General features: G+C 44.0%; 4 protein-coding genes and 2 long non-coding RNA genes across 13 annotated transcripts; 3 read left to right on the forward strand and 3 right to left on the reverse strand.

Annotated features, from left to right (window-relative positions):
- Positions 1 to 16,122: 16,122 nt before the first annotated feature.
- tbc1d2b (TBC1 domain family, member 2B) lies at positions 16,123 to 122,568 on the forward strand. Its single transcript, XM_031832867.1, has 16 exons — positions 16,123 to 16,631; positions 30,702 to 30,843; positions 33,563 to 33,743; positions 49,948 to 50,117; positions 64,690 to 64,961; positions 76,738 to 76,980; positions 91,492 to 91,671; positions 94,536 to 94,646; positions 95,610 to 95,800; positions 97,696 to 97,765; positions 99,847 to 100,011; positions 106,418 to 106,677; positions 108,421 to 108,538; positions 117,475 to 117,660; positions 118,178 to 118,299; positions 118,538 to 122,568. Exons 1-16 carry the CDS (start codon positions 16,293 to 16,295, stop codon positions 118,731 to 118,733), a joined length of 2,946 nt encoding a protein of 981 aa, XP_031688727.1. The 5' UTR covers positions 16,123 to 16,292; the 3' UTR covers positions 118,734 to 122,568.
- An 8,838-nt stretch (positions 122,569 to 131,406) lies between these two features.
- dapk2b (death-associated protein kinase 2b) lies at positions 131,407 to 185,311 on the forward strand. Of its 2 annotated transcripts, none has more exons than XM_031832868.1 (12): positions 131,407 to 131,538; positions 133,344 to 133,508; positions 157,952 to 158,173; positions 167,867 to 168,005; positions 172,394 to 172,526; positions 172,953 to 173,001; positions 176,983 to 177,009; positions 177,099 to 177,251; positions 180,886 to 180,931; positions 182,050 to 182,139; positions 182,323 to 182,406; positions 184,866 to 185,311. In XM_031832868.1, the coding sequence occupies exons 2-12, from the start codon at positions 133,432 to 133,434 to the stop codon at positions 184,944 to 184,946; spliced, it is 1,101 nt and encodes a 366-aa protein (XP_031688728.1). In that variant the 5' UTR covers positions 131,407 to 131,538; positions 133,344 to 133,431; the 3' UTR covers positions 184,947 to 185,311. The 2 variants fall into 2 exon arrangements, with proteins under 2 accessions (XP_031688728.1, XP_031688729.1); XM_031832869.1 differs by having other exon boundaries at positions 131,408 to 131,538; positions 133,381 to 133,508.
- A 296-nt stretch (positions 185,312 to 185,607) lies between these two features.
- LOC116375773 (uncharacterized) lies at positions 185,608 to 190,521 on the forward strand. Of its 7 annotated transcripts, none has more exons than XR_004211132.1 (4): positions 185,608 to 185,801; positions 185,989 to 186,074; positions 186,161 to 186,261; positions 186,618 to 190,521. It is a non-coding gene; the product is annotated as an uncharacterized LOC116375773 (long non-coding RNA). The 7 variants fall into 7 exon arrangements; XR_004211131.1 differs by adding an exon at positions 185,882 to 185,901 and having other exon boundaries at positions 185,776 to 185,787; positions 185,989 to 186,261; XR_004211129.1 differs by adding an exon at positions 185,882 to 185,901 and having other exon boundaries at positions 185,792 to 185,807; positions 185,989 to 186,261.
- Positions 190,522 to 194,471: 3,950 nt separating this feature from the next.
- Positions 194,472 to 217,483, reverse strand: fbxl22 (F-box and leucine-rich repeat protein 22). Its single transcript, XM_020492167.2, is given in 3 exon segments — positions 194,472 to 195,599; positions 195,601 to 195,922; positions 216,914 to 217,483. Coding segments are annotated over 3 exon segments (735 nt in total). The 5' UTR covers positions 217,291 to 217,483; the 3' UTR covers positions 194,472 to 195,563.
- Positions 197,158 to 198,682, reverse strand: LOC116375774 (uncharacterized). The gene is made up of 3 exons (XR_004211133.1): positions 198,586 to 198,682; positions 198,361 to 198,393; positions 197,158 to 197,314 (listed from the first exon to the last, which is right to left on the reverse strand). It is a non-coding gene; the product is annotated as an uncharacterized LOC116375774 (long non-coding RNA).
- A 15,866-nt stretch (positions 217,484 to 233,349) lies between the features above and the next one.
- Positions 233,350 to 266,137, reverse strand: usp3 (ubiquitin specific peptidase 3). Its single transcript, XM_020492168.2, has 14 exons — positions 265,759 to 266,137; positions 262,596 to 262,656; positions 262,257 to 262,400; positions 261,721 to 261,804; positions 253,405 to 253,486; positions 250,633 to 250,715; positions 249,795 to 249,908; positions 247,455 to 247,568; positions 245,275 to 245,493; positions 242,433 to 242,539; positions 242,246 to 242,326; positions 238,813 to 239,045; positions 236,420 to 236,487; positions 233,350 to 234,088 (listed from the first exon to the last, which is right to left on the reverse strand). The coding sequence occupies exons 1-14, from the start codon at positions 265,847 to 265,849 to the stop codon at positions 233,914 to 233,916; spliced, it is 1,656 nt and encodes a 551-aa protein (XP_020347757.1). The 5' UTR covers positions 265,850 to 266,137; the 3' UTR covers positions 233,350 to 233,913.
- Positions 266,138 to 275,933: the final 9,796 nt, after the last annotated feature.

Here is a 275,933-nt window from a genome sequence, read left to right on the forward strand (position 1 = left end):
TGGTGACCGTGTTACCTAGCCTCAGTGCAGTGGGCAGCTGGGAGGAGGTGCTCTTGTTCTCCATGTAGTCTGTTATTATCACTGTTATTGACTGCTATAGACACGTATTACATTAGAATTGTTAGTACATTGTTAAGACAACAGACCTACACTGTGAAGGTCTTTAGCTTTCTAAATGAATATTTGTGTGGAAAGTTTCCATCAGTTGGAAAGACAGCACATGTTTCTGTTTAATTATTACCTGAGGTTAGGGAAGAGATAAATAAGGGAAGGATGCCGTCTGTTAACCAGTGATCTACTGTAATAGGGAAGGATGACATCTGTTAACCAGTGATCTACTGTAATGAGGTTAGGGTAGAGATAAATAAGGGAAGGATGCCGTCTGTTAACCAGTGATCTACTGTAATGAGGTTAGGGTAGAGATAAATAAGGGAAGGATGACGTCTGTTAACCAGTGATCTACTGTAATGAGGTTAGGGTAGAGATAAATAAGGGAAGGATGCCGTCTGTTAACCAGTGATCTACTGTAATGAGGTTAGGGAAGAGATAAATAAGGGAAGGATGCCGTCTGTTAACCAGTGATCTACTGTAATGAGGTTATAAATAAGGGAAGGATGCCGTCTGTTAACCAGTGATCTACTGTAATGAGGTTATAAATAAGGGAAGGATGCCGTCTGTTAACCAGTGATCTACTGTAAGGAGGTTAGGGTAGAGATAAATAAGGGAAGGATGACGTCTGTTAACCAGTGATCTACTGTAATGAGGTTATAAATAAGGGAAGGATGACGTCTGTTAACCAGTGATCTACTGTAATGAGGTTAGGGAAGAGATAAATAAGGGAAGGATGCCGTCTGTTAACCAGTGATCTACTGTAATGAGGTTAGGGTAGAGATAAATAAGGGAAGGATGACGTCTGTTAACCAGTGATCTACTGTAATGAGGTTATAAATAAGGGAAGGATGACGTCTGTTAACCAGTGATCTACTGTAATGAGGTTATAAATAAGGGAAGGATACCGTCTGTTAACCAGTGATCTACTGTAATGAGGTTAGGGTAGAGATAAATAAGGGAAGGATGACGTCTGTTAACCAGTGATCTACTGTAATGAGGTTAGGGTAGAGATAAATAAGGGAAGGATGCCGTCTGTTAACCAGTGATCTACTGTAATGAGGTTAGGGAAGAGATAAATAAGGGAAGGATGCCGTCTGTTAACCAGTGATCTACTGTAATGAGGTTAGGGTAGAGATAAATAAGGGAAGGATGACGTCTGTTAACCAGTGATCTACTGTAATGAGGTTATAAATAAGGGAAGGATGACGTCTGTTAACCAGTGATCTACTGTAATGAGGTTATAAATAAGGGAAGGATACCGTCTGTTAACCAGTGATCTACTGTAATGAGGTTAGGGTAGAGATAAATAAGGGAAGGATGACGTCTGTTAACCAGTGATCTACTGTAATGAGGTTAGGGTAGAGATAAATAAGGGAAGGATGACGTCTGTTAACCAGTGATCTACTGTAATGAGGTTATAAAGAAGGGAAGGATGACGTCTGTTAACCAGTGATCTACTGTAATGAGGTTATAAAGAAGGGAAGGATGACGTCTGTTAACCAGTGATCTACTGTAATGAGGTTATAAAGAAGGGAAGGATGACGTCTGTTAACCAGTGATCTCTGTAATGAGGTTATAAAGATGGGAAGGATGACGTCTGTTAACCAGTGATCTACTGTAATGAGGTTATAAAGAAGGGAAGGATGACGTCTGTTAACCAGTGATCTACTGTAATGAGGTTAGGGAAGAGATAAATAAGGGAAGGATGACATCTGTTAACCAGTGATCTACTGTAATAGGGAAGGATGACATCTGTTAACCAGTGATCTACTGTAATGAGGTTAGGGAAGAGATAAATAAGGGAAGGATGACGTCTGTTAACCAGTGATCTACTGTAATGAGGTTAGGGAAGAGATAAATAAGGGAAGGATGACATCTGTTAACCAGTGATCTACTGTAATGATGTTAGGGTAGAGATAAATAAGGGAAGGATGACATCTGTTAACCAGTGATCTACTGTAATGAGGTTAGGGAAGAGATAAATAAGGGAAGGATGACATCTGTTAACCAGTGATCTACTGTAATGAGGTTAGGGAAGAGATAAATAAGGGAAGGATGACGTCTGTTAACCAGTGATCTACTGTAATAGGGAAGGATGACGTCTGTTAACCAGTGATCTACTGTAATAGGGAAGGATGACGTCTGTTAACCAGTGATCTACTGTAATGAGGTTAGGGTAGAGATAAATAAGGGAAGGATGCCGTCTGTTAACCAGTGATCTACTGTAATGAGGTTATAAATAAGGGAAGGATGACGTCTGTTAACCAGTGATCTACTGTAATTTTTTTAAATTTTACCTTTATTTTACTAGGCAAGTCAGTTAAGAACAAATTCTTATTTTCAATGACGGCCTAGGAACAGTGGGTTAACTGCCTGTTCAGGGGTAGAACGACAGATTTGTACCTTGTCAGCTCGGGGGTTTGAACTTGCAACCTTCCGGTTACTAGTCCAACGCTCTAACCACTAGGCTACGCTGCCGCCCCTAATGAGGTTAGGGTAGAGATAAATAAGGGAAGGATGACGTCTGTTAACCAGTGATCTACCGTAATGAGGTTATAAAGAAGGGAAGGATGCCGTCTGTTAACCAGTGATCTACTGTAATGAGGTTAGGGTAGAGATAAATAAGGGAAGGATGACGTCTGTTAACCAGTGATCTACTGTAATAGGGAAGGATGACATCTGTTAACCAGTGATCTACTGTAATACAGGTTATAAATAAGGGAAGGATGACGTCTGTTAACCAGTGATCTACTGTAATGAGGTTAGGGTAGAGATAAATAAGGGAAGGATGACGTCTGTTAAGCAGTGATCTACTGTAATGAGGTTATAAATAAGGGAAGGATACCATCTGTTAACCAGTGATCTACTGTAATGAGGTTAGGGAAGAGATAAATAAGGGAAGGATGACGTCTGTTAACCAGTGATCTACTGTAATGAGGTTATAAATAAGGGAAGGATGCCGTCTGTTAACCAGTGATCTACTGTAATGAGGTTAGGGAAGAGATAAATAAGGGAAGGATGACGTCTGTTAACCAGTGATCTACTGTAATGAGGTTATAAAGAAGGGAAGGATGACTTCTGTTAACCAGTGATCTACTGTAATGAGGTTATAAAGAAGGGAAGGATGACATCTGTTAACCAGTGATCTACTGTAATGAGGTTATAAAGAAGGGAAGGATGACGTCTGTTAACCAGTGATCTACTGTAATGAGGTTAGGGAAGAGATAAATAAGGGAAGGATGACGTCTGTTAACCAGTGATCTACTGTAATAGGGAAGGATGCCGTCTGTTAACCAGTGATCTACTGTAATGAGGTTAGGGAAGAGATAAATAAGGGAAGGATGACGTCTGTTAACCAGTGATCTACTGTAATGAGGTTATAAAGAAGGGAAGGATGACTTCTGTTAACCAGTGATCTACTGTAATGAGGTTATAAAGAAGGGAAGGATGACATCTGTTAACCAGTGATCTACTGTAATGAGGTTATAAAGAAGGGAAGGATGACGTCTGTTAACCAGTGATCTACTGTAATGAGGTTAGGGAAGAGATAAATAAGGGAAGGATGACGTCTGTTAACCAGTGATCTACTGTAATAGGGAAGGATGACATCTGTTAACCAGTGATCTACTGTAATGAGGTTAGGGAAGAGATAAATAAGGGAAGGATGACGTCTGTTAACCAGTGATCTACTGTAATGAGGTTAGGGTAGAGATAAATAAGGGAAGGATGACGTCTGTTAACCAGTGATCTACTGTAATGAGGTTAGGGTAGAGATAAATAAGGGAAGGATGACGTCTGTTAACCAGTGATCTACTGTAATGAGGTTAGGGTAGAGATAAATAAGGGAAGGATGACATCTGTTAACCAGTGATCTACTGTAATGAGGTTAGGGAAGAGATAAATAAGGCAAGGATACCGTCTGTTAACCAGTGATCTACTGTAATGAGGTTAGGGTAGAGATAAATAATGGAAGGATGCCGTCTGTTAACCAGTGATCTACTGTAATGAGGTTAGGGAAGAGATAAATAAGGGAAGGATGACGTCTGTTAACCAGTGATCTACTGTAATAGGGAAGGATGACGTCTGTTAACCAGTGATCTACTGTAATAGGGAAGGATGACGTCTGTTAACCAGTGATCTACTGTAATGAGGTTATAAAGAAGGGAAGGATGACGTCTGTTAACCAGTGATCTACTGTAATGAGGTTAGGGAAGAGATAAATAAGGGAAGGATGACGTCTGTTAACCAGTGATCTACTGTAATGAGGTTATAAATAAGGGAAGGATGCCGTCTGTTAACCAGTGATCTACTGTAATGAGGTTATAAATAAGGGAAGGATGACGTCTGTTAACCAGTGATCTACTGTAATGAGGTTAGGGTAGAGATAAATAAGGGAAGGATGACGTCTGTTAACCAGTGATCTACTGTAATGAGGTTATAAATAAGGGAAGGATACCGTCTGTTAACCAGTGATCTATTGTAATGAGGTTAGGGTAGAGATAAATAAGGGAAGGATGCCGTCTGTTAACCAGTGATCTACTGTAATGAGGTTAGGGTAGAGATAAATAAGGGAAGGATGCCGTCTGTTAACCAGTGATCTACTGTAATGAGGTTAGGGTAGAGATAAATAAGGGAAGGATGACGTCTGTTAACCAGTGATCTACTGTAATGAGGTTAGGGTAGAGATAAATAAGGGAAGGATGACGTCTGTTAACCAGTGATCTACTGTAATGAGGTTAGGGTAGAGATAAATAAGGGAAGGATGACGTCTGTTAACCAGTGATCGATCTACTGTAATAGGGAAGGATGACGTCTGTTAACCAGTGATCTACTGTAATACAGGTTATAAATAAGGGAAGGATGACGTCTCTATTAACCAGTGATCTACTGTAATATCAAATTTATTTTTATATATAGCCCTTCGTACATCAGCTGATATCTCAAAGTGCTGTACAGAAACCCAGCCTAAAACCCCAAACAGCAAGCAATGCAGGTGTAGAAGCACGGTGGCTAGGAAAAAACTCCCTAGAAAGGCCAAAACCTAGGAAGAAACCTAGAGAGGAACCAGGCTATGTGAGGTGGCCAGTCCTCTTCTGGCTGTGCCGGGTGGAGATTATAACAGAACATGGCCAAGATGTTCAAATGTTCATAAATGACCAGCATGGTCGTATAATAATTAGGCAGAACAGTTGAAACTGGAGCAGCAGCACGGTCAGATGGACTGGGGACAGCAAGGAGTCATCATGTCAGGTAGTCCTGGGGCATGGTCCTAGGGCTCAGGTCCTCCGAGAGAGAGAAAGAAAGAGAGAATTAGAGAGAGCATATGTGGGGTGGCCAGTCCTCTTCTGGCTGTGCCGGGTGGAGATTATAACAGAACATGGCCAAGATGTTCAAATGTTCATAAATGACCAGCATGGTTGAATAATAATAAGGCAGAACAGTTGAAACTGGAGCAGCAGCACGGCCAGGTGGACTGGGGACAGCAAGGAGTCATCATGTCAGGTAGTCCTGGGGCATGGTCCTAGGGCTCAGGTCCTCCGAGAGAGAGAAAGAAAGAGAGAAGGAGAGAATTAGAGAACGCACACTTAGATTCACACAGGACACCGAATAGGACAGGAGAAGTACTCTAGATATAACAAACTGACCCTAGCCCCCTGACACAAACTACTAGTGATGGATAGTGAGGTGTTGACTGTGGTCTAGTGATGGATAGTGAGGTGTTGACTCTAGGTCTAGTGATGGATAGTGAGGTGTTGACTGTAGGTCTAGTGATGGATAGTGAGGTGTTGACTGTCGGTCTAGTGGAGGATAGTGAGGTGTTGACTCTGGGTCTAGTGGTGGATAGTGAGGTGTTGACTGAATGTCTAGTGGTGGATAGTGAGGTGTTGACTGAATGTCTAGTGGTGGATAGTGAGGTGTGGACTGTAGGTCTAGTGATGGATAGTGAGGTGTTGACTGTAGGTCTAGTGATGGAGAGTGAGGTGTTGACTGTAGGTCTAGTGGTGGATAGTGAGGTGTTGACTGTAGGTCTAGTGGTATCCACCACTAGACATTCAGTCAACACCTCACTATCCACCACTAGACATTCAGTCAACACCTCACTATCCACCACTAGACCCAGAGTCAACACCTCACTATCCTCCACTAGACCGACAGTCAACACCTCACTATCCATCACTAGACCTACAGTCAACACCTCACTATCCATGATAGTGATGAAAATAATCATGGCCTCTAAACCTTCAAGCTGCATACTGGACCCTATTCCAACTAAACTACTGAAAGAGCTGCGTCCTGTGCTTGGCCCTCCTATGTTGAACATAATAAACGGCTCTCTATCCACTGGATGTGTACCAAACTCACTAAAAGTGGCAGTAATAAAGCCTCTCTTGAAAAAGCCAAACCTTGACCCAGAAAATATAAAAAACTATCGGCCTATATTGAATCTTCCATTCCTCTCAAAAATTTTAGAGAAGGCTGTTGCGCAACAACTCACTGCCTTCCTGAAGACAAACAATGTATACGAAATGCTTCAGTCTGGTTTTAGACCCCATCATAGCACTGAGACGGCACTTGTGAAGGTGGTAAATGACATTTTAATGGCATCGGACCGAGGCTCTGCATCTGTCCTCGTGCTCCTAGACCTTAGTGCTGCTTTTGATACCATCGATCACCACATTCTTTTGGAGAGATTGGAAACCCAAATTGGTCTACACGGACATGTTCTGGCCTGGTTTAGATCTTATCTGTCGGAAAGATATCAGTTTGTCTCTGTGAATGGTTTGTCCTCTTACAAATCAACTGTACATTTCGGTGTTCCTCAAGGTTCCGTTTTAGGACCACTATTGTTTTCACTATATATTTTACCTCTTGGGGATGTTATTCGAAAACATAATGTAAACTTTCACTGCTATGCGGATGACACACAGCTGTACATTTCAATGAAACATGGTGAAGCCCCAAAATTGCCCTCGCTAGAAGCATGTGTTTCAGACATAAGGAAGTGGATGGCTGCAAACTTTCTACTATTAAACTCGGACAAAACAGAGATGCTTGTTCTAGGTCCCAAGAAACAAAGAGATCTTCTGTTGAATCTGACAATTAATCTTAATGGTTGTACAGTCGTCTCAAATAAAACTGTGAAGGACCTCGGCGTTACTCTGGACCCTGATCTCTCTTTTGAAGAACATATCAAGACCATTTCAAGGACAGCTTTTTTCCATCTACGTAACATTGCAAAAATCAGAAACTTTCTGTCCAAAAATGATGCAGAAAAATTTATCCATGCTTTTGTCACTTCTAGGTTAGACTACTGCAATGCTCTATTTTCCGGCTACCCGGATAAAGCACTAAATAAACTTCAGTTAGTGCTAAATACGGCTGCTAGAATCCTGACTAGAACCAAAAAATTTGATCATATTACTCCAGTGCTAGCCTCTCTACACTGGCTTCCTGTCAAAGCAAGGGCTGATTTCAAGGTTTTACTGCTAACCTACAAAGCATTACATGGGCTTGCTCCTACCTATCTCTCTGATTTGGTCCTGCCGTCCATACCTACACGTACGCTACGGTCACAAGACATAGTGAGGTGTTGACTGCCTCCTAATTGTCCCTAGAATTTCTAAGCAAACAGCTGGAGGCAGGGCTTTCTCCTATAGAGCTCCATTTTTATGGAACGGTCTGCCTACCCATGTCAGAGACGCAAACTCGGTCTCAACCTTTAAGTCTTTACTGAAGACTCATCTCTTCAGTGGGTCATATGATTGAGTGTAGTCTGGCCCAGGAGTGGGAAGGTGAACGGAAAGGCTCTGGAGCAACGAACCGCCCTTGCTGTCTCTGCCTGGCCGGTTCCCCTCTTTCCACTGGGATTCTCTGCCTCTAACCCTATTACAGGGGCTGAGTCACTGGCTTGCTGGGGCTCTCTCATGCCGTCCCTGGAGGGGGTGCGTCACCTGAGTGGGTTGATTCACTGTTGTGGTCATCCTGTCTGGGTTGGAGCCCCCCCCCTTGGGTTGTGCCGTGGCGGAGATCTTTGTGGGCTATACTCAGCCTTGTCTCAGGATGGTAAGTTGGTGGTTGAAGATATCCCTCTAGTGGTGTGGGGGCTGTGCTTTGGCAAAGTGGGTGGGGTTATATCCTTCCTGTTTGGCCCTGTCCGGGGGTGTCCTCGGATGGGGCCACAGTGTCTCCTGACCCCTCCTGTCTCAGCCTCCAGTATTTATGCTGCAGTAGTTTATGTGTCGGGGGGCTGGGGTCAGTTTGTTATATCTGGAGTACTTCTCCTGTCCTATTCGGTGTCCTGTGTGAATCTAAGTGTGCGTTCTCTAATTCTCTCCTTCTCTCTTTCTTTCTCTCTCTCGGAGGACCTGAGCCCTAGGACCATGCACCAGGACTACCTGACATGATGACTCCTTGCTGTCCCCAGTCCACCTGGCCATGCTGCTGTTCCAGTTTCAACTGACCTGAGCCCTAGGACCATGCCCCAGGACTACCTGACATGATGACTCCTTGCTGTCCCCAGTCCACCTGGCCATGCTGCTGCTCCAGTTTCAACTTCCACCTGACTGTGCTGCTGCTCCAGTTTCAACTGTTCTGCCTTATTATTATTCGACCATGCTGGTCATTTATGAACATTTGAACATCTTGGCCATGTTCTGTTATAATCTCTACCCGGCACAGCCAGAAGAGGACTGGCCACCCCACATAGCCTGGTTCCTCTCTAGGTTTCTTCCTAGGTATTGGCCTTTCTAGGGAGTTTTTCCTAGCCACCGTGCTTCTACACCTGCATTGCTTGCTGTTTGGGGTTTTAGGCTGGGTTTCTGTACAGCACTTTGAGATATCAGCTGATGTACGAAGGGCTATATAAATAAATTTGATTTGATTTAGTGAGGTGTTGACTGTAGGTCTAGTGGTGGATAGTGAGGTGTTGACTGTAGGTCTAGTGGTGGATAGTGAGGTGTTGACTGTAGGTCTAGTGGTGGATAGTGAGGTGTGGACTGTAGGTCTAGTGGTGGATAGTGAGGTGTTGACTGTAGGTCTAGTGGTGGATAGTGAGGAGTTGACTGTCGGTCTAGTGGAGGATAGTGAGGTGTTGACTGTCGGTCTAGTGGAGGATAGTGAGGTATTGACTCTGGGTCTAGTGGTGGATAGTGAGGTATTGACTGTAGATCTAGTGGTGGATAGTGAGGTGTTGACTGTAGGTCTAGTGATGGATAGTGAGGTGTTGACTCTGGGTCTAGTGGTGGATAGTGAGGTGTTGACTGTCTGTCTAGTGGTGGATAGTGAGGTGTTGACAGTAGGTCTAATGATGGATAGTGAGGTGTTGACTGTAGGTCTAGTGATGGATAGTGAGGTGTTGACTGTAGGTCTAGTGATGGATAGTGAGGTGTTGACTGTAGGTCTAGTGGTGGATAGTAGGGTGTTGACTGTAGGTCTAGTGATGGATAGTGAGGTGTTGACTGTAGGTCTAGTGGTGGTTAGTGAGGTGTTGACTGTAGGTCTAGTGATGGATAGTGAGGTGTTGACTGTAGGTGTAGTGGTGGATAGTAGGGTGTTGACTGTAGGTCTAGTGATGGATAGTGAGGTGTTGACTGTAGGTCTAGTGGTGGATAGTGAGGTGTTGACTGTAGGTCTAGTGGTGGATAGTGAGGTGTTGACTGTATGTCTAGTGGAGGATAGTGAGGTGTTGACTGTAGGTGTAGTGGTGGATAGTGAGGTGTTGACTGTATGTCTAATGATGGATAGTGAGGTGTTGACTGTAGGTCTAGTGGTGGTTAGTGAGGTGTTGACTGTAGGTCTAGTGATGGATAGTGAGGTGTTGACTGTAGGTGTAGTGGTGGATAGTGAGGTGTTGACTGTAGGTCTAGTGATGGATAGTGAGGTGTGGACTGTAGGTCTAGTGGTGGATAGTGAGGTGTTGACTGTAGGTCTAGTGGTGGATAGTGAGGTGTTGACTGTCGGTCTAGTGGAGGATAGTGAGGTGTTGACTGTCGGTCTAGTGGAGGATAGTGAGGTATTGACTCTGGGTCTAGTGATGGATAGTGAGGTGTTGACTGTAGGTCTAGTGATGGATAGTGAGGTGTTGACTCTGGGTCTAGTGGTGGATAGTGAGGTGTTGACTGTCTGTCTAGTGATGGATAGTGAGGTGTTGACTGTAGGTGTAGTGGTGGATAGTGAGGTGTTGACTGTATGTCTAATGATGGATAGTGAGGTGTTGACTGTAGGTCTAGTGGTGGATAGTGAGGTGTTGACTGTAGGTCTAGTGATGGATAGTGAGGTGTGGACTGTAGGTCTAGTGGTGGATAGTGAGGTATTGACTGTAGGTCTAGTGGTGGATAGTGAGGTGTTGACTGTAGGTCTAGTGATGGATAGTGAGGTGTTGACTCTGGGTCTAGTGGTGGATAGTGAGGTGTTGACTGTCTGTTTAGTGGTGGATAGTGAGGTGTTGACTGTAGGTCTAATGATGGATAGTGAGGTGTGGACTGTAGGTCTAGTGATGGATAGTGAGGTGTTGACTGTAGGTCTAGTGATGGATAGTGAGGTGTTGACTGTGGGTCTAGTGATGGATAGTGAGGTGTTGACTCTAGGTCTAGTGATGGATAGTGAGGTGTTGACTGTAGGTCTAGTGGTGGTTAGTGAGGTGTTGACTGTAGGTCTAGTGGTGGATTGTGATATGTTGACTGTAGGTGTAGTGGTGGATAGTGAGGTGTTGACTGTATGTCTAATGATGGATAGTGAGGTGTTGACTGTAGGTCTAGTGGTGGATAGTGAGGTGTTGACTGTAGGTCTAGTGGTGGATAGTGAGGTGTTGACTGTAGGTCTAGTGATGGATAGTGAGGTGTGGACTGTAGGTCTAGTGGTGGATAGTGAGGTGTTGACTGTAGGTCTAGTGGTGGATAGTGAGGTGTTGACTGTCGGTCTAGTGGAGGATAGTGAGGTGTTGACTGTCGGTCTAGTGGAGGATAGTGAGGTATTGACTCTGGGTCTAGTGGTGGATAGTGAGGTGTTGACTCTGGGTCTAGTGGTGGATAGTGAGGTATTGACTGTAGGTCTAGTGGTGGATAGTGAGGTGTTGACTGTAGGTCTAGTGATGGATAGTGAGGTGTTGACTCTGTGTCTAGTGGTGGATAGTGAGGTGTTGACTGTATGTCTAGTGGTGGATAGTGAGGTGTTGACTGTAGGTCTAGTGATGGATAGTGAGGTGTTGACTGTAGGTCTAGTGGTGGATAGTGAGGTGTTGACTGTAGGTCTAGTGATGGATAGTGAGGTGTGGACTGTAGGTCTAGTGGTGGATAGTGAGGTGTTGACTGTAGGTCTAGTGATGGATATTGAGGTGTGGACTGTAGGTCTAGTGGTGGATAGTGAGGTGTTGACTGTAGGTCTAGTGATGGATAGTGAGGTGTTGACTGTAGGTCTAGTGATGGATAGTGAGGTGTTGACTGTAGGTCTAGTGATGGATAGTGAGGTGTGGACTGTAGGTCTAGTGGTGGATAGTGAGGTGTTGACTGTAGGTCTAGTGGTGGATAGTGAGGTGTTGACTGTCGGTCTAGTGGAGGATAGTGAGGTGTTGACTGTAGGTCTAGGGGTGAATAGTGAGTGCAGCAGGTCAGACTGGAGGGCAGAGGAGAAGACAAACCAAAGCATGAGCCTGGTTCAGCAGGTTGTGAGGGTTAGTTTGCCTAGATGTGTTTTTTAAAACAGCATGTATGTTTGTGTTCAGTGAATGTCAGTGAACATAGTGGGTTTGTCATTGCTGTGAATGTGAATGTCAGTGAACATAGTGGGTTTGTCATTGCTGTGAATGTGTTTTTCACCATGGAGACGATGTGCTCCAGCAGTTTGTCACTATGCACATCCCCCCCAACAGTCTGGTAACAGTAGACAGTTGGTTTCCCTCCAAAAATCTATTGAATGATGCACATCTTCATGGTATGAAACCAGATCCTATTAGCAAGGTGTCTGAGGATTCAATATCGCCAACTTTACTGGACACAACTTCTGTAGAATAAACAGTACACAGCAAATAGCTGTAAAAACACTTTGAAAACACTTTGTTGGTAACAGCTTACAGTAGCTTTTTCTCTAAAAAACATTTGAATGGCACAAATACAGAAAGAGACAGCTAGCGAGAAAGAGAGAGAGAGATAGAGAGACAGCGAGCGAGAGAGAGAGAGAGACAGCGAGCGAGAGAGAGAGAGACAGCGAGCGAGAGAGAGAGAGAGACAGCGAGCGAGAGAGAGAGAGACAGCGAGAGAGAGAGAGAGAGAGAGAGAGAGAGAGACAGCGAGAGAGACAGCGAGAGAGATAGAGAGACAGCGAGCGAGAGAGAGAGAGAGAGAGATAGATAGAGACATCGAGCGAGAGAGAGAGAGAGACAGCGAGCGAGAGAGAGAGAGAGAGACAGCGAGCGAGAGAGAGAGAGAGAGAGAGACAGCGAGAGAGAGAGAGAGAGATAGAGAGACAGCGAGCGAGAGAGAGAGAGAGAGAGATAGAGAGACATCGAGAGAGAGAGAGAGAGAGAGAGAGAGAGATAGAGACAGCGAGAGAGAGAGATAGAGAGACAGCGAGTGAGAGAGAGAGAGAGACAGCGAGCGAGAGAGAGAGAGACAGCGAGCGAGAGAGAGACAGCGAGCGAGAGAGAGAGAGAGAGAGACAGCGAGCGAGCGAGAGAGAGACAGCGAGCGAGAGAGAGAGAGAGAGAGACAGCGAGAGAGAGAGAGACAGCGAGCGAGAGAGAGAGAGAGAGAGACAGCGAGCGAGAGAGAGAGAGAGAGACAGCGAGCGAGAGAGAGCGAGAGACACAGCGAGCGATAGAGAGAGCGAGAGAGAGAGATAGCGAGCGAGCAAGTGAGAGACATAGCGAGCGATAGAGAGAGCGAGAGAGATAGTGAGCGAGAGAGACAGATAGCGAGTAAGCGAGAGACATAGCGAGTGATAGAGAGAGCGAGAGAAGGGGTCAACACAGCAGGGCCCGGTGAATCAGGTCAAGGGTCCAACTTTACTGGACACAACTTCTGTAGAATAAACAGTACACAGCAAATAGCTGTAAAGTGCTATAATGAAAACACTTTGTTGGTAACAGCTTACAGTAGCTTTTTCTCTAAAAAACATTTGAATGGCACAAATACAGAAAGAGACAGCTAGCGAGAAAGAGAGAGAGAGATAGAGAGACAGCGAGCGAGAGAGAGAGAGAGAGAGACAGCGAGCGAGAGAGAGAGAGACAGCGAGCGAGAGAGAGAGAGAGAGACAGCGAGCGAGAGAGAGAGAGAGAGACAGCGAGCGAGAGAGAGAGAGAGAGACAGCGAGCGAGAGAGAGCGAGAGACACAGCGAGCGATAGAGAGAGCGAGAGAGAGAGATAGCGAGCGAGCAAGTGAGAGACATAGCGAGCGATAGAGAGAGCGAGAGAGATAGTGAGCGAGAGAGACAGATAGCGAGTAAGCGAGAGACATAGCGAGTGATAGAGAGAGCGAGAGAAGGGGTCAACACAGCAGGCCCGGTGAATCAGGTCATGGGTCCAACTTTACTGGACACAACTTCTGTAGAATAAACAGTACACAGCAAATAGCTGTAAAGTGCTATAATGAAAACACTTTGTTGGTAACAGCTTACAGTAGCTTTTTCTCTAAAAAACATTTGAATGGCACAAATACAGAAAGAGACAGCTAGCGAGAAAGAGAGAGAGATAGAGAGACAGCGAGCGAGAGAGAGAGAGAGACAGCGAGCGAGAGAGAGAGAGAGAGACAGCGAGCGAGAGAGAGAGAGAGAGACAGCGAGAGAGAGAGAGACAGCGAGCGAGAGAGAGAGAGAGAGAGAGACAGCGAGAGAGAGAGAGAGAGAGAGAGAGACAGAGAGAGACAGCGAGCGAGAGAGAGAGAGAGAGACAGCGAGCGAGAGAGAGAGAGAGAGAGACAGCGAGCGAGAGAGAGAGAGAGACAGCGAGAGAGAGAGAGACAGCGAGAGAGAGAGAGACAGCGAGCGAGACAGATAGCGAGCGAGAGACACAGCGAGCGATAGAGAGAGCGAGAGAGAGAGATAGCGAGCGAGAGAGACAGATAGCGAGCGAGCAAGCGAGAGACATAGCGAGCGATAGAGAGAGCGAGAGAGATAGTGAGCGAGAGAGACAGATAGCGAGTAAGCGAGAGACATAGCGAGTGATAGAGAGAGCGAGAGAAGGGGTCAACACAGCAGGCCCGGTGAATCAGGTCAAGGGTCCAACTTTACTGGACACAACTTCTGTAGAATAAACAGTACACAGCAAATAGCTGTAAAGTGCTATAATGAAAACACTTTGTTGGTAACAGCTTACAGTAGCTTTTTCTCTAAAAAACATTTGAATGGCACAAATACAGAAAGAGACAGCTAGCGAGAAAGAGAGAGAGATAGAGAGACAGCGAGCGAGAGAGAGAGAGAGAGAGACAGCGAGCGAGAGAGAGAGAGAGAGACAGCGAGCGAGAGAGAGAGAGAGAGAGAGACAGCGAGCGAGAGAGAGAGAGAGAGACAGCGAGCGAGAGAGAGAGAGAGAGAGAGAGAGAGACAGCGAGCGAGAGAGAGAGAGAGAGACAGCGAGCGAGAGAGAGAGAGAGAGACAGAGACAGCGAGAGAGAGAGAGAGAGAGAGACAGCGAGCGAGAGAGAGAGAGAGAGAGAGATAGCGAGAGAGAGAGAGAGAGACAGAGACAGCGAGAGAGAGAGAGAGAGAGAGACAGCGAGCGAGAGAGAGAGAGAGAGAGAGAGACAGCGAGAGAGAGAGAGAGAGAGAGATAGAGAGACAGCGAGCGAGAGAGAGAGAGAGAGAGAGAGAGAGACAGAGAGAGACAGCGAGCGAGAGAGAGAGATAGAGACAGCGAGCGAGAGAGAGAGATAGAGACAGCGAGCGAGAGAGAGAGATAGAGAGACAGCGAGCGAGAGAGAGAGAGAGAGACAGCGAGCGAGAGAGAGAGAGAGAGACAGCGAGCGAGAGAGAGAGAGACAGCGAGAGAGAGAGAGACAGCGAGAGAGAGAGAGACAGCGAGCGAGAGAGAGAGAGAGAGAGAGAGACAGCGAGCGAGAGAGAGAGAGAGAGAGAGACAGCGAGCGAGAGAGAGAGAGAGAGAGAGAGAGAGAGAGACAGCGAGCGAGACAGATAGCGAGCGAGAGACACAGCGAGCGATAGAGAGAGCGAGAGAGAGAGATAGCGAGCGAGAGAGACAGATAGCGAGCGAGCAAGCGAGAGACATAGCGAGCGATAGAGAGAGCGAGAGAGATAGTGAGCGAGAGAGACAGATAGCGAGTAAGCGAGAGACATAGCGAGTGATAGAGAGAGCGAGAGAAGGGGTCAACACAGCAGGCCCGGTGAATCAGGTCAAGGGTCCACAGCTTCAGGCAGAACAACAGAACTGGACCAGCAGTACAACTGGACTGGGGACAAGGACAGCCAGGACTCGTCAGGCCAGTTAATCCTAAGGCATGGTCCTAGGGCTCAGGTCCTCTGGAAGGTGAGACAGAGAGAGAAAGAAAGAGAGAGAGATAGATAGATAGAGGGGAATTAGAGAGAGGATACCCATATAGGACAGTTACAGACCCTATCCCCCGGCACCTAGGCAATTGCAGCATTTGGGGACAGAAACAAGGGGGGTTCGGGGGACACTGTGGCCCTGTAAACAGTTACACTTGGCTGGGGTCAATGTGAAAATGTTCTCTTCAAAACATGTTTAAATCCTGTTCTGTTAAGAGTCAAGTATTTTAAAACCATCAATACTTCCAGTAACAGCGCTAGCATTGTGTTGTTATTGTTTTAGCACTATAGTATTACAATTAGTAAAAAATACAGTAAATCGATCTTTGTTAATTGATTTCAATAATATTAATATTTTTCTTTAATAAATGTATGTTTAAGTCAATTATCTACAACCTTTGTGATTTCAATTAGAAACACGTCAAGTAAATCGTGAAAAAAAAACATTCAGGTTGACTTTTATTTTGAAATTTAGCCTTATGCTCACTTGACCTTAATGTCGCTAGGTTCACAATGCTGAATGATCCCACCTAATTTTGTCTCCTTCCTGGACTGGACTGCCTTCCATTTTTTAAGACACATATTTTTATTGTTAGAGCGGCCACTTGAGTATCTGGTCAGTATAATGGATCATATGTGACCGTGCGTCCGCTCTGGTGCAAGCCAAGACGAAGAAAGTTGGGGAAAGATGCACGAAGAGGATGGCGGAGAGGAGAACTCTACACGAGACCTACGGGTTCTGGCCTCCAATTCGGTGGACGCAGGCGAACCCGAATCACTGAAGGACCCGGTTGCGAAACTATGCGGTTATTTGACTAAACTCGCTGGAAAAGGGCCGCTGCGGGGGTTTAAACTCCGCTGGTTTGTGTACGACGAGAGGAAATGTTATTTGTATTACTTCAAGACTCCCCAAGACGCCTTGCCGCTGGGACACATAACGATAGGCGAAGCCAGCTTCAGCTATGATGTGGAGGGGGATGAGGGGCAGTTTGAGATTCGCACCGCGGGGAAGGAGTTTGTACTCAAGGTAAATATAATTTACATTGTTTACAATTCTATAGTTACGTGAAGTTTGGTGTTAAATGCATGTCATGGCGAGTGAATATACGTCCACGATTGACAATTATTTTGCATAACAATATATGTCACTAGCACAACAAGTAGTTCTAGACACACCCTTTAATACGGCCTATAGTTTTAGGAAGTATGGTCTGCATGCATTGGTACATGGCAACTAAGTGACAATATGTTGGAAAACTGTCATTAGTCTGTGCTGTTACAATGTATCAACTGCATCTCATGTTACAGAATAGAACGTAGCCTGTTGAATCACGTGGGATGTAACGTAGCCTGTTGAATCACGTGGGATGTAACGTAGTGGGACGTAACAGCCTGTTGAATGACCTTTTTTTATTAGATTTTTTATTGATTCTTTATCTTTATTTAACTAGGCAAGTCAGTTAAGAACAAATTCTTATTTTCAATGACAGCCTAGGAACAGTGGGTTAACTGCCTGTTCAGAATGACAGATTTGTACCTTGTCATCTCGGGGGTTTGAACTTGCAACCTTCCGGTTACTAGTCCAACGCTCTAACCACTAGGCTACCCTGACATGGGACGTAACGTAGCCTGTTGAATGACCTGGGACGTAACGTAGCCTGTTGAATGACGTGGGACGTAACGTAGCCTGTTGAATGACGTGGGACGTATCGTAGCCTGTTGAATGACGTGGGACGTAACGTGGCCTGTTGAATGACGTGGGACGTAACGTGGCCTGTTGAATGACGTGGGACGTAACGTAGCCTGTTGAATGACGTGGGACGTAACGTGGCCTGTTGAATGACGTGGGACGTAACGTAGCCTGTTGAATGACGTGGGACGTAACGTAGCCTGTTGAATGACGTGGGACGTAACGTGGCCTGTTGAATGACGTGTAACGTACGTAGCCTGTTGAATGACGTGTAACGTACGTAGCCTGTTGAATGACGTGGGACGTAACGTAGCCTGTTGAATGACGTGGGACATAACGTGGCCTGTTGAATGACGTGGGACGTAACGTACGTAGCCTGTTGAATGACGTGGGACGTAACGTACGTAGCCTGTTGAATGACGTGGGACGTAACGTACGTAGCCTGTTGAATGACGTGGGACGTAACGTAGCCTGTTGAATGACGTGGGACGTAACGTAGCCTGTTGAATGACGTGGGACGTAACGTAGCCTGTTGAATGACGTGGGACGTAACGTAGCCTGTTGAATGACGTGGGACGTAACGTAGCCTGTTGAATGACGTGGGACGTAACGTAGCCTGTTGAATGACGTGGGACGTAACGTAGCCTGTTGAATGACGTGGGACGTAACGTAGCCTGTTGAATGACGTGGGACGTAACGTAGCCTGTTGAATGACGTGGGACGTAACGTAGCCTGTTGAATGACGTGGGACGTAACGTAGCCTGTTGAATGACGTGGGACGTAACGTAGCCTGTTGAATGACGTGGGACGTAACGTGGCCTGTTGAATGACGTGGGACGTAACGTGGCCTGTTGAATGACGTGGGACGTAACGTGGCCTGTTGAATGACGTGGGACGTAACGTAGCCTGTTGAATGACGTGGGACGTAACGTAGCCTGTTGAATGACGTGGGACGTAACGTAGCCTGTTGAATGACGTGGGACGTAACGTAGCCTGTTGAATGACGTGGGACGTAACGTAGCCTGTTGAATGACGTGGGACGTAACGTAGCCTGTTGAATGACGTGGGACGTAACGTAGCCTGTTGAATGACGTGGGACGTAACGTAGCCTGTTGAATGACGTGGGACGTAACGTAGCCTGTTGAATGACGTGGGACGTAACGTAGCCTGTTGAATGACGTGGGACGTAACGTAGCCTGTTGAATGACGTGGGACGTAACGTAGCCTTTTGAATGACGTGGGACGTAACGTAGCCTGTTGAATGACGTGGGACGTAACATAATGTACATAGCCTGGTGAATGACGTGGGACGTAACATAATGTACGTAGCCTGGTGAATGACGTGGGACGTAACATAATGTAACGTAGCCTGGTGAATGACGTGGGACGTAACGTAGCCTGGTGAATGACGTGGGACGTAACGTAGCCTGGTGAATGACCTGGGACGTAACATAATGTACGTAGCCTGGTGAATGACGTGGGACGTAACGTAACGTACATGGCCTGGTGAATGACCTGGGACGTAACATAATGTACGTAGCCTGTTGAATGACGTGGGACGTAACGTATCGTAACGTAGCCTGTTGAATGACGTGGGACGTAACGTAGCCTGGTGAATGACGTGGGACGTAACATAATGTACGTAGCCTGGTGAATGACCTGGGACGTAACATAATGTAACGTAGCCTGGTGAATGACCTGGGACGTAACATAATGTACGTAGCCTGGTGAATGACGTGGGACGTAACATAATGTATGGGAGGGACAAAAAGCGAGTAAAAAAACACCCTAAATATTATTAGAACTACAAATTAACTTCCTTCTGTCCATTCTTGTTTTTTCAATGTCACAATTCCAACCCTCCTCCTTTTGCTTGGGACCGGCAAAAGTGTCCCAAAAGAGACACATTGGCGGAGTTACTTCGTTTTTTATTTGACTGAAAAAAAACATTTGAAATGTTTTGTTTTTTACATTTACATCCCTCCCTGAATGTAAGCCAGGGCGGGATCAGCCAGCAGCTGCTTCCTGCATGCACTATTCATTTGCAGTCTAGAAGCGGAGGGGTGAACATCTCCTGCTCTGGCTGCAGCTGGGAGGGACTGTTGCGCGAGGACTGGGCCGCCTGTGGGTGCTTTGGGACGGGGATGGGGCCCACGGCAGCACCTGCTGCTCGTTGAGAAGAGTAAGAACGATACGTGAAAACACGTCAGAATCTCCAATAACATCAGGAAAAGTCGCTAGATTTGTCGGTAGTCGCTTTTTGAAAACGTGTCGCTATAGGGGTCTGAATACTCGCTAAATTTAGCAACAAATTCGCTAAGTTGGCTCTCTCACACCTCATTATGGTACATAGTTGGGCATTGTTGTAAGAATAATTTTGCAGTCAATCCTGAATATTCTTTGTTGTGTGTGTACAGTACCAGTCAGGAGTTTGGAGACACCTACTCATTCAAGGGTTTTTCTTTATTTTTTACTAGCGGCCACTTTTGTACTATTACATACGTTGTAAAATAATAGTGAAGACATCAGAACTATAAGAAAACATGGAATCATGTAGTAACCAAAAAAGTGTTAAATAAATCAAAATACACTACCTTTCCTAAGTTTGGGGTCACTTTGAAATAAATGGCCTTGCTTTTGAAAGAAAACCTTTTTTTTGTCCATTAAAATAACATCAAATTGATCAGAAATACAGTGTAGATGGACATTGTTCATGTTGTAAATGATTATTGTAGCTGCAAACAGTAGATGTTTTATGGAATATCTACATAGGCGTACAGAGGCCCATTATCAACAACCATCACTCCTGTGTTCCAATGGCACTTTGTGTTAGCTAATCCAAGTTTATAATTTAAAAGGCTAATTGATCATGAGAAAACCCTTAGACTAGTGGAGTATCTGGAGCATCAGCTTTTGTGGGTTCGATTACAGGCTCAAAATGGCCAGAAACAAAGTATTTTCTTCTGAAACTCGTCAGTCTATTCTTGTTCTGAGAAATGAAGGCTATTCGATGCGTGAACTTGCCAAGTAACTGAAGATCTCGCACTGCTCCCTTCACAGAACTGCGCAAACTGGCTCTAACCAGAATAGAAAAGGAGTGGGAGGCCCCGGTGCACAGCTGAGCAAGAGGACAAGTACATTAGAGTGTCTAGTTTGAGAAACAGATGCCACACAAGTCCTCAACTGGCAGCTTCATTAAATAGTCTGTCCAGTGTCTGTGTTCTTTTGCCCACCTTAATCTTTTCTTTTTATTGGCCAGTCTGAGATATGGCTCTGCCTAGAAGGCCAGCAACCCGGAGTCGTCTCTTCACTGTTGACGTTGAGACTGGTGTTTTGCGGGTACTATTTAATGAAGCTGCCAGTTGAGGCATTTCCAGCTGTGCTAACATAACTGCAAAATAGTTTTCTAATGATCAATTAGCCTTTTTAAAATGATGAACTTGGATTAGCTAACACAACGTGCCATTGGAACACAGGAGTGATGGTTGCTGATAATGGGTCTATGTAGATATATCATAAATCTGCCATTTCCAGCTACAATAGTCATTTACAGCATTAACAATGTCTACACTGTATTTCTGATCACTTTGATGTTATTTTAACGGACAATTTTGGGGGGATTTCTTTTCAAAAACAAGGACATTTCTAAGTGACCAACTTTTGAACGATAGTGTATATTTCATATTTGAGATTCTAGATTTGAGATTCTTCCCCCCTTTGCCTTGAATGACAGCTTTGCACACTCTTGGCATTCTCTCAAACAGCTTCACGAGAAATGCTTTTCCAACAGTCTTGAAGGAGTTCCCTCTTATGCATTCAGAAAGTATTCAGACCCCTTCACATTTTGTTAAGTTACAGCCATTTTCTAAAATGGATTGAATAAAAAATGTCCTCCAATCTACACACAATACCCCTATTTCAAGATGGCGCCGACAGAGATGGTTGGAGTCCTTCGGAAACGATGCTGTATTTTGTTAACCCTGAAAATCTTAAGTGTTATTACATGCAGCCGGGAAGAACTATTGGATATAAGAGCGAAGTCAATTTACCAACATAACGACCAGGAATACGACTCTCCCGAAGCGGATCCTCTGTTTGATCCACCAACCAGGACATTGCATCTAATCCCAGAGACCGACTCAAAACAATGTCGCCGCAGAAGAGATAGACAGAGCGGCCTCCTGGTAAGACTTCGGAGACGTGCACACCACCCGCCGCTTCTGAGTATATTACTCGCCAATGTCCAGTCTCTAGACAACAAGGTGGACGAAATTAGGGCAAGGGTTGTCTTCCAGAGAGACATCAGAGACATTGTAACGTTCTCTGTTACACGGAAACATGGCTCTCTCAGGATATGTTGTCAGTCGGTACAGCCACCGGGTTTCTTCATGTGTCGCGCCGACAGAAATAAACATCTATCTGGGAAGAAGGGCATAATTGTCATGGTGTAATTGTAACAACAGGAACTCAAGTCCTTTTGGTCACCTGACCTAGAATTCCTTACAATCAAATGCTGACTACATTATCTCCCAAGAGAATTCTCTTCGATTATAGCACATTATACCACATTATACAGATACCACGACGGCCCTCAAGTAACTTCATTGGACTCTATGTAAACTGGGAACCACATCTACTGAGGTGGCGTTTATTGTAGCTGGGGATTTTAACAAAGCTAATTTAAGGACCAAGCTACCTAAATTCTATCAGCATATTGACTGTAGGGAGCGTTCTGGCAAAACAATTGATCACAGCTACTCTAACTTCTGCGATTCACACAAGACCCTCCCCCGCCCTCCCTTCGGCAAATCCGACTACGACTCCATTTTGCTCCTACTGTCCTACAGGCAGAAACTCTAACTGAAAGCGTGAACCACCGCATTTAACCATGGAAAGATGACTAGGAATATGTCTGAAATATAAACAGTGTACTTATTCCCTCCGCAAGGCAGCGAAATCGGTACAGGGACAAAGTGGAGTCGCAATTCAACTGCTCAGACACGAGATGTATGTGGCAGGGTCTAGAGGCAATTACGGACTACAAAAAGTAATCCGGCCACCGACGAGGCCCGCTACCAAGGACTGCGAGCCCCCTCTCTCCTTCTCCGTGGCCGACATAAGTAAGACATTAAGCTCTGCTGGCCCAGACGGCATCCCTAGCCTCGTCCTCAGAGCATGCGCAGACCAGCTGGCTGGTGTGTTTACGGACATATTCAATCTCTCCATATCACAGTCTGCTGTCCACAAATGCTTCCAAATGGTCACCATTGTTCCTGTACTCAAGAAGGCAAAGAACTGAACTAAATGACTATTGCCTGTAGCACTCACTTCTGTCATCATGAAGTGCTTTGAGAGACAAGTCAAGGGTCATGTCACCTCCACCTTACCTGCCACCCTAGACCCACTTCAGTTTGCACACCGCCCCAACAGGTCCACATACGATGCAATCACCATCACACTACACACTGCCTTATCCCATCTGGACAAGAGGAATACCTCGGTAAGAATGCTGTTCTTTGACTACAGCTCAGCATTCAACACCGTAGTACCCTCCAAGCTCATCATTAAGCTTGAGGCCCTGGGTCTCAACCCCGTCCGTCCTATGCAATTGGGTCCTGGACTTTCTGACAGACCCTCCCCCGGGTGGTGAAGGTAGGAATCAACATCTCCACTTCTCTAATCCTCAACATCGGGTTCTTGGCCACCTCCCTGACCAAGGCCCTTCTCCCCTGATTGCTCAGTTTGGCCGAGCGGCCAGCTCTAGGAAGGGTCTTGGTGGTTCTAAACTTTTTCCATTTAAGAATGATGGAGGCCACTGTGTTCTTGGTGAACTTCAGTCCTGCAGACATTTTTTGGTACCCTTCCCCAGATCTGTGCCTCGACACAATCCTGTCTCTGAGCTCTACGGACAATTCCTTCAACCTCATTGCATGGTTTTTACTCTGACATGCACTGTCAACTGTGGGGAGTTTATATAGACCGGTGTGTGCCTTTCCAAATCATGTCCAAACAATATAATTTACCACAGGTGGACTCCAATCAAGTTATAGAAACATCTCATAGATGGTCAATGGAACAGATTGCCCCTGAGCTCAATTTCGAGTCTCATAGCAAAGTGTCTGAATACTTATGTAAATAAGGTATTTCAGTTTTTTAATTTTGAATAAATGCTTTGTTTTTATGGGGTATTGTGTGTAGGTTGATAAGGAAAACAATTCATTTAATCAATTTTTGTTAAGGCTGTAACTTAACAAAATGTGTAAAAAGTCAAGGGGTCTGAAGACTGTAAAATAAAACAACTTGGAACCTCTAGAAACTCATCAATGGTGCCCTCTAATAGAACATCCTGGAACCTCTAGAAACGTATCAATGGTGCCCTCTAATAGAACATCCTGGAACCTCTAGAAACGTATCAATGGTGCCCTCTAATAGAACATCCTGGAACCTCTAGAAACTCATCAATGGTGCCCCCTAATAGAACATTTTGGAACCTCTAGAACCTCTAGAAACTCATCAATGGTGCCCTCTAATAAAACATCCTGGAACCTCTAGAAACGTATCAATGGTGCCCTCTAATAGAACATCCTGGAACCTCTAGAAACTCATCAATGGTACCCTCTAATAGAACATCCTGGAACCTCTAGAAACTCATCAATGGTGCCCTCTAATAGAACATCCTGGAACCTCTAGAAACTCATCAATGGGCCCTCTAATAGAACATCCTGGAACCTCTAGAAACTCATCGATGGGCCCTCTAATAGAACATCCTGGAACCTCTAGAAACTCATCGATGGGCCCTCTAATAGAACATCCTGGAACCTCTAGAAACTCATCGATGGGCCCTCTAATAGAACATCCTGGAACCTCTAGAAACTCATCGATGGGCCCTCTAATAGAACATCCTGGAACCTCTAGAAACTCATCGATGGGCCCTCTAATAGAACATCCTGGAACCTCTAGAAACTCATCGATGGGCCCTCTAATAGAACATCCTGGAACCTCTAGAAACTCATCGATGGGCCCTCTAATAGAACATCCTGGAACCTCTAGAAACTCATCGATGGGCCCTCTAATAGAACATCCTGGAACCTCTAGAAACTCATCGATGGGCCCTCTAATAGAACATCCTGGAACCTCTAGAAACTCATCAATGGTGCCCTCTAATAGAACATCCTGGAACCTCTAGAAACTCATCAATGGTGCCCTCTAATAGAACATCCTGGAACCTCTAGAAACTCATCAATGGTGCCCTCTAATAGAACATCCTGGAACCTCTAGAAACGTATCAATGGTGCCCTCTAATAGAACATCCTGGAACCTCTAGAAACTCATCAATGGTGCCCTCTAATAGAACATCCTGGAACCTCTAGAACCTCTAGAAACTCATCAATGGTGCCCTCTAATAGAACATCCTGGAACCTCTAGAACCTCTAGAAACTCATCAATGGTACCCTCTAATAGAACATCCTGGAACCTCTAGAACCTCTAGAAACTCATCAATGGTGCCCTCTAATAGAACATCCTGGAACCTCTAGAACCTCTAGAAACTCATCAATGGTACCCTCTAATAGAACATCCTGGAACCTCTAGAACCTCTAGAAACTCATCGATGGGCCCTCTAATAGAACATCCTGGAACCTCTAGAAACTCATCAATGGTGCCCTCTAATAGAACATCCTGGAACCTCTAGAAACGTATCAATGGTGCCCTCTAATAGAACATCCTGGAACCTCTAGAAACTCATCAATGGGCCCTCTAATAGAACATCCTGGAACCTCTAGAACCTCTAGAACCTCTAGAAACTCATCAATGGTGCCCTCTAATAGAACATCCTGGAACCTCTAGAAACTCATCAATGGTGCCCTCTAATAGAACATCCTGGAACCTCTAGAAACGTATCAATGGTGCCCTCTAATAGAACATCCTGGAACCTCTAGAAACTCATCAATGGTGCCCTCTAATAGAACATCCTGGAACCTCTAGAAACTCATCAATGGGCCCTCTAATAGAACATCCTGGAACCTCTAGAACCTCTAGAACCTCTAGAACCTCTAGAACCTCATCAATGGGCCCTCTAATAGAACATCCTGGAACCTCTAGAACCTCTAGAACCTCTAGAACCTCTAGAAACTCATCAATGGTGCCCTCTAATAGAACATCCTGGAACCTCTAGAAACTCATCAATGGGCCCTCTAATAGAACATCCTGGAACCTCTAGAACCTCTAGAACCTCTAGAAACTCATCAATGGTGCCCTCTAATAGAACATCCTGGAACCTCTAGAAACTCATCAATGGTGCCCTCTAATAGAACATCCTGGAACCTCTAGAACCTCATCAATGGTGCCCTCTAATAGAACATCCTGGAACCTCTAGAAACTCATCAATGGTGCCCTCTAATAGAACATCCTGGAACCTCTAGAAACTCATCAATGGGCCCTCTAATAGAACATCCTGGAACCTCTAGAACCTCTAGAACCTCATCGATGGGCCCTCTAATAGAACATCCTGGAACCTCTAGAACCTCTAGAACCTCATCAATGGGCCCTCTAATAGAACCTCTAGAACCTCTAGAACCTCATCAATGGGCCCTCTAATAGAACCTCTAGAACCTCTAGAAACTCATCAATGGGCCCTCTAATAGAACCTCTAGAACCTCTAGAAACTCATCAATGGGCCCTCTAATAGAACCTCTAGAACCTCTAGAACCTCATCGATGGGCCCTCTAATAGAACCTCTAGAACCTCTAGAACCTCATCGATGGGCCCTCTAATAGAACCTCTAGAACCTCTAGAAACTCATCAATGGGCCCTCTAATAGAACCTCTAGAACCTCTAGAACCTCATCGATGGGCCCTCTAATAGAACCTCTAGAACCTCTAGAACCTCATCGATGGGCCCTCTAATAGAACCTCTAGAACCTCTAGAACCTCATCGATGGGCCCTCTAATAGAACCTCTAGAACCTCTAGAACCTCATCGATGGGCCCTCTAATAGAACCTCTAGAACCTCTAGAACCTCATCGATGGGCCATCTAATAGAACCTCTAGAACCTCTAGAACCTCATCGATGGGCCCTCTAATAGAACCTCTAGAACCTCTAGAACCTCATCGATGGGCCCTCTAATAGAACCTCTAGAACCTCTAGAACCTCTAGAACCTCATCAATGGTGCCCTCTAATAGAACCTCTAGAACCTCATCAATGGACCCTCTAATAGAACATCCTGGAACCTCTAGAACCTCTAGAACCTCATCGATGGGCCCTCTAATAGAACCTCTAGAACCTCTAGAACCTCATCAATGGGCCCTCTAATAGAACCTCTAGAACCTCTAGAACCTCTAGAACCTCATCGATGGGCCCTCTAATAGAACTGTAACATTCTAAGGCTATACATATATATAGCAGCAGTAACATACAAACAATAGAAACATTTCTGATGCACATACGGAGTATGCTAGTTGCACCCAAACATGCTTTCCCCAATGATAATGACTAACACTTTATTAGCATGCACAGGGTGCCTGCACAAACAATGCTAGCATTAGCTGGTGCCAGCATACCGCACTACAACTTCTCTATAAACACCTAGCGCAGGGCAGGTATAAACATTTCTGATGCACATACGGAGTATGCTAGTTGCACCCAAACATGCTTTCCCCAATGATAATGACTAGCACTTTATTAGCATGCACAGGGTGCCTGCACAAACAATGCTAGCATTAGCTGGTGCCAGCATACCGCACTACAACTTCTCTATAAACACCTAGCGCAGGGCAGGTATAAACATTTCTGATGCACATACGGAGTATGCTAGTTGCACCCAAACATGCTTTCCCCAATGATAATGACTAGCACTTTATTAGCATGCACAGGGTGCCTGCACAAACAATGCTAGCATTAGCTGGTGCCAGCATACCGCACTACAACTTCTCTATAAACACCTAGCGCAGGGCAGGTATAAACATTTCTGATGCACATACGGAGTATGCTAGTTGCACCCAAACATGCTTTCCCCAATGATAATGACTAGCACTTTATTAGCATGCACAGGGTGCCTGCACAAACAATGCTAGCATTAGCTGGTGCCAGCATACCGCACTACAACTTCTCTATAAACACCTAGCGCAGGGCAGGTATAAACATTTCTGATGCACATACGGAGTATGCTAGTTGCACCCAAACATGCTTTCCCCAATGATAATGACTAGCACTTTATTAGCATGCACAGGGTGCCTGCACAAACAATGCTAGCATTAGCTGGTGCCAGCATACCGCACTACAACTTCTCTATAAACACCTAGCGCAGGGCAGGTATAAACAACATTCATCTGGAGGCGAAGGTGCTGGCCAGCGGAGTAGAACACCTGTTTAGGAGAGGTGCTGGCCAGCGGAGTAGAACACCTGTTTAGGAGAGGTGCTGGCTAGCAGAGTAGAACACCTGTTTAGGAGAGGTGCTGGCTAGCGGAGTAGAACACCTGTTTAGGAGAGGTGCTGGCTAGCGGAGTAGAACACCTGTTTAGGAGAGGTGCTGGCTAGCGGAGTAGAACACCTGTTTAGGAGAGGTGCTGCCTAGCGGAGTAGAACACCTGTTCAGGAGAGGTGCTGCCTAGCGGAGTAGAACACCTGTTCAGGAGAGGTGCTGCCTAGCGGAGTAGAACACCTGTTTAGGAGAGGTGCTGCCTAGCGGAGTAGAACACCTGTTTAGGAGAGGTGCTGCCTAGCGGAGTAGAACACCTGTTTAGGAGAGGTGCTGCCTAGCGGAGTAGAACACCTGTTTAGGAGAGGTGCTGGCTAGCGGAGTAGAACACCTGTTTAGGAGAGGTGCTGGCTAGCGGAGTAGAACACCTGTTTAGGAGAGGTGCTGGCTAGCGGAGTAGAACACCTGTTTAGGAGAGGTGCTGGCTAGCGGAGTAGAACACCTGTTTAGGAGAGGTGCTGCCTAGCGGAGTAGAACACCTGTTCAGGAGAGGTGCTGGCTAGCGGAGTAGAACACCTGTTTAGGAGAGGTGCTGCCTAGCGGAGTAGAACACCTGTTTAGGAGAGGTGCTGCCTAGCGGAGTAGAACACCTGTTTAGGAGAGGTGCTGCCTAGCGGAGTAGAACACCTGTTTAGGAGAGGTGCTGGCTAGCGGAGTAGAACACCTGTTTAGGAGAGGTGCTGGCTAGCGGAGTAGAACACCTGTTTAGGAGAGGTGCTGGCTAGCGGAGTAGAACACCTGTTTAGGAGAGGTGCTGGCTAGCAGAGTAGAACACCTGTTTAGGAGAGGTGCTGGCTAGCAGAGTAGAACACCTGTTTGGGAGAGGTGTTGCCTAGCAGAGTAGAACACCTGTTTAGGAGAGGTGCTGCCTAGCAGAGTAGAACACCTGTTTAGGAGAGGTGCTGGCCAGCGGAGTAGAACACCTGTTGGGAGAGGTGCTGGCTAGCGGAGTAGAACACCTGTTTAGGAGAGGTGCTGGCTAGCAGAGTAGAACACCTGTTTAGGAGAGGTGCTGGCTAGCAGAGTAGAACACCTGTTTGGGAGAGGTGTTGCCTAGCAGAGTAGAACACCTGTTCAGGAGAGGTGCTGGCTAGCGGAGTAGAACACCTGTTTAGGAGAGGTGCTGCCTAGCGGAGTAGAACACCTGTTCAGGAGAGGTGCTGCCTAGCGGAGTAGAACACCTGTTCAGGAGAGGTGCTGCCTAGCGGAGTAGAACACCTGTTTAGGAGAGGTGCTGCCTAGCGGAGTAGAACACCTGTTTAGGAGAGGTGCTGCCTAGCGGAGTAGAACACCTGTTCAGGAGAGGTGCTGCCTAGCGGAGTAGAACACCTGTTCAGGAGAGGTGCTGCCTAGCGGAGTAGAACACCTGTTCAGGAGAGGTGCTGCCTAGCGGAGTAGAACACCTGTTCAGGAGAGGTGCTGCCTAGCGGAGTAGAACACCTGTTCAGGAGAGGTGCTTCCTAGCGGAGTAGAACACCTGTTCAGGAGAGGTGCTGCCTAGCGGAGTAGAACACCTGTTCAGGAGAGGTGCTGCCTAGCGGAGTAGAACACCTGTTCAGGAGAGGTGCTGCCTAGCGGAGTAGAACACCTGAAATATTAAAGGAGAACCTCACTCTAGGAGCTCAGATGCAATAATTGAGTAACCTGATAACCAACGTTTCAACAGGCCAGCTGTCTTCTTCAGGGTAATGACACACTGCAGGGTGACTAGTTTATAGTGTCAAAGGACACATAAAGGTGTCTAATCATGGCCGGTTGTGGCCCGATATCATTGGTTAATTCTCAGATATAAAAAGGTATATAAACATTCATCACACAAAATGTCCCCCAGAGAATATCCTGACATGCCAATGGATGCACACAACAGTTGGGTTAGGAAACGACATGTGAAAGTCTGTCAGTATCAACAACGTATGTTCTCCATACTGCAAGCACGCTCTAATGTGAGTTGTGCGGGGCGGTGCCCTGGAGTGAGTCCAAGCTCCCTGATTGGTTGGAATGAGTGGAAACTTGAAGGGTGATTGACAGGGCTGCAGACCAATCAGGTTGAAAGGGCCAGCCTCCCCCCCACCTGTACTAGCATGGAGTCTGTCCTCCCCAGACAACTCTCACATCCTGTATAACACTCTATGCAAAGGAAATGTTCGATTTTGTAGTTTTAACATTTTATGGATGATTGTTTTGAGTTGTAAAATGTAAACATGGTTTGCTCCCATCCTCCAGGTGATTCACTGCTGACTCCAGGATATCCTGCCCTAAACCTGAGACAACCCTTAACCCTGTGTTTCTGTCCCCCTCCAACTACAGGCCTGACCCTAACCCTGTGTCTCTGACCCCCTCCAACTACAGGCCTGACCCTAACCTCCAAACCCATAACCCTGTGTCTCTGTGTCAGGCCCCTAACCCTGTGTCTTTGTGTCAGGCCCCTAACCCTGTGTCTCTGTGTCAGGCCCCTAACCCTGTGTCTCTGTGTCAGGCCCCTAACCCTGTGTCTCTGTGTCAGGCCCCTAACCCTGTGTCTCTGTGTCAGGCCCCTAACCCTGTGTCTCTGTGTCAGGCCCCTAACCCCCCTGACTCTGCGTCTCTGTGTTTCAGGCCCCTAACCCCCCTGACTCTGCGTCTCTGTGTTTCAGGCCCCTAACCCTGTGTCTCTGTGTCAGGCCCCTAACCCCCCTGACTCTGTGTCTCTGTGTTTCAGGCCCCTAACCCCCCTGACTCTGCGTCTCTGTGTTTCAGGCCCCTAACCCTGTGTCTCTGTGTCAGGCCCCTAACCCCCCTGACTCTGTGTCAGGCCCCTAACCCTTTGTCTCTGTGTCAGGCCCCTAACCCCCCTGACTCTGTGTCTCTGTGTTTTAGGCCCCTAACCCCCCTGACTCTGCGTCTCTGTGTTTCAGGCCCCTAACCTCCCTGACTCTGCGTCTCTGTGTTTCAGGCCCCTAACCGCCAGGTGATGCATTACTGGCTCCAGCAGCTGCAGCAGAAGCGTTGGGAGTTCAGTAACACCAGAGGGTCTGGACAGAGGGACAGCTGGAGTTCTCCTACCCCTCACACTGGCCTGGTGGCCAAAGATACAGGTACTACCCTGCTACACCCTTACACTGGGGACAAAGCTCCAGGGACTACACCCTTACACTGGGGACAAAGATCCAGGGACTACACCCTTACACTGGGGACAAAGATCCAGGGACTACACCCTTACACTGGGGACAAAGGTACAGGGACTACACCCTTACACTGGGGACAAAGATACAGGGACTACACCCTTAAACTGGGGACAAAGATACAGGGACTACACCTACACTGGGGACAAAGATACAGGGACTACACCCTTACACTGGGGACAAAGAAACAGGGACTACACCCTTACACTAGGGACAAAGAAACAGGGACTACACCCTTACACTGGGGACAAGGATACAAGGACTACACCCTTACACTGGGGACAAAGATACTGGGACTACACCCTTACACTGGGGACAAAGGTACAGGGACTACACCCTTACACTGGGGACAAAGGTACAGGGACTACACCCTTACACTGGGGACAAAGGTACAGGGACTACACCCTTACACTGGGGAGAAAGATACAAGGACTACACCCTTACAAGGACTACACCCTTACACTGGGGACAAAGATACTGGGACTACACCCTTACACTGGGGACAAAGGTACAGGGACTACACCCTTACACTGGGGACAAAGGTACAGGGACTACACCCTTACACTGGGGACAAAGGTACAGGGACTACACCCTTACACTGGGGAGAAAGATACAGGGACTACACCCTTACACTGGGGACGAAGATACAGGGACTACACCCTTACACTGGTGGCCAAAGATACAGGTACTACACCCTTACACTGGGGACAAAGTTACAGGTACTACACCCTTACACTGGGGACAAAGTTACAGGTACTACACCCTTACACTGGGGACAAAGTTACAGGGACTACACCCTTACACTGGGGACAAAGATACAGGGACTACACCATTACACTTGGGACAAAGATACAGGGACTACAATCTTACACTGGGGACAAAGATACAGGGACTACACCCTTACACTGGGGACAAAGATACAGGGACTACACCCTTACACTGGGGACAAAGATACAGGGACTACACCCTTACACTGGGGACAAAGATACAGGGACTACACCCTTACACTGGGGACAAAGATACAGGGACTACACCATTACACTTGGGACAAAGATACAGGGACTACAATCTTACACTGGGGACAAAGATACAGGGACTACACCCTTACACTGGGGACAAAGATACAGGGACTACACCCTTACACTCGGGACAAAGATACAGGGACTACCCTGCTATACCTGTACACTGGGGACAAAGTTACAGGACTACACCCTTACACTGGGGACAAAGATACAGGGACCACACCCTTACACTGGGGACAAAGATACAGGGACCACACCCTTACACTGGGGACAAAGATACAGGGACCACACCCTTACACTGGGGACAAAGATACAGGGACTACACCCTTACACTGGGGACAAAGATACAGGGACTACCCTGCAACACCCGTACGCTATGGACAAAGTTACAGGGACTACACCCTTACACTCGGGACAAAGATACAGGGACTACCCTGCTATACCTGTACACTGGGGACAAAGTTACGGGACTACACCCTTACACTGGGGACAAAGATACAGGGACTACACCCTTACACTGGGGACAAAGATACAGGGACTACACCCTTACACTGGGGACAAAGATACAGGGACTACACCCTTACACTGGGGACAAAGATACAGGGACTACACCCTTACACTGGGGACAAAGATACAGGGACTACCCTGCTATACCTGTACACTGTGGACAAAGTTACGGGACTACACCCTTACACTGGGGACAAAGATACAGGGACTACACCCTTACACTGGGGACAAAGATACAGGGACCACACCCTTACACTGGGGACAAAGATACAGGGACCACACCCTTACACTGGGGACAAAGATACAGGGACTACACCCTTACACTGGGGGACAAAGATACAGGCACTACACCCTTACACTGGGTACAAAGTTACAGGGACTACTCTGCAACACCCGTACGCTATGGACAAAGTTACAGGGACTACCCTGCAACACCCGTACGCTATGGACAAAGTTACAGGGACTACACCCTTACACTCGGGACAAAGATACAGGGACTACCCTGCTACACCTGTACACTGGGTACAAAGTTACGGGACTACACCCTTACACTGGGGACAAAGATACAGGGACTACACCCTTACACTGGGGACAAAAATACAGGGGCCCGCACCCTTACACTGGGGACAAAGTTACAGGGACTGCACCCTTACACTGGGGACAAAGATACAGGGACTACACCCTTACACTGGGGACAAAGTTACGGGACTACACCCTTACACTGGGGACAAAGATACAGGGACTACACCCTTACACTGGGGACAAAGATACAGGGACTACACCCTTACACTGGGGACAAAGGATACAGGTACCACACCCTTACACTCGGGACAAAGATACAGGGACTACACCCTTACACTGGGGACAAAGATACAGGGACTACACCCTTACACTGGGTCCAGACTGTAAATATAGTGTCAGAGCTGAGGCTGTTGTTCACACTACAGACAGTAAATATAGTGTCAGAGCTGTGGCTGTTGTTCACACTACAGACAGTAAATATAGTGTCAGAGCTGTGGCTGTTGTTCACACTGTAGACAGTAAATATAGTGTCAGAGCTGTGGCTGTGGTTAGTAACAGACTGTCTATCTGCTGTGTTTCAGATGTCTTTGTGTTTGAGAAGCCCAGTCACAGTGACAGCATGGAGAGGGTACGCAGCGATTTTGCTATGGAAACAGACACGGACGGACTGGTGGGTGTCCAATCAGTACGAGGCCCCTCCCACCACCCCCCCAATCCCCTCAACTTCTCCAGCAAGCTGGGCCACTGGAGCTCAGAGATCAGGTAAGGTCTGGTGTAAGGGCTGTGAAAAGGACTGAGCCTAGTGTAAGGGCTGTGATAAGGACTGGGCCTGGTGTAAGGGCTGTGATAAGGACTGGGCCTGGTGTAAGGGCTGTGATAAGGACTGGGCCTGGTGTAAGGGCTGTGATAAGGACTGGGCCTGGTGTAAGGGCTGTGATAAGTACTGGGCCTGGTGTAAGGGCTGTGATAAGGACTGGGCCTAGTGTAAGGGCTGTGATAAGGACTGGGCCTGGTGTAAGGGCTGTGATAAGGACTTGTTCTGGTGTAAGGGATGTGGTAAGGACTGGGACTAGTGTAAGGGCTGTGATAAGGACTGTGCCCAGTTTAAGGGCTGTGGTAAGGACTGGGCCTAGTGTAAGGGCTGGGTCTGGTGTAAGGGCTGTGGTAAGGACTGGGTCTAGTGTAAGGGGTGTGGTAAGGGCTGAGTCTGGTGCAAGGGGTGTGGCTGTAGTAAGGACTGGGTCTGGTATAAGGGCTGTGGTAAGTAGAGGTCAACTGATTAATTGGAATGGCCAATTAATTAGGGCCGATTTCAAGTTTTCATAACAATCGGTAATTGGCTTTTTTGGACACCGATCATAGCTTATTATGTTGCACTCCACGAGGAGACTGCGTGGCAGGCTGACTACCTGTTATGTGAGTGCAGCAAGGAGCCACGGTAAAGTGCTAGCTAGCATTAAACTACCTGTTATGTGAGTGCAGCAAGGAGCCACGGTAAAGTGCTAGCTACCATTAAACGTATCTTATAAAAAACAATCTTCACATAATCACTAGTTAACTACACATGGTTGATGATATTACTAGTTTATCTAGCTTGTCCTGCGTTGCATATAATCGATGCGGTGCCTGTTAATTTACCATTGAATCACAGCCTACTTTGCCAAACGGTTATTTAATAAGCGCATTCGCTAAAAAAGCAGTCGTTGCACCAATGTGTACCTAACCATCAACATCAATGCCTTTCTTAAAATCAATACACAAAGTATATTTTTTTTAAACCTGCATATTTAGTTAAAAGAAATCCAGGTTAGCAGGCAATATTAACCAGGTGAAATTGTGTCACTTCTCTTGCGTTCATTGCACGCAGAGTCAGTGTATAAGCAACAGTTTGGGCCGCCTAATTTGCCAGAATTTTATGTAATTATGACATAACATTGAAGGTTGTGCAATGTAACAGGAATATTTGGACATATGGATGCCACCCGTTAGATAAAATATGGACTCTCAGGTTATTAAAGGGACAGTAGCTACTAACCTAGACTCAGGTTATTAAATGGACAGTAGCTACTAACCTAGACTCTCAGGTTATTAAATGGACAGTAGCTACTAACCTAGACTCTCAGGTTATTAAAGGGACAGTAGCTACTAACCTAGACTCTCAGGTTGTTAAAGGGACAGTAGCTACTAACCTAGACTCTCGGGTTATTAAATGGACAATAGCTACTGGCCTAGACTCTCAGGTTATTAAATGGGCAGTAGCTACTAACCTAGACTCTCAGGTTATTAAAGGGACAGTAGCTACTAACCTAGACTCTCAGGTTATTAAATGGACAGTAGCTATTAACCTAGCCTCTCAGGTTATTAAATGGGCAGTAGCTACTGGCCTAGACTCTCGGGTTATTAAATGGACAGTAGCTACTGGCCTAGACTCTCAGGTTATTAAATGGACAGTAGCTACTAACCTAGACTCAGGTTATTAAATGGACAGCAGCTACTGGCCTAGACTCTCAGGTTATTTTTATTTATTTTATTTTTTATTTTACCTTTATTTAACCAGGTAGGCAAGTTGAGAACAAGTTCTCATTTACAATTGCGACCTGGCCAAGATAAAGCAAAGCAGTTCGACAGATAAAACGACACAGAGTTACACATGGAGTAAAAACAAACATACAGTCAATAATGCAGTATAAACAAGTCTATATACAATGTGAGCAAATGAGGTGAGAAGGGAGGTAAAGGCAAAAAGGCCATGATGGCAAAGTAAATACAATATAGCAAGTAAAATACTGGAATGGTAGTTTTGCAATGGAAGAATGTGCAAAGTAGAAATAAAAAAATAATGGGGTGCAAAGGAGCAAAATAAATAAATAAATTAAAATTAAATACAGTTGGGAAAGAGGTAGTTGTTTGGGCTAAATTATAGGTGGGCTATGTACAGGTGCAGTAATCTGTGAGCTGCTCTGACAGTTGGTGCTTAAAGCTAGTGAGGGAGATAAGTGTTTCCAGTTTCAGAGATTTTTGTAGTTCGTTCCAGTCATTGGCAGAAGAGAACTGGAAGGAGAGGCGGCCAAAGAAAGAATTGGTTTTGGGGGTGACTAGAGAGATATACCTGCTGGAGCGTGTGCTACAGGTGGGAGATGCTATGGTGACCAGCGAGCTGAGATAAGGGGGGACTTTACCTAGCAGGGTCTTGTAGATGACATGGAGCCAGTGGGTTTGGCGACGAGTATGAAGCGAGGGCCAGCCAACGAGAGCGTACAGGTCGCAATGGTGGGTAGTATATGGGGCTTTGGTGATAAAACGGATTGCACTGTGATAGACTGCATCCAATTTGTTGAGTAAGGTATTGGAGGCTATTTTGTAAATGACATCGCCAAAGTCGAGGATTGGTAGGATGGTCAGTTTTACAAGGGTATGTTTGGCAGCATGAGTGAAGGATGCTTTGTTGCGAAATAGGAAGCCAATTCTAGATTTAACTTTGGATTGGAGATGTTTGATATGGGTCTGGAAGGAGAGTTTACAGTCTAACCAGACACCTAAGTATTTGTAGTTGTCCACGTATTCTAAGTCAGAGCCGTCCAGAGTAGTGATGTTGGACAGGCGGGTAGGTGCAGGTAGCGATCGGTTGAAGAGCATGCATTTAGTTTTACTTGTATTTAAGAGCAATTGGAGGCCACGGAAGGAGAGTTGTATGGCATTGAAGCTTGCCTGGAGGGTTGTTAACACAGTGTCCAAAGAAGGGCCGGAAGTATACAGAATGGTGTCGTCTGCGTAGAGGTGGATCAGGGACTCACCAGCAGCAAGAGCGACCTCATTGATGTATACAGAGAAGAGAGTCGGTCCAAGAATTGAACCCTGTGGCACCCCCATAGAGACTGCCAGAGGTCCGGACAGCAGACCCTCCGATTTGACACACTGAACTCTATCAGAGAAGTAGTTGGTGAACCAGGCGAGGCAATCATTTGAGAAACCAAGGCTGTCGAGTCTGCCGATGAGGATATGGTGATTGACAGAGTCGAAAGCCTTGGCCAGATCAATGAATACGGCTGCACAGTAATGTTTCTTATCGATGGCGGTTAAGATATCGTTTAGGACCTTGAGCGTGGCTGAGGTGCACCCATGACCAGCTCTGAAACCGGATTGCATAGCAGAGAAGGTATGGTGAGATTCGAAATGGTCGGTAATCTGTTTGTTGACTTGGCTTTCGAAGACCTTAGAAAGGCACGGTAGGATAGATATAGGTCTGTAGCAGTTTGGGTCAAGAGTGTCCCCCCCTTTGAAGAGGGGGATGACCGCAGCTGCTTTCCAATCTTTGGGAATCTCAGACGACACGAAAGAGAGGTTGAACAGGCTAGTAATAGGGGTGGCAACAATTTCGGCAGATAATTTTAGAAAGAAAGGGTCCAGATTGTCCAGCCCGGCTGATTTGTAGGGGTCCAGATTTTGCAGCTCTTTCAGAACATCAGCTGAATGGATTTGGGAGAAGGAGAAATGGGGAAGGCTTGGGCGAGTTGCTGTTGGGGGTGCAGTGCTGTTGTCCGGGGTAGGAGTAGCCAGGTGGAAAGCATGGCCAGCCGTAGAAAAATGCTTATTGAAATTCTCAATTATGGTGGATTTATCAGTGGTGACAGTGTTTCCTATCTTCAGTGCAGTGGGCAGCTGGGAGGAGGTGTTCTTATTCTCCATGGACTTTACAGTGTCCCAGAACTTTTTTGAGTTAGTGTTGCAGGAAGCAAATTTCTGCTTGAAAAAGCTAGCCTTGGCTTTTCTAACTGCCTGTGTATAATGATTTCTAGCTTCCCTGAACAGCTGCATATCACGGGGGCTGTTCGATGCTAATGCAGAACGCCATAGGATGTTTTTGTGTTGGTTAAGGGCAGTCAGGTCTGGGGAGAACCAAGGGCTATATCTGTTCCTGGTTCTAAATTTCTTAAATGGGGCATGTTTATTTAAGATGGTTAGGAAGGCATTTTTAAAAAATATCCAGGCATCCTCTACTGACGGGATGAGATCAATATCCTTCCAGGATACCCCGGCCAGGTCGATTAGAAAGGCCTGCTCGCAGAAGTGTTTCAGGGAGCGTTTTACAGTGATGAGTGGAGGTCGTTTGACCGCTGACCCATTACGGATGCAGGCAATGAGGCAGTGATCGCTGAGATCTTGGTTGAAGACAGCAGAGGTGTATTTAGAGGGGAAGTTGGTTAGGATGATATCTATGAGGGTGCCCGTGTTTAAGGTTTTGGGGAGGTACCTGGTAGGTTCATTGATTATTTGTGTGAGATTGAGGGCATCAAGTTTAGATTGTAGGATGGCTGGGGTGTTAAGCATGTTCCAGTTTAGGTCGCCTAGCAGCACGAACTCTGAAGATAGATGGGGGGCAATCAGTTCACATATGGTGTCCAGAGCACAGCTGGGGGCAGAGGGTGGTCTATAGCAGGCGGCAACGGTGAGAGACTTGTTTTTAGAGAGGTGGATTTTTAAAAGTAGAAGTTCAAATTGTTTGGGTACAGACCTGGATAGTAGGACAGAACTCTGCAGGCTATCTTTGCAGTAGATTGCAACACCGCCCCCTTTGGCAGTTCTATCTTGTCTGAAAATGTTGTAGTTTGGAATTAAAATGTCTGAGTTTTTGGTGGTCTTCCTAAGCCAGGATTCAGACACAGCTAGAACATCCGGGTTGGCAGAGTGTGCTAAAGCAGTGAATAGAACAAACTTAGGGAGGAGGCTTCTAATGTTAACATGCATGAAACCAAGGCTATTACGGTTACAGAAGTCGTCAAAAGAGAGCGCCTGGGGAATAGGAGTGGAGCTAGGCACTGCAGGGCCTGGATTCACCTCTACATCGCCAGAGGAACATAGGAGGAGTAGAATAAGGGTACGGCTAAAAGCTATGAGAATTGGTCGTCTAGAACGTCTGGAACACAGAGTAAAAGGAGGTTTCTGGGGGCGATAAAATAGCATCAAGGTATAATGTACAGACAAATGTATGGTAGGATGTGAATACAGTGGAGGTAAACCTAGGTATTGAGTGATGAAGAGAGAGATATTGTCTCTAGAAACATCGTTGAAACCAGGAGATGTCATTGCATGTGTGGGTGGTGGAACTAATAGGTTGGATAAGGTATAGTGAGCAGGACTAGAGGCTCTACAGTGAAATAAGCCAATAAACACTAACCAGAACAGAAATGGACAAGACATATTGACATTAAGGAGAGGCATGCTTAGTCGAGTGATCAAAAGGGTCCGGTGAGTGGAGAGGTTGGTTGGTGATTTAGACAGCTAGCCAGGGCATCGGTAGCAAGCTAGCATAGGATGGAGGTCTGTTGTTAGCCACCTCCTGCGCTCCGTCAGTAGATTAGTGGGGTTCCGTGTGGTAGAGGGGATCAATCCAAATCACACAACAACAACAAAAATAAAAACAATAGATATAGTTATAGAGGCCCAAGAAGAAAACATCATAATAATAATAAAAAATAATAAAAAAATTGTCCGATTGTCTATTCAGATAGCAGCCGGTAAGACAGCTAACGGTTAGCAGGCCGCAGATGGGCGTTCAGGTAACGTCGCGACGGAGGAGCCAGCCGAATAACTCCTTCGGGTAGATAACGTCGGCAGTCCAGTTGTGAAGGCCCGGTGGGGCTCCGCGAAGGCAGCAAAACGGGTCCGGATAGGCGACTGCAGCCCAGGTGCGATTGATGGAACTCAGGAGTGATTGACGGAGCTTGCTAGCTCCGGAACAATTGATGTTTGCTCCGGAATCGACGAAGGCCGATAGTCACACGGATAGCAGCTAGCTAGCTGTGAGATCCGGGCATGAATGTCCAGAGAGCAGTCGAAATCCAGGGACATGGAGAGAAAAATTGGTCCGGTATGCTCCGCTCCGAGCCGCGCTGCGCCGTACAGAACTGGCGATAGACTTTCGAGCCAAAGGATAGCCGATGACCACAAACCGTGGTTAGCTGAACACCAACGACTTGCCAGTAAAGGAGCCAACTAGCTTCTGGATTAGCTTCTGGCTAGCTTCTGGATTAGCTTCTGGCTAGTTTCAGGCTAGCTTCTTGGAGTTTCTGGCTAGCTTCTTGGAGGATTACAGATCTGAGGTAAATAATACTTTTTTATAAATATACATTGGTGAGGCGGGTTGCAGGAGAGTGTTTTGAAGATGAGTTGATGGAAAATAAAAATAAAATGTATGTGAAAAAGTTGTAAATATATATATATACAGGACACGACAAGACGAGGACAAAAATTATTAAATAAATATTAAATGGACAGTAGCTACTAACCTAGACTCAGGTTATTAAATGGACAGTAGCTACTAACCTAGACTCTCAGGTTATTAAAGGGACAGTAGCTACTAACCTAGACTCTCAGGTTGTTAAAGGGACAGTAGCTACTAACCTAGACTCTCAGGTTATTAAATGGACAGTAGCTACTGGCCTAGACTCTCAGGTTATTAAATGGACAGTAGCTACTAACCTAGACTCAGGTTATTAAATGGACAGTAGCTACTAACCTAGACTCTCTGGTTATTAAAGGGACAATAGCTACTGGCCTAGACTCTCAGGTTATTAAATGGACAGTAGCTACTGGCCTAGACTCTCAGGTTATTAAATGGACAGTAGCTACTGGCCTAGACTCTCAGGTTATTAAATGGACAGTAGCTACTGGCCTAGACTCAGGTTATTAAATGGACAGTAGCTACTAACCTAGACTCAGGTTATTAAATGGACAGTAGCTACTAACCTAGACTCTCAGGTTATTAAAGGGACAGTAGCTACTAACCTAGACTCTCAGGTTGTTAAAGGGACAGTAGCTACTAACCTAGACTCTCAGGTTATTAAATGGGCAGTAGCTACTGGCCTAGACTCTCAGGTTATTAAATGGACAGTAGCTACTAACCTAGACTCAGGTTATTAAATGGACAGTAGCTACTAACCTAGACTCTCTGGTTATTAAAGGGACAATAGCTACTGGCCTAGACTCTCAGGTTATTAAATGGACAGTAGCTACTGGCCTAGACTCTCAGGTTATTAAATGGACAGTAGCTACTGGCCTAGACTCTCAGGTTATTAAAGGGACAGTAGCTACTAACCTAGACACTCAGGTTGTTAAAGGGACAGTAGCTACTAACCTAGACTCTCAGGTTATTAAATGGACAGTATCTACTGGCCTAAACTCTCAGGTTATTAAATGGACAGTAGCTACTAACCTAGACTCAGGTTATTAAATGGACAGTAGCTACTAACCTAGACTCTCAGGTTATTAAATGGACAGTAGCTACTAACCTAGACTCTCAGGTTATTAAATGGACAGTAGCTACTGGCCTATACTCTCAGGTTATTAAATGGACAGTAGCTACTAACCTAGACTCTCAGGTTATTAAATGGACAGTAGCTACTGGCCTAGACTCTCAGGTTATTAAATGGACAGTAGCTACTGGCCTAGACTCTCAGGTTATTAAATGGACAGTAGCTACTGGCCTAGACTCTCAGGTTATTAAAGGGACAGTAGCTACTAACCTAGACACTCAGGTTGTTAAAGGGACAGTAGCTACTAACCTAGACTCTCAGGTTATTAAATGGACAGTATCTACTGGCCTAAACTCTCAGGTTATTAAATGGACAGTAGCTACTAACCTAGACTCAGGTTATTAAATGGACAGTAGCTACTAACCTAGACTCTCAGGTTATTAAATGGACAGTAGCTACTAACCTAGACTCTCAGGTTATTAAATGGACAGTAGCTACTGGCCTATACTCTCAGGTTATTAAATGGACAGTAGCTACTAACCTAGACTCTCAGGTTATTAAATGGACAGTAGCTACTGGCCTAGACTCTCAGGTTATTAAAGGGGAAGTAGCCACTAACTTTCAGCCCATTGTATTCAGTGCCTGTTGAAACTGGTATGACTGGTGTTATATGCCTGTCAAAACTTCCTCTTGGAGAGAGATTGATGAAGCTCCATCTCTTTAAGTGGTGTAAGATGAAGTCTGACAACACAGTGCCGAGGGTAGAAACCAACTAGTTGTGATCCTACAGTTAGTGTGTGTTAATGAACAGTATAGCTGCTCTGCTCTACTTAACAGCCTTACTCTCTCCTTTAGAACACATCTGCTGCTTGGATGATGTCATGTTCTAGAATGCCAGAACTCACGGCTGGGTTGGAGCTGAGTATGGAGAGGTCAAATGGAAATCACAATACTGAGTAACATTCCAAGAGCCATTTAACAAGCAACGGAGGGGAAGTTTCCGACTTACTATGTTGGGAAGTCTGACACACTAACTGGTCTTATAGCACCAGGTTGAGAAAGCAGAAATGCAAGCCTCACCCATCGTAGGTGTGAAAATACAGAGAGGAAATGGTTAGACAGACACCATGTGGGTGAAGATTCACAAAACATTCAGAGCCCAGAAATCATCAATCCCCACCAGTGGAAGACACGTGAACAAGAGTTATCTCAGTAACACGTCATCGTAGTTCTCTGTCTCTAATATCATCAGAATAACATTTGATCATAGTTCTCTATTTTTTTATTTTATTTCACCTTTATTTAACCAGGTAGGCCAGTTGTGAACAAGTTCTCATTTACAACTGTGACCTGGCCAAGATTTAGCAAAGAAGTGCGAGAAAAACAACAACACATAGTTACATCTGGAATAAACAAACGTACAGTCAATAACACAGTAGAAGTCTATACACAATGTGTGCAAATGTAGTAAGATTAGGGAGGTAAGGCAATAAATAGGCCATAGTGGCAAAATAATTACAATTTAGCAATTTAACACTGGAGTGATAGATGTGCAGAAGATGAATGTGTAAGTAGAGATACTGGGGTGCAAAAAAAGAACAATATGGGGATGAGGTAGTTGGCTAATATCATCAGAGGAACACATTATCATAGTTCTGTCCCTAATATCATCAGAAGAACACATTATCATAGTTCTGTCCCGAATATCATCAGAAGAACACATTATCATAGTTCTGTCCCTAATATCATCAGAAGAACACATTATCATAGTTCTGTCCCTAATATCATCAGAAGAACACATTATCATAGTTCTGTCCCTAATATCATCAGAGGAACACATTATCATAGTTCTGTCCCTAATATCATCAGAAGAACACATTATCATAGTTCTGTCCCTAATATCATCAGAAGAACACATTATCATAGTTCTGTCCCTAATATCATCAGAGGAACACATTATCATAGTTCTGTCCCTAATATCATCAGAAGAACACATTATCATAGTTCTGTCCCTAATATCATCAGAAGAACACATTATCATAGTTCTGTCCCTAATATCATCAGAAGAACACATTATCATAGTTCTGTCCCTAATATCATCAGACCCAAGGCCAGAGTCCATAGGCCTCACATACTTTCATTGAAATTCACTGGTTGTTTGTCCTTTTTTTGTCTAAAGAAACATTACAAATCTCCAGAAAAAATGCACATCATACATCAGGAAAGTACAGTAAGGTACAGTTGAAGTCGTAAGTTTTACATACACCTTAGCCAAATACAATTAAACTCATTTTTTTTCACTATTCCTGACATTTAATCCTAGTAAAAAGTCCCTGTCTTAGGTCAGTTAGGATCATCACTTTATTGTAAGAATGTGAAATGTCAGAATAATAGTAGAGTGATTTATTTCAGCTTTTATTTCTTTCATCACATTCCCAGTGGGTCAGAAGTTTACATACACTCAATTAGTATTTGGTAGCATTACCTTTAAATTGTTTAACTTGGGTCAAACATTTCGGGTAGCCTTCCACAAGCATCCCACAATAAGTTGGGGGAATTTTGGCCCCTTCCTCCTGACAGAGCTGTGTAACTGAGTCAGGTTTGTAGGCCTCCTTGCTAGCACACACCTTTTCAGTTCTGCCCACAAATGTTTAATAGGATTGAGGTCAAGGCTTTGTGATGGCCACTCCAATACCTTGACTTTGTTGTCCTTAAGCCATTTTGCCACAACTTTGGAAGTATGCTTGGGGTCATTGTCCATTTGGAAGACCCATCTGCGACCAAGCTTTAACTTCCTGTCTGATGTCTTGAGATGTTGCTTCAATATATCCACATTATTTTCCATACTCATGATGTCATCTATTTTGTGAAGTGCACCAGTCCCTCCTGCAGCAAAGCACCCCCACAACATGATGCTGCCACCTACGTGCTTCACGGTTGGGATGGTGTTCTTCGGCTTGCAAGCCTCCCCTTTTCCCTCCAAACATAACGATGGTCGTTATGGCCAAACAGTTCTATATCTGTTTCATTAGACCAAAGGACATTTCTCCTAAAAGTACGATTGCAGTTGCAAACCGTAGTCTGGATTTTTTATGACGGTTTTGGAGCAGTGGCTTCTTCCTTGCTGAGCGGCCTTTCAGGTTATGTCGATATAGGACTCATTTTACTGTGGATATAGATACTTTTGTACCTGTTTCCTCCAGCATCTTCACAAGATCCTTTGCTGTTGTTCTGGGATTGATTTGCACTTTTTGCACCAAAGTACTTCATCTCTAGGAGACCGAACATGTCTCCTTCCTGAGCGGTATGACAGCTGCTTGGTCCCATGATGTTTATACTTGCGTACTATTGTTTGTGCAGATGAACGTGGTACCTTCAGGCGTTTGGAAATTGCTCCCAAGGATGAACCAGGCTTGTGGAGGTCTACAATCTTTTTACTGAGGTCTTGGCTGATTTTTTAAAATTTCTTTTGAAATACATCCATAGGTACACCTCCAATTGACTCAAATGATGTTATTAGCCTATCAGAAGCTTCTAAAGTCATGACATCATTTTCTGGAATTTTCCAAGCTGTTTAAAGGCACAGTCAACTTAGTGTATGTAAACTTCTGACCCACTGGAATTGTGATGCAGTGATTTACAAGTTAAATATTCTGTCTGTAAAGAATTGTTGGAAAAATTACTTATCATGCACAAAGTATCTGACTTGCCAAAACTATGTTAACAAGAAATTTGTGGAGTGGTTGAAAAACTAGATTTAATGACTCCCTCCAACCTAAGTGTTTGTAAACTTCCGACTTCAACTGTATCTGCATTATACTCCAGGGAGCTACAGTAATATGCATTATGCTACAGTAATATGCATTATACTCCAGGAATATTCATTATACTCCAGGGAGCTACAGTAATATGCATTATACTACAGTAATATGCATTATACTACAGTAATATGCAGTAAGCTACAGTAATATGCATTATGCTACAGTAATATGCATTATGCTACAGTAATATGCATTGTGCTACAGTAATATGCATTGTGCTACAGTAATATGCATTATACTACAGGAATATGCATTATACTACAGGAATATGCATTATACTACAGGGAGCTACAGTAATATGCATTATACTACAGTAATATGCTTTCTACTACAGTAATATGCAGTATGCTACAGTAATATGCATTATGCTACAGTAATATGCATTGTGCTACAGTAATATGCATTGTGCTACAGTAATATGCATTGTGCTACAGTAATATGCATTGTGCTACAGTAATATGCATTGTGCTACAGTAATATGCATTATACTACAGGAATATTCATTATACTCCAGGGAGCTACAGTAATATGCATTATACTACAGTAATATGCATTATACTACAATAATATGCAGTAAGCTACAGTAATATGCATTATGCTACAGTAATATGCATTATGCTACAGTAATATGCATTGTGCTACAGTAATATGCATTATGCTACAGTAATATGCATTATGCTACAGTAATATGCATTATGCTACAATAATTTGCATTATGCTACAGTAATATGCATTGTGCTACAGTAATATGCAGTATACTACAAGGGGCTACAGTAATATGCATTATACTACAGTAATATGCAGTATGCTACAGTAATATGCATTATACTACAGTAATATGCATTATACTACAGTAATATGCATTATACTACAGTAATATGCATTATACTACAGTAATATGCAGTATGCTACAGTAATATGCATTATACTACCGTAATATGCATTATACTACAGTAATATGCATTATACTACAGTAATATGCAGTATGCTACAGTAATATACATTATACTCCAGGGAGCGACAGTAATATGCATTATACTACAGTAATATGCATTATGCTACAGTAATACACATTATACTGCGGGGGGCTACAGTAATATGCATTATACTACAGTAATATGCATTGTGCTACAGTAATATACATTATGCTACAGTAATATGCGTTATACTACAGTAATATGCATTATACTACAGTAATATGCATTATGCTACAGTAATATGCATTATACCACAGTGATATGCATTATACACCAGGGAGCTACAGTAATATGCATTATACTACAGTAATATGAATTATACTACAGTAATATGCATTATACTACAGTAATATGCAATTTTCTCCAGGGAGCTACAGTAATATGAATTATACTACAGTAATATGCATTATACTACAGTAATATGAATTATACTACAGTAATATGCAGTATACTACAGTAATATGCATTATTCTCCAGGGAGCTACAGTAATATGCATTATACTACAGTAATATGCATTATTCTCCAGGGAGCTACAGTAATATGAATTATACTACAGTAATATGCATTATACTACAGTAATATGCATTATTCTCCAGGGAGCTACAGTAATATGCATTGTGCTACAGTAATATGCATTCTGCTACAGAAATACGCATTGTGCTACAGTAATATGCATTGTGCCACAGTAATATGCATTATACTACAGGAATATTCATTATACTCCAGGGAGCTACAGTAATATGAATTTTACTACAGTAATATGCAGTATGCTACAGTAATATGCAGTATGCTACAGTAATATGCATTGTGCTACAGTAATATGCATTGTGCTACAGTAATATGCATTGTGCTACAGTAATATGCATTGTGCTACAGTAATATGCATTATACTACAGGGGGCTACAGTAATATGCATTATACTACAGTAATATGCATTATACTACAGGGGGCTACAGTAATATGCATTATACTACAGTAATATGCATTATACTACAGTAATATGCAGTATACTACAGTAATATACATTATTCTCCAGGGAGCTACAGTGATATGCATTATACTACAGTAATATGCATTATACACCAGGGAGCGACAGTAATATACATTATACTACAGTAATATGCATTATACTACAGTAATATGCAGTATACTACAGTAATATACATTATTCTCCAGGGAGCTACAGTGATATGCATTATACTACAGTAATATGCATTATACACCAGGGAGCGACAGTAATATATATTGGCTGATTTTTTTAAATTTCTTTTGAAATACATCCATAGGTACACCTCCAATTGACTCAAATGATGTTATTAGCCTATCAGAAGCTTCTAAAGTCATGACATCATTTTCTGGAATTTTCCAAGCTGTTTAAAGGCACAGTCAACTTAGTGTATGTAAACTTCTGACCCACTGGAATTGTGATGCAGTGATTTACAAGTTAAATATTCTGTCTGTAAAGAATTGTTGGAAAAATTACTTATCATGCACAAAGTATCTGACTTGCCAAAACTATGTTAACAAGAAATTTGTGGAGTGGTTGAAAAACTAGATTTAATGACTCCCTCCAACCTAAGTGTTTGTAAACTTCCGACTTCAACTGTATCTGCATTATACTCCAGGGAGCTACAGTAATATGCATTATGCTACAGTAATATGCATTATACTCCAGGAATATTCATTATACTCCAGGGAGCTACAGTAATATGCATTATACTACAGTAATATGCATTATACTACAGTAATATGCAGTAAGCTACAGTAATATGCATTATGCTACAGTAATATGCATTATGCTACAGTAATATGCATTGTGCTACAGTAATATGCATTGTGCTACAGTAATATGCATTATACTACAGGAATATGCATTATACTACAGGAATATGCATTATACTACAGGGAGCTACAGTAATATGCATTATACTACAGTAATATGCTTTCTACTACAGTAATATGCAGTATGCTACAGTAATATGCATTATGCTACAGTAATATGCATTATGCTACAGTAATATGCAGTATGCTACAGTAATATGCATTGTGCTACAGTAATATGCATTGTGCTACAGTAATATGCATTGTGCTACAGTAATATGCATTGTGCTACAGTAATATGCATTGTGCTACAGTAATATGCATTATACTACAGGAATATTCATTATACTCCAGGGAGCTACAGTAATATGCATTATACTACAGTAATATGCATTATACTACAATAATATGCAGTAAGCTACAGTAATATGCATTATGCTACAGTAATATGCATTATGCTACAGTAATATGCATTATGCTACAATAATTTGCATTATGCTACAGTAATATGCATTGTGCTACAGTAATATGCATTATGCTACAGTAATATGCATTATGCTACAGTAATATGCATTATGCTACAATAATTTGCATTATGCTACAGTAATATGCATTGTGCTACAGTAATATGCAGTATACTACAAGGGGCTACAGTAATATGCATTATACTACAGTAATATGCAGTATGCTACAGTAATATGCATTATACTACAGTAATATGCATTATACTACAGTAATATGCATTATACTACAGTAATATGCATTATACTACAGTAATATGCAGTATGCTACAGTAATATACATTATACTCCAGGGAGCGACAGTAATATGCATTATACTACAGTAATATGCATTATGCTACAGTAATACACATTATACTGCGGGGGGCTACAGTAATATGCATTATACTACAGTAATATGCATTGTGCTACAGTAATATACATTATGCTACAGTAATATGCGTTATACTACAGTAATATGCATTATACTACAGTAATATGCATTATGCTACAGTAATATGCATTATACCACAGTGATATGCATTATACACCAGGGAGCTACAGTAATATGCATTATACTACAGTAATATGCATTATACTACAGTAATATGAATTATACTACAGTAATATGCATTATACTACAGTAATATGCTATTTTCTCCAGGGAGCTACAGTAATATGAATTATACTACAGTAATATGCATTATACTACATTAATATGCATTATTCTCCAGGGAGCTACAGTAATATGCAGTATACTACAGTAATATACATTATTCTCCAGGGAGCTACAGTAATATGCATTATACTACAGTAATATGCATTATACTACAGTAATATGCAGTATGCTACAGTAATATACATTATACTCCAGGGAGCGACAGTAATATGCATTATACTACAGTAATATGCATTATGCTACAGTAATACACATTATACTGCGGGGGGCTACAGTAATATGCATTATACTACAGTAATATGCATTATGCTACAGTAATATGCAGTATGCTGCAGTATACTACAGTAATATGCATTATACTACAGCAATATGCAGTATACTACAGTAATATGCATTATGCTACAGTAATATACATTATTCTCCAGGGAGCTACAGTAATATGCAGTATACTACAGTAATATGCAGTATACTACAGTAATATGCATTATGCTACAGTAATATGCATTATGCTACAGTAATATGCATTGTGCTACAGCAATATGCATTGTGCTACAGCAATATACATTATACTACAGTAATATGCAGTATACTACAGTAATATGCATTATACTACAGTAATATGCATTATGCTACAGTAATATGCATTATGCTACAGTAATATGCAGTATACTACAGTAATATGCAGTATACTACAGTAATATGCATTATGCTACAGTAATATGCAGTATACTACAGTAATATGCAGTATACTACAGTAATATGCAGTATACTCCAGGGATCCACGACCCAACTCTTTCCTCCTTTTCATCTTTAAATGATCTAGTCACTGGCTTCATATCCTATTCTCTCTGTTTCTAAGGATGTGTTGTGGTTGACCATGTCCCTTACTCTGTCCCCCCTCTTTCTGTCCACCAGGAACTCCATGTCAGGTCTGCGTGTGGGTCGAGGAGGAGGAGAGAACAGACGCTCTGTCTTCTACACTGGGAGCAGTGGTGATGAGTGGGAGATGTTAGACGCTCCCTCAACCAAGGACATCAACCAGGACCACAAACCTCCCACCCAGCCTCAGACTGACTCACACAGACGTAAGAGTCCCCTTCACCCTCTGTCCCCTTCCTGACCCTCACCACCTCCTCCTCACCCTCTGTCCCCTTCCTGACCCTCACCACCTCCACCTCCTCCTCACCCTCTGTCCCCTTCCTGACCCTCACCACCTCCTCCTCACCCTCTGTCCCCTTCCTGACCCTCACCACCTCCTCCTCCTCCTCACCCTCTGTCCCCTTCCTGACCCTCACCACCACCACCTCCTCCTCTGTCCCCTTCCTGACCCTCACCACCTCCTCCTCCTCCTCACCCTCTGTCCCTTTCCTGACCCTCACCACCACCACCTCCTCCTCTGTCCCCTTCCTGACCCTCACCCTCCTCCTCCTCACCCTCTGTCCCCTTCCTGACCCTCACCCTCCTCCTCCTCACCCTCTGTCCCCTTCCTGACCATCACCCTCCTCCTCCTCCTCACCCTCTGTCCCCTTCCTGACCCTCATCTCATCCTCCTCACCCTCTGTCCCCTTCCTGACCCTCACCACCACCTCCTCCTCCTCCTCACCCTCTGTCCCCTTCCTGACCCTCACCACCACCACCTCCTCCTCCTCCTCACCCTCTGTCCCCTTCCTGACCCTCACCACCACCTCCTCCTCCTCCTCCTCCTCACCCTCTGTCCCCTTCCTGACCCTCACCTCCTCCTCATCCTCCTCACCCTCTGTCCCTTTCCTGACCCTCACCACCACCTCCTCACCCTCCGTCCCCTTCCTGACACTCAACACCACCTCCTCACCCTCCACCTCCTCCTCTTCACCCTCTGTCCCCTTCCTGACCCTCACCACCTCCTCCTCACCCTCCTCCTCCTCACCCTCTGTCCCCTTCCTGACCCTCACCACCACCACCTCACCCTCTATCCCCTTCCTGACCCTCACCACCACCTCCTCACCCTCCGTCCCCTTCCTGACACTCACCACCACCTCCTCACCCTCCTCCTCTTCACTCTCTGTCCCCTTCCTGACCCTCACCACCTCCTCCTCACCCTCCTCCTCCTCACCCTCTGTCCCCTTCCTGACCCTCACCACCTCCTCCTCCTCCTCACCCTCTGTCCCCTTCCTGACCCTCACCTCCTCCTTCTCCTCTTCACCCTCTGTCCCCTTCCTGACCCTCACCACCTCCTCCTCACCCTCCTCCTCCTCACCCTCTGTCCCCTTCCTGACCCTCACCACCTCCTCCTCCTCCTCACCCTCTGTCCCCTTCCTGACCCTCACCTCCTCCTTCTCCTCTTCACCCTCTGTCCCCTTCCTGACCCTCACCACCTCCTCCTCACCCTCCTCCTCCTCACCCTCTGTCCCCTTCCTGACCCTCACCACCTCCTCCTCCTCCTCACCCTCTGTCCCCTTCCTGACCCTCACCTCCTCCTTCTCCTCTTCACCCTCTGTCCCCTTCCTGACCCTCACCTCCTCCTTCTCCTCTTCACCCTCTGTCCCCTTCCTGACCCCACCACCACCTCCTCCTTCTCCTCCTCCTCACCCTCTGTCCCCTTCCTGACCCTCACCTCCTTCTTCTCCTCCTCACCCACTGTCCCCACTGTCCCCTTCATCACCCTCACCTCCTCCTCCTAAACCCTCTGCCCCCTGCCTGACCCCCACCACCACCTCCTCCTTCTCCTCCTCCTCACCCTCTGTCCCCTTCCTGACCCTCACCTCCTTCTTCTCCTCCTCACCCACTGTCCCCTTCATCACCCTCACCTCCTCCTCCTAAACCCTCTGTCCCCTGCCTTCCTGCCAAGCAGCAGCGACTCTTCCTGGCGTCCAAACACATTAAGGCACTTACATTACATGTAAAACAAAATATAAAACATTACATCATATTACATTATCGGACCACTACATATCTACAATACAAAATGTAGAATTCCACCATATAACAATATGTGTATTATCTGTAGAGATACACACAACTTCACCTAACATTATTCAGCTGGTCTGTAGAGATATTACACACAACTCTACCTAACATTATTCAGCTGGTCTATATAATAATACACACAACTCTACCTAACATTATTCAGCTGGTCTGTAGAGATAATACACACAACTCTACCTAACATTATTCATCTGGTCTATATAATAATACACACAACTCTACCTAACATTATTCATCTGGTCTATAGAGATAATACACACAACTCTACCTAACATTATTCAGCTGGTCTGTAGAGATAATACACACAACTCTACCTAACATTATTCATCTGGTCTATATAATAATACACACAACTCTACCTAACATTATTCAGCTGGTCTGTAGAGATAATACACACAACTCTACCTAACATTATTCATCTGGTCTATATAATAATACACACAACTCTACCTAACATTATTCAGCTGGTCTGTAGAGATAATACACACAACTCTACCTAACATTATTCATCTGGTCTGTAGAGATAATACACACAACTCTACCTAACATTATTCAGCTGGTCTGTAGAGATAATACACACAACTCTACCTAACATTATTCAGCTGGTCTATATAATAATACACACAACTCTACCTAACATTATTCAGCTGGTCTGTAGAGATAATACACACAACTCTACCTAACATTATTCAGCTGGTCTATATAATAATACACACAACTCTACCTAACATTATTCAGCTGGTCTATATAATAATACACACAACTCTACCTAACATTATTCAGCTGGTCTGTAGAGATACACACAACTCTACCTAACATTATTCAGCTGGTCTGTAGAGATAATACACACAACTCTACCTAACATTATTCAGCTGGTCTGTAGAGATAATACACACAACTCTACCTAACATTATTCAGCTGGTCTGTAGAGATAATACACACAACTCTACCTAACATTATTCATCTGGTCTATATAATAATACACACAACTCTACCTAACATTATTCAGCTGGTCTGTAGAGATAATACACACAACTCTACCTAACATTATTCAGCTGGTCTATAGAGATAATACACACAACTCTACCTAACATTATTCATCTGGTCTGTAGAGATAATACACACAACTCTACCTAACATTATTCAGCTGGTCTGTAGAGATAATACACACAACTCTACCTAACATTATTCATCTGGTCTATATAATAATACACACAACTCTACCTAACATTATTCAGCTGGTCTATAGAGATAATACACACAACTCTACCTAACATTATTCATCTGGTCTGTAGAGATAATACACACAACTCTACCTAACATTATTCAGCTGGTCTATATAATAATACACACATCTCTACCTAACATTATTCAGCTGGTCTGTAGAGATAATACACACAACTCTACCTAACATTATTCATCTGGTCTATATAATAATACACACAACTCTACCTAACATTATTCAGCTGGTCTGTAGAGATAATACACACAACTCTACCTAACATTATTCAGCTGGTCTATATAGTAATACACACAACTCTACCTAACATTATTCAGCTGGTCTATATAATAATACACACAACTCTACCTAACATTATTCAGCTGGTCTATATAATAATACACACAACTCTACCTAACATTATTCATCTGGTCTGTAGAGATAATACACACAACTCTACCTAACATTATTCAGCTGGTCTATATAATAATACACACAACTCTACCTAACATTATTCAGCTGGTCTGTAGAGATAATACACACAACTCTACCTAACATTATTCAGCTGGTCTGTAGAGATAATACACACAACTCCACCTAACATTATTCATCTGGTCTATATAATAATACACACAACTCTACCTAACATTATTCAGCTGGTCTATATAATAATACACACAACTCTACCTAACATTATTCAGCTGGTCTATATAATAATACACACAACTCTACCTAACATTATTCATCTGGTCTGTAGAGATAATACACACAACTCTACCTAACATTATTCAGCTGGTCTATATAATAATACACACAACTCTACCTAACATTATTCAGCTGGTCTATATAATAATACACACAACTCTACCTAACATTATTCAGCTGGTCTATAGAGATAATACACACAACTCTACCTAACATTATTCAGCTGGTCTATATAATAATACACACAACTCTACCTAACATTATTCATCTGGTCTATATAATAATACACACAACTCTACCTAACATTATTCAGCTGGTCTGTAGAGATAATACACACAACTCTACCTAACATTATTCAGCTGGTCTATATAATAATACACACAACTCTACCTAACATTATTCAGCTGGTCTATATAATAATACACACAACTCTACCTAACATTATTCAGCTGGTCTATATAATAATACACACAACTCTACCTAACATTATTCAGCTGGTCTGTAGAGATAATACACACCTCTACCTAACATTATTCAGCTGGTCTATATAATAATACACACAACTCTACCTAACATTATTCAGCTGGTCTGTAGAGATAATACACACAACTCTACCTAACATTATTCAGCTGGTCTATATAATAATACACACAACTCTACCTAACATTATTCAGCTGGTCTGTAGAGATAATACACACAACTCTACCTAACATTATTCATCTGGTCTATATAATAATACACACAACTCTACCTAACATTATTCAGCTGGTCTATATAATAATACACACAACTCTACCTAACATTATTCATCTGGTCTATATAATAATACACACAACTCTACCTAACATTATTCAGCTGGTCTATATAATAATACACACAACTCTACCTAACATTATTCATCTGGTCTATATAATAATACACACAACTCTACCTAACATTATTCAGCTGGTCTATATAATAATACACACAACTCTACCTAACATTATTCAGCTGGTCTGTAGAGATAATACACACAACTCTACCTAACATTATTCAGCTGGTCTATAGAGATAATACACACAACTCTACCTAACATTATTCAGCTGGTCTATATAATAATACACACAACTCTACCTAACATTATTCAGCTGGTCTGTAGAGATAATACACACAACTCTACCTAACATTATTCAGCTGGTCTATATAATAATACACACAACTCTACCTAACATTATTCAGCTGGTCTGTAGAGATAATACACACAACTCTACCTAACATTATTCAGCTGGTCTATATAATAATACACACAACTCTACCTAACATTATTCAGCTGGTCTGTAGAGATAATACACACAACTCTACCTAACATTATTCAGCTGGTCTATATAATAATACACACAACTCTACCTAACATTATTCAGCTGGTCTGTAGAGATAATACACACAACTCTACCTAACATTATTCAGCTGGTCTGTAGAGATAATACACACAACTCTACCTAACATTATTCAGCTGGTCTATATAATAATACACACAACTCTACCTAACATTATTCATCTGGTCTATATAATAATACACACAACTCTACCTAACATTATTCAGCTGGTCTGTAGAGATAATACACACAACTCTACCTAACATTATTCATCTGGTCTATATAATAATACACACAACTCTACCTAACATTATTCATCTGGTCTGTAGAGATAATACACACAACTCTACCTAACATTATTCAGCTGGTCTATATAATAATACACACAACTCTACCTAACATTATTCATCTGGTCTATATAATAATACACACAACTCTACCTAACATTATTCAGCTGGTCTGTAGAGATAATACACACAACTCTACCTAACATTATTCATCTGGTCTGTAGAGATAATACACACAACTCTACCTAACATTATTCAGCTGGTCTATATAATAATACACACAACTCTACCTAACATTATTCATCTGGTCTATATAATAATACACACAACTCTACCTAACATTATTCAGCTGGTCTGTAGAGATAATACACACAACTCTACCTAACATTATTCAGCTGGTCTGTAGAGATAATACACACAACTCTACCTAACATTATTCATCTGGTCTGTAGAGATAATACACACAACTCTACCTAACATTATTCAGCTGGTCTATATAATAATACACACAACTCTACCTAACATTATTCAGCTGGTCTATATAATAATATACACAACTCTACCTAACATTATTCATCTGGTCTATATAATAATACACACAACTCTACCTAACATTATTCATCTGGTCTATGTAATAATACACACAACTCTACCTAACATTATTCAGCTGGTCTGTAGAGATAATACACACAACTCTACCTAACATTATTCAGCTGGTCTATATAATAATACACACAACTCTACCTAACATTATTCAGCTGGTCTATATAATAATACACACAACTCTACCTAACATTATTCATCTGGTCTGTAGAGATAATACACACAACTCTACCTAACATTATTCAGCTGGTCTATAGAATAATACACACAACTCTACCTAACATTATTCATCTGGTCTGTAGAGATAATACACACAACTCTACCTAACATTATTCAGCTGGTCTGTAGAGATAATACACACAACTCTACCTAACATTATTCAGCTGGTCTATATAATAATACACACAACTCTACCTAACATTATTCAGCTGGTCTATATAATAATACACACAACTCTACCTAACATTATTCATCTGGTCTATATAATAATACACACAACTCTACCTAACATTATTCAGCTGGTCTATATAATAATACACACAACTCTACCTAACATTATTCAGCTGGTCTGTAGAGATAATACACACAACTCTACCTAACATTATTCAGCTGGTCTATAGAGATAATACACACAACTCTACCTAACATTATTCAGCTGGTCTATATAATAATACACACAACTCTACCTAACATTATTCAGCTGGTCTGTAGAGATAATACACACAACTCTACCTAACATTATTCAGCTGGTCTATATAATAATACACACAACTCTACCTAACATTATTCAGCTGGTCTGTAGAGATAATACACACAACTCTACCTAACATTATTCAGCTGGTCTATATAATAATACACACAACTCTACCCAACATTATTCAGCTGGTCTGTAGAGATAATACACACAACTCTACCTAACATTATTCAGCTGGTCTGTAGAGATAATACACACAACTCTACCTAACATTATTCAGCTGGTCTATATAATAATACACACAACTCTACCTAACATTATTCATCTGGTCTATATAATAATACACACAACTCTACCTAACATTATTCAGCTGGTCTGTAGAGATAATACACACAACTCTACCTAACATTATTCATCTGGTCTATATAATAATACACACAACTCTACCTAACATTATTCATCTGGTCTGTAGAGATAATACACACAACTCTACCTAACATTATTCAGCTGGTCTATATAATAATACACACAACTCTACCTAACATTATTCATCTGGTCTATATAATAATACACACAACTCTACCTAACATTATTCAGCTGGTCTGTAGAGATAATGCACACAACTCTACCTAACATTATTCATCTGGTCTGTAGAGATAATACACACAACTCTACCTAACATTATTCAGCTGGTCTATATAATAATACACACAACTCTACCTAACATTATTCATCTGGTCTATATAATAATACACACAACTCTACCTAACATTATTCAGCTGGTCTGTAGAGATAATACACACAACTCTACCTAACATTATTCAGCTGGTCTGTAGAGATAATACACACAACTCTACCTAACATTATTCATCTGGTCTGTAGAGATAATACACACAACTCTACCTAACATTATTCAGCTGGTCTATATAATAATACACACAACTCTACCTAACATTATTCAGCTGGTCTATATAATAATATACACAACTCTACCTAACATTATTCATCTGGTCTATATAATAATACACACAACTCTACCTAACATTATTCATCTGGTCTATATAATAATACACACAACTCTACCTAACATTATTCAGCTGGTCTGTAGAGATAATACACACAACTCTACCTAACATTATTCAGCTGGTCTATATAATAATACACACAACTCTACCTAACATTATTCAGCTGGTCTATAGAATAATACACACAACTCTACCTAACATTATTCATCTGGTCTGTAGAGATAATACACACAACTCTACCTAACATTATTCAGCTGGTCTATAGAATAATACACACAACTCTACCTAACATTATTCAGCTGGTCTATATAATAATACACACAACTCTACCTAACATTATTCAGCTGGTCTGTAGAGATAATACACACAACTCTACCTAACATTATTCAGCTGGTCTATATAATAATACACACAACTCTACCTAACATTATTCATCTGGTCTATATAATAATACACACAACTCTACCTAACATTATTCAGCTGGTCTGTAGAGATAATACACACAACTCTACCTAACATTATTCAGCTGGTCTATATAATAATACACACAACTCTACCTAACATTATTCAGCTGGTCTGTAGAGATAATACACACAACTCTACCTAACATTATTCAGCTGGTCTATATAATAATACACACAACTCTACCTAACATTATTCATCTGGTCTATAGAATAATACACACAACTCTACCTAACATTATTCAGCTGGTCTATATAATAATACACACAACTCTACCTAACATTATTCATCTGGTCTATATAATAATACACACAACTCTACCTAACATTATTCAGCTGGTCTATATAATAATACACACAACTCTACCTAACATTATTCAGCTGGTCTGTAGAGATAATACACACAACTCTACCTAACATTATTCAGCTGGTCTATATAATAATACACACAACTCTACCTAACATTATTCAGCTGGTCTGTAGAGATAATACACACAACTCTACCTAACATTATTCAGCTGGTCTGTAGAGATAATACACACAACTCTACCTAACATTATTCAGCTGGTCTATATAATAATACACACAACTCTACCTAACATTATTCATCTGGTCTATATAATAATACACACAACTCTACCTAACATTATTCAGCTGGTCTGTAGAGATAATACACACAACTCTACCTAACATTATTCATCTGGTCTATATAATAATACACACAACTCTACCTAACATTATTCATCTGGTCTGTAGAGATAATACACACAACTCTACCTAACATTATTCAGCTGGTCTATATAATAATACACACAACTCTACCTAACATTATTCATCTGGTCTATATAATAATACACACAACTCTACCTAACATTATTCAGCTGGTCTGTAGAGATAATACACACAACTCTACCTAACATTATTCATCTGGTCTGTAGAGATAATACACACAACTCTACCTAACATTATTCAGCTGGTCTATATAATAATACACACAACTCTACCTAACATTATTCATCTGGTCTATATAATAATACACACAACTCTACCTAACATTATTCAGCTGGTCTGTAGAGATAATACACACAACTTTACCTAACATTATTCAGCTGGTCTGTAGAGATAATACACACAACTCTACCTAACATTATTCATCTGGTCTGTAGAGATAATACACACAACTCTACCTAACATTATTCAGCTGGTCTATATAATAATACACACAACTCTACCTAACATTATTCAGCTGGTCTATATAATAATATACACAACTCTACCTAACATTATTCATCTGGTCTATATAATAATACACACAACTCTACCTAACATTATTCATCTGGTCTATATAATAATACACACAACTCTACCTAACATTATTCAGCTGGTCTGTAGAGATAATACACACAACTCTACCTAACATTATTCAGCTGGTCTATATAATAATACACACAACTCTACCTAACATTATTCAGCTGGTCTGTAGAGATAATACACACAACTCTACCTAACATTATTCAGCTGGTCTATATAATAATACACACAACTCTACCTAACATTATTCAGCTGGTCTGTAGAGATAATACACACAACTCTACCTAACATTATTCAGCTGGTCTATATAATAATACACACAACTCTACCTAACATTATTCAGCTGGTCTGTAGAGATAATACACACAACTCTACCTAACATTATTCAGCTGGTCTGTAGAGATAATACACACAACTCTACCTAACATTATTCAGCTGGTCTATATAATAATACACACAACTCTACCTAACATTATTCATCTGGTCTATATAATAATACACACAACTCTACCTAACATTATTCAGCTGGTCTGTAGAGATAATACACACAACTCTACCTAACATTATTCATCTGGTCTATATAATAATACACACAACTCTACCTAACATTATTCAGCTGGTCTGTAGAGATAATACACACAACTCTACCTAACATTATTCATCTGGTCTGTAGAGATAATACACACAACTCTACCTAACATTATTCAGCTGGTCTATATAATAATACACACAACTCTACCTAACATTATTCATCTGGTCTATATAATAATACACACAACTCTACCTAACATTATTCAGCTGGTCTGTAGAGATAATACACACAACTCTACCTAACATTATTCAGCTGGTCTGTAGAGATAATACACACAACTCTACCTAACATTATTCATCTGGTCTGTAGAGATAATACACACAACTCTACCTAACATTATTCAGCTGGTCTATATAATAATACACACAACTCTACCTAACATTATTCAGCTGGTCTATATAATAATATACACAACTCTACCTAACATTATTCATCTGGTCTATATAATAATACACACAACTCTACCTAACATTATTCATCTGGTCTATATAATAATACACACAACTCTACCTAACATTATTCAGCTGGTCTGTAGAGATAATACACACAACTCTACCTAACATTATTCAGCTGGTCTATATAATAATACACACAACTCTACCTAACATTATTCAGCTGGTCTATATAATAATACACACAACTCTACCTAACATTATTCATCTGGTCTGTAGAGATAATACACACAACTCTACCTAACATTATTCAGCTGGTCTATAGAATAATACACACAACTCTACCTAACATTATTCATCTGGTCTGTAGAGATAATACACACAACTCTACCTAACATTATTCAGCTGGTCTGTAGAGATAATACACACAACTCTACCTAACATTATTCAGCTGGTCTATATAATAATACACACAACTCTACCTAACATTATTCAGCTGGTCTGTAGAGATAATACACACAACTCTACCTAACATTATTCAGCTGGTCTATATAATAATACACACAACTCTACCTAACATTATTCAGCTGGTCTATATAATAATACACACAACTCTACCTAACATTATTCATCTGGTCTATATAATAATACACACAACTCTACCTAACATTATTCAGCTGGTCTATATAATAATACACACAACTCTACCTAACATTATTCAGCTGGTCTGTAGAGATAATACACACAACTCTACCTAACATTATTCATCTGGTCTATATAATAATACACACAACTCTACCTAACATTATTCAGCTGGTCTGTAGAGATAATACACACAACTCTACCTAACATTATTCATCTGGTCTATATAATAATACACACAACTCTACCTAACATTATTCAGCTGGTCTATATAATAATACACACAACTCCACCTAACATTATTCAGCTGGTCTGTAGAGATAATACACACAACTCTACCTAACATTATTCAGCTGGTCTATATAATAATACACACAACTCTACCTAACATTATTCAGCTGGTCTATATAATAATACACACAACTCTACCTAACATTATTCAGCTGGTCTGTAGAGATAATACACACAACTCTACCTAACATTATTCAGCTGGTCTGTAGAGATAATACACACAACTCTACCTAACATTATTCAGCTGGTCTGTAGAGATAATACACACAACTCTACCTAACATTATTCAGCTGGTCTGTAGAGATAATACACACAACTCTACCTAACATTATTCAGCTGGTCTGTAGAGATAATACACACAACTCTACCTAACATTATTCAGCTGGTCTATATAATAATACACACAACTCTACCTAACATTATTCAGCTGGTCTGTAGAGATAATACACACAACTCTACCTAACATTATTCAGCTGGTCTATATAATAATACACACAACTCCACCTAACATTATTCAGCTGGTCTGTAGAGATAATACACACAACTCTACCTAACATTATTCAGCTGGTCTATAGAGATAATACACACAACTCTACCTAACATTATTCAGCTGGTCTATATAATAATACACACAACTCTACCTAACATTATTCAGCTGGTCTGTAGAGATAATACACACAACTCTACCTAACATTATTCAGCTGGTCTGTAGAGATAATACACACAACTCTACCTAACATTATTCAGCTGGTCTGTAGAGATAATACACACAACTCTACCTAACATTATTCAGCTGGTCTGTAGAGATAATACACACAACTCTACCTAACATTATTCAGCTGGTCTGTAGAGATAATACACACAACTCTACCTAACATTATTCAGCTGGTCTATATAATAATACACACAACTCTACCTAACATTATTCAGCTGGTCTGTAGAGATAATACACACAACTCTACCTAACATTATTCAGCTGGTCTATATAATAATACACACAACTCCACCTAACATTATTCAGCTGGTCTGTAGAGATAATACACACAACTCTACCTAACATTATTCAGCTGGTCTATAGAGATAATACACACAACTCTACCTAACATTATTCAGCTGGTCTATAGAGATAATACACACAACTCTACCTAACATTATTCAGCTGGTCTATAGAGATAATACACACAACTCTACCTAACATTATTCAGCTGGTCTGTAGAGATAATACACACAACTCTACCTAACATTATTCAGCTGGTCTATATAATAATACACACAACTCTACCTAACATTATTCAGCTGGTCTATATAATAATACACACAACTCTACCTAACATTATTCATCTGGTCTATATAATAATATACACAACTCTACCTAACATTATTCATCTGGTCTATATAATAATACACACAACTCTACCTAACATTATTCAGCTGGTCTGTAGAGATAATACACACAACTCTACCTAACATTATTCAGCTGGTCTATATAATAATACACACAACTCTACCTAACATTATTCAGCTGGTCTATATAATAATATACACAACTCTACCTAACATTATTCAGCTGGTCTATATAATAATACACACAACTCCACCTAACATTATTCAGCTGGTCTGTAGAGATAATACACACAACTCTACCTAACATTATTCAGCTGGTCTATAGAATAATACACACAACTCCACCTAACATTATTCAGCTGGTCTGTAGAGATAATACACACATCTCTACCTAACATTATTCAGCTGGTCTATATAATAATACACACAACTCTACCTAACATTATTCAGCTGGTCTATATAATAATACACACAACTCTACCTAACATTATTCATCTGGTCTGTAGAGATAATACACACAACTCTACCTAACATTATTCAGCTGGTCTATATAATAATACACACAACTCTACCTAACATTATTCATCTGGTCTATATAATAATACACACAACTCTACCTAACATTATTCATCTGGTCTATATAATAATACACACAACTCTACCCAACATTATTCAGCTGGTCTATATAATAATACACACAACTCTACCTAACATTATTCAGCTGGTCTATATAATAATACACACAACTCTACCTAACATTATTCAGCTGGTCTATAGAATAATACACACAACTCCACCTAACATTATTCAGCTGGTCTGTAGAGATAATACACACATCTCTACCTAACATTATTCAGCTGGTCTATATAATAATACACACAACTCCACCTAACATTATTCAGCTGGTCTGTAAAGATAATGGACAAGTCAATAAAAATAGCACCACAACATTGCTTAAACTCAAGGGCAATGGTGACATCATTATGGACCTTTAAGGTTGCAGTGACACATCCATAACCTGAGTGGAAACCAGATTGCATACCATAGAGAATACTATAGACATCAAGAAAGCCAGTCAGTTGATTATTGACAAGTTTATCCAACACTTTTGATAAACAAGGCAAAATAGAAATAGACCTATAACAGTTAGGATCAGCTTGATCTCCTCTTTAAATAAAGGACGAACCGTGGCTGCCTTCCAAGCAATGGGAACCTCCTCAGAAAGGAGAGCGAGGCTTGGTGATGATAGGGGCAGCAAGGTTCAGGAGCTCCTCTAGCACCTCGGACTCAGTGACTGCCTGCAGGGAGAAACTTTGTAGTGGTGCAGGGGAAAAAGAGGGAGAAGCATCGGGGATAGTTGCATTACAAGGGGTGGGAGATGAGGAAATTTTGGACAGGCAAGGAGGTATGGCTGAGTCAAATAGGAATCCTGACTTAATGAAGTGGTGATTAAAGAGCTCAGCCATGTGCTCCCTGTCAGTAACAACCACATCATCAACTTTAAGGGACATGGGCAGCTGTGAGGAGGAGGGTTTATTCTCCTGGTCTTTAACTGTTTTCCAGAATTTCTTGAGGTTAGACCCACAGAGAGAGAACGGCTCCTTAAAGTAATTACCTTTGACCTTCCGGATAGCCTAAGTTTAACTCTAAATCTATATTTTTGTAAAAACATGCTGAAAAATGCAGGAAGACTACAGTCACTGTATCTGAAGGCACTGTATCTGAAGGCACTGTATCTATAGTAATCCCTCCCTCTGACCTCTCACCCCCAGACTCCATTGGTTCTCCATTCACATTTGACTTCGGGCGGAGCAGCAGTTCCTCGTTGCGGCCCAAGCGGCCCACTCTGCGGGACATAATGGGTTCAGGGAGGTTAGGACGCAGCACAGAGAGCTCTTCCCCCTCTTCTCAGACCACGCCCCCAGTGGAGTGTAACGGCAGCAGGACCAATGAGCTGCAGCTCCGCCTCCAGAGCCAGGAACAGGAACTGACACGCCTCCACGAGGAGAACAACAACCTGACTGAGGAGTTAACCTCCCAGAAGGTAAGGTCATAGAGAAACATGCACACAGACGCGTGCACATTTATTTGTAAAAATCTGATTCTACTGCTTGTGTCAGTTATTTGGTGTGGAATAGAGTTCCATGTAGTCATGGCTCTATGTAGTACCGTGTGCCTCCCATAGTCTCTTCTGGACTTAGGGACTGTGAAGAGACCTCTTGTGGCATGTCAGGTGGGGTATGCATGTCTGAGCTGTGTGCCAGTAGTTTAGACAGCTCAGCTCGGTGCATTCAACATGTCATTACCTTTCATAAATAAAAGAACTGATAAGTCAACCTCTCCTCCACTTTCAGCTAGGAGAGATTGACATGCATATTATTAATGCATATTGCATCTCCTGCACCCCGCCTCACCCAATGTGGTACGGATCTGCTATTTTTATACTCTAGATCCGGAACCCCCATCAGAAGCTAACTAGCTACTAGCTAGAAGTCAGTTAGCCCCTGCTAGCGGTCTTCACCGATAACTCGTACACCAGCCAGCCTCAGCTCGGTCAATACCTGCCAGTCTGCAGAGCACGATATCAACCCAGAGCATTTTGGACTGCTTTTTTCTCTATCACATCTCCGGATTCCTACCGCAAGCTCTGAATCTTTACACCGGATCATCACATCTAGCTAGCTGCAATCCGAGTGGCTACTCCTGGCTAACGTCTCTGTCCCGAAGCAAGCACCAGTTAGCCTTGAGCTAGCCTCGAGCTAGGCCCATCTCCTGGCTAGCCGAAGAGGTCCACCAGCCAATTTTTGGGCAACAATACCTCTTTTGCCAATTGTCCTGGACCCTTTACTGCCAACACGGAGCCCCGCCGATCCGTCACGACTGGTCTGCCGACGTAATCATCCGAGGTGGTTTCAACAGGCTCTTTCGTTGCGACATCGCTGAAGGCCCATCTGCTAGCCCCGGCCCTCTAGCTGTCTGAATCGCCATGTCTCCAGCCGTGCTCTGCCCAATATGCCTTAGCTAGCCCTTTTGTCCCACCCCCCACACATGCGGTGACCTCACCTGGCTTAACTGGTGCCGCTATAGACAAAACCTCTCTCATAGTCACTCAATCCCTAGGTTTACCTCCACTGTATTCACATCCTACCATACCCTTGTCTCTACATTATGCCTTGAATCTATTATCCCGCCGCCAGAAATCTGCTCCTTTCACTCTCTGTTTCGAACGCACTAGACAACCAGTTCCTATAGCCTTTAGCCGTACCCTTATCCTACTTCTCCTCTGTTCCTCTGGTGATGTAGAGGTTAAGCCAGGCCCTGCAGACCCTAGCACCATCCCCAATCCCCAGGCGTTCTCATTTGTTGACTTCTGTAACTGTAAAAGCCTTGGTTTCATGCATGATAATATTATAAGCCTCCTTCCTAAGTTTGTTTTACTCACTGCTTTAGCACACTCCGTCAACCCGGATGTCCTAGCTGTGTCTGAATCCTGGCTTAGGAAAGCCACCCAAAAATCCTGAAATTTCCATCCCCAACTACAACATTTTACGACAAGATAGAACTGCCAAAGGGGGCGGAGTTGCAATCTACTGCAGAGACAGCCTGCAGATTTCTGTCATACTATCCAGGTCTGTGCCCAAACAATTCTAGCTTTCCAGAAACAAGTCTACAATTCGAGCTTCTCACCGTTGCCGCTTGTTATAGACCCCCCTCAGCTCACAGCTGTGCCCTGGACACCATATGTGAATTGATTGCCCCCCATCTATCTTCAGAGTTCGTACTGTTAGGTGACCTAAACTGGGATGTGCTTACAATCAAATCAAATCAAATTTATTTATATAGCCCTTCGTACATCAGCTGATATCTCAAAGTGCTGTACAGAAACCCAGCCTAAAACCCCAAACAGCAAGCAATGCAGGTGGAGAAGCACGGTGGCTAGGAAAAACTCCCTAGAAAGGCCAATACCTAGGAAGAAACCTAGAGAGGAACCAGGCTATGTGGGGTGGCCAGTCCTCTTCTGGCTGTGCCGGGTGGAGATTATAACAGAACATGGTCAAGATGTTCAATGTTCATAAATGACCAGCATGGTCGAATAATAATAAGGCAGAACAGTTGAAACTAGAGCAGCAGCACAGTCAGGTGGAAGTTGAAACTGGAGCAGCAGCATGGCCAGGTAGACTGGGGACAGCAAGGAGTCATCATGTCAGGTAGTCCTGGGGCATGGTCCTAGGGCTCAGGTCAGTTGAAACTGGAACAGCAGCATGGCCAGGTGGACTGGGGACAGCAAGGAGTCATCATGTCAGGTAGTCCTGGGGCATGGTCCTAGGGCTCAGGTCCTCCGAGAGAGAGAAAGAAAGAGAGAAGGAGAGAATTAGAGAACGCACACTTAGATTCACACAGGACACCGAATAGGACAGGAGAAGTACTCCAGATATAACAAACTGACCCCAGCCCCCCGACACATAAACTACTGCAGCATAAATACTGGAGGCTGAGACAATCTAGGCTAGATGCCCTCAATCTCACACAAATTATCAAGGAACCTACCAGGTACAACCCTAAATCAGTAAACATAGGCACCCTCTTAGATATCATCCTGAATCTCAGTTATCATTGCCTCATTGCCTGCATCCGTAATAGGTCCGCGGTGAAACGACCACCCCTCATCACTGTCAAATGCTCCCTAAAACACTTCAGCAAGCAGGCCTTTCTAATCGATCTGGCCCGGGTATCCTAGAAGGATATTGACCTCATTCCGTCAGTAGAGGATGCCTGGTTGCGCTTTAAAAGTGCTTTTCTCACCATCTTAAATACGCATGCTCCATTAAAAAAATGTCGAACTAAGAACAGATATAGCCCTTGGTTCACCTCAGTCCTGACTGCCCTTGACCAGCACAAAAACCTCCTGTTGCGTTCTGCATTAGCATCGAATAGCCCCCGCTTTTCAGGGATGTCAGGAACCAATATACACAGTCAGTTAGGAAAGCAAAGGCTAGCTTTTTCAAACAGAAATTTGCATCCTGTAGCACTAATTACAAACGTTTTGGGACACTGTAAAGTCCATGGAGAATAAGAGAACCTCCTCCCAGCTGCCCACTGCACTGAGGATAGTAAACACTGTCACCACAGATAGATATATCCAATTTTAATTTATATATAATAAATTCAATAAGCGCTTTTCTATGGCTGGCCAAGCTTTCTACCTGGCTACCCCTACCCCGGCCAACAGCTCTGCACACCCTGCAGAAACTTTCCCAAGCCTCCCCCGCTTCCCTTCAGCCAACTCCAGACAGCTGATGTTCTGTAAGAGCTGCAAAATTTGGATCCCTACAAATCAGCTGGGCTAGACAATCTGGACCCTAAAATTATCTGCCGAAATTGTTGCAACGCCTATTACTAGCCTGTTCAACCTCTCTTTCGTATTGTCTGAGACCCTGAAAGATTGGAAAGCTGCCACGGTCATCCCCCTCTTCAAAGGGGGATACGACACCATTCTGTATACATATGGCCCTTCTTTGGACACTGTGTTAACATACCTCCAAACGAGCTTCAATGCCATACAACTCTCCTTCCGTGGCCTCCAACTGCTTTTTAAATGCTAGTAAAACTAAATGCATGCTCTTCAACCGACTGCTGCCCTTATCCAATAGCATCACTACTCTGGACGGTTCTGACTTAGAATATGTGGACGACTACAAATACCTAGGTGTATGGTTAGACTAAACTCTCCTTCCAGACTCACATTAAGCATCTCCAATCCAATATTAATCTAGAATCGGCTTCCTATTTCGCAACAAAGCATCCTTCACTCATGCTGCTGTTGTCTTTACTATCATTAACTGAAGACTGATAGTTTTTCTCAAAGATTCTCTGTAATTAGTTATTACGCGATTAGACTGATTAATCATGTAACCGTAATTACTAGGAAGTCGGGGCACCAAGGAAAAATATTCAGATTACAAAGTTATAATTTCCTAAAATAACTTTTCAGATATTTTATCTGATCAATTAGTCTTCGAATTAATGAATTATTAGTCTCATTCCAAACGTCGTAAATTGTTGGTTATCTGCACGAACCGAGTCTTCACTATAAGTCATCCATACATCAATTGTCTTAAATAATGTATTTATTACTAAGTAATTCACAGAAATGCATAAACAAACAAACAAGGTAAATGTGGTTACATGAAATGATAGGAGAATGTGCCATAGTGGGCTAAACCGGCATGGCGGCTTGTTAGACAAGAGGGGAAGTGGGGGTCGACTAAAGTCACTACAAAGTTAATAATTATAACAATTGAAATGCTAATCCTTTACACATGGACGCTCACTCATTCGGGAACAATTGCAATCAATATATATATTTACGCTCAGTGTGTCGTCTTGATCGCTGTTGAAAAGTTTGTTTCTTTTGTAGAATTGTCCGTCTCTCCCTCTCTCTCTCTCTCTCTCTCTCTCTCTCTCTCTCTCTCTCTCTCTCTCTCGGTTGTGGCTAGAGGGGATTGTTCAGAGTGACATTCGTTATAGAATAGCTGTTTCGGCGGTTGTCGTTCTTCGCATTCAATGATACCGAATTCCTAGCTGCAGACTAGTAATTAATATCAAAGACTTGTTCTTATTCTGTCGGTATCGATAGTCTAAGAGTTTAACCACGTATGGTTAAAAGAGTCAGCAAAGGTCTACAACCTTTGTCCTCCTAATGGAGAAAAACATGTTCTGCAACCTTTAGCCATCTCGTAATAGAGGTAAGCTCGGTCTGCTGATCGAAAACCCGAGTGAGGGTTTTATTCGGGAGGGCTGTCCCAGGAGGCCTGACCCTAACTGGGCTCAGGGGCAGTCCTCTGATTTAGTTCAAATCCAATTCCCTTTTTGAGTTTTCCTTCATTAAACAGTCCAAAATCACATTGTAAAATTGTGTAAACGGTATCATACTCACTTATTCATCTTATACAACAATTAGATGTAAACCTCATATCTGGGGCTATTATATAAACAGCGTTATGGTAATGTGGCCACACCGTCTCCCATGAGCGTCCCCAAGTTGTGACAAACGGACCAGTTCGTAGCTGGATTCTTCACCGATTTTTATACTTTCTCCGGAAAATGAAATTTGTTCGTACCTCAAGTTCTGTGAGGTGGAAGGAATTCCTTTGTTCTCCATGAAAACCTACTCTCTCCATACTGTGTGTCCATGAGGAGATTCTCAGGATTTTACGATGTGTCTCTGACCACAGCAACCTAGTTCAAGGAGGAAAGGGGGGTGCAGGGAGAGGGGGATGGGCTTGCTATACCCAAAGTGGCCAACGTCATGACACTGCCAAACGTACCATCGTAAAACGAACTATCCTACCGATCCTTGACTTTGGCGACGTCATCTACAAAATAGCCTCCAACACTCTTCTCGACAACTGGATATAGTCCATCACAGTGCCATCCGTTTTGTCACCAAAGCCCCAAACACTACCCACCACTGCGACCTGTATGCTGTTGTTGGCTGGCCCTCGCTACATATTTGTCGCCAAACCCACTGGCTCCAGGTCATCTATAAGTCTTTGCTAGGTTAAGCCCACCCTTATCTCAGCTCACTGGTCACCATAGCAACACCCAGTAATAGCACGCGCTCCAGCAGGTATATTTCACTGGTCATCCCCAAACCAACACTTCCTTTTGGCCCCATTTCCTTCCAGTTCTGTGCTGCAAATGACTGGAACGAATTGCAAAAACTATTGAAGTTGGAGACTTATATCTCCCTATCTAACTTTAAGCACCAGCTGTCAGAGCAGTTTACTGATCACTGCACCTGTACACAGCCAATCTGTAAATAGCACACCCAACTACCTCATCCCCATATTGTTATTGATCTTCTTGCTCCTTTGCACCCCAGAATCTCTACTTGCACATCATCATCTGCAGATCTATCACTCCAGTGTTCATACTAAATTGTAATTATTTTGCCTCTATGGCCTATTTATTGCCTTAACTCCCTAATCTTCTACATTTGCACACACTGTACATTGATGTTTCTATTGTGTTATTGACTGTACGTTTGTTTGTTTAACTCTTGTTTGTGTCGCACTGCTATGCTTTATCTTGGCCAGGTCACAGTTGTAAATGAGAACTTGTTCTCAACTGGCCTACCTGGTTAAATAAAGGTGAAATTTAAAATATATATAAAAAAATATATAGATATATTAGCTCTCTCCCAGTAGTAACTAACTCATTAGGGGAGCAGCATGCCCAGTAGTAACTAACTTATTAGTGTAGCAGATCGCTGTATGCCCAGTAATAACTAACTCTTTAGGGTATCAGGTAGCAGCATGCCCAGTAGTAACTAACTCCTTAGGGTAGCAGGTAGCAGCGTGCCCAGTAGTAACTAACTCATTAGGGTAGCAGGTAGCAGCATGCCCAGTAGTAACTAACTCATTAGGGTAGCAGTTTGCCCAGTAGTAACTGACTCATGAGGGTAGCAGCATGCCCAGTAGTAACTAACTCATTAGGGTAGCAGCATGCCCGGTAGTAACTAATTTATTAGGGTTGCAGGTAGCAGCATGCCCAGTAGTAACTGACTGATGAGGGTAGCAGCATGCCCAGTAGTAACTAACTCATTAGGGTAGCAGCATGCCCTGTAGTAACTAATTTATTAGGGTAGCAGGTAGCAGCATGCCCAGTAGTAACTAACTCATTTGGGTAGCAGCATGCCCAGTAGTAACTAACTCATTAGGGTAGCAGCATGCCTGGTAGTTACTAACCTATTAGGGTAGCAGCATGCCTGGTAGTTACTAACCTATTAGGGTAGCAGCATGCCTTGTAGTTACTAACCTATTAAGGTAGCAGCATGCCCAGTAGTAACTAACTCATTAGAGCAGCAGGTAGCAGCATGCCCAGTAGTAACTAACTCATTAGGGTAGCAGCATGCCCAGTAGTAACTAACTCGTTAGAGCAGCAGGTAGCAGCGTGCCCAGTAGTAACTAACTCATTAGGGTAGCAGCATGCCCAGGTATAACTCATTCGGGTAGCAGCATGCCCGGTAGTAACTAACTCATTAGCGTAGCAGGTAGCAGCGTGCCCAGTAGTAACTAACTCATTAGGGTCGCAGCATGCCCACTAGTAAATAACTCATTAGGGTAGCAGCATGCCCGGTAGTAAATAACTCATTAGGGTAGTAGTTTGCCCAGTAGTAACTAACTCATTAGGGTAGCAGCATGCCCACTAGTAAATAACTCATTAGGGTAGCAGCATGCCCTGTAGCAACTAACTCATTCGGGTAGCAGCGTGCCCACTAGTAAATAACTCATTAGGGTAGTGGCATGCCCACTAGTATCTAACTCATTCGGGTAGCAGCATGCCCGGTAGTAAATAACTCATTAGGGTATCGGGTAGCAGCAACTAACTCATTCGGGTAGCAGGTAGCAGCATGCCCGGTAGTAAATAACTCATTAGGGTAGCAGGTAGCAGCATGTCCAGTAGTAACTAACTCATTAGGGTAGCTGCGTGCCCAGTAGTATCTAACTCATTAGAGTAGCAGGTAGCAGCATGCCTAGTAGTAACTAACTCATTAGAGTAGCAGGTAGCAGCATGCCCAGTAGTAACTAACTCATTAGAGTAGCAGGTAGCAGCATGCCCAGTAGTAACTAACTCATTAGGGTAGCAGCATGCCCACTAGTAAATAACTCAGAGTAGCAGGTAGCAGCGTGCCCACTAGTAAATAACTCATTAGAGTAGCAGGTAGCAGCATGCCCAGTAGAAACTAACTCATTAGGGTAGCAGCATGCCCGGTAGTAACTAACTTATTAGGGTAGCAGGTAGCAGCATGTCCAGTAGTAACTAACTCATTAGGGTAGCTGCGTGCCCAGTAGTAACTAACTCATTAGGGTAGCTGCGTGCTCAGTAGTATCTAACGCATTAGGGTAGCAGGTAGCAGCATGCCAAGTAGTAACTAACTCATTAGAGTAGCAGATAGCAGCATGCCCAGTAGTAACTAACTCATCAGGGTAGCAGCATGCCCAGTAGTAACTAACTCATTAGGGTAGCAGCATGCCCAGTAGTAACTAACTCATTAGGGTAGCAGGTAGCAGCATGCTCAGTAGTTACTGACTCATTAGGGTAGCAGCATGCCCAGGTGTAACTCATTAGGGTAGCAGCATGCCTGGTAGTTACTAACCTATTAGGGCAGCAGCATGCCCAGTAGTAACTAACTCATTAGAGCAGCAGGTAGCAGCATGCCCAGTAGTAAATAACTCATTAGGGTAGCAGCATGCCCAGTAGTAACTAACTCATTAGGGTAGCAGCATGCCCAGGTGTAACTAACTCATTAGGGTAGCAGCATGCCTGGTAGTTACTAACCTATTAGGGTAGCAGCATGCCTGGTAGTTACTAACCTATTAGGGTAGCAGCATGCCTGGTAGTTACTAACCTATTAAGGTAGCAGCGTGCCCAGTAGTAACTAACTCATTAGAGCAGCAGGTAGCAGCGTGCCCAGTAGTAACTAACTCATTAGGGTAGCAGCATGCCCAGGTATAACTCATTCGGGTAGCAGCATGCCCGGTAGTAACTAACTCATTAGAGTAGCAGGTAGCAGCGTGCCCAGTAGTAACTAACTCATTAGGGTCGCAGCATGCCCACTAGTAAATAACTCATTAGGGTAGCAGCATGCCCGGTAGTAAATAACTCATTAGGGTAGCAGCATGCCCGGTAGTAACTAACTCATTAGAGTAGTAGTTTGCCCAGTAGTAACTAACTCATTAGGGTAGCAGCATGCCCAGTAGTAACTAACTCATTAGGGTAGCAGCATGCCCAGTAGTAACTAACTCATTAGGGTAGCAGGTAGCAGCGTGCCCAGTAGTAAATAACTCATTAGAGTAGCAGGTAGCAGCATGCCCAGTAGTAACTAACTCATTATGGTAGCAGCATGCCCACTAGTAAATAACTCATTAGAGTAGCAGGTAGCAGCATGCCCGGTAGTAAATAACTCATTAGAGTAGCAGGTAGCAGCATGCCCACTAGTAAATAACTCATTAGGGTAGCAGCATGCCCGGTAGTAACTAACTTATTAGGGTAGCAGGTAGCAGCATGTCCAGTAGAAACTAACTCATTAGGGTAGCTGCGTGCCCAGTAGTAACTAACTCATTAGGGTAGCTGCGTGCTCAGTAGTATCTAACGCATTAGGGTAGCAGGTAGCAGCATGCCAAGTAGTAACTAACTCATTAGAGTAGCAGATAGCAGCATGCCCAGTAGTAACTAACTAATCAGGGTAGCAGCATGCCCAGTAGTAACTAACTCATTAGGGTAGCAGCATGCCCAGTAGTAACTAACTCATTAGGGTAGCAGCATGCCCAGTAGTAACTAACTCATTAGGGTAGCAGCATGCCCAGTAGTAACTAACTCATTAGGGTAGCAGGTAGCAGCATGCTCAGTAGTTACTGACTCATTAGGGTAGCAGCATGCCCAGGTGTAACTCATTAGGGTAGCAGCATGCCTGGTAGTTACTAACCTATTAGGGCAGCAGCATGCCCAGTAGTAACTAACTCATTAGATCAGCAGGTAGCAGCATGCCCAGTAGTAAATAACTCATTAGGGTAGCAGCATGCCCAGTAGTAACTAACTCATTAGGGTAGCAGCATGCCCAGGTGTAACTAACTCATTAGGGTAGCAGCATGCCTGGTAGTTACTAACCTATTAGGGTAGCAGCATGCCTGGTAGTTACTAACCTATTAGGGTAGCAGCATGCCTGGTAGTTACTAACCTATTAAGGTAGCAGCGTGCCCAGTAGTAACTAACTCATTAGAGCAGCAGGTAGCAGCGTGCCCAGTAGTAACTAACTCATTAGGGTAGCAGCATGCCCAGGTATAACTCATTCGGGTAGCAGCATGCCCGGTAGTAACTAACTCATTAGAGTAGCAGGTAGCAGCGTGCCCAGTAGTAACTAACTCATTAGGGTCGCAGCATGCCCACTAGTAAATAACTCATTAGGGTAGCAGCATGCCCGGTAGTAAATAACTCATTAGGGTAGCAGCATGCCCGGTAGTAACTAACTCATTAGAGTAGTAGTTTGCCCAGTAGTAACTAACTCATTAGGGTAGCAGCATGCCCAGTAGTAACTAACTCATTAGGGTAGCAGCATGCCCAGTAGTAACTAACTCATTAGGGTAGCAGGTAGCAGCGTGCCCAGTAGTAAATAACTCATTAGAGTAGCAGGTAGCAGCATGCCCAGTAGTAACTAACTCATTATGGTAGCAGCATGCCCACTAGTAAATAACTCATTAGAGTAGCAGGTAGCAGCATGCCCGGTAGTAAATAACTCATTAGAGTAGCAGGTAGCAGCATGCCCACTAGTAAATAACTCATTAGGGTAGCAGCATGCCCAGTAGTAACTAACTCATTAGGGTAGCAGCATGCCCAGTAGTAACTAACTCATTAGGGTAGCAGGTAGCAGCATGCCCAGTAGTAAATAACTCATTAGGGTAGCAGGTAGCAGCGTGCCCAGTAGTAACTAACTCATTGGGGTAGCAGCATGCCCAGTAGTAACTAACTCATTAGGGTAGAAGCATGCCCAGTAGTAACTAACTCATTAGGGTAGCAGCATGCCCAGGTTTAACTCATTAGGGTAGCAGCATGCCCGGTAGTAAATAACTCATTAGAGTAGCAGGTAGCAGCGTGCCCAGTAGTAACTAACTCATTGGGGTAGCAGCATGCCCTGTAGTAACTAACTCATTTGGGTAGCAGGTAGCAGCATGCCCAGTAGTAACTAACTCATTAGGGTAGAAGCATGCCCAGTAGTAACTAACTCATTAGGGTAGCAGCATGCCCAGGTTTAACTCATTCGGGTAGCAGCATGCCCGGTAGTAACTAACTCATTAGGGTAGCAGCATGCCCGGTAGTATATAACTCATTAGAGTAGCAGGTAGCAGCGTGCCCAGTAGTAACTAACTCATTAGAGTAGCAGGTAGCAGCGTGCCCAGTAGTAACTAACTCATTGGGGTAGCAGCATGCCCGGTAGTAACTAACTCATTAGAGTAGCAGCATGCCCGGTAGGAAATAACTCATTAGGGTAGCAGGTAGCAGCGTGCCCAGTAGTAACTAACTCATTAGAGTAGCAGGAAGCAGCGTGCCCAGTAGTAAATAACTCATTAGGGTAGCAGGTAGCAGCGTGCCCAGTAGTAACTAACTCATTAGAGTAGCAGGTAGCAGCGTGCCCAGTAGTAACTAACTCATTAGGGTAGCAGGTAGCAGCGTGCCCAGTAGTAACTAACTCATTAAGGTAGCAGCATGCCCAGTAGTAACTAACTCATTAGGGTAGCAGCATGCCCGGTAGTAACTAACTCGTTAGGGTAGCAGGTAGCAGCGTGCCCAGTAGTAAATAACTCATTAGGGTAGCAGGTAACAGCGTGCCCAGTAGTAAATAACTCATTAGAGTAGCAGGTAGCAGCGTGCCCAGTAGTAAATAACTCATTGGAGTAGCAGGTAGCAGCATGCCCAGTAGTAACTAACTCATTTGAACAGGTAGCCTTGCTGTTAGAGCGTTGATCCAGTAACCTAAAGGGTACTGGTTCAAATCCCAGAGCCGACTAGATGAGAAATGTAAGGTACTTAAGTAAGGCACTTAACCCTTACTGCTCCTTGATAAGTGTCTGCTCAATGACAAACATCTAAATGTAATCTGTTTTGCAGACGCCTTTTATCCAAAGTGATTTACAGTCATGCCTGCATACATTTTGCATGTGGTTGGCCCTGGGAATTGAACTCACACTGCTGGCATTGCAAGTGCCATGCTCTACCAACTGATCCATACAGGACCACCACTGTCTTCTCTCCTCCACCAGGAGCTGGTCAGACTGCTTCAGCAGACCTTGAGGAGCACCCAGAGGGAGATGCGACCAGCGCCAGTATTAACTCCAGTACCTGCCTCACCTCCAGCCCCAGGGTTCCCACAGTCGAACCTAGCCCAGATGGAAGCCCTCCTCCTGGACAGGGATGGTCAGGTCCAGGCCCTGTGTTGCCAGATGGAGCGTCTAGCCCTGGAGAAGGACAGTCTACAGAGGGAGCTGAAAGGACTGAAGGTCAAGGTTAGAAGAGATACAAGTTTTGTTCTTCTTGTCTTGATCTCCTTCTTGTTCTTGTTGTTTTTCTTATTATTATTCTTGTATGATTTTATATTTTTAAAACAATACTTAATAACATACACACACAACATCACACAAACAACCACGTCTCACCTAACCCTAACCACGTCTCACCTAACCCTAACCACGTCTCACCTAACCCTAACCACGTCTCACCTAACCCTAACCACGTCTCATTGCACCTCCACCTTTATTTAACCAGGTAGGCTAGTTGAGAACAAGTTCTCATTCACAACTGACCAACTGCGACCTGGCCAAGATAAAGCAAAGCAGTGCTACAGAAACAACAACACAGAGCTACACATGGAAATAACAAACATACAGTCAATAATCCAGTAGGGGAAAAGGTATATATGCAGTGTTTGCAAATGAGGTAAGATAAGGCAAGGTATTTATGATTTAGCAATTAAACACTGGAGTGATTGATATGCAGAAGATGAATGTGCAAGTAGAGATACTGGGGTGCAAAGGAGAAAAATAAATAAATACTGTATGGGGATGAGGTAGTTGGACGGGCTATTTACAGATCAGCTATGTACAGGTGCAGTGATCTGTGAGCTGCTCTGACAGCTAGTGCTTAAAGCTAGTGAGGGAGATATGAGTCTCCAGCTTCAGAGATTTTTGTAGTTCGTTCCAGTCATTGGCAGCAGAGAACTGGAAGGAAATGCGGCCAAAGTAGGAATTGGCTTTTAGGATGACCAGTGAGATATACCTGCTGGAGCGCGTGCTACGAGTGGGTGCTGCTATGGTGACCAGTGAACTGAGAAGGCGGGGCTTTACCTAGAAAAGACTTGTAGATGACCTGGAGCCAGTGGGTTTGGCGACGAGTATGAAGCGATGGCCAGCCAACGAGAGCGTACAGGTCACAATGGTGGGTAGGTAGTATATGGGGCTTTGGTGACAAAACGGATGGCACTGTGATAGACTGCATCCAATTTGTTGAGCAGAGTGTTGGAGGCTATTTTATAGATGACATCACCGAAGTCGAGGATCGGTAGGATGGTCAGTTTTACGAGGGTATGTTTGGCAGCATGAGTGAAGGATGCTTTGTTGCGAAATAGGAAGCCGATTCTAGATTTAATTTTGGATTGGAGATGCTTAATGTGAGTCTGGAAGGAGAGTTGACAGTCTAACCAGACACCTAGGTATTTGTAGTTGTCCATATATTCTAAGTCCGAGCCGTCCAGAGTAGTGATCTTGGACAGGTGGGCAGGTGCAGGCAGCGATCGGTTGAAGAGCATGCATTTAGTTTTACTTGCATTTAAGAGCAGTTGGAGGCCACGGAAAGAGTGTTGTATGGCATTGAAGCTCATCAGGAGGTTAGTTAACACAGTGTCCAAAGAAGGGCCAGATGTATACAGAATGGTGTCATCTGCGTAGAGGTGGATCAGAGAATCACCAGCAGCAAGAGCGACATCATTGATGTATACAGAGAAGAGAGTCTTACAAGAGTCTAACACCTAATGCTAACCCTAACCACATCACCCCTAACCACATCACCCCTAACCACATCACATCTAACCACATCACACCTAAACCTAACTACCCAGTCAGTTAGAATACCTCATGATAAGCTCCAGACAACACTATCTACCACTACTACTATTTATCAACCTCTGTCTTTTAATTTGAACTCACATTCTCCGGTATTTGAGAAATATTACGTACTGAATAATTCCATGACACTATTTACCACCACAAGCCGATGCTGACACTAAGGCTGCATTCAACGAGCGATGGCCATAAGAACCAGAAAATGCTCATCCTAGTGGCCGGTGATTTTAATGCAGGGATTAACAGTAAAAAAAATACTAAGTAGAAGTAGAAGTCAAATGACGCAGATGAGTTTCCTGCCATCCAGGACCTCTATACCAGGCATGTCAGAGGAAGGCCCTGTATGCTACAGGACTGTTTTGCACAGACTGGAATATGTTCCGTGATTCTTCTGATGGCATTGAGGGCTAATACGGTATCAGTCACCGGCTTCATTAATAAGTGCATTGATGACGTCGTTCCCACAGTGACCCTTAGGGGTGTGTGCTTAGTCCCCTCCTGTATTCCCTGTTCACCCACGACTGCATGGCCACGCATGGCTCCAACACACATCATTAATTTTTCTGAAGACACGACAGTGGTGCCAGGACGACAACCTCTCACTCAACGTGAGCAAGACAAAGGAGCTTATCGTGGACTACAGGAAAATCAGGACCGAGCACGCCCCCATTCTCATCGATGGGGCTGTAGTGGAGCAGGTTGAGAGCTTCAAGTTCCTTGGTGTCCACATCGCTAAGGATTTATCAAGGTCCAACAACACCAAGACAATCATGAAGAGGTTACGACAACGCCTATTCTCCATCTGGAGGCAAAAAAAGATTTGGGACCACAGATCCTCAAAAGGTTACACAGCTGCACCATTGAGAGCATGGTTGCATCACCACTTGATATGCTGCACGGCATCCAACTGCAAGGCGCTACAGAGGGTAGTGCGTATGGCCCAGTAATCACTTGGTCCGAGTTTCTTGCCATACAGGACCTCTATACCAGGCGTGTCAAAGGAAGGCCCTAAACATTCCAAGCCATACGACTGCTGAACAGCTTCTACCCCCAAGCCATACGACTGCTGAACAGCTTCTACCCCCAAGCCATACGACTGCTGAACAGCTTCTACCCCCAAGCCATTAGACTGCTGAACAGCTTCTACCCCCAAGCCATCAGACTGCTGAACAGCTTCTACCCCCAAGCCATTGGACTGCTGAACAGCTTCTACCCCCAAGCCATTAGACTGCTGAACAGCTTCTACCCCCAAGCCATACGACTGCTGAACAGCTTCTACCCCCAAGCCATTAGACTGCTGAACAGCTTCTACCCCAAGCCATCAGACTGCTGAACAGCTTCTACCCCCAAGCCATCAGACTGCTGAACAGCTTCTACCCCCAAGCCATCAGACTGCTGAACAGCTTCTACCCCCAAGTCATACGGCAGCTGAACAGCTTCTACTCCAAAGCCATACCACTGCTGAACAGCTTCTACCCCCAAGCCATCAGACTGCTGAACAGCTTCTACCCCCAAGCCATACGACTGCTGAACAGCTTCTACCACCAAGCCATCAGACTGCTGAACAGCTTCTACCCCAAGCCATACCACTGCTGAACAGCTTCTACCCCCCAAGCCATACCACTGCTGAACAGCTTCTACCCCCAAGCCATCAGACTGCTGAACAGCTTCTACCCCAAGCCATACGACTGCTGAACAGCTTCTACCACCAAGCCATACGACTGCTGAACAGCTTCTACCACCAAGCCATACGACTGCTGAACAGCTTCTACCCCCAAGGGTTAATATTGTGGTTATCCTCTAGGTGGGGTTAGGGTTAATATTGTGGTTATCCTCTAGGTGGGGTTAGGGTTAATATTGTGGTTATCCTCTAGGTTAGGGTTAATATTGTGGTTATCCTCTAGGTGGGGTTAGGGTTAATATTGTGGTTATCCTCTAGGTGGGGTTAGGGTTAATATTGTGGTTATCCTCTAGGTTAGGGTTAATATTGTTGACATCCTCTAGGTTAGGGTTAATATTGTTGACATCCTCTAGGTTAGGGTTAATATTGTTGACATCCTCTAGGTTAGGGTTAATATTGTTGACATCCTCTAGGTTAGGGTTAATATTGTTGACATCCTCTAGGTTAGGGTTAATATTGTTGACATCCTCTAGGTTAGGGTTAATATTGTGGTTATCCTCTAGGTGGGGTTAGGGTTAATATTGTGGTTATCCTCTAGGTTAGGGTTAATATTGTTGACATCCTCTAGGTTAGGGTTAATATTGTTGACATCCTCTAGGTTAGGGTTAATATTGTGGTTATCCTCTAGGTGGGGCTAGGGTTAATATTGTGGTTATCCTCTAGGTGGGGTTAGGGTTAATATTGTGGTTATCCTCTAGGTGGGGATAGGGTTAATATTGTGGTTATCCTCTAGGCGGGGTTAGGGTTAATATTGTGGTTATCCTCTAGGTGGGGTTAGGGTTAATATTGTGGTTATCCTCTAGGTGGGGATAGGGTTAATATTGTGGTTATCCTCTAGGTGGGGTTAGGGTTAATATTGTGGTTATCCTCTAGGTGGGGTTAGGGTTAATATTGTTGACATCCTCTAGGTTAGGGTTAATATTGTTGACATCCTCTAGGTTAGGGTTAATATTGTGGTTAGCCTCTAGGTGGGGTTAGGGTTAATATTGTGGTTATCCTCTAGGTTAGGGTTAATATTGTGGTTATCCTCTAGGTGGGGTTAGGGTTAATATTGTGGTTATCCTCTAGGTGGGGTTAGGGTTAATATTGTGGTTATCCTCTAGGTGGGGTTAGGGTTAGTATTGTGGTTATCCTCTAGGTTAGGGTTAATATTGTTGACATCCTCTAGGTTAGGGTTAATATTGTTGACATCCTCTAGGTTAGGGTTAATATTGTTGACATCCTCTAGGTTAGGGTTAATATTGTGGTTATCCTCTAGGTGGGGTTAGGGTTAATATTGTGGTTATCCTCTAGGTGGGGTTAGGGTTAATATTGTGGTTAGCCTCTAGGTTAGGGTTAATATTGTGGTTAGCCTCTAGGTTAGGGTTAATATTGTGGTTATCCTCTAGGTTAGGGTTAATATTGTTGACATCCTCTAGGTTAGGGTTAATATTGTTGACATCCTCTAGGTTAGGGTTAATATTGTGGTTATCCTCTAGGTGGGGTTAGGGTTAATATTGTGGTTATCCTTTAGGTGGGGGAGATATGAGATATGAGTCTCCAGCTTCAGAGATTTTTGTAGTTCGTTCCAGTCATTGGCAGCAGAGAACTGGAAGGAAATGCGGCCAAAGTAGGAATTGGCTTTTAGGATGACCAGTGAGATATACCTGCTGGAGCGCGTGCTACGAGTGGGTGCTGCTATGGTGACCAGTGAACTGAGAAGGCGGGGCTTTACCTAGAAAAGACTTGTAGATGACCTGGAGCCAGTGGGTTTGGCGACGAGTATGAAGCGATGGCCAGCCAACGAGAGCGTACAGGTCACAATGGTGGGTAGGTAGTATATGGGGCTTTGGTGACAAAACGGATGGCACTGTGATAGACTGCATCCAATTTGTTGAGCAGAGTGTTGGAGGCTATTTTATAGATGACATCACCGAAGTCGAGGATCGGTAGGATGGTCAGTTTTACGAGGGTATGTTTGGCAGCATGAGTGAAGGATGCTTTGTTGCGAAATAGGAAGCCGATTCTAGATTTAATTTTGGATTGGAGATGCTTAATGTGAGTCTGGAAGGAGAGTTGACAGTCTAACCAGACACCTAGGTATTTGTAGTTGTCCATATATTCTAAGTCCGAGCCGTCCAGAGTAGTGATCTTGGACAGGTGGGCAGGTGCAGGCAGCGATCGGTTGAAGAGCATGCATTTAGTTTTACTTGCATTTAAGAGCAGTTGGAGGCCACGGAAAGAGTGTTGTATGGCATTGAAGCTCATCAGGAGGTTAGTTAACACAGTGTCCAAAGAAGGGCCAGATGTATACAGAATGGTGTCATCTGCGTAGAGGTGGATCAGAGAATCACCAGCAGCAAGAGCGACATCATTGATGTATACAGAGAAGAGAGTCTTACAAGAGTCTAACACCTAATGCTAACCCTAACCACATCACCCCTAACCACATCACCCCTAACCACATCACATCTAACCACATCACACCTAAACCTAACTACCCAGTCAGTTAGAATACCTCATGATAAGCTCCAGACAACACTATCTACCACTACTACTATTTATCAACCTCTGTCTTTTAATTTGAACTCACATTCTCCGGTATTTGAGAAATATTACGTACTGAATAATTCCATGACACTATTTACCACCACAAGCCGATGCTGACACTAAGGCTGCATTCAACGAGCGATGGCCATAAGAACCAGAAAATGCTCATCCTAGTGGCCGGTGATTTTAATGCAGGGATTAACAGTAAAAAAAATACTAAGTAGAAGTAGAAGTCAAATGACGCAGATGAGTTTCCTGCCATCCAGGACCTCTATACCAGGCATGTCAGAGGAAGGCCCTGTATGCTACAGGACTGTTTTGCACAGACTGGAATATGTTCCGTGATTCTTCTGATGGCATTGAGGGCTAATACGGTATCAGTCACCGGCTTCATTAATAAGTGCATTGATGACGTCGTTCCCACAGTGACCCTTAGGGGTGTGTGCTTAGTCCCCTCCTGTATTCCCTGTTCACCCACGACTGCATGGCCACGCATGGCTCCAACACACATCATTAATTTTTCTGAAGACACGACAGTGGTGCCAGGACGACAACCTCTCACTCAACGTGAGCAAGACAAAGGAGCTTATCGTGGACTACAGGAAAATCAGGACCGAGCACGCCCCCATTCTCATCGATGGGGCTGTAGTGGAGCAGGTTGAGAGCTTCAAGTTCCTTGGTGTCCACATCGCTAAGGATTTATCAAGGTCCAACAACACCAAGACAATCATGAAGAGGTTACGACAACGCCTATTCTCCATCTGGAGGCAAAAAAAGATTTGGGACCACAGATCCTCAAAAGGTTACACAGCTGCACCATTGAGAGCATGGTTGCATCACCACTTGATATGCTGCACGGCATCCAACTGCAAGGCGCTACAGAGGGTAGTGCGTATGGCCCAGTAATCACTTGGTCCGAGTTTCTTGCCATACAGGACCTCTATACCAGGCGTGTCAAAGGAAGGCCCTAAACATTCCAAGCCATACGACTGCTGAACAGCTTCTACCCCCAAGCCATACGACTGCTGAACAGCTTCTACCCCCAAGCCATACGACTGCTGAACAGCTTCTACCCCCAAGCCATTAGACTGCTGAACAGCTTCTACCCCCAAGCCATCAGACTGCTGAACAGCTTCTACCCCCAAGCCATTGGACTGCTGAACAGCTTCTACCCCCAAGCCATTAGACTGCTGAACAGCTTCTACCCCCAAGCCATACGACTGCTGAACAGCTTCTACCCCCAAGCCATTAGACTGCTGAACAGCTTCTACCCCAAGCCATCAGACTGCTGAACAGCTTCTACCCCCAAGCCATCAGACTGCTGAACAGCTTCTACCCCCAAGCCATCAGACTGCTGAACAGCTTCTACCCCCAAGTCATACGGCAGCTGAACAGCTTCTACTCCAAAGCCATACCACTGCTGAACAGCTTCTACCCCCAAGCCATCAGACTGCTGAACAGCTTCTACCCCCAAGCCATACGACTGCTGAACAGCTTCTACCACCAAGCCATCAGACTGCTGAACAGCTTCTACCCCAAGCCATACCACTGCTGAACAGCTTCTACCCCCCAAGCCATACCACTGCTGAACAGCTTCTACCCCCAAGCCATCAGACTGCTGAACAGCTTCTACCCCAAGCCATACGACTGCTGAACAGCTTCTACCACCAAGCCATACGACTGCTGAACAGCTTCTACCACCAAGCCATACGACTGCTGAACAGCTTCTACCCCCAAGGGTTAATATTGTGGTTATCCTCTAGGTGGGGTTAGGGTTAATATTGTGGTTATCCTCTAGGTGGGGTTAGGGTTAATATTGTGGTTATCCTCTAGGTTAGGGTTAATATTGTGGTTATCCTCTAGGTGGGGTTAGGGTTAATATTGTGGTTATCCTCTAGGTGGGGTTAGGGTTAATATTGTGGTTATCCTCTAGGTTAGGGTTAATATTGTTGACATCCTCTAGGTTAGGGTTAATATTGTTGACATCCTCTAGGTTAGGGTTAATATTGTTGACATCCTCTAGGTTAGGGTTAATATTGTTGACATCCTCTAGGTTAGGGTTAATATTGTTGACATCCTCTAGGTTAGGGTTAATATTGTTGACATCCTCTAGGTTAGGGTTAATATTGTGGTTATCCTCTAGGTGGGGTTAGGGTTAATATTGTGGTTATCCTCTAGGTTAGGGTTAATATTGTTGACATCCTCTAGGTTAGGGTTAATATTGTTGACATCCTCTAGGTTAGGGTTAATATTGTGGTTATCCTCTAGGTGGGGCTAGGGTTAATATTGTGGTTATCCTCTAGGTGGGGTTAGGGTTAATATTGTGGTTATCCTCTAGGTGGGGATAGGGTTAATATTGTGGTTATCCTCTAGGCGGGGTTAGGGTTAATATTGTGGTTATCCTCTAGGTGGGGTTAGGGTTAATATTGTGGTTATCCTCTAGGTGGGGATAGGGTTAATATTGTGGTTATCCTCTAGGTGGGGTTAGGGTTAATATTGTGGTTATCCTCTAGGTGGGGTTAGGGTTAATATTGTTGACATCCTCTAGGTTAGGGTTAATATTGTTGACATCCTCTAGGTTAGGGTTAATATTGTGGTTAGCCTCTAGGTGGGGTTAGGGTTAATATTGTGGTTATCCTCTAGGTTAGGGTTAATATTGTGGTTATCCTCTAGGTGGGGTTAGGGTTAATATTGTGGTTATCCTCTAGGTGGGGTTAGGGTTAATATTGTGGTTATCCTCTAGGTGGGGTTAGGGTTAATATTGTGGTTATCCTCTAGGTGGGGTTAGGGTTAGTATTGTGGTTATCCTCTAGGTTAGGGTTAATATTGTTGACATCCTCTAGGTTAGGGTTAATATTGTTGACATCCTCTAGGTTAGGGTTAATATTGTTGACATCCTCTAGGTTAGGGTTAATATTGTGGTTATCCTCTAGGTGGGGTTAGGGTTAATATTGTGGTTATCCTCTAGGTGGGGTTAGGGTTAATATTGTGGTTAGCCTCTAGGTTAGGGTTAATATTGTGGTTAGCCTCTAGGTTAGGGTTAATATTGTGGTTATCCTCTAGGTTAGGGTTAATATTGTTGACATCCTCTAGGTTAGGGTTAATATTGTTGACATCCTCTAGGTTAGGGTTAATATTGTGGTTATCCTCTAGGTGGGGTTAGGGTTAATATTGTGGTTATCCTTTAGGTGGGGTTAGGGTTAATATTGTGGTTAGCCTCTAGGTGGGGTTAGGGTTAATATTGTGGTTATCCTCTAGGTGGGGTTAGGGTTAATATTGTGGTTATCCTCTAGGTGGGGTTAGGGTTAATATTGTGGTTATCCTCTAGGTTAGGGTTAATATTGTTGACATCCTCTAGGTTAGGGTTAATATTGTTGACATCCTCTAGGTTAGGGTTAATATTGTTGACATCCTCTAGGTTAGGGTTAATATTGTTGACATCCTCTAGGTTAGGGTTAATATTGTTGACATCCTCTAGGTTAGGGTTAATATTGTGGTTATCCTCTAGGTGGGGTTAGGGTTAATATTGTGGTTATCCTCTAGGTTAGGGTTAATATTGTTGACATCCTCTAGGTTAGGGTTAATATTGTTGACATCCTCTAGGTTAGGGTTAATATTGTGGTTATCCTCTAGGTGGGGCTAGGGTTAATATTGTGGTTATCCTCTAGGTGGGGTTAGGGTTAATATTGTGGTTATCCTCTAGGTGGGGATAGGGTTAATATTGTGGTTATCCTCTAGGCGGGGTTAGGGTTAATATTGTGGTTATCCTCTAGGTGGGGTTAGGGTTAATATTGTTGACATCCTCTAGGTTAGGGTTAATATTGTTGACATCCTCTAGGTTAGGGTTAATATTGTGGTTAGCCTCTAGGTGGGGTTAGGGTTAATATTGTGGTTATCCTCTAGGTGGGGTTAGGGTTAATATTGTGGTTATCCTCTAGGTGGGGTTAGGGTTAATATTGTGGTTATCCTCTAGGTGGGGTTAGGGTTAATATTGTGGTTATCCTCTAGGTGGGGTTAGGGTTAGTATTGTGGTTATCCTCTAGGTTAGGGTTAATATTGTTGACATCCTCTAGGTTAGGGTTAATATTGTTGACATCCTCTAGGTTAGGGTTAATATTGTTGACATCCTCTAGGTTAGGGTTAATATTGTGGTTATCCTCTAGGTGGGGCTAGGGTTAATATTGTGGTTATCCTCTAGGTGGGGTTAGGGTTAATATTGTGGTTATCCTCTAGGTGGGGATAGGGTTAATATTGTGGTTATCCTCTAGGCGGGGTTAGGGTTAATATTGTGGTTATCCTCTAGGTGGGGTTAGGGTTAATATTGTGGTTATCCTCTAGGTGGGGATAGGGTTAATATTGTGGTTATCCTCTAGGTGGGGTTAGGGTTAATATTGTGGTTATCCTCTAGGTGGGGTTAGGGTTAATATTGTGGTTATCCTCTAGGTGGGGTTAGGGTTAATATTGTTGACATCCTCTAGGTTAGGGTTAATATTGTTGACATCCTCTAGGTTAGGGTTAATATTGTGGTTAGCCTCTAGGTGGGGTTAGGGTTAATATTGTGGTTATCCTCTAGGTTAGGGTTAATATTGTGGTTATCCTCTAGGTGGGGTTAGGGTTAATATTGTGGTTATCCTCTAGGTGGGGTTAGGGTTAATATTGTGGTTATCCTCTAGGTGGGGTTAGGGTTAGTATTGTGGTTATCCTCTAGGTTAGGGTTAATATTGTTGACATCCTCTAGGTTAGGGTTAATATTGTTGACATCCTCTAGGTTAGGGTTAATATTGTTGACATCCTCTAGGTTAGGGTTAATATTGTGGTTATCCTCTAGGTGGGGTTAGGGTTAATATTGTGGTTATCCTCTAGGTGGGGTTAGGGTTAATATTGTGGTTATCCTCTAGGTGGGGTTAGGGTTAATATTGTGGTTAGCCTCTAGGTTAGGGTTAATATTGTGGTTAGCCTCTAGGTTAGGGTTAATATTGTGGTTATCCTCTAGGTTAGGGTTAATATTGTTGACATCCTCTAGGTTAGGGTTAATATTGTTGACATCCTCTAGGTTAGGGTTAATATTGTGGTTATCCTCTAGGTGGGGTTAGGGTTAATATTGTGGTTATCCTTTAGGTGGGGTTAGGGTTAATATTGTGGTTAGCCTCTAGGTGGGGTTAGGGTTAATATTGTGGTTATCCTCTAGGTTAGGGTTAATATTGTGGTTATCCTCTAGGTGGGGTTAGGGTTAATATTGTGGTTATCCTCTAGGTGGGGTTAGGGTTAATATTGTGGTTATCCTCTAGGTTAGGGTTAATATTGTGGTTATCCTCTAGGTTAGGGTTAATATTGTGGTTATCCTCTAGGTGGGGTTAGGGTTAATATTGTGGTTATCCTCTAGGTGGGGTTAGGGTTAGTATTGTGGTTATCCTCTAGGTTAAGGTTAATATTGTTGACATCCTCTAGGTTAGGGTTAATATTGTGGTTATCCTCTAGGTTAGGGTTAATATTGTGGTTATCCTCTAGGTGGGGTTAGAGTTAATATTGTGGTTATCCTCTAGGTGGGGTTAGGGTTAATATTGTGGTTATCCTCTAGGTGGGGTTAGGGTTAATATTGAAGTTATCCTCTAGGTGGGGTTAGGGTTAATATTGTGGTTATCCTCTAGGTGGGGATAGGGTTAATATTGTTGACATCCTCTAGGTTAGGGTTAATATTGTGGTTAGCCTCTAGGTGGGGTTAGGGTTAATATTGTGGTTATCTTCTAGGTTAGGGTTAATATTGTGGTTATCCTCTAGGTGGGGTTAGGGTTAATATTGTGGTTATCCTCTAGGTGGGGTTAGGGTTAATATTGTGGTTATCCTCTAGGTGGGGTTAGGGTTAATATTGTGGTTAGCCTCTAGGTTAGGGTTAATATTGTGGTTAGCCTCTAGGTTAGGGTTAATATTGTGGTTATCCTCTAGGTTAGGGTTAATATCGCTCTAGGTTTGGGTTAATATTGTTGACATCCTCTAGGTGGGGTTAATATTGTGGTTAGCCTCTAGGTGGGGTTAGGGTTAATATTGTGGTTATCCTCTAGGTGGGGTTAGGGTTAATATTGTGGTTAGCCTCTAGGTTAGGGTTAATATTGTGGTTAGCCTCTAGGTTAGGGTTAATATTGTGGTTATCCTCTAGGTTAGGGTTAATATTGTTGACATCCTCTAGGTTAGGGTTAATATTGTTGACATCCTCTAGGTTAGGGTTAATATTGTGGTTATCCTCTAGGTGGGGTTAGGGTTAATATTGTGGTTATCCTTTAGGTGGGGTTAGGGTTAATATTGTGGTTAGCCTCTAGGTGGGGTTAGGGTTAATATTGTGGTTATCCTCTAGGTTAGGGTTAATATTGTGGTTATCCTCTAGGTGGGGTTAGGGTTAATATTGTGGTTATCCTCTAGGTGGGGTTAGGGTTAATATTGTGGTTATCCTCTAGGTTAGGGTTAATATTGTGGTTATCCTCTAGGTTAGGGTTAATATTGTGGTTATCCTCTAGGTGGGGTTAGGGTTAATATTGTGGTTATCCTCTAGGTGGGGTTAGGGTTAGTATTGTGGTTATCCTCTAGGTTAAGGTTAATATTGTTGACATCCTCTAGGTTAGGGTTAATATTGTGGTTATCCTCTAGGTTAGGGTTAATATTGTGGTTATCCTCTAGGTGGGGTTAGAGTTAATATTGTGGTTATCCTCTAGGTGGGGTTAGGGTTAATATTGTGGTTATCCTCTAGGTGGGGTTAGGGTTAATATTGAAGTTATCCTCTAGGTGGGGTTAGGGTTAATATTGTGGTTATCCTCTAGGTGGGGATAGGGTTAATATTGTTGACATCCTCTAGGTTAGGGTTAATATTGTGGTTAGCCTCTAGGTGGGGTTAGGGTTAATATTGTGGTTATCTTCTAGGTTAGGGTTAATATTGTGGTTATCCTCTAGGTGGGGTTAGGGTTAATATTGTGGTTATCCTCTAGGTGGGGTTAGGGTTAATATTGTGGTTATCCTCTAGGTGGGGTTAGGGTTAATATTGTGGTTAGCCTCTAGGTTAGGGTTAATATTGTGGTTAGCCTCTAGGTTAGGGTTAATATTGTGGTTAGCCTCTAGGTTAGGGTTAATATTGTGGTTATCCTCTAGGTTAGGGTTAATATCGCTCTAGGTTTGGGTTAATATTGTTGACATCCTCTAGGTGGGGTTAATATTGTGGTTAGCCTCTAGGTGGGGTTAGGGTTAATATTGTGGTTATCCTCTAGGTGGGGTTAGGGTTAATATTGTGGTTATCCTCTAGGTGGGGTTAGAGTTAATATTGTGGTTATCCTCTAGGTGGGGTTAGGGTTAATATTGTGGTTAGCCTCTAGGTGGGGTTAGGGTTAATATTGTGGTTATCCTCTAGGTTAGGGTTAATATTGTGGTTATCCTCTAGGTGGGGTTAGGGTTAATATTGTGGTTATCCTCTAGGTTAGGGTTAATATTGTGGTTATCCTCTAGGTGGGGTTAGGGTTAGTATTGTGGTTATCCTCTATTTTAAGGTTAATATTGTTGACATCCTCTAGGTTAGGGTTAATATTGTGGTTATCCTCTAGGTTAGGGTTAATATTGTGGTTATCCTCTAGGTTAGGGTTAATATTGTGGTTATCCTCTAGGTGGGGTTAGAGTTAATATTGTGGTTATCCTCTAGGTGGGGTTAGGGTTAATATTGTGGTTATCCTCTAGGTGGGGTTAGGGTTAATATTGAAGTTATCCTCTAGGTGGGGTTAGGGTTAATATTGTGGTTATCCTCTAGGTGGGGATAGGGTTAATATTGTTGACATCCTCTAGGTTAGGGTTAATATTGTGGTTAGCCTCTAGGTGGGGTTAGGGTTAATATTGTGGTTATCCTCTAGGTTAGGGTTAATATTGTGGTTATCCTCTAGGTGGGGTTAGGGTTAATATTGTGGTTAGCCTCTAGGTTAGGGTTAATATTGTGGTTAGCCTCTAGGTGGGGTTAGGGTTAATATTGTGGTTATCCTCTAGGTTAGGGTTAGTATTGTGGTTATCCTCTAGGTTAGGGTTAATATTGTTGACATCCTCTAGGTGGGGTTAGGGTTAATATTGTGGTTATCCTCTAGGTTAGGGTTAGTATTGTGGTTATCCTCTAGGTTAGGGTTAATATTGTTGACATCCTCTAGGTTAGGGTTAATATTGTGGTTATCCTCTAGGTTAGGGTTAATATTGTTGACATCCTCTAGGTTAGGGTTAATATTGTTGACATCCTCTAGGTTAGGGTTAATATTGTGGTTAGCCTCTAGGTGGGGTTAGGGTTAATATTGTTGACATCCTCTAGGTTAGGGTTAATATTGTGGTTAGCCTCTAGGTGGGGTTAGGGTTAATTTTGTGGTTATCCTCTAGGTTAGGGTTAATATTGTGGTTATCTTCTAGGTGGGGTTAGGGTTAATATTGTGGTTATCCTCTAGGTGGGGTTAGGGTTAATATTGTGGTTATCCTCTAGGTGGGGTTAGGGTTAATATTGTGGTTATCCTCTAGGTGGGGTTAGGGTTAATATTGTGGTTATCCTCTAGGTGGGGTTAGGGTTAATATTGTGGTTATCCTCTCGGTGGGGTTAGGGTTAATATTGTGGTTATCCTCTAGGTGGGGTTAGGGTTAATATTGTGGTTATCCTCTAGGGTAGGGTTAATATTGTGATTACCTTCTAGGTTGGGGAGATCAATGAGCAGCTGAGCATGCTGATGGAGACCATCCAGGCCAAAGACGAGGTCATCATTAAACTGTCCCAGACACCCCCTCAGGGAGCAGACGGGACCACCCCCCTGCTGCAGGACTGCAGCTCAGCTCCACCCCCCGCCAGCCAGCAGCAGGAGATAAACAATCTGAAGGTACAAACAGGGCTGGGGGGGGGGGGGGGGGTTGGGTCAGAACCACACAGTAATAATTATTGTGGGGGGGTTGGGTCAGAACCATACAGTAATAACTCTGGTGGGGGGGGGGGGGTTGGGTCAGAACCACATAGTAAGAACTCTGGTGGGGGGGGGGGGGTTGGTTCAGAACCACACAGTAATAACTCTGGTGGGGGGGTTGGGTCAGAACCACACAGTAAGAACTCTGGTGGGGTGGGTCAGAACCACACAGTAATAATTATTGTGGGGGGGTTGGGTCAGAACCATACAGTAATAACTCTGGTGGGGGGGCGGGGGGGGGGGGGGGGGGTCAGAACCACACAGTAATAACTCTGGTGGGGGGGTTGGGTCAGAACCACACAGTAATAATTATTGTGGGGGGTCAGAACCACACAGTAATAACTCTGGTGGGAGGTTGGGTCAGAAGCACACAGTAATAACTCTGGTGTGGGGGGGGGGGGTCAGAACCACACAGTAATAATTATTGTGGGGGGGTTGGGTCAGAACCATGCAGTAATAACTCTGGTGGGGGGGGGGTTGGGTCAGAACCACACTATAATAACTCTGGTGGGGGGTCAGAACCATACAGTAATAACTCTGGTGTGGGGGGGGGGGGGGGTCAGAACCACACAGTAATAATTATTGTGGGGGGTCAGAACCACACAGTAATAACTCTGGTGGGAGGTTGGGTCAGAAGCACACAGTAATAACTCTGGTGTGGGGGGGGGGGGTCAGAACCACACAGTAATAATTATTGTGGGGGGGTTGGGTCAGAACCATGCAGTAATAACTCTGGTGGGGGGGGTTGGGTCAGAACCACACTATAATAACTCTGGTGGGGGGTCAGAACCATACAGTAATAACTCTGGTGTGGGGGGGGGGGGGTCAGAACCACACAGTAATAATTATTGTGGGGGGGTTGGGTCAGAACCATGCAGTAATAACTCTGGTGGGGGGGGGGGTTGGGTCAGAACCACACAGTAATAATTATTGTGGGGGGTCAGAACCATACAGTAATAACTCTGGTGGGGGGTTTGGGTCAGAACCACACAGTAATAATTATTGTGGGGGGTCAGAACCACACAGTAATAACTCTGGTGGGAGGTTGGGTCAGAAGCACACAGTAATAACTCTGGTGTGGGGGGGGGGGGGGGTCAGAACCACACAGTAATAATTATTGTGGGGGGGTTGGGTCAGAACCATGCAGTAATAACTCTGGTGGGGGGGGTTGGGTCAGAACCACACTATAATAACTCTGGTGGGGGGTCAGAACCATACAGTAATAACTCTGGTGTGGGGGGGGGGGGGGTCAGAACCACACAGTAATAATTATTGTGGGGGGGTTGGGTCAGAACCATGCAGTAATAACTCTGGTGGGGGGGGGGGTTGGGTCAGAACCACACAGTAATAATTATTGTGGGGGGTCAGAACCATACAGTAATAACTCTGGTGGGGGGTTTGGGTCAGAACCACACAGTAATAATTATTGTGGGGGGTCAGAACCATACAGTAATAACTCTGGTGGGAGGTTGGGTCAGAACCACACAGTAATAACTCTGGGGATGGGGGGTTGGGTCAGAACCACACAATAATAACTCTGGGGGGGGTCAGAACCACACAGTAATAATTATTGTGGTGGGTCAGAACCACATTAATAATTCTAGTGGGGGGGTTGGGTCAGAACCACACAGTAGTAATTCTTGTGGGGGGTCAGAACCACACAGTAATAATTATTGTGGGGGGTCAGAACCACACAGTAATAACTCTGGAGGGGAGGGTTGGGTCAGAACCACACAGTAATAACTCTGGGGAGGGGGGGTTGGGTCAGAACCACACAGTAAGAACTCTGGGGAGGGGGGGGGGGGGGGGGGGTCAGAACCACACATTAATAACTCTGGGTGGTGGAGGTCAGAACCACACAATAATAACTCTGGGGGGGGTTAGAACCACACAATAATAACTCTGGGGGGGGTCAGAACCACACAATAATAACTCTGGGGGGGGGTCAGAACCACACAATAATAACTCTGGGGGGGGGGGGGGGGGGGGGTCAGAACCACACAGTAATAATTATTGTGGGGGGTCAGAACCACACAGTAATAACTCTGGGGGGGAGGGTTGGGTCAGAACCACACAGTAATAACTCTGGTGGGGGGGTTGGGTCAGAACCACACAGTAATAATTATTGTGGGGGATCAGAACCACACAGTAATAACTCTGGAGGGGAGGGTTGGGTCAGAACCACACAGTAGTAATTCTTGTGGGGGGTCAGAACCACACAGTAATAACTCTGGTGGGGGGGGTCAGAACCACACAATAATAACTCTGGGGGGAGGGGGGGGGTCAGAACCACACAATAATAACTCTGGGGGGGGGGGTCAGAACCACACAATAATAACTCTGGGGGGGGGGGTCAGAACCACACAATAATAACTCTGGGGAGGGGGGGGGGTCTTAACCACACAGTAATAATTATTGTGGGGGGTCAGAACCACACAGTAATAACTCTGGGGGGGAGGGTTGGGTCAGAACCACACAGTAATAACTCTGGTGGGGGGGTTGGGTCAGAACCACACAGTAGTAATTCTTGTGGGGGGTCAGAACCACACAGTAATAATTATTGTGGGGGGTCAGAACCACACAGTAATAACTCTGGAGGGGAGGGTTGGGTCAGAACCACACAGTAGTACTTATTGTGGGGGGTCAGAACCACACAGTAATAACTCTGGTGGGGGGGGGGGGTCAGAACCACACAGTAATAACTCAACTGAACACAGCTAATATCCTATTTCTCATGTTATGACAGTTTTTATGATGCTTATAAAATGGTATTTCCATTTCAGGACAGTGTTCAAGGCTATAAATCCCAGAACAAGTTCCTGAATAAGGAGATCCTGGAGCTGACTATTCTACTAAGGAACGCTGAGGCCAGGGAGAGATCTCTGGAGGTTAAGGTACTACTGGGCTGCAGGACTACTGGTTTGGTGCTGTTGGTGTGTACTAAATCAAATCAAATCAAATGTATTTATATAGCCCTTCGTACATCAGCTGATATCTCAAAGTGCTGTACAGAAACCCAGCCTAAAACCCCAAACAGCAAGCAATGCAGGTGTAGAAGCACGTACTGGGGTACAGGACTACTGGTTTGGTGCTGTTGGTGTGTACTACTGGGGTACAGGACTACTGGTTTGGTGCTGTTGGTGTGTACTACTGGTTTGGTGCTGCTGGTGTGTACTACTGGGTTATAGGACTACTGGTTTGGAGCTGTTGCTGTGTACTACTGGGGTTCATGACTACTGGTTTGGTGCTGTTGGTGTGTACTACTGGGGTGCAGGACTGCTGGTTTGGTGCTGTTTGTGTGTACTACTGGGTTACAGGACTACTGGTTTGGTGCTGTTGGTGTGTACTACTGGGTTACAGGACTACTGGTTTGGTGCTGTTGGTGTGTACTACTGGGTTACAGGACTACTGGTTTGGTGCTGTTGGTGTGTACTGCTGGGGTACAGGACTACTGGTTTGGTGCTGTTGGTGTGTACTACTGGGTTACAGGACTACTGGTTTGGTGCTGTTGGTGTGTACTACTGGGTTACAGGACTACTGGTTTGGTGCTGTTGGTGTGTACTACTGGGTTACAGGACTACTGGTTTGGTACTGTTGGTGTGTACTACTGGTTTGGTGCTGTTGGTGTGTACTACTGGGGTACAGGACTACTGGTTTGGTGCTGAGGTTGGTTTTAATTGGTTGGTGTGTGGATGGTTTTAATTGGTTGGTGTGTGGGTGTACAACCAGGAAGAAGTCAGTGCAGCTCTAACCTCAGCTGCTGCCCTCATTGCCCTGTCAACATTGCTCACTATGTTTATCTCTCTCTCTCTTCTCCTATCTCTTCTCCTCTCTGTGTGCGTCTGTCTGGGTTCCAGTATGTGGCGTTGGAGGCTAAAGTGTGTCAGGTTGAGAGTAAGTACCTGGTGCTGCTTCAGGACCTGAAGAACCCAGTGTGTTCCTCTTCAGAACAGAGTCCTGCCAGGGAGGTCATCTCTAGACTGTTGGAGGATGCACTGAACAACACTGACCCTACGGGACACGCCGTCTTTAAGCCACACCCTGTCAGGTAAACGCACACACACACACGCTCTACAGGTGGATAGCACCTGATCTGTACTGTTCCGTAAACAGAACCGAATTTTAAAAGTATGGGAACTGGTTAATAACGTTATTTTATGTTCTGGGCGTTGTTTTTCCAGTCCCACAAAAATGTCAACAAAGTTCCTTTGCAAAGCCCTCTGTCACTCGGGAGATGACTTACTGTAGCCTGCCAACGATGTTACAAGATGACTTACTGTAGCCTGCCAACGATGTTACAAGATGACTTACTGTAGTCTACCAACTATGTTACTAGATGACTTACTGTAGTCTACCAACGATGTTACAAGATAACGTATTGTAGCCTGCCAACGATGTTACAAGATGACTTACTGTAGTCTACCAACTATGTTACTAGATGACTTACTGTAGTCTACCAACAATGTTACAAGATGACTTACTGCAGTCTACCAACAATGTTACTAGATGACTTACTGTAGTCTACCAACGATGTTACAAGATGACTTATTGTAGCCTGCCAACGATGTTACAAGATTACTTACTGTAGCCTACCAACGATGTTACAAGATGACTTACTGTAGCCTACCAACAGTGTTACAAGATGACGTATTGTAGCCTACCAACGATGTTACAAGATGACTTACTGTAGCCTACCAACACTGTTACAAGATGACTTACTGTAGCCTACCAACGATCTTACAAGATGGTAGCCTACCAACAATAGTACAAGGTGACTTACTGTAGCCTACCAATGATGTTACAAGATGACTTACTGTAGCCTACCAACGTTGTTACAAGATGGTAGCCTACCAACGTTGCTACTAGATTACTTACTGTAGCCTACCAATGATGTTACAAGATGACTTACTGTAGTCAACCAACGATGTTACAAGATGACTTACTGTAGCCTACCAACGATGTTACAAGATGTTACAAGATGACTTACTGTAGTCTACCAACGATGTTATAAGATGTTACAAGATGACTTACTGTAGTCTACCAACGATGTTACAAGATGACTTACTGTAGCCTACCAACGATCTTACAAGATGGTAGCCTACCAACAATAGTACAAGGTGACTTACTGTAGCCTACCAATGATGTTACAAGATGACTTACTGTAGCCTACCAACGTTGTTACAAGATGGTAGCCTACCAACGTTGCTACTAGATTACTTACTGTAGCCTACCAATGATGTTACAAGATGACTTACTGTAGTCAACCAACGATGTTACAAGATGACTTACTGTAGCCTACCAACGATGTTACAAGATGTTACAAGATGACTTACTGTAGTCTACCAACGATGTTATAAGATGTTACAAGATGACTTACTGTAGTCTACCAACGATGTTACAAGATGACTTACTGTAGCCTACCAACAGTGTAACAAGATGACTTACTGTAGTCAACCAACTATGTTACAAGATGACTTACTGTAGCCTACCTACTTAGCCATACACTCTGTTTTGTCTAATGCATTTAAATAGCTTGACCAATTCACAGACACACACACTGATTGGTGAACTAATTTAATGTTGAGCTAAATGTAAGTACATTTCAGAGGTTGAAAAAATAACTGAAAGGAATTATATAAACTGGCACTTGTTTGGGTTCAAACCGGCTTAAACCACCCTTTGATAGGGATTGTTCTGCACCTCCATTACTTCAGCATCATATGTTAAAGACTTGTTTAGTAGTATATTGCTCTATTCAATATATGCTATTGTGTTAATGTATAAGGATATTGAAAGTACCTTTCCACTGACCCTCTATTCACTGCTGTTGTGCCCCTGAGCAAGGTACTTAACCTTTTATGATTGTTGTTCGGCTGACCACGCTGTCCTGCTCTCTTGTGTGAGTTTATTTCAATCAATTATTTCCCCTCTCCATCCAACCAGTGAGTACGATGTGTTTGGCTTCAAAACAGTTCCAGAGGAGGATGATGAAGAGGAGAAGCTGGTAGCCAAGGTGAGAGCTCTGGACCTGCACTCCCTTTCCCTGTCTCCCTGCCCTCCCTTTCCCTGTCTCCCTGCCCTCCCTTTCCCTGTCTCCCTGCCCTCCCTTTCCCTGTCTCCCTGCCCTCCCTTTCCCTGTCTCCCTGCCCTCCCTTTCCCTGTCTCCCTGCCTTCCCTTTCCCTGTCTCCCTGCACTCCCTGTCTCCCTGCACTCCCTATCCCTGTTTTCCTGCACTCCCTTTCCCTGTCTCCTTGCCCTCCCTTTCCCTGACTCCATGGACCTGCACTCCCTATCCCGGTCTCCATGGACCTGCACTCCCTATCCGTGACTCCCTGGACCTGCACTCCCTATCCGTGACTCCCTGGACCTGCACTCCCTATCCGTGACTCCCTGGACCTGCACTCCCTATCCGTGACTCCCTGGACCTGCACTCCCTATCCGTGACTCCCTGGACTTGCACTCCCTATCCCTGACTCCCTGGACCTGCACTCCCTATCCCTGACTCCATGGACCTGCACTCCCTATCCCGGTCTCCCTGGACCTGCACTCCCTATCCCTGACTCCCTATCCCTGCACTCCCTATCCCTGACTCCATGGACCTGCACTCCCTATCCGTGACTCCCTGGACTTGCACTCCCTATCCCTGACTCCCTGGACCTGCACTCCCTATCCCTGACTCCATGGACCTGCACTCCCTATCCCGGTCTCCCTGGACCTGCACTCCCTATCCCGGTCTCTCTGGACCTGCACTCCCTATCCCTGACTCCCTGGACCTGCACTCCCTATCCCTGACTCCATGGACCTGCACTCCCTATCCCGGTATACATGGACCTGCACTCCCTATCCCGGTCTCCATGGACCTGCACTCCCTGGACCTGCACTCCCTATCCCTGACTCCCTGGACCTGCACTCCCTTTCCCTGTATCCATGGACCTGCACTCCCTATCCCGGTCTCCCTGGACCTGCACTCCCTATCCCGGTCTCCCTGGACCTGCACTCCCTATCCCGGTCTCCCTGGACCTGCACTCCCTATCCCTGCACTCCCTATCCCCTCATCATCTTCCTCCATCTCTCCCCCCCTCTCCTTTTACTCATTAACATCCTACTCCTCTCCCCAGGTGAGGGCTCTGGACCTGTGCTCCCCCTCCTCTCTCTCCCTCTCCTTTTACTCATCATCTTCCTCCTCTCCCCAGGTGAGGGCTCTAGACCTGTGCTCCCCCTCCTCTCCCTCCCTCTCCTTTTACTCATCATCTTCCTCCTCTCCCCAGGTGAGGGCTCTGGACCTGTGCTCCCCCTCCTCTCCCTCCCTCTCCTTTTACTCATCATCTTCCTCCTCTCCCCAGGTGAGGGTTCTGGACCTGTGCTCCCCCTCCTCTCTCTCCCTCTCCTTTTACTCATCATCTTCCTCCTCTCCCCAGGTGAGGGCTCTAGACCTGTGCTCCCCCTCCTCTCCCTCCCTATCCTTTTACTCATCATCTTCCTCCTCTCCCCAGGTGAGGGCTCTGGACCTGTGCTCCCCCTCCTCTCTCTCCCTCTCCTTTTACTCATCATCTTCCTCCTCTCCCCAGGTGAGGGCTCTGGACCTGTGCTCCCCCTCCTCTCTCTCCCTCTCCTTTTACTCATCATCTTCCTCCTCTCCCCAGGTGAGGGCCCTGGACCTGTGCTCCCCCTCCTCTCTCTCCCTCTCCTTTTACTCATCATCTTCCTCCTCTCCCCAGGTGAGGGCCCTGGACCTGTGCTCCCCCTCCTCTCTCTCCCTCTCCTTTTACTCATCATCTTCCTCCTCTCCCCAGGTGAGGGCCCTGGACCTGTGCTCCCCCTCCTCTCCCTCCCTGTCCTTTTACTCATCATCTTCCTCCTCTCCCCAGGTGAGGGCTCTGGACCTGTGCTCCCCCTCCTCTCTCTCCCTCTCCTTTTACTCATCATCTTCCTCCTCTCCCCAGGTGAGGGCTCTGGACCTGTGCTCCCCCTCCTCTCTCTCCCTCTCCTTTTACTCATCATCTTCCTCCTCTCCCCAGGTGAGGGCTCTGGACCTGTGCTCCCCCTCCTCTCTCTCCCTCTCCTTTTACTCATCATCTTCCTCCTCTCCCCAGGTGAGGGCCCTGGACCTGTGCTCCCTCTCCCTAACAGACCCTGAGGTGTCAGTGGGGGTGAAGTGGGAGAACTATCTCTCCTCTACTATGAACAGAGACATGGTGCACTGCCCCGAACTCAAAGCCCTTATGAGGAGCGGGGTGCCACATGTCCACCGCTCCAAGGTACGATATCATATACCTTATAGCCACATGTCCACCGCTCCAAGGTACGATATCATATACCTTATAGCCACATGTCCACCGCTCCAAGGTACGATATCATATACCTTATAGCCACATGTCCACCGCTCCAAGGTACGATATCATATACCTTATAGCCACATGTCCTCCGCTCCAAGGTACGATACAACAAATCAAATCAAATGTATTTATATAGCCCTTCGTACATCAGCTGATATCTCAAAGTGCTGTACAGAAACCCAGCCTAAAACCCCAAACAGCAATCAATGCAGGTGTAGAAGCACGGTGGCTAGGAAAAACTCCCTAGAAAGGCCAAAATCTAGGAAGAAACCTAGAGAGGAATCAGGCTATGTGGGGTGGCCAGTCCTCTTCTGGCTGTGCCGGGTGGAGATTATAACAGAACATGGCCAAGATGTTCAAATGTTCATAAATGACCAGCATGGTCCAACAATAATAATAACAGGCAGAACAGTTGAAACTGGAGCAGCAGCACGGCCAGGTGGACTGGGGACAGCAAGGAGTCATCATGCCAGGTAGTCCTGAGAGAGAGAAAGAAAGAGAGAATTAGAGAGAGCACACTTAAATTCACACAGGACACCGAATAGGACAGGAGAAGTACTCCAGATATAACAAACTGACCCTAGCCCCCGACACATAAACTACTGCAGCATAAATACTGGAGGCTGAGACAGGAGGGGTCAGGAGACACTGTGGCCCCATCCGAGGACACCCCCATACAGGGCCAAACAGGAAGGATATAACCCCACCCACTTTGCCAAAGCACAGTCCCCACACTAGAGGGATATCTTCAACCACCAACTTACCATCCTGAGACAAGGCCGAGTATAGCCCACAAAGATCTCCGCCACGGCACAACCCAAGGGGGGGGCCAACCCAGACAGGAAGATCTAATCAGTGACTCAACCCACTCAAGTGATGCACTCCTCCTAGGGACGGTATGAAAGAGCCCCAGTAAGCCAGTGACTCAGCCCCTGTAATAGGGTTAGAGGCAGAGAATCCCCGTGGAAAGAGGGGAACCGGCCAGGCAGAGACTACAAGGGCGGTTCGTTGCTCCAGAGCCTTTCCGTTCACCTTCCCACTCCTGGGCCAGACTACACTCAATCATAGGACCTACTGAAGAGATGAGTCTTCAGTAAAGACTTAAAGGTTGAGACCGAGTTTGCGTCTCTTACATGGGTAGGCAGACCATTCCATAAAAATGGAGCTCTATAGGAGAAAGCCCTGCCTCCAGCTGTTTGCTTAGAAATTCTAGGGACAATTAGGAGGCCTGCGTCTTGTGACCGTAGCGTACGTGTAGGTATGTACGGCAGGACCAAATCAGAGAGATAGGTAGGAGCAAGCCCATGTAATGCTTTGTAGGTTAGCAGTAAAACCTTGAAATCAGCCCTTGCCTTGACAGGAAGCCAGTGTAGGGAGGCTAGCACTTGAGTAATATGATAACATTTTTAGGTTCTAGTCAGGATTCTAGCAGCCGTATTTAGCACTAACTGAAGTTTATTTAGTGCTTTATCCGGGTAGCCGGAAAGTAGAGCATTGCAGTAGTCTAACCTAGAAGTGACAACAGCATGGATTAATTTTTCTGCATCATTTTTGGACAGAAAGTTTCAGATTTTTGCAATGTTATGTAGATGGAAAAAAGCTGTCCTTGAAATGGTCTTGATGTGTTCTTCAAAAGAGAGATCAGGGTCCAGAGTAACGCCGAGGTCCTTCACAGTTTTATTTGAGACGACTGTATAACCATTTAGATTAATTGTCAGATTCAACAGAAGATCTCTTTGTTTCTTGGGACCTAGAACAAGCATCTCTGTTTTGTCAGAGTTTAAAAGTAGAAAGTTTGCAGCCATCCACTTGCTTATGTCTGAAACGCATGCTTCTAGCGAGGGCAATTTTGGGGCTTCACCATGTTTCATTGAAATGTACAACTGTGTGTCATCCGCATAGCAGTGAAAGTTAACATTATGTTTTCGAATGACATCCACAAGAGGTAAATTATATAGTGAAAACAATAGTGGTCCTAAAACGGAACCTTGAGGAACACCAACATTTACAGTTGATTTGTCAGAGGACAAACCATTCACAGAGACAAACTGATATCTTTCCGACAGATAAGATCTAAACCAGGCCAGAACTTGTCCGTGTAGATTTGGGTTTTCAATCTCTCCAAAAGAATGTGGTGATCGATGGTATCAAAAGCAGCACTAAGGTCTAGGAGCACGAGGACAGATGCAGAGCCTCGGTCTGATGCCATTAAAAGGTAATTTACCACCTTCACAAGTGCAGTCTCAGTGCTATGATGGGGTCTAAAACCAGACTGAAGCATTTCGTATACATTGTTTGTCTTCAGGAAGGCAGTGAGTTGCTGCGCAACAGCCTTTTCTAAAAAATTTGAGAGGAATGGAAGATTCGATATAGGGCGATAGTTTTTTATATTTTCTGGGTCAAGGTTTGGCTTTTTCAAGAGAGGCTTTATTACTGCCACTTTTAGTGAGTTTGGTACACATCCGGTGGATAGAGAGCCGTTTATTATGTTCAACATAGGAGGGCCAAGCACAGGAAGCAGCTCTTTCAGCAGTTTAGTTGGAATAGTGTCCAGTATGCAGCTTGAAGGTTTAGAGGCCATGATTATTTTCATCATTGTGTCGAGATATAGTACTAAAACACTTGAGTGTCTCTCTTGATCCTAGGTCCTGGCAGAGTTGTGCAGACTCAGGACAACTGAGCTTTGAAGGAATACGCAGATTTAAAGAGTAATTTACTTTCTAAAGTGAAAGCCATCCTCTCTTGGGGAATGCTGCTTTTTAGTTAGCTTCGCGACAGTATCAAAAAGGAATTTCGGATTGTTCTTATTTTCCTCAATTAAGTTAGAAAAATAGGATGATCGAGCAGCAGTAAGGGCTCTTCGGTAATGCACGGTACTGTCTTTCCAAGCTAGTCGGAAGACTTCCAGTTTGGTTTGGCGCCATTTCCGTTCCAATTTTCTGGAAGCTTGCTTCAGAGCTCGGGTATTTTCTGTGTACCAGGGAGCTAGTTTCTTATGAGAAATGTTTTTAGTTTTTAGGAGTGCAACTGCATCTAGGGTATTGCGCAAGGTTAAATTGAATTCCTCAGTTAGGTGGTTAACTGATTTTTGTCCTCTGGCGTCCTTGGGTAGACAGAGGGAATCTGGAAGGACATCAAGGAATCTTTGTGTTGTCTGTGAATTTATAGCACGGCTTTTGATGTTCCTTGGTTGGGGTCTGAGCAGATTATTTGTTGCAATTGCAAGCATAATAAAATGGTGGTCCGATAGTCCAGGATTATGAGGAAAAACATTAAGATCCACAACATTTATTCCATGGGACAAAACTAGGTCCAGAGTATGACTGTGACAGTGAGTGGGTCAGGAGACATGTTGGACAAAACCCACTGAGTCGATGATGGCTCCGAAAGCCTTTTGGAGTGGGTCTGTGGACTTTTCCATATGAATATTAAAGTCACCAAAGATTAGAATATTATCTGCTATGACTACAAGGTCCGATAGGAATTCAGGGAACTCAATGAGGAACGCTGTATATGGCCCAGGAGGCCTGTAAACAGTAGCTATAAAAAGTGATTGAGTAGGCTGCATAGATTTCATGACTAGAAGCTCAAAAGATGAAAATGTCTTCTTTTTTTTTTTGTAAATTGAAATTTGCTATCGTAAATGTTAGCAACACCTCCGCCTTTGCGGGATGCACGGGGGATATTGTCACTAGTGTAGCCAGGAGGTGAGACCTCATTTAACACAGTAAATTCGTCAGGCTTAAGCCATGTTTCAGTCAGGCCAATCACATCAAGATTATGATCAGTGATTAGTTCATTGACTATAATTGCCTTTGAAGTAAGGGATCTAACATTAAGTAGCCCTATTTTGAGATGTGAGGTATCATGATCTCTTTCAATAATGACAGGAATGGAGGAGGTCTTTATCCTAGTGAGATTGCTAAGGCGAACACCACCATGTTTAGTTTTGCCCAACCTAGGTCGAGGCACAGACACAGTCTCAATGGGGTTAGCTGAGCTGACTACACTGACTGTGCTAGTGGCAGACTCCACTAAGCTGGTAGGCTGGCTGCACCCTATTTCATTGTGGAGCTAGAGGAGTTAGAGCCCTGTCTATGTTGGTAGATAAGATGAGAGCACCCCTCCAGCTAGGATGGAGTCTGTCACTCCTCAGCAGGTCAGGCTTGGTCCTGTTTGTGGGTGAGTCCTAGAAAGAGGGCCAATTATCTACAAATTCTATCTTTTGGGAGGGGCAGAAAACAGTTTTCAACCAGAGATTGAGTTGTGAGACTCTGCTGTAGAGCTCATCACTCCCCCTAACTGGGAGGGGGCCAGAGACAATTACTCGATGCCGACACATCTTTCTAGCTGATTTACACGCTGAAGCTACGTTGCGCTTGGTGATCTCTGACTGTACATTATACATTATTGTACACAGTGGGAAAAATGTATTGGACACTTTTTCAGTACTGCTGTATACAAAATAAAACCGTTTTATTTCTCAGATCAAGGTGTGGGTCTGTTTTCCAGAATCGATTCGTTGTTGTTTGCTTGGGCCGATTAATCGTTTAGTTAGGGGTTCAAGCAGCATAGCTGAGTGACAGGGTAGCCTAGTGGTTAGAGCGTTGGACTAGTAACCGGAAGGTCAAACCCCCGAGCTGACAAGGTACAAATCTGTCGTTCTGCCCCTGAACAGGCAGTTAACCCACTGTTCCTAGGCTGTCATTGAAAATAAGAATTTGTTCTTAACTGACTTGCCTGGTTAAATAAAGGTAAAATAAATTTTAAAAAACATATTTTATTTCTTATTGAAACTTGATACATGGCATTTATATGTACCAAGCTCTCACAAATTGTTTTTCTAGGCTAGAATTTCAAACAACATAGGCCTCTACTGACCAATAAACATTTGGCACACATGCTCCAGGATATGAGTTTAGCTGACCTGTAAAGTGTGGTTGAGTTTCACTGCATGGTGGCGGCTGTTGAACAGGAAAAAATATTAATGCAAGCTCATTGGCTCATAGCAGCCACATTTTGCATTTAAAAACATAGATGCTACAGTCCCATATTTGTTGCCGGTCCTGGAGGAGCGGTCCTGGAGGAGGAGACGTATAAAGTCGTCAACATCATTGAATATAATCCAAAATACCTTCAAAGCATCAGTTTGATTTTGTCTTCTGATATTTGGCAAGTGTGGTAAACAGTACAGAAGTAACTGGTCCTAGGGCAATGTGCCCAATTTTTCCTCATGGTGTCACAGTGGACACACAGCTGAACCCTGGCAATGCTGCTTGCAGCTTAAATGCAAAGCTGGTGAGACCCTATTGTATTTGTTGCCCTTGATTATTATTTTCCTTCTTCTGCCAATCGGTGAAAAAATGCTAATTCCCGTGAGATGGTAAGGCCTAGGGGGTTGCAACCCTGTCATGCAACGCCATGGCAATTGGCCATATGGTGGCGCTATAACAAGCTATTCAAAATTAAACTTTGAAAGCTTGATCTCCTTAATATTCCTTTTGAGCTAGAGTCCTAAAATTCGCTATATTCTGTAGGTCACCTTCCTCACAATATAGATTTTTTTTTCTCCAAAAGGACCCATACGTTCTGGTAAATGGCCTTTTTGAAGTTTAAAAATGTTTTCCAAGATAGCATCTCAAACACAGTCAAGTCAATATTAAATGAATCAGTCTTTGTCAGCAAGCTGGAGAGGTCACAGTCAACCTTAGATACATAAAGTCCCGGTCTGACGTGCTCTCTAGGGAGTTCCTTACATAAAGAGGCTTATATACTGCTATCTAAACCTACATAAACATCATTCATTGGTTCCTACACATGTCTCCATCTCCCCATATTAACTTGGAGAACATATTCTGGGCGTTCTGACAGATGGTCCTGAGGAGGTCATGAAGCCTCCCCTCATGTCTGAAACACTCCTTGGTTACTGCCTGTCCTTGGTAATGACACCAAAGACAAGATAATATTCAAGGCTGTCTCTTCAACATTTCCTTCACAGCAGCTACTGACCAATAAACATTCATGTGGGCGAGGTCTGGCACATAAATGCAGTCCAACACGGATATTCATTATATTTCAGCACTGTCGAGACTCAACAAATCGAACACTCAGAGGCGCTATAACGGCCACATGTTTATCTCTCTTGATATGTTCAACTCAGGGAGGAAATGTGGCAAACGTGCTCAGGGATATGAGTCCTGTTTACCTGTTAAATATGGTTTTGGACATTTTTTTTTTTTTACAATAAATCCAGAGTTTTCCCAGCCCAAAATAAATTGAGGTGTGCAAGCATAAATGAATCAATGACTTCCTCCCACCCTCTTCCCAGGTGTGGCGCTGGTGCGTGTCCTACCACACCAGGAAGTTCCGTGACAGCCTGGCTCCAAACTACTACGAGACCTTACTGGGTGTGGCCAGAGACAAGCCTAATCCCGCCTCCAAACAGATAGAGCTTGACCTGCTGAGGACCTTACCCAACAACAAACACTACTCCTCCCCCGGCGCCGACGGAATACAGAAACTACGTAATGTCCTGCTAGCCTTCTCCTGGAGGAACCCTGACATAGGATACTGCCAGGGACTCAACAGGTACATGACTACTGCAGTACGACTACCATTCTATTACTACAGCTATAGGTCTATATGGCATACTACTAGTATATAGGGCTATATGTCATACTACTAGTATAAAGGGCTGTATGTCATACTACTAGTATATAGGGCTGTATGTCATACTACTAGTATATAGGGCTGTATGTCATACTACTAGTATATAGGGCTGTATGTCATACTACTAGTATATAGGGCTATATGTCATACTACTAGTATATAGGACTGTATGTGGACATGCAGCCCAAATGGACATCAGAACAGCGATTACTCACCACGAATTGGCAGAAGCTTTTTTTTCCTTTAATGAGTCCGATGAGCCCGACGTGAAGGACATACTGCTTTCCCGGGAACAGGCCCAAATCCCCGTAATTTGCGTGAAGAGAAGACAGAGAAATAGAGGGTGGAGGTCGGAGTGACTTCTGAGGATTCGTAGGCTATCGAATAAACCCCCACTGCCTTCCGATCTACTAGCTAACATGAAATCATTGGAAAATAAAATCCACGACCTACAAGGAAGATTAAACTACCAACAAGACATTAATAACTGTAAAATCTTGTGCTTCACGGAGTCGTGGCTGAACGATGACATTATCAACATACAGCAGGTTATACGCTGTATAGAGGATAGAACAGCGGCGTCCGGTAAGACAAGGGGTGGTGGACTATGTATGATGGTGCATGATATCTAAGGAAGTCTCAAGGTTTTGTTCGCCTGAGGTAGAGTATCTCATGATAAGCTGTAGACCACATCTGTATTTTTCGTAGCTGTCTACATACCACCACAGACCGATGCTGGCACTAAGACCGCACTCAATAAGCTGTATTCTGCCATAAGGAAACAGGTAAATGCTCATCCAAAGGTGTCGCCCCTAGTGGCCGGGGACTTTAATGCAGGGAAATTTAAATTAGCTTGACAATTTCTATCAGCATGTTAAAAATGCAACCAAAGGAAAAAGAACTCTGGACCACCTTTACTCCACACACAGAGTACAAAGCTCTTCCTCGCCCTCCATGTGGCAAATCTGACCATAATTCTATCATCCTGATTAACGCTTACAAGCTAAAAATTACAGCAGGAAGCACCAGTGATTCGGTCAATAAAAAAGTGGTCAGATGAAGCAGATGCTAAACTACAGGACTGTTTTGCAGCACAGACTGGAACATATTCCGGGATTCTTCCTATGGCATTGAGGAGTACACCATAACAGTCGCTGGCTTTAGCAATAAGTGCATCGATGACGTCGTCCCCACAGTGACCATACGTACATACTCCAACCAGAAGCCATGAATTACAGGCAACATTCGCAATGAGCTAAAGGCTAGAGCTGCCACTATTAAAGAAGTGGTACTCTAACACGGACACTTATAAGAAATCCTGCTCTGCCCTCCGACGAACTATCAAAGCCCCTGTGGCAGGGCTTGCAAACTATTACAGACTACAAAGGGAAGCACAGGAGCGAGCTTCCCAGTGACACGGGCCTACCAGATGAGCTAAATGACTTCTATGCTCGCTTTGAGGCAAGCAACACTGAAGCATGCATGAGAGCATCAGCTGTTCCGGACGACTGTGTGATCACGCTCTCCGTACCACTCCAGATAACTGGAGGTGCTACTATATATGTTGTTTTCAACACCGCAGCTGACCCTGTGCTGTTCCCAACCTGTTGTTTTCCCTAATCTTCTGTCAGTGCTATGATCATCAGTGTTCTCATCTTCCAGGCTGGCAGCCATAGCTCTGCTGTACCTGGACCAGGAGGATGCTTTCTGGTGTCTCATCACTATCGTGGAGGTCTTCATGCCCCAGGACTACTACACCAAGACCCTGCTGGGATCACAGGTACACTACTATACCACTACTACACCACTACTATACCACTACTACACCAATACCCTGCTGGGATCACAGGTACACTACTATACCACTACTATACCACTACTATACCACTACTACACCACTACTATACCACTACTATACCACTACTATACCACTACTATACCACTACTATACCACTACTACACCACTACTATACCACTACTATACCACTACTACACCACTACTACACCACTACTATACCACTACTACACCAAGACCCTGAGTGTGTGTGTGTGTGTGTGTGTATGTGCGTATCCCACAACTGTTGAGAAGGAGTAAAAGATGTTGGTGACAATAGAGGATGATTCACAACAATTGTTTGCTAATATAAGAATTGCTTACAATAATGTAATTTTGGTAATGGCGAGACTGGTGAGAGGTAAAATCCTTTTTGTAAAATACCTACATTACTACAAATATTAATAGCTAATTATGGAAAATAAGAAACAGGATTCTTAAAATATATATATATTCTTTTGATGGCTGTATATAATACAAATGGAGGTGAGGGCGATGGAAATGCATTTGGCGGTTCATCTATTTCTGTTCTGTAAATGGCACTGTGTGCTCTTTTCGAAGGATGGAACCCAGTCTCTTCAGGGCTCTGGTATACGGGGGGGCGGGGGTGGTCTGCCGGGCATTGGGATGACAACCCAACTTGGGATGAGGAGGGCTTTTAGAGGGTGGAATAGTGGGGACCAATTGGAGGTTTACTTAGTAGCAATGCAAATATAATGGTACAGCTATATAGATACTCAGTCATCATGTTGTTTTTTAATGGTACATTTACAAACATATATTTTGATAAATAGAATTGAAAGTTGTCTCATTATGGTAAGTGGTGAAATAAGTATAGCCAGTTAAAATTGAAAAGGTGATCAGTATTTACCTGGCTAAAAGAGAAGATATATAATATCTATTATTTACAGGAAACTCATTCAACAATTTTAAATTAAGTTTTGTGGAAAAAGGACTGGGGGGTGAATATATTTCTCCCATGGGCAGAGACATTCAAAAGGGGTGATGGTTTTAATTAACAGTAATGTTGATCCTAATTGTCCAAACAGATCATCAAGGTAGATGGATTATTTTAAATATGTTATTGGACAATAAACAGATATGGCTCATTAATCTATACGGTCTGAATAATGATGATCCAAGCTTCTTTGAAAATATATATAAGAATTGATCAACTCTACAAGCAACACTAGACTCTATTATTATGGTGGGAGATATTAATACGGTCTTAAATACCTCTATGGACCGGAAAGGAAATCACACTACAAACTATCACCCTCAGGCACTTAAGGAAATCATGAATGTCATGAACATATTGGAATTAGTGGATATATGGAGGCTTACATACCCTGACCTAGTGAGATATACACTACTATAATACTTATTTTTCACCATAATTTTAAAATAAATTCATAAAAAATCCTACAATGTGATTTTCTGGATTTCTTTTTCTCATTTTGTCTGTCATAGTTGAAGTGTACCTATGATGAAAATTACAGGCCTCTCTCATCTTTTTAAGTGGGAGAACTTGCACAATTGGTGGCTGACTAAATACTTTTTTGCCCCACTGTATATATTTATTGGAATGGATGCAGACATTGATGGAAGCAACATTCTTTCTGCAATATTAAACTGATCCTCCCCTTAAATAAAACAATTAATAAATATATATTTTAAAGACCTTAATTGTCTTCGTTATTCATTAGTATTTTTTATTATTATACAAATTATTTCGATACATATTCAGAGGCAAACATCAACCCAACTTACCTTAACTGTTGTCGCATTCAAACTTTAGGAGTTCAACAATGGAGGTTCCTTGATGAACCTTCTGGGGCTGTTTTTTCATTGCCAAGAACCCTAAGGTTCTTCGAGGATCTCAGAAGAACACCGGTTGAACCCCTAATGTTTAGTGTAAGCACAGTTTAACCACTACACTAGAGCATCCAGAGGGTATTTTATTAGCATCCACCTTAGCTGTTCCATAAGCAGCAGCTCTTCCACACAAAACATAATACAGCATGACATAATACAGAATGACATAATACAGAATGACATAATACAGAATGACATAATACAGAATGACATAATACAGAATGACATAATACAGAATGACATAATACAGAATGGCATAATACAGAATGACATAATACAGAATGACATAATACAGAATGACATAATACAGAATGGCATAATACAGCATGACATAATACAGCATGACATAATACAGAATGACATAATACAGCATGACATAATACAGAATGACATAATACAGCATGACATAATACAGAATGACATAATACAGAATGACATAATACAGAATGGCATAATACAGAATGACATAATACAGAATGACATAATACAGAATGGCATAATACAGCATGACATAATACAGCATGACATAATACAGCATGACATAATACAGCATGACATAATACAGAATGACATAATACAGAATGACATAATACAGAATGACATAATACAGAATGACATAATACAGAATGACATAATACAGAATGACATAATACAGAATGACATAATACAACATGACATAATACAGAATGACATAATACAGAATGACATAATACAGCATGACATAATACAGCATGACATAATACAGCATGACATAATACAGAATGACATAATACAGCATGACATAATACAGCATGACATAATACAGCCTGACATAATACAGCCTGACATAATACAGCCTGACATAATACAGAATGACATAATACAGCATGACATAATACAGAATGACATAATACAGCATGACATAATACAGCATGACATAATACAGAATGACATAATACAGAATGACATAATACAGCATGACATAATACAGCATGACATAATACAGAACATCAATAGACAAGACAGCTCAAAGACAGAACTATATAACTTTTTTTTTTAAAGGCACAAGTAGCCTACATATCAATACATACACACAAACTATCTAGGTCCAATAGGGGAGAGGTGTTGTGCTGTGGGTCCAATAGGGGAGAGGCGTTGTGCTGTGGGTCCAATTGGGGAGAGGCGTTGTGCCGTGAGGTGTTGCTTTATCTGTTTTTTAAAACCAGGTTTGCTGTTTATTTGAGCAATATGAGATGGAAGGGAGTTCCATGCAATAATGTCTCTATATAAAACTGTACACTTTCTTGAATTTGTTCTGGATTTGGGGACTGTGAAAAGACGCCTGGTGGCATTTCTGGTGGGATAAGTGTGTGTGTCAGAGCTGTGTGTAAGTTGTCTATGCAAACAATTTGGGATTTTCAAATCAAATCAAATCAAATTTATTTATATAGCCCTTCGTACATCAGCTGATATCTCAAAGTGCTGTACAGAAACCCAGCCTAAAACCCCAAACAGCAAGCAATGCAGGTGGAGAAGCACGGTGGCTAGGAAAAACTCCCTAGAAAGGCCAATACCTAGGAAGAAACCTAGAGAGGAACCAGGCTATGTGGGGTGGCCAGTCCTCTTCTGGCTGTGCCGGGTGGAGATTATAACAGAACATGGTCAAGATGTTCAATGTTCATAAATGACCAGCATGGTCGAATAATAATAAGGCAGAACAGTTGAAACTAGAGCAGCAGCACAGTCAGGTGGAAGTTGAAACTGGAGCAGCAGCATGGCCAGGTAGACTGGGGACAGCAAGGAGTCATCATGTCAGGTAGTCCTGGGGCATGGTCCTAGGGCTCAGGTCAGTTGAAACTGGAACAGCAGCATGGCCAGGTGGACTGGGGACAGCAAGGAGTCATCATGTCAGGTAGTCCTGGGGCATGGTCCTAGGGCTCAGGTCCTCCGAGAGAGAGAAAGAAAGAGAGAAGGAGAGAATTAGAGAACGCACACTTAGATTCACACAGGACACCGAATAGGACAGGAGAAGTACTCCAGATATAACAAACTGACCCCAGCCCCCCGACACATAAACTACTGCAGCATAAATACTGGAGGCTGAGACAGGAGGGGTCAGGAGACACTGTGGCCCCATCCGAGGACACCCCCGGACAGGGCCAAACAGGAAGGATATAACCCCACCCACTTTGCCAAAGCACAGCCCCCACACCACTAGAGGGATATCTTCAACCACCAACCTACCATCCTGAGACAAGGCTGAGTATAGCCCACAAAGATTTTATTTTTTATTTTATTTCACCTTTATTTAACCAGGTAGGCTAGTTGAGAACAAGTTCTCATTTGCAACTGCGACCTGGCCAAGATAAAGCATAGCAGTGTGAGCATACAACAAAGAGTTACACATGGAGTAAACAATTAACAAGTCAATAACACAGTAGAAAACGAAGGGGGGGTCTATATACAATGTGTGCAAAAGGCATGAGGAGGTAGGCAAATAATTACAATTTTGCAGATTAACACTGGAGTGATAAAAGATCAGATGGTCATGTACAGGTAGAGATATTGGTGTGCAGAAGAGCAGAAAAGTAAATAAATAGAAACAGTACGGGGATGAGGTAGGTGAAAAGGGTGGGCTATTTACCAATAGACTATGTACAGCTGCAGCGATCGGTTAGCTGCTCAGATAGCTGATGTTTGAAGTTGGTGAGGGAGATAAAAGTCTCCAACTTCAGCGATTTTTGCAATTCGTTCCAGTCACAGGCAGCAGAGTACTGGAACGAAAGGCGGCCAAATGAGGTGTTGGCTTTAGGGATGATCAGTGAGATACACCTGCTGGAGCGCGTGCTACGGATGGGTGTTGCCATCGTGACCAGTGAGCTGAGATAAGGCGGAGCTTTACCTAGCATAGACTTGTAGATGACCTGGAGCCAGTGGGTCTGGCGACGAATATGTAGCGAGGGCCAGCCGACTAGAGCATACAAGTCGCAGTGGTGGGTAGTATAAGGTGCTTTAGTGACAAAACGGATGGCACTGTGATAGACTGCATCCAGTTTGCTGAGTAGAGTGTTGGAAGCCATTTTGTAGATGACATCGCCGAAGTCGAGGATCGGTAGGATAGTCAGTTTTACTAGGGTAAGCTTGGCGGCTTGAGTGAAGGAGGCTTTGTTGCGGAATAGAAAGCCGACTCTTGATTTGATTTTCGATTGGAGATGTTTGATATGAGTCTGGAAGGAGAGTTTGCAGTCTAGCCAGACACCTAGGTACTTATAGACGTCCACATATTCTAGGTCGGAACCATCCAGGGTGGTGATGCTAGTCGGGCATGCAGGTGCAGGCAGCGACCGGTTGAAAAGCATGCATTTGGTTTTACTAGCGTTTAAGAGCAGTTGGAGGCCACGGAAGGAGTGTTGTATGGCATTGAAGCTTGTTTGGAGGTTAGATAGCACAGTGTCCAAAGACGGGCCGAAAGTATATAGAATGGTGTCGTCTGCGTAGAGGTGGATCAGGGAATCGCCCGCAGCAAGAGCAACATCATTGATATACACAGAGAAAAGAGTCGGCCCGAGAATTGAACCCTGTGGCACCCCCATAGAGACTGCCAGAGGACCGGACAGCATGCCCTCCGATTTGACACACTGAACTCTGTCTGCAAAGTAATTGGTGAACCAGGCAAGGCAGTCATCCGAAAAACCGAGGCTACTGAGTCTGCCGATAAGAATATGGTGATTGACAGAGTCGAAAGCCTTGGCGAGGTCGATGAAGACGGCTGCACAGTACTGTCTTTTATCGATGGCGGTTATGATGTCGTTTAGTACCTTGAGTGTGGCTGAGGTGCACCCATGACCGGCTCGGAAACCAGATTGCACAGCGGAGAAGGTACGGTGGGATTCGAGATGGTCAGTGACCTGTTTGTTGACTTGGCTTTCGAAGACCTTAGATAGGCAGGGCAGGATGGATATAGGTCTGTAACAGTTTGGGTCCAGGGTGTCTCCCCCTTTGAACAGGGGGATGACTGCGGCAGCTTTCCAATCCTTGGGGATCTCAGACGATATGAAAGAGAGGTTGAACAGGCTGGTAATAGGGGTTGCGACAATTGTGGCAGATAGTTTCAGAAATAGAGGGTCCAGATTGTCAAGCCCAGCTGATTTGTACGGGTCCAGGTTTTGCAGCTCTTTCAGAACATCTGCTATCTGGATTTGGGTAAAGGAGAACCTGGAGAGGCTTGGGCGAGGAGCTGCGGGGGGGGCGGAGCTGTTGGCCGAGGTTGAAGTAGCCAGGCGGAAGGCATGGCCAGCCGTTGAGAAATGCTTATTGAAGTTTTCGATAATCATGGATTTATCAGTGGTGACCGTGTTACCTAGCCTCAGTGCAGTGGGCAGCTGGGAGGAGGTGCTCTTGTTCTCCATGGACTTCACAGTGTCCCAGAACTTTTTGGAGTTGGAGCTACAGGATGCAAACTTCTGCCTGAAGAAGCTAGCCTTAGCTTTCCTGACTGACTGCGTGTATTGGTTCCGGACTTCCCTGAACAGTTGCATATCACGGGGACTATTCGATGCTATTGCAGTCCGCCACAGGATGTTTTTGTGCTGGTCGAGGGCAGTCAGGTCTGGGGTGAACCAAGGGCTGTATCTGTTCTTAGTTCTGCATTTTTTGAACGGAGCATGCTTATCTAAAATGGTGAGGAAGTTACTTTTAAAGAATGACCAGGCATCCTCAACTGACGGGATGAGGTCAATGTCCTTCCAGGATACCCGGGCCAGGTCGATTAGAAAGGCCTGCTCACAGAAGTGTTTTAGGGAGCGTTTGACAGTGATGAGGGGTGGTCGTTTGACTGCGGCTCCGTAGCGGATACAGGCAATGAGGCAGTGATCGCTGAGATCCTGGTTGAAGACAGCGGAGGTGTATTTGGAGGGCCAGTTGGTCAGGATGACGTCTATGAGGGTGCCCTTGTTTACAGAGTTAGGGTTGTACCTGGTGGGTTCCTTGATGATTTGTGTGAGATTGAGGGCATCTAGCTTAGATTGTAGGACTGGCGGGGTGTTAAGCATATCCCAGTTTAGGTCACCTAACAGAACAAACTCTGAAGCTAGATGGGGGGCGATCAATTCACAAATGGTGTCCAGGGCACAGCTGGGAGCTGAGGGGGGTCGGTAGCAGGCGGCAACCGTGAGAGACTTATTTCTGGAGAGAGTAATTTTCTAAATTAGTAGTTCGAACTGTTTGGGTATGGACCTGGAAAGTATGACATTACTTTGCAGGCCATCTCTGCAGTAAACTGCAACTCCTCCCCCTTTGGCAGTTCTATCTTGACGGAAGATGTTATAGTTGGGTATGGAAATCTCTGAATTTTTGGTGGCCTTCCTGGGCCAGGATTCAGACACAGCAAGGACATCAGGGTTAGCAGAGTGTGCTAAAGCAGTGAGTAAGACAAACTTAGGGAGGAGGCTTCTGATGTTGACATGCATGAAACCAAGGCTTTTTCGAACACAGAAGTCAACAAATGAGGGTGCCTGGGGACATGCAGGGCCTGGGTTTACCTCCACATCACCCGCGGAACAGAGAAGGAGTAGTATGAGGGTGCGGCTAAAGGCTATCAAAACTGGTCGCCTAGAGCGTTGGGGACAGAGAATAAGAGGAGCAGGTTTCTGGGCATGGTAGAATATATTCAGGGCATAATGCGCAGACAGGGGTATGGTGGGGTGCGGGTACAGCGGAGGTAAGCCCAGGCACTGGGTGATGATGAGAGAGGTTGTATCTCTGGACATGCTGGTAGTAATGGGTGAGGTCACCGCATGTGTGGGAGGTGGGACAAAGGAGTTATCAGGGGTATGAAGAGTGGAACTAGGGGCTCCATTGTGAACTAAAACAATGATAACTAACCTGAACAACAGTATACAAGGCATATTGACATTTGAGAGAGACATACAGCGAGGCATACAGTAATCACAGGTGTTGAATTGGGAAAGCTAGCTAAAACAGTAGGTGAGACAACAGCTAATCAGCTAGCACAACAACAGCAGGTAAAATGGCGTAGACTAGGCAACGGGGCCAACAGATAAAACAAACAAGCAGAATGGAGTACCGTGATTTATGGACAGTCCAGCGTGCATCAGCTATGTAGCCAAGAGATCAGTGTCCAGGGGGCAGCGGTGGATGGGGAAGGGAAGCTGGACTGGCGAGTGTTATCCAGGTTAAAAAAAACGAACAATGACTAAATAGCTTGTAGCTAGTTAGCTGGTTAGCTTCTGGAGGTTCTTGAGTGTGTTCTAAAAATAAATAAAAAAGATCTCCGCCACGGCACAACCCAAGGGGGGGGGGGGGGGGGGCGCCAACCCAAACACATTAATGTTTCCTGTAAAAAATAAGTGATGTCTTTCCTCAACTCTTAGCCAAGAGAGACTGGCATAGTATTTATATCAGCCCTCTGATTACAATGAAAAGCAAAACGTGTTGCTCTGTTCTGGGCCAGCTGCAGTTTAACTAGGTCTTTCTTAGCAGGACTTAACCACATGACTGGGCAATAATCAAGATTAGATAAACTAGAGTCTGCAGGACTTGCTTCCTGGAGTGTGGTGTCAAAAAATCAGACCATCTCTTTATTACGGTCTTTACAACCACTGAATCTATATGTTTTTACCATGACAGTTTACAATCTAAGATAACAACAAGTAGGTCTAGAGGTCTATAACTTAGGGAATGATTTGTACCAAATACAATGCTCTTAGTTTTAGAGATGTTCAGGACCAGTTTATTACTGGCCACCCATTCCAAAACAGACTGCAACTCTTTGTTAAGGGTTTTCAGTGACTTCATTAGCTGTGGTTGCTGATGGGTATATGGTTGAATCATCAGCAAACATGGACACACAGGCTGTGTTTAATGCCAGTGGGTCTGTGCAGCTGGCTGAACGTTTGATGTCTGTATGTTCTCTGTCCTCTCTGAGGACCACCGAGTGTTCAAGGACCTGCTGAATTATTGTTGGGGTTAGGGACTGAGGTGACCCCTGTATGTTCTTTCACTTCTAGGTGGACCAGCGTGTTTTTAAGGACCTGCTGAGTGAGAAGCTCCCCAGACTCCACGCCCACTTTGACCTCTACAAGGTTGACTCCTCCCTCATTACCTTCAACTGGTTCCTGGTCCTCTTCGTAGACTCAGTGAACTCTGACCTCCTCTTCAAGATCTGGGATGCCTTCCTGTACGAGGGACCCAAGGTAGGCTGGATAACATGGTAGAATGGTTAACAGGGTAAGATGGTAGGATGGTTAACCTCTCTGGGATATGTGGGACGCCGGCCAACATCCAGTGAAAATGCAGAGCGTCAAATTCAAATAAATTACTATAAAAAATTTTACTTTCATGAACTTTCATACACCAAATTAAAGCTACACTTGTTGTGAATCCAGCCAACATGTCAGATTTCAAAAAGGCTTTACGGCGAAAGCAAACGATGCTAAAACACCGGTTCCAACTCGCACAACGTGACTACAAAATATCTCATAAGTTACCTGTAAGCTTTGTCCAAATATTTCAAACTACTTTCCTAATACAACTTTAGTTTTTTTTAAACGTAAATAATCAATCAAATTTAAGACGGGATGATCTGTTCTTCAATACCGGAGGAAAACAAAGTGTAGCGAGCTTTCAGGTTTAGAATTAGCGTTAATCTGTCATAGGAGGCTGACTTGGGTGTCGTTTTACAGTGACTTTCATGGCTCTGTCTCTCCTCAGATCATCTTCCGCTTCGCCCTCGCTCTCTTCAAGTACAAGGAGGAAGAGTTTCTGAAGCTTCAGGACTCCATGGCCATCTTCAAGTACCTCCGCTATTTCACCATAACTATCCTGGACTGGAGGTACAGTACTCTCAACCTACCGAATTCTCCTGTCTCTCTGCGTATTGAGTCATGTCTGTCTCTCTGCGTATTGAGTCATGTCTGTCTGACTCATTAGAATGACCAGTAATACTGTGTTTACTGTAGATGCTGATCAAGTCTAATGTTGACTTTCTTGACAAATATGAAAACTAATTTGAAGTCTGTTGTGTGTCATCTGTGTCTGTGTATCTGTGTGCGTCTCTCTCCCTCCCTGCAGGAAGTTGATGAGCATAGCGTTTGTGGACATGAATCCGTTCCCCCTGAGACAGATCCTTAACCGCAGGACCTTCCATCTGGAGAAGGTTAGACTAGAGCTGACAGAGCTAGAGGCCATCAGACAAACCTTCCTCAGAGAGAGAGACACACACACCGACGCAGGCGCGCTGTGTAGCGACGATGAGGAGGACAACTAGCCAATCACGGCCCAGGCCAAATAGCACATTAGTAGAGAGACTGACCACGGCCCCCGACGCACGCACGCAAGCTTTGTAGCAACAACTAGCACACAGCCTGTCAGGGTGCAGTGCCTGCAGACTCCAGCCAATCAGGATCCAGGTCTGTGTGATTCCATCGTATCACCTGCAGACTCCAGCCAATCAGGGCCCTAGCCTGGCTATCCCGCCCACCTTCAGACCAAACAGACGCTGTCATGAGTAATGACCCACCATGATGAACAGTGATATATCCACATACTCCCCACTCTCTACTACGCTGGACCTGTCACCTCCATGTTCTTTACATACTGAACCCTGTTGCTTGGACCTGTCACCTCCATGTTCTCCACATGTTGAACCCTGTGGCTTGGACCTGTCACCTCCATGTTCTCCACATGTTGAACCTGTGGCTTGGACCTGTCACCTCCATGTTCTCCACATGCTGAACCCTGTGGCTTGGACCTGTCACCTCCATGTTCTCCACATGCTGAACCCTGTGGCTTGGACCTGTCACCTCCATGTTCTCCACATGCTGAACCCTGTGGCTTGGACCTGTCACCTCCATGTTATCCACATGCTGAACCCTGTGGCTTGGACCTGTCACCTCCATGTTCTCCACATGCTGAACCCTGTGGCTTGGACCTGTCACCTCCATGTTCTCCACATGCTGAACCCTGTGGCTTGGACCTGTCACCTCCATGTTCTCCACATGTTGAACCCTGTGGCTTGGACCTGTCACCTCCATGTTCTCCACATGTTGAACCTGTGGCTTGGACCTGTCACCTCCATGTTCTCCACATGCTGAACCCTTTGGCTTGGACCTGTCACCTCCATGTTATCCACATGCTGAACCCTGTGGCTTGGACCTGTCACCTCCATGTTCTCCACATGCTGAACCCTGTGGCTTGGACCTGTCACCTCCATGTTCTCCACATGCTGAACCCTGTGGCTTGGACCTGTCACCTCCATGTTCTCCACATGCTGAACCCTGTGGCTTGGACCTGTCACCTCCATGTTCTCCACATGCTGAACCCTGTGGCTTGGACCTGTCACCTCCATGTTATCCACATGCTGAACCCTGTGGCTTGGACCTGTCACCTCCATGTTCTCCACATGCTGAACCCTGTGGCTTGGACCTGTCACCTCCATGTTCTCCACATGCTGAACCCTGTGGCTTAGACCTGTCACCTCCATGTTCTCCACATGCTGAACCCTGTGGCTTGGACCTGTCACCTCCATGTTCTCCACATGCTGAACCCTGTGGCTTGGACCTGTCACCTCCATGTTCTCCACATGCTGAACCCTGTGGCTTGGACCTGTCACCTCCATGTTCTCCACATGCTGAACCCTGTGGCTTGGACCTGTCACCTCCATGTTATCCACATGCTGAACCCTGTGGCTTGGACCTGTCACCTCCATGTTCTCCACATGCTGAACCCTGTGGCTTGGACCTGTCACCTCCATGTTCTCCACATGCTGAACCCTGTGGCTTGGACCTGTCACCTCCATGTTATCCACATGCTGAACCCTGTGGCTTGGACCTGTCACCTCCATGTTCTCCACATGCTGAACCCTGTGGCTTGGACCTGTCACCTCCATGTTCTCCACATGCTGAACCCTGTGGCTTGTTGTGGCTGAGGAACATTGAGCTGAGAGATTGCCATGACAACCACAGTGTTATTCTGTCCCACGGCCATACTGCTGTGATTGCAGAGCTGGATCATGCCAATCTGAATCAGTATTTTTCTAATAAATCATTGTGCTCTTTTGGAGAGGAGGGACTGATTTGTATTCGTAGATAACCTGACTGCTATAGCCCTCTCAAAGTATAGGTAGGTGTGTTTCTTGTTTCCAGATTGGTTTTGTAGGAGACTATGCTGCTGCAGTATACTATACAGTAACCAGCAGGCCTTGTTGGTAGCCCCTGTCTGTCTACGAAGCACTTGAACCACTTTTACCAAAACGGCTATTGATTGGCGCTTTACATAGAAACCTTGGACCAATAATAGTCCATCATTCCAGACTCCAGTACATTTCCAGAAATGCTGTCCCTCCCCTTCCCGTTGAACGAAGGATGAGGAACAGAGGCAGAACCCGGATTCACCTCAACCCTGTCACAGGGCAGGAGTTATTGTACTCTGCACAGCTTCAAGTCCCTCTGCGGTAACATACTGTCATCACCATCACGTGGTGTTAATAAGGGGACATTTTATGAGGGAATCTACTACTCTGAGTATCACCTGTCTTTCTCTTCCTGTTTACATTTTCCCTTGACTTTTTCTTCACTTATTTTTGTGCTTTCCAGACCCATCAAATGTTGTTTCTTTGATATTTGTTCTGAAATGTTTCGGCACATCTACACTGACTAGACCGAACATTAGGAACCAGTTTCTAATATTGAGTTGCACCCCCACCCCCCTCTTTGCCCTCAGAACAGCCTCGCGTGGTTGGGGCATGGACTCTACAAGGTGCCGAAAGCCTTCCACAGGGATGCTGGTCCATGTTGACTCCAATGCTTCCCACAGTTGTGTCAAGTTGGCTGGATGTCCTTTGGGTGGTGGACCATTCCGGATACACACAGGAAACTGTTGAGCGTGAAAAACCCAGCAGTGTTGCAGTTCTTGAAACAAACCGGTGCGCTTGGCACCTACTACCATACCCTGTTCAAAGGCACTTAAATATTTTGACCCTCTGAATGGCACATATACACAATCCATGTCTCAATTGTCTCAATGCTTAAAAATCCTTCTTTAACATGTCTCCTCCCCTTCATCTACACTGATTGAAGTGGATTTAACAGGTGACATCAATTAGTGATCATAGCTTTCACCTGGATTGTCTGTCATGGAAAGATCAGGTGTTCTTAATGTTTTGTCCACTCAGTGAATGTTTCCACTTAATTTAGTATTAGATTATTGAGTGGCCAACTATATCGAATGTGACTTTTTTTTTATACAAATGAAGAATTGTGGTGTCGCACAATGCCATATAAACAATGAAATGTTGTCTTATAGTTGTACTGTGAGAGGTGTGTTTTCTCTGAGAGCTGGTCTCTCTACGAACCTTCTGATGTCGAGTTGAGTGCTGTACCCATCCATCATGTTACCATGGTTTCACTTACCTATATAGGTTTATTGTTTGACAGGATTGCACCCAGCATTAAAAACACAAGTTATACTCACTTTAACTTCACACACTTCCTGTTGACCAATCACTTTACCTTCACACCATACCCTTCCTGTTGACCAATCACTTTACCTTCACACCATACCCTTCCTGTTGACCAATCACTTTTTGTATTTGTTCCAATGTTAATTTCTTTGATCAAGTATTGTATCACCTTGTATCTCAGCTGGTTTCTTTCTGTATTCCATAAGCTATCCCATTCCCTTGTTATTGCTGTTGTAAGGATGGAGGTGTGTCTGACCCTGTGCATGACCACTCCTCAATCCTAACACTCTTTTTAAAGCAACACCTTTACACAATCATCTAGTGCCATTTGCAACCTTCCACAAAACCGTCAGGACACTTTCTCTTGTATCTATGAATATTGAATATCATTTCCACAGAATTCTTATTCAACTGATCGTGACCGAAATGGCCCACTATAAACACAAATAAATATTTTATATGAGTTGTATGATCATCATCACCTAATAAACATTGTTATAGCTTACTGTGCACATTTGTGTTAATGCTGTTATGTACTTTCTACAGAGAAAGGATCCTTGACTTTTCCACATTTTGTCTCTTGGACTAAACACAATGTCAAAGTTGTGTTTTTTTACAAATGAATAAAAATGAAAAGCTGTAATGTCTTGAGTCAATCAGTATTCAACCCCTTTGTTATATCAAAAGCCTAAATCAGTTCAGGAGTACAAATGTGCTTAACAAGTCTCATAATAAGTTGCATGGACTCACTCTGTGTGAAATAATAGTGTTTAACATGATTTTTTGAATGACTAACTCATATCTGTAAGGTACCTCAGTCGAGCAGTGAATTTCAAGCACTGATTCAACCACAAAGACCAGGGAGGTTTTCCAATGCCTCACAAAGAAGGGCACTTATTGGTAGATGGTTAATATATATTTTTTAAAGCAGACATTGAATATCCCTTTGAGCATGGGGAAGTTGTTAATTACACTTTGGATGGTGTATCAATGTACCCAGTCACTACAAAGATACAGGCCTCATTCCTCACTCAGGTGCCAGAGAGGAAAGAAACTGCTCAGGGATTTCACCATGAGACCAATGGTGACTTTAAAACGGTTACAGGAGAAAACTTAGTCACTCCACAATTGACAGAGTGAAAAGAAGCCTGTACAGAATTTAAAAAAACATGCATCCAGTTTACAAGGAACTAAAGAAACACTGCACAAAATGTGGCAAAGCAATTCACTTTTTGTCCTGTACACAGTGTTATGTTTGCTACAAACCCAACACATCACTGAGTACCACTTCATATTTTCAAGCACACTGGTGGCTGCAGCATCTTACAGGTATGCTTGTAATCGTTAAGGGTGGGAGTTTTTCAGGATAAAAATAAACAGAATGGCGCCAAGCACCGGCGAATCCTAGAGGAACCTGGTTGTCTGTTTCAGCATGACAACGCCCCATACACAAAGCGAGGTCCAGAGAAATGGTTTGTCAAGATCGGTGTGGACGAACTTCACTGGCCTGCACTGACCTCAACCCCATCGAACACATTTGGGATGAATTGGAATGCCTACTGTGAGCCAGGCCTAATCACCTAACATCAGTGCCCTGACCTCACTAATGCTTCCATTCAGCCACAGCAACATGTCCCCACAGCAATGTTCCCAGAAGAGTGGAGGCTGTTATAACAGCAAGGGGGGGGGGGGCTACTCCATATTAATGCCTTCCCAGAAGAGTGGAGGTTGTTATAACAGCAAGGGGGGGGGGGCTACTCCATATTAATGCCTTCCCAGAAGAGTGGAGGTTGTTATAACAGCAAGGGGGGGGGGGGCTACTCCATATTAATGCCTTCCCAGAAGAGTGGAGGTTGTTATAACAGCAAGGGGGGGGGACCAACTCCATATTAATGCCTTCCCAGAAGAGTGGAGGTTGTTATAACAGCAAGGGGGGGGGGACCAACTCCATATTAATGCCTTCCCAGAAGAGTGGAGGTTGTTATAACAGCAAGGGGGGGGGACCAACTCCATATTAATGCCTTCCCAAAAGAGTGGAGGTTGTTATAACAGCAAGGGGGGGGGGGGGACCAACTCCATATTAATGCCTTCCCAGAAGAGTGGAGGCTGTTATAACAGCAAGAGGGGGGGGGCTACTCCATATTAATGCCTTCCCAGAAGAGTGGAGGCTGTTATAACAGCAAGAGGGGGGGGGGGGCTACTCCATATTAATGCCTTCCCAGAAGAGTGGAGGTTGTTATAACAGCAAGGGGGGGGGGGGGGGGACCAACTCCATATTAATGCCTTCCCAGAAGAGTGGAGGTTGTTATAACAGCAAGGGGGGGGGGGGACCAACTCCATATTAATGCCTTCCCAGAAGAGTGGAGGTTGTTATAACAGCAAGGGGGGGGGGGGGGGGACCAACTCCATATTAATGCCTTCCCAGAAGAGTGGAGGTTGTTATAACAGCAAGAGGGGGGGGGGGGCTACTCCATATGAATGCCTTCCCAGAAGAGTGGAGGTTGTTATAACAGCAAGAGGGGGGGGGGGCTACTCCATATGAATGCCTTCCCAGAAGAGCGGAGGTTGTTATAACAGCAAGGGGGGGGGACCAACTCCATATTAATGCCTTCCCAGAAGAGTGGAGGTTGTTATAACAGCAAGGGGGGGACCAACTCCAAATGAAAAATGCCCATGATTTTGGAATGAGATGTTCGACGAGCAGGTGTCCCCATCATTTTGGTAATGTAGTGTATCAGAGGTGTGGATTGTAGTAGCTTGATGCATTGCTACAGTACCACTTACCACAACAACGCCAGAATATAGTATGATCCATTGCAGTCATAAGCGGCAGCTGCCTCGCGGTTAAGAGCTTTGGGCCAGTAACCGAGAGGTTGCTGGATGGAGTCCTTGAGGCGACTAGGTGAGAAAAGTGTCAATGTGCCCTTTTTATTTATTTTATTTATTTATTTTACCTTTATTTAACCAGGTAGGCAAGTTGAGAACAAGTTCTCATTTACAATTGCGACCTGGCCAAGATAAAGCAAAGCAGTTCGACAGATAAAACGACACAGAGTTACACATGGAGTAAAAACAAACATACAGTCAATAATGCAGTATAAACAAGTCTATATACAATGTGAGCAAATGAGGTGAGAAGGGAGGTAAAGGCAAAAAAGGCCATGATGGCAAAGTAAATACAATATAGCAAGTAAAATACTGGAATGGTAGTTTTGCAATGGAAGAATGTGCAAAGTAGAAATAAAAATAATGGGGTGCAAAGGAGCAAAATAAATAAATTAAAATTAAATACAGTTGGGAAAGAGGTAGTTGTTTGGGCTAAATTATAGGTGGGCTATGTACAGCTGCAGTAATCTGTGATCCTGTAAGGGGAGCTGGTCATTCCCATTCAAGTCCAGGTTCTAGTCGTTGTAACTCTGTCCATCTCTTCAGCCGTGGCACATGAAGCACAGCGTTGTCAAATAAGGTTGTGTTGCAGCGCTGTTTAGTGCCGCTAATGCCAGTGGTGGTGTTACTACTACTGCTCTAATATCCAGGTGGTGTTACTACTACTACTCTAATAGCTAGGTGGTGTTACTACTACTACTACTGCTCTAATAGCCAGGTGGTGTTACTACTACTGCTCTAATAGCCAGGTGGTGTTACTACTACTGCTCTAATAGCTAGGTGGTGTTACTACTACTGCTCTAATAGCCAGGTGGTGTTACTACTACTACTACTGCTCTAATAGCTAGGTGGTGTTACTACTACTGCTCTAATAGCTAGGTGGTGTTACTACTACTGCTCTAATAGCCAGGTGGTGTTACTACTACTGCTCTAATAGCTAGGTGGTGCTACTACTACTGCTCTAATAGCCAGGTGGTGTTACTACTACTGCTCTAATAGCCAGGTGGTGTTACTACTACTGCTCTAATAGCCAGGTGGTGTTACTACTACTGCTCTAATAGCCAGGTGGTGTTACTACTACTGCTCTAATAGCCAGGTGGTGTTACTACTACTGCTCTAATAGCCAGGTGGTGTTACTACTACTACTACTGCTCTAATAGCCAGGTGGTGTTACTACTACTACTACTGCTCTAATAGCCAGGTGGTGTTACTACTACTACTACTACTCTAATAGCCAGGTGGTGTTACTACTACTACTACTGCTCTAATAGCTAGGTGGTGTTACTACTACTACTACTACTCTAATAGCTAGGTGGTGTTACTACTACTACTACTGCTCTAATAGCCAGGTGGTGTTACTACTACTACTACTGCTCTAATAGCTAGGTGGTGTTACTACTACTACTACTGCTCTAATAGCCAGGTGGTGTTACTACTACTACTACTGCTCTAATAGCCAGGTGGTGTTACTACTACTACTACTGCTCTAATAGCCAGGTGGTGTTACTACTACTGCTCTAATAGCCAGGTGGTGTTACTACTACTACTACTGCTCTAATAGCCAGGTGGTGTTACTACTACTGCTCTAATAGCCAGGTGGTGTTACTACTACTACTACTGCTCTAATAGCCAGGTGGTGTTACTACTACTGCTCTAATAGCCAGGTGGTGTTACTACTACTACTCTAATAGCCAGGTGGTGTTACTACTACTACTACTGCTCTAATAGCTAGGTGGTGTTACTACTACTGCTCTAATAGCCAGGTGGTGTTACTACTACTACTCTAATAGCCAGGTGGTGTTACTGCTACTGCTCTAATAGCCAGGTGGTGTTACTACTACTACTACTGCTCTAATAGCCAGGTGGTGTTACTACTACTACTCTAATAGCCAGGTGGTGTTACTACTACTGCTCTAATAGCCAGGTGGTGTTACTACTACTACTCTAATAGCCAGGTGGTGTTACTACTACTGCTCTAATAGCCAGGTGGTGTTACTACTACTGCTCTAATAGCCAGGTGGTGTTACTACTACTGCTCTAATAGCTAGGTGGTGTTACTACTACTGCTCTAATAGCCAGGTGGTGTTACTACTACTGCTCTAATAGCCAGGTGGTGTTACTACTACTGCTCTAATAGCCAGGTGGTGTTACTACTACTGCTCTAATAGCCAGGTGGTGTTACTACTACTGCTCTAATAGCCAGGTGGTGTTACTACTACTGCTCTAATAGCCAGGTGGTGTTACTACTACTGCTCTAATAGCCATGTGGTGTTACTACTACTGCTCTAATAGCCAGGTGGTGTTACTACTACTGCTCTAATAGCCAGGTGGTGTTACTACTACTGCTCTAATAGTCAGGTGTTGTTACTACTACTGCTCTAATAGCCAGGTGGTGTTACTACTACTGCTCTAATAGCCAGGTGGTGTTACTACTACTGCTACTGCTCTAATAGCCAGGTGGTGTTACTACTACTGCTCTAATAGCCAGGTGGTGTTACTACTACTGCTCTAATAGCCAGGTGGTGTTACTACTACTGCTCTAATAGCTAGGTGGTGTTACTACTACTGCTCTAATAGCCAGGTGGTGTTACTACTACTGCTCTAATAGCCAGGTGGTGTTACTACTACTGCTCTAATAGCCAGGTGGTGTTACTACTACTACTACTGCTCTAATAGCCAGGTGGTGTTACTACTACTGCTCTAATAGCCAGGTGGTGTTACTACTACTGCTCTAATAGCCAGGTGGTGTTACTACTACTGCTCTAATAGCCAGGTGGTGTTACTACTACTGCTCTAATAGCCAGGTGGTGTTACTACTACTGTTCTAATAGCCAGGTGGTGTTACTACTACTGCTCTAATAGCCATGTGGTGTTACTACTACTGCTCTAATAGCCAGGTGGTGTTACTACTACTGCTCTAATAGCCAGGTGGTGTTACTACTACTGCTCTAATAGCCAGGTGGTGTTACTACTACTGCTCTAATAGCCAGGTGGTGTTACTACTACTGCTCTAATAGCCAGGTGGTGTTACTACTACTGCTCTAATAGTCAGGTGTTGTTACTACTACTGCTCTAATAGCCAGGTGGTGTTACTACTACTGCTCTAATAGCCAGGTGGTGTTACTACTACTGCTACTGCTCTAATAGCCAGGTGGTGTTACTACTACTGCTCTAATAGCCAGGTGGTGTTACTACTACTGCTCTAATAGCTAGGTGGTGCTACTACTACTGCTCTAATAGCCAGGTGGTGTTACTACTACTGCTCTAATAGCCAGGTGGTGTTACTACTACTGCTCTAATAGCCAGGTGGTGTTACTACTACTGTTCTAATAGCCAGGTGGTGTTACTACTACTACTACTGCTCTAATAGCCAGGTGGTGTTACTACTACTAATTCTACTGCTCTAATAGCCAGGTGGTGTTACTACTACTGCTCTAATAGCCAGGTGGTGTTACTACTACTGTTCTAATAGCCAGGTGGTGTTACTACTATTACTACTGCTCTAATAGCCAGGTGGTGTTACTACTACTACTACTGCTCTAATAGCCAGGTGGTGTTACTACTACTGCTCTAATAGCCAGGTGGTGTTACTACTACTACTCTATTAGCCAGGTGGTGTTACTACTACTGCTCTAATAGCCAGGTGGTGTTACTACTACTGTTCTAATAGCCAGGTGGTGTTACTACTACTGCTCTAATAGCCAGGTGGTGTTACTACTACTGCTCTAATAGCCAGGTGGTGTTACTACTACTACTCTAATAGCCAGGTGGTGTTAATACTACTGCTCTAATAGCCAGGTGGTGTTACTACTACTACTCTAATAGCCAGGTGGTGTTACTACTACTGCTCTAATAGCTAGGTGGTGTTACTACTACTGCTCTAATAGCCAGGTGGTGTTACTACTACTGCTCTAATAGCCAGGTGGTGTTACTACTACTACTACTGCTCTAATAGCCAGGTGGTGTTACTACTACTGCTCTAATAGCTAGGTGGTGTTACTACTACTGTTCTAATAGCCAGGTGGTGTTACTACTACTGCTCTAATAGCCAGGTGGTGTTACTACTACTGCTCTAATAGCCAGGTGGTGTTACTACTACTGCTCTAATAGCCAGGTGGTGTTACTACTACTGCTCTAATAGCCAGGTGGTGTTACTACTACTGCTCTAATAGCCAGGTGGTGTTACTACTACTACTACTGCTCTAATAGCCAGGTGGTGTTACTACTACTGCTCTAATAGCCAGGTGGTGTTACTACTACTGCTCTAATAGCCAGGTGGTGTTACTACTACTGCTCTAATAGCCAGGTGGTGTTACTACTACTGCTCTAATAGCTAGGTGGTGTTACTACTACTGCTCTAATAGCTAGGTGGTGTTACTACTACTACTACTGCTCTAATAGCCAGGTGGTGTTACTACTACTGCTCTAATAGCCAGGTGGTGTTACTACTACTACTACTGCTCTAATAGCCAGGTGGTGTTACTACTACTGCTCTAATAGCCAGGTGGTGTTACTACTACTGCTACTGCTCTAATAGCCAGGTGGTGTTACTACTACTGCTCTAATAGCCAGGTGGTGTTACTACTACTGCTCTGATAGCCAGGTGGTGTTACTACTACTACTACTGCTCTAATAGCCAGGTGGTGTTACTACTACTGCTCTAATAGCCAGGTGGTGTTACTACTACTGCTCTAATAGCTAGGTGGTGTTACTACTACTGCTCTAATAGCTAGGTGGTGTTACTACTACTACTACTGCTCTAATAGCCAGGTGGTGTTACTACTACTGCTCTAATAGCCAGGTGGTGTTACTACTACTGCTCTAATAGCTAGGTGGTGTTACTACTACTGCTCTAATAGCTAGGTGGTGTTACTACTACTACTACTGCTCTAATAGCCAGGTGGTGTTACTACTACTGCTCTAATAGCCAGGTGGTGTTACTACTACTGCTCTAATAGCCAGGTGGTGTTACTACTACTGCTCTAATAGCCAGGTGGTGTTACTACTACTACTACTGCTCTAATAGCCAGGTGGTGTTACTACTACTACTCTAATAGCCAGGTGGTGTTACTACTACTACTACTGCTCTAATAGCCAGGTGGTGTTACTACTACTGCTCTAATAGCTAGGTGGTGTTACTACTACTGCTCTAATAGCCAGGTGGTGTTACTACTACTACTACTGCTCTAATAGCCAGGTGGTGTTACTACTACTGCTCTAATAGCCAGGTGGTGTTACTACTACTGCTCTAATAGCCAGGTGGTGTTACTACTACTGCTCTAATAGCCAGGTGGTGTTACTACTACTGCTCTAATAGCCAGGTGGTGTTACTACTACTACTCTAATAGCCAGGTGGTGTTACTACTACTGCTCTAATAGCCAGGTGGTGTTACTACTACTGCTCTAATAGCCAGGTGGTGTTACTACTACTGCTACTACTCTAATAGCCAGGTGGTGTTACTACTACTGCTCTAATAGCCAGGTGGTGTTACTACTACTGTTCTAATAGCTAGGTGGTGTTACTACTACTGTTCTAATAGCTAGGTGGTGTTACTACTACTGCTCTAATAGCCAGGTGGTGTTACTACTACTGCTCTAATAGCCAGGTGGTGCTACTACTACTGCTCTAATAGCCAGGTGGTGTTACTACTACTGTTCTAATAGCCAGGTGGTGTTACTACTACTACTACTGCTCTAATAGCCAGGTGGTGTTACTACTACTGCTCTAATAGCCAGGTGGTGTTACTACTACTACTACTACTCTAATAGCCAGGTGGTGTTACTACTACTACTCTAATAGCTAATAGACTATAATAGACTATATTCAGCAAGTACCAGGTAATAACATGATTATATACAGAGAGTACCAGGTAATAACATGGCTATATACAGGAATGACCAGGTAATAACATGGTTATATACAGAGAGTACCAGGTAATAACATGATTATATACAGGAATGACCAGGTAATAACATGGTTATATACAGAGAGTACCAGGTAATAACATGATTATATACAGATAGTACCAGGTAATAACATGGCTATATACAGGAAGTACCAGGTAATAACATGGCTATATACAGGGAGTACCAGTACTGAGTATAGCCATGTTACTTTTACTCGTTATTGTTATTCACTGTATATTTAGTCTTCATATCACTATGTAATTTATTTTCATGTTAACTCCGTATTGTTGGAAAAGGACCCGTAAGTAAGTCTTGTCCATCTACTCCTGTTGTTTGCAAAGCATGTGCCAAATAAAATTGGATTTGACTTAGATTTGCTATTGCCACATTCTCTAGCCAGCTGGGTTCACTCACACTTTGCTTGTGTTGGAACATTGTGTGTCTGTCTGTAGTAACAGGAAAAGCGTATGAATGTATAACCTACATCAAACACTAATGATCTTTTGAGAAACCACTAAAGCTTTATCTAAAAGGCAGAAGAACATTTCAAGACTATTTCTGATCATCACTTTCTTTTTCTCAAACCCCCACATCGTGTGGGCTTCCTCAACGTCACAGTGCTGTTTCGTGTATAGCCAACAGATGGCATCATTTTCAGACTTATACATGTGTGTCTGCTTGGAGCGACAGACCAGTCTGTGTCTGTGCTTGGAGGGGACAGTCACAGCACACTGAAAACACTGCAGTCAAGAGTCACAGACAGGAGTAGTAAGACTTACTACAGCAATAAGACCAGCTATTTACTTTGATATCACATAAGGTAAGAACATCAAGTACTTTGTTATAGCTTACCTAGTGGAGTTGGTACATTGTTCTGACAAGGAAACTGTCCCTTCACGTTGTAATGTTGTTACAGCTCTTATTGATACATTGGGTGGAGAACGTTTGTTCAACTCTTAAAGGCAACTTGAAAATCATTCATCATTCTTTCAATGATCATGATTATAGTTTGACGTGTTCAATCTTCCGTCATTTCTGTAATTCTATGCTTTTGAATATTCAGGGTTGATCCTTGTTAATGCTGTTAATTTGGCATTCAAAATCAGGCTTGCCTAATACTGAAGCCCTGTTGTACCAACAGTGGCATTTAGATTCAGGCTTAGTGTTTCCAGGCTCCTTGACTAAAATGTTGTGAAAGAAAGGCAAACTGGGACACTATTCCTATTGTAGTACACTGCTTTTAACCAGGACCCATAGGGAGACCCATAGGGAGACACATAGGGAGGTCCATAGGGAGACCCATAGGGAGGTCCATAGGGAGACCCATAGGGAGGTCTATAGGGAGGCCTGTAGGGAGACCCATGAGGCCCATAGGGAGACCAATAGGGAGGCCCATAGGGAGACTCATAGGGAATCCCATAGTGAGACCCATAGGGTGGCCCATGAGACCCATAGGGAGGCACATAGGGAGACCCATAGGGAGGCCCATAGGGAGACCCATAGGGAGGCCTGTAGGGAGACCCTTAGGGAGGCCCATAGGGAGGCCCATAGGGAGGTCTATAGGGAGGTCTATAGGGAGGTCCATAGGGAGGTCTATAGGGAGGCCCATAGGGAGACCCATGAGGCCCATAGGGAGACCAATAGGGAGGCCCATAGGGAGGCCCATAGGGAGACCAATAGGGAGGTCTATAGGGAGGTCCATAGGGAGGTCTATAGGGAGGCCCATAGGGAGGCCCATAGGGAGACCCATGAGGCCCATAGGGAGGTCCATAGGGAGGTCTATAGGGAGGTCTATAGGGAGGCCCATAGGGAGGCCCATAGGGAGACCCATGAGGCCCATAGGGAGACCAATAGGGAGGCCCATAGGGAGGCCCATAGGGAGACCCATGAGACCCATAGGGAGGCCCATAGGGAGGTCTATAGGGAGACCCATAGGGAGACCCGTAGGGAGACCCATGAGACCCACAGGGAGACCCATAGGGAGACCCATAGGTCTATAGGGAGGCCCACAGGGAGACCCATAGGTCTATAGGGAGACCCATAGGGAGACCCATAGGTCTATAGGGTGCTTTTTGGGATGCTACCTAATAGTTTTTTTCTCCAAGGCCATAGTCATGCCCATTGGCCTGTAGTGTTAGGCTCAGCTTCCTATCCTGGGATCCTATCCTGGCTCAGCTTCAGAAGGATCCTATCCTGGCTCTGCCTCAGAATGATCCTATTCTGGCTCAGCCCTCAGAGTGATCCTATTCTGGCTCAGCCCTCAGAATGATCCTATTCTGGCTCAGCCCTCAGAATGATCCTATTCTGGCTCAGCCCTCAGAAGGATCCTTTCCTGGCTCAGCCCTCAAGAGGATCCTATCCTGGCTTAGCCCTCAGAAGGATCCTATTCTGGCTCAGCCCTCGGAAGGATCCTATCCTGGCTCAGCCCTCAGAATGATCATATCCTGGCTTATGGAACACATGGAGTTGCACCTCCTTTTCGTTTGAGCTGGAATGTAGTGCAGCATGCTGGGACATGTGGGTAGAGATGTCAGTCCTCATCTCACAATCGCTCGTCAGTGCGTTGCTGCGCTGCTCTCATTCTGCTCTCATTCTGCTCTCATTCTCTCTTGTTTTGTCGCTCAGAACTGAACAGGCAATTCTCTCTCGTTGTGTCACTCAGACTGAAGACAGAGTTACATGTTTATCGTTTACGAGGACGTATTGACCCTCAATGAGGACATTGGGCATGGCTGTTTTCAAGCAACAGAGAGTAGAGGACTTCTATGAGATTGGTGAAGAGCTGGGGAGGTGAGTGTGTTGCTGTTTCTCCTGAACTGTTATGACTGTTTTATGAGCTCTTATAGACCTGTTATGTAGCTCTATGCTCTGTGTTCTGTATGTAGATTATAATGTACTGTATGTCATTATTATGAGCTCTTATAGACCTGTTATGTAGCTCTATGCTCTGTGTTCTGTATGTAGATTATAATGTACTGTATGTCATTATTATGAGCTCTTATAGACCTGTTATGTAGCTCTATGCTCTGTGTTCTGTATGTAGATTATAATGTACTGTATGTCATTATTATGAGCTCTTATAGACCTGTTATGTAGCTCTATGCTCTGTGTTCTGTATGTAGATTATAATGTACTGTATGTCATTATTATGAGCTCTTATAGACCTGTTATGTAGCTCTATGCTCTGTGTTCTGTATGTAGATTATAATGTACTGTATGTCATTATTATGAGCTCTTATATACATCTTATTTAGCTCTAAGATCAGTGTTTGTGTTTTTAGTCTTTATAATGACTCCTCCTTAGTGTTAATCCCAGCCCCACATGTTGACTGGCCAGCCAGCCTGATCCTGGGGAGTGCTGTTAAGGAGGACAACAGAGAACTGCAAACAGCTGGCTTGTTGATGTGTATAGGACAGGAGCTAGTTACAGTTTACAGCAAGTTAAATATTGGACAGGATAATGGTGTTAAATGTAGGATAGGATACTGTAATGGAGATAAATATAGGATACTGTAATGGCGATAAACGTAGGACAGGATAATGGAGACAACCATAAGACAGGATAATGGAGAAAACATGCTATGTGATAATGGAGATAAACACAGGACATGCTCATGTAGATAAACATACTATATCATAATGGAGATAAAAACACAGGACAGGATAATGGAGAAACATACTATATGATAATGGACATAAACACAAGACATGATAATGGAGATAACATACAATATGATAATGGAGAAACATACATGACATGATAATGGAGGTAACATAATATATGATAATGGACATAAACACAGGCCATGATAATGGAGATAAACACATGACAGGATAATGGAGATAAACATACTATATGATAATGGAACATAATAGTTAAGGTGATTTCCCAAACTGTTATTCAACTTTCTCAACCTGTCTTCAGGGTAGTCTATTTTCAGCCAATGTGGAAATGAACCTGTAGAAACCCCAATCTCTGGTTCAAAACTGTCCCCTCAACGGGCCCTATAGGCAGACTAACCTCCCAGTAAGGAACTGCTGTTATAGAGAACATATAGGGGAAATCCTTCTAAGGAAGTATACAATAATTCAAAAGAGGTTAGGAATGTGTTCAGCAGGAAGTTCATTAAGTCACGTGTGGGACAGACGGACAGTATTGGAGGGTTCCAGGAGAAGGCCAACAGCACTTCTACACAGACAACAGGACTTGAAATATGATCTGTGGTCTACCACACTATAGTAACTTCCTGTTCTGGTATTTTCTGCGACACAACCTGCTAGGAGTTAACTTTGTTCTCTTTAAAACTGGGTTCAGTTCAGATGGCTCTTGCCTCTCTATTTGAATGCTGGTTATTGGAACATTCAGCTGTTACCGGGAAGATGGCTTTATTGTGATCAATAGGGATTGTTTAGGACACACAAGACTTCACGAGTGGTTAGATTTGCATGTGTATGTGTTGAACCCCCAGACACAAGGACAGCAACAAGACTGGGCTGGGAAGCCTCAGACAACTGTAATGAAAGAGGAAGGACTGTGTGTGTGTGCGTGTGTGTGTGTGTGTGTGTGTGTGTGTGTGTGTGTGTGTGTGTGTGTGTGTGTGTGTGTGTGTGTGTGTGTGTGTGTGTGTGTGTGTGTGTGTGTGTGTGTGTGTGTGTGTGTGTGTGTGTGTGTGTGTGTGTGTGTCACGGAAGTGTGTGAGAGTTTCCTCAACACCTCAGCAGCTGCTGTGTCAGTTATTAGAGAGAGAGGGGGGGGGGGGGGGAGAGAGGGAGACTGTCAAAGAGAGAGAGAGATCATAGGGAGAGAGATTGGTGGAGAGAGAGAGAGAGGTGGAGAGAGAGAGAGGGATAGAGAGGGAGGAGAGGGAGACGGGTCGAAGAGAGAGAGAGAGATCATAGGGAGAGAGATTGGTGGAGAGAGAGAGAGGGGGGAAAGAGAGGGGGGAGAGAGGTCAGAGAGAGAGAAACAGATAGATTAGAGAGACAGATCAGAGGGAGGAGAGGGAGAAGGGTCGAAGAGAGAGAGAGATCATAGGGAGAGAGATTGGTGGAGAGAGAGAGAGGGGTGGAGAGAGAGAGAGGGATAGAGAGGGAGGAGAGGGAGACAGGTCGAAGAGAGAGAGAGATCATAGGGAGAGAGATTGGTGGAGAGAGAGAGAGGGGGGGGGAAAGAGAGGGGGGGAGAGGTCAGAGAGAGAGAAACAGATAGATTAGAGAGATAGATCAGAGGGAGACAGATCACTTGCTTTGGCGATGTTACATATGTTTCCCATGCCAATAAAGCCCTTGAATTGAATTGAGAGAATAGTTTCAACTTGAGCAGCAGCTGCTGAAAAAAATGAGCTCCTACAAATATTGAAATTAGCAGGTTTCTAAAGTGAAGTACATTGGAAAAAACTAAAGACAACTGAATGTGAGACAAAACAAGCAACAAATGAAGAAGATAGGCCTATAAGATTGTGCAGTTAGCTTAGCTAGCTGGGTTGTTAAGCAGTTGTTAGGGACTCTCCTAAAAGAAGATAGTTAGCTATGAAAAAACGAGCTAGTTAACAACTCAATAAAAAGACAGAAGACAAAGGACATCAAAGTAAAGCAGTTCTCTAAAGACTCTAATACAAGAAACAACGCTGTTTTGGAAAAGCTACCTTCTATTAGAACGTTGTAGCTATGCTATGCTAAGCTATGGACATTGTTTACACACCACACATCCAGACGGAGAAAGCTAAGAAAGGTTTCAAAGGCTTGATGATGGGACAGAAGCATATGCTGAGGTAACCTCTGGCAAAAGTCCCCTTAGAACTACTAGAGATTGGAGAGGTGTGCCAACTACTGTATATAATATGCAAACTACTGGACTAGACAGACCCTTTAATTCACACAACATATAACACAAACACTAAATCCTTTAATTGAATCCACATATCAAATTGACAAAAAAAGGATCCCAGACAGATCCCTGTCTGCATGGCACTCAAGGGTACAGAAAGCACTTCCTTCCTTAAACAGCTAGGATGCCCACTACAGCTGAAACAGAGCAGTACCTAGCCAACTGCTTTGCCCTAGTCCCACTACAGCTGAAACAGAGCAGAACCTAGCCAACTGCTTTGCCCTAGTCCCACTACAGCTGAAACAGAGCAGTACCTAGCCAACTGCTTTGCCCTAGTCCCACGACAGCTGAAACAGAGCAGTAACCTAGCCAACTGCTTTGCCCTAGTCCCACTACAGCTGAAACAGAGCATTACCTAGCTAACTGCTTTGCCCTAGTCCCACGACAGCTGAAACAGAGCAGTAACCTAGCTAACTGCTTTGCCCTAGTCCCACGACAGCTGAAACAGAGCAGTAACCTAGCTAACTGCTTTGCCCTAGTCTCACGACAGCTGAAACAGAGCAGTAACCTAGCTAACTGCTTTGCCCTAGTCCCACTACAGCTGAAACAGAGCAGTAACCTAGCTAACTGCTTTGCCCTAGTCTCACGACAGCTGAAACAGAGCAGTAACCTAGCCAACTGCTTTGCCCGTCCCACGACAGCTGAAACAGAGCAGTACCTAGCTAACTGCTTTGCCCTAGTCCCACTACAGCTGAACAGAGCATTACCTAGCTAACTGCTTTGCCCTAGTCCCACGACAGCTGAACAGAGCAGTAACCTAGCTAACTGCTTTGCCCTAGTCCCACTACAGCTGAAACAGAGCAGTACCTAGCCAACTGCTTTGCCCTAGTCCCACGACAGCTGAAACAGAGCAGTAACCTAGCTAACTGCTTTGCCCTAGTCCCACTACAGCTGAACAGAGCTGTACCTGGCCAACTGCTTTGCCCTAGTCCCACGACAGCTGAACAGAGCAGTAACCTAGCCAACTGCTTTGTCCTAGTCTCACGACAGCTGAAACAGAGCAGTAACCTAGCCAACTGCTTTGCCCTAGTCTCACGACAGCTGAAACAGAGCAGTAACCTAGCCAACTGCTTTGCCCTAGTCCCACGACAGCTGAAACAGAGCAGTACCTAGCTAACTGCTTTGCCCTAGTCTCACGACAGCTGAAACAGAGCAGTACCTAGCCAACTGCTTTGCCCTAGTCCCACGACAGCTGAAACAGAGCAGTACCTAGCCAACTGCTTTGCCCTAGTCCCACTACAGCTGAACAGAGCTGTACCTGGCCAACTGCTTTGCCCTAGTCCCACGACAGCTGAACAGAGCAGTAACCTAGCCAACTGCTTTGTCCTAGTCTCACGACAGCTGAAACAGAGCAGTAACCTAGCCAACTGCTTTGCCCTAGTCTCACGACAGCTGAAACAGAGCAGTAACCTAGCCAACTGCTTTGCCCTAGTCCCACGACAGCTGAAACAGAGCAGTACCTAGCTAACTGCTTTGCCCTAGTCTCACGACAGCTGAAACAGAGCAGTACCTAGCCAACTGCTTTGCCCTAGTCCCACGACAGCTGAAACAGAGCAGTACCTAGCCAACTGCTTTGCCCTAGTCCCACGACAGCTGAAACAGAGCAGTAACCTAGCCAACTGCTTTGCCCTAGTCCCACGACAGCTGAAACAGAGCAGTACCTAGCCAACTGCTTTGCCCTAGTCCCACGACAGCTGAAACAGAGCAGTACCTAGCCAACTGCTTTGCCCTAGTCCCACGACAGCTGAAACAGAGCAGTAACCTAGCCAACTGCTTTGCCCTAGTCCCACGACAGCTGAAACAGAGCAGTACCTAGCCAACTGCTTTGCCCTAGTCCCACGACAGCTGAAACAGAGCAGTACCTAGCCAACTGCTTTGCCCTAGTCCCACGACAGCTGAAACAGAGCAGTACCTAGCCAACTGCTTTGCCCTAGTCCCACTACAGCTGAAACAGAGCAGTAACCTAGCTAACTGTTTTGCCCTTGTCCCACGACAGCTGAAACAGAGCAGTAACCTGGCTAACTGCTTTGCCCTAGTCCCACTACAGCTGAAACAGAGCAGTACCTAGCCAACTGCTTTGCCCTAGTCCCACGACAGCTGAAACAGAGCAGTAACCTAGCCAACTGCTTTGCCCTAGTCCCACTACAGCTGAAACAGAGCAGTAACCTAGCTAACTGCTTTGCCCTAGTCCCACGACAGCTGAAACAGAGCAGTAACCTAGCCAACTGCTTTGCCCTAGTCCCACTACAGCTGAACAGAGCTGTACCTGGCCAACTGCTTTGCCCTAGTCCCACTACAGCTGAAACAGAGCTGTACCTGGCCAACTGCTTTGCCCTAGTCCCACTACAGCTGAAACAGAGCTGTACCTGTCCAACTGCTTTGCCCTAGTCCCACTACAGCTGAAACAGAGCTGTACCTGGCCAACTGCTTTGCCCTAGTCCCACTACAGCTGAAACAGAGCTGTACCTGGCCAACTGCTTTGCCCTAGTCCCACGACAGCTGAAACAGAGCAGTACCTAGCTAACTGCTTTGCCCTAGTCTCACGACAGCTGAAACAGAGCAGTACCTAGCCAACTGCTTTGCCCTAGTCCCACGACAGCTGAAACAGAGCAGTACCTAGCCAACTGCTTTGCCCTAGTCCCACGACAGCTGAAACAGAGCAGTAACCTAGCCAACTGCTTTACCCTAGTCCCACGACAGCTGAAACAGAGCAGTACCTAGCCAACTGCTTTGCCCTAGTCCCACGACAGCTGAAACAGAGCAGTACCTAGCCAACTGCTTTGCCCTAGTCCCACGACAGCTGAAACAGAGCAGTAACCTAGCCAACTGCTTTGCCCTAGTCCCACGACAGCTGAAACAGAGCAGTACCTAGCCAACTGCTTTGCCCTAGTCCCACGACAGCTGAAACAGAGCAGTACCTAGCCAACTGCTTTGCCCTAGTCCCACGACAGCTGAAACAGAGCAGTACCTAGCCAACTGCTTTGCCCTAGTCCCACTACAGCTGAAACAGAGCAGTAACCTAGCTAACTGTTTTGCCCTTGTCCCACGACAGCTGAAACAGAGCAGTAACCTGGCTAACTGCTTTGCCCTAGTCCCACTACAGCTGAAACAGAGCAGTACCTAGCCAACTGCTTTGCCCTAGTCCCACGACAGCTGAAACAGAGCAGTAACCTAGCCAACTGCTTTGCCCTAGTCCCACTACAGCTGAAACAGAGCAGTAACCTAGCTAACTGCTTTGCCCTAGTCCCACGACAGCTGAAACAGAGCAGTAACCTAGCCAACTGCTTTGCCCTAGTCCCACTACAGCTGAACAGAGCTGTACCTGGCCAACTGCTTTGCCCTAGTCCCACTACAGCTGAAACAGAGCTGTACCTGGCCAACTGCTTTGCCCTAGTCCCACTACAGCTGAAACAGAGCTGTACCTGGCCAACTGCTTTGCCCTAGTCCCACTACAGCTGAAACAGAGCTGTACCTGGCCAACTGCTTTGCCCTAGTCCCACTACAGCTGAAACAGAGCTGTACCTGGCCAACTGCTTTGCCCTAGTCCCACGACAGCTGAAACAGAGCAGTACCTAGCTAACTGCTTTGCCCTAGTCTCACGACAGCTGAAACAGAGCAGTACCTAGCCAACTGCTTTGCCCTAGTCCCACGACAGCTGAAACAGAGCAGTACCTAGCCAACTGCTTTGCCCTAGTCCCACGACAGCTGAAACAGAGCAGTAACCTAGCCAACTGCTTTGCCCTAGTCCCACGACAGCTGAAACAGAGCAGTACCTAGCCAACTGCTTTGCCCTAGTCCCACGACAGCTGAAACAGAGCAGTACCTAGCCAACTGCTTTGCCCTAGTCCCACGACAGCTGAAACAGAGCAGTAACCTAGCCAACTGCTTTGCCCTAGTCCCACGACAGCTGAAACAGAGCAGTACCTAGCCAACTGCTTTGCCCTAGTCCCACGACAGCTGAAACAGAGCAGTACCTAGCCAACTGCTTTGCCCTAGTCCCACGACAGCTGAAACAGAGCAGTACCTAGCCAACTGCTTTGCCCTAGTCCCACTACAGCTGAAACAGAGCAGTAACCTAGCTAACTGTTTTGCCCTTGTCCCACGACAGCTGAAACAGAGCAGTAACCTAGCTAACTGCTTTGCCCTAGTCCCACTACAGCTGAAACAGAGCAGTACCTAGCCAACTGCTTTGCCCTAGTCCCACGACAGCTGAAACAGAGCAGTAACCTAGCCAACTGCTTTGCCCTAGTCCCACTACAGCTGAAACAGAGCAGTAACCTAGCTAACTGCTTTGCCCTAGTCCCACGACAGCTGAAACAGAGCAGTAACCTAGCCAACTGCTTTGCCCTAGTCCCACTACAGCTGAACAGAGCTGTACCTGGCCAACTGCTTTGCCCTAGTCCCACTACAGCTGAAACAGAGCTGTACCTGGCCAGCTGCTTTGCCCTAGTCCCACTACAGCTGAAACAGAGCAGTAACCTAGGTAACTGCTTTGCCCTAGTCCCACGACAGCTGAAACAGAGCAGTAACCTAGCCAACTGCTTTGCCCTAGTTTCTGTCAGGCTACACAGAACAAGCCTGTGTACGTGGTCGAGACTGCTGAATAACGGCGCGACCAGCTGACACCTACACCCGTGGATGTCCAAGTGTGCCATGAGGGGCTGGTACTTAAGCAGCTCCATGTAGCCATCCAATGAGCAGCCCCCTTGCACAATGAGCACCTCCCCCTGGCCTCCCCCCATCAACAACAATATCTGGTGTATTTGGCTCACAGGAAAACACATCATCATCAACATCATACCAGCTTCCCCTTACACAACAATGTTCATGCGTGTGTGTTGTTGGTGAAACCACCTCGCTGGTCAACAAGCCAGTTAGGTCTAGCAATGTACAAATCCATGTATGAACAGGAACCATTCACAACACGGGCAATGGACTCCGTTTTTGACTCACTGTTAGTTCCCTAGTCCAGCCTACTGCACTGTTGGTTCACTAGTCCAGCCTACTGCACTGTTAGTTCACTAGTCCAGCCTACTGCAGCCTTACTGCACTGTTGGTTCACTAGTCCAGCCTACTGCACTGTTAGTTCCCTAGTCCAGCCTACTGCACTGTTGGTTCACTAGTCCAGCCTACTGCAGCCTTACTGCACTGTTGGTTCACTAGTCCAGCCTACTGCACTGTTAGTTCCCTAGTCCCGCCTACTGCACTGTTAGTTCACTAGTCCAGCCTACTGCATCCTTACTGCACTGTTGGCTCACTAGTACCTCCTTACTGCACTGTTGGCTCACTAGTACACCCTTACTGCAGTGTTGTTTACTACAGAAAAACACAAGGCCCCTATGCAATACCTCTCCTCCCACATACAGGACTGTCTCTCTGTCCTGCTGGTGATCTAGAGCCACCATGCCCTAACTGAACCCTTCATATCGAAAACATGACGTTTAGTTTTCATTTACATACATTTGTTATCCTTTATAGAATACGTTGACATGGTGTTGAACATGACTATTCTTCCCCTCAGGCAACTGGACGCTATTCTGAATCTTTATTCCTGCAATGTAACAACTTTGTCTTCATTAGATTCACACATTACAACAGTCATCACTTTACTGTGTTATAGTCATCTGAGACAGGCTTTCAGAGCTGGGTCTCTGGGGGTGAAATGTCCTGCCGACACCACAGACAGTGAGACTATTTGAGTTGCCGTGTGTCCAGGTCTGCCTCAGGGCCTACATTCCTCCCTGTGAGTAAACTGAGTCTCTCTCAGAATTCAATTCAAAGGGCTTTATTGGCATTGGGAACATATGTTATCGCTCTCTCTTTATACAACTCTAAATTTAAAGGGCTTTATTGGCATTGGGAACATCAAGTGCATTCAGAAAGTATTCAGACCCCTTGACTTTTCCACATTTTGTTATGTTACAGCCTTATTCTAAAATGGATTAAACTGTTTTTTTCCCTCATCAATCTACACAAAATACCCTATAATGACATCACAATACCCCATAATGACATCACAACACCCCATAATGACATCACAATACCCCATAATGACATCACAATACCCCATAATGACATCACAACACCCCATAATGACATCACAATACCCCATAATGACATCACAATACCCCATAATGACATCACAACACCCCATAATGACATCACAATACCCCATAATGACATCACAACACCCCATAATGACATCACAATACCCCATAATGACATCACAACACCCCATAATGACATCACAATACCCCATAATGACATCACAACACCCCATAATGACATCACAATACCCCATAATGACATCACAACACCCCATAATGACATCACAACACCCCATAATGACATCACAATACCCCATAATGACATCACAATACCCCATAATGACATCACAATACCCCATAATGACATCACAATACCCCATAATGACATCACAATACCCCATAATGACATCACAATACCCCATAATGACATCACAATACCCCATAATGACATCACAATACCCCATAATGACATCACAATACCCCATAATGACAAAGCAAAAACGTTTTTCTTTTTGAAATGTTTGCAAATGTATTAAATATACAAAACTGAAATATCACAAGTATTCAGACCCTTTACTCAGTACTTTGTTGAAGCACTTTTGGCAGCGATTACAGCCTTGAGTCTTCTTGGGAATGACGCTACATGCTTGGCACAGCTGACGCTACATGCTTGGCACACCTGACGCTACATGTTTGGCACAGCTGGCACGTCCTGACCATAGAAAGCTTTTATTTTCAATGGTAGAGTAGGTCAGGGCGTGACTGGGGGGGTTGTTCTAGTTTATATTTTCTATGTTTTCTGTTCACACTGCATTGTCGTCACGGTTAGTTTATTCCTTATTTGTTTTGTATTTGCTTAAGTTTCACTTTATTCATTAAAAGTATGTGGAACTCCAAGTACGCTGCGCCTTGGTCCGACCATCATTATTACAACGAACGTGACAACACCTGTATCTTCTCTGCAGATCCTCTCAAACACAGTCAGGTTGGATGAGGAGCGTCGCTGCACAGCTATTTTCAGGTCTCTTTAGAGATGTTAGTTTGGGTTCAAGTCCAGGCTCTGGCTTGGCCACTCAAAGACATTCAGATAATTGTCCTGAAGCCACTCCTGCGTTGTCTTGGCTGTGTGCTTAGGGTTGTTGTCCTGTTGGAAGGTGAACCTTCGCACCCAATCTGAGGTCCTGAGTGCCCTGGATCTCTCTGTACTTTGCTCCGATCATCTTTGCCTCGATCCTGACTAGTCTCCCAGTCCCTGCCGCGGAAAAAAATCCCCACAGAATGATGCTGCCACCACCATGCTTCACCGAAGGGATGGTGCCAGGTTTCCTCCAGATGTGATTCTTGGCCTTCAGGCCAAAGAGTTCAATCTTGGTTTCACCAGACCAGAGAATCTTGTTTCTCATGGTCTGAGAGTCTTTAGGTGCCTTTTGGCAAACTCCAAGTGGGCTGTCATGTAGCTTCTCTACCATAAAGGCCTGATTGATGGAGTGCTGCAGAGAGGATTGTTCTTCGGGAAGGTTTTCCCATCTCCACAGAGGAACTCTGGAGCTCTGTCAGACTGAACATCGGGCTCTTGGTCACCTCCCTGACCAAGGCCCTTCTCCCCAGATTGCTCAGTTTGGCCGGGCTCCCAGCTCTAGGACAAGTCTTGAGACACTATACAGAGACTGATACACTATACAGAGACTGAGACACTATACAGAGACTGAGCCACTATACAGAGACTGATACACTATACAGAGACTGATACACTATACAAAGACTGAGACACTATACAGAGACTGAGACACTATACAGAGACTGAGACACTATACAGAGACTGAGCCACTATACAGAGACTGATACACTATACAGAGACTGATACACTATACAAAGACTGAGACACTATACAGAGACTGAGACACTATACAGAGACAGTGACACTATACAGAGACTGATACACTATACAGAGACTGAGACAGTGACACTATACAGAGACTGAGACACTATACAGAGACTGAGACAGTTACACTATACAGAGACTGAGACAGTTACACTATACAGAGACTGAGACACTATACAGAGACTGAGACACTATACAGAGACTGGGGCAGTGACACTATACAGAGACTGAGACACTATACAGGGACTGAGACAGTGACAATATACAGAGACTGAGACAGTTATACTATACAGAGTCTGAGACACTATAGAGAGACTGAGACAGTTACACTATACAGAGACTGAGACACTATACAGAGACTGATACACTATACAGAGACTGAGACAGTTACACTATACAGAGACTGAGACAGTGACACTATACAGAGACTGAGACAGTTATACTATACAGAGACTGAGACACTATACAGAGACTGAGACAGTTACACTATACAGAGACTGATACAGAGACAGATACACTATACAGAGACTGAGACAGTTACACTATACAGAGACTGATACAGAGACTGATACACTATACAGAGACTGAGACACTATACAGAGACTGAGACACTATACAAAGACTGAGACACTATACAGAGACTGAGACACTATACAGAGACTGATACAGAGACTGATACACTATACAGAGACTGAGACACTATACAGAGACTGAGACAGTGGCACTATACAGAGACTGAGACACTATACAGAGACTGATACACTATACAGAGACTGATACACTATACAGAGAATGATACACTGATACACTATACAGAGACTGAGACAGTTACACTATACAGAGACTGAGACAGTTATACTATACAGAGACTGAGACACTATACAGAGACTAAGACAGTTACACTATACAGAGACTGAGACACTATACAGAGACTGAGACACTATACAGAGACTGATACACTATACAGAGACTGAGACAGTTACACTATACAGAGACTGATACACTATACAGAGACTGAGACAGTGACACTATACAGAGACTGAGACACTATACAGAGACTGAGACACTATACAGAGAGGATGAGACAGTTACACTATACAGACACTGATACAGAGACTGATACACTATACAGAGACTGAGACAGTTACACTATACAGAGACTGATACAGAGACTGATACACTATACAGAGACTGAGGCACTATACAAAGACTGAGACACTATACAGAGACTGATACACTATACAGAGACTGAGACAGTTACACTCTACAGAGACTGATACAGAGACTGATACACTATACAGAGACTGAGACACTACACAGAGACTGAGACACTATACAAAGACTGAGACACTATACAGAGACTGAGACACTATACAGAGACTGATACAGAGACTGATACACTATACAGAGACTGAGACACTATACAGAGACTGAGACAGTGGCACTATACAGAGACTGAGACACTATACAGAGACTGATACACTATACAGAGACTGATACACTATACAGAGAATGATACACTGATACACTATACAGAGACTGAGACAGTTACACTATACAGAGACTGATACAGAGACTGAGACAGTTACACTATACAGAGACTGATACAGAGACTGATACACTATACAGAGGAGACTGAGACACTATACAGAGACTGAGACAGTTACACTATACAGAGACTGAGACAGTGACACTATACAGAGACTGAGACAGTTACACTATACAGAGACTGATACACTATACAGAGACTGAGACACTATACAGAGACTGAGACACTATACAGAGACTGAGACACTATACATAGACTGAGACACTATACAGAGACTGAGACAGTGACACTATACAGAGACTGAGACACTATACAGAGACTGATACAGAGACTGATACACTATACAGAGACTGAGACACTATACAGAGACTGATACACTATACAGAGACTGATACACTGATACACTATACAGAGACTGAGACAGTTACACTATACAGAGACTGAGACACTATACAGAGACTGAGAGTGTTACACTATACAGAGACTGATACACTGATACACTATACAGAGACTGAGAGTTACACTATACAGAGACTGAGAGTGTTACACTATACAGAGACTGATACACTATTCAGAGACTGATACACTATACAGAGACTGAGACATTATACAGAGACTGAGAGTGGGACACTATACAGAGACTGAGACAGTGACACTATACAGAGACTGAGACACTATACAGAGACTGATACACTATACAGAGACTGAGACAGTTACACTATACAGAGACTGATACAGAGACTGATACACTATACAGAGACTGAGACAGTTACACTATACAGAGACTGATACAGAGACTGAGACACTATACAGAGACTGAGACACTATACAGAGACTGTGACAGTTAAACTATACAGAGACTTAGACAGTGACACTATACAGAGACTTAGACAGTAACACTATACAGAGACTGATACAGAGACTGAGACACTATACAGAGACTGAGACAGTGACACTATACAGAGACTGAGACACTATACAGAGACTGAAAGTGGGACACTTTACAGAGACTGAGACAGTGACACTATACAGAGACTGAGACACTATACAGAGACTGATACACTATACAGAGACGGAGACAGTTACACTATACAGAGACTGATACAGAGACTGATACACTATACAGAGACTGAGACAGTTACACTATACAGAGACTGATACAGAGACTGATACACTATATAGAGACTGAGACACTATACAGAGACTGATACACTATACAGAGACTGATACACTATACAGAGACTGATACACTGATACACTATACAGAGACTGAGACAGTTACACTATACAGAGACTGAGACACTATACAGAGACTGAGAGTGTTACACTATACAGAGACTGATACACTGATACACTATACAGAGACTGAGACAGTTACACTATACAGAGACTGAGACACTATACAGAGACTGAGAGTGTTACACTATACAGAGACTGATACACTATTCAGAGACCGATACACTATACAGAGACTGAGACATTATACAGAGACTGAGAGTGGGACACTATACAGAGACTGAGACAGTGACACTATACAGAGACTGAGACACTATACAGAGACTGAGACAGTTACACTATACAGAGACTGATACAGAGACTGATACACTATACAGAGACTGAGACAGTTACACTATACAGAGACTGATACAGAGACTGAGACACTATACAGAGACTGAGACACTATACAGAGACTGAGACAGTTACACTATACAGAGACTGATACAGAGACTGATACACTATACAGAGACAGTGACACTATACAGAGACTGAGAAACTATACAGAGACTGAGACAGTGACACTATGCAGAGACTGAGACACTATACAGAGACTGAGAGTGGGACACTATACAGAGACTGAGACACTATACAGAGACTGATACACTATACAGAGACTGAGACAGTTACACTATACAGAGACTGATACAGAGACTGATACACTATACAGAGACTGAGACAGTTACACTATACAGAGACTGATACAGAGACTGATACACTATACAGAGACTGAGACACTATACAGAGACTGAGACACTATACAGAGACTGAGACAGTGACACTATACAGAGACTGAGACACTATACAGAGACACTATACAGAGACTGGTACAGAGACTGATACACTATACAGAGACTGATACACTATACAGAGACTGATACACTATACAGAGTCTGAGACCCTATACAGAGACTGAGACACTATACAGAGACTGAGACACTATACAGAGACTGAGACACTATACAGAGACACTATACAGAGACTGATACAGAGACTGATACACTATACAGAGACTGAGACACTATACAGAGACTGAGACCGTTACACTATCTCTCTTTTCAATGGCTAAATGGTGAGTGTGGACTGGAGAGGTGTGATCCTGAGACTGAGACACCATATCACATCTCTCTTTTCAATGGCTAAACGGTGAGTGTGGACTGGAGAGGTGTGATCCTGAGACTGAGACACCATATCACATCTCTCTTTTCAATGGCTAAACGGTGAGTGTGGACTGGAGAGGTGTGATCCTGAGACTGAGACACCATATCACATCTCTCTTTTCAATGGCTAAACGGTGAGTGTGGACTGGAGAGGTGTGATCCTGAGTGATTCATTTTTCTTCCGTATAACGTATTACATCAACTTTACCAGTTTCAACAACGTTCAATGAAGATCTCTTCTTGTAACCCTTCGTTACCGTGAAAGTGAGGTAACACAGTGCTGCAAGTTGTCCAACGTGGAAGTACTTTGAGTTTATGACACTAGGGACCCGTGGAACCGTGTCACTGTCGGGGGACAGGTTTAATTATGAAGCAGTCAGGGACAAGGACATGCTGACCAGACCGGACACGTCGCGTGCGCGAGCGTCGCAAATTAAATGTAGAAATCCATGTTATTCAATTAATGCACCCACACTGCTCGCGCACGTCAACGAGCGTCTGTGTTGCCAAGGGCTAAAATAGAAGTCACTCATATTTCTGACGCAGATCGCGCTGAAAGTTCTGCCTCTCCCATCTCCTCATTGGTTTATAGTTGCAGGTACCCACGTGCCATCTCCTCATTGGTTATACCCACGTGGGTGACTGAAAGACGAACTGTTTTGCCGGTAGTTGTAATACAATGAAAGTTTAGATGCGATCACCATATAAGTTAAACGATGAAAAAGCCTGGAAGGAGGAGAGATGACTAGAAACGATTCGGTTGGCCGTTTTATGTGTGGATTAATTGTCGGAGTAGAGGAGCTTGTCCATTTCAGGGAAAATAACTACTCAATGTTTATATCCCAGGACAAATTAGCTAACAAGTACAAGCTAACTAGCTAAATTGCCATACATGTTTAATGACTTTCGACCTGTCCACAAATTAATGTAATTGGTTCCGAGTTTGTTTTGATATTTTAACCTGCGTGTCGTGATCGCGTTTGGTGTGGGGGGACAAAATACATGTATGCACGATGGCGCACGGGCGCAACCGGTTTGGATTCCGTGTTAGGCTTAACCAGCTCGTCAAAGTCCTTATCGGGCTGATAATATGAATAATAGCCTGTATTTAACTTGGTTGCAGATCACTAGAGAGTTAAGACTGAGCTATATCTTGTGTAACATGGAAGTACATGGCGTGAGCAGGCCTAACACAGGCCCCTGTGGTACATTACAGAGTGACTGGCCATTATGGAGCAGGCATGATGCAAGCAGGAGAGGACACTGCATCAGGCATGATGCAAGCAGGACAGGACACTGCAGCAGGCATGATGCAAGCAGGACAGGACACTGCAGCAGGCATGATGCAAGCAGGAGAGGACACTGCATCAGGCATGATGCAAGCAGGACAGGACACTGCAGCAGGCATGATGCAAGCAGGACAGGAGAGGACACTGCAGCAGGCATGATGCAAGCAGGACAGGAGAGGACACTGCAGCAGGCATGATGCAAGCAGGATAGGACAGGACACTGCAGCAGGCATGATGCAAGCAGGACAGGACACTGCAGCAGGCATGATGCAAGCAGGACAGGAGAGGACACTGCATCAGGCATGATGCTATCAGGACAGGAGAGGACACTGCAGCAGGCATGATGCAATCAGGACAGGACAGGACACTGCAGCAGGCATGATGCAATCAGGACAGGAGAGGACACTGCAGCAGGCATGATGCAAGCAGGACAGGAGAGGACACTGCAGCAGGCATGATGCAAGTAGGACAGGAGAGGACACTGCAGCAGGCATGATGCAAGCAGGACAGGACAGGACACTGCAGCAGGCATGATGCAAGCAGGACAGGAGAGGACAATGCAGCAGGCATGATGTAAGCAGGACAGGACACTGCAGCAGGCATGATGCAAGCAGGACAGGAGAGGACACTGCAGCAGGCATGATGCAAGCAGGACAGGAGTGGCAGCAGCCAGCAGGATTAATCAGCATTGATAGCAGCCTGTCAGTGTCAGGATGATAACTTTCTCAAGGCAACAGAATACGGTGTCATCATACCCTGACAGAGACGTTGTGTTTACCCTGTACACATCACTAGGGAACTATTTGAACCTCCTCTTTCTTTCATTCCATGAACATACCAGCTGTGTTAGGCTATGTGATATTCAGTCTGTCCTTTATTGCTGCTGTGTTGTAATCTACCCTGTCAATGGGGACACGTTGACACATTCTACGTGAACCACAGTCTCTCACACTGATGCCCAGTAATTAGGTCCATGTTAGGTCAACTGTTTAACCTTTATTTACCAGGGAGTCATATTGAGACCCAGGTCTCTTTTTGTAAATGAGCCCTGTTGTAAAAATCACAGACACAATCAGTAAATCGGAACGTTCAATAAAGAAGCTGATGATTTCAGTTGTGGTAGCTATGTCCTGGAAGCTATGGTAGCTATGTCCTGGAAGCTATGGTAGCTATGTCCTGGAAGCTATGGTAGCTATGTTGTGGTGGCTATGTCCTGGAAGCTATGGTAGCTATGTCCTGGAAGCTATGGTAGCTATGTCCTGGAAGCTATGGTAGCTATGTCCTGGAAGCTATGGTAGCTATGTCCTGGAAGCTATGGTAGCTATGTCCTGGAAGTTATGGTAGCTATGTCCTGGAAGCTATGGTAGCTATGGTAGCTATGTCCTGGAAGCTATGGTAGCTATGTCCTGGAAGCTATGGTAGCTATGTTGTGGTGGCTATGTTGTGGTAGCTATGGTAGCTATGTCCTGGAAGCTATGGTAGCTATGTCCTGGAAGCTATGGTAGCTATGTTGTGGTAGCTATGGTAGCTATGTTGTGGTAGCTATGTCCTGGAAGCTATGGTAGCTATGTCCTGGAAGCTATGGTAGCTATGTTGTGGTAGCTATGTCCTGGAACCCTTTACAACCACACATGCGAGAACAATACGTCTGTTGTAGGAGCTTTGGGAAACACCTCTGTTGTGACCTCTTCTGGAGATTTGGGAGTACGAGGGGTGGTTCAGATATTTGGCAGAACATTTGATGGAGTGGGAGAATAGTTCTCTGGCTGTACTCTGCTCCCATCTGACACAAGCCAAGCTTTGGACTTCCTCCCAAACTCTAAGTCTGTGTTCTTTTATCGTCATAAGTAGTTAGCAGCCGAGCAGGGAAAGCGGTCATCTTTGCTTAAGGTGAAATTGTCCCCCTGAATATCCCGTTGTGGTGCCCCATGGCTTACTGGGAGAGTTAGAGAGGCAGGAAGCTGCACTCTGCCAGCGACTTAGTTAGTTAGGTAAGATGGGAAAGTGGCTTGGCATGAAGCAGACTGGTACATGTTGCTAGAGTACAGATCTCTAGTTGCTTCAGCTCTGATCTGATCACGTTGCTACAGCTCTGAACTGATCACGTTGCTACAACTCTGATCTGATCACGTTGCTACAGATCTCTAGTTGCTACAGCTCTGATCGGATCACGTTGCTACAGATCTCTAGTTGTTACAGCTCTGATCTGATCACGTTGCTACAGCTCTGATCTGATCACGTTGCTACAGCTCTGATCTGATCACGTTGCTACAGCTCTGATCTGATCACGTTGCTACAGATCTCTAGTTGCTACAGCTCTGATCTGATCACGTTGCTACAGATCTCTAGTTGCTACAGCTCTGATCTGATCACGTTGCTACAGCTCTGAACTGATCACGTTGCTACAACTCTGATCTGATCACGTTGCTACAGATCTCTAGTTGCTTCAGCTCTGATCTGATCACGTTGCTACAGCTCTGAACTGATCACGTTGCTACAACTCTGATCTGATCACGTTGCTACAGATCTCTAGTTGCTACAGCTCTGATCTGATCACGTTGCTATAGATCTCTAGTTGTTACAGCTCTGATCTGATCACGTTGCTACAGCTCTGATCTGATCACGTTGCTACAGCTCTGATCTGATCACGTTGCTACAGATCTCTAGTTGCTACAGCTCTGATCTGATCACGTTGCTACAGATCTCTAGTTGTTACAGCTCTGATCTGGTCATGTTGCTACAGCTCTGATCTGGTCACGTTGCTACAGCTCTGATCTGATCACGTTGCTACAGCTCTGATCTGATCATGTTGCTACAGCTCTGATCTGATCACGTTGCTACAGCTCTGATCTGATCACGTTGCTATAGCTCTGATCTGATCACGTTGCTACAGCTCTGATCTGATAACGTTGTTACAGCTCTGATCTGATCACTTTGCTACAGCTCTGATCTGATCACGTTGCTACAGCTCTGATCTGATCACGTTGCTATAGCTCTGATCTGATCACGTTGCTACAGCTCTGATCTGATAACGTTGTTACAGCTCTGATCTGATCACTTTGCTACAGCTCTGATCTGGTCACGTTGCTACAGCTCTGATCTGATCACGTTGCTACAGCTCTGATCTGGTCACGTTGCTACAGATCTATAGTTGTTACAGCTCTGATCTGATCACGTTGCTACAGATCTATAGTTGTTACAGCTCTGATCTGATCACGTTGCTTTAGCTCTGATCTGATCACGTTGCTACAGCTCTGATCTGATCACGTTGCTACAGCTCTGATCTGGTCACGTTACTACAGCTCTGATCTGATCACGTTGCTCAGCTCATCAGACTGTAACTGTTGTTCAACCATCAGACTGTTGTTCAACCATCAGACTGTTGTTCAACCATCAGACTGTAACTGTTGTTCAACCATCAGACTGTAACTGTTGTTCAACCATCAGACTGTAACTGTTGTTCAACCGTCAGACTGTAACTGTTGTTCAACCATCAGACTGTAACTGTTGTTCAAACATCAGACTGTTGTTCAACCGTCAGACTGTAACTGTTGTTCAACCATCAGACTGTTGTTCAACCATCAGACTGTAACTGTTGTTCAACCATCAGACTGTAACTGTTGTTCAACCGTCAGACTGTAACTGTTGTTCAACCATAAGACTGTAACTGTTGTTCAACCATCAGACTGTAACTGTTGTTCAACCATCAGACTGTTGTTCAACCATCAGACTGTAACTGTTGTTCAACCATCAGACTGTAACTGTTGTTCAACCGTCAGACTGTAACTATTGTTCAACCATCAGACTGTAACTGTTGTTCAACCGTCAGACTGTAACTGTTGTTCAACCGTCAGACTGTAACTGTTGTTCAACCGTCAGACTGTTGTTCCACCATCAGACTGTTGTTCAACCATCAGACTGTTGTTCAACCATCAGACTGTAACTGTTGTTCAACCGTCAGACTGTAACTGTTGTTCAACCATCAGACTGTAACTGTTGTTCAACCATCAGACTGTAACTGTTGTTCAACCATCAGACTGTAACTGTTGTTCAACCATCAGACTGTTGTTCAACCATCAGACTGTAACTGTTGTTCAACCATCAGACTGTAACTGTTGTTCAACCATCAGACTGTTGTTCAACCATCAGACTGTAACTGTTATTCAACCATCAGACTGTAACTGTTGTTCAATCATCAGACTGTAACTGTTGTTCAACCATCAGACTGTTGTTCAACCGTCAGACTGTTGTTCAACCATCAGACTGTAACTGTTGTTCAACCATCAGACTGTTGTTCAACCGTCAGACTGTTGTTCAACCATCAGACTGTAACTGTTGTTCAACCATCAGACTGTAACTGTTGTTCAACCATCAGACTGTTGTTCAACCGTCAGACTGTTGTTCAACCATCAGACTGTAACTGTTGTTCAACCATCAGACTGTAACTGTTGTTCAACCATCAGACTGTTGTTCAACCATCAGACTGTAACTGTTGTTCAACCATCAGACTGTTGTTCAACCGTCAGACTGTTGTTCAACCATCAGACTGTAACTGTTGTTCAACCATCAGACTGTAACTGTTGTTCAACCATCAGACTGTTGTTCAACCATCAGACTGTAACTGTTGTTCAACCATCAGACTGTTGTTCAACCGTCAGACTGTTGTTCAACCATCAGACTGTAACTGTTGTTCAACCATCAGACTGTAACTGTTGTTCAACCATCAGACTGTTGTTCAACCATCAGACTGTAACTGTTGTTCAACCATCAGACTGTAACTGTTGTTCAACCATCAGACTGTTGTTCAACCATCAGACTGTAACTGTTGTTCAACCATCAGACTGTAACTGTTGTTCAACCATCAGACTGTAACTGTTGTTCAACCGTCAGACTGTTGTTCAACCATCAGACTGTTGTTCAACCATCAGACTGTTGTTCAACCATCAGACTGTAACTGTTATTCAACCATCGGACTGTAACTGTTGTTCAACCATCAGACTGTAACTGTTGTTCAACCATCAGACTGTTGTTCAACCATCAGACTGTTGTTCAACCATCAGACTGTAACTGTTGTTCAACCATCAGACTGTAACTGTTGTTCAACCATCAGACTGTAACTGTTGTTCAATCATCAGACTGTAACTGTTGTTCAACCATCAGACTGTTGTTCAACCATCAGACTGTTGTTCAACCATCAGACTGTAACTGTTGTTCAACCATCAGACTGTAACTGTTGTTCAACCGTCAGACTGTAACTGTTGTTCAACCATCAGACTGTAACTGTTGTTCAACCATCAGACTGTAACTGTTGTTCAACCATCAGACTGTAACTGTTGTTCAACCATCAGACTGTAACTGTTGTTCAACCATCAGACTGTAACTGTTGTTCAACCGTCAGACTGTTATTCAACCATCAGACTGTTGTTCAACCATCAGACTGTAACTGTTGTTCAACCGTCAGACTGTAACTGTTGTTCAACCATCAGACTGTTGTTCAACCATCAGACTGTAACTGTTGTTCAACCATCAGACTGTAACTGTTGTTCAACCGTCAGACTGTAACTGTTGTTCAACCGTCAGACTGTAACTGTTGTTCAACCATCAGACTGTAACTGTTGTTCAATCATCAGACTGTAACTGTTGTTCAACCATCAGACTGTTGTTCAACCATCAGACTGTAACTGTTGTTCAACCATCAGACTGTTGTTCAACCATCAGACTGTAACTGTTGTTCAACCATCAGACTGTAACTGTTGTTCAACCATCAGACTGTTGTTCAACCATCAGACTGTTGTTCAACCGTCAGACTGTAACTGTTGTTCAACCATCAGACTGTAACTGTTGTTCAATCATCAGACTGTAACTGTTGTTCAACCATCAGACTGTTGTTCAACCATCAGACTGTAACTGTTGTTCAACCATCAGACTGTAACTGTTGTTCAACCATCAGACTGTTGTTCAACCATCAGACTGTTGTTCAACCGTCAGACTGTAACTGTTGTTCAACCATCAGACTGTAACTGTTGCTCAACCATCAGACTGTAACTGTTGTTCAACCATCAGACTGTAACTGTTGTTCAACCATCAGACTGTTGTTCAACCATCAGACTGTAACTGTTGTTCAACCATCAGACTGTAACTGTTGTTCAACCATCAGACTGTTGTTCAACCATCAGACTGTTGTTCAACCGTCATCAGACTGTAACTGTTGTTCAACCATCAGACTGTAACTGTTGTTCAACCATCAGACTGTTGTTCAACCATCAGACTGTTGTTCAACCATCAGACTGTTGTTCAACCATCAGACTGTAACTGTTGTTCAACCATCAGACTGTAACTGTTGTTCAACCATCAGACTGTTGTTCAACCATCAGACTGTAACTGTTGTTCAACCATCAGACTGTAACTGTTGTTCAACCATCAGACTGTAACTGTTGTTCAATCATCAGACTGTAACTGTTGTTCAACCATCAGACTGTAACTGTTGTTCAACCATCAGACTGTAACTGTTGTTCAACCATCAGACTGTAACTGTTGTTCAACCATCAGACTGTAACTGTTGTTCAACCATCAGACTGTTGTTCAACCATCAGACTGTAACTGTTGTTCAATCATCAGACTGTAACTGTTGTTCAACCATCAGACTGTAACTGTTGTTCAACCATCAGACTGTAACTGTTGTTCAATCATCAGACTGTAACTGTTGTTCAACCATCAGACTGTAACTGTTGTTCAACCATCAGACTGTAACTGTTGTTCAACCATCAGACTGTAACTGTTGTTCAACCATCAGACTGTAACTGTTGTTCAACCATCAGACTGTTGTTCAACCATCAGACTGTAACTGTTGTTCAACCATCAGACTGTAACTGTTGTTCAATCATCAGACTGTAACTGTTGTTCAACCATCAGACTGTAACTGTTGTTCAACCATCAGACTGTAACTGTTGTTCAACCATCAGACTGTAACTGTTGTTCAACCATCAGACTGTAACTGTTGTTCAACCATCAGACTGTAACTGTTGTTCAACCATCAGACTGTAACTGTTGTTCAACCATCAGACTGTTGTTCAACCATCAGACTGTTGTTCAACCATCAGACTGTTGTTCAACCATCAGACTGTTGTTCAACCATCAGACTGTAACTGTTGTTCAACCATCAGACTGTAACTGTTGTTCAACCATCAGACTGTTGTTCAACCATCAGACTGTAACTGTTGTTCAACCATCAGACTGTTATTCCACCATCAGACTGTTGTTCAACCATCAGACTGTAACTGTTGTTCCACCATCAGACTGTAACTGTTGTTCAACCATCAGACTGTAACTGTTGTTCCACCATCAGACTGTTGTTCAACCATCAGACTGTTGTTCAACCATCAGACTGTAACTGTTGTTCAACCATCAGACTGTAACTGTTGTTCAACCGTCAGACTGTAACTGTTGTTCAACCATCAGACTGTTGTTCAACCATCAGACTGTAACTGTTGTTCAACCATCAGACTGTTGTTCAATCATCAGACTGTAACTGTTGTTCAACCATCAGACTGTAACTGTTGTTCAACCATCAGACTGTTGTTCAACCATCAGACTGTAACTGTTGTTCAACCATCAGACTGTAACTGTTGTTCAACCATCAGACTGTTGTTCAACCATCATACTGTTATTCCACCATCAGACTGTTGTTCAACCATCAGACTGTAACTGTTGTTCAACCATCAGACTGTAACTGTTGTTCAACCATCAGACTGTAACTGTTGTTCAACCATCAGACTGTAACTGTTGTTCAACCATCAGACTGTAACTGTTGTTCAACCATCAGACTGTAACTGTTGTTCAATCATCAGACTGTAACTGTTGTTCAACCATCAGACTGTTGTTCAACCATCAGACTGTAACTGTTGTTCAACCATCAGACTGTTGTTCAACCATCAGACTGTAACTGTTGTTCAACCATCAGACTGTTGTTCAACCATGTCAGTCCCAAATTCCCCAGACATTCCCAGTCTATTGGATGAGGTCAGAGATGATATCATCCTCTGCTTTGTCAGAGATTTATATTTTCAAATGTACCTTTTTGTGTGTTCTCTGCATCCTTCGTAGTCAATTTGATGTCATCCTCTGTGTGCTCTTTGCATCCTCAGTGGCCAGTTTGCCATCGTGAAGCGTGTCCGGGACAAGTGCTCGGGTCTGGAGTATGCTGCCAAGTTTGTGAAGAAGTGTCATGGCCGGGCCAGCAGGAGGGGAGTGAGGAGGGAAGACATAGAGAGAGAGGTGGACATCCTAGAGCTGGTCACACATCCCAACATTGTAGCGTTGCATGATGTCTACGAGACCCGCACTGACGTGGTGCTCATACTGGAACTGTGAGTGAAGAGGGACACGCACACACATGCACACACGCAAGCATCCATCCAGACAGTCTGGTTGCTGTTCAGCCATTACATTGCACTCCTTCAAATCAAATCAAATGTTATTTGTCACATACACATGGTTAGCAGATGTTAATGTGAGTGTAGCGAAATGCTTGTGCTTCTAGTTCTGACAATGCAGTAATAACCAACGAGTAATCTAACCTAACAATTCCACAACAACTACCTTATACACACAAGTGTAAAGGGATAAAGAATATGTACATAAAGATATATGAATGAGTGATGGTACAGAACGGCATAGGCAAGATGCAGTAGATGATAGAGTACAGTATATACATATGAGATGAGTAATGTAGGGTATCTAAACATTATATAAAGTGGCATTGTTTAAAGTGACTAGTGATACATTTTTACATCAATGTTTCCATTATTAAAGTGGCTGGAGTTGAGTCAGTATGTTGGCAGCAGCCACTCAATGTCTATTAGACTATTAGACCATCTATTAGACTGGATAGACAGTATATAGACCATCTATTAGACTGGATATACAGTATATAGACCATCTATTAGACTGGATATACAGTATATAGACCATCTATTAGACTGGATAGACAGTATATAGACCATCTATTAGACTGGATATACAGTGTATAGACCATCTATTAGACTGGATAGACAGTATATAGACCATCTATTAGACTGGATGTATATATAGACCATCTATTAGACTGGATATACAGTATATAGACCATCTATTAGACTGGATAGACAGTATATAGACCATCTATTAGACTGGATGTATATATATATAATCTATTAGACTGGATGTATATATAGACCATCTATTAGACTGGATGTATATATAGACCATCTATTAGACTGGATGTATATATAGACCATCTATTAGACTGGATGTATATATAGACCATCTATTAGACTGGATATACAGTATATAGACCATCTATTAGACTGGATATACAGTATATAGACCATCTATTAGACTGGATGTATATATAGACCATCTATTAGACTGGATGTATATATAGACCATCTATTAGACTGGATGTATATATAGACCATCTATTAGACTGGATGTATATATAGACCATCTATTAGACTGGATGTATATATAGACCATCTATTAGACTGGATGTATATATAGACCATCTATTAGACTGGATGTATATATAGACCATCTATTAGACTGGATGTATATATATACCATCTATTAGACTGGATGTATATATAGACCATCTATTAGACTGGATGTATATATAGACCATCTATTAGACTGGATGTATATATAGACCATCTATTAGACTGGATGTATATATAGACCATCTATTAGACTGGATGTATATATAGACCATCTATTAGACTGGATATACAGTATATAGACCATCTATTAGACTGGATAGACAGTATATAGACCATCTATTAGACTGGATGTATATATACCATCTATTAGACTGGATATACAGTATATAGACCATCTATTAGACTGGATAGACAGTATATAGACCATCTATTAGACTGGATGTATATAGACCATCTATTAAACTTATGTATCTCTAACACCTGAGAGTCCAGTCTGTGAGAGTCCAGTCTGTGAGAGTCCAGCCTGTGAGAGTCCAGCCTGTGAGAGTCCAGCCTGAGAGAGTCCAGTCTGTGAGAGTCCAGTCTGTGAGAGTCCAGTCTGTGAGAGTCCAGCCTGTGAGAGTCTAGTCTGTGAGAGTCCAGTCTGTGAGAGTCTAGTCTGTGAGAGTACAATCTGTTAGAGAAGAGCAGACATTAGTGTGATAAAATCTAGAGAGGATGTTTTGTCCATGGTAATATCAGCTGGCCCTGTCTAACAGAGGATGTGATGTCCATGGTGTTATCAGCTGTCAAAATCAAATTTGAATTTGTCACATCCTTCGTAAACAACAGGTGTAGACTAACAGTGAAATGCTAACAGGTCCTTCCCAACAATGCAGAGAGAAAATTAACAGCATGAGGAATAGTTACATTTTCCCCCAGCATCCGACTTCCCATAACAGACTCTATCGGTTAGTTAGGGGACTAAATCACCTCTAGCCTCAACATTTAAATGGGCTGGGAAATAATGGTAAGTTTTGCGACTAAAGACACCCTTCTAGCTAGCTAACCACCGATTTCCATTGCAATTTATGTAAGTTAAGTTGTGAGAGTTTAAAAAGAAAAACAACATTTACACATTTTGTGGGACAGGGTGTATATTGTCAAATTTGACTGCGCAACAGACCACAAAATTTAATATCCAACTTTTTACCTGACGAATTTCAGGGAAGTCATTTTAAAAACAATTATTTTTACCGGAAGGTCTAGAGAAACTATCTAGTAAACACTTCAGATTCGAGGTTGGTGTCTCTTTTTTGAACAAAATGAAACTAATATATCTTGTGATTGAACAAATAGTAAGGTGGCCGATAACTGGGGATCGTACGTGTACTACCATTACTACCACTACCAGTACTACTACTACTAATACCATTACTAATACAACTACTACACTACTACCATTACTACTACTACCACTACCATTACTACTATTACTACTACTACTACTACCACTACCATTACTACCAGTACTACTACTACTACTACTACTACCATTACGAATAATACTACTACTACCATTACTACTATTACTACTACTACTACTACCACTACCATTACTACTATTACTACTACTACCACTACTACTACTACTACTACCATTACTAATACTACTACTACACTACTACCATTACTACTACTACCACTACCATTACTACTATTACTACTACTACTACCACTACCATTACTAATACCACTACAACTACCATTACTACCAGTACTACTACTACTACTACCATTACGAATACTACTACTACTACCGTTACTACTATTACTACTACTACTACTACCACTACCATTACTACTATTACTACTACTACCACTACTACTACTACTACTACCATTACTAATACTACTATTACTACTACTACCACTACTACTACTACTACTACTACCATTACTAATACTACTACTACTACCAGTACTACCATTACCACCACTACCAGTACTACTACTACTACTACTACCATTAATACTACTACTACTACTACTACTACCATTACTAATACTACTACTACTACCATTACTACCACTACCACTACTACTACTACTACCATTACTAATACTACTACCACTACCATTACTAATACCACTACCACTACCATTACTACCACTACCAGTACTACTACTACCATTACTACCACTACTACTACTACTACTACTATGACTACTACTACAATTACTACCATTACTACCACTACCAGTAATACTACTACCATTACTAATACTACTACTACTACTACCAGTACTACCAGTACTACCACTACCACTACTACTACTACCATTACTAATACTACTACTACTACCATTACTAATACTAATACTACTACCATTACTACTATTACTACTACCATTACTACCAGTACTACTACTACTACCATTACTAATACTACTACCACCACCATTACTAATACCACTACCACTACCATTACTACTATTACCATTACTACCATTACTAATACTACTACTACTAACAGTACTACTATTACTACCACTACTACTACTACCATTACTAATACTACTACCACTACCATTACTAATACCACTACCACTACCATTACTACTACTACTACTACTACTACTACTACTACAATTAATACCATTACTACCACCACCAGTACTACTACTACAATTACTAATACTACTACTACCATTACTACTATTACTACTACTACTACTACCACCACTACCATTACTACCACTACCAGTACTACTACTACCACTACTACTACTACTACCATTACTCATACTACTACTACTACCATTACTACCACTACCAGTACAGCTACTACTACTACCATTACTAATACTACTACTACTACCATTACTACCACTACCAGTACTACTACTACCATTACTGATACTACTACTACTACCATTACTACTATTACTACTACTACTACCACTACCAATACTAATATCACTACCACTACCATTACTACCACGACCAGTACTACTACTACCATTACTAATAATACTACCACTACCATTACTACTACTACTACTACTACTACTACTACTACTACTACTACTACTACTAATACTACTACTACCATTACTAATACTACTACCACTACCAGTACTACTATTACTACTACCATTACTACCAGTACTACTACTACCATTACTAGGTGACCAGTACTACTACTACCACCACTACCATTACTACCACTACCAGTACTACTACTACTACTACCACTACTACTACTACCATTACTCATACTACTACTACCACCATTACTACCATTACTACCACTACCAGTACTACTACTACCATTACTACCATTACTAATACTAATACTACTACCATTACTACTATTACCACTACTACTACCACTACCATTACTACCACTACCAGTACTACTACTACTACCATTACTAATACTACTGCCATTACTAATACTACTACCACTACCATTACTACCACTACCAGTACTAATACTACTACCAATACCATTACTAATACTACTACTACCACCATTACTACCAGTACTACTACTACTACTACTACTACCATTACTAATACTACTACTACTACTACTACCATTACTACCACTGCCAGTACTACTACTACCATTACCAATACTACTACTACCATTACTACTATTCCTACTACTACTACTACTACTATTACCACTACTACTACCACTACCAGTACTACCATTACTACCACTACCAGTACTACTACTAATACTACCATTACTAATACTACTACCACTACCATTACTAATACAACTACCATTACCATAACTACCACTACCAGTACTACTACTACCATGACTAATACTACTACTTCCATTACTACCAGTACTACTACTACTACTACTACTACCATTACTAATACTACTACTACTACCATTACTACCACTACCAGTACTACTACTAACATTACTAATAATACTACCACTACCATTACTAATACTACTACTACTACCATTACTACTACTACTACTACTACCATTACTAATACTAATACTACTACCATTACTAATACTACTACCACTACCATTACTAATACTACTACTACTACCATTACTACCAGCACTACTACTACTACTACTACTACTGCCATTACTAATACTACTACTACTACCATTACTACCAATACCAGTACTACTACTACCATTACTAATAATACTACCACTACCATTTCTAATACTACTACTACTACCATTACTACTACTACTACTACTACTACCATTACTAATAATACTACCACTACCATTACTACTACTAATACTACTAATACTACTACTACCATTACTACCACTACCAGTACTACTACTACTACTACCATTACTAATACTACTACCACGACCAGTACTACTACCATTACTAATACTACTACCACTACCATTACTACTACTACTACTACTACCATTACTACCACTGCTACTACTACTACCATTACTAATACTACTCCTACTACCATTACTACCACTACCAGTACTTATACTACCATTACTAATACTACTACCACTACCATTACTAATACCACTACCACTACCATTACTACCACTACCATTACTACCACTATCATTACTACTACTACTACTACTACTACTACTACTACTACTACTACTACTACTACTACTACTACTACCATTACTACCATTACTACCACTACCAGTACTACTACTACCATTACTAATACTACTACTACAATTAATACCATTACTACCACCACCAGTACTACTACTACAATTACTAATACTACTACTACCATTACTACTATTACTACTACTACTACCACCACTACCATTACTACCACAACCAGTACTACTACTACTACTACTACTGCTACTACTACTACAATTACTCATACTACTACTACTACCATTACTACCATTACTACCACTACCAGTACTACTACTACCATTACTACCATTACTAATACTACTACTACTACCATTACTACTATTACCACTACTACTACCACTACCATTACTACCACTACCAGTACTACTACTACTACCATTACTAATACTACTGCCATTACTAATACTACTACCACTACCATTACTACCACTACCAGTACTACTACTACCATTACTAATAATACTACCACTACCATTACTAATACTACTACTACTACCATTACTAATACTACTACTACTACTACCATTACTAATACTACTACTACTACTACCATTACTAGTAATACTACCACTACCATTACTAATACTACTACTACTACCATTACTAATACTACTACTACTACCATTACTAATGCTACTACTACTACCATTACTAATCCTACTACTCTTATTTTCAAATGTCTTTTTACTGTTGTTTTATTTATTTACCTACACACACACACACACACACACACACACACACACACACACACACACACACACACACACACACACACACACACACACACACACACACACACACACACACACACACACACACACACACAACCTTTTTTTCACACTATTGGTTAGAGCCTGTAAGTAAGCATATTACTGTACGGTCTCCTACACCTGTTGTATTTGGCGCACATGACAAATAAACTTAGATTTTATATGATTTCACTCTGTAATAACAACTAGGCTACTTTTATTTTATTTCAAACAACACCGTTTGAAATCCGACTGAAAAAAAGAGGTGGAAGTATACATTATTCCTCATAAATCAGACACATAACTTTACTTTTCAGCAGATGAACTTCCCTGAACGTTGTCCACATGATGAAATGAACTATGACCTTTAAAAACAGAGAAGAAGGATAGGCGTACATGTCATTATTTACTGGTTTCAGATTGTCTGGGGGCATATTTTTCGTTGCTTTATCACTGACAACGATTCAAGTGATCCTGCATTGTTGGTTAAAGCGTTTCACGGTACGATCTATACACCTGTTGTATTCGGTGCATGTGAAAAATAACATTTGATTATATATATATATATTTTTTAATTGTATTTATTTATGTATCTATAATCCCTTTTGGGGGGAGAGCCTTTTAGGTTCAACAATACTTTTTAAAAAAGTGAATGAATGAATCTGGTTTAAAACTTTAAAATAAGACAACTTTTAATCCTTTTTCATATTGAAATAAGCTTAGTAGGTATAGGAGTGGTTTTGTTTACTCAGGAATTAGATCATATTGAAATAAGCTTAGTAGATATAGGAGTGGTTTTGTTTACTCAGGAATTAGATCATATTGAAATAAGCTTAGTAGATATAGGAGTGGTTTTGTTTACTCAGGAATTAGATCATATTGAAATAAGCTTAGTAGATATAGGAGTGGTTTTGTTTACTCAGGAATTAGATCATATTGAAATAAGCTTAGTAGATATAGGAGTGGTTTTGTTTACTCAGGAATTAGATCATATTGAAATAAGCTTAGTAGATATAGGAGTGGTTTTGTTTACTCAGGAATTAGATCATATTGAAATAAGCTTAGTAGATATAGGAGTGGTTTTGTTTACTCAGGAATTAGATCATATTGAAATAAGCTTAGTAGATATAGGAGTGGTTTTGTTTACTCAGGAATTAGATCATATTGAAATAAGCTTAGTAGATATAGGAGTGGTTTTGTTTACTCAGGAATTAGATCATATTGAAATAAGCTTAGTAGATATAGGAGTGGTTTTGTTTACTCAGGAATTAGATCGTATTGAAATAAGCTTAGTAGATATAGGAGTGGTTTTGTTTACTCAGGAATTAGATCGTAGGGCGGGGGGGAGGAAGGTAGAGGGGGAACAATGGGTATATGAGGGTATTGTGTGAAAATGTTGTCTCTAGGTCTCCTGTTTTTGTTTTGAGTTATTAATGGCACAAACGTTATCTAAAGTACATGTTGTCGGCATTGTATATTACCAACTTCTTCCTATGTTTTGTCAATTCTACTTCTTCCTATGTACTACAGGAATGACAATCTTTGACTAATTTAGATGGGTAGACACAATGCTTTTTCAGAATTTAACATATTTTCATGGAATGTGAAGTGCATGGCATGTCACACTTTAAAAGGAAACACATAAGAAATTAACATGTGACAGCCCTGTTGCAGGAAACTCATTTAATGGGACAAGACATGGAACTAACTAAAACAGATTGGGATGAAGAAATATATGAAACATCTTACTCACCCAAAGCAAGGGGAGTGGCAGTGCTGTTCAAGAATACTGTTAAGCACAATAAATACTATAGCAGGGCATGGTGTGGCCTGTCAGTAAGTGTTATAGCAGGGCATGGTGTGACAGACAGCCTGTCAGTAAGTGTTATAGAGGGCATGGTGTGAAAGACAGCCTGTCAGTTACTGTTATAGAAGGCATGGTGTGACCTGTCAGTAAATGTTATAGAAGGCATGGTGTGGCCTGTCAGTAAGTGTTATAGCAGGGCATGGTGTGACAGACAGCCTGTCAGTAAGTGTTATAGAAGGCATGGTGTGACAGACAGCCTGTCACTTAGTGTTATAGAAGGCATGGTGTGACCTGTCAGTAAGTGTTATATCAGGGCATGGTGTGACAGACAGCCTGTCAGTAAGTGTTATAGCAGGGCATGGTGTGACAGACAGCCTGTCAGTAAGTGTTATAGCAGGGCATGGTGTGGCCTGTAAGGAAGTGTTATAGCAGGGCATGGTGTGACCTGTCAGTAAGTGTTATAGCAGGGCATGGTGTGGCCTGTCAGTAAGTGTTATAGAAGGCATGGTGTGACAGACAGCCTGTCAGTAAGTGTTATAGAAGGCATGGTGTGACAGACAGCCTGTCAGTAAGTGTTATAGAAGGCATGGTGTGGCCTGTCAGTAAGTGTTATAGCAGGGCATGGTGTGACAGACAGCCTGTCAGTAAGTGTTATAGAAGGCATGGTGTGATAGACAGCCTGTCAGTTAGTGTTATAGAAGGCATGGTGTGACCTGTCAGTAAGTGTTATATCAGGGCATGGTGTGACAGACAGCCTGTCAGTAAGTGTTATAGCAGGGCATGGTGTGACAGACAGCCTGTCAGTAAGTGTTATAGCAGGGCATGGTGTGGTCTGTAAGGAAGTGTTATAGCAGGGCATGGTGTGGCCTGTCAGTAAGTGTTATAGCAGGGCATGGTGTGGCCTGTCAGTAAGTGTTATAGCAGGGCATGGTGTGGCCTGTCAGTAAGTGTTATAGAAGGCATGGTGTGACAGACAGCCTGGCAGTAAGTGTTATAGAAGGCATGGTGTGACAGACAGCCTGTCAGTAGGTGTTATAGCAGGGCATGGTGTGGCCTGTCAGTAAGTGTTATAGAAGGCATGGTGTGACAGACAGCCTGTCAGTAAGTGTTATAGCAGGGCATGGTGTGGCCTGTCAGTAAGTGTTATAGAAGGGCATGGTGTGACAGACAGCCTGTCAGTAAGTGTTATAGAAGGCATGGTGTGACAGACAGCCTATCAGTAAGTGTTATAGCAGGGCATGGTGTGGCCTGTCAGTAAGTGTTATAGCAGGCATGGTGTGACAGACAGCCTGTCAGTTAGACAGCCTCACACTGAAAGACACTGAATTCCACAGATCATTTCCCTAATAACCTGCAGCACAGGAGCCCTAAAAGTGTGTGTTTGTGTTGCAGGGTGTCTGGAGGAGAGCTGTTTGACTTCCTGGCTCAGAAGGAGTCTCTGAGCGAAGAGGAGGCTACCCAGTTCATCAAACAGATCCTGAACGGAGTCCAGTTCCTACATGGCAAGAGGATAGCACACTTTGACCTCAAGGTACTTTACATGCTCATGCCGTTTCAGCAATATGGAACCTGTGTGGTGGAGCTGTTGGTTAGAAATACTTCCTCCAAGGATTGTTGTGAGCTGTCATCAATGTAGCGTGTCTCTAAGTTAGGGCTGTGACCTTATTACTACCACTCAGGCAGTCAGGAGTCATGTCCGCAGTCAGTGGTGAACGTTGAGTCATGGTAATCTCCTACTATGTGCTCTGGACATGAGCTTATGATTTGGTACTTCCCAACTCTTTAACAGCCATCTGGTAAAGGCCTGGTGTTCTATTGTCCCCACTCTGACATCAATCTAAACAGTATCTTTTAAAACTCACTGTTAGGCTACATTTTTGGACCTCACTGTGATCGATCAACGGCAGGTTGAAACTGCGCGGAGAACCTGGTCGTTGTGGATCTTGTTTCAAAGCCAAAGCATAACGAAATGGACAGCGCTTTCTAAGGTGATGATTCATTCAAGGCATTTAAGATGTCATATGTAGAACACCCATATGCCTATTAGAGCGTATGTGTCTACTACATGGGCCCAAAAATCCTGAATTAAAATGATGATTATGCCGTTGTACAACTACAGGGCATTCAGAAAGTATTCAGACCCTTTGACTGTTTCCACATGTTGTTACGTTACAGCCTTATTCTAAAATATATATATTTTTATTTATCCCTCATCATGACAAAGCACAAACAGTTTTTTTTAGAAATGTTTGCAAATATTTTACAAATAAACAACAGTAATACCTTATTTACATAAGTATTTAGACCCTTTGCTATGAGACTGTAAATTGAGCTCAGGTGCATCCTGTTATCATTAATCATCCTTGAGATGTTTCTACAACTTGATTGGAGGAGATTGAACATGATTTGGAAAGTCACACAGTTGACAGTGCATGTCAGAGTAAAAACTATGCCATGAGGTCGAAGGAGCTCATGACAGGATTGTGTCGAGGCACAGATCTGGGGAAGGGTACCAAAACATTTCTGCAGCATTGAAGTTCACCAAGAACACAGCACAGGCAACAGTTTAGGGAGGCCCTTTCCTGTTTCAGCACGACAATGCTCACGTGCACAAAGCAAGGTCCATACAGACATGGTTTGTCAAAATTGGTGTGGAAGAATTTGACTAGCCTGCACAGAGCCCTGACCTCAACCTCATCGAACACCAGGCCTAATGGTTTTCCAAATCTCTCAACAGTGCTATTTGTAGGGTTAATTTTAGGGACATTTTGTGACAAACTACACAGGTGCAATACCAGACTAAATGATCTAATGATTCTGTCTCTTTGCAGCAAAATCTGCAGAGCTGAAGTGGTTGTATGCCCCATATACATTCTGTTGGTGGCAAGAAGTTTGTATAATTATATACATGTTAAACATCTAGGTTTTGAATTAAGCGTGTTTTGCATATCAGTTCATAAACCGTGTGCCATGAAATCAGCACATTGAACATCTCTTCCCAACTATTTAGCAACCTGTATGGCACCGCGGTCAACATTTTGGTCCTCAAGTAAAACTGTTAAATTATGTTTAGCCAATTTTGGTCTTTAATAAAAGGGGAAAAACAAGCTTCTTCCACTTGCCATCACCCTTTCCGCAGTAATGCTGCAATCAGTTGGTTGTAATTTTGGATAGAGCAGACACTTCCAGAATATATCAGTTGGTTGTAATTTTGGATAGAGCAGACACTTCCAGAATATATCAGTTGGTTGTAATTTTGGATAGAGCAGACACTTCCAGAATATATCAGTTGGTTGTAATTTTGGATAGAGCAGACACACAAAGGTGAAAAAAAAAAATGTAAGACGTTGTTTTTAGATGATGCCAAGGGGCGCCTCACGGCTTGTATGCATGGGGGACAGGAGATGCTAAATGTGTCAATGTTCATTAACGGTCAATTACCGTGAGACCGGCTGTCATTTGCATGACAATTACCGTGAGACCGGTTGTCATTTGCATGACAATTACCGTGAGACCGGCTGTAATTTGCATGATACCGTCTGACAAAATGTCATGACCGCCACAGCCCTAGTCACTATTTCAATATGATTCATCCTCCCTGATCCGTAGGAGACAGACATTCTCCCTGTGCTCTCTGACCCGTAGCAGACAGACAGACATTCTCCCTGTGCTCTCTGACCCGTAGCAGACAGACATTCTCCCTGTGCTCTCTGACCCGTAGCAGACAGACATTCTCCCTGTGCTCTCTGACCCGTAGCAGACAGACAGACATTCTCCCTGTGCTCTCTGACCCGTAGCAGACAGACATTCTCCCTGTGCTCTCTGACCCGTAGCAGACAGACAGACATTCTCCCTGTGCTCTCTGACCCGTAGCAGACAGACATTCTCCCTGTGCTCTCTGACCCGTAGCAGACAGACATTCTCCCTGTGCTCTCTGACCCGTAGCAGACAGACATTCTCCCTGGGCTCTCTGACCCGTAGCAGACAGACAGACATTCTCCCTGTGCTCTCTGACCCGTAGCAGACAGACAGACATTCTCCCTGTGCTCTCTGACCTGTAGCAGACAGACATTCTCCCTGTGCTCTCTGACCTGTAGCAGACAGACAGACACTCTCCCTGTGCTCTCTGACCCGTAGCAGACAGACATTCTCCCTGTGCTCTCTGACCTGTAGCAGACAGACATTCTCCCTGTGCTCTCTGACCTGTAGCAGACAGACATTCTCCCTGTGCTCTCTGACCTGTAGCAGACAGACAGACATTCTCCCTGTGCTCTCTGACCTGTAGCAGACAGACATTCTCCCTGTGCTCTCTGACCTGTAGCAGACAGACATTCTCCCTGTGCTCTCTGACCTGTAGCAGACAGACATTCTCCCTGTGCTCTCTGACCTGTAGCAGACAGACAGACATTCTCCCTGTGCTCTCTGACCTGTAGCAGACAGACATTCTCCCTGTGCTCTCTGACCCGTAGCAGACAGACATTCTCCCTGTGCTCTCTGACCCGTAGCAGACAGACATTCTCCCTGTGCTCTCTGACCCGTAGCAGACAGACATTCTCCCTGTGCTCTCTGACCTGTAGCAGACAGACAGACATTCTCCCTGTGCTCTCTGACCCGTAGCAGACAGACAGACATTCTCCCTGTGCTCTCTGACCCGTAGCAGACAGACATTCTCCCTGTGCTCTCTGACCTGTAGCAGACAGACATCCTCAACAGACGGTACTTGTATTAATAACATGGCTAACTTAGCTAGCTAACATACATTTTGAGAAAACAAGTTATATCAAGTGGCTAGCTAGCTACCGTTACCAATGTTTGGTGGCCAATGAGAGAGCACCAACTAACCATCTGAGCTAGCAAACAGTGTAACAAAAGTATAATTTCGAATTTCCAAAATACTCCAACAGTCTGTGATTTTCAGGAATCACCGTAGCAACTACCCCAAGTGCACGATTGTTTAGCTATTTAAATTTTTTTTATGAAAACTGTCCGTTTTGCCATAGCTCTCATTGGCTCTCATGCGTTTGAAACATAAGCCTGTCAGAGGTGTTGGACTGGACAACAGTTGATATCCAGTGGAGCGCTGCGATTGGTTGCCCAAGATTCTGGGGCAGGGCTTAGCGAAGGGTCAACTATAATCAGTCTTTCAACTCACTGTACCTCAGCTTTTTATTTTACCTTTATTTAACCAGACAAGTCAGTTAAGAACAAATTCTTATTTTCAATGACAGCCTACTGGGTGACAGTGGGTGAACTGCCTTGTTCAGGGTCAGAACGACAAATCTCTTCAGCTCAGGGATTTGAACTTGCAACCTTTCGGTTGCTAGTCCAATGCTCTAACCACTAGGCTACGCTGCCCCCCCCCAGTTCACAATATAACCTATGGAATGTTCTTCCTTTTAATGCTGGCGCAAAGATGGACCATTATAATCAGATAACTCAAAACACATCTCATGTTGCTTGACTAGTGATCCTGTTCGTCAACAGGGGCTCTGTAGTACCTAATGTTCTGGTCATCCTGTTATCAACGGGGGCTCTGTAGTACCTAATGTTCTGGTCATCTTGTTATCAACAGGGGCTCTGTAGTACCTAATGTTCTGGTCATCCTGTTATCAACAGGGGCTCTGTAGTACCTAATGTTCTGGTCATCCTGTTATCAACAGGAGCTCTGTAGTACCTAATGTTCTGGTCATCCTGTTATCAACAGGGGCTCTGTAGTACCTAATGTTCTGGTCATCCTGTTATCAACGGGGGCTCTGTAGTACCTAATGTTCTGGTCATCCTGTTATCAACGGGGGCTCTGTAGTACCTAATGTTCTGGTCATCCTGTTATCAACAAGGGCTCTGTAGTTCCTAATGTTCTGGTCATCCTGTTATCAACAAGGGCTCTGTAGTACCTAAAGCTAATGTTCTTGTTTTCAGCCTGAGAACATCATGCTGTTGGATAAGAATGTTGATCTGCCGCGCATCAAGCTCATAGACTTTGGTCTGGCTCATAAGATGGATCAGGTTGGGACGGACTTTAAAAAGATCTTTGGAACACCTGAATTTGTGGGTAAGTATTTCACGGCATTGAGGAGGACGCCATGTTTATGTATACCAGGCTTCATCTACATTTTATTGACTGATATTTGACAATAGACTATGTTGGAGAGCATGTGTAGTGTTGTTTCTTTGTGTTGTGTTGTCATTGTGTAGTGTTGTCAGTGTGTAGTGTTGTTTCTTTGTGTTGTGTTGTCATTGTGTAGTGTTGTCAGTGTGTAGTGTGTAGTGTTGTGTCATGTCATTGTGTAGAGTTATAGTGTTGTCATTGTGTAGAGTTGTCATTGTGTAGTGTTGTCATTTGCACACTTGGTATTCTCTCAACCAGCGTCACCTGGAATGTCATTGTGTAGTGTTGTGTTATGTCATAGTGTTGTGTCATTGTATAGTGTTGTGTAGTGGAGAGACTGTAGTGTGTTGTGATAATATGTATTTCCAGCTCCAGAAGTCGTCAACTATGAGCCTCTGGGTTTAGAAGCAGACATGTGGTAAGAGCTGATAACTACCTCACACGCATTGGTTTAATTTATACAACATGCTTTCACACACACACACACACACACACACACACACACACACACACACACACACACACACACACGCACGCACGCGCACGCACGCACGCACGCACGCACGCACGCACACACACACACACACACACACACACACACACACACACACACACACACACACACACACACGCACACACACTACCAGTCAAAAGTTTGGACACACACACACACACACACACACACACACGCACACACACACACACACACACACACACACGCACACACACACACACACACACACACACACGCACACACACTACCAGTCAAAAGTTTGGACACACACACACACACGCACACACACACGCACACACACTACCAGTTAAAGTTTGGACACACACTACCAGTCAAAAGTTTGGACACACACACACACACACACACGCACACACACTACCAGTTAAAGGTTTGGACACACACTACCAGTCAACAGTTTGGACACACACTACCAGTTAAAGGTTTGGACACACACTACCAGTTAAAGGTTTGGACACACACTACCAGTTAAAGGTTTGGACACACACTACCAGTTAAAGGTTTGGACACACACTACCAGTTAAAGGTTTGGACACACCTACTCATTTAAGGGGTTTTCTTTTTGTATTACTATTTTGTAGAATAATAATAATAGTGAAGACAACGATGAAATAACAGATATGGAATCATGTAGTAACCAAAGAAGTGTTAAACAAATCAAATCCACCATTTGCCTTGATGACAGCTTTGCACACTTGGTATTCTCTCAACCAGATTCACCTGGAATGCTTTTCCAACAGTCTTGAAGGAGTATGCTGAACACTTGTTGGCTGCTTTTCCATCAATCTGCGGTCCAACTCATCCCTAACCATCTCAATTGGGTTGAGGTTGGGTGATTGTGGAGGCCAGGTCATCTGATGCAGCACTCCATCACTCTCCTTGGTCAAATAGCCCTTACACAGCCTGGAGGTGTGTTGGGTCATTGTCCTGTTGAAAAACAAATAATAGTCCCACTAAGCGCAAACCAGATGGGATGGAGTATCGCTGCAGAATGCTGTGGTAGCCATGCTGGATACGTGTGCCTTGAATTCTGTATAAATCACCATCACACCTCCTCCTCCATGCTTCACGGTGGGAACCACACATGCAGATATCATCTGTACACCTACTCTGCGTCTCACAAAGACACAGCGGTAGGAACCAAAAATCTCAAATTTGACTCATCAGACCAACGGACACATTTCCACCAGACTAATGTTCGTTGCTCGTGTTTCTTGGCCCAGTCAAGTCTCTTCTTCTTATTGGTGTCGTCCTTTAGTAGTAGTTTCTTTGAATAAATTTGACTTTGAAGGCCTGATTCACACAGTCTCATCTGAACAGTTGATGTTGAGATGTGTCTGTTACTTGAACTACGTGAAGCATTTATTTGGGCTGCAATTTCTGAGGCTGGTAACTCTATTGAACTTATCCTCTGCAACAGAGGTAACTCTGGGTCTTCCTTTCCTGTGGAGGTCCTCATAAGAGCCAGTTTCATCATAGCACCTGATTATTTTTGCGACTGCACTTGAAGAAACTTTCCAAATTTGACATTTTCCGGACACCTAATAATGGACTGTCGTTTCTCTTTGCTTATTTAAGCTGTTCTTGCAATAACATGGACTTGTTTTTTTTAACCAAATAGGACTGTCTTCTGTATACCACCCCTACCTTGTCACAACACAACTGATTGGCTCAAACGCATTAAGAAGGAAAGAAGTTCCACAAATGAACTTTTAACAAGGCACATCTGTTAATTGAAATGCATTCCAGGTGAATACCTCCTGAAGCTGGTTGATAGAATGCCAAGAGTGTGCAAAGCTGTCATCAAGGCAAAGGGTGTCTACTTTGAAGAATCTCAAATATAAAATATATTTTGATTTGTTTAACACTTTTTTGGTTACTACATGATTCCATATGTGTCATTTCATAGTTTTGATTCTTCACTATTATTCTACAATGCAGAAAACTGGTACTGTAGATACACACATAGATACGCACACACAGATATACACACATAGATACAGATACACACACACACATACACGCACAGATACACACACAGATACATACATAGATAGATACACACACAGCTAGATATACACACAGATAGATATACACACAGATAGATATACACACATATAGGTACACACACAGATAGATACACACACACAGATACACACACAGATAGATACACATAGATACACACACAGATAATACACACACAGATAGATATACACACGCAGATAGACACACAGATAGACAGAGACACATAGATAGACACACACACACAGATAGATAAACACACAAATAGATAGATAAACACACAGACAGATAGATAAACACACAGATATGTAGATAAACACACAGATAGATGGATAAACACACACACAGATAGATAAACACACAGATAGATAAACACACAGATAGATAAACACACAGATAGATAAACACACAGATAGATACACACATAGATAGATAAACACACAGATAGATAAACACACAGATAGATAGATAAACACACAGATAGATAAACACACAGATAGATAAACACACAAATAGATAGATATACAGATAGATAGATATACACACAGATAGATAGATAAACACACAGATAAATATACACACACACATATAGATACACACATAGATAGATAAACACACAGATAGATACACAGATAGATAGATAGATAAACACACAGATAGATAAACACACACCCATATAGATAGATAAACACACAGATAGATAAACACACAGATAGATAAACACACAGATAGATAAACACACAGATAGATAAACACACAGATAGATAGATAAACACACAGATAGATAAACACACAGATAGATAAACACACAGATAGATAAACACACAGATAGATAGATAAACACACAGATAGATAAACACACAGATAGATAAACACACAGATAGATAAACACACAGATAGGTAGATAAACACACAGATAGGTAGATAAACACACAGATAGATAGATAAACACACAGATAGATAAACACACAGATAGATAAACACACAAATAGATAGATATACAGATAGATAGATATACACACAGATAGATAGATAAACACACAGATAAATATACACACACACATATAGATACACACATAGATAGATAAACACACAGATAGATACACAGATAGATATATAGATACACACAGATAGATACACACAGATAGATATACACACACACACAGATAGATAAACACACAGATAGATAAACACACAGATAGATAAACACACAGATAGATAAACACACAGATAGATAGATAAACACACAGATAGATAAACACACAGATAGATAAACACACAGATAGATAAACACACAAATAGATAGATATACAGATAGATAGATATACACACAGATAGATAGATAAACACACATATGCACACACAGATAAATATACACACACACATATAGATACACACATAGATAGATACACACAGATAGATACACACAGATAGATATACACACACACACAGATAGATAAACACACAGATAGATAAACACACAGATAGATAAACACACAGATAGATAGATAAACACACATATACACACACATACAGATAGATAGATAGATATACACACACAGATAGATACACACACAGATAAACACACAGATAGATAGATAAACACACATATACACACACATACAGATAGATAGATAGATATACACACACAGATAGATACACACACACAGATAAACACACACATAGATAAACATACATACACCCACATAGATACACACTCACAGATACACACAGACACACTGTGTGTTCCATCCACCAACCTCACTACCGATACAACACCAGGACAGCTGACAGGCTGTGAATCATCTCCGCTGATGAACCTTGTGTTTTCCTCTTCTGTCACAGGAGCATCGGAGTCATCACCTACATACTGTAAGTAGAAACGGTTTAAAGTAGATGGCTTATACATCTATTGATGTGACAGTTTGGACAGTGTCACTAATGACTGTGTGTGTTTTCAGTTTGAGTGGAGCGTCGCCATTCCTTGGTGACTCGAAGCAGGAGACTCTAGGGAACATCTCAGCCATAGCCTACGAGTTCGACGATGAGTTGTTCAGCAGGACCAGTGAGCTGGCCAAAAGCTTTATACGACAACTACTGGAGAAAGACACCAGGTTAGGGGTTAGAGATACACATAGGTCAAAGGTCAGATGAGAATACTCCCGTATGTGGAGTTCTGAGCTAGCCAGCTGCAGAGGAGAGATCTCAACCTTAACATTGGGTGTGTCAGTGCTGAGCGATTCATCAAAATGTAGGTTATCTTTCAGTTTTTAAACAACTTCAAGGTTTTCCTGTGAGCTCAATGCGCACATTGCGTAGTTTCTCTGGAGATTAATCAGATCAAGCCCAAACTGTGTGATGTAGTAGGGAGTTGTAGTTTCCAACAGGCCAATATTCAACATAGTTTCGTGCAGAAAACATGGTAATTAACTACAATGACCATAATTCATTGCGCGCCTCCTTGTCCGGTCTGTTTGTTTCTTTTAGTGTGGGGCAGACACAGAAAAATGCATGATGGAGAGGGACAGAGGGCAGTTTTTTCACAAGTTATCTTACCTGAAAATACATAATCCAAGTCATTAATAGTTGCAATTCAGCAGTCATAAAAGTTATGTCTTATTTACTTTGAAGAACTACTAAAATAGTGATTTTGTCAGGCAGCAGCTCTATAGAGATGATGACTTGGAAGGAAATATATAGGAATCAAATAAAACTAATGTAAGAGTATATACAGTGGGGGGAAAAGTATTTAGTCAGCCACCAATTGTGCAAGTTCTCCCACTTAAAAAGATGAAAGAGGCCTGTAATTTTCATCATAGGTACACTTCAACTAAAAAAATCCAGAAAATCACATTGCAGGACTTTTAATGAATTTATTTGCAAATTATGGTGGAAAATAAGTATTTGGTCAATAACAAAAGTTCATCTCAATACTTTGTTATATACCCTTTGTTGGCAATGACAGAGGTCAAACGTTTTCTGTAAGTCTTCACAAGGTTTTCACACACTGTTGCTGGTATTTTGGCCCATTCCTCCATGCAGATCCCCTCTACAGCAGTGATGTTTTGGGGCTGTTGCTGGGCAACACGGACTTTCAACTCCCTCCAAAGATTTTCTATGGGGTTGAGATCTGGAGACTGGGCCACTCCAGGACCTTGGAATGCTTCTTACGAAGCCACTCCTTCGTTGCCCAGGAGGTGTGTTTGGGATCATTGTCATGCTGAAAGACCCAGCCACGTTTCATCTTCAATGCCCTTGCTGATGGAAGGAGGTCTTCACTCAAAATCTCACGATACATGGCCCCATTCATTCTTTCCTTTACACGGATCAGTCGTCCTGGTCCCTTTGCAGGAAAACAGCCCCAAAGCATGATGTTTCCACCCCCATGCTTCACAGTAGGTGTGGTTGCAACTCAGCATTCTTTGTCCTCCAAACACGACGAGTTGAGTTTTTACCAAAAAGTTATATTTTGGTTTCATCTGACCATATGACATTCTCCCAATCTTCTTCTGGATCATCCAAATGCTCTCTAGCAAATTTCAGATGGACCTGGACATGTACAGGCTTAAGCAGGGGGACACATCTGGCACTGCAGGATTTGAGTCCCTGGCGGCGTAGTGTGTTACTGATGGTAGGCTTTGTTACTTTGGTCCCAGCTCTCTGCAGGTCATTCACTAGGTCCCCCCATGTTGTTCTGGGATTTTTGCTCACCGTTCTTGTGATAATTTTGACCACACGGGGTGAGATCTTGCGTGGAGCCCCAGATTGAGGGAGATTATCAGTGGTCTTGTATGTCTTCCATTTCCTAATAATTGCTCCCACAGTTGATTTCTTCAAACCAAGCTGCTTACCTATTGCAGATTCAGTCTTCCCAGCCTGGTGCAGGTCTACAGGTCTGTTTTTGGTGTCCTTTGAAAGCTCTTTAGTCTTGGCCATAGTGGAGTTTGGAGTGTGACTGTTTGAGGTTGTGGACAGGTGTCTTTTATACTGATAACAAGTTCAAACAGGTGCCATTTATACAGGTAACAAGTAGAGGACAGAGGAGCCTCTTAAAGAAGAAGTTACAGGTCTGTGAGAGCCAGAAATCTTGCTTGTTTGTAGGTGACCAAATACTTATTTTCCACCATCATTTGAAAATAAATTCATTAAAAAACCTACAATGTGATTTTTTTTCTCATTTTGTCTGTCATAGTTGAAGTGTACCTATGATGAAAATTACAGGCCTCTCTCATCTTTTTAAGTGGGAGAACTTGCACAATTGGTGGCTGACTAAATACTTTTTTGCATCACTGTATATAACAGTATATATAATATATAACTAATGTAATAAACACAACAACTGAAATATGTTATTATAATAAAGTGAATAAATGATGGTTAATAAATGATCGGCAGACAGTCACTAAAATCAGGGGACTTTGATTCATTGTTTTATTCTGTTTTGTTACAGCGTTCAACCCACATAATGCTCATTTCATTATTTAAAAAAATATACACCGAAAACAAGATTTTTATTTTAATAATCCAACCGAAACGACCTCAAAAGCACTGATTGTGTGTGTTACTTAACATCAATCAATCATATTTATTTATGAAGCCCTTCTTACATCAGCTGATGTCACAAAGTGCTGTACAGAAACTCAGCCTAAAACCCCAAACAGCAAGCAATTCAGGTGTAGAAGCACCGTGGTTAGGAAAAACTCCCTAGAAAGGCCAGAACCTAGGAAGAAACCTAGAGAGGAACCAGGCTGTGAGGGGTGGCAAGTCCTTTTCTGGCTGTGCCGGGTGGAGATTATAACAGAACATGGCCAAGATGTTAAAATGTTCATAGATGACCAGCAGGGTCAAATAATAATAATCACAGTAGTTGTAGAGGGTACAGCACCTCAGGAGTAAATGTCAATTGGCTTTTTATACCCGAGCGTTCAGAGTTAGAGACAGCAGGTGAGGTAGAGAGAGAGTCAAAAACAGCACGTCCGGTGAACAGGTCAGTGTTCCAGGCAGAACAGTTGAAACTGGAGCAGCAGTTGGACTGGGGACAGCCAGGAGTCATCAGGCCAGGTAGTCCTGAGGCATGGTCCCAGGGCTCAGGTCAGTTGAAACTGGAGCAGCAGCACGGCCAGGTGGACTGGGGACAGCCAGGAGTCATCGGGCCAGGTAGTCCTGAGGCATGGTCCCAGGGCTCAGGTCAGTTTAAACTGGAGCAGCAGCACGGCCAGGTGGACTGGGGACAGCCAGGAGTCATCGGGCCAGGTAGTCCTGAGGCATGGTCCCAGGGCTCAGGTCAGTTGAAACTGGAGCAGCAGTTGGACTGGGGACAGCCAGGAGTCATCAGGCCAGGTAGTCCTGAGGCATGGTCCCAGGGCTCAGGTCCTCCTGGAGGGGAGAGAGAGAGAGAATTAAAGCAGCATACTTAACAAGGATCCAACCCTTTTTTTCCATTTTTGCCCAAAATTATATACCCAAATCTAACTGCCTGTAGCTCAGGACTAGCATCCCTCCAGTATTCATCTTTCTTTGTTAATTGATTAGTCACTGGACTTCCTTGAGAGACAGAGACACAATATCCAGCTGGGAAGGAACCTACAGTACATGCATACCCCAGAGGTTGTCAGTGTCGAGGCAGGATGGGACTTGTTCACTTGCCAACCATATGTTTTCATAGAGTTTACAACACTTCTTTATGTGTGTGTACGCGCGTCCCCTCGCTAAGCTAACAAACCTTTACTGTTGTTCTTTGCCTTTCAGAAAACGGTTGACAATCCATGGTGCTCTGAACCATCCCTGGATACAGGTAATGGTTTGTTATATCATGTTATATTTGTTGAACGCTTTAAAGCTTGACTATAACATTCTGTTCTGCAGAGATTGAAATGTTGCCACCCTGACTGACTTATTCCCCCTCATATCGTTTTTCGGTGCCTATACACAGCCAGAGATGCAGGAGTCATTTGATTTAGCTATTAAGAACTTCAACGACTGTTATACAGTTAGATATCTTGCTTTCGTAAATTCACTCTGGCTATCTACTCCGATTTCAGAGGACTGCTGAATTTATGAAAGCACAACACCTGCTGAATGTGACCGGTGTCAGTAAATGTAGGCAAATAGAAAAGGCCTAACCAGCTCTGCTACGATGAGTAAAAAGTAAAAACCTTAATAGTTAGTCAAGAACTCTCTGGATAACATGAAAACAGCCTAACCAGCTCTGCTACGGCCGGTAAAATGGTCAGAGTTAGCTGTTCTCTCATTTGTGTCTGAAAGTAGCTAGCCAGCAAGCTAGCCAACTTTAGCCCGTTAGCTTGGGTGCTTGGTTGGGACAAGCATGCATTGGCAGGCAAGGCCGTCATTGTAAATAATAATTTGTCCTTAACTGACTTGCCTGGTTAAATAAATAAAATAAAATATGATTAATTAATCCTTAGCCTTTGAAGGCGTAGAAGGCCCATTCTTCCCCACTGTGTTTGGGTTAGTACAAATTTTTAGAATGGCTATTTTTTTCACCGCTATGTTGTTCTGAAATATTAACCCAGAAATACTGGACATGTTGAACTCTTATCATGGTGGTGAATTGGACTCATTATTCTGGTCTTGTCCCCCTCTTCGTCTCGGTTTGCTCCGGTCTTGAATCGGACAAAACACTGTTGCTTACCATAGATTTCCTAGGTATAGATCCCTGTCTTTAACTGTGTGTGTTGTCCCCCTGCAGCCGTTGGACTCCAGACATAACAAACTGACCCTAGCCCCCCGACACATAAACTACTGCAGCATAAATACTGGAGGCTGAGACAGGAGGGGTCAGGAGACACTGTGGCCCCATCCGATGACACCCCCGGACAGGGCCAAACAGGAAAGATAGGATTTCCTAGGTATAGATCCCTGTCTTTAACCATGTGTATTGTCCCCCTGCAGCCGTTGGACTCCAGACAGGCCCTGGTAAAGAGACAGTCTGTGGTCAACCTGGAGAACTTCAGGAGACAATATGCCCGACGCAGGTGGAAGGTAAAACAGACCTTACACGGCAAAAGGAGTGTATGGAAAGAAACCTTTTGGGGAATTAATTTATGGACTTGGTTGCTCTCCTAATCACAACTGTGTGTCTGCCTCAGGGCCTACATTCCCTCCCAGCCTGGTTTGATTTGTGTAGATGGAGCCTCTTATCACTCTGAACTCTCCCCCCTACAGCTTTCCTTCAGAATTGTGTCTCTCTGTAACCATTTAACTCGTATGATGAAGAAAGGTCATCCCAAGCTGGCAGCCCAGGACGAGGTACGTACAATAGGAGCTCACAGTCTAGTCCACAGGAGGCTGGGGGCACCTTAATTGGGGAGGACAGGCTCGTGATAATGACTGGATCGGAATGAGTGGAATGGTGTCAAAAATATCAAACATGGTTTGATGCCATTCCATTTGCTCCGTTCCAGCCATTATTATGAGCCGTCCTCCCCTCAGCAGCCTCAACTGCTGTAGTCTACATTTAGATAGTCCAGAGTCCTTCATCAGATGCTCTTATCCAGAGTCCTTCATCAGACGCTCTTATCCAGAGTCATTCATCAGATGCTCTTATCCAGAGTCATTCATCAGATGCTCTTATCCAGAGTCATTCATCAGATGCTCTTATCTAAAGAGTCAAGTTTGATGTTTTTCTACATGAGCTATCACTGGTAGCAGCAGATCTATGGGCTAACTAGATCAGATCTACATTAATTATCACTGGTAGCAGCAGGTCTATGGGTTAACTAGATCAGTTCTACAGCAGGTCTATGGGTTAACTAGATCAGATCTACAGCAGGTCTATGGGCTAACTAGATCAGATCTACAGCAGGTCTATGAGTTTAGATCAGATCTACAGCAGGTCTATGGGTTAACTAGATCAGATCTACGGCAGGTCTATGGGTTAACTAGGTCAGATCTACAGCAGGTCTATGGGTTAACTAGATCAGATCTACAGCAGGTCTATGGGTTAACTAGATCAGATCTACAGCAGGTCTATGGGTTAACTAGATCAGATCTACGGCAGGTCTATGGGTTAACTAGATCAGATCTACAGCAGGTCTATGGGCTAACTAGATCAGATCTACAGCAGGTCTATGGGTTAACTAGATCAGATCTACAGCAGGTCTATGGGTTAACTAGATCAGATCTACAGCAGGTCTATGGGCTAACTAGATCAGATCTACAGCAGGTCTATGGGTTAACTAGATCAGATCTACAGCAGGTCTATGGGTTAACTAGATCAGATCTACAGCAGGTCTATGGGCTAACTAGATCAGATCTACAGCAGGTCTATGGGTTAACTAGATCAGATCTACAGCAGGTCTATTCGACTGGCAGCATGATTCTATTACAGTGTTTAGTACAGTATGTGTTGTTAGCAGTATACAATAGGCAACAGTATAGTCCCTGTGAAAGGTGTTATAAATATGCCGCCTGGGTACTGTCACGGTGCAGAATGCTGCTTCTGTTTTCCACAGACATGTTATTCTGTTAGTTTACAAACTAAAATAAGTAATACATAATTAACTCTGTTGATGGTTGCACACTGTACATTCAGTTATTTTGGGAACAGAAGTGTGACTGTGTGTGTGACAGACAGGGATGACATTCTCTGAATGCAAAATAAACCGTATGCTGCAAATTGAGGCATGTTGTTGAGTGGTAAGGGTGGTGCACAACAGTTGTTTCTGGCTCAGGGTAAGGTTACAGCTCAGGGTAAGGTTACAGCTCAGGTTAAGGTATGCAGCTCAGGGTAAGGTTAGCAGCTCAGGTTAAGGGGTTGCAGCTCAGGTTTGCAGCTCAGGTTAAGGTTTGCAGCTCAGGTTAAGGGTTTGCAGCTCAGGTTAAGGTTTGCAGCTCAGGTTTGCAGCTCAGGTTAAGGTTTGCAGCTCAGGTTTGCAGCTCGGGTTAAGGTTTGCAGCTCAGGTTAAGGTTTGCAGCTCAGGTTTGCAGCTCAGGTTAAGGTTTGCAGCTCAGGTTTGCAGCTCAGGTTAAGAGTTGCAGCTCAGGTTAAGGTTTGCAACTCGGGTTAAGGTTTGCAGCTCGGGTTAAGGTTTGCAGCTCAGGTTAAGGTTTGCAGCTTGGGTTTGCAGCTCAGGTTAAGGTTTGCAGCTTGGGTTTGCAGCTCAGGTTAAGGTTTGCAGCTCAGGTTTGCAGCTCGGGTTAAGGTTTTCAGCTCAGGTTTTCAGCTCGGGTTAAGGTTACAGCTTGGGTTAAGGTTAGCAGCTCAGGTTAAGGTTTGCAGCTCAGGTTTGCAGCTCAGGTTAAGGTTTGCAGCTCAGGTTTGCAGCTCAGGTTAAGGTTTGCAGCTCAGGTTAAGGTTTGCAGCTCAGGTTTGTAGCTCGGGTTTGCAGCTCAGGTTAAGGTTTGCAGCTCGGGTTAAGGTTACAGCTCAGGTTAAGGTTTGCAGCTCAGGTTAAGGTTTGCAGCTCAGGTTAAGGTTTGCAGCTCAGGTTAAGGTTACAGCTCAGGTTAAGGTTTGCAGCTTGGGTTAAGGTTTGCAGCTCAGGTTAAGGTTTGCAGCTCAGGTTAAGGTTTGCAGCTCAGGGTAAGGTTTGCAGCTCGGGTTAAGGTTTGCAGCTCAGGTTAAGGTTTGCAGCTCATGTTAAGGTTTGCAGCTCAGGTTAAGGTTTGCAGCTCAGGGTAAGGTTTGCAGCTCGGGTTAAGGTTTGCAGCTCAGTTTAAGGTTTGAGCTCGGGTTAATAAGGTCTGTTGTCTTATCATACTTCCAGAGGGACTGTGAGAGCGACCAGGAGACGGAGATGATCATGAAGAAAAGACCCAGAACCAGGAAGAGAAGCAACACTTCCTGAAACCTGCCTATCTTTTCTGATTCGTTGAATGTGTGTCTGTAGCACACATGATTGGTCCAAAAGCAGCCACAGAGACTAATTCAAAAACTGCTGTCCATACAATCTTTTATATGTTGCACAGCATTCTAAAAACACATTTTCTGGGGCGATAGATGAAACACGTTGATAGTGTTTCCTATGGAGGGATTTCAGCGCCAACAGAAATGGTATTTGAATCCCTGCCTTCTGTAAAGCTATCTAGATTGTAGAAATGTACATGTGATAGGGGACAGGTTACACAGTACAGGTTAGGGTTACAGGTTAGGATAGGGGACAGGATAGGGTACAGGTTAGGGTACAGGTTAGGATAGGGTACAGGTTAGGGTTACAGGTTAGGATAGGGTACAGGTTAGGGTTACAGGTTAGGATAGGGGACAGGATAGGGTACAGGTTAGGGTACAGGTTAGGATAGGGTACAGGTTAGGGTTACAGGTTAGGATAGGGGACAGGATAGGGTACAGGTTAGGGTACAGGTTAGGATAGGGTACAGGTTAGGGTTACAGGTTAGGATAGGGGACAGGATAGGGTACAGGTTAGGGTACAGGTTAGGATAGGGTACAGGTTAGGGTTACAGGTTAGGATAGGGGACAGGATAGGGTACAGGTTAGGATAGGGTACAGGTTAGGGTTACAGGTTAGGATAGGGGACAGGATAGGGTACAGGTTAGGGTACAGGTTAGGATAGGGTACAGGTTAGGGTTACAGGTTAGGATAGGGGACAGGATAGGGTACAGGTTATGGTTACAGGGGACAGGTTACACGGTACAGGTTAGGGTTAGGGTTAGGATAGGGGACAGGTTAGGGTTATAGTGGACAGGTTAGGGTTACAGGTTAGGATAGGGGACGGGTTAGGGTTATAGTGGACAGTTTAGGGTTACAGGTTAGGATAGGGGACAGGTTAGGGTTATAGTGGACAGGTTAGGGTTACAGGTTAGGATAGGGGACAGGTTAGGGTTATAGGGGACAGGTTAGGGTTACAGTGGAAAGGTTAGGATAGGATACAGGTTAGGGTTACAGTGGACATGTTAGGGTTACAGTGGACAGGTTAGGGTTAGGGTTATAGTGGACAGGTTAGGGTTACAGTGGACAGGTTAGGGTTACCGTGGACAGGTTAGTGTTAGGGTTACAGTGGACAGGTTAGGGTTACAGTGGACAGGTTAGGGTTACAGTGGACAGGTTAGGGTTACAATGGACAGGTTAGGGTTACAGTGGACAGGTTAGGGGTTATAGTGGACAGGTTAGGGTTACAGTGGACAGGTTAGGGTTACCGTGAACAGGTTAGGGTTACAGTGGACAGGTTAGGGTTACAATGGACAGGTTAGGGTTACAGTGGACATGTTAGGGTTACAGTGGACAGGTTAGGGTTAGGGTTACAGTGGACAGGTTAGGGTTACAGTGGACAGGTTAGGGTTAGGGTTATAGTGGACAGGTTAGGGTTACAGTGGACAGGTTAGGGTTAGGGTTATAGTGGACAGGTTAGGGTTACAGTGGACAGGTTAGGGTTAGGGTTACAGTGGACAGGTTAGGGTTACAGTGGACAGGTTAGGGTTAGGGTTATAGTGGACAGGTTAGGGTTACAGTGGACATGTTAGGGTTACAGTGGACAGGTTAGGGTTAGGGTTATAGTGGACAGGTTAGGGTTACAGTGGACAGGTTAGGGTTACAATGGACAGGTTAGGGTTACAGTGGACATGTTAGGGTTACAGTGGACAGGTTAGGGTTAGGGTTATAGTGGACATGTTAGGGTTACAGTGGACAGGTTAGGGTTAGGGTTATAGTGGACAGGTTAGGGTTATAGGGGACAGGTTAGGGTTACAGTGGACAGGTCAGGGTTACAGTGGACAGGTTAGGGTTACAGTTGACAGGTTAGGGTTACAGTGGACAGGTTAGGGTTACAGTGGACAGGTTAGGGTTACAGTGGACAAGTTAGGGTTACAGTGGACAGGTTAGGGTTACAGTTGACAGGTTAGGGTTACAGTGGACATGTTGGGGTTACAGTGGACAGGTTAGTGTTAGGGTTATAGTGAACAGGTTAGGGTTACAGTGGACAGGTTAGGGTTACAGTGGACAGGTTAGGGTTACAGTGGACAGGTTAGGGTTACAGTGGACAGGTTAGGGTTACAGTGGACAGGTTAGGGTTACAGTGGACAGGTTAGGGTTAGGGTTATAGTGGACAGGTTAGGGTTACAGTGGACAGGTTAGGGTTACAGTTGACAGGTTAGGGTTATAGTGAACAGGTTAGGGTTACAGTGGACAGGTTAGGGTTAGGGTATATGTTGGGGTGCAGGTTAGGCTACAGGTTAGGGTACAGGTTAGATGTAGGGTACAGGTTAGGGTTACAGTGGAAATGAAGAGGACAGCTCACAGATAATTTAATGTTGTTATCCAATTGTCTTAAATAACCAACTTCCTCATTCTGCTATTGTCCTCATAAGTGACTAACTTGCTCATTCTGCTGTTATCCTCATAAATGAACAACTTCCTCATTCTGCTGTTGTCCTCGTAAATGAACAACCTCCTCATTCTGCTCTTGTCCTCATTCTGCTGTTGTCCTCCTAAGTGACTAACTTCCTCATTCTGCTGTTGTCCTCATTCTGCTTTTGTCCTCATAAGTGACTAAATTCCTCATTCTGCTGTTGTCCTCATAAGAGACTAACTTCCTCATTCTGCTGTTGTCCTCATAAGAGACTAACTTCATCATTCTGCTGTTGACCTCATAAGAGACTAACTTCCTCATTCTGCTGTTGACCTCATAAGTGACTAACTTTCTCATTCTGCTGTTGTCCTCATTCTGCTGTTGTCCTCATAAGAGACTAACTTCCTCATTCTGCTGTTGACCTCATAAGAGGCTAACTTCCTCATTCTGCTGTTGTCCTCATTCTGCTGTTGTCCTCATAGGTGACTAACTTCCTCATTCTGCTGTTGTCCTCATTCTGCTGTTGTCCTCATAAGTGACTAACTTCCTCATTCTGCTGCTGTCCTCATTCTGCTGTTGTCCTCATAGGTGACTAACTTCCTCATTCTGCTGTTGTCCTCATTCTGCTGTTGTCCTCATAAGTGACTAACTTCCTCATTCTGCTGCTGTCCTCATTCTGCTGTTGTCCTCATTAATGAACAACTTCCTCATTCTGCTGTTGTCCTCATTCTGCTGTTGTCCTCATAAGAGACTAACTTCCTCATTCTGCTGTTGACCTCATAAGAGACTAACTTCCTCATTCTGCTGTTGTCCTCATTCTGCTGTTGTCCTCATTCTGCTGTTGTCCTCATAAGTGACTAACTTCCCCATTCTGCTGTTGTCCTCATATGTGAACAAGTTCCTCATTCTGCTGATGTCCTCATTCTGCTGTTGTCCTCATAAGTGTCTAACTTCCTCATTCTGCTCTTGTCCTCATTCTGCTGTTGTCCTCGTAAATGAACAACTTCCTCATTCTGCTCTTGTCCTCATAAATGAACAACCTCCTCATTCTGCTGTTGTCCTCATAATTGACTAACTTCCTCATTCTGCTGTTGTCCTCATAAATGAACAACCTCCTCATTCTGCTGTTGTCCTCATAAATGAACAACCTCCTCATTCTGCTGTTGTCCTCATTAATGAACAACTTCCTCATTCTGCTGTTGTCCTCATTCTGCTGTTGTCCTCATAAGAGACTAACTTCCTCATTCTGCTGTTGTCCTCATTCTGCTGTTGTCCTCATTCTGCTCTTGTCCTCGTAAGTGACTAACTTCCCCATTCTGCTGTTGTCCTCATATGTGAACAACTTCCTCATTCTGCTGTTGTCCTCATTCTGCTGTTGTCCTCATAAGTGTCTAACTTCCTCATTCTGCTCTTGTCCTCATTCTGCTGTTGTCCTCATAAATGAACAACTTCCTCATTCTGCTGTTGTCCTCATTCTGCTCTTGTCCTCATTCTGCTGTAGTCCTCATAAGAGACTAACTTCCTCATTCTGCTGTTGTCCTCATTCTGCTGTTGTCCTCATAAATGAACAACCTCCTCATTCTGCTGTTGTCCTCATAATTGACTAACTTCCTCATTCTGCTGCTGTTCTCATAAGTGACTAACTTCCTCATTCTGCTGTTGTCCTCATAAGTGACTAACTTCCTCATTCTGCTGTTGTCCTCATTCTGCTGTTGTCCTCATAGGTGACTAACTTCCTCATTCTGCTGTTGTCCTCATTCTGCTGTTGTCCTCATAAGTGACTAACTTCCTCATTCTGCTGCTGTCCTCATTCTGCTGTTGTCCTCATTAATGAACAACTTCCTCATTCTGCTGTTGTCCTCATTCTGCTGTTGTCCTCATAAGAGACTAACTTCCTCATTCTGCTGTTGACCTCATAAGAGACTAACTTCCTCATTCTGCTGTTGTCCTCATTCTGCTGTTGTCCTCATTCTGCTGTTGTCCTCATAAGTGACTAACTTCCCCATTCTGCTGTTGTCCTCATATGTGAACAAGTTCCTCATTCTGCTGATGTCCTCATTCTGCTGTTGTCCTCATAAGTGTCTAACTTCCTCATTCTGCTCCTGTCCTCATTCTGCTGTTGTCCTCGTAAATGAACAACTTCCTCATTCTGCTCTTGTCCTCATAAATGAACAACCTCCTCATTCTGCTGTTGTCCTCATAATTGACTAACTTCCTCATTCTGCTGTTGTCCTCATAAATGAACAACCTCCTCATTCTGCTGTTGTCCTCATAAATGAACAACCTCCTCATTCTGCTGTTGTCCTCATTCTGCTGTTGTCCTCATAGGTGACTAACTTCCTCATTCTGCTGTTGTCCTCATAAATGAACAACCTCCTCATTCTGCTGTTGTCCTCATTCTGCTGTTGTCCTCATAATTGACTAACTTCCTCATTCTGCTGTTGTCCTCATTCTGCTGTTGTTCTCATAAGTGACTAACTTCCTCATTCTGCTGTTGTCCTCATTCTGCTGTTGTCCTCATAGGTGACTAACTTCCTCATTCTGCTGTTGTCCTCATTCTGCTGTTGTTCTCATAAGTGACTAACTTCCTCATTCTGCTGCTGTCCTCATTCTGCTGTTGTCCTCATTAATGAACAACTTCCTCATTCTGCTGTTGTCCCCATTCTGCTGTTGTCCTCATATGTGAACAAGTTCCTCATTCTGCTGTTGTCCTCATTCTGCTGTTGTCCTCATAAGTGTCTAACTTCCTCATTCTGCTCTTGTCCTCATTCTGCTGTTGTCCTCATCAATGAACAATTTCCTCATTCTGCTGTTGTCCTCATAAGAGACTAACTTCCTCATTCTGCTGTTGTCCTCATAAGTGACTAACTTCCTCATTCTGCTGTTGTCCTCATAAATGAACAACCTCCTCATTCTGCTGTTGTCCTCATAAGAGACTAACTTCCTCATTCTGCTGTTGACCTCGTAAGAGACTAACTTCCTCATTCTGCTTTTGTCCTCATTCTGCTGTTGTCCTCATAAGTGACTAACTTCCCCATTCCCCATTCTCATATGTGAACAACCTCCTCATTCCCATGTACTGTACATCTAATAAACAGAGTTAGTAAAGATTTGTATTATCTCTCTTGAAAACTGGCCTTACTTTGTATGACTGAAATGTTCAAGTTTTGATATATTTTAATATATTCATGAAATGGGGATTTTGTGTCTTAAGTGGGTCGTGCATGCTGACCACACCGCTCACATTGTGGAATAAATGTGCACATGCATGTTAATCAATAATTACATCCAAACTGCTTGCGAAACGTCAACATCTGCATAGCCAGGCGCTGAAATAGAACCAAGTTCTATTTGTGATGCTGAATGCGCTGCAAGTCCCGCCTCTCCCATCTCCTCATTGGTTGTTAGGAGCATCTACCCACATGGGTGATTGGAAGCAACTGAGGTCCACACTCCAGTCCAGTTGGTGGTGGTAATACACCTTAAAGCTGGTTGCCAACCGCCATATAAAGTCCAAAGAAGAAAACTGAAGGAGGAGAGATTACTAGACACTAACTTCCCCTTTTATCTGTGGATTAACTGTCAGAGCAGAGAACATAAAAAAATGGACCTTGTGTATTTCAAGTAAAATAACAACCCAGTGTTTAATTTTATCCCAGGACAAATGAACTAGCTAAATGTCCATGAATGTTTCACGTGTTTCGACCTGTCCCAAATGAATATAATTCGTTCAGAGTTCGTTTGGATATTTGAACATGCGTGTCCTGATGGTGTCTGGTGTGGTTGGACAAAATCAACCTGCGTGTCCTGATGGTGTCTGGTGTGGTTGGACAAAATCAACCTGCAACTTTGTTAAAAAGAAGTCAGCAATGTGTGTTAATGCTTTTATAGGTCTTGTTAGACCACATGCTTAGTCTGTTTGTAGTTCTATCTATTCATTCTGTATCTACAGTAGTTCTATCTATTCATTCTGTATCTACAGTAGTTTTAGCGATTAATTCTGTATCTATAGTAGTTCTAGCGATTAATTCTGTATCTATAGTAGTTCTATCTATTAATTCTGTATCTACAGTAGTTCTATCTATTCATTCTGTATCTACAGTAGTTCTATCTATTCATTCTGTATCTACAGTACAGTAGTTCTATCTATTCATTCTGTATCTACAGTAGTTCTATCTATTCATTCTGTATCTACAGTAGTTCTATCTATTCATTCTGTATCTATTCATTCTGTATTTACAGAAGTTCTATCTATTCATTCTGTATCTACAGTACAGTAGTTCTATCTATTAATTCTGTATCTACAGTACAGTAGTTCTAGCTATTCATTCTGTATCTACAGTAGCTCTAGCTATTCATTCTGTATCTACAGTACAGTAGCTCTAACTATTCATTCTGTATCTACAGTACAGTAGTTCTATCTATTCATTCTGTATCTACAGTACAGTAGTTCTATCTATTCATTCTGTATTTACAGTAGTGTAACTATTCATTCTGTATCTACACTAGTTCTATCTATTCATTCTGTATCTACACTAGTTCTATCTATTCATTCTGTATCTACAGTAGTTCTATCTATTCATTCTGTAGCTACAGTACAGTAGTTATATCTATTCATTCTGTATCTACAGTAGTTATATCTATTCATTCTGTATCTACAGTACAGTAGTTATATCTATTCATTATGTATCTACAGTACAGTAGTTATATCTATTCATTCTGTATCTACAGTACAGTAGTTCTATCTCTTAATTCTGTATATACAGTAGTTCTAACTATTCATTCTGTATCTACAGTAGTTCTATCTATTCATTCTGTATCTACAGTACAGTAGTTCTATCTATTCATTCTGTATCTACAGTAGTTCTATCTATTCATTCTGTATCTACAGTAGTTCTATCTATTCATTCTGTATCTATTCATTCTGTATTTACAGAAGTTCTATCTATTCATTCTGTATCTACAGTACAGTAGTTCTATCTATTAATTCTGTATCTACAGTACAGTAGTTCTAGCTATTCATTCTGTATCTACAGTAGCTCTAGCTATTCATTCTGTATCTACAGTACAGTAGCTCTAACTATTCATTCTGTATCTACAGTACAGTAGTTCTATCTATTCATTCTGTATCTACAGTACAGTAGTTCTATCTATTCATTCTGTATTTACAGTAGTGTAACTATTCATTCTGTATCTACACTAGTTCTATCTATTCATTCTGTATCTACACTAGTTCTATCTATTCATTCTGTATCTACAGTAGTTCTATCTATTCATTCTGTAGCTACAGTACAGTAGTTATATCTATTCATTCTGTATCTACAGTAGTTATATCTATTCATTCTGTATCTACAGTACAGTAGTTATATCTATTCATTATGTATCTACAGTACAGTAGTTATATCTATTCATTCTGTATCTACAGTACAGTAGTTCTATCTCTTAATTCTGTATATACAGTAGTTCTAACTATTCATTCTGTATCTACAGTAGTTCTATCTATTCATTCTGTATCTACAGTACAGTAGTTCTATCTATTCATTCTGTATCTACAGTACAGTAGTTCTATCTCTTCATTCTGTATCTACAGTAGTTATATCCATTCATTCTTTATCTACAGTACTGTAGTTATATATATTCATTCTGTATTTACAGTAGTTCTATCTATTCACTCTGTATCTACAGTAGTTCTAACTATTCATTCTGTATCTACAGTAATTATATCTATTCATTGTGTATCTGCAGTAGTTATATCTATTCAATGTGTATCTACAGTAGTTCTACCTATTCATTCTGTATCTACAGTACAGTAGTTCTATCCATTCATTCTGTATCTACAGTACAGTAGTTCTATGCCCTCTCCCCCTCCTCCCCTTGCCCTCTCCCCTCCTCCCCATTCCCTCTCCCCCTCCTCCCCTTGCCCTCTCCCCTCCTCCCCATTCCCTCTCCCCTCCTCCCCTTGCCCTCTCCCCCATTCCCTATGCCCTCTCCCCTCCCTCTCCCCCTCCTCCCCTTGCCCTCTCCCCCTCCTCCCCCTTGCCCTCTCCCCCTCCTCCCCTTGCCCCCCCCTCCCCATTCTCTCTCTCCCCCTCCTCCCCATTCCCTCTCCCCCTCCTCCCCATTCCCTCTCCCCCTCCTCCCCTTGCCCTCTCCCCCTCCTCCCCTTGCCCTCTCCCCTCTCCCCTCCTCCCCATTCCTTCTCCACCTCCTCCCCTTGCCCTCTCCCCTCCTCCCCATTCCCTCTCCACCCTCCTCCCCTTGCCCTCTCCCCTCCTCCCCTTGCCCTCTCCCCTCCTCCCCATTCCCTCTCCCCCCTCCTCCCCATTCCCTCTCCCCCTCCTCCCCTTGCCCTCTCCCCCACCTCCATTTGCCCTCATCCCCCACCTCCCCTTGCCCGCATCCCCCACCTCCCCTTGCCCTCTCCCCCACCTCCCCTTGCCCTCGTCCCTCCTCCCCTCCCTCTCCCCTCCTCCCCACCTCCCTTGCCCTCTCCCCCTCCTCCCCTTGCCCCCCCCCTCCCCATTCCCTCTCCCCCCCATTCCCTCTCCCCCTCCTCCCCTTGGCCCTCTCCCCCCTCCCTCCCCTTGGCCCTCTCCCCTCTTCCCCATTCCCTCTCCAACCCCCTCCCCTTGCCCTCTCCACCTCCTCCCCTTGCCCTCTCCACCTCCTCCCCTTGCCCTCTCCCCTCCTCCCATTCCCTCTCCCCCTCCTCCCCATGATCCCTCTCCCCCTCCTCACCATGCCCTCTCCCCCTCCTCCCCTTGCCTCTCCCCCCCACCTCCCCTTGCCCTCTCCCCATTCCCTCTCCCCCCTCCTCCCCATTCCCCTCTTCCCCCTCCTCCCCATTCCCTCTCCCCCTCCTCCCCTTGCCCTCTCCCCCTCCTCCCCTTGCCCTCTCCCCCTCGACCTCTCCCCTTTCCCCCTCACAGAGAACATGTTGGTACCTCTGCACTACAGTCCATATCCACAGAGTCCAGTAAAGTAAGCAACTTAATGTGTTCAAAAGGGAATTGGTCCAACATAGCCTGCACTGCACTGTTGTTTTCTGGGAATGAAACGTGAGGCGTTACATGTGAATGACTCAATCAGTTTATATAGCATTGAGAGTGACAGGCTTACATTCAGTTAGGGACCTCAACTGTGTCACCCACAGTTAGTGGTTAATAAAACAAACATTGTAACAAATCATCAAATCTCAGTATAAAACCCACACTACAAGTATAAAGCACCTCAAATAAAAATCGGTATAAAGTCAAAACAATTATAATAATTGCCACTTTCAATTCAGAACCGAAACTGTTTTTGCTCCTATCAATAAGACTGAAGTCCAAAACAAGTCAACAGTAACCCTCCCATTCACCTTTAGGCATTTCAACACTGCCTCCTAGTGGTGAAACTATGGACTGTGTCCCAAATATTCCCTATATTACCAGAGCTCAATGGGCCCTTGTCAAATGTAGTGCACTATATAGGGAATAGGGTGCCAATTGAGAAGCAACTGTCTGTGGTTAAGTCTATGGTCCTCAGGAGAACTGAAGAACCTTCTGCAGTCCATATCGGGTTCTGGTCCTCAGGATAACTGAAGAACCTTCAGCAGTCCATATTGGGTTCTGGTCATCAGGATAACGGAAGAACCTTCAGCAGTCCGTATTGGGTTCTGGTCATCAGGATAACGGAAGAACCTTCAGCAGTCCGTATTGGGTTCTGGTCATCAGGATAACTGAAGAACCTTCAGCAGTCCGTATTGGGTTCTGGTCATCAGGATAACGGAAGACCTTCAGCAGTCCGTATTGGGTTCTGGTCATCAGGATAACTGAAGAACCTTCAGCAGTCCATATTGGGTTCTGGTCATCAGGATAACGGAAGAACCTTCAGCAGTCCGCATTGGGTTCTGGTCATCAGGATAACGGAAGAACCTTCAGCAGTAGTCTGCAGTCCATATTGGGTTCTGGTCTAAAGCAGTGCACTATATAAGGAATAAGGTGCCATTTGGGACACAACCATGGCCTCTCATCATGACAACTGCAGGACCTTCTGCAGCAGTAGGTTTGTCTCCCAAATGGCACTCTATTCCTAAATAGCTCCCTATTCCCCATGTAGTGCACTCCTTTTAACCAGGGCCCATAGAGACACAGCCTCATCAGGGGAACTGTAGTGATGTCATCAGGAGAACATTAGGCCCTTCTGCATAAGTCTCCGTCTGAGTGGTAGCCTGCGTCCTCTTGTCCGGTTTACTATCAGGAATCATCCCTGCGCTCCTCTCAGCGGTCAGGCAAATGTCCGGCCGTCTTTCCCGGATCATCTCCAGCCCTGCCTGGGTAACGTTGCGGCAGAAGTCAACTGTGACCTGGTGGAGGCCGGCCCCATGGAGCACCAGGGCCTGCAGGGTCAGGTCTGTGACCCGGACACAGTTTTCCAGATGGAGGGAGCGGAGGCGACTGCAGCTCTGCAGAACACAGATCACTTCCTGGTCTGAGATATGCCCGCAGCCAGACAGGGTCAGGGACAGCAGGTTAGGACACCTGGAGAAAGGAAGAATCATGTATATTTGGCATTGTTGTAATTTAGCAGGCGTTCTTAAAGAGAGACTTAGTTAGTGAATTCATCTTAAGATAGCTAGGTGAAACAACCACATTATCACAGTACGTAGTAATGTTTTCCTCAATAAAGAAGGTATCAGAAAAGTTAGTGCTAGTAGGTAAAATGTGTGGTAAATAAAGCATACATATCATGATCTACAGTAACAGTCAAAGACCTGGAGGTTAAGGTTAACTAAACTAACCAGACCTGGAGGCTTAAGGTTAACTAAACTAACCAGACCTGGAGGCTTAAGGTTAACTAAACTAACCAGACCTGGAGGCTTAAGGTTAACTAAACTAACCAGACCTGGAGGCTTAAGGTTAACTAAACTAACCAGACCTGGAGGCTTAAGGTTAACTAAACTAACCAGACCTGGAGGCTTAAGGTTAACTAAACTAACCAGACCTGGAGGCTTAAGGTTAACTAAACTAACCAGACCTGGAGGCTTAAGGTTAACTAAACTAACCAGACCTGGAGGCTTAAGGTTAACTAAACTAACCAGACCTGGAGGCTTAAGGTTAACTAAACTAACCAGACCTGGAGGCTTAAGGTTAACTAAACTAACCAGACCTGGAGGCTTAAGGTTAACTAAACTAACCAGACCTGGAGGCTTAAGGTTAACTAAACTAACCAGACCTGGAGGCTTAAGGTTAACTAAACTAACCAGACCTGGAGGGAGGAAGAGACCAGGTTAAGGTTAACTAAACTAACCAGACCTGGAGGCTTAAGGTTAACTAAACTAACCAGACCTGGAGGCTTAAGGTTAACTAAACTAACCAGACCTGGAGGCTTAAGGTTAACTAAACTAACCAGACCTGGAGGCTTAAGGTTAACTAAACTAACCAGACCTGGAGGCTTAAGGTTAACTAAACTAACCAGACCTGGAGGCTTAAGGTTAACTAAACTAACCAGACCTGGAGGCTTAAGGTTAACTAAACTAACCAGACCTGGAGGCTTAAGGTTAACTAAACTAACCAGACCTGGAGGGAGGAAGAGACCAGGTTAAGGTTAACTAAACTAACCAGACCTGGAGGGAGGAAGAGACCAGGTTAAGGCTGGTACTAAACTAACCAGACCTGGAGGCTTAAGGTTAACTAAACTAACCAGACCTGGAGGGAGGAAGAGACCAGGTTAAGGTTAACTAAACTAACCAGACCTGGAGGGAGGAAGAGACCAGGTTAAGGCTGGTACTAAACTAACCAGACCTGGAGGGAGGAAGAGACCAGGTTAAGGTTAACTAAACTAACCAGACCTGGAGGGAGGAAGAGACCAGGTTAAGGCTGGTACTAAACTAACAAGACCTGGAGGCTTAAGGTTAACTAAACTAACCAGACCTGGAGGGAGGAAGAGACCAGGTTAAGGCTGGTACTAAACTAACCAGACCTGGAGGGAGGAAGAGACCAGGTTAAGGCTGGTACTAAACTAACCAGACCTGGAGGGAGGAAGAGACCAGGTTAAGGCTGGTACTAAACTAACCAGACCTGGAGGGAGGAAGAGACCAGGTTAAGGCTGGTACTAAACTAACCAGACCTGGAGGGAGGAAGAGACCAGGTTAAGGCTGGTACTAAACTAACCAGACCTGGAGGGAGGAAGAGACCAGGTTAAGGCTGGTACTAAACTAACCAGACCTGGAGGGAGGAAGAGACCAGGTTAAGGCTGGTACTAAACTAACCAGACCTGGAGGGAGGAAGAGACCAGGTTAAGGCTGGTACTAAACTAACCAGACCTGGAGGGAGGAAGAGACCAGGTTAAGGCTGGTACTAAACTAACCAGACCTGGAGGGAGGAAGAGACCAGGTTAAGGCTGGTACTAAACTAACCAGACCTGGAGGGAGGAAGAGACCAGGTTAAGGCTGGTACTAAACTAACCAGACCTGGAGGGAGGAAGAGACCAGGTTAAGGCTGGTACTAAACTAACCAGACCTGGAGGGAGGAAGAGACCAGGTTAAGGCTGGTACTAAACTAACAAGACCTGGAGGGAGGAAGAGACCAGGTTAAGGCTGGTACTAAACTAACCAGACCTGGAGGCTTAAGGTTAACTAAACTAACCAGACCTGGAGGCTTAAGGTTAACTAAACTAACCAGACCTGGAGGCTTAAGGTTAACTAAACTAACCAGACCTGGAGGCTTAAGGTTAACTAAACTAACCAGACCTGGAGGCTTAAGGTTAACTAAACTAACCAGACCTGGAGGCTTAAGGTTAACTAAACTAACCAGACCTGGAGGCTTAAGGTTAACTAAACTAACCAGACCTGGAGGCTTAAGGTTAACTAAACTAACCAGACCTGGAGGGAGGAAGAGACCAGGTTAAGGTTAACTAAACTAACCAGACCTGGAGGGAGGAAGAGACCAGGTTAAGGCTGGTACTAAACTAACCAGACCTGGAGGCTTAAGGTTAACTAAACTAACCAGACCTGGAGGGAGGAAGAGACCAGGTTAAGGTTAACTAAACTAACCAGACCTGGAGGGAGGAAGAGACCAGGTTAAGGCTGGTACTAAACTAACCAGACCTGGAGGGAGGAAGAGACCAGGTTAAGGTTAACTAAACTAACCAGACCTGGAGGGAGGAAGAGACCAGGTTAAGGCTGGTACTAAACTAACAAGACCTGGAGGCTTAAGGTTAACTAAACTAACCAGACCTGGAGGGAGGAAGAGACCAGGTTAAGGCTGGTACTAAACTAACCAGACCTGGAGGGAGGAAGAGACCAGGTTAAGGCTGGTACTAAACTAACCAGACCTGGAGGGAGGAAGAGACCAGGTTAAGGCTGGTACTAAACTAACCAGACCTGGAGGGAGGAAGAGACCAGGTTAAGGCTGGTACTAAACTAACCAGACCTGGAGGGAGGAAGAGACCAGGTTAAGGCTGGTACTAAACTAACCAGACCTGGAGGGAGGAAGAGACCAGGTTAAGGCTGGTACTAAACTAACCAGACCTGGAGGGAGGAAGAGACCAGGTTAAGGCTGGTACTAAACTAACCAGACCTGGAGGGAGGAAGAGACCAGGTTAAGGCTGGTACTAAACTAACCAGACCTGGAGGGAGGAAGAGACCAGGTTAAGGCTGGTACTAAACTAACCAGACCTGGAGGGAGGAAGAGACCAGGTTAAGGCTGGTACTAAACTAACCAGACCTGGAGGGAGGAAGAGACCAGGTTAAGGCTGGTACTAAACTAACCAGACCTGGAGGGAGGAAGAGACCAGGTTAAGGCTGGTACTAAACTAACCAGACCTGGAGGGAGGAAGAGACCAGGTTAAGGCTGGTACTAAACTAACAAGACCTGGAGGGAGGAAGAGACCAGGTTAAGGCTGGTACTAAACTAACAAGACCTGGAGGGAGGAAGAGACCAGGTTAAGGCTGGTACTAAACTAACCAGACCTGGAGGGAGGAAGAGACCAGGTTAAGGCTGGTACTAAACTAACCAGACCTGGAGGGAGGAAGAGACCAGGTTAAGGCTGGTACTAAACTAACCAGACCTGGAGGGAGGAAGAGACCAGGTTAAGGCTGGTACTAAACTAACAAGACCTGGAGGGAGGAAGAGACCAGGTTAAGGCTGGTACTAAACTAACCAGACCTGGAGGGAGGAAGAGACCAGGTTAAGGCTGGTACTAAACTAACCAGACCTGGAGGGAGGAAGAGACCAGGTTAAGGCTGGTACTAAACTAACCAGACCTGGAGGGAGGAAGAGACCAGGTTAAGGCTGGTACTAAACTAACCAGACCTGGAGGGAGGAAGAGACCAGGTTAAGGCTGGTACTAAACTAACCAGACCTGGAGGGAGGAAGAGACCAGGTTAAGGCTGGTACTAAACTAACAAGACCTGGATGGAGGAAGAGACCAGGTTAAGGCTGGTACTAAACTAACCAGACCTGGAGGGAGGAAGAGACCAGGTTAAGGCTGGTACTAAACTAACCAGACCTGGAGGGAGGAAGAGACCAGGTTAAGGCTGGTACTAAACTAACCAGACCTGGAGGGAGGAAGAGACCAGGTTAAGGCTGGTACTAAACTAACCAGACCTGGGGGGAGGAAGAGACCAGGTTAAGGCTGGTACTAAACTAACCAGACCTGGAGGGAGGAAGAGACCAGGTTAAGGCTGGTACTAAACTAACAAGACCTGGATGGAGGAAGAGACCAGGTTAAGGCTGGTACTAAACTAACAAGACCTGGAGGGAGGAAGAGACCAGGTTAAGGCTGGTACTGAACTAACAAGACCTGGAGGGAGGAAGAGACCAGGTTAAGGCTGGTACTAAACTAACAAGACCTGGAGGGAGGAAGAGACCAGGTTAAGGCTGGTACTAAACTAACAAGACCTGGAGGGAGGACGAGACCAGGTTAAGGCTGGTACTAAACTAACAAGACCTGGATGGAGGAAGAGACCAGGTTAAGGCTGGTACTAAACTAACCAGACCTGGAGAGAGGAAGAGACCAGGTTAAGGCTGGTACTAAACTAACCAGACCTGGAGGGAGGAAGAGACCTGGTTAAGGCTGGTACTAAACTAACAAGACCTGGAGGGAGGAAGAGACCAGGTTAAGGCTGGTACTAAACTAACAAGACCTGGAGGGAGGAAGAGACCAGGTTAAGGCTGGTACTAAACTAACAAGACCTGGAGGGAGGAAGAGACCAGGTTAAGGCTGGTACTAAACTAACCAGACCTGGAGGGAGGAAGAGACCAGGTTAAGGCTGGTACTAAACTAACCAGACCTGGAGGGAGGAAGAGACCAGGTTAAGGCTGGTACTAAACTAACCAGACCTGGAGGGAGGAAGAGACCAGGTTAAGGCTGGTACTAAACTAACAAGACCTGGAGGAAGGAAGAGACCAGGTTAAGGCTGGTACTAAACTAACCAGACCTGGAGGGAGGAAGAGACCAGGTTAAGGTTGGTACTAAACTAACAAGACCTGGAGGGAGGAAGAGACCAGGTTAAGGTTGGTACTAAACTAACAAGACCTGGAGGGAGGACAAGAGACCAGGTTAAGGCTGGTACTAAACTAACCAGACCTGGAGGGAGGAAGAGACCAGGTTAAGGTTGGTACTAAACTAACAAGACCTGGAGGGAGGAAGAGACCAGGTTAAGGTTGGTACTAAACTAACAAGACCTGGAGTGAGGAAGAGACCAGGTTAAGGTTGGTACTAAACTAACAAGACCTGGAGGGAGGAAGAGACCAGGTTAAGGCTGGTACTAAACTAACAAGACCTGGAGGGAGGAAGAGACCAGGTTAAGGCTGGTACTAAACTAACAAGACCTGGAGGGAGGAAGAAACCAGGTTAAGGCTGGTACTAAACTAGCAAGACCTGGAAGGAGGAAGAGACCAGGTTAAGGTTGGTACTAAACTAACAAGACCTGGAGGGAGGAAGAGACCAGGTTAAGGCTGGTACTAAACTAACAAGACCTGGAGGGAGGACAAGAGACCAGCTTAAGGTTGGTACTAAACTAACCAGACCTGGAGGGAGGACAAGAGACCAGGTTAAGGCTGGTACTAAACTAACCAGACCTGGAGGGAGGAAGAGACCAGGTTAAGGCTGGTACTAAACTAACCAGACCTGGAGGGAGGAAGAGACCAGGTTAAGGCTGGTACTAAACTAACAAGACCTGGAGGGAGGACAAGAGACCAGGTTAAGGCTGATACTAAACTAACCAGACCTGGAGGGAGGAAGGACAAGAGACCAGTTTAAGGCTGGTACTAAGATAAAATAATATGTTAAGATGGTCATACTACTATAGCCAATAGAAACGCATTGAATAACACATTCATATTAATGGCAAAAAAGACAGTCAAAATAAAGTCTCTCTCCTGTGTCTAAAACACTAAAGCTAAATCTGAGGAAATATCAATATTTTTTTGCACATTTTTAAACCCTTTTTTTTGATGACACAAAACTACTTCCTACATTTGTACGGGTCACCTTCAGAGTCCCGTGACACTTGTGGGGGTCGTAGAGGAACATGGAGAACACCATCATGTTTGTGAGAGCCTCCCCATTCCACAGTGGGGTCATATCAGTTTGTTTCAGACAGAGGTTGCAGCATTAGAATTATCGACTTCAGAGGAGGAGTCCCATTGGGGTTGTGGGGGTCGTAGAGCAAAACAGCCAAACCATTTGGACGCTACAGAATTTTTTTTGTGAAAAGACCTATTTATTTTCGGGTTGTCTCAAGGTCTGACAAACACCACTGTAGCACAGAAGGCCTATATAGGCAGATGCGGCTATTGACACACAAGGGTGTGTCAGTAGACTCTTAAGGCTGTTAAGCGATGCTGGGTCCTTGAAAAGCACTATATAAATACATTGTATTAATATTACCCTGAACAACCTATACATACAGAGTGCCTTCAGAAAGTATTCAGACCCCTTGACTTTGGCATTTTGTTACGTTACAGCCTTATCCTAAAAGGGATTAAATCAATGTTTTTCCTCATCAATCTAAACCCCCCATAATGACATCACAACATCACAATACTCCATAATGACATCACAATCGCCCATAATGACATCACAATACCTTATAATGACAAAGTGAAAAAATGTTTACAAAATGTACTAAAAATATAAAACAGAAATACTGTATTCACTATGACAGAGCTCCAGAGTTCCTCTGTGGAGAAGGACATACATCTCTGCAGTACTCCACCGAATCAGGTAGAGTGGCCAGACGGAAGCTACTCCTCACTAAAATGACACGACAGACCGCTTGGAGTTTGCCAAAAGGCACCTAAATATTCTCTGATCTAATGAAACCAAGAATAAACTCATTGGCCTGAATGCCAAGTGTCACATCTAGAGGAAACCTGGCACCATCCCTACAGTGAAGCATGGTGGTGGCAGCATCAGCGGCCGGGACTGGGAGACTAGTCAGGATCAAGAGAAAGCTGAACGGAGCAAAGTACAGTGAGATCCCTGATGAAATCCTGCTTCAGAACGCTCAGGACCTCAGACTGGGGTGAAGGTTCAACTTCCGGCAGGACAACGACCCTAAGCACACAGCCAAGACAAGCAGGAGTGGCTTCGGGACAACTCTCTGAATGTCTGTGAGTGCCAAGCAAGAGCCTGGACTTGAACCCGATAGAACATCTCTGGAGACCTGAAAATAGCTGTGCAGCAACGCTCCCCATCCAACCTGACAGAGCTTGAGAGGATCTGCAGAGAAGAATGGGAGAAACTCCCCAAATACAGGTGTGCCAAGCTTGTAGTGTCATGCCAAAGAGAATGACACTACAAGTATAAAGCACCTCAAATAAAAATCGGTATAAAGTCAAAACAATTATAATAATTGCCACTTTTAATTCAGAACCTAAACTATTTTTGCTCCTATCAATAAGACTGAAGTCCAAAACAAGTCAACAGTAACCCTCCCATTCACCTTTAGGCATTTCAACACTGCCTTCTAGTGGTGAAATTATGGACAGTGTCCCAAATATTCCCTGCATTACTATTTACCAGAGCTCAATGGGCCCTTGTAGTGCACTATATAGGGAATAGGGTGCCAATTGAGAAGCAACTGTCTGTGGTTAAGTCTATGGTCCTCAGGAGAACTGAAGAACCTTCTGCAGTCCATATTGGGCTCTGGTCTAAAGTAGTGCACTATATAAGGAATAAGGTGCCATTTGGGACACAGTCATAGCCTGGGCTGTTATTAACGGGTGTTCTAGGGTGGGCTGTTATTAACGGGTGTTCTAGGGTGGGCTGTTAATAACGGGTGTTCTAGGGTGGGCTGTTAATAACGGGTGTTCTAGGGTGGGCTGTTAATAACGGGTGTTCTAGGGTGGGCTGTTAATAACGGGTGTTCTAGGGTGGGCTGTTAATAACGGGTGTTCTAGGGTGGGCTGTTATTAACGGGTGTTCTAGGGTGGGCTGTTAATAACGGGTGTTCTAGGGTGGGCTGTTAATAACGGGTGTTCTAGGGTGGGCTGTTAATAACGGGTGTTCTAGGGTGGGCTGTTAATAACGGGTGTTCTAGGGTGGGCTGTTATTAACGGGTGTTCTAGGGTGGGCTGTTATTAACAGGTGTTCTAGGGTGGGCTGTTATTAACAGGTGTTTTACGGTGGGCTGTTATTAACAGGTGTTCTAGGGTGGGCTGCTATTAACAGGTGTTTTACGGTGGCCTGTTATTAACAGGTGTTCTAGGGTGGGCTGTTATTAACAGGTGTTCTAGGTTGGGCTGTTAATAACGGGTGTTCTAGGGTGGGCTGTTATTAACGGGTGTTCTAGGGTGGGCTGTTAATAACGGGTGTTCTAGGGTGGGCTGTTATTAACAGGTGTTCTAGGGTGGGCTGTTATTAACAGGTGTTCTAGGGTGGCCTGTTATTAACGGGTGTTCTAGGGTGGGCTGTTAATAACGGGTGTTCTAGGGTGGGCTGTTAATAACGGGTGTTCTAGGGTGGGCTGTTATTAACAGGTGTTCTAGGGTGGGCTGTTATTAACAGGTGTTCTAGGGTGGGCTGTTATTAACAGGTGTTTTACGGTGGCCTGTTATTAACAGGTGTTCTAGGGTGGGCTGTTAATAACGGGTGTTCTAGGGTGGGCTGTTATTAACAGGTGTTCTAGGGTGGGCTGTTATTAACAGGTGTTCTAGGGTGGGCTGTTAATAACGGGTGTTCTAGGGTGGGCTGATAATAACGGGTGTTCTAGGGTGGGCTGTTATTAACAGGTGTTTTACGGTGGCCTGTTATTAACAGGTGTTCTAGGGTGGGCTGTTATTAACGGGTGTTCTAGGGTGGGCTGTTAATAACGGGTGTTCTAGGGTGGGCTGTTAATAACGGGTGTTCTAGGGTGGGCTGTTAATAACGGGTGTTCTAGGGTGGGCTGTTAATAACAGGTGTTCTAGGGTGGGCTGTTAATAACAGGTGTTCTAGGGTGGGCTGTTATTAACAGGTGTTTTACGGTGGGCTGTTAATAACGGGTGTTCTAGGGTGGGCTGTTATTAACAGGTGTTCTAGGGTGGGCTGTTAATAACAGGTGTTCTAGGGTGGGCTGTTAATAACAGGTGTTCTAGGGTGGGCTGTTATTAACAGGTGTTCTAGGGTGGGCTGTTATTAACGGGTGTTCTAGGGTGGGCTGTTATTAACGGGTGTTCTAGGGTGGGCTGTTATTAACGGGTGTTCTAGGGTGGGCTGTTATTAACAGGTGTTCTAGGGTGGGCTGTTATTAACGGGTGTTCTAGGGTGGGCTGTTATTAACAGGTGTTTTACGGTGGCCTGTTATTAACAGGTGTTCTAGGGTGGGCTGTTAATAACGGGTGTTCTAGGGTGGGCTGTTAATAACAGGTGTTCTAGGGTGGGCTGTTATTAACAGGTGTTCTAGGGTGGGCTGTTATTAACAGGTGTTCTAGGGTGGGCTGTTATTAACGGGTGTTCTAGGGTGGGCTGTTATTAACGGGTGTTCTAGGGTGGGCTGTTATTAACGGGTGTTTTACGGTGGCCTGTTATTAACAGGTGTTTTACGGTGGCCTGTTATTAACAGGTGTTCTAGGGTGGGCTGTTATTAACGGGTGTTCTAGGGTGGGCTGTTAATAACGGGTGTTCTAGGGTGGGCTGTTATTAACGGGTGTTCTAGGGTGGGCTGTTATTAACAGGTGTTCTAGGGTGGGCTGTTATTAACAGGTGTTCTAGGGTGGCCTGTTATTAACGGGTGTTCTAGGGTGGGCTGTTAATAACGGGTGTTCTAGGGTGGGCTGTTAATAACGGGTGTTCTAGGGTGGGCTGTTATTAACAGGTGTTCTAGGGTGGGCTGTTATTAACAGGTGTTCTAGGGTGGGCTGTTATTAACAGGTGTTTTACGGTGGCCTGTTATTAACAGGTGTTCTAGGGTGGGCTGTTAATAACGGGTGTTCTAGGGTGGGCTGTTATTAACAGGTGTTCTAGGGTGGGCTGTTATTAACAGGTGTTCTAGGGTGGGCTGTTAATAACGGGTGTTCTAGGGTGGGCTGATAATAACGGGTGTTCTAGGGTGGGCTGTTATTAACAGGTGTTTTACGGTGGCCTGTTATTAACAGGTGTTCTAGGGTGGGCTGTTATTAACGGGTGTTCTAGGGTGGGCTGTTAATAACGGGTGTTCTAGGGTGGGCTGTTAATAACGGGTGTTCTAGGGTGGGCTGTTAATAACGGGTGTTCTAGGGTGGGCTGTTAATAACAGGTGTTCTAGGGTGGGCTGTTAATAACAGGTGTTCTAGGGTGGGCTGTTATTAACAGGTGTTTTACGGTGGGCTGTTAATAACGGGTGTTCTAGGGTGGGCTGTTATTAACAGGTGTTCTAGGGTGGGCTGTTAATAACAGGTGTTCTAGGGTGGGCTGTTAATAACAGGTGTTCTAGGGTGGGCTGTTATTAACAGGTGTTCTAGGGTGGGCTGTTATTAACGGGTGTTCTAGGGTGGGCTGTTATTAACGGGTGTTCTAGGGTGGGCTGTTATTAACGGGTGTTCTAGGGTGGGCTGTTATTAACAGGTGTTCTAGGGTGGGCTGTTATTAACGGGTGTTCTAGGGTGGGCTGTTATTAACAGGTGTTTTACGGTGGCCTGTTATTAACAGGTGTTCTAGGGTGGGCTGTTAATAACGGGTGTTCTAGGGTGGGCTGTTAATAACAGGTGTTCTAGGGTGGGCTGTTATTAACAGGTGTTCTAGGGTGGGCTGTTATTAACAGGTGTTCTAGGGTGGGCTGTTATTAACGGGTGTTCTAGGGTGGGCTGTTATTAACGGGTGTTCTAGGGTGGGCTGTTATTAACGGGTGTTTTACGGTGGCCTGTTATTAACAGGTGTTTTACGGTGGCCTGTTATTAACAGGTGTTCTAGGGTGGGCTGTTATTAACGGGTGTTCTAGGGTGGGCTGTTAATAACGGGTGTTCTAGGGTGGGCTGTTATTAACGGGTGTTTTACGGTGGGCTGTTATTAACAGGTGTTTTACGGTGGGCTGTTAATAACGGGTGTTCTAGGGTGGGCTGTTATTAACAGGTGTTCTAGGGTGGGCTGTTATTAACAGGTGTTCTAGGGTGGGCTGTTATTAACAGGTGTTCTAGGGTGGGCTGTTAATAACAGGTGTTCTAGGGTGGGCTGTTAATAACAGGTGTTCTAGGGTGGGCTGTTATTAACAGGTGTTCTAGGGTGGACTGTTATTAACAGGTGTTCTAGGGTGGGCTGTTAATAACAGGTGTTCTAGGGTGGGCTGTTATTAACAGGTGTTTTACGGTAGGCTGTTAATAACGGGTGTTCTAGGGTGGGCTGTTAATAACAGGTGTTTTACGGTGGGCTGTTAATAACAGGTGTTCTAGGGTGGGCTGTTAATAGCGGGTGTTTTACGGTGGGCTGTTATTAACAGGTGTTCTGTGGTGGGCTGTTAATAACAGGTGTTCTGTGGTGGGCTGTTATTAACAGGTGTTCTGTGGTGGGCTGTTATTAACAGGTGTTCTAGGGTGGGCTGTTATTAACAGGTGTTCTAGGGTGGGCTGTTATTAACAGGTGTTCTAGGGTGGGCTGTTATTAACAGGTGTTTTACGGTGGGCTGTTATTAACAGGTGTTCTAGGGTGGGCTGTTAATAACAGGTGTTCTAGGGTGGGCTGTTAATAACAGGTGTTCTAGGGTGGGCTGTTAATAACAGGTGTTCTGTGGTGGGCTGTTATTAACAGGTGTTTTACAGTGGGCTGTTAATAACAGGTGTTTTACAGTGGGCTGTTATTAACAGGTGTTTTACAGTGGGCTGTTATTAACAGGTGTTTTACAGTGGGCTGTTATTAACAGGTGTTTTACGGTGGGCTGTTATTAACAGGTGTTCTAGGGTGGGCTGTTAATAACAGGTGTTCTAGGGTGGGCTGTTATTAACAGGTGTTCTAGGGTGGGCTGTTATTAACAGGTGTTCTAGGGTGGGCTGTTATTAACAGGTGTTCTAGGGTGGGCTGTTATTAACAGGTGTTCTAGGGTGGGCTGTTATTAACAGGTGTTCTAGGGTGGGCTGTTAATAACAGGTGTTCTGTGGTGGGCTGTTATTAACAGGTGTTCTGTGGTGGGCTGTTATTAACAGGTGTTCTAGGGTGGGCTGTTAATAACAGGTGTTCTAGGGTGGGCTGTTATTAACAGGTGTTCTAGGGTGGGCTGTTAATAACAGGTGTTCTAGGGTGGGCTGTTAATAACAGGTGTTCTGTGGTGGGCTGTTATTAACAGGTGTTCTGTGGTGGGCTGTTATTAACAGGTGTTCTAGGGTGGGCTGTTATTAACAGGTGTTCCAGGGTGGGCTGTTAATAACAGGTGTTCTAGGGTGGGCTGTTAATAACAGGTTTTCTGTGGTGGGCTGTTATTAACAGGTGTTCTGTGGTGGGCTGTTATTAACAGGTGTTCTAGGGTGGGCTGTTATTAACAGGTGTTCTAGGGTGGGCTGTTAATAACAGGTGTTCTAGGGTGGGCTGTTATTAACTGGTGTTCTAGGGTGGGCTGTTAATAACGGGTGTTCTAGGGTGGGCTGTTATTAACAGGTGTTCTGTGGTGGGCTGTTATTAACAGGTGTTCTAGGGTGGGCTGTTATTAACAGGTGTTCTAGGGTGGGCTGTTAATAACAGGTGTTCTAGGGTGGGCTGTTATTAACAGGTGTTCTAGGGTGGGCTGTTATTAACAGGTGTTCTAGGGTGGGCTGTTATTAACAGGTGTTTTACGGTGGGCTGTTATTAACAGGTGTTCTGTGGTGGGCTGTTATTAACAGGTGTTCTAGGGTGGGCTGTTATTAACAGGTGTTCTAGGGTGGGCTGTTATTAACAGGTGTTCTAGGGTGGGCTGTTATTAACAGGTGTTCTAGGGTGGGCTGTTATTAACAGGTGTTCTAGGGTGGGCTGTTATTAACAGGTGTTCTAGGGTGGGCTGTTATTAACAGGTGTTCTAGGGTGGGCTGTTATTAACAGGTGTTCTAGGGTGGGCTGTTATTAACAGGTGTTCTAGGGTGGGCTGTTAATAACAGGTGTTCTGTGGTGGGCTGTTATTAACAGGTGTTCTAGGGTGGGCTGTTATTAACAGGTGTTCTGTGGTGGGCTGTTATTAACAGGTGTTCTGTGGTGGGCTGTTATTAACAGGTGTTCTGTGGTGGGCTGTTATTAACAGGTGTTCTACGGTGGGCTGTTATTAACAGGTGTTTTACGGTGGGCTGTTAATAACAGGTGTTCTAGGGTGGGCTGTTAATAACGGGTGTTTTACGGTGGGCTGTTATTAACAGGTGTTCTATGGTGGGCTGTTAATAACAGGTGTTCTGTGGTGGGCTGTTATTAACAGGTGTTCTGTGGTGGGCTGTTATTAACAGGTGTTCTAGGGTGGGCTGTTATTAACAGGTATTCTAGGGTGGGCTGTTAATAACAGGTGTTCTAGGGTGGGCTGTTAATAACAGGTGTTCTGTGGTGGGCTGTTATTAACAGGTGTTTTACAGTGGGCTGTTAATAACAGGTGTTTTACAGTGGGCTGTTATTAACAGGTGTTTTACAGTGGGCTGTTATTAACAGGTGTTTTACAGTGGGCTGTTATTAACAGGTGTTTTACAGTGGGCTGTTATTAACAGGTGTTTTACGGTGGGCTGTTATTAACAGGTGTTCTAGGGTGGGCTGTTAATAACAGGTGTTCTAGGGTGGGCTGTTATTAACAGGTGTTCTAGGGTGGGCTGTTATTAACAGGTGTTCTAGGGTGGGCTGTTATTAACAGGTGTTCTAGGGTGGGCTGTTATTAACAGGTGTTCTAGGGTGGGCTGTTATTAACAGGTGTTCTAGGGTGGGCTGTTAATAACAGGTGTTCTGTGGTGGGCTGTTATTAACAGGTGTTCTGTGGTGGGCTGTTATTAACAGGTGTTCTAGGGTGGGCTGTTAATAACAGGTGTTCTAGGGTGGGCTGTTATTAACAGGTGTTCTAGGGTGGGCTGTTAATAACAGGTGTTCTAGGGTGGGCTGTTAATAACAGGTGTTCTGTGGTGGGCTGTTATTAACAGGTGTTCTGTGGTGGGCTGTTATTAACAGGTGTTCTAGGGTGGGCTGTTATTAACAGGTGTTCTAGGGTGGGCTGTTAATAACAGGTGTTCTAGGGTGGGCTGTTAATAACAGGTGTTCTGTGGTGGGCTGTTATTAACAGGTGTTCTGTGGTGGGCTGTTATTAACAGGTGTTCTAGGGTGGGCTGTTATTAACAGGTGTTCTAGGGTGGGCTGTTAATAACAGGTGTTCTAGGGTGGGCTGTTATTAACTGGTGTTCTAGGGTGGCTGTTAATAACGGGTGTTCTAGGGTGGGCTGTTATTAACAGGTGTTCTGTGGTGGGCTGTTATTAACAGGTGTTCTAGGGTGGGCTGTTAATAACAGGTGTTCTAGGGTGGGCTGTTATTAACAGGTGTTCTAGGGTGGGCTGTTAATAACAGGTGTTCTAGGGTGGGCTGTTATTAACAGGTGTTCTAGGGTGGGCTGTTATTAACAGGTGTTTTACGGTGGGCTGTTATTAACAGGTGTTCTGTGGTGGGCTGTTATTAACAGGTGTTCTAGGGTGGGCTGTTATTAACAGGTGTTCTAGGGTGGGCTGTTAATAACAGGTGTTCTGTGGTGGGCTGTTATTAACAGGTGTTCTAGGGTGGGCTGTTATTAACAGGTGTTCTGTGGTGGGCTGTTATTAACAGGTGTTCTGTGGTGGGCTGTTATTAACAGGTGTTCTGTGGTGGGCTGTTATTAACAGGTGTTCTGTGGTGGGCTGTTATTAACAGGTGTTCTGTGGTGGGCTGTTATTAACAGGTGTTCTACGGTGGGCTGTTATTAACAGGTGTTCTGTGGTGGGCTGTTATTAACAGGTGTTCTACGGTGGGCTGTTATTAACAGGTGTTCTAGAGTGGGCTGTTAATAACGGGTGTTTTACGGTGGGCTGTTATTAACAGGTGTTCTGTGGTGGGCTGTTATTAACAGGTGTTCTAGGGTGGGCTGTTATTAACAGGTGGTCTGTGGTATTATAGTGCGCTCCAACATTACTGGGACAGATTATTTTGTGTCCAATAGAGGTTAATGGTAAATAACATATTGTGTCATGACTTTTTTACTTTTATTGTAAATAAGAATAGAATGTTTCTGAACACTTCCACATTAATCTGGGGGCTACCATGGTTATGGATAATCCTGAATGAATCGTGAGAAAGTTGCTTGTTGTTATAAAATGCTAACCTCCCCTGTTATTGTAATGGTGAGAGGTTAGCATGTCTTGGGGGTATGATATATAATGCTAACCTCCCCTGTTATTGTAATGGTGAGAGGATAGCATGTCTTGGGGGTACGATATATAATGCTAACCTCCCCTGTTATTGTAATGGTGAGAGGTTAGCATGTCTTAGGGGTACGATATAAAATGCCTAACCTCCCCTGTTATTGTAATGGTGAGAGGTTAGCATGTCTTAGGGGTATGATATAAAATGCTAACCACTCCCTGTTATTGTAATATAGAGAGAATAGCATGTCTTGGAGGTATGATATAAAATGCTAAACTTCCCTGTTATTGTAATGTTGAGAGGTTAGCATGTTTTAGGGGTTCGAATATTTGTGAGTCTAACTTTCTCATGCATCATTATTGACGATTCATTCAGGATTATCCATAATCACAGTAGCTTCCACATGAATGTATTAGTGTTCTATTCTACATTATATTATATGTACAAAAGGTGCTTTAGTTTCTAAACAGTTCACCCAATATGGATGACAGTCTGCACTTTAACCTCATATTCATTGTGTCTTTTCAAATCCAAAGTGATGGAGTACAGAGCCTAAACAAATTGTCACTGTCCCAATACTTCTGTGTTTTTTCTGTTATATTGTGTTTTTATGTGACGTTCTTCTCTAGGAGGTTGAAGATGATTTATCTTACAGGCAACACTCCCCTCGGTCATCTCACAGCTGTGAACTCAACACAGAAACAATACCACTTAAAACAATGAGCCCCGTAGAGCCCACAGACAGACTCTCAGTAACTGTAGCAAGACCAGCTCACCTGGGATGTCAGGAAGCTAGAGAGCAGCTGTTGCTCCTCCAACATACCTACAACCTGTTCCTGCTAGTCTAGTCTGGAGACAGGCTGACAAGTGTCCTGGGGGGAGCCCCTGTGTTTCTCACAGAGAGTGTGTGTGAAAGAGACAGACAGTAACTGATGGCAGCAGCAGTAGGATGTACATAATGTTTCTGCCACCATCTCTTATGACCAAAAAGAGCTTCTGGACATCAGGACAGGGATTACTCGCCTTGTGCTGGACGAAGATTTTTAACGAAGGATTTACTTCAGACAAATCCCTGTGATTTGCATGAAGAAGATACAGAGATATCGGGGTCGTAGGTCGGGGTGCCTTGTAAGGATCCGACTGCAAGTGGGTAATCTGCCTCTACCATCAGTCTTATTAGCCAACGTACAATCATTGGATAACAAAATGGAGGAGCTATGATCACGAATATCCTACCAACAGGACATTACAAACTGTAATATCTTATGTTTCACCGAGTCATGGCTGAACGATGACATGGATAGCTGGCTGGGTTTACGCTGCGTCGGAAAGAAAAGCTGCCTCCGGTAAGACAAGGGGTGGCGGTCTATGTATATTTGTAAACAGCTGGTGCACGAAATCTAATATTAATGAAGTAATGCGTACGGCCCAGTACATCACTGGGGCCAAGCTTCCTGCCATCCAGGACCTCTCTACCAGGCAGTGTCAGAGGAAGGCCCTAAAATTTGTCAAAGACTCCAGCCACCCTAGTAATAGACTTCTCTCTGTTACCACACGGCAAGCGGTACCAAGCACCAAGTCTAGGTACAAAAGGCTTCTTAACAGCTTCTACCCCCAAGCCACAAGACTCCTGAACATCTAATCAAATGGCTACCCGGGCTATTTGCATGGGAAATGGACAGCTCATGGTGCTGAAAGTCAGAAAATTCCATAATTTCAACTGTTTTCATTTTAATTTGACTTTACTATCAACAAGAGGGCTTTCTATAGTCAAGTGGAAGACAATTCTAACATTCTTCAAAAAGGAACAGGTTTCAATTGCAAATTTTACAAGATACATTTATCTGCAACAGAGCTAAACTTAATCTTCTTGTTTTAGTTCAAACAAAAGAGGCACTGTCATCCTTCTAAACAAAAACGCCCCAGTCATATCTGACCTCGCCCCAGTCATATCTGACCACGCCCCAGTCATATCTGACCACGCCCCAGTCACATCTGACCTCGCCCCAGTCACATCTGACCTCGCCCCAGTCACATCTGACCACGCCCCAGTCACATCTGACCACGCCCCAGTCATATCTGACCACGCCCCAGTCATATCTGACCACGCCCCAGTCATATCTGACCACGCCCCAGTCATATCTGACCACGCCCCAGTCATATCTGACCACGCCCCAGTCATATCTGACCACGCCCCAGTCATATCTGACCACGCCCCAGTCATATCTGACCACGCCCCAGTCATATCTGACCTCGCCCCAGTCATATCTGACCACGCCCCAGTCATATCTGACCACGCCCCAGTCATATCTGACCTCGCCCCAGTCATATCTGACCTCGCCCCAGTCATATCTGACCTCGCCCCAGTCATATCTGACCACGCCCCAGTCATCTGACCACGCCCCAGTCATCTGACCACGCCCCAGTCATCTGACCACGCCCCAGTCATATCTGACCACGCCCCAGTCATATCTGACCACGCCCCAGTCATATCTGACCTCGCCCCAGTCATATCTGACCACGCCCCAGTCATATCTGACCACGCCCCAGTCATCTGACCACGCCCCAGTCATATCTGACCTCGCCCCAGTCATATCTGACCACGCCCCAGTCATATCTGACCACGCCCCAGTCATATCTGACCACGCCCCAGTCATATCTGACCACGCCCCAGTCATATCTGACCTCTTCCGAGTGTAGATAGATCTGGATCTCGGCACAACAACCCACAACAAGCGTTTTAACTACTTTCCAGATAATATCAGTCCAAAATACCACATTTCCAGTATGCTACAAAACCAACTTTGGCTAATATGCTACCGTATCTATTTATGTAGCAAGTTAAAAACTAATGTTAGCTTGCTAGCAGCTAGGAGGACATCATGTCAGTGGAGGAGTGGGTGGCTGTCCTCTTATCGTTTTTCATTGGCTACAGCAAGAGATGTACGTGCCATTTGGTTAGCTAGCAATAAATGGCCATCACTATGCTGAACGACTTATCCAGTTAGCATCTCTCGCATTTGCAAATTCACTCTGGCTAGCGATCTACTCCGATTTCAGAGCACTCTTCAGAGATAGTAAATTCATCAGTTATTTTGCACTAACAAGCAAGACTCGGCGAAGAAGGAAAGAAATTCCACAAATTAGCTTAAGACACACCTGTTAATTGAAATGCAATCCAGGTGACTATCTCATGAAGCTGGTTGAGAGAATGCCAAGAATGTGCAAAGCAGTGTGTCCCACCACCCGCCAACCCCTCTTTTTACGCTTCTGCTACTCTCTGTTCATCATATATGCACAGTCACTTTAACGATATCTACATGTACATACTACCTCAATAAGCCTGACTAACAGGTGTCTGTATGTAGCCTTGCTACTCTTTTTTCAAATGTCTTTTTACTGTTGTTTTATTTCTTTACTTACACACACACACACCTTTTTTGGGCACTATTGGTTAGAGCGTGTAATTAAGCATTTCACTGTAAGGTTTACACCTGTGGTATTCGGCGCACGTGACAAATAAACTTTGATTTGGAGGCTATTTGGGGGCTATTTGAAGAATCTCAAATATAAAATATATTTTGATTTCTTTAACACTTTTTTGTTACCTACATGATTCTGTGTGTTATTTCATAGTTTTAATGTCTTCACTATTATTCTACAATGTAGAAAATAAAAATAAAAGAAAAACCCTTGAATATGTAGGTGTTCTAAAACTTTTGACCGGTAGTGTATTAGTCAATTTGTCCTAATTAATCTTGTCCCCTAAAATGGGGGGACTACGTACCAAAAGTGCTGTAATTTCGAAACAATTGGGAATCGCCTGCTCGTCTTTCTGCAACTTGCCTGCCAATGCATGCGTTGTCCCAACCAAGCACCCAAGCTAACGGGCTAAAGTTGGCTAGCTTGCTGGCTAGCTACTTCCAGACACAAATGAGAGAACAGCTAACTGTTTGCATGTTATCTAGAGTGCTGGTGACTAACTGTGCTCCTGTCAATAATTACCCTAACAATAATGTGCTGCTGTCAATAATTACCCTAACTAGTCAAAAGTGTAGTATTTTCTCCCATATTCCTAGCACATAGTGATTACACCAAGCTTGTGACTCTAGAAACTTGGACGCATTTGCTGTTTGTTTTGGTTGTGTTTCAGATAATTTTGTGCCCAATAAAAATGAACACTAAATAATGTAGTGTTTCATTTTGGAGTCACTTACTGTAAATAATAATGTTTCTAAACACTTTCATAATAATGTGGATGCTACCATGATTACCGATAGTCCTGAATGAATCGGGAATAATGATGAGTGAGAAAGTTAAAGTCATAAATATCAGATCCTGAGGTTTTCGTCAAAGATCTCTGTTGATCTTTCCCTCGATCCTGACTAGTCTCTCAGTCCCTGCCGCTGAAGAAAAACATCCCCACAGCATGCTGTTGCCACCACCATGCTTCACTGTACGGATGGTGCCAGGTTTCTTCCCGACGTGCCGGTTGGAATTCAGGCCAGAGTTCAATCTTGGTTTCATCAGAACAGACAATCTTGTTTCTCATGGTGTGAGAGTATTTAGGTGCCTTTTGGCAAATTCCAAGCAGGCTTTCATGTGCCTTTTACTGAGGAGTGGCTTCTGTCTGGCCAATCTGCCATAAAGGCCTGATTGGTGGAGTGCTGCAGAGATGGGAGAACCTTCAGAAGGACAACCATCTCCACAGAGGAACTCTGGAGCTCTGTCAGAGGGACCATCGGGTTCTTGGTCACCTCTCTGACTAAGGCCCTACTCCGATTACTCAGTTTGGGAGGGCAGCCAGCTCTAGGAAGAGTCTTGGTGGTTCCAAACTTCTTCCATTTAAGAATGATGGAGGGCAGTGTGTTCTTGAGGACCTTCAATGCTGCAGACATTGTTTGGTACCCTTCCACAGATCTGTGCCTCGACACAATCCTGTCTTGGAGCTCTACGGACAATTCCTTCCACCTCATGGCTTGGTTTTTGCTCAGACATGTACTGTCAACTGTGGGACCTTATATAGACAGGTGTGTGCCTTTCCAAATCATGTCCAATCAATTGAATTTACAACCGTTGGACTCCAATCAAGTTGTAGAAACATCAAGGATGATCCATGGAAACAGTATGCATCTGAGCTCAATTTCGAGTCTCCTAGAAAAGGGTCTGAATACAGTATGTTTTTTATTTATCATAAACATTTCTAATAACCTGTTTTAGCTTTGTCATTATGAGGTTGTGTGAGTAGATCGATGAGGATCTTTATTTAATCAATTTAAGAATAAGGCTGTTACGAAACAAAATGTGGAAAAAGTCAAGGGGTCTGTATACTTTCCGAATGCACTGTATATAAACAGAAACACAGGTTAACATGTATGCACAAAAACACAGATTACCATGTATAAACAGAAACACAGGTTAACATGTATAAACAGAAACACATGTTAACATGTATAAACAGAAACACATGTTAACAGAAACACATGTTAACACATATAAACAGAAACACATGTTAACATGTATAAACAGAAACACAGGTTAACATGTATAAACAGAAACACATGTTAACACATATAAACAGAAACACATGTTAACATGTATAAACAGAAACACAGGTTAACAGAAACACATGTTAACATGTATAAACAGAAACACATGTTAACATGTATAAACAGAAACACATGTTAACATGTATAAACAGAAACACAGGTTAACAGAAACACAGGTTAACATGTATAAACAGATATTTACTTACATGGTACAGACACGTTCTAGGAAGCTGCTGACCAGACTCTCATGTTTACTACAGAGATCCTTCTGGAACTGATTCTTCATCCAGTCCTCTATGTTACAGACCTTGACCCTGGAGCTGTGCCAGGTGACAGCCAGATAGCGCAGCGACGATCCTAACACATAGTTCTCTCTCCTCAGCTCAGAGGGGGAGTGGAACAAGAGCAGTGACCACAGTCTGGGGTCCAGGTAGACCTCTCTGAGCCGATGGCAGGTCAGGGAGAAAGACCTACAACTGTCTTTATCCAGGTAGGAGAGGAGGTGGAGGAGACACTCCTGGTTCAACTGGGTGATGGTGAGGTCCGTAGTGGGCTGGATGAGCTTGGTGGTGCTGGCGTCCATGGTGTAACGGGGAGACAGACACAGAAAGACTGGCTGACCAGGCTCCGATGGACAGAGAGAGGCCTCGTCTGATCCTCGGGTCCCCAAAGCTTACCACTGACCAGCTGCCTCCAGGCTACAATGAGGCAGCAGCAAATTGACTGTATTGTCATGCCTGGATATATGATGCCTTCTCAGCACAGGCTGAGAGCTTGGAGCAGGGTGGGGGGCTCGAGGGTAACACAGTTGCTGCTGGACATATAAGGCTGTGGAATGGAGGTTATTTTGGGAGGTGGAGGCCAACTGTTTGGTGGAGCTGTCAGAGAGCGAAGTGTTAGAGCTAAGACACACACTCCCTCTGTGAGAGACAGACACACACGCACACAAACCCCTCTCCCCCATCTGTCAACCTGTTTCCTCCACAGGTTCTGGCTCTCTGGACAGGGACAGATGTTTACACTAGCGTAGAGGCCCAGAATCTCAAATACATACAATCGCCTGAACATACACCTTAAATATAAACATTATGTTCACTGGACATGCTACCTTGTCCTGGACCTGCTGTTTTAGACTCTCTCTCTACCGCACCTGCTGTCTCTAACTCTGAATGATCGGCTATGAAAAGCCAACTGACTCCTGAGGTGCTGACCTGTTGCACCCTCTACAACCACTGTGATTTGACCCTGCTGGTCATCTCTGAAGGTTTGAACATCTTGGCCATGTTCTGTTATAATCTCCACCCGGCACAACCAGAAGAGGACTGGCCACCCCTCAGAGTCTGGTTCCTCTCTAGGTTTCTTCCTAGGGAGTTTTTCCTAGCCAGTGTGCTTCTACATCTGCATTGCTTGCCGTTTGGGGTTTTAGGCTGGGTTTCTGTACAGCACTTTGAGACATCAGCTGATGTAAAAAGGGCTTCATAAATACATTTTATTTATTGATTGAAACATACATCAGCCTGAACATATACACTACCAGTCAACAGTTTGGACACCTACTCATTCAAGGGTTTTCTTTCTTTTTAACTATTTTCTACATTGCAGAACAATAGTGAAGACAACTATGAAATCACACATATGGAATCATGTAGTAACCAAAAAAGTGTTAAACAAATCAAAAATATATTTTATATTCGAGGTTCTTCAAATAGCCATCCTTTGCCTTGATGACGGCTTTGCACACTTGGTCCTGTGATCACACATAGGTTACGTTACCTGCTTGTAAATGTGTGCCAAATGTTTTATAGTATTTCTGATTAACTCCCTATTATTTTCTTTACAGAAAACCACAGAACCACCACTGCAATACAGGCCTACACTTAGCACCTTTTCATCCATCTACAAACAGGATTATTCCACTGTCACCATAGGGTAACCCTTTTTGGTTCCAGGTAGAACCCTTTTTGGCTCCAGGTAGAATCCCTTCTGTTTCCAGGTAGAACCCGGTTTGGCTCCAGGTAGAACCCTTTTTGGTTCCAGGTAGAACCCTTTTTGGCTCCAGGTAGAATCCCTTCTGTTTCCAGGTAGAACCCGGTTTGGCTCCAGGTAGAACCCTTTTTGGTTCCAGGTAGAACCCGTTTTGGCTCCAGGTAGAATCCCTTCTGTTTCCAGGTAGAACCGTTTGGCTCCAGGTAGAACCCTTTTTGGTTCCAGGTAGAACCCGTTTTGGCTCCAGGTAGAATCCCTTCTGTTTCCAGGTAGAACCCTGTTTGGCTCCAGGTAGAACCCGTTTTGGCTCCAGGTAGAACCCGTTTTGGCTCCAGGTAGAACCCGTTTTGGCTCCAGGTAGAATCCCTTCTGTTTCTAGGTAGAACCCTTTTTGGCTCCAGGTAGAACCCCTTCTGTTTCTAGGTAGAACCCTTTTGGGCTCCATTCCACAGAGGGTTCTACATGGATCCAAAAGGATTTCTACCTGGAACCAAAAAGTGTTCTCCTTTGGTGACAGCCGAAGAACCCTGTTGGAAGGCCCTGGACCGACCATGAGGACCTGGACCGACCATGAGGCATTGGACCATGCTGCACTGAGCTGGGATGGGCACAGAGGTATGTATGTAGTCCTTTTCAGTGTGGCGGAAAATTAATTGAACAGGAGAACAGGATGTGGTTGGTTGAGGAGGGAGAGTGGTGGGTTGAACAGGATGTGGTTGGTTGAGGAGGGAGAGCGCCGGGGGGGGAGAGAATGATTTTAGGTCTTCAATTGAAGTTCTCTTTTCCCTCCTTCAGGGAGAAGGAGAAATACACCCACAGCTCCAGTGTTAATGTGTAGACCTAGTGACAGTGGAGAAATACACCCACAGCTCCAGTGTTAATGTGTAGACCTAATGACAGTGGAGAAATACACCCACAGCTCCAGTGTTAATGTGTAGACCTAATGACAGTGGAGAAATACACCCACAGCTCCAGTGTTAATGTGTAGACCTAGTGACAGTGCAGAAATACACCCACAGCTCCAGTGTTAATGTGTAGACCTAGTGACAGTGGAGAAATACACCCACAGCTCCAGTGTTAATGTGTAGACCTAGTGACAGTGGAGAAATACACCCACAGCTCCAGTGTTAATGTGTAGACCTAATGACAGTGGAGAAATAGACCCACAGCTCCAGTGTTAATGTGTAGACCTAGTGACAGTGCAGAAATACACCCACAGCTCCAGTGTTAATGTGTAGACCTAATGACAGTGGAGAAATACACCCATAGCTCCAGTGTTAATGTGTAGACCTAATGACAGTGGAGAAATACACCCACAGCTCCAGTGTTAATGTGTAGACCTAATGACAGTGGAGAAATACACCCACAGCTCCAGTGTTAATGTGTAGACCTAATGACAGTGGAGAAATACACCCATAGCTCCAGTGTTAATGTGTAGACCTAATGACAGTGGAGAAATACACCCACAGCTCCAGTGTTAATGTGTAGACCTAATGACAGTGGAGAAATACACCCACAGCTCCAGTGTTAATGTGTAGACCTAGTGACAGTGCAGAAATACACCCACAGCTCCAGTGTTAATGTGTAGACCTAGTGACAGTGGAGAAATACACCCACAGCTCCAGCACACAATGGCATGTAGGGGTGTAGTAGGCAAGTCAGTTAAGGACAAATTCTAATTGACAATGACGGCTTACCGGGGCCCAAACCTAACAACGCTGGGCGCCGTCCTATGGGACTCCCAATCACGGCCGGTTGCAATACAACCTGGAACCGAACCAGGGTCTGTAGTGAAGCCTCTAGCACTGAGATGCAGTGCCTTAGACCGCTGCGCCACTCGGGAGCCCTACATGTAAATTACTATGTAAAATATGTATATATATATATATATATGCAACATTTACAATTGAATTCATCAATGAAATAAATACTAAACACATCTAATTAAGTTATTTTACAATAGTCTACTCCCCTATCGACACAATATTACCTACGTGCTTTCAACAAATACGTTATCAAGAGAAATGTATTCTTTTTTAAATAAACCAAGTTTTCCTCATCAATAAATATTTCCTAACAAATTCCCAATTTAATATAGCCTACTTACTCCTTAAATCGGATCAAGGACATCGTGGTAATTATTTTAATCGTCTAAGGAAACTATCTGGGGATAACACTCTCGAAAATCGCTTCTGCTGCTTGTAAAAACGACCCTAAAACTATAATCCTTAACCATTTTGATTGAGGTAGGGACATCCCAAGGATCCCGAATAGCACTGCGAAAGCCTATGGGACTCCTCTATCCGACTGAAAGCCACGGACTCTTACTGTCTGTTTCGGCTACTGGGAACACAGTCTGATTGGCTAACAACATTTAGATCTGTATAGGGGGAGTTAAGATGACATACCATGACGTGTTGAGGGAAAGACAGATTACCTACAGATTGGACAGTCTTTTTTAGGCCTTTAGAGATAACAGGAAATACACAAGCCGTAGACTACACTAAAGCTCAACGTGGCTACGTAGGAATGTCGACCTGCACGGGGAAAACATTTAACGTTTTATTAATACGGATATCAACTACGCACCTTATGACTCATTAACACGTCAGTACAGGATTGGTACTGTATGACACGGTAGTTACAGTGAGACATGTAGGCGTCATGTAGGCGTCATGTAGGCGTCAGTACAGGATTGGTACTGTATGACACGGTAGTTACAGTGAGACATGTAGGCGTCATGTAGGCGTCATGTAGGCGTCAGTACAGGATTGGTACTGTATGACACGGTAGTTACAGTGAGACATGTAGGCGTCATGTAGGCGTCAGTACAGGATTGGTACTGTATGACACGGTAGTTACAGTGAGACATGTAGGCGTCATGTAGGCGTCATGTAGGCGTCAGTACAGGATTGGTACTGTATGACACGGTAGTTACAGTGAGACATGTAGGCGTCATGTAGGCGTCATGTAGGCGTCAGTACAGGATTGGTACTGTATGACACGGTAGTTACAGTGAGACATGTAGGCGTCATGTAGGCGTCATGTAGGCGTCAGTACAGGATTGGTACTGTATGACACGGTAGTTACAGTGAGACATGTAGGCGTCATGTAGGCGTCAGTACAGGATTGGTACTGTATGACACGGTAGTTACAGTGAGACATGTAGGCGTCATGTAGGCGTCATGTAGGCGTCAGTACAGGATTGGTACTGTATGACACGGTAGTTACAGTGAGACATGTAGGCGTCATGTAGGCGTCATGTAGGCGTCAGTACAGGATTGGTACTGTATGACACGGTAGTTACAGTGAGACATGTAGGCGTCATGTAGGCGTCATGTAGGCGTCAGTACAGGATTGGTACTGTATGACACGGTAGTTACAGTGAGACATGTAGGCGTCATGTAGGCGTCATGTAGGCGTCAGTACAGGATTGGTACTGTATGACACGGTAGTTACAGTGAGACATGTAGGCGTCATGTAGGCGTCAGTACAGGATTGGTACTGTATGACACGGTAGTTACAGTGAGACATGTAGGCGTCATGTAGGCGTCATGTAGGCGTCAGTACAGGATTGGTACTGTATGACACGGTAGTTACAGTGAGACATGTAGGCGTCATGTAGGCGTCATGTAGGCGTCAGTACAGGATTGGTACTGTATGACACGGTAGTTACAGTGAGACATGTAGGCGTCATGTAGGCGTCATGTAGGCGTCAGTACAGGATTGGTACTGTATGACACGGTAGTTACAGTGAGACATGTAGGCGTCATGTAGGCGTCATGTAGGCGTCAGTACAGGATTGGTACTGTATGACACGGTAGTTACAGTGAGACTGCGACCATTACAGTAGTGAGTCACTGAGTCACTTTGTAACCTGGACCATTACAGTAGTGAGTCACTTTGTAACCTGGACCATTACAGTAGTGAGTCACTGAGCCACTTTGTAACCTGGACCATTACAGTAGTGAGTCACTTTGTAACCTGGACCATTACAGTAGTGAGTCACTTTGTAACCTGGACCATTACAGTAGTGAGTCACTGAGCCACTTTGTAACCTGGACCATTACAGTAGTGAGTTCTTGTGCAGCTTGTTGTTTGCTCTTTGCATGCACATATATCACTGTATCATCTGCATACATTTGAACTTCAGACCCAGTACAGACAGAAGGCAGATCATTAATGTACAGGCTGAACAGGAGGGGCCCCAGTATTGACACTTGGGGCATGCCCATATAATAGCGTGGGCGACAGCTCATTGCTCACTCTGACACACCGAGTTCTGTCTTCAAGGTATGATTTCATCAATCTCAAGGCATCGGGGGAAAAGATAACTTGGGACAATTTTGTGATGAGAATCGCATGGTTAACAGTATCAAAAGCCTTCCTTAGGTCCAGAAACACAGCCCCAACAACAACTTTGTCCATCTTGGACTTCACATTTTCTAGAAGAAAGCAGTTGGCCGTTTCTGTGGAGTGTATCGCTCTGAAGCCAAACTGCATGGAGTGTAATGTGAAGGGGCTGTTGTTGAGGTGGGCAATCAGTTGTTCTGTTACACACTTTTCAACAACCTTTGACACCACAGGTAGTATACTAATGGGCCTGTAGTTACTCACGTCAGCAGGGTCGCCCGATTTAAAGATGGCCATCTTCCATACCCTTGGAAACACCCAGAGACCAATAGATGTGTTGGTGACTTTAGTAATGGGGCCAATGAGTGACTCTTTGTAGTTTTTAAGAAAGGTAAAGTCCAGCACAAACACATCTTTGGCTTTAGAGTTCTTTACTGAGCTAATCACCTTGTTCACCTTTGACTCAGAAGCCTCCCTTATGATGAAGACCGGTTGAGCATCATTCACTAGCACTGAGCCCAACAAACCAGTGGAGGGGTTCTGTGTCAGTACCCTGAGAGTCAATAAAGTAGGAATTGAAGGCTATTGCTATTTCGACTGCATCCTGTGCGAGATTGTTATTCACCATGATTTCTAGTCTTTTTGCAGTGTTACTATGGTCTTTCCCTGTTAACTTTTTTAGATTCTCCCAGATCAGTTGAGAATTTCCATTTGCTTCACCAATTATGTTAATAAAAAAAGTTTGCCTTGGCCTGTCTGATTTCTTTCATCACCTTATTTCTCAACATGGTAAACCTACGTCTGTCATGCTCTAATTTGGATCTTAGGGCTATTTATAGAGCATAATCTCGTTCTTTCATCAATTTCCAGATTTCTCCATTTAGCCAAGAAAGAGTGCTCTTCTGGCCAGGTTTGGATTTGATTTTCTTTAGGAAACCATTTATTGTGGTCTGGATTGTGGATAGAAAAACCTGACTATCAGCTTCCACGTCTGTATAGGACAAGAGATCATTCCAGTTCATTCCCTTAATTGTGTTTTCAAAATATAGTTTAATTCACTCTTAGGTATTCTGAGTTGATCCGGCTTTCTAACAGTAGAGAGGTTAAACCTGCTCTTAGACAGCTTTCTGGCTATAAGTGTCAGATTATGATCAGACAGCCCAGTAACCATATTGAATGATTTAGTCACCCTCTCTGGTTTATTACTGAACACCAAATCAATCTGTTTTAGAGCAACAAGTCACCCTGGTTGGCCCTTTAACTAGCTGTGTAATGTCAAAGGTATTAGTGATCCTTTTGAGGGTTTTCCTACAAGACTTGTCCTCATAATTCATGTTAAAATATCCCATTAAGATGACCTCTTTCCCAAACTCACATTCCCTAAGCAAGTTATCAACTGATCAAAAAACACTTTTGGTGGAAGGTGGCCTATACATTCCAATAAGGGTAAAAGACATTTGGGGAGACAGTAATGTTTAGGCCAATACATTCTAGTTCATTATCACATGACCACTCAATTAGTTTACATCGGATATGTTCTTTAATGTAAATCACACCCCCTCTTCCTTCAATCCTGTCTCTCCTGAAAACCTGGTAGCCAGGCACAACCAAAGCAGCTGTCGTGTCTTTGGCTATGCCGGATTAAATGATATGACATGCTATTCTATAAAATCATTTCTCTGTAATTAATATTACCTGATTGAGCTAATCATGTAAATGTAATTAACTAGAGAGTCGGGCACCACAAAATAATATTTATAGAGCTGTTATCTTCCGAATAAACTCTTAATGACCTAGTAATATTTTACATCAATAGCAGTCAATATCAATCACCTTAATTCAGTCTCATCTGAAAGTTGTACATTCTTGGTTATTTGCACAAACCCTGGCTAACAAGTTGTATCAGTAATACAAAATTGGGTTTAATTATTTATTTACTAAATACCTAACTAATCACACGAAATTACACATACACATAATTAATAACTTGATTACAAATGACATCATAAAGGAAAGCGTCCCTAGCAGGCGGAACAGATATGACAGCTTGTTACACAAAAGAAAAGGGGCGGGGTGAGTGAAAGAGCGGGAAGACTGAGGAACAAAGCTGAAGCTGTGCTATCGTAAATACAGTACCTGATGCATGACTGACCAGTACCAGCCCATGTCCCTTCACAGGGGTGAGCCACTGATTGAGCAGAGCCCTACCTTATGAAAACCCAATTCTCACATTTTAGAAGCTAAAATCACATTTCACCACATCACGAATAATTTCATATTCAAACATTTAAATTGAACAACAATTCCATGTGAATCCGATAACTGATGTGTAGACTTTCCACTGTAGAGTTTATGTCATCTTATCATTGATGAGAATGTCTCAGATGACAACCGAACTGACATCTTCATTAAGTACCACCGCATATGTTCCATTGTTCGGATTACCAGAATATAGTTCATTTCCCCCCACATTCTGATGTTTCCAGAATCTCTATGTTAACCAAGGGGTTTGCAAATGTAACATCAGTAGGGTAGAGAGGAAAAAGGGGGGAAGAGGTATTTATGACTGTCATAAACCTACGCCCAGGCCAATGTCATGACACAGCATATGGAGAGTTTTTATGGAGCAGTGTCTCGGAGAGGCAGAGGAAGTCAAGATTGGAGTCAGTGAGAAGATGTTGAATTTGATCACTTTTTGGAATGACACTACGAAATGTTCAAGTGCCCCCCCTAGTAGTCCCTTGGGCTTAGCTCTTGGGTCCCAGATGACTCCAGAGTGATTGACACATTGAAAAAAGTTCTATTTGTGTTTTCTGACGGCTGGGTTTAGGCCGTTTTGTTTAGTTTTGATTAGGGGCAGTTCGGTAGCGTAATTAACTATCCCTCCCGCCTGCACTGGATTCTGGGAACTAATTAAAACAGCTTGCGTACCAGAAGCAGAGACACGGATCGCATATAAAGACTTGGGTATGTTTGAAGAGTCAAAATATTTCCTGGAGCCGGGTGAGTCGAGAGAAACCAAACCATAGCACTCACCCACTTCCACAGCGGCCGACGATCAGTAGACGAGGCCATCCACTGCTTTCCACTCCTGTGAGTATCGCTGGCTCGGTGATGATAGGCCCAGGATTGAGGTGCACATCCCCGGAGAGTAGAAGGGTAGTGAACAGGTAGTTTAACAGTTTCCGATAAATGTTGGACTTGCGTTTGTTACGCCTAAGCGGTTCAGTGGTTCAGTGGTATAGGGAGCGAGGTATTTATTATTCAGAACATTATGGTATGCTGTGTACTGTCCGCTCCCGTGGAACGGTGAACCAATGTGTTTGGTGTTGGTATTCTCCGGCAGTAGATTTGTGTCTTCCCAGCAAGGACGCACTGAGATTATCAGTAGAGCAGCTACATAACTGACAATCATGGCAAAGTAATGGAGATAACACATTATTGTGCTCTTTCTAGAGTGTAGGGGGCAGTATTTTGATGTTTGGATGAAAAACGTACCCAAATGAAACTGCCTATTTCTCAGGCCCAGAATCTAGAATATGCATATAATTGTCAGATTAGGATAGAAAACACTAAAGTTTCCAAAACTGTAAAAATATTGTCTGAGTATAACAGAACTGATATTGCAGGCAAAAACCTGAGGAAAATCCAACCCGGAAGTGCTGTTTTTCCTGAAAGCTCTCATGCTCTCTGCCTGCCTTTCCTCCATTTAAAGGGTTATCAACCAGATTCCTTTACCTATGGCTTCCACATGGTGTGGACAGTCTTTAGACACAGGCTATAATTTTGAAAAATTTGCGAGAAAGATCACATCTCGTCATTGGATGGCTGGGTGCCAGCAGCGTTTTGCATGCGCCAAGAGTGGAGCAGACATTCTCTCTCTCTCTCCTATTGAAGAAGCTACAGCCCGGTTGAAATATTATCGATTATATATTGTAAAATCAACCTGAGGATTGATTATAAAAAAATGTTTGACATGTTTCTACGAACTTCACAGATACTATTTGGAATTTGTCTGCCCCGTCGTGACCGCTCGAGCATGTCGATATATGAACATAACGCGCCAACCAAATGGAGGTATTTTGGATATAAAAATAATCTTTATGGAACAAAATATACATTTATTGTGTAACTGGGAGTCTCCCGTGTGCAAACATCCGAAGATAACGAAAGGTAAGTAATTCATTTTATTGCTTTTCTGACTTTCGTGATCAATCTACTTTGCTGCTAGCTGTTTGTAATGTTTTGTCTGCTGAGAGAGATGTCTTTACATAAATGCTTGGTATGCTTTCGACCGAAAAGCTTTTTTGAAAGCTGGCACGCCAGGTGGATTAACAACAAGCTACGCTGTGTTTTGCTTTGTTGCACTTGTGATTTTATTAAATATTTTTAGTAACTTAATTTGAAATTGGCACTCTGCAATTCAGCGGATGTTGACGAAAATGTTCCCGCAAACGGATGGGTGCATCAAGAAGTGAACTGTTTGCATGAGTTACTTAGCTGGGGTCGGCGTACCCCTGATGTTTTACATAAAATAGCAGAATTTGAATGAGAAACGGCACCTGCCGCACCACCCTGTCTTCCATCCCCCATTATCTTGCCATACCCTTCTGTATGCTAGTAGGGTGAACAGGCAGTGGCTCGGGTGGTTGATATCCTTGATCTTTTTGTCATTCCTGTGAGGTTGAAGAGGCACTGCTGCGCCACACTGTCTGTGTGGGTGGACCATTTCCGTTTGTCAGTGATGTTGGTCATGGTTGGTAATCAGGCCTACTACGGTTGTCATCTGCAAACTTGATGATTGAGTTGGAGGCATGCTTGGCCACGCAGTCATGGGTGAACAGGGAGTACAGGAGGGGGCTGAGCACACACCCTTGTTGGGCCCGTGTTGAGGATAAGCGAAGTGGAGGTGTTGTTTCCTACCTTCACCACCTGGGGACAGCCCCTCAGGAAGTCCAGGACGCAGTTGCTCAAGGTGAGGTTCAGACCCAGGGCCCCAAGCTTAATGATGACTTGAGGGTACTACGGTGTTGAATGCTGAGCTGTAGTCAATGAACAGCATTCTTACATAGTTATTCCTCTTGTCCAGATGGCATAGCGCAGTGTGATAGTGATTGCATCGTCTGTGGATCTTTGCGGTACACAAATTGAAGTGGGTCTAGGGTGTCAGGTAAGGTAGAGGTAATATGATCCTTGACTAGTCTCTCAAAGCACTTCCTGATGACAGAAGTGAGGGGTGATAGCCATTTAGTTCAGTTATCTTTGCCTTCTTGGGAAGAGGAACAATGGTGGCCATCTTCAAGCAGACAGCAGACTGGCATAGGAAGAGATTGAATGTGTCCCTAAAAACTCAAGCCAGCTGGTCTGCTCTGAGGACGTGGCTATGGATGTTGTCTGGGCTGGCAGCCTTATGAGGCTTAACACGTTTAAAATGTCTTACGTCGACCACAGAGAATGAGACCCTCCTTGGGAACGGGCCGCATCAGTGGCACTGTGTTATCCTCAAAGAAGGTGAAGGTGTTTAGCTCGTCCGGAAGAAAGACGTCGGTGGTTTTCCCTTTGTAATCCACGATTGTCTGTAGACCCTGCCACATATGTGTCTGAGCCGTTGAATTGAGACTCCTCTATTCTGACGCTTAGCTTGTTTAATTGCCTTGCGGAGGGAATAACTACCCTGTTTGTGTTCGGCCCAGTCACACTGTCATGGTTAAATGCGGTGGTTCACACTTTCAGTTTTGCATGAATGCTGCTATCTATACACGGTTTCTGTTTCAATATTCACGGTGGGAACAACATCCTCTATAAACTTCCTGATGAAGTCACAGTGTCCAAGTCCACATGATCAAAACAATCTTGAAATATGGATTCTGATTGGTCAGACCAGCATTGAATAGACCTTAGCACGGGTACTTCCTGTGTGTTTCTGCCTATAGGAAGGGAGGAGCAAAATGAAGTCATGATCTGATTTGTCGAAGGGAGGGCGGGTGAGGGCCTTGTAAGCATCCTGGAAGAAAGAATAGCAGTGGTCGAGTGTTTTTCCAGCACGAATACCAAACACAGCAACAAAAAAAAAGACCTTTTATCTTTCAAAGATAATTCATAAAAATCCAAATAACTTCACAGATGTTAATTGTAAAGGGTTTAAACTCCGTTCCCCATGCTTGTTCAATGAACCATAAACAATTAATGAACATACACCTGTGGAATGGTCGTAAAGACACTAACAGCTTACAGACGGTAGGCAATTAAGGTCACAGTTATGAAAACTTAGGGCACTAAAGAGGCCTTTCTACTGACTCTGAAAATCACCAAAAGATAGATGCCCAGGGTCCCTGCTCATCTGTGTGAACGTGCCTTAAGCATGCTGCAAGGAGGCATGAGGACTGCAGATGTGGCCAGGGCAATAAATTGCAATGTCCGTACTGTGAGACGCTTGAGACAGCGCTACAGGGAGACAAGATGGACAGCTGATCGCCCTCGCAGTGGCAGACAACATGTAACACCACCTGCACAGGATCAGGTACAGGATGGCAACAACAACTGCCCGAGTTACACCAGGAACGCACAATCCCTCCATCAGTGCTCAGACTGTCCGCAATAGGCTGGACTGAGGGCTTGTAGGCCTGTTGTAAGGCAGGTCCTCACCAGACATCACCGGCAACAACGTCGCCTATGGGAACAAACCCACCGTCGCTGGACCAGACAGGACTGGCATAAAGTGCTCTTCACTGACAAGTCGCGGTTTTGTCTCACCAGGGGCGATGGTCGGACTCACGTTTATCGTTGAAGGAATGAGTGTTACACCGAGGCCTGTACTCTAGAGCAGGATCGAGGTGGAGGGTCCGTCATGGTCTGGGGCGGAGTGTCACAGCATCATCGGACTGAGCTTGTCGTCATTGCAGGCAATCTCAACTCTGTGCGTTACAGGGAAGACATCCTCCTCCCTCATGTGGTATCCTTCCTGCAGGCTCATCCTGACAGTGCCACCAGCCATACTGCTTGTTCTGTGCGTGATTTCCTGCAAGACATGTATGTCAGTGTTCTGCCATGGCCAGCGAAGAGCCCGGATCTCAATCCCATTGAGCACTTCTGAGACCTGTTGGATCAGAGGGTGAGGGCTAGGGCCATTCCCACCAGAAATGTCCGGGAACTTGCTGGTGCCTTGGTGGAAGAGTGGGGTAACATCTCACAGCAAGAACAGGCAAATCTAGTAGTGCAGTCCATGAGGAGATGCACTGCAGTACTTAATGCAGCTGGTGGCCACACCAGATACTGACTGTTACTTTTGATTTTGACCCCCACCCCTCCCCCTTTGTTCAGGGACACATTATTCAATTTCTGTTAGTCACATGTCTGTGGAACTTGTTCAGTTCATATGTCTCAGTTGTTGAATCTTGTGTTCATACAAATATTTACACATGTTCAGTTCGCTAAAAAACAAACAGTTGACAGTGAGAGGACGTTTCTTTTTGTTGTTGAGTTTACATTGTGTTGATATAACTTCGGTAGCATTTTCTGAGGGCTAAAACAAACACACCGATTCCATTGAGCTCCATCTTGTTTAATATGAGGAAGGATAGTGGTTTAATAGGTTTATATGGAATAATCTAAACACGTGTTGTATGCTCTTCAAGGAGGTACGATGATACAACCTGTATATTCCAAAGTTTTATAAAAACAGATTCCATTGATCTGCATGTTTTTTTTCTTCCATACAGATGACACCATTTCTATAATCTCTTCATCCTATTTAATAAAACAGTCTAGTCTAATAGTCTGAAGTGGCAGACAGACAGACTGAGGAAAAGGAAACAGGAAAATCAAGAAGATATTACATAATGTCCACATTGGTTCTGATCAAGAGGGTACACTCAGTCACTATATATCATTTAAAAATCAAGACATCAGTCAAGTTCTAATGCCTAAAATCACATTTAGTTGAAAATAGAAAACTACCAACTGGCTTAGACAGAGAAGACCAATAGACTCAAGAAAGAAATATACACATTTTCTGAACCTTGGTGTCCACCGCCAGGACACGGTCATGTTCCCCGCCAGGACACGGTCATGTTCCCCGCCAGGACACGGTCACCACCAGGACACGGTCATGTTCACCATCAGGACAGATCACCTCCATGGAGGAATGTTAATATGACACCATATTCTCTACACAGGGCGCTACCCCCGGACCGACCGGGGCGCTACCCCCGGACCGACCGGGGCGCTACCCCCGGACCGACCGGGGCGCTACCCCCGGACCGACTGGGGCGCTACATAGAGAATAGGTTGCCATTTTGAGACCCATTTTTTCCTCTTTCATACAGAACTCAAATATCAAGCAGCCATTTGGTTGTGTGCTTTAAGGACGTGATTCAGGCTGAGAGGAAAAGGTCTTGTCCTGGTGATGAGGTAGGTCTGGGGTCGGGAACAGTCTGCAGTCGGTCTGGGGTCGGGAACAGTCTGCAGTCGGTCTGGGGTCGGGAACAGTCTGCCGTCCGTCTGGTGTCGGGAACAGTCTGCCGTCCGTCTGGGGTCGCGAACAGTCTGCCGTCCGTCTGGGGTCGGGAACAGTCTGCCGTCCGTCTGGGGTCGCGAACAGTCTGCCGTCCGTCTGGGGTCGCGAACAGTCTGCCGTCCGTCTGGGGTCGCGAACAGTCTGCCGTCCGTCTGGGGTCGCGAACAGTCTGCCGTCCGTCTGGGGTCGCGAACAGTCTGCCGTCCGTCTGGGGTCGCGAACAGTCTGCCGTCCGTCTGGGGTCGCGAACAGTCTGCCGTCCGTCTGGGGTCGCGAACAGTCTGCCGTCCGTCTGGGGTCGCGAACAGTCTGCCGTCCGTCTGGGGTCGCGAACAGTCTGCCGTCCGTCTGGGGTCGCGAACAGTCTGCCGTCCGTCTGGGGTCGCGAACAGTCTGCCGTCCGTCTGGGGTCGCGAACAGTCTGCCGTCCGTCTGGGGTCGCGAACAGTCTGCCGTCCGTCTGGGGTCGCGAACAGTCTGCCGTCCGTCTGGGGTCGCGAACAGTCTGCCGTCCGTCTGGGGTCGCGAACAGTCTGCCGTCCGTCTGGGGTCGCGAACAGTCTGCCGTCCGTCTGGGGTCGCGAACAGTCTGCCGTCCGTCTGGGGTCGCGAACAGTCTGCCGTCCGTCTGGGGTCGCGAACAGTCTGCCGTCCGTCTGGGGTCGCGAACAGTCTGCCGTCCGTCTGGGGTCGCGAACAGTCTGCCGTCCGTCTGGGGTCGCGAACAGTCTGCCGTCCGTCTGGGGTCGCGAACAGTCTGCCGTCCGTCTGGGGTCGCGAACAGTCTGCCGTCCGTCTGGGGTCGCGAACAGTCTGCCGTCCGTCTGGGGTCGCGAACAGTCTGCCGTCCGTCTGGGGTCGCGAACAGTCTGCCGTCCGTCTGGGGTCGCGAACAGTCTGCCGTCCGTCTGGGGTCGCGAACAGTCTGCCGTCCGTCTGGGGTCGCGAACAGTCTGCCGTCCGTCTGGGGTCGCGAACAGTCTGCCGTCCGTCTGGGGTCGCGAACAGTCTGCCGTCCGTCTGGGGTCGCGAACAGTCTGCCGTCCGTCTGGGGTCGCGAACAGTCTGCCGTCCGTCTGGGGTCGCGAACAGTCTGCCGTCCGTCTGGGGTCGCGAACAGTCTGCCGTCCGTCTGGGGTCGCGAACAGTCTGCCGTCCGTCTGGGGTCGCGAACAGTCTGCCGTCCGTCTGGGGTCGCGAACAGTCTGCCGTCCGTCTGGGGTCGCGAACAGTCTGCCGTCCGTCTGGGGTCGCGAACAGTCTGCCGTCCGTCTGGGGTCGCGAACAGTCTGCCGTCCGTCTGGGGTCGCGAACAGTCTGCCGTCCGTCTGGGGTCGCGAACAGTCTGCCGTCCGTCTGGGGTCGCGAACAGTCTGCCGTCCGTCTGGGGTCGCGAACAGTCTGCCGTCCGTCTGGGGTCGCGAACAGTCTGCCGTCCGTCTGGGGTCGCGAACAGTCTGCCGTCCGTCTGGGGTCGCGAACAGTCTGCCGTCCGTCTGGGGTCGCGAACAGTCTGCCGTCCGTCTGGGGTCGCGAACAGTCTGCCGTCCGTCTGGGGTCGCGAACAGTCTGCCGTCCGTCTGGGGTCGCGAACAGTCTGCCGTCCGTCTGGGGTCGCGAACAGTCTGCCGTCCGTCTGGGGTCGCGAACAGTCTGCCGTCCGTCTGGGGTCGCGAACAGTCTGCCGTCCGTCTGGGGTCGCGAACAGTCTGCCGTCAGTCTGGGTCGCGAACAGTCTGCCGTCAGTCTGGGGTCGGGAACAGTCTGCCGTCAGTCTGGGGTCGGGAACAGTCTGCCGTCAGTCTGGGGTCGGGAACAGTCTGCCGTCAGTCTGGGGTCGGGAACAGTCTGCCGTCCGTCTGGGGTCGGGAACAGTCTGCCGTCCGTCTGGGGTCGGGAACAGTCTGCTGTCCGTCTGGGGTCGGGAACAGTCTGCTGTCCGTCTGGGGTCGGGAACAGTCTGCTGTCCGTCTGGGGTCGGGAACAGTCTGCTGTCCGTCTGGGGTCGGGAACAGTCTGCTGTCCGTCTGGGGTCGGGAACAGTCTGCTGTCCGTCTGGGGTCGGGAACAGTCTGCTGTCCGTCTGGGGTCGGGAACAGTCTGCTGTCAGTCTGGGGTCGGGAACAGTCTGCTGTCAGTCTGGGGTCGGGAACAGTCTGCTGTCAGTCTGGGGTCGGGAACAGTCTGCTGTCAGTCTGGGGTCGGGAACAGTCTGCTGTCAGTCTGGGGTCGGGAACAGTCTGCTGTCAGTCTGGGGTCGGGAACAGTCTGCTGTCAGTCTGGGGTCGGGAACAGTCTGCTGTCAGTCTGGGGTCGGGAACAGTCTGCTGTCAGGAACAGTCTGAAGCCAGGTTAACGCCTGGTGTCAGTCTCAGGTGTAGTTTTGTCAGATCTCTCTGTGTAGAAAAGAATGTAAGCCTTGGCTTTAACCACCGTCTCCTCCTCAGTCAGAGTCACTGTGCTGTCGTTGAAGTGGTACCAGCGACCCTCCCGTTTTCCGTACGCTGTGTAATGTCCCGATCCAACCCTGCCAACACAATTAAAACAGATTTGAAAAGATACTGAATGGAAGAAAACAGAGTGAAACAGGGTCAGACCAACTAGTAATGGAGGGGGGGGTTTGCTAAAGTTACATATCAGGATATACATATTTTCTACAGGCTGTGTAATGTGTATATATTTTCTACAGGCTATGTGTATATATTTTCTACAGGCTATGTGTATATATTTTCTACAGGCTATGTAATGTGTATATACACTGCTCAAAAAAATAAAGGGAACACTAAAATAACACATCCTAGATCTGAATGAAATATTCTTATTAAATACTTTTTTCTTTACATAGTTGAATGTGCTGACAAATCACACAAAAATGATCAATGGAATTAAAATGTATCAACCCATGGAGGTCTGGATTTGGAGTCACACTCAAAATTAAAGTGGAAAACCACACTACAGGCTGATCCAACTTTGATGTAATGTCCTTAAAACAAGTCAAAGTCTCAGTAGTGTCTGTGGCCTCCACGTGCCTGTATGACCTCCCTACAACGCCTGGGCATGTTCCTGATGAGGTGGCGGATGGTCTCCTGAGGGATCTCCTCCCAGACCTGGACTAAAGCATCCACCAACTCCTGGACAGTCTGTGGTTCAACGTGGCGTTGGTGGATGGAGCGAGACCTGATGTCCCAGATGTGCTCAATTGGATTCAGGTCTGGGGAACGGGCGGGCCAGTCCATAGCATAAATGAGGATCAGTACCTAATGACAGTCAGGCTACCTCTGGCGAGCACATGGAGGGCTGTGCGGCCCCCCAAAGAAATGCCACCCCACACCATGACTGACCCACCGCCAAACCGGTCATGCTGGAGGATGTTGCAGGCAGCAGAACGTTCTCCACGGCGTCTCCAGACTGTCACATGTGCTCAGTGTGAACCTGCTTTCATCTGTGAAGAGCACAGGGCGCCAGTGGTAAATTTGCCAATCTTTTTGTTCTCTGGCAAATGCCAAACGTCCTGCACGGTGTTGGGCTGTAAGCACAACCCCCACCTGTGGACGTCGGGCCCTCATACCACCCTCATGGAGTCTGTTTCTGACCGCTTGAGCAGACACATGCCCATTTGTGGCCTGCTGGAGGTCAATTTGCAGGGCTCTGGCAGTGCTCCTCCTGTTCCTCCTTGCACAAAGGCGGAGGTAGCGGTCCTGCTGCTGGGTTGTTGCCCTCCTACGGCCCCCTCCACGTCTCCTGATGTACTGGCCTGTCTCCTGGTAGCGCCTCCATGCTCTGGACACTACGCAGACACAGCAAACCTTCTTGCCACAGCTCGCATTGATGTTCCATCCGAGCTGCACTACCTGAGCCACTTGTGTGGGTTGTAGACTCCGTCTCATGCTACCACTAGAGTGAAAGCACAGCCAGCATTCAAAAGTGACCAAAACATCAGCCAGGAAGCATTGAAACTGAGAAGTGGTCTGTGGTCCCCACCTGCAGAACCACTCCTTTATTGGAGGTGTTTTGCTAATTGCCTATAATTTCCACCTGTTGTCTATTCCATTTGCACAACAGCATGTGCAATTTATTGTCAATCAGTGTTGCTTCCTAAGTGGACAGTTTGACTTCACTGAAGTGTGATTGACTTAGAGTTACATTGTGTTGTTTAAGTGTTCCCTTTATTTTTTTGAGCAGTGTATATAGTATCGACAATATTGCAATATTATTTTTCCGCTAGTTGGCTGTACCTGCACCAAAACGCCAGTATGTTTTCTTTAAAGCTTGTTCTCCATCTTTTTTAAAATAGGGAGCAAATTTGTTTACAGCACTTCCATAACTAACCGAAACTCATGTTCTCAGTGCTTTCTTGTCCATCTGCAGTAGATCTATGGTGAGCAAATCGTTTGGAACATCGAATCACAATACGTATCGTCATCTTAGTATAGTGATATCAGTAGTATCGTGGGGTCCCTGGCAATTCCCAACCCTACGCAGTACCTTAAGCGAAGCGAATGCTTATTTTCTGTTCTCAAAATGTTTTGCCCCAATGAACATGACCCTGCTGGCTGCCTTTACGCAATGATCAGCTATTAATGGGGACACGTTCAGTTGGCTCATCAGGCAGGAACACCACCAACTGAGGGAACTACGGAGTGGTGTACTTGAAAAACATCTTGCAACATTGGCTGCGTTTACACAGGCAGGAAAAATTCGGATAATTTTTTCCCCCTAATTGGTCTTTTGACCAATCAGATCAGAGCTGAAAAAGATCTGATGTGATTGGTCAAAATACAAATTAGTGGAAAAAAATCTGAATTAGGTTGCCTGTGTAAACAGCCATTATAACCCAGTTGAGAGCATCAGTACTCACCCTGACCCATGATGCACCACCACAGCTACCAGGTCATACAGCCACCGGTCAGGCAACGCCTCCTCCGGCTGCTCAAACACAACAAAACAGAACATTTCTCCAGACATCTGGAGGCCTTCAGCCTTTGACATAAGGATTTTTGAGGCTCATTTCACAGACATTAAATCACATCCAATGGAGATTCCTAGTGTTTGGATTATCACCTCCTCATGTCCACTCCTCAGAGATGATACGTAGGGTCAGGTCTCACCTCTAGTAAGTACCAGTCCACAAAGAGGGGACAACTCTACGTAGGGTCAGGTCTCACCTCTAGTAAGTACCAGTCCACAAAGAGGGGACAACTCTACGTAGGGTCAGGTCTCACCTCTAGTAAGTACCAGTCCACAAAGAGGAGTTCAACTCTACATAGGGTCAGGGGTTTAGGGTTTAAGGCTTTGCCAGCAGCAAACCTGCATCCTGCTGCGTTCCAAGAAGAGGGAAACAGGCCCGTCTCTCTGTGCTGCTTAAAGAACTGATTTGACCATGGAAAGATGACTCACGAACACGTAGGCGTTCTCTGTTTTGCTAAAAGACCCCCACAGGGACTCAGGGGACTCGTCTGAAGTCCATAACGCTGATGACTTCTGGTCTGTAGCGTCCGAACCGTTTACACACTAATATGACCCCCTTGCGGAAAGATGACTCTTGAACACCGTTCTTTTCTACAACCCCCACAAGCGTCACGGGACTCGTCTGAGGGAAAAAGGTACAGTTTTTTTTATTTTTTTTATGAATGGAAGTATGAAGGTAGTTTGTGCCAAAAAAAGGGGTTCAATGTCGAAAAGAACAAATAAACATTTTCACAAAGTCTGCTGCCTCAGTTTGTATGATGGCAATCGGCATATACTCCAGAATGTTATGAAGTGATCAGATGAAATGCAAATAATTGCAAAGTCCCTCTTTGCCATGCAAATGAACTGAATCCCCCAAAAACATGTCCACTGCATTTTAGCCCATGCCACAAAAGGACCAGCTGACATGTCAGTGATTCTCTCGTTAACACAGGTGTGAGTGTTGACGAAGACAAGGACAAAGCTGGAGATCACTCTGTCATGCTGATTGAGTTCGAATAACAGACTGGAAGCTTCAAAAAGAGGGAGGTGCTTGGAATCTTTGTTCTTCCTCTGTTAACCATGGTTACCTGCAAGGAACCTCGTTCCGTCATCACGACTGTCTCCTAAAGTTGATTCAGCTGCGGGATCAGGGCCCCACCAGTACAGAGCTTGCACAGGAATGGCAGCAGGCAGGTGTGAGTGCATCTGCACGCACAGTGAGGTGAAGACCTTTGGAGGATGGCCTGGTGTCAAGAAGGTCAGCAAAGAAGCCACTTCTCTCCAGGAAAAACATCAGGGACAGACTGATATTCTGCAAAAGGTACAGGGATTGGACTGCTGAGGACTGGGGTAAAGTCATTTTCTCTGTTGAATCCCCTTTCTGATTGTTTGGGGCATCCGGAAAAAAGCTTGTCCGGAGAAGACAAGGTGAGCGCTACCATCAGTCCTGTCTCATGCCAACAGTAAAGCATCCTGAGACCATTCATGTGTGGGGTTGCTTCTCAGCCAAGGGAGTGGGCTCACTCACAATTTTGCCTCAGAACACAGCCATGAATAAAGAATGGTACCAACACATCCTCCGAGAGCAACTTCTCCCAACCATCCAGGAACAGTTTGGTGACGAACTACGCCTTTTCCAGCATGATGGAGCACCTTGCCAAAAGGCAAGAGTGATTACTAAGTGGCTTGGGGAACAAAACATCAATATTTTGGGTCTATGGCCAGGAAACTCCCCAGACCTTAATCCCATTGAGAACTTGTGGTCAATCCTCAAGAGGCGGTGGACAAACAAAAACCCACAAATTCTGACAAACTCCAAGCATTGATTATGCAAGAATGTGCTGCCATCAGTCAGGATGTGGCCCAGAAGTTAATTGACAGCATGACAGGGCGAATTGCAGAAGTCTTGAAAAAGAAGGGTCAACACTGAAAATATTGAATCAACTTCATGTAATTGTCAATAAAAGCCTTTGACACTTATGAAATGCTTGTAATTATACTTCAGTATTCCATAGTAACATCTGACAAAAATATCTAAAGACACTGAAGCAGAAAACTGTGGAAATTAATGTGTCATTCTCAAAACATTTTTGTTGTTGTAAAAAAACCACAAAAAAAAACACTTCCTGAGCTTTCTACCTACCTCCTAGATAGACACTTCAAATCCGCTTAATTATCGTTGATTATTGTACAGATACCTTAAGGGGTTCTAAAATTCTAAATAAAATGGTCCTTAGTATGAAATATCCATATGTTGACTTATTAACCCCCCCCCCCTCAGGTTTAAGGGTTAGTGCTCACCTGTAGTAAATACCCCCTCATGTCCAGGCCTCGTAGAGGGAACTCGACATAGGTGGTTACTTTGTTCCTCAGGTAGGATGTCCAGTGGAACCTCTTCAGGTGCAGACACAACACCTTGGGCAGCTTCTGGACCCAGAACTTCTTGGTTGATTTCTGTCTCTTCTTACACCTGTGGCACATATAGAGCTCTGCCTGGTCTAGTTCCTCCAGGTCAGTGAAGCTACACAGGCAGTCTGAAGAAGAGCAGGGACAGAGAGATGTCATGGATTACACTAAACCAGAAAGGATTTAAACCTGAAATGGCTTGAGTCAAGTATTCAACCCCTTTGTTATGGAAAGCCATAAGTTCAATAAGTAAAATATAATTAGTAAGTAAAGTAAGTACATGTAAAACATTTGCTTAAGAAGTTATGTAATAAGTTGCATGGACTCACTGTGGGTTAGTAGTGTTGCCCACAGAGTGTTTAACATGAATTACTACCTCATCTCTGTACCCCACACATACAGATAATGGTAAGGTCCCTTAGTCGAGCAGTGAATTTCAAACACAGATTGAACGACAAAGACAACTATTGGTAGATAGGTAAAAAAAAAAAACTCTTTTGAAAATATCTCCCCGGAGAGGAAGGGACCCAGTCAGAGATTTCACCATGAGGCCAATGGTGACTTTAAAACAGTAACAGAGTTTAATGGCTGTGATAGAAGAAAACAGTATGGATCAACTACATTGTAGTTACTCCACAATACTAACCTTAATTACAGAGTGAAAAGAAGGAAGCCTGTTCAGAATAAAAATAGTCCAAAACAGGCATCCTGTTTGCAACAAGGCACTAAAGTAATGTTCCAAAACAGGCATCCTGTTTGCAACAAGGCACTAAAGTAATGTTCCAAAACAGGCATCCTGTTTGCAATAAGGCACTAAAGTAATGTTCCAAAACATGCATCCTGTTTGCAATAAGGCACTAAAGTAATGTTCCAAAACAGGCATCCTGTTTGCAACAAGGCACTAAAGTAATGTTCCAAAACAGGCATCCTGTTTGCAATAAGGCACTAAAGTAATGTTCCAAAACAGGCATCCTGTTTGCAATAAGGCACTAAAGTAATGTTCCAAAACAGGCATCCTGTTTGCAATAAGGCACTAAAGTAATGTTCCAAAACAGGCATCCTGTTTGCAATAAGGCACTAAAGTAATGTTCCAAAACAGGCATCCTGTTTGCAATAAGGCACTAAAGTAATGTTCCAAAACAGGCATCCTGTTTGCAATAAGGCACTAAAGTAATGTTCCAAAACATGCATCCTGTTTGCAACAAGGCACTAAAGTAATGTTCCAAAACAGGCATCCTGTTTGCAACAAGGCACTAAAGTAATGTTCCAAAACAGGCATCCTGTTTGCAATAAGGCACTAAAGTAATGTTCCAAAACATGCATCCTGTTTGCAACAAGGCACTAAAGTAATGTTCCAAAACATGCATCCTGTTTGCAACAAGGCACTAAAGTAATGTTCCAAAACAGGCATCCTGTTTGCAATAAGGCACTAAAGTAATGTTCCAAAACAGGCATCCTGTTTGCAACAAGGCACTAAAGTAATGTTCCAAAACAGGCATCCTGTTTGCAATAAGGCACTAAAGTAATGTTCCAAAACATGCATCCTGTTTGCAATAAGGCACTAAAGTAATGTTCCAAAACATGCATCCTGTTTGCAATAAGGCACTGAAGTAATGTTCCAAAACAGGCATCCTGTTTGCAATAAGGCACTGAAGTAATGTTCCAAAACAGGCATCCTGTTTGCAACAAGGCACTAAAGTAATGTTCCAAAACATGCATCCTGTTTGCAACAAGGCACTAAAGTAATGTTCCAAAACATGCATCCTGTTTGCAACAAGGCACTAAAGTAATGTTCCAAAACATGCATCCTGTTTGCAACAAGGCACTAAAGTAATGTTCCAAAACATGCATCCTGTTTGCAACAAGGCACTAAAGTAATGTTCCAAAACATGCATCCTGTTTGCAATAAGGCACTAAAGTAATGTTCCAAAACATGCATCCTGTTTGCAATAAGGCACTAAAGTAATGTTCCAAAACATGCATCCTGTTTGCAATAAGGCACTAAAGTAATGTTCCAAAACATGCATCCTGTTTGCAACAAGGCACTAAAGTAATGTTCCAAAACATGCATCCTGTTTGCAACAAGGCACTGAAGTAATGTTCCAAAACATGCATCCTGTTTGCAATAAGGCACTAAAGTAAAACTGGGGCAAAGAAACTAACTTTATGTATTGAATACAAAGTGTTATGTTTGGGGCAAAACCAACAACATCACGGAGGACCTCTTCATATTTTTAAGCATGGTGGTGGCTGCATCATGTTATGGGTATGCTTGTCATCATTAAGGACTAGGGAGTTTAAGGATAAAAATAAAACATAACAGCTATAAGGACAGGCAAAATAAAACCTGGTTGTCTGCTCTCCACCAAACACTGGGAGATTAATTCACCTTTCAGCAGGACAATAACCTAAAACACAAGGACACATCTACACTGGGAGATTAATTCACCTTTCAGCAGGACAATAACCGTAAAACACAAGGCCACATCTACACTGGGAGATTAATTCACCTTTCAGCAGGACAATAACCTCAAACACAAGGCCAAATCTACACTGGAGTTGCTTCCCAACATTGAATGTTCCAAAGTGGCCTAGTTGCAGTTCTGACTTAAAATCAGCAAGACTTGAAAATAGCTGTCTAGCAATGATGAACAACCAACTAGACAGAGCTTGAATTCTTTAAAGAATAATGTGCAAATATTGTACAATCCAGGTGTGCAAAGCTCTTAGGGACTTACCCAGAAAGACTGAGGGATATGAATACATTCTGAAAGAAATGTAGCCGCTACATACAAACACCATACTAGGAGCTATAAGTAGTGAATATATCTATAGTTGAAGTCTGAAGTTTACATTCCACTTAGGTTGGAGTCATTAAAACTAGTTTTTCAACGACTCCACAAATTTCTTGTTAACAAACTATAGTTTTGGCAAGTCGGTTAGGACATCTACTACTTATGACCGAAGAGACAGAGACCACGCATTATGACCCAAGAGACAGAGACCACGCATTATGACCCAAGAGACAGAGACCACGCATTATGACCCAAGAGACAGAGACCACACATTATGACCCAAGAGACAGAGACCACACATTATGACAGAGACCGAGCATATTAAACTACACCTATACATTTGTTTACATCCACCACTGTTCAATAGAACATAACTCATCTTGTATGGGTAGTACAAAGAGTGTGATACGCCCAGTCTACTCCTCAGTCATATGTATCTACAACAGAACAGGTGCAGGCAGTCTGACAACCAACAGCAGAATAGAGCTACAGTTGAGTACATATTAGAGCATCAACGGTACAGTAGAACTCACCTCGTAACGTGCAGGTAGGACCAGGCTCTTGGTCCTTGGCTCTCTTGTGTCTGAACTGACTGGGAATATCCAGGGACAGATCTGGAGGCCAGGGGACATTTGGAATTTCTGTTAAGTTCCTGATTTGACGAAATTGAAATGGAATTGACCCCGGGCCATGGGTGGACTGACAGTGGACGGGACTTACCAAGGAAAGGGTCAAACTTTCTAGACTCAGTCCCACAGATCAGGCAGTTGACTTCATTCTGCAGAACGCCGCCAAATATAGATGTGACCACAGTAGAACTGCCGTTTCTGAAAAGACAAGCAATAAAGCAGACTTCAGAGTAGCCACTTCAACAAGCGTCTCCAACGTGGTAGTGGAAACGCATGTTCCTTTCAACGGTATTGATGTAGAAAACAGAGGCTCTATCCCCTCTCTCACATGACCGCAGCATTCAGCTGGACAGCATTCTCACTCAACAGAAACCTTTTATTTGAGGGCATTTTCATCTCTGTTTTAGCATTTAGAAATCAAAGTAATTTATGCATCTATTCCCCCTCAAGTATTTGGACAAATTCAGTCAAGTTGATTTATTTTGGTCCCATATGACGTCACGCAACGACAACATCAGGGTTCCAAAAGTGGTGGCCCGCGGGCCAACTTTAGCCCACAGGTGATTTTATTTGGTCCCCCAAGTTGTGAGCAAGAAATTATAATGGACATAAGACTAAAAACACCCATAAATCAGCGACAAGTGATTTAACATTTTGGAAATGTGTTCAAAGTTATCCCACACATAAGAGACATATCGTTTTATTTTCATTTATTTAACCAGGCAAGTCGGTTAACAACAAATTGTTATTTACCAAGACGGCCTACCAAAAGACCCCCTGCAGGGACAGGATTAAATAAAAATATAGGACAAGTGACCGTATACAAATGTAAGCAAGGTTTGAAATAATGTTTTAGTCAAATATTATATCTGTCTGGGATTCTTGCAATTTGCAGTCCAAAAACATATAGTAATTATGTTCAGGCCCCCTGACCATCCCCTCAGTTAAATATATATGTAAATACCTCTCGGCCCGTGGCTGAATTAGGCTGATGATCCCCTGGATGACATCACCCCTTAGACATGCTAACCGCTCACCATTACAATAACAGGGGAGGTTAGCATTTTATATCATACCCCCAAGACATGCTAACCTCTCACCATTACAATAACAGGGGAGGTTAGCATTATATATCATACACCCAAGACATGCTAACCTCTCACCATTACAATAACAGGGAGTGGTTAGCATTTTATATCATACCCCCAAGACATGCTAACCTCTCACCATTACAATAACAGGGGAGGTTAGCATTTTATATCATACCCCCAAGACATGCTAACCTCTCACCATTACAATAACAGGGGAGGTTAGCATTATATATCATACACCCAAGACATGCTAACCTCTCACCATTACAATAACAGGGGAGGTTAGCATTTTATATCATACCCCCAAGACATGCTAACCTCTCACCATTACAATAACAGGGGAGGTTAGCATTATATATCATACACCCAAGACATGCTAACCTCTCACCATTACAATAACAGGGGAGGTTAGCATTTTTGGTGGTTATTATATTGATGCCTCAGTAACTTTCTCACTCATCGTTATTCACGATTAATTCAGGATTATCCATAAGCATGGTAGCACCCACATTAATGTAGAAGTGTTTACAAACATTATATTATTATATATAATAAAAGTGACTCCAAAATGACAATACATTTACCATTAATTTCTATTGGACACAAAGTAATCTGAAACTACCCAAACTAACCACAACCAGTCTGTAGTCCCCAGCTTGATGTAGTTATTGCGTGATATGAATATGGGGCCAAATACTAAACTTTTGACTACTTTAATACACTAAGTGAAATTGTCGAAATACTTATGACGCCTTTAAAAATTAGGGGGGGGGGGGGGGGGTGACATTCTATCCTGACGCCTCAAAATGTTTCAGTCCCTGACCTGCTGTTTTCAACTCTAGACAGCAGGAGCGGTAGAGATACTCCTAATGATCGGCTATGGACCCCTGACCTGCTGTTTTGGACTCTCTAGAGACAGCAGGAGCGGTAGAGATACTCCTAATGATCGGCTATGAAACCCTGACCTGCTGTTTTGGACTCTCTAGACAGCAGGAGCGGTAGAGATACTCCTAATGATCGGCTATGAAACCCTGACCTGCTGTTTTGGACTCTCTAGAGACAGCAGGAGCGGTAGAGATACTCCTAATGATCGGCTATGAAACCCTGACCTGCTGTTTTGGACTCTCTAGACAGCAGGAGCGGTAGAGATACTCCTAATGATCGGCTATGAAACCCTGACCTGCTGTTTTGGACTCTCTAGACAGCAGGAGCGGTAGAGATACTCCTAATGATCGGCTATGAAACCCTGACCTGCTGTTTTCAACTCTCTAGACAGCAGGAGTGGTAGAGACACTCCTAATGATCGGCTATGAAAAGCCAACTGACATTTACTCCTGAGGCGCTGACCTGTTGCACCCTCTACAACTACTGTGATTATTATTATTTGACCATGCTGGTCATTTATGAACATTGAACATCTTGACCATGTTCTGTTATAATCTCCACCCGGCACAGCCAGAAGAGGACTGGCCACCCCACATAGCCTGGTTCCTCTCTAGGTTTCTTCCTAGGTATTGGCCTTTCTAGGGAGTTTTCCCTAGCCACCGTGCTTCTACACCTGCATTGATTGCTGTTTGGGGTTTTAGGCTGGGTTTCTGTATTTGATTGATTTGATTGAGTATAAAGTCCAATTAATTTGTTTTACTGTTTAAATAAATTGGTAGGGGATTGTACATAACTCAGTATGGTCTTGTCTGTCCTAAGCCATCTGCTGTGGTAAACATGCATCAGGGTTCAGCTTCTCTATCTGAAATCCAGATGCCATGGCCGGCCAATGGCTCCTGTACATGGAAACACCAGACAGACACTACTATCCAATCAGACGAGAAAGGAAGTTCTTACATGCAGCATTTTCCCCCCGCGGCGGGCAGTTTGCCCTCGTCCTGGGGTACCGGGAGCCCGTCTTGTGACAGAGTAGGGTTGTCTCCTGACACTTTAACAGAATCCGGTGGAACGGGGAGAGCGGGGTGCTTGGCTCCGTTCAGACCGCCCTGTAGTTCTCTATGGAGATGGTCCAGCAGGTAACGCATGAACTCATGAGCATCCTGCTGCTGGTACCCCCTGGGAACAACACAGGGTCAAGGGTCAAGCACATCAATGTTACACCCTGGACAGAACACAGGGTCAAGGACATCAACATTACTGCTCAACACAGGGTCAAGGACATCAACGTTACCGCTCAACACAGGGTCAAGGGTCAAGGACATCAACGTTACCCCCCTGGACACAACACCGGGTCAAGGACATCAACGTTACCCCCTGGACACAACACAGGGTCAAGGACATCAACGTTACCCCCCTGGACACAACACAGGGTCAAGGACATCAACATTACTGCTCAACACAGGGTCAAGGGCATCAGCATTACCCCCTGGACACAACTCAGGGTCAAGGACATCAACGTTACCCCCTGGACACAACACAGGGTCAAGGACATCAACGTTACCGCTCAACACAGGGTCAAGGACATCAACATTACCCCCTGGACACAACACAGGGTCAAGGGTCAAGGACATCAACGTTACCGCTCAACACAGGGTCAAGGACATCAACGTTACCCCCTGGACACAACACAGAGTCAAGGGTCAAGGACATCAACGCTACCCCCTGGACACAACACAGGGTCAAGGACATCAACGGTGCTTCTACACCTGCATTGCTTGCTGTTTGGGGTTTTAGGCTGGGTTTCTGTACAGCACTTTGAGATATCAGCTGATGTACGAAGGGCTATATAAATACATTTGATTTGATTTACCCGCTCACAGGGTCAAGGACATCAACGTTACCCGCTCAACACAGGGTCAAGGACATCAACGTTACCCCCTGGACACAGGGTCAAGGACATCAACGTTACCCCCTGGACACAGGGTCAAGGACATCAACGTTACCCCCTGGACACAGGGTCAAGGACATCAACGTTACCCCCTGGACACAGGGTCAAGGACATCAACGTTACCCCCTGGACACAGGGTCAAGGACATCAACGTTACCCCCTGGACACAGGGTCAAGGACATCAACGTTACCCCCTGGACACAGGGTCAAGGACATCAACGTTACCCCCTGGACACAGGGTCAAGGACATCAACGTTACCCCCTGGACACAGGGTCAAGGACATCAACGTTACCGCTCAACACAGGGTCAAGGACATCAACGTTACCCCTCAACACAGGGTCAAGGACATCAACGTTACCCCTCAACACAGGGTCAAGGGTCAAGGACATCAACGTTACCCCTCAACACAGGGTCAAGGACATCAATGTTACCGCTCAACACAGGGTCAAGGACATCAATGTTACCGCTCAACACAGGGTCAAGGACATCAACGTTACCGCTCAACACAGGGTCAAGGACATCAACGTTACCGCTCAACACAGGGTCAAGGACATCAACGTTACCCCATGGACACAACACAGGGTCAAGGGTCAAGGACATCAATGTTACCGCTCAACAGTGATATGTTTTGAACATGTCTGCGACCCAAATGTTAAGGCTGCTTTAGACATGCTGAGGGCAGATGGAGATCCAATATAAAATGACACTAACAGATCTATAAAAGATGGACTGAAAGTGCCCCCCCCACTCTTCCCTACCAGCCAATTAAAGTTCTGAGGATATAAGGACAGTGATGTTACAAATAGGAAGCTCAGGTTTCAATAGGTGATAAGACGTCATGAAAGGATATTTGGCCTGGCAAAGCAGGCGCTGACTGAATGGGAGCTCATAGGAGGTTTTTACTCCACTGGTCTCGGGAAGAAATTACCAGTCCTCAATGTCTGAGAATAAAATTCTGACACGAGACACTCAATTGTTGGTCTTAAATATTACAACACTGCCACAAAGAGAGTGAAGGCGTGTTGATTTAGGATCAGGACTCCACCTGTCTATTTAATCTTAACAGATGTTCTGAAAGGCCAAAACTGATCCTAGATCAGTCGTCTTACGTTATGATCCCAACATTAATTCGGAGGGGAAAAGCCCATTGAGCAGACATTGCTGAAATGAAGAGGTCTGTCATAGTACCTGAAGCTGGGCATGATTTTCCAGACAACGTAGAACAAAGAGTCAGGGCTGAAGGCTGTTGGGCCACCCTGCCACAGATAACACAGGGTCTTCCTCAACTCCTCCACCAAGGACCTGGGAAACAGAGACAAACATAGGACTACTGTCAATACCAGGAACCTCCAAGAGCACAACTCCTTCAGTTAAACATCCTCGGTGCTGCTCACTAACTCAACCAATCAGCATATTTTTTGGTGCAACAGTATGTTCTAAATCAAAGATGAATGCACAAAGCAAGAATATGTTAGCTACATTAAAAAGCTAAGATAAAACATGTAGCCAAAGATTATAGGGTCCCCTAAGAAACACTTATCAACACTTTGGTTCCAACCCTGTCACAATAAATCCTCTCTGGCATTTCAATTCTTTGTCATGTCAAATCACAAGTCAAATCGCAATTCCAACATTTGGTTAAAAACAGGCCTATAAATTGTTTGCCCATTTCATGCAGCTCTACATGCAGTGTAGAAATTCTCAAATGAGTGCAGGAAATGCAGAAACTGATGAATATAATTTTGGGTTGAAGTTGAACAGTATAAAACAATGAGAAAGACCCATTGAAATCACTTACAATGTACAGTACCAGTCAAAAGACTGGACACCTACTCATAAGCGCCCCCCCCCCCCCCCCCCCCCCCACTATTTTCTACATTGTAGATTAATGAAGCCATCAAAACTAGCTTTGCACACTTGGCATTCTCTCAACCAGCTTCATGAGGTAGTCACCTGGAATGCATTTCAATTAACAGGTGTGCCTTGTTAAAAGTTAATTTGTAGAATTATTTCCTTCTTAATGCGTTTGAGCCAATCAGTTGTGTTGTGACACGGTAGGAGTGGTATACAGAAGATAAGCAAATAAGGCTAAAGACCAAGCCCAAGAAACACGAGAAATGGACATTAGATATGTAGGAACTCCTTCAAGATTCTTGGAAAAGCATTGTAGGTGAAGCTGGTTGAGAGAATGCCAAGTGTGCATAGCTGTCATCAAGGCAAAGGGGGGCTCCTTTGAAGAATCTAAAATATATTTTAGATTTGTTTAACACTTATTCGCTTACTACATGATTCCATAGGTGTTGTTTCATAGTTTTGATGTCTTAAATAAAAGCCCTGGAATGAGTAGGTTTGTCCAAACATTTGACTGGAGCTGTATGTGTTGCCACCCTAGTGCCATGCGCTACTCATAAAGCACATTAACTTATATTATTCAAAAACATAAAATAATGTGAAATGTGTATTTTTATACCGTGATATGATATTTGGTCCATATCGCCCAGCCCTATGGAGTATTTTTGACTCTTACATGTGGGTAGATTAAGGCTTTGGCGGGTAGGAAGTCCATTTAAACAGCCATGATGGCAGATGGTCAGGGGACAACAGTTGGAGCATTTCACCAGCCACGATGGCAGATGGTCAGGGGACAACAGTGGGAGCATTTAACCAGCCACGATGGCAGATGGTCAGGGGACAACAGTGGGAGCATTTAACCAGCCACGATGGCAGATGGTCAGGGGACAACAGTGGGAGCATTTCACCAGCCACGATGGCAGATGGTCAGGGGACAACAGTGGGAGCATTTCACCAGCCACGTTGGCAGATGGTCAGGGGACAGTGGGAGCATTTCACTCGTATTTGTCAATAAAATAGTCAAGTATGATCACATGTATAGCAAAATAAATGCTGCAGTAGCAGTTTAAAGTATTTCTGCCATTTTGTTAAATAGCTGGTAAATGAATGGCACAAAAAACAATATCCCACCTCGCGCTGTAACACAGCCTGGCTGGGTGCCGAGTGAGAAATTCATTTTTAGAAGGCATAACAGTTGGGTCTAATTTACTCAAAACTAAAGTCTACTAAAGTGAGACTGTCCTCATGTTTCTTGGCTACTTAGATTTTGTTCACAAGCTAGGTTTCTTTTCAATGTCTGAATATCAGCGTCGAGGGGAGAGAGCAGCTACTGGTCAGACTCACACCCTGACTGACTCCAGTGGTTAAGAAATGGAGCAATACACCACATTACTTCATACTAGAATCACACGTATTGTTTCACAAACAAAGCCTGGTCAAGTGTTACGGTTTGTGGTGTAAATGTTTTATATTGGCTGGTAAAAATCTGCGTGGCTGGTAGGTCTGCCACAGTGGCTGGTAGATCTGCCACAGTGGCTGGTAGATCTGCCACAGTGGCTGGTAGGTCTGCCACAGTGGCTGGTGGATCTGCCACAGTGGCTGGTGGATCTGCCACAGTGGCTGGTGGACCAAAAATGTAGCTTCAGGCCCTGAAAACACACACACGTAAGACCTTACACACTGGTGTCCCCCTGGCTGCGGGTGTGGTACATCCGTCGCCCTGCAGTCTTCCCGCTCCGCAGCGCCACCGCTGGCAGCTCCATGAAATAACAGCTGAACTGCTGGATGTTGCTGGAATAGAAAAATCTTCTTTAACACCCAGCCTCTTCCCCCCTCCGCCCCAGCCCAGCCTCTTTCCTCCCCCCCAGCCCAGCCTCTCCACCCCCCCCCAGCCCAGCCTCTTCCCCCCCCCCCCCCCCCAGCCTCTTTCCCCCCCCCCCCCCCCCCAGCCTCTTTCCTCCCACCCCAGCCCCCAGCCTCTTTCCTCCCACCCCAGCCCCCAGCCTCTTTCCTCCCACCCCAGCCCCCAGCCTCTTTCCTCCCACCCCAGCCCCCAGCCTCTTTCCTCCCACCCTAGCCCCCAGCCTCTTTCCTCCCACCCCAGCCCCCAGCCTCTTTCCTCCCCCCCCAGCCCAGCTGGAGAGGCTGGCCACACAACAGAGGCCATATAGAGGCCAGAACCAGAGCCTTAAGCAACACAGCTCACCTGAGTTCCAAACAGGGACCATAATGGGCCTTGGCTCACCTGAGAGGGACTTACCTAAGCCTAACCACAACTCACCTGAGAGGGACTTACCTAAGCCTAACCACAACTCACCTGAGAGGGACTTAACTAAGCCTAACCACAACTCACCTGAGAGACTTACCTAAGCCTAACCACAACTCACCTGAGGGACTTACCTAAGCCTAACCACAACTCACCTGAGATACTTAACTAAGCCTAACCACAACTCACCTGAGAGACTTACCTGAGAGACTTACCTAAGCCTAACCACAACTCACCTGAGGGACTTACCTGAGAGACTGCAGGATGGCGTTCATAAAGCATGTGTTGCCTAGGTTACGTAATCCCATGGCAGAGAGAGCGGAGGCCCCACCCTGAGAGGAAGGAGAGAGACCATAGCTGAGCCATTATGAAGGAACAGTGCACACAGACAGGGAAACTGCCATTCCTCTATTAGAAGGGTTACAGAAGTAGGGGCAGCCATCATAAGTAGTCAGACATGACAGCTAGACTGTTTAGAGAACAGTCAGTCTGGGGTTTACACCAGCTAGACTGTTTAGAGAACAGTCAGTCTGGGTTTACACCAGCTAGACTGTTTAGAGAACAGTCAGTCTGGGGTCTACACCAGCTAGACTGTTTAGAGAACAGTCAGTCTGGGGTCTACACCAGCTAGACTGTTTAGAGAACAGTCAGTCTGCGTTTACACCAGCTAGACTGTTTAGAGAACAGTCAGTCTGGGGTTTACAGCAGCTAGACTGTCATTGTCGTCTAGCCCAGAGCTCTGCTGACACTACAGAGACTGAGCTTGTACTGCACATTTCAACAAAGACATTCCATCTATACCCTGCAGTATGTTGTCAAACTCAGCAGTTTAAATGGAATTGAAGAAGTTAATAACAAGCTTGTCACGGTCTGTAAACTGGTAGCCACAGTCTGTAAACTGGTAGCCATTTGGGTCGGCACAGTCTGTAAACTGGTAGCCACAGTCTGTAAACTGGTAGCCATTTGGGTCGTCACGGTCTGTAAACTGGTAGCCATTTGGGTCGGCACAGTCTGTAAACTGGTAGCCATTTGGGTCGTCACGGTCTGTAAACTGGTAGCCATTTGGGTCGTCACAGTCTGTAAACTGGTAGCCATTTGGGTTGTCAGTCTATAAACTAGTAGCCACGGTCTGTAAACTGGTAGCCATTTGGGTTGTCGCGATATTACGGTAATATCTTTGATGACCGACATCACGATGTTGTCACCATCGACGATGGCTGTGACAGACAATAGTCTAACCTATTCGAACCTGACTGACGCTGGGCAGTAAAGAGCACCAGTGACAGTCAGAGTAACTCATCCTATTTCTATTGGCTATTTGCTGTCCAATCAGAAAAGATTGTTTCTATTTCTCCGTCTCTGATGCATAGACAAACTATTCATGTATTTTAATGTAATACTTAAAGACGTACACTATATTCCCTTCTCTTCCCATTTGATTGGCTATGAATATGACTCAGTCTTTCATTGGTTTATGACTGCATGGCTTTCTCCAGATCAAACTGTGGGACCCATCTCAGCCAAAACAGTTGACTCAAGATAGCCAAAAAGCACCTGGATGATCATTAAAACTCTTGGAAGAATATTCTACGGACAGATGAGTCAAAAGTATAACATTTTTGACGACACGAGTCCCATTATGCCTGGTGAAAAAACCAAACGCTGCATTCCACAGGAAGAATCTTATAGCAACGGTAACACATGGTGGTGGTAGTGTGATGGTTTGAGGAGGCTGTGCTGCCTCAGGACCTGGACAACTTAATAGAAGGAACCATGAATTCTGCTCTGTATCAGAGAATGTCAATCCATCAGTCTGGGAGGTGATGCTGAAGCCAGCTGGGTCATGCAGCAAGACAATTATCCAAAACAATTAAGTCCAAATGAAAATGGTTAAGAAGCAACAAATTTGAAGTTTAGGAACGGCTAGTCAAAGTCCAGACCTAACCCCAATAGAGATGTTGTGGCAGGACATGAAACGACCAGTTCATGATTGAAAACCAACCAATGTTGATGAGTTAAAGCAGTTTTGCATGGAAGAGTTGGCCACAATTCCTTCAGAGACATGAGACTGATCAATAACTACCGGAAGTGTTTGGTTGGTCAACAACTACAGGAAGTGTTTGGTTGGAGTCATTGCAGCTAAAGGTGGAACAACCAGTTATTGAAGTGGGCAATTACTTTTTCCACACAGGGGCATTGGGTGCTGCAATTACCTTTTCCACACAGGGGCATTGGGTGCTGCAATTACCTTTTCCACACAGGGGCATTGGGTGCTGCAATTACCTTTTCCACACAGGGGCATTGGGTGCTGCAATTACCTTTTCCACACAGGGGCATTGGGTGCTGCAATTACCTTTTCCACACAGGGGCATTGGGTGCTGCAATTACCTTTTCCACACAGGGGCATTGGGTGCTGCAATTACCTTTTCCACACAGGGGCATTGGGTGCTGCAATTACCTTTTCCACACAGGGGCATTGGGTGCTGCAATTACCTTTTCCACACAGGGGCATTGGGTGCTGCAATTACCTTTTCCACACAGGGGCATTGGGTGCTGCAATTACCTTTTCCACACAGGGGCATTGGGTGCTGCAATGACCTTTTCATAGCTTTGTTATTTAAATAAATCTGTAATAGTTTTATTTGTTCACTCAGGTTCCCTTGATCTAATATTAGGTGTTGGTTGAAGATCGGATAACATTCAGTGTCAAAAATAAGCAAAAGTAGAGAAAATTATAAAGGGGGCAATACTTTACTAACATACGGAATTATTTTAAGGACAAACCAAGGATAATTTAGCCATTTGATTTAGAATTTTAAAGACGACTTGAAGGATCAAAAAATAAATATGTATTATTATCTATTAGCCCATAGAAACACATTGCATAACAGTTTCACTACATCCTACAAAACAATCTAAAGGAAGTTTGTTCTGAAGTGTCTGTATCTGAGAGATATAAGATCAGGAAACATCTAGTTTTTACATCGGGAAAATAAAACCAATCAATCGTGGAACACTCACATTGTCCTTCAACAGTTTACTGGTAGGAGAGTTGCTTTCCAGAAGTTTCCTCTTTGTCCGTCTGTCAACAGCCAGCGGAGAGCTGAAGGAGATAAATAACTTTCAGTCTCAACTGACAAAAACACGTTAGAATTAAGCAATAATACCCGAGGGGGTGTGGTATATGGTCAATATACCGCGGCCAAGGGCTGATGTTAAGCACGACTCAACGCGGAGTGCCTGAATACAGCCCTTAGCCGCGGTATATTGGCCACATACACCACAAACCCCCCCGAGGTGCCTTATTGCTATTATAAACTGGTTACCAATGTAATTAGAGCTGTAAAAAATACATGTCATACCCGTAGTATACGGTCTGATATACCATGGCTGTCAGCCAATCAGCATTCAGGGTCGAACCACCCAGTTCATAATGTAAATTATATCAGTTAGACGAGAGCTTCTCTGTCTGTCAACAGCCAATGGAGAACTGGAAGACATTACATTAAAGATATATCATTCATGATAAGTAGGCTGTGTAGAATAGGGCTTTGTCCCAAATGACACCCTCTATCAGGGATTATCAACTAGATATATCATTAATGATAAGTAGGCTGTGTAGAATAGGGCTTTGTCCCAAATGACACCCTCTATCAGGGATTATCAACTAGATATATCATTCATGATAAATAGGCTGTGTAGAATAGGGCTTTGTCCCAAATGACACCCTCTATCAGGGATTATCAACTAGATATATCATTCATGATAAGTAGGCTGTGTAGAATAGGGCTTTGTCCCAAATGACACCCTCTATCAGGGATTATCAACTAGATATATCATTCATGATAAGTAGGCTGTGTAGAATAGGGCTTTGTCCCAAATGACACCCTCTATCAGGGATTATCAACTAGATATATCATTCATGATAAGTAGGCTGTGTAGAATAGGGCTTTGTCCCAAATGACACCCTCTATCAGGGATTATCAACTAGATATATCATTCATGATAAGTAGGCTGTGTAGAATAGGGCTTTGTCCCAAATGACACCCTCTATCAGGGATTATCAACTAGATATATCATTCATGATAAGTAGGCTGTGTAGAATAGGGCTTTGTCCCAAATGACACCCTCTATCAGGGATTATCAACTAGATATATCATTCATGATAAGTAGGCTGTGTAGAATAGGGCTTTGTCCCAAATGACACCCTCTATCAGGGATTATCAACTAGATATATCATTCATGATAAGTAGGCTGTGTAGAATAGGGCTTTGTCCCAAATGACACCCTCTATCAGGGATTATCAACTAGATATATCATTCATGATAAGTAGGCTGTGTAGAATAGGGCTTTGTCCCAAATGACACCCTCTATCAGGGATTATCAACTAGATATATCATTCATGATAAGTAGGCTGTGTAGAATAGGGCTTTGTCCCAAATGACACCCTCTATCAGGGATTATCAACTAGATATATCATTCATGATAAGTAGGCTGTGTAGAATAGGGCTTTGTCCCAAATGACACCCTCTATCAGGGATTATCAACTAGATATATCATTCATGATAAGTAGGCTGTGTAGAATAGGGCTTTGTCCCAAATGACACCCTCTATCAGGGATTATCAACTAGATATATCATTCATGATAAGTAGGCTGTGTAGAATAGGGCTTTGTCCCAAATGACACCCTCTATCAGGGATTATCAACTAGATATATCATTCATGATAAGTAGGCTGTGTAGAATAGGGCTTTGTCCCAAATGACACCCTCTATCAGGGATTATCAACTAGATATATCATTCATGATAAATAGGCTGTGTAGAATAGGGCTTTGTCCCAAATGACACCCTCTATCAGGGATTATCAACTAGATATATCATTCATGATAAGTAGGCTGTGTAGAATAGGGCTTTGTCCCAAATGACACCCTCTATCAGGGATTATCAACTAGATATATCATTCATGATAAGTAGGCTGTGTAGAATAGGGCTTTGTCCCAAATGACACCCTCTATCAGGGATTATCAACTAGATATATCATTCATGATAAGTAGGCTGTGTAGAATAGGGCTTTGTCCCAAATGACACCCTCTATCAGGGATTATCAACTAGATATATCATTCATGATAAGTAGGCTGTGTAGAATAGGGCTTTGTCCCAAATGACACCCTCTATCAGGGATTATCAACTAGATATATCATTCATGATAAGTAGGCTGTGTAGAATAGGGCTTTGTCCCAAATGACACCCTCTATCAGGGATTATCAACTAGATATATCATTAATGATAAGTAGGCTGTGTAGAATAGGGCTTTGTCCCAAATGACACCCTCTATCAGGGATTATCAACTAGATATATCATTCATGATAAGTAGGCTGTGTAGAATAGGGCTTTGTCCCAAATGACACCCTCTATCAGGGATTATCAACTAGATATATCATTCATGATAAGTAGGCTGTGTAGAATAGGGCTTTGTCCCAAATGACACCCTCTATCAGGGATTATCAACTAGATATATCATTCATGATAAGTAGGCTGTGTAGAATAGGGCTTTGTCCCAAATGACACCCTCTATCAGGGATTATCAACTAGATATATCATTCATGATAAGTAGGCTGTGTAGAATAGGGCTTTGTCCCAAATGACACCCTCTATCAGGGATTATCAACTAGATTCAGCCATGAGACTAGTTTCTTCAGCGGATTGTTCAGGGGCTGGAACATAATTTCAAAATCATTTTTAAAATCAGCAAATTGACCTCAAGAAGCACAAACAGATGTTTGACTAAAACAATCTCAAACCTTGATAACATATGCAGTGCATGCAGAAAGGATTGTTTTTCACCCCTCAATCTACACTATGACAAAGCAAAAACAGATTTATTTGTAAATTTATTACAAAATATTACATTTTTGCATATGTTTTCAGACCCTTTGCTCAGTACTTTGTTGAAGCACCTTTGGCAGCAATTACAGACTCAAGTCTTCTTGGGTATGACGCTACAAGCTTGGCACACCTGTAGTTGGGGAGTTTCTCCTCTCTTCTTCTCTGCAGATCCTCTCGATCTCTCAGGTTGGATGGGGAGCGTCACTGCAGCGATTTTCAGGTCTCTCCAGAGATGCTCGAATGGGTTTAAGTCTGGGCCACTCAAGGACATTAAGACTTGTCCCGAAGCCACTTCTGCGTTGTCTTGGCTGTGTGCTTAGGGACGTTGTCCTGTAGGAAGGTGAACCTTCACCGCAGTCTGAGGTCCCGAGGGCTCTGGAGCAGGTTTTCATCAAAGATCACTGAACTTTGCTCCGTTCATCTTTCCCTCGATCCTGACTAGTCTCTCCCAGTCCCTGCTGCTGCAGGCCCCACTGCATGAACTGCCACCACCATGCTTCACCGTAGGGATGGTGCCACCACCATGCTTCACCGTAGGGATGGTGCCACCACCATGCTTCACCGTAGGGATGCTGCCACCACCATGCTTAACCGTAGGGATGCTGTCAGCACCATGCTTCACCATAGGGATGGTGCCATGTTTCCTCCAGATGTGACACTTGGCATTCAGGCCAAAGAGATCAATCTTGGTTTCATCCGACAAGAAAGTTGTTTCTCATGGTCAGAGTCACTTTCAGGGCCTTTTGGCAAACGCCAAGCGGGCTGTCATGTGCTTTTTACTGAGGAGTGGTTTCCATCTGGCCACTCTACCATAAAGGTCTGATTGGTGGAGTGCTGCAGAGATGGGAGTACCTTCCAGAAGGACACCCATCTCCACAGAGGAACTCTGGAGCCCTGTCAATTACCATTGGGTTCTTGGTCACCTTCCTGACCAAGGCCCTTCTCCCCCAATTGCTCAGTTTGGAAGATTCTTGGTGGTTCCAAACTTCTTTCATTTATGAATGATGGAGGAGGCCAGTATGTTCTTGGGGACCTTCAGTGTTCAATCATTACACAAAGGCCAGTATTCACTGGGCTTTTAATTTGAACAAATACGTTGATCAAACCTTTCCTATCGCAAACTCGTCACCTCTCCAGAGCCCGTTGGGGAGTTGCAGCGATGAGCCGAGATTGAAAAAGGGTTTTTACCCCCCCCCAAAAAAAACTGTTTAGTCAGATCTACCTGAAACACATTGTTTCCCCATTTTGAATTCAAAAGGGTGAATTTCGCCGTGACTAGTTAGCATCCCTGGTACTGCTGTGTTTCAGAACAGAAGACAGCGACCGCGGGATCCAACTAGGGAGACGGTCCATTTTGTTAGAAAATATCATTAGTGTTGCACTATTGTTCCTAAGTAATATAACCATAATACACTGCTCAAAAAATAAAGGGAACACAAATCAAATCAAATTTTATTTGTCACATACACACGGTTAGCAGATGTTAATGGTCACATACACACGGTTAGCAGATGTTAATGGTCACATACACACGGTTAGCAGATGTTAATGGTCACATACACACGGTTAGCAGATGTTAATGGTCACATACACACGGTTAGCAGATGTTAATGGTCACATACACACGGTTAGCAGATGTTAATGGTCACATACACACGGTTAGCAGATGTTAATGGTCACATACACACGGTTAGCAGATGTTAATGGTCACATACACACGGTTAGCAGATGTTAATGGTCACATACACACGGTTAGCAGATGTTAATGGTCACATACACACGGTTAGCAGATGTTAATGGTCACATACACACGGTTAGCAGATGTTAATGGTCACATACACACGGTTAGCAGATGTTAATGGTCACATACACACGGTTAGCAGATGTTAATGGTCACATACACACGGTTAGCAGATGTTAATGGTCACATACACACGGTTAGCAGATGTTAATGGTCACATACACACGGTTAGCAGATGTTAATGGTCACATACACACGGTTAGCAGATGTTAATGGTCACATACACACGGTTAGCAGATGTTAATGGTCACATACACACGGTTAGCAGATGTTAATGGTCACATACACACGGTTAGCAGATGTTAATGGTCACATACACACGGTTAGCAGATGTTAATGGTCACATACACACGGTTAGCAGATGTTAATGGTCACATACACACGGTTAGCAGATGTTAATGGTCACATACACACGGTTAGCAGATGTTAATGGTCACATACACACGGTTAGCAGATGTTAATGGTCACATACACACGGTTAGCAGATGTTAATGGTCACATACACACGGTTAGCAGATGTTAATGGTCACATACACACGGTTAGCAGATGTTAATGGTCACATACACACGGTTAGCAGATGTTAATGGTCACATACACACGGTTAGCAGATGTTAATGGTCACATACACACGGTTAGCAGATGTTAATGGTCACATACACACGGTTAGCAGATGTTAATGGTCACATACACACGGTTAGCAGATGTTAATGGTCACATACACACGGTTAGCAGATGTTAATGGTCACATACACACGGTTAGCAGATGTTAATGGTCACATACACACGGTTAGCAGATGTTAATGGTCACATACACACGGTTAGCAGATGTTAATGGTCACATACACACGGTTAGCAGATGTTAATGGTCACATACACACGGCTAGCAGATGTTAATGGTCACATACACATGGTTAGCAGATGTTAATGGTCACATACACATGGTTAGCAGATGTTAATGGTCACATACACATGGTTAGCAGATGTTAATGGTCACATACACATGGTTAGCAGATGTTATTGGTCACATACACATGGTTAGCAGATGTTAATGGTCACATACACATGGTTAGCAGATGTTAATGGTCACATACACATGGTTAGCAGATGTTAATGGTCACATACACATGGTTAGCAGATGTTAATGGTCACATACACATGGTTAGCAGATGTTAATGGTCACATACACATGGTTAGCAGATGTTAATGGTCACATACACATGGTTAGCAGATGTTAATGGTCACATACACATGGTTAGCAGATGTTAATGCGAGTGTAGCGAAATGCTTGTGCTTCTAGTTCCGACAATGCAGTAATAACCAACAAGTAATCTAGCTAACAATTCCAAAAAAACTACTGTCTTATACACAGTGTAAGGGGATAAAGAATATGTACATAAGGATATATGAATGAGTGATGGTACAGAGCAGCATAGGCAAGATACAGTAGACGATATCGAGTACAGTATATACATATGAGATGAGTATGTAAACAAAGTGGCATAGTTAAAGTGGCTAGTGATACATGTATTACATAAGGATGCAGTCGATGATATAGAGTACAGTATCTACGTATGCATATGAGATGAATAATGTAGGGTAAGTAACATTATATAAGGTAGCATTGTTTAAAGTGGCTAGTGATATATTTACATCATTTCCCATCAATTCCCATTATTAAAGTGGCTGGAGTTGAGTCAGTGTCAGTGTGTTGGCAGCAGCCACTCAATGTTAGTGGTGGCTGTTTAACAGTCTGATGGCCTTGAGATAGAAGCTGTTTTTCAGTCTCTCGGTCCCAGCTTTGATGCACCTGTACTGACCTCGCCTTCTGGATGACAGCGGGGTGAACAGGCAGTGGCTCGGGTGGTTGATGTCCTTGATGATCTTTATGGCCTTCCTGTAGCATCGGGTGGTGTAGGTGTCCTGGAGGGCAGGTAGTTTGCCCCCGGTGATGCGTTGTGCAGACCTCACTACCCTCTGGAGAGCCTTACGGTTGAGGGCGGTGCAGTTGCCATACCAGGCGGTGATACAGCCCGCCAGGATGCTCTCGATTGTGCATCTGTAGAAGTTTGTGAGTGCTTTTGGTGACAAGCCAAATTTCTTCAGCCTCCTGAGGTTGAAGAGGTGCTGCTGCGCCTTCTTCACGATGCGGTCTGTGTGAGTGGACCAATTCAGTTTGTTTGTGATGTGTGTGCCGAGGAACTTAAAACTTGCTACCCTCTCCACTACTGTTCCATCGATGTGGATAGGGGGGTGTTCCCTCTGCTGTTTCCTGAAGTCCACAATCATCTCCTTAGTTTTGTTGACGTTGAGTGTGAGGTTATTTTCCTGACACCACACTCCGAGGGCCCTCACCTCCTCCCTGTAGGCCGTCTCGTCGTTGTTGGTAATCAAGCCTACCACTGTTGTGTCGTCCGCAAACTTGATGATTGAGTTGGAGGCGTGCGTGGCCACGCAGTCGTGGGTGAACAGGGAGTACAGGAGAGGGCTCAGAACGCACCCTTGTGGGGCCCCAGTGTTGAGGATCAGCGGGGAGGAGATGTTGTTGCCTACCCTCACCACCTGGGGGCGGCCCGTCAGGAAGTCCAGTACCCAGTTGCACAGGGCGGGGTCGAGACCCAGGGTCTCGAGCTTGATGACAAGCTTGGAGGGTACTATGGTGTTGAATGCCGAGCTGTAGTCGATGAACAGCATTCTCACATAGGTATTCCTCTTGTCCAGATGGGTTAGGGCAGTGTGCAGTGTGGTTGAGTTACAACACAATGTAACTCCAAGTCAATCACACTTCTGTGAAATCAAACTGTCCACTTAGGAAGCAACACTGATTGACAATAAATTGCACATGCTGTTGTGCAAATGGAATAGAAAACAGGTGGAAATTATAGGCAATTAGCAAGACACCCCCAATAAAGGAGTGGTTCTGCAGGTGATAACCACAGACCACTTCTCAGTTTCAATGCTTCCTGGCTGATGTTTTGGTCACTTTTGAAAGCTGGCGGTGCTTTCACTCTAGTGGTAGCATGAGACGGAGTCTACAACCCACACAAGTGGCTCAGGTAGTGCAGCTCATCCAGGATGGCACATCAATGCGAGCTGTGGCAAGAAGGTTTGCTGCGTCTGTCAGCGTAGTGTCCAGAGCATGGAAGCGCTACCAGGAGACAGGCTAGTACATCAGGAGACGTGGAGGAGGCCGTAGGAGGGCAACAACCCAGCAGCAGGACCGCTACCTCCGCCTTTGTGCAAGGAGGAGCAGGAGGAGCACTGCCAGAGCCCTGCAAAATGACCTCCAGCAGGCCACAAATGGGCATGTTTCTGCTCAAATGGTCACCATGATATTTTTACACTTATTTTTGGGGCGGCTGCTCAACTAAAAGAAATCTCGGTCGACCAGCAAACAGCCTATCGACCAAACCAAAGACCAGTCGACTAAATGTGATTAGCCCTAATATTCATTAGTTGCACACTAGAGCAAAATGTTTGGCAACAGAAACCATTTTGCAATACAAATTAGGGTTTTGCTTGGACAAATTCAGTTAGGTCCCTCCACGTTCTGTTCAATTTGCTCCCATTTGATTCTTAGTGAAAACACCCCAGTTGGCAAACAGTAGCAAATGACAAGACATTGTAGGGTCATCCTGCTAATGAATACTCACTTGTCCAGACTCCGTAGATGCTCTCTCACCTTCTGCACATGTCCTAGCTTGGTGTCGTTCACTACAAAGTCATCACACCTGTAACTACAGAGAGAGAGACAGAGAGAGAGACAGAGAGAGAGACAGAGAGAGAGACAGAGAGAGAGACAGAGACAGAGAGAGAGACAGAGAGAGAGACAGAGAGAGAGACAGAGAGAGAGACAGAGAGAGAGACAGAGAGAGAGACAGAGAGAGAGACAGAGAGAGAGACAGAGAGAGAGACATCAATGCCACACCTGTGACAACAGAGAGACAGGACTGGCTGTATGCAGTAGAGTCACTATGCCGTAACAAGTACGCAAGGGCCAAGATGTTTCTGAATCCTGCGCCACAGTTCTTCTCAGGTAAAGTCAATGCATAATGGCCTCTACTAGTCTAGCAAACACAGCTATCAAGCTAAGTGGCCCACTCACCAGAAGAGACTGTAGCTGCTGCAGACCAGGTGGCCCACTCACCAGAAGAGACTGTAGCTGCTACAGACCAGGTGACCCACTCACCAGAAGAGACTGTAGCTGCTGCAGTCCATGCAGACCAGGTGCTGAGCGTTCTTCTCCTGCTCCTCACATCTCTTCTGACCAGCACCTCCAGTCACCTGACTCTGGCTGTCCTCATAGTGCTGCTTAGCATGAGCATTCACATACCTGGAGAGAGAAAGGTTGACTGCATTAAACACAACACATGCACTCAACTACAGGTTTACATCGGTTAAGGTAATATCACTTTCGCAATAGTCACATGGACCTTCATACGCATCTAAAAGCTGGAATGGGGCCTGTTGAAATAGATGACCAACTATCTACTGCAAGTCGCTACAATGATTGTATGTCAATACTAACCTCCCACAATGCACATTGAGACAGGTAAGACATACCCAGGGACTTTTGTTTGACCTGCAAACTAGAGAGAAGAAGAGACGTTAGACGCTATGTAACTTAAGGACACTCATAGCTCTCAAACCCTTCTTCGCCGTATGTAGGGTTTTCAGAGGTTACATTGGCCCACATTTGGCTCCGTATGAACCAGTGTTATCCCCACTTATTTTTCCCCACGATGCGTATTAAAGTAGTGGCGAGAGGCACACACAGCTTGTAAAATAATCAGGATATCATTCTGCCAGGTAGGCATAGGCTACTTTTTTTTATTTTATATATATAAATATATTTCAATTGATTTGACTTCCTTGTATGAACTATCTATGAAATTGCTGCTTGTTGCGTTTATATTTTGTTCAGTGTAAATGTTAACTAGCTACAAAGTAGCCTATGCCTACCTGGCAGAATGATATCCTGATTATTTTACAAGCTGTGTGCCTCCAGTTCATGAAATACGCTTCCTCCCCACCAGTTAGGCTCACACAGGTTTTCGGAGCATGATAGATCGCTAATTAGAGCAGGTGGCCACTTTTCCCGACTGTCTCAGTAAATAAGCAATGTAACGTGGAGATGTGGTTGGGGACAAGATGGCGGAGTGAGTGGTCACATTAAACTGAGCTCCTGAACTTTAAAGTGAATTCAAGCCATAATTTGAGTTTGACGACGAACTCAGTTAAAATTACGTTTTTTTTTTGTTGTCTTTAAAAAAAAAAATATTTTGATGGTTTGGGTTGTAATTCTTTTGTCCAAGACAGATGGTTTATCTAGAATCATTTACCCAAGTCAGGCACTTTTTCTTCTAATAACCTAAAAAAATAAAGTCAATTCTGTTGCATTTAGATTTGTTTGGAGGAATTAAACATATTATATTCGGAAATCACAATTAGTGAAAGACTATGATGATCGTGGAGGTTAACAGGCTATTGACTTTGAGTCGTTAGTGGGAGCTTTTAGAATTAAATGGGTGAAATGTCTGTCTAATCCTAACTCTGTGGTATCATATCCCTAACTGTTTAATAAACTTGGACTTAAATTCCTAATGAAATGGGATTTTGACCCTAGCAAATTAAATGTCAAATTGTGTAAGTTACACCAGCAAATGTTATTTTTCTGGAAAATTATAATCAAGCACTATTTTTCCCCCCACAAAACATTGATTTGGAATTATATAGTTTTAAAATTAATAGGAAATCCATTTTCAAAGGCCTTTGGTTTGACAAGAGTATTCATTTTGTATTTGGTATACAACACTGGGGAGTTCTTACCATTTGACGAGTTCATTGGTACATTTCAGGTTAATACTCAGAGAGAATATATGAAAGGTTTGCAAAGCAATTCCACTTCCTTTACTTGGACTTATAACACTTTGTTATGAGGTTGTTCTCTCTTTTCCAACTTTACAAATTAATGACTAAACTTTTTGGATAAAAAAAATGCAACAATAAGTAGATATGATTGGCAGTTGAGTAATTTTTGGTGATTATAATTATATAATGCTATGGAAGGGACCAACCCATGTTATGGTCAAATGCGACTACCCTTTGCCTTACTTGACCAGTTATTCCAAAAGTTAAACTAATTTTACAATATTTTCTTACATCTATCCTGGAAATGATTTCTTGCACAAAAGATTCCATTTTGACCAAATGCCTTGTTTCTTCTGTTCCTGATTCAGAATCTAAGGAGCATATATTTTTTTCATGCCACCATTCTAGTAAACTATGGATTGAAATTCATGAACGGTTGTGTATAAAATCTCCAGAATTACCTGTTTACCTTTGATGATGTTAAATGGCATTACGCTTATCCTTGTAATTCCGATCATAACTATTTTTTTAAACATCATTATTCACAAATTTAAATGGGGTGGAAAATGTCCTTATTTTGTAGGGTTTTCTTTCTTCTTCATTGAACTGATAGAATTTTATAAATCCCTCAAACTTGTGAAACTTAAAAAGTTGGAAAAATGATTAGAAGTCATGTCTCAATGTCTGTTAATGTCTCATTGCCTTGTCACATATTAATGATGTCCTGGTGTTCTATTATTTCATTTGTGTCATTGTAGTCACAGGAATGTCCCTGTATTGATGTGTAATATTGTTATTGTTGCAATAAATAAAAACATGGCGATATGTCCGTGTGGAAACACCAACCCCTAACAATGCGAGTAGTTGTTTTTTTTTTAATACGTTTTTGGAAACGCTTTGCGTGTTGATGTTTAAACAAGCGTCCGGGCTCTTAAAGACAACTCGACCGGTCAGAAGATACTATCAAAGATGTGTGTAACTAAACCAAGACAGAGCACAGCCTGTCGTTTCCAATGGGAGCAAATGAGTCAGAGGGAAAAACAAGAAAGGGAGTGGGCAGAGTTAAGCATGAGATAGCGAGATCCTATTGGCGAGTTCTAGAATATATCTGCATATTTCCGTTAGGGAACGCCTTCTCTGAAGTGCCGAGTATGCAATAACTAAATTCGTCTTTCCACTCCTAAACAACGCAATTTTAAACTTTCGCAAAGGGTAAAGTCTACAAAACTTAGTCCACTCTGTTCATAATTATATTTTAGTTTTGGGAAATTAAAACTGTATTGAGATCAAACGTTTCAGCGATGATAAAATGTCCAAAATGTCAGCCAAACTCCATCTAGTTCCATCTTCTCCCACTGCCATATTTGTGTGAAGCGGATGCTTCACATTTATACATCCGATGAAATATCTGCCTCATTATTCTCTATGTGATACTACCGTTAAGCGATGAGTGTTAATGTTTAGACTAGTGTCGGGGGTCTTAACGCAACTCCCCCGGTCAGGAGATACTATCGTGAATAGGCGTCAATGAATGGGGCAGCACATTCACAAGCCATGAAAATAGATGAGTCACCATCAAGTTGGTTTCATTATAGAAATATCTGAATATTATTAAATCAATGAAGGCGCACCGCATAGCGTTGGTGCAAAATGTGTAAAAAATGTGTGCGGGGCAAATAACTTCACAAATCAAGAGACAGCCAGGGGAAACTGTAGAAAAACAAGTCCTAGTCAAGACAAGTAGCTATCAGGTGGGCTAGTTAGCTAACTAAATGTGGTTGTTAACGTTAGCTACCAGAATGAAATGTATACTAACTCACCGCTGCAACACCAGGAGGATGGGGAACCATGGGGGAAGCTTGAGGAATCTATGGTAATGCAAACATTGGAGTTCAAATGAGGGCACTCCATCAAACTAGATTAGGGTAGCTAGCTAACGTCTCCCGAGTTTCAGCAGTGTTGTTGCGCTAGCTACGTAGCAGCTTTGGCAAAAGATAGCTAATTAGCTGTTGTGTCGTGATTAAATTGTTGCTTAATTAGCGAGCTAACGTAGCAACAGACCATATTATAAATAGATGTATTAATTTATCTTCATTTGACACCATTTCGATGGGAGCCACGATCAAAACAAAACCTATCACATCCACAAAAAAAAGAAAGTGTAAACGAGTCAAACGCTCCAAAAACATTTAAGAGAATTTAAAGGAAGTGACGTAGGGCGAAAACAACTCGAGTTGTTAGTGATTGGTTAACCATGTTATCCGTCAACATCCCGCTTTCTCTCAGAGGTTAAAAACTAAATCCGTGTTTTAATTGGCTCCAGCGTGACCTCCCTATTATTGGAAGGGTTTATTGTCACGTTTTGTTTTACCCTGCTCAATTCTTATTTGTAGCTGATCAAACCAGCAAGGATATCAAAAAAACTTTTCTAGACTTTATATGGGAAAATAAACAACACAAACTTGAGAAGCCTGTAATATCAAACCAAAGAGCTGATGGTGGGCTTGAAGTACTAGATTTCATTGATATCAACAATACCTTTAAAGTAAACTGGATAAAAGTTGTTTAACTCTGAATCTTTATGGTACTTCATTCTAAAACTGGGTGGTCTTACAATTGTGTGGAAGTGCAACTATTCTCTAGCAAAATTACCCATCAAACTGTCCAAATTTCATGAACAAGCCCTTTTAGCCTGGAAACTATGTTATGGCCACAACTTCTCCCCACACAAGGCACTTCTGTGGAACAACAAAGATATTGAGGTTAAAAGCAGTTATTTGTTCTTCCCTAAGTGGTTTGAAAAAAATGTTATATTTGTGCTTGATCAATTTGATAAACAAGGAAATATACTTTAGCAATAAGGCCTGAGGAGGTGTGGTATATGGCCAATATACTATAGCCTAATAGATGACTTAATTGTTTTCTACCAACAGGAAAGAACGGTTAGTATAGCATGCCAAACTGACCCCTTGGTGCCAGAGTGTTCCTGTGCTGCGGTAGAGCTCAAGGCCCAGCTAGATAGCGCTCACGGAGATCAGTGAAGACCAGAACTACACCACAGATGGAGCTGATGGAGATCAGTGAAGACCAGAGCTACACCACAGATGGAGCCGATGGAGATCAGTGAAGACCAGAACTACACCACAGATGGAGCTGATGGAGATCAGTGAAGACCAGAACTACACCACAGATGGAGCCGCTGGAGATCAGTGAAGACCAGAACTACACCACAGATGGAGCCGATGGAGATCAGTGAAGACCAGAACTACACCACAGCTGGAACTGATGGAGATCAGTGAAGAACAGAACTACACCACAGATGGAGCTGATGGAGATCAGTGAAGACCGGAACTACACCACAGATGGAGCCGATGGAGAGAGAGAGAGATCAGTGAAGACCAGAACTGCACCACAGATGGAGACGATGGAGAGAGAGAGATCAGTGAAGACCAGAACTACACCACAGATGGAGCTGATGGAGATCAGTGAAGACCAGAACTACACCACAGATGGAGCCGGTGGAGATCAGTGAAGACCAGAACTACACCACAGATGGAGCCGGTGGAGATCAGTGAAGACCAGAACTACACCACAGCTGGAACTGATGGAGATCAGTGAAGACCAGAACTACACCACAGATGGAGCTGATGGAGATCAGTGAAGACCAGAACTACACCACAGATGGAGCCGATGGAGAGGGAGAGATCAGTGAAGACCAGAACTACACCACAGATGGAGCCGATGGAGAGAGAGAGATCAGTGAAGACCAGAACTACACCACAGATGGAGCTGATGGAGATTAGTGAAGACCATAACTCTCTGTATGAACCTGAGAGCTCAGAAGCCAAGACATACTTTTGAAGATGCAAGATCCACAATACATAGTCTGATAGAAAGCTTAAGGAGTTCAATGTCAATGTCTGCAATGAGCCAGGATGTCGAGCAGGTGTCATCAGTTCATCCCTGAAAATACATGGTTTTGCCATCACCATGGAGACCGTGTGTTGTGGGCCACAGGAGGAAGTGGGATCCCCAGACCAGAGTGGGAAAGTTGTTTGCAGGGAATCTGTTGGTGCCATCAGCAGCCTTCTTTACTGTCGGCTCCCGCTCCATATTTGTGGAAACATGTCACCTCCTCAGTCTGGTGTCCATGTCTCTGTGACGGTTCACAAGCCAACAGCATGTTAACTACATGTTGACCCAGCACACGGAGGCCATTCTGGATACAGTTGGTGACAGTCCACTAATCGTATCTGGAGACGCACGGTGTGATTCACCTGGCCGTTGTGCCTCCGTTGGCTCTTACACCATCCTGGACTCTGCTTCCCCCAGGAGACCGTTCTTCCTTTGGCTCTTACACCATCCTGGACTCTGCTTCCCCCAGGATACCGTTCTTCCTTTGGCTCTTACACCATCCTGGACTCTGCTTCCCCCAGGAGACCGTTCTTCCTTTGGCTCTTACACCATCCTGGACTCTGCTTCCCCCAGGAGACTGTTCTTCCTTTGGCTCTTACACCATCCTGGACTCTGCTTCCCCCAGGAGACAGATCTTCCTTTGGCTCTTACACCATCCTGGACTCTGCTTCCCCCAGGAGACTGTTCTTCCTTTGGCTCTTACACCATCCTGGACTCTGCTTCCCCCAGGAGACCGTTCTTCCTTTGGCTCTTACACCATCCTGGACTCTGCTTCCCCCAGGAGACTGTTCTTCCTTTGGCTCTTACACCATCCTGGACTCTGCTTCCCCCAGGAGACTGTTCTTCCTTTGGCTCTTACACCATCCTGGACTCTGCTTCCCCCAGGAGACCGTTCTTCCTTTGGCTCTTACACCATCCTGGACTCTGCTTCCCCCAGGAGACCGTTCTTCCTTTGGCTCTTACACCATCCTGGACTCTGCTTCCCCCAGGAGACTGTTCTTCCTTTGGCTCTTACACCATCCTGGACTCTGCTTCCCCCAGGAGACTGTTCTTCCTTTGGCTCTTACACCATCCTGGACTCTGCTTCCCCCAGGAGACCGTTCTTCCTTTGGCTCTTACACCATCCTGGACTCTGCTTCCCACCTGATCCTCCCCCAGGAGACTGTGCAGGCGATGTGAGGAATAGTTACTGTTTGGAGACAGAGGGATTAGAGAGATGTCTGCAACACATTGAGGTAAGCTATAGCCTAACCTATATTTTGTTACCTAGCCAAAGGGTTGTAAGTGTGTATTTGGTATGTTTTTACGTTTGTATGAAAAGTTTCACAAATTAGTTGCATTTTCAGACCTATACATGCCTCTTGTAAGACCCTATGATCTGTGAAGTGTACATGATACAGAAAATGTCTTCGTTTCATTATTGTCCTTATAGTGAGCTCTAAAATATGGAATATCTCTAGATTCTGGAGAAAAAAATAACTTAATGTTTGAGACATTTAGCATTATCTCAAAGACCGTCGTGAGAGTTAGTTTTACCCTTGAAGAGGATGTAGGTACCTTTAGGATAATAATAATAATAATAAAATCACTATTACTAACAGGCCCATGGATGCAGTATTCAAACCCTGGCCACTGACAGGCATCCAAGTGTGAGGGTGACCTTGAGGGACTCACCTGCTGATATCTGGCATGAGTATGACCTGTGACCTGGTGGCTGTCGGGAGGTAATGTCAGAGGTAATGTCATATATTTTATAGTATTTATTTTTAATTTTTTATATATATATATATTTTTTTTTACTGTATTATTGACTATGTTTGTTTAACTCCATGTGTAACTCTGTGTTGTTGTTTGTGTCTAACTGCTTTGTGTCACACCCTGACCATAGTTTGCTTTGTATATTTCTATGTTTTGGTTGGTCAAGGTGTGAGCTGAGTGGGCATTCTATGTTTCATGTCTAGTTTGTCTATTTCTATGTCTGGCCTGATATGGTTCTCAATCAGAGGCAGGTGTTAGTCATTGTCTCTGATTGGGAACCATATTTAGGTAGCCTGGGTTTCACTGTGTATTGGTGGGTGATTGTTCCTGTCTCTGTGTTTGCACCAGATAGGACTGTTTCGGTTTTCGTTACGTTCTTTGTTTTGTAGTGTTTGTATTGATTCGTGTTTTACGTTTGTTTATTAAACATGGATCGCAATCTACACGCCGCATTTTGGTCCGACTCTCCTTCAACTAAAGAGAACCGTTACACTGTGCTTTATCTTGGCCAGGTCGCAGTTGTAAATGAGAACTTGTTCTCAACTAACCTACCTGGTTAAATAAATAAAATAATAAATAAAACTATGATTTGTGTAACTTATATCTGTCTCTAGGACCATCCCAGCAGACTCTCCTGACTGCCCAAAGAGCGAGCCCATCACTTTGGGACGGTGGGCTGGTGTTCCAAAAATGGATAAGGAGCAGGCCATTCAACAGCGAATTCAAAGATGCACACATCTATAAATACATAAATGTACAGTGCCTTGCAAAAGTATTCATCCCACTTGGCGTTTTTCCTATTTTGTTGCATTACAACCTGTAATTTAAATAGATTTTTATTTGGATTTCATGTAACACAGAATAATCCATATTGGTGAATTTCAATGAAAAAAATGACTTGTTTCAAAAAATTCCTAAAAATAAAAACGTAAAAGTGGATGTGTACATATATATTCACCCCCTTTGTTATGAAGCCCCTAAATAAGATCTGGTGCAACCAATTACCTTCAGAAGTCACATAATTAGTTAAATAAAGTCTGCTTGTGTGCAATCTAAGTGTCACATGATCTGTCAGATGATCTCAGTAGATATACACCTGTTCTGAAAGGCCACCGAGTCTGCAACACCACTAAGTAAGGGACACCACCAAGCAAGCGGCATCATGAAGACCAAGGAGCTCTCCAAACAGGTCAGGGACAAGGTTGTGGAGATGTACAGATGGGTTATAAAAAAATATCTGAAACTTTCACCATCCCACGGAGCACCATTAAATACATTATATTATTATAAAATGGAACGAGTATGGCACCACAACAAACCTGCCAAGAAAAGGCCGCCCACCAAAACTCATGGACCAGGCAAGAAGGGCATTAATCAGAGAGGCAACAAAGAGACCAAAAATAACCCTGAAGTAGCTGCAAAGCTCCACAGCGGAGATTGGAGTATCTGTCCAAAGGACCACTTTAAGCCGTACACTCCACAGGGTTTTACGGAAGGGTGGCCAAAAAAAGCCATTGCTTAAAGTGTTTGCCAAAAGGTATGTGGGAAACTCCCCAAACATATGGAAGAAGGTACTCTGGTCAGGTGAGACTAAAATTGAGCTTTTTGGCCATCAAGGAAAACGTTATGTCTTGCGCAAACCCAACACCTCACATCACCCCGAAAACACCATCCCCACAGTGATGCATGGTGGTGGCAGCATCATGCTGTGGGGATGTTTTTCATCAGCAGGGAAACTGGTCAGAATTGAAGGAATGATGGATGGTGCTAAATACAGGGAAATTATTGAGGGAAATCTGTTTCAATCTTCCAGAGATGTGAGACTGGGACGGAGGTTCGCCTTCCAGCAGGACAATGACCCTAAGCATACTGCTAAAGCAACACTCAAGTGGTTTAAGGGGAAACATTTAAATGTCTTGGAATGGCTTAGTCAAAGCCCAGACCTCAATCTGTGGTATGACTTAAAGATTGCTGTACACCAGTGGAACCCATCCAACTTGAAGGAGCTGGAGCAGTTCTGCCTTGAAGAATGGGCAAAAATCCCAATGGCTGGATGTGCCAAGCTTATAGAGACATACCCCAAGAGACTTGCAGATGTAATTGCTGCAGAAGGTGGTTCTTTGGGGGGGGGAACATTTATGCAGCTCAAGCTTTCTGTTTTATTGTATTATTTCTTGTTTGTTTCACAAGAAAAAATATTTTGCATCTTCAAAGTGGTCGGCTGTAACGGCGTTCGTCTCCATTTTAAATGTAGGAGGGGTATTAGAGGCCCACAATAGAAGAATACATTTCTTAGCAAAGTATGTAATAGTCATAAGCAAATTTTCTTTGTCAGGATCAAGAAGAAAGTCCAGCTGGGCATTAAGAAGATAGATACACGGGGTCATATCAAACTGTACCTCTAGTATTTTCTGTGCAGCAGTATGTATAGATTGCCAGAATCTCTACAGCTCCAAAATACATGCATATAGGTTCCACTTTCAGAGGTACATATCTTTATGTACATATTCTTTATCCCCTTACACTGTGTATAAGACAGTAGGTTTTTTTGGGAATTGTTAGTTAGATTACTTGTTGGTTATTACTGCATTGTCGGAACTAGAAGCACAAGCATTTCGCTACACTCGCATTAACATCTGCTAACCATGTGTATGTGACAAATAACATTTGATTTGATTTGATTTACAGTTAGGAGACATATCTGTTTTCATTCTATGGAGTCTCAAAGGAGTATAATAACATTTGTACAAACATTTGTAATTAGATTATTTCATTTTTCCATTAGTAGAGGAGCAGTATACCCTGTTGCAAACCTCCGCCCATAACTCATCACTGATAGTCAGACCAAGGTCCTTTTCCCAGATTATTTTCAAAGGAGTATTATTATTATTTCTCAGAAAGGAGTCTATATATGTAAGATATTTTGCCTTTAATGAATTGTGCTGTGACAAGAAGGGTTTCAACTTGGAGGTAAATGAGGAAATTACATGTCTAATTTGAAGATATAAAATCGAATTCTCTGCAGAGCTTTTGAAAGGATTTCAGTGTAGTGGTTTTTTGATGAAATAGGTCTGAAAAGGTCCTGATTCCTAGAGTATGCCAAAGATTAAAGTTGGCATCCCTCAGGGCTTTTGGCAAGTCTGGGTTGCCCACTATAGGCGAGTGAGAACATATTTGGGAGGAAATGCCCAGGTATTTCTTACAGTCCCTCCACGCTAGTAGGGTGCTGTAAATCACAATGGTTTTGGCTATGTTGCCCACTTCACTAAAGTTATTAATGAATATAATTGAGCTTAAGGGCAATAAACCACAGGATTGGGCTTCTATCTGAATCCACGTTGACTCTTGTCTGTTTGTGATCCATGTTAGCATGTTGCGGATTTGGGCAGACCAGTATAACAATTGAAGGGAGGGAAGAGCAAGACCACCCTTCGATTCAGGTTTCGATAGACTGGAAAACTTGATCCTAGGTTTTTTATTGACCCATATAAATTTGGTGATGCTTTGGTTAGTTGTTTTGAAGAAGGAAAGTGGGAGATAGCATGGGAGCATCTGAAATAAGTAGTTCAGTCTAGGGAGGACATTCATACGGATTCATACGGAACAAATCCACTGTCTGCCCTCTCAATATTACACTCACCAGCTCTATGAAGACACTATGTCCTTTCCAATGGAAAACACAGGGGTTTCAATACCTCGGGATCTTATGAGACTATACAGGACTGACCATCCATGATATCAACATTATAGTTATAACCAAGTTATGAGACTATACAGGACTGACCATCCATGATATCAACATTATAGTTATAACCAAGTTATGAGACTATACAGGACTGACCATCCATGATATCAACATTATAGTTTAATCATGTTATGAGACTATACAGGACTGACCATCCATGATATCAACATTATAGTTATAACCAAGTTATGAGACTATACAGGACTGACCATCCATGATATCAACATTATAGTTATAACCATGTTATGAGACTATACAGGACTGACCATCCATATCAACATTATAGTTATAACCAAGTGATGAGACTATACAGGACTGACCATCCATGATATCAACATTATAGTTATAACCAAGTTATGAGACTATACAGGACTGACCATCCATGATATCAACATTATAGTTATAACCAAGTTATGAGACTATACAGGACTGACCATCCATGATATCAACATTATAGTTTAATCATGTTATGAGACTATACAGGACTGACCATCCATGATATCAACATTATAGTTATAACCAAGTTATGAGACTATACAGGACTGACCATCCATGATATCAACATTATAGTTATAACCATGTTATGAGACTATACAGGACTGACCATCCATGATATCAACATTATAGTTATAACCAAGTGATGAGACTATACAGGACTGACCATCCATGATATCAACATTATAGTTATAACCAAGTTATGAGACTATACAGGACTGACCATCCATGATATCAACATTATAGTTATAACCAAGTTATGAGACTATACAGGACTGACCATCCATGATATCAACATTATAGTTATAACCAAGTTATGAGGCTATACAGGACTGACCATCCATGATATCAACATTATAATTATAACCAAGTTATGAGACTATACAGGACTGACCATCCATGATATCAACATTATAATTATAACCAAGTTATGAGACTATACAGGACTGACCATCCATGATATCAACATTATAGTTTAACTTTGTTTTGAGGATATACAGCGTTTGTTTACATGTTCTTTGTTGACAAACATTGGAGTAAAACAAGCTTAATATTTTGGGTTCTCGTGGAGTGTGACCGTTGAACGAAGCTCATGAGGCATTTATCAGATTCTTCAAGAATCAATGGTTACATATCATTAATTTATAAGAGCAAAAACGGATGAAGCAACTGCTGATTGCCCCTTTAAGATATGCTACTGCTGTTTGTCTATTGATCTTGTGCAAGACTTGCAATCACAAGCCTTTCATGTGGATCCTCTTCTTGTGTTATTGGAACTTGTAAATACACCTTAATAACCCTGTAATTGACTGGATTTTTGTAATCCTGTTTCAGTGATCTGTTTCCACTACCATGTAGCCAGGTGGCTTTGGATAAAGGCGTCTGCTAAATGGCATTTATTATTAAACTCGTCTTTGACTCTGCCAACTAGCTGCCCAGTGTAGTTATCATTCCTTTCCACTAGATGGGAGCCAAAGCTAGTAGAAGTCACTACTGTAGCAACAGGGACACGGAATTACTGCGCGTTGAATGGTAGTTTTATCTTCAAAGCAAGTTAATCTGGTTACACTTGAACATGTTATAGTGGACAAGCTAACGAATACTATTGTTACATAAGGCGCAGGCCTTAGAAAAAATGACAGCAAGCTAGATTTACTAAATGAACTGGTTTTATTCAAAGCCTATGTAAATGCTAGTTGCTTCTGGGTTTGCGCGCTTTATGGAAGTGACGACACACGCAGGGATGAGACGCTATACACCTCGTCCAATTTTCCCTTGTGCCCATATGGTGAACTGGCGATAAACTGCCAGCCTGTGTGTTCCGCAAACAAAACCATACGAAAAGTTAGTCTCATAATGAGCACACCCCAAATTACTTGCCTAGACATTTTACAATTTCGGGTGTGTTCATGAATTCATAGCGTTGTCAGATGGTCTGTTCGTAAATTCAACTGGCGCTCTGGCCGATGAGGATTACTGACCTTAGTCAAGCACCCAAACTAACTGGCTAAAGGTGGTTAGCTTTACTAGCTACTTCCAGACACAAATAATACAACTGCCGGACCATTTTACTCCCCCCATCAGAGCTGGTGTTATGTTATCCAGAGAGTTGGTTACTAACTGCTGCTGGCAACAATTTAATTCCACTTTTTTTGTCGACATTTACGGACACCGACCATTGTCAACGGGTGTTGAGTTTTCCTAAATTCAAGTTATTCTGTGCTCTGAAATGGGATGAGAGCAAATGTATAAACCCACCTAAATGAATGTCCATTGAGAATGCACTACACCATTTAGCTAAGCAGGACGTGAATAATCAAGTCAATAAACGTTGGTTAAGTTAGATATTAGATAGTTAATATTACTGGAAAGTTTGATGTATTAGTAGCCAACTAACGTTAGGTAGCTAGCTAACATACCGGTACATACTGCTGTAATGATATGCTATGCGGTTCGTAAGAATTGCGTAACTAACAAATTGTCAGCCAACATAACGTGCGACTTATTAGAAACCTAATTACTTTATTACATTTTCTTAACATTTGTCATAATTCGTTAAAACATTGTATTTGTATCCGCTCT

Source organism: Oncorhynchus kisutch, linkage group LG10, assembly GCF_002021735.2.
Source record: "Oncorhynchus kisutch isolate 150728-3 linkage group LG10, Okis_V2, whole genome shotgun sequence".
NCBI classification, from domain to species: domain Eukaryota; kingdom Metazoa; phylum Chordata; class Actinopteri; order Salmoniformes; family Salmonidae; genus Oncorhynchus; species Oncorhynchus kisutch.

What these genes read in the sequence shown, in the direction of transcription:
- dapk2b (XM_031832868.1), top strand. Translation starts at nt 133,432, where the DNA reads ATGAGGACATTGGGCATGGCTGTTTTCAAGCAACAGAGAGTAGAGGAC. An exon ending in TGGAACACCTGAATTTGTGG is followed by an intron (nt 172,527 to 172,952) that starts GTAAGTATTTCA and finishes ATGTATTTCCAG; the next exon opens with CTCCAGAAGTCGTCAACTAT. An exon ending in ATGCCCGACGCAGGTGGAAG is followed by an intron (nt 182,140 to 182,322) that starts GTAAAACAGACC and finishes TCCCCCCTACAG; the next exon opens with CTTTCCTTCAGAATTGTGTC.
- usp3 (XM_020492168.2), bottom strand. Translation starts at nt 265,849, where the DNA reads ATGGAGTGCCCTCATTTGAACTCCAATGTTTGCATTACCATAGATTCC. An exon ending in AGCCAGGGGGACACCAGTGT is followed by an intron (nt 247,569 to 249,794) that starts GTAAGGTCTTAC and finishes TCTGTTTCCCAG; the next exon opens with GTCCTTGGTGGAGGAGTTGA. An exon ending in TGAGGGGGTATTTACTACAG is followed by an intron (nt 236,488 to 238,812) that starts GTGAGCACTAAC and finishes GTGTTTGAGCAG; the next exon opens with CCGGAGGAGGCGTTGCCTGA.
- tbc1d2b (XM_031832867.1), top strand. Translation starts at nt 16,293, where the DNA reads ATGCACGAAGAGGATGGCGGAGAGGAGAACTCTACACGAGACCTACGG. An exon ending in TGAAAGGACTGAAGGTCAAG is followed by an intron (nt 76,981 to 91,491) that starts GTTAGAAGAGAT and finishes ATTACCTTCTAG; the next exon opens with GTTGGGGAGATCAATGAGCA. An exon ending in CACATGTCCACCGCTCCAAG is followed by an intron (nt 100,012 to 106,417) that starts GTACGATATCAT and finishes CCCTCTTCCCAG; the next exon opens with GTGTGGCGCTGGTGCGTGTC.